Source organism: Perca flavescens, chromosome 19 (genome assembly GCF_004354835.1).
Source record: "Perca flavescens isolate YP-PL-M2 chromosome 19, PFLA_1.0, whole genome shotgun sequence".
In the NCBI taxonomy this organism is placed as follows: Eukaryota; Metazoa; Chordata; class Actinopteri; order Perciformes; family Percidae; genus Perca; species Perca flavescens.
In genome coordinates, this window is record NC_041349.1 from 11,534,907 (window position 1) to 11,795,212 (window position 260,306).

The 260,306-nt window shown below is 40.8% G+C and overlaps 7 protein-coding genes across 12 annotated transcripts in view; 3 read left to right on the top strand and 4 right to left on the bottom strand.

Annotated features, from left to right (window-relative positions):
* Positions 1-1,019: 1,019 nt before the first annotated feature.
* ovol1a (ovo-like zinc finger 1a) lies at positions 1,020-15,588 on the bottom strand. The gene is made up of 5 exons (XM_028606152.1): positions 15,362-15,588; positions 5,729-5,958; positions 4,716-4,958; positions 2,794-2,938; positions 1,020-1,664 (listed from the first exon to the last, which is right to left on the bottom strand). Exons 1-5 carry the CDS (start codon positions 15,459-15,461, stop codon positions 1,351-1,353), a joined length of 1,032 nt encoding a protein of 343 aa, XP_028461953.1. The 5' UTR covers positions 15,462-15,588; the 3' UTR covers positions 1,020-1,350.
* Positions 15,589-28,752: 13,164 nt separating this feature from the next.
* On the top strand, positions 28,753-35,158 carry cmasa (cytidine monophosphate N-acetylneuraminic acid synthetase a). Of its 2 annotated transcripts, XM_028606150.1 has the most exons (9): positions 28,754-28,817; positions 28,970-29,392; positions 30,313-30,455; positions 30,638-30,793; positions 32,402-32,535; positions 32,716-32,810; positions 33,791-33,962; positions 34,042-34,207; positions 34,755-35,158. In XM_028606150.1, the coding sequence occupies exons 2-9, from the start codon at positions 29,169-29,171 to the stop codon at positions 34,988-34,990; spliced, it is 1,326 nt and encodes a 441-aa protein (XP_028461951.1). In that variant the 5' UTR covers positions 28,754-28,817; positions 28,970-29,168; the 3' UTR covers positions 34,991-35,158. The 2 variants fall into 2 exon arrangements, with proteins under 2 accessions (XP_028461950.1, XP_028461951.1); XM_028606149.1 differs by having other exon boundaries at positions 28,753-29,392.
* Positions 35,159-41,468: 6,310 nt separating this feature from the next.
* On the bottom strand, positions 41,469-52,649 carry LOC114545358 (E3 ubiquitin-protein ligase TRIM39). The gene is made up of 14 exons (XM_028563631.1): positions 52,615-52,649; positions 48,893-49,034; positions 48,420-48,595; positions 47,540-47,687; positions 46,523-46,621; positions 46,201-46,434; positions 45,954-46,101; positions 44,509-44,556; positions 44,234-44,260; positions 44,071-44,135; positions 43,403-43,513; positions 43,113-43,231; positions 41,732-41,828; positions 41,469-41,621 (listed from the first exon to the last, which is right to left on the bottom strand). The coding sequence occupies exons 1-14, from the start codon at positions 52,647-52,649 to the stop codon at positions 41,469-41,471; spliced, it is 1,602 nt and encodes a 533-aa protein (XP_028419432.1).
* A 2,289-nt stretch (positions 52,650-54,938) lies between these two features.
* si:dkey-9k7.3 (circularly permutated Ras protein 1) lies at positions 54,939-71,453 on the bottom strand. Of its 2 annotated transcripts, XM_028606143.1 has the most exons (20): positions 71,228-71,453; positions 69,895-69,924; positions 65,932-65,983; positions 65,049-65,102; positions 63,740-63,871; positions 63,570-63,653; positions 63,401-63,486; positions 62,993-63,190; positions 61,903-61,947; positions 61,696-61,785; positions 60,133-60,284; positions 59,952-60,033; positions 59,482-59,609; positions 59,303-59,387; positions 58,271-58,377; positions 57,416-57,528; positions 57,141-57,252; positions 56,671-56,811; positions 56,324-56,417; positions 54,939-55,688 (listed from the first exon to the last, which is right to left on the bottom strand). In XM_028606143.1, the coding sequence occupies exons 3-20, from the start codon at positions 65,981-65,983 to the stop codon at positions 55,524-55,526; spliced, it is 1,920 nt and encodes a 639-aa protein (XP_028461944.1). In that variant the 5' UTR covers positions 69,895-69,924; positions 71,228-71,453; the 3' UTR covers positions 54,939-55,523. The 2 variants fall into 2 exon arrangements, with proteins under 2 accessions (XP_028461944.1, XP_028461943.1); XM_028606142.1 differs by lacking the exon at positions 71,228-71,453 and having other exon boundaries at positions 69,895-70,132.
* A 2,360-nt stretch (positions 71,454-73,813) lies between these two features.
* tkfc (triokinase/FMN cyclase) lies at positions 73,814-88,766 on the bottom strand. The gene is made up of 18 exons (XM_028606146.1): positions 88,226-88,766; positions 87,490-87,608; positions 86,519-86,708; positions 86,313-86,417; positions 86,021-86,208; positions 84,724-84,802; positions 84,460-84,549; positions 81,418-81,452; positions 81,214-81,298; positions 81,036-81,125; positions 79,856-79,972; positions 78,749-78,868; positions 77,517-77,654; positions 76,824-76,930; positions 76,619-76,725; positions 75,592-75,625; positions 75,290-75,382; positions 73,814-74,054 (listed from the first exon to the last, which is right to left on the bottom strand). Exons 1-18 carry the CDS (start codon positions 88,242-88,244, stop codon positions 73,905-73,907), a joined length of 1,866 nt encoding a protein of 621 aa, XP_028461947.1. The 5' UTR covers positions 88,245-88,766; the 3' UTR covers positions 73,814-73,904.
* Positions 88,191-214,012, top strand: exoc6b (exocyst complex component 6B). 4 transcript variants are annotated; one of them, XM_028606137.1, is made up of 24 exons: positions 88,191-88,423; positions 104,889-105,054; positions 106,036-106,083; positions 107,236-107,326; positions 107,538-107,583; positions 112,167-112,371; positions 126,072-126,245; positions 131,874-131,942; positions 141,566-141,649; positions 142,031-142,077; positions 148,015-148,135; positions 148,947-149,018; positions 151,701-151,798; positions 152,663-152,768; positions 153,322-153,431; positions 161,439-161,550; positions 163,741-163,875; positions 164,110-164,298; positions 168,092-168,121; positions 177,806-177,947; positions 182,947-183,020; positions 208,350-208,462; positions 210,028-210,039; positions 211,251-214,012. In XM_028606137.1, exons 1-24 carry the CDS (start codon positions 88,335-88,337, stop codon positions 211,375-211,377), a joined length of 2,460 nt encoding a protein of 819 aa, XP_028461938.1. In that variant the 5' UTR covers positions 88,191-88,334; the 3' UTR covers positions 211,378-214,012. The 4 variants fall into 4 exon arrangements, with proteins under 4 accessions (XP_028461938.1, XP_028461939.1, XP_028461940.1 ...); XM_028606138.1 differs by lacking the exon at positions 210,028-210,039; XM_028606139.1 differs by lacking the exon at positions 168,092-168,121.
* Positions 214,013-257,242: 43,230 nt separating this feature from the next.
* cyp26b1 (cytochrome P450, family 26, subfamily b, polypeptide 1) overlaps positions 257,243-260,306 on the top strand; it is a 32,173-nt gene continuing 29,109 nt past the window's right edge. The window contains exon 1 of the mRNA XM_028606147.1: positions 257,243-257,605. Coding sequence (XP_028461948.1) covers positions 257,402-257,605 — 204 coding nt within the window. The 5' untranslated portion in view covers positions 257,243-257,401. The remainder of the gene's footprint in view (positions 257,606-260,306) is intronic.

The window sequence follows — 260,306 nt, forward strand, 5'->3', positions numbered from 1 at the left end:
GGTGCAAGAAGAAAGGTCAGGGGATCACTAAAGTCAGTATGACTCATCCTCTGGGGGACAATGAATGTCTGTCTCTACAAAATGTTAAGCCCATACATCTGAAAGTTGAGATATTTCACTGTGGACCAACCGAACGCCAAACTCAAATTTCCAGAAAACAATCTCCAGAGCCACAGCACGAGCATGGCTATAAATATAGATTGTGTGTGAACCCCAAAAAACCAAATAGCTTTATAAAAATGTTAAGTCAGCTATAAACCAATAACCAAATGTGGCAAAAACAGTCTTAACTACATGTGCAAATACATTATTTTGCAATGCTTTGAAATAAAAATGATGTACCAGAAGAAGGACGGTGTGAATGACAAAATCACTTCTGGAGCCTCTTTAATACAATCAGTGTCAGTTAAGTTCCAAGACCGTTATCTGGTCTTCACTTGAATCCGCCTCTGTGTTTCCTCAGGCTGAAAGGGCGTTTGCAGGATTCCTCCAACAAGACCCGACAGAGACCAAGAATCCACACCCTCACCTTCACCCAACAACAACCGCTCTCTTTCTCAAACACAGTCAAAAGCTCGAGGGGGAAAAAAAAGTAGCATAATTAACGTAAACAGCCATCTTCCATGCACTCACTCACACATAATGTTTGTAGAGGCAGTGCAAAGCATAATGAACTCACACTTTTGTATTCAAATTCACCGCAACTGAGACATACTGTATAAAATTAGGCTGACTCTTTGGACTAAAAAAAATAACATAAGAGGAAACTTTAATAACAATTTTGCTTACAAATAACTGTAGTATTTTAGAGGAGTGGTACTGTTCGGTATAGAACATGTTCCCTTTTTATGACAACAGTCATGCCAAGAATTCCTTCTGTGCCTGTAGCAACATTTCCTGTCCTCACTTGAATGCCGTAACCTAAATATTTGATCGAAAAAAGAAAACGAATTATCATGTATATATATTACTTCCTTTAATGAACAAAGTACTTTCATAGAAAAAAAACTCATCTTTTTTTGCTGTACAGAGACACACCCATAGGAAATATTCACACGCAATACAGATGAAGAAAAACATGTCGGTATTGTCATGAGCCGTTAATGAGCAAAATATACATGTAAAGAGAGGCTTGGCCTTGCATTATTTAATTTAAGGTTTAAGGTGTGATATCTACAGATACCCAAATCCATACACACATACATTTACACACACATATACAGACATTTACTGTACTTTCCCCACTGATATTTAAATTGGCATCCACCTGTCCTTGCATCACTTCACTTATATGTCCAAATGTACAGAGTTTGTCATTTGATGAGCTTCCGGGTTCCCCTCCCCCCCTCTCTACTGCCCCGCCGATCCAGTGGTATCATCACTGTCAGCTCCGTGGGCGGAGCCTGGGGACGATCCTCCGCCGGCTCTCCTCGCGGCCTTCCCCTTCAGCAGCGCGCTGTCGGGGTGAAGCGAGTGGAGGTGGATCACCAGCTCCTCCTGAGATCCCGACGTGAGGCCGCACTCCTCGCAGACGTACAGCTTGTTGCGCCGCTCCTTGTAGGCGTACTTCTGCGTGACGCTGTGGATCTTCTTCATGTGGGACTCCAGGGAGCAGCGCTGGGTGAAGGCCTTTTCGCAGAGCGTGCACTTGTAGGGACGGACTCCTGTTTTTGGAAAATGTGACAAGCCAGAATCAGAATCAGCAGAAGGTTTTATTGCCACAATAAGTACACTAATGTGGAATTTGCCTTGGTGAAAGGTGCATACATAAACAAACAAACCAACAAACATATTAAACAGTAATATGACATAAACACTAAATACAGAAAAAAACAAATATATACATACAAAATAACTTGAATAATAAAAAAAGAGGCTGAATGGGTTGAGTGGAGAATTTGCTAAGAATATATAGTATGTAGTATATGCAATGGGCAGATGTAAAGTCCAGGATGAAGGTTAGTGCAAAGTGTAGTGACCAGGGATTTGGGGGGGTTAAGAGTCAATGTCAGTGGGGGTCCAGGGCCTTGTTAATAAGACTGACTGCAGAGGGGAAGACAGTGTTTTCATGACAGAAGGCAAATGTCATTCAGTTCACTTTATTTAAGAAGGGGACATTGCTAATTCATAAAACACATGATTTTTGCATGAATTAAAAATGCCAGCATTGGCCAAAAACAATTTTCTTGTGTAGTCCCCTGGCCTTGATGTAAAAAAAAAAAAAAAAAAAAAAAAAAAAAAAGGCTTTTATATCATTTTATAAATCAGTGGTGGAATGTAGCTAAGTAAATTTACTCAAATACTGTACTTAAGTACACATTTGAGGCACTTCTACTTTACTTTTCTTTTCATGCCACTTTCTACTTCTACTCCACTACATTTCCGAGTAAAATATTGTACTTTTTACTCCACTACATTAATCTGACAGCTGTAGTTACTAGTTACTTTTCACGTTAAGATTTTTGCACCCAAACACCAACAATGTAACAGCCAGATGATTAGACCATTAAAACACACAACTGTTTGGATCCTTTCCACTTTCTAAAATGGGAGGATTTTTCTGCATTGAATACTTTTACTTTTAATACTTTAAGTACATTTTCCTGACTCCACTTACATACTTTTAACAGAGTATTTTTTTTACAGTGTAGTATTAGTACTTTCACTTAAGCGAGGATCTAAATACTTCTCCCACCACTGATTTGAATATGTATCATATTCTTGCATCTATTATTGTTATATATACCTTTGTGTTAATGCACGTGTGTGACAAACATGAAAGTGGGAAGCTACCTGTATGTGTGCGTACGTGTCTCTTCAGGTCAAAGGTGTCGTTGAAGCCTTTGCCACAGAAGCTGCACGGGTGCCTCTTGGTGTCGTTGTGACACTTGAGATGTCTGTTTAACATGCGCTGGTACTGGAAGGTCTTCTGGCAAACCTACATGCAGCAACAATACAAACATCATGTCAGCATTCAATGTTCAGGTCAAGTCAAGTGGCTTTTTGTTGTCATTTCAACCACATAGACTGTATATAGTAGGGCTGTGTTCGATTGAAGAAATTCTTAGTCGACTAAACACTCATTCAATTGTATCGAATAATCGATTAGTTGATTTAATCGACAGATCTGTAAATCTGAGTTTCTCCGCAAAGAGTCATGCAAAAGGATGCATATATTGAATAAGATAATGCCTCCTTTGCATATTTAAACACAACATTTCAGAAAACATGTAATACAACAAATAATTGCCTTAATGAAAGTAATCAAAGTAGGTTTCACGGTGATATCTATTATTAGGTAAAATGTCAACACTTAATTCTTGTGTTTACCAGAGATGTGCTCGTACGTTTCTTGGAAATAAGTCATTCAGCGTGAAAAAAACATAAAACATGACTAATCGACTAAAAAAATCTAAGTTGACTAAGACCAAAACGACGGATTAGTCGACTAATCAACTAAGATGGAGCAGCCCTAGTATATAGTGAGACGAAACAACGTGTCACCGTGGATCAAGTGGTGTTACACGCTGAGCACGCTGTTACATTTCAAATATATTAAAACGACATTTGAGACAGGCTACATTTAGTGCACACACATTATAGACTATACATACTGTGCAGTTACTACTTAAAGTAGAGCATTTAAGACAGACCAGGGACAGGACAGACAACAGACAACAAAGGACAAGAGGGCAAGCAGACTTGTAACAGAGCACTGATTGTTATAAGTTAGGTTCACCGTGAGGTGGAGGTGGAATATATAGAATTTAGTGGCAGTGTGAAAAATTAGCATCATGTTTTGTCTACCTGCCTCAATGTTTCCAACCAAAAGGGGAGTGTGTGTGTGTGTGTGTGTGTGTGTGTGTGTGTGTGTGTGTGTGTGTGTGTGTGTGTGTGTGTGTGTGTGTGTGTGTGTGTGTGTGTGTGTGTGTGTGTGTGTGTGTGTTCCTGAAGCCTAACAAACACGATTCATGCATTTTCTTCCTCATAAAACATTTGCAAAGACAATTTTTTTTTGGTTTGTCCATGTTTTGGTACTGTTGAAATGCAACAATGTGGAGCATCTGGCGTCACGGCTGCTATGTCATGTCACCTCGACGTTGTTGTTATGCAGCTATCTAGTACAGCGAATTAATATCATCGTTATGGGTGTAACGGTATGTCTGTAACAATACTCAGCTCACCATTCCATTCGACTCACCATTTTAAGTTCCTGATAACGATTTTCTCAGGCTCTGTTCTGTTTTAACAGAATGAGCTCCAGACAAATTACTGGAAATATTCATGTATTTCTATAAACTGATCAAAAGAACAGATGTGTCCTCTTATTAAAAGTGCAACCGAAATTGCATTTTATCTTAAATAACAGAAATGAAATAAAAATAATAATAATTAGATTTCTCAAATAAATAAACTGAGAAGATGTAGCGACGTCTGAAGTCAAACAAGTGACATCTCTAGAAGATTACGCCCTGGGACATTTTAAAATGGCATCGCAATTCATTTTCTATCTTATCCGGTTGTCAACTTTACACACTCATATTGATTTTTAACTGATTCACGATGCATTGTTACATCCCTAATCATCAACAAAGGTAATTACATACAAATTGTTATATATTTTTGGTTGGCAATGTTTCAATGAACATTTTTTTCGGCACCAGAGAATGTGTTTACGCTGCATTATAAAGTATATTACTTCAACAAAAACGCACCTGGCACACAAACGCCGCCGTTGCCCCCGATTGTGATCTCTGAGTATGACCTGCTGATCTGGTCACCATGGAGACCACTTCCCTGGGGTCGGGGCTTGTCGTCAAGGCAACTGGCATCACAGTGGCGTTCGGAGTTGGAGTTGGAGTTGGAGTTGGAGTCGGAGTTGGAGCTGGTGGGGCGGGAATGGGAGGAAGAGAGAGAGGAAGAAGAGCTGGGTCGGGCGGTAACTCGCCTGTAGTCACCTGCCAGGGAGAGAATGAATGGACACATTAATTATTCACATTCGACTTAATTTATCTGCAATTATAAAGACATTGTTTCATTCATTTCTACCGCTTTAACATGCAACACTGAGCTACAATCCCACTAGTGCTGGGTATCGGCAATGATATCCCAAATCGATTCACAAGGCCCCGATTTGATTATATTTTGATTCAATATCTGTTTGGTTAGGGAGATTTCAGTTACAATACCAGTTTAGCTCGGATATAAAAGCGATTCTCAGAGAACTTGTGCTAACACATCCATGGTGAAAAGGCAGATATTAAAAGACTGATTTAGGGATGTTATTAATTGATATAAAATCACTCAAACAAAGTTTGAAACCCCAAATTTTAACCCCCATATTGTAAATCTAACATGTGAAAAAAGAATATAATACAAAATGAAATCATTATTTGAAAATGATACCTGATCTGGAAATAAAGCGAAGATATAGGTCAAATTAAGACATTCAATAAGAAAAATATACACCAGTTTATGGGGTGTAGTCTTTTGTAATTCAGACATTTTGATGATTTACATATTTCAGTTGGTACCCCAAAACCTTCCCTCCTTATGTAACGCATCAAAGAGAGTGGTCTCCCCTCAACCGCAAGATTGGCGGTTCGATCCCAGGCTCCTCCCGCCACATCTTTACGATTTGGTATTGAATGACGAAGCATTTTTGGATATTCGATAGGCTACTAAGAAGGCCCTATTTGTCAGCCACCGCTTCCCAGGTTTCCCTCACCTTGATTTTGGAGCGGACGTATGTAGAGCTGCCCTGCGAACTCCTCCTGACATCGGACCTCTGCTCCGGCGAAGGCGGCGGGCTCTGCGGTCGGCCCAGCATCGTGCTGGACGGCAGCTCGGCGTGTGTCTGCGCGTCGGAGACGGAGCGCTTGGAGAGGCAGAGCGGCGTCGTCTCGGCAAGGCTGGCTTCGGCCTCCATCATCAGGGCGGTCGGAGGGAAGATGGAGACTGGAAGAAGAGAGAGGAAGAGTCAGTGTCACCTGTTAACCCTTGTGTTGACTTATACCAGCGACAATGCACTTGTTGTTTTGCCCATTTATAGCATAAAGTTTACCACCCAACAGTGTTACATCTTCTTAGCTAACTTCATTCTAACTTACTTTTGCACTTCTTTTTGGAATTCATGGTCAATAAACGTAATTTATATGAAATTATACCTAATTGCGGAGGTAAAAAAGCAGAAATTGTGAATTATTTTGACTAATAGTTTTGACAAATAAGATCAGAGGAACATATATGTTGATGGGTGTTCACGGATATGTCAAAGTTCATTCAGGATACTGTTTTGAAACCATTTCAATAGTTTTTTCAAATGCTATGAATTTTGTTTTGAAGAAAACACCCAAAATTCAATAAAAGTACTGATCCAATCCTTCATTTTACTTGGGAAGAGCGTTAACCATTTGTTATATCTTTGGGCAATTTGGTTGAAAGAAGCCTGATGGGTTTCTTCTTTAACCTGCAATTCACTTTTAGCTCTATTTTTAGGTCTCTACCATCTCCTGAGGGAAATATCTGGTATTTATCTGGTATTTTAGTTGCTGAACAAGGAGCTAGAACTGGTTATAAAGCTCAGTGAAGCTAAAGTGGAAGCTGCAGAATCTGATGATCATTTTCTGGAGGTTTTATCATTACGAGCAACTCCTTTTACATGGTCTCATTGTCGTTTGATAAATTGTAATTCTAAAAAATATTGATTATAGCCACTTTAAATATAAGTCTCTATTGTAAAAAATATATATAAATAAGATCCTGATTCTACTTGATTTGTTGTTTTTTTCTGAATTATTTTAGTCTTTGTAACACCGCTTCAAAAAGGTGCTCTAACAAAGATGATTAGAAAAATGATTATTATCATGATTGTGAGTATGCTTACTATGATAAGTAAAGATTAGAGGAACAATTTAAGGGTTAAGTTTAATGTACTTGTCATGGGGAGTAAAAATGTCTTCTGTGGCTCTGGAGAAGTTTTGGGAAATCTGAGAAAATAAACCCTAATGATGTCAGGGTTTTTTTGTCTTGGAGACTACCAATTTTTAACAAAAAGCCAGAGTTACAAGACGGGGTGTGGAGTTAACAGATGCGGACATTTACAAGGAATCAAGGATCTAACTAAACGCATCATTGAGTTGCCTTATGGGAAATGTAGGACACAGTGTTTGTTGTAGATTGCCCTCAATAAAAGTAACAATATCTCGGCATCTGCAGCTTCAGTTTTAACCATTTTTCTTGTGAGTTATGGAACACTAAATCCTTGCACTGCTCCTTTTAAAAGAGAGTCCTTTGGTTACACAATTATTCGGATCACTAAATGAGCTTCTGTGTCGATGCGCACCGGTTCATACAGCAGCACATCCTACACATCGATAATTCATGAAAATGTATGAAAATCAAGCATGTCCTCACATTAACTTAAGTTATAAATGTAAGTAAGCTAAATAGAAAGGGATCTCTTTAAATCATCTTTAATCTTTAAAAAATACGGGAATAGGAGGCTAAGGGGCGAGAGAGTGTAGGAAATCAAGAGAAAGAGAGAGAGAACAAAGTATAGATATTTCTCGTGCTATAGAATTTCACAATGTGCAGCAACCAGCCTGCACCGGTTCCTATTTGCACAATCGCTCAATTAGCAAACATGCAGAGTTAAGTATGTATTTGTGTGTGTATGCAAGTTTGGCTTTTTGTTTTGTTCTTCTTATTTTGCACACACACACACACACACACACACACACACACACACACACACACACACACACATTACAGTTAGACTTGTCTAACCAGACAGTCTTGCAGCACCAGCTCTGTACCTTTTCCAAATAATCCACCCCCGCAGGGGTGGATGCCTGTCTGTGTGTGTGTGTGTGTGTGTGTGTGTGTGTGTGTGTGTGTGTGTGTGTGTGTGTGTGTGTGTACAATATAACAAAACACCACTCAATGAGGGAGACAGAGCGAGATGTAGAGTCATAGAAACCTTTTGAGACTCCAAAAGCAGGTGTGTGTGCATGTCTTTGTGTGTGTGTGTGTGTGTGTGTGTGTGTGTGTGTGTGTGTGTGTGTGTGTGTGTGTGTGTGTGTGTGTGTGTGTTCAGGTAGCCCGGAGGCAGGTGTGGTTCAGCTCAGTGAAGACAACTAATCAGTTGACACTGCCGGGCCTCAATCAGATAAAACTCAAAAGGCATATGCAAATGGAGCCCCATGCCCAGTAAGCCATGCAGATGAAAAGATGAAAAGACAAAACAACTGAGTTAACGGTACGCTGTGACACACAGCGACAGCTCTGTGTACACTGTGACACATCAACAGCTGGGTCTTTTCAGATTCAGAAAACTACATACATTTCATCGTAATCCTACAACACACACACACACACACACATGCCTTCTGAATGCCAATCAATAACGATTAATAATGAAACATTTAAAGTTACAATCTCCAAGATCCCCGTTTGTGTTATCTTTGGCCTCTGGCTAGCCCAGCTGATGCTACAGCTAAAACAACAAGACAACTGTGTCTGTGAGTGTTGTGTATGTATGTATCAGCATAGGCATAATTTACTAGGGGGATAATAATCAAAACTGGGCTTTTTTTTTTTTTTTTTTTTGTTTCTTGAAAAGTTTTTCTTGTTAGTTTTTTGGAGATTTTGTCGCCTTTTTTGAGGTTTCCTTGGATTATTTTGTTATATTGTTTGAAGTTTAGAAACAATTGCCAACATACATATGGTGACAATTAATTGCAGGTGTGTTTTTGGATCTCATTTTCACTTTGTTTTTTTTCGTTTCATTTTCTGCACTCTTAACTCTTTTCTTTGTTTGTTAGGCCATAGTAACCGTTTACTTGCAACGCTAGCAGAGACCTAGGGGTGCTTGATATATCCACTCAATATCATTATCACGTTGCGCAATATTATACTGAAAGTGTCGCTTTAAGTATGCTATTTTTTTTTATATTTATTTTTATTGTTTCTAATATGTCCTGTTCTGTAGACATGTTCTTTATGTATAGTTTTTTACACTGTACAACCAGTAAAACATGTCCTGTTCTGTAGACATGTTCTTTATTTATTTATTCATGTTTAACCAGTCCAATATGACTGTCAGTTGAAATAACCCTTGTGTTGTAACAAAACTTGTTTTTTATTTGTTATGAATCTATTTTGATGCGTTTTCCCATAAGTTTAGTAATTTTACATAGAAAATATCTAAATTAATATCGATATCGCAATATTCATAATCGATATCGCAATATCACATTTTGTCAATATCGTACAACCCTACAGAGACCGAAAAAAACAAAAAGAACATGATGCCGCTTCACACACAAGTGACTCGAAGAGTGTAGCTTTTATACTAGCTCCGCCTACCTTCTCTGGCTGACCAATCACAGCAGAGTGATGGAAAACGTGTCACTGAGGGCCACTTGGGATTTTTTTCCAGGAATGTTGCCACAGACACCCAGTACGTAATAAATGCAAACTGAGTACCCAGGGCCCTCATGTGAGGAGGGCCCAAAAAGATGCTAGAATGAATAGTTGTGGATGCGGTGAGGGGCCCATAGAAAACGCCTTTCTACAGGGCCAAGAATGTTGTGCTACGCCCCTGTATGTGCGCCTGCTCTACCACTGATCCGACCCGGCCACAAAATCTTCCAGGTTTTTACTTTAATGTACATAATACCTAAATATTGTGAAAAATATCCACAACGACATCTTCAAATACTCTTTTTTTGTCCGGCCAACAGTCCAAAACCCGAAGATTTCCAATGTCCAATTATACAACATTAGTGTTAAATCCTCACGTTCGAGGAAGCCTAAACCATATATAGTTGACATTTAGACCTTTTTGTACCCTTTCATTATAATTCCTAAACTATTTACCGTACCAATGTCTAACTTTGAATGGTTTCTTTACGTCACAAAGTGTTTGAGTGACTCGATTGTTTTAGCTCGGAGAGCAGCGTACAGACCGTGTTTGTAAATCTTTCTTTATTATTCCTGCGTGGTGATAGTTTCTGTGGCGACTGCTGCTGGCCGGACATTTAATCTCATCTTGTATTGTTTGTTCACCCTCCCCCCCCCCCCTCACCGATGAATGAAGTGTGTGTGTGTGCTTGGATACGTGTGTCTGTAGGTAGGTAGGGTGAGGGGTTTGAAATACCCCAATGGTTTCCCTGTGGAGAGAGAGAGAGAGAGAGAGAGAGTTGTGTTGTTCGAAATGAACTTGACGTCTCTCAACTGGGAGCCAACAATCGGTAGATAACTTTAACAAACACAGGGTGTGAGTGTGTGTGTGTGTGTGTGTGTGTGTTTTTGCTGAAGGCGTCCTATCTGCCGCAGTGGACTGTCTTCAGGGCCTGTTACATTTCCTCTTATCCAATAAACATTAACCTTGCAGAAGCCTCGGGATAGACCATGAGTGGAAACCCTCTCTGATACGATGAACGCACATAATTAGAGCCCAACTGATAAATCGTCAGGCTGATGTTGTTTATTGTTTATTATTTAGATCCCCATTAGCTACTCCATTAAGCAGCAGCTATTCTTCCTGGGGTCTTAATTTTTACCAAAATATTAACATCAAAGCTGTACAACAATGAAGACAAATACAGAAGTGCACATAACATCTTCTAAATCATATAACTAAAACACAACATAACACATATACACTAAACATAACAACATAACCATATAACAATATATAAGCTCTAACATGTACAAAATATTACCACTCTCTAGGTATAATATAAAATAAAATTCACATTTCCATTGCCGTTGCTCATTATGAGGTCATTATTAAAACATAATTACAGTTACTCCAAAGTAAATAAATACAGTCTCAGTCTTTTGGAAAAACTGACATTGTGCCTCTCTGAAACCAAAAACAACGGGAGCAAGTTCCATGCCACCATTGCTCTATAACATGATGTTCTTTGAAGTTGATTTGTTCGACAGACGGGTAACAAGAAACGCCCTTCACTTGATTGGCGCGTGGAATGAGTATGAATGTCACTGAAAAAAGTCAATCTTTCATAAATTATTTCTGGTACTTTTGTAATAATTAAATTTTTTAAGAATTTAATAAGAGAATAATTAATTCTGCTTCTTACATGAAGCCATGTTAACTGATTGTGCATGTCCCTACTTGTTCTAAAAGAACAGTTAAGGACAAGCCGAGAAGCTTTATTTTGTGCAATCTGTAATCTGTTTAAATTATTAAATTAAATTATTGTTATCGGCTGACATCCTGTATTACGGTATTACAATATTTTTCACAATATTCAGGTATTATGTACATTAAAGTAAAAACCTGGAAGATTTTGTGGCCGGGTCGGATCAGTGGGAGAGCATGCGCACATACAGGGGCGTAGCACAACATTCTTGGCCCTGTAGAAAGGCGTTTTATATGGTCCCCTCACCGCATCCACAGCTATTCATTCTAGCATCTTCACATGAGGGCCCTGGGTACTCGGTCCCTGGTGGGCCACTTTGGGAAACATGCTTATTGGAAAGTTGAAAAGGAAACGCGTATTCATAAGTTAAAAAAGAAACATGCTAATTCAAAAAGTTAAAAAGGAAACACGCTGGGCGCCCGGATGGCTCAGTTGGTAGAGCGGGCGCCCATGTATGGAGGTTTTCTCCTCAATGCGGAGGGCCCATTTCGACTCCGACCTGCGGCCCTTTGCTCCATGTCATTCCCCCCTCTCTCTCCCCTTTCATGTATTAAGCTGTCCTGTCAAATAAAGGCCTAAAAATGCCCAAAAAATTATCTTAAAAAAGTAAACACACTTATTCAAAAAGTGAAAAAAGAAAACTCGCTAATTCAAAAGTTCTAAAGGAAACAGGGGGCTTATCTAAAAGTGAAATGAGAAGACCGATACCACTCATTTGTGTTCTAAATATGGAGCCGCAGCCAGCAGCTGGTTAGCATAGCCTAGCTTAGCATAACATTTAGAAACAGAGGGAAAAAGCTAGCCTGGCTCTGTCCAAAGGTAAATAACAATACCTACGAAGCTCGTTGTTTCTACACTCCTGTTTTGATTAATCAAACGGGACATAACGTTTTAATTAGTGAGCTTTAGATGTGCGTTCCAAAAAGTGAAGAAACGGGTAGCACATCTCAAGTTCCCAAGTTAGTTTAATTAGGCGTGTTTCGGCACAAAGCCTTCTTCAGAGCTGAAACGCGTCAGCGTTGATGTGTTGGGACGTGAGCCTAATTAAACATGTGAAATTGTATTAGTATTTCGTCGGAAACTTTAGATGTACTACTTTTTGGAACATGCCTATTGGATTTTGGGTTTAGCACTCCACCGAGAATCTGAGCTTTAGAGGTGTTATTGGTAGGCAGATTTATTTACCGTTGGACAGAGCAAGGCTAGCTGCTTTTTGTTGCTTGTTTTTGGTTTGTTTCCAGGCTTTATGCTAAGCTAGGCTAACAGTCTCTGAGCTGCAGCTTGCATGATGAGCAAACATGTGTGAATGGTATGAATCGTCTTATCTCAAACATGTGTCAGTACCAAATTTAAGGTATCCCGATTAAATTGTCTGTTTGTGTTATGCATTCATAGATTAAAATCAGAGAAAATATAATATTTGAATACTATCTATAAAAACCTGTAATAAGAGCTTACCTTTAGCAGCTATTTTGCTATATTAACACAGACAACACTAAGTATTGTAAGTATCATTATCCCAGTATTATTCTGGTGTCCTCTGTTTAAATGTATACCAGACTTGCTGATCTTAATCTTACCGTGTTCCTTGAATTCTTTCTTTTTTTAACTTCCTTATTTATCTGTACTTATTTCTGTCTTTGTGGAGCTGCAACACCTGAATTCCCCCCTCTGGATATCGATAAAGGCTGATCTTTCCCTGTATCTTCTTCCCTATCTTAAAATATCCCGTGTAATCTGGCTCACACCGTCAATATTGAAATGCATTAATGTTTCAGTTTGTAATACTGTAAGATGTTAATGTTTGTACTTATTGCATTTTTCCATACTTTGTATTTTCCTTTGGCAGCGTGGCCTTTTACACATGTTAGAGTTCTACCTTAAACCCTTTTTTGCATTTATAACCAATGTTTTGCCTGATCGCAGATAAACCAGCCAGTGTGAGTGATATACACTTGTTATGTGTCTAAGTTAGAGGCTAATTTGAGACTGCTGATGCATCGGAAACAGGCACTGACACATGTTTGTGGATTGAAGATAAAAATAAACTTCTACACACACCCACACCAAAAAAAAACTGTCCAAACGGATGGCACCTAGCGCCTGATACAAATATTCAACAAGCCTGCAATTATCATACCTGTGTGTGTGTGTGTGTGTGTGTGTGTGTGTGTGTGTGTGTGTGTGTGTGTGTGTGTGTGTGTGTGTGTGTGTCCCCACACGTCAGGCAGGTACGTCAAGTAACGGCACATACCAGAGACTTTGGCTCAGACAGTTGCTGGGTTTGGTAAGGAGTGTTAACTATGCGTATTACGCATCGACGCGCAGTTGTTTTATGACAAATTAAATATTTTGATCTAAATAACTTTTCTACGACGACTTATTCTTATTGACCATGACTAAAAGTCACAGTTAGGCTAATAACACACAGTTTACAGAATCCCCTCGCATTAAATAAGTAAATGTGATTTTCTGTGCGTAAAAATAGCGTCCACAAGCTTCACGTGTGCTGCCGATGGTTCCAGAAAATCCATGCATGCTTCTAAACTGTTATTTGACAGGGTTATTAGTTCTTTCAAACAACCGGAAAGTTAGCCGCAGTTCAGCTCATCCAAGTGTTCCGGTTTCAAACACCAGAGAGGATGTAAAAGTCAATGATTAAAAGTTAACGGTGATGAGATGTGGAGGAAAAAGACAAGAGAGAGAGAAAGAGGGGGAGGGGAGAGAGAGAGAGAGAAGGAGAGCGATAGAGAGAGAGAGAGAGAGAGAGAGAGGTTTTGGGTGTAGTCCCGTTACTTGTTATCTGATACCGACGTGGTCTTACAATAAAAACTCCGCCGATGGCAACAATGGAGATTGTTCTCACGGAGTAGAAGTGGACTCCCTGTTACTTGTCATTTAAATGCAAGGACGAGGGGGCAAACACAACGTAACTGAAAAGCCACAGACGTCAAGCTCAACATTTGACAGTTAACAACATGTCAGCTCTTGTAGGCTACTTTTTCTTTTTTTTTTTTTTTTTTTTTTCCAGTTGAGGCACCCAAGTCAGAAAACGTTATTTCTCGTGGGACGTCCGGACAGCAATGAAAACAATAATGCCATCACCATCACCCATGTCATGTCTGAAGAACGGGTTTTTGGATTGAAAGGATGTGAGGAGAACTTAGGTCTGGAAGAATCATTCCCATCAAGGCTCACAATCCCAACCTTGTAGCTACTAAACTTTTAAACTCAAGCTCTCACCAAAAGGATAGAACTAACTGAGCAGTCAAAAGGCGAAATAATAAGTCTATATTTCTTATTATCTAGGCCTATATCTTTTGTGTGTGTTTCCAAGGCACTTACGTGGACCATATGAATGGTTGATAAATGGATGGCTATTTGTATGTGTGCAGCCTATACATATATGAGAGCTTTTGTGTAATTATGTGTATTTGTTTTATTTGTATAGGGCTAGACTTTCTATTTTTCTAAACTGATGTGAATTCTGCTTTTTATTGATTTATTCATTGTTTAACTGTGAGCATGAATTCAATCAACTCAAACTCATGTGTGGGATTCATAATTCAATGCAGGGCTGTACAAGCTGTACAAGGAGGAAGGGCGCCGCAATCAGGGGTTGAAGGTCGCTATGTGAAAAGCAACGGGCCCTTGATAGCCTGTTAGGCCGCAACACACAGTGCCTTGGTAAATGACGGATATGAAAGTGCAAACATACCGACTTCTGTTATCTACTGACGTAATGTGTTTAATGTGAGCTTCAAATAATAATAATAATTAAAAAAAATGAATAGGCCTATGTTTAATAATTAAATACTTTAACGTGGACAGTCCGATTTAAACGTTTGTTCTGACTCACACAAACATTAATAATAAGGCCAAAAGACAAACATCCGCAACTTCACCCTGCATGCGGGAACTATACACTCTCTTCACGGCCCGCTGTGTTTCCCGTTATTCTCTGGGGCCCCGGATGGGACTGCGAGCCGCCCCGTTACAATCACAACCCGACCCCCCACTCCCTCCCCACCCGCACATTCCTGGTGGATCCAAAACCGCATGGAAATCCACGAAATTCGTGCGTAAACGCACCCAGAGACGCGCCAGGACCCGCTGTGTATATATATATATATTATTATTTTTAAACAACTAATAGGCTGTGGCTCATTACAGCAGCGTGGACTCACCTGGGATGTAGACGTCCCCTCGCTCATGATCAGGCAGCTCGCTCCAGTTCCGCTTTCCCGGCGAAACATTCGACTTTTTTACCAGAAAGGCTCTCGGCATGCTTAATTAACACGCAGGGCTTTTTTTATGTAGGTATTCAGTGAAGTCGATTTTCCACGACGTAAAGTCCACAAAAAAGTTCCAAAGTGGCAGAAAAAAATGGAAGGTGTCGGTCCCCTTCTCCTTGCACCTTTCTTTTCGTTTCGCAAGCGGTGCGCCGCTTTAACCTCCTTCTTTTTTTTGTTGTTGTTGTTGCCTCGCACACCTTTCTCCCAACCTAATTTTTTTTTTCAGCTCTCAATCCAAATAAAAAAAAAAAAAAAAAAAAAAAGGAACGAGAAGTCTTTTCGGTCCGACAGGTGAGTCTGCTCAGGTGTGCAACCCGGACAGGTAGAGACGAGTATCCCCTACAGCGAGCTGGAATAACGGGAGAGTGTGTGATAGTGGGTTGCGAGAGCGGCTTGTATCCTGATCACACACATACACACACACACACACAGACGATAGAGGTGGGTCAAACAGCAGCACAGGTACTCGTTTGAAAAAGCAGGAAACAGGCGCCAGCGCGCATGCGCGTCAGAAATAACGGTGACAACAAGCCGGGGAGAGTCTGGGTTAGGTTAGGCCTCTGTATACCTGCTGAACCGGTTTACCTCTCCCTGCCCTCTCAGTCTTTCCCCTCTCTTTCTCCACCTCTTCTCCATTCCGCTTCAAGGTGTGGGAAACGGTGCAAATGACAAGGAGAAAAAGACAATTTGGGGAAGAGCGAGTGTGTGAGGAGGCGGGGGTGGGGGGGGGGGGGGGTGAAGAGTAGGCTACAACAGAGACATAACTGCACACACATTCCCCCCTGGAACTGCAGTCAAACGGCTAATAAAGGCGTGCAATATGTATCGTTTTAACCCAATCCAGTAAATAAACAGCCTCTGGAACAGCATAGGCTCTTTTAGACACAGGTAATATGTAGCCAAAGTTCATCATCTGTTCTTTTTGTTAAACCATTTTAAACTTTAACTTTATTATCCCAGAGGCAGGGGCGTAGGTCGTTTTAACATTGGGTGGGGACCGGGGACACATGATAAACAGGAGGGGGGGGGTCATCCAACAGAAAATGCTGAGCATCAAACACTTTAATTTCCTGAATTCTGGTGAATTGTTTTTTTGCAACAATTTATGGTGCAAATGTTTTTTTATTTATGTGCAGGAACTTATTATTCGCCTGTATTGTTCAAAACATTTTGCATATTCAAAACATCCCACGTGTTTTCGGGATTTTTATTTTATTTTTTATTATTTACATCTATGTACATCTCAACAAAAAATCAATAAGCCAGAAGCTCCAAAGTTTAAATCTACATACAAGACAATAAAATAACATCTTTATTTTTCACGCTCCCTGTTGTGTTCTTTAACTTAACACACCATTCCATACATGTTATGTTTTTTTTCTCATGGCTCATGGGAACGTATCTTTGAGTCTTCTTTGTTTCGTTTTTAGCTGCTGCACTGAAGCTGGTCTGCTCAGGGGTGTGATCTGCATGTTTAATATGTAAATGTGCATAATAAATGGCTTTCTGTGTAGGCCATTCACATCATGTTATACTGTATTTGCATATGATGCCGTCAGCCTTAACAACAATTACTTTACAGTGACCACAGTACTTTTTCCAGTCATCGTCGACACAGATATACACTATAGGCTATAGCTTGTTCTTCAGGTTAAATCTTTTCAATTATCAAAAAATCTTTACTCTTTATTTGGAGTAGAAACCTTTGACAAAACTCCCCTCGTCTCAATGCTGCCTTTTTATTGTGCCGGAAATATCAGAATGATGAGGGAGGTGTGTGCAAATGAGCCAGCAAGGTGGTAAATCTAAAATATTCATACAGAACGCACCTGATAAGCTTTTATTGTATTTTAAGATATTAGAAGTCTCAAGAATCACATTTATTTGAGGGTGAAACACAGAACTTGTGTATTGAAATAGTGGACCTTCTTTCTTTCTACTTTTCTCGCGAGCGATAACAAGTGAAATTTGGGGGCCATCCACACGGAAACGCTTTTTGGTAGAACAATTCACTATTCAGTCCATACAAAACAATTCTGGTTTCCTTACACTAGCCATTTTCGTCATCGTCTTCGTGTGTCTGGTTTCTTCTTCTACTGCATACTGAGCGCGCAAGCTTTATGGGCATGCTCCGCCTCTTCTTCTCTGTTTTTGGTGAATTTCTGTAGTGGTTTTTTTTCAAGCAAAAATGCCTAGAACCAACTGGTTGCACCTCCTCTCATGTGATGACATTCGCTGCTTTTCTCTCCCTTTGTATGATGTTGAACTTAACATTTTGGGGTTTTTTTGGACTGTTGCTCGGACAAAATAAGCAATTTGAATATGCAACCTTGGCTCGGGGAAATTGCAATGTGCATTTTCTGGCATTTTATACACAAGGCAAATGCAAGGCAAATTTAGCACTTATACACAAGGCAACTAAATGTCCTTCACAGAGGAATAGAAACACATTGTAAACCTAAACAAGAAGACATTCAAGAGACAAAGGGCATGTGCAACAAGAGAAGAGTTCAAATTCGGAAACATAATAAAATAGACATTAAAATCAATAAATGAAGCCAGTAAGAGGACATTTAAGGACAAGAATAGAATGTGTCAGATTCATGAGAAAGCTGCAGTCAGCCCTGATGCAAATGAGCTCACAGTTTGTTCCACAGCTGAGGAGCATAATAACTAAATGCCTCTTCGCTTTGTTTGGTCCTAAAGTTCCTGGAACACGCGACAAACCTGTCCTACAAAATTGATCCACAGGGACAACAGTCAGCAGATGACTCAACAATGGATGTAATTCTTTATTTGGATCCCCGATAGCTTCCACAAAGTGGTCGCTAGTCTTCGTATATATACGGTCCACACAGAAGTTTGTAAGAATGTGATTTACCTTCTTCCTCTAGTTATCCGCCGGTTACTGTGGCTTTGCATTCCCTAGTAGTGCCACAGTGTATAAGTACTGTATGTGTCAGGGATGTTGCCGTTTAACAGCAGTATCATAGTACTTCATTAAGTATAATATTACCTTAAAACGACAAATAAAGGCCCTTTGTGTATGTATGTAAACGAGTCATTCAGAGATCAGTGTTTGCCCCACCTTCCCCTCCCTGCTGTGTGTGTTTACAACCCCCTCCTGCTTCTCCACTGTTCTCTTGTCTTTGTAATTAACACACACACACACACACACACACACTGGTATCTCGAACACCTGGAATCTAAACATTACAACACACAGGAAGAAGACAGAATTACAAATGTAATAAATATAACTGCACTTTCTTAAACTCTCTCTCTCTCTCTCTGTCCCTCTCTGTCTCTCTGACACACACATACGCACGCACACACACACGCACACACACACGCACACGCACACACACACGCACATACACTGGCCTCTCGAAACACCTGGAATCTAAACATTACAACACACAGGAAAAAGACAGAAGTACTCTCTCTGTCCCTCTCTGTCCCTCAGACAGACAGACACACACACACACACACACACACACACACACACACACACACACACACACACACACACACACACACACACACACACACACACAGGAACAGTATGCTACCGGACCAGTGCTCCCACAGTGTGTTTATTTTGTGTAATCTCGGCTATATGATGTTCCTCTCCATCTTGTCTTGGCTCGAACAAGGGCTTTAACTCCGATATCTTTCTTCTTCATCAAAACCCTCCATCCACCTAACATTTAACAACACAACAGTCTGTCCCTAGTTTCGGTTTTCACTGCTAAGAAGAGAAACAAAAAGCAATTTCCCCACTCTGGCTTTGTGCAGGCAAATTGTTTCCTGTCACTACAAATACCCGTTAAGTGAAAACCAAACATAAGGCCTTCTCAATGAGGATGGGTGTAATAATTAGTTGTGTGTTCTTATCCACAGTGCCGTAACATATTTGGCAGGCCTTCTGTGCTCAGTTTGCAACTCATTTAGGGGGAAATTGCAGTAAGGGAGCAGGTTGGTAAGTAATTCAGAGCTGTGGCCAAGATATCAGAAAGAAATGAGGTCAGGTGTAGGGCTGGGTACTGAACTTTGATACTTTTTAGGCACCGACCGAATTGCCTTCTTAGTATCAAGTTTCGAAAAATGTTTCGTCATTCAATACCAAATTTCAATACCTAAAGGAGTAAATCTTATCAGCGCCCGTGAGCCAATAAGCATGCAGCATGCTCCTACCAAGATCTAATAATCACGTGAGTGTGTGTGTGTGTGTGTGCGTGCATGTGTTGTATTTTGAGAGGCTTGACCAGTGTGCGTCACAAAGATGTAAAAGTGCATAAAAAATTGTACAAAATAGATTTGTACCGTAATGTGTATTGTTACCCATTGGCAGCACCTGTGAGTTTATCATGTTAACCGAAAACGCAAAAAGCAGAGGAGTATATTGTGTATGTCTCTTACCGGCTAACGTATTTCAAGATGGCGCATGAATATGGAGAGTCTACCCCAGTTCATGCGAATGCAAATGTGAAATTTCAAGCCAAAAGGAATACTTGGAATTGATGGTGGTGGTAAATATTCATGAAAAAGGACAAGTTTGTGAACGGGCAACACAGATTTTGATAATGAACAACTAAACACGTTACACACTGGACGTTTAAGGCAAATATCGTGGGTGGGCTTATAAAAGATACGTTTTCCGTAACACGCGGGACAAGAACAGGACAGTTTGGTTTAGGAAAAGAAGAACGGGACAAGAATTTGACCATGTTTTACAAAGCGACTTACAATTGCTATATACGTCAGAGGTCACACGCCTTCTGGAGCAACTAGGGGTCAAGTGTCTAGCTCAGGGACACATTGGTTGATGTATCACAGTGGGAATCAAACACAGGTCTCCCACACCAAAGGTATGTGTTATATCCACTGTGCCATCACCACCACACTGGAGGAGGACTGTTCAGGAGGACCAAAAACAGAACATGAGGGTTGAATTAATTCAGAGTTTTTCTTGGCTCCAAAATTACATTTTTATTTTATAAATGAACATTTCATTTTTTTTAACATGTACATGTGCCATTTAGTTGGCAGCATACAGAAGTACAATATGTTGAAGCTTTGTTTTTAATTACTATAGTTGCAAAGGCCTGGGCCTTCTAACCCTGGGCGGAGATGCTCGTTTTTGCGGATTTAAAATTCAAGTCATTCACTTTCTGCTCTACTTGACTCTTTAGATTTCGTGTCCCCTCGGCGCGTTCCCGTGTGCCTTCACCTGCAAAGTTTTTCATTTGCATATGTGCAGATTAACAAAATGTAAAATACACACACTTGGAATAGGAAGCACGATTGGCTGCCGTCTGCTCCTCTGGTTGAACACATGTCAGAGCAGCGGTGAAGGAGAGGTTTTCTGATAAAAGGGAGTGGTGCAGGACGATTGAATGAACGGCATGCCGCTAGGCCTGTCGGAGTAGTTGGGGCAGATGAGCTACCCTCCTCCATTCTTTCTTGTCTTTCTATTACAGCCCCTTCCTAACTTTCACTGACACTATTACCCTTTTTGTATCACATCAAATCTAACCCTCTTTCACGCGTCTAAACAGTCTATACAGAACAGTCTTCTGTATATATATATCAGTGTTACCTTTGCTTTTTTCTTGAATCAGAAAGAGAGAGAGAGAGAGAGAGAGAGAGAGAGAGAGAGAGAGAGAGAGAGAGAGAGAGATGAGAGACGACAGGATCACCGGTTCAACCAGATTGGCGACTTCATCTCTTCTCTGGTGTCTTCCACATTACTGTTATTTATTTCTCTTTCATCCTCTCTCTCCATGTTTGCCCTATTTAAGGAACATACAGGCACAGAAACAACGGAACACAGTTCAGCATCCAACCAACAGTGTGAAGTGCAAAGTGATACACGGAGTAGGCTAGTACACAGAAAAACAGATCTATACAGATACAGTAAACGTGGGTATGTGAGTACATCTACATGTATTGTATGGTAGTAAGATTTGCCAAAGAATGTCCCAACAATGTGAAGCATGGTGGTGTTTCTACGGTGTTTTTCAGTTTCTATATCAGAGCACCTGAGTGGATTCATCATCATCAACAACCTTTATTTAGTTCTCGGAGGAACAATTAGGGCACACCCTCATTTTCAATGTAGCCGAGATTACACAAAATAAACACAATGTGGGAGCACTGGTCCAGTAGCATACTGTTCCCGTGTGTGTGTGTGTGTGTTTTTGCATGTGTAGCTGTTGACACAGAAAGAAGAAATGCTTATGTGATAATACCAGGGCCGGCCCATGGTATAGGCAGTAATGGCAATTGATAGAGCGTCCAACAGTTTTAATGATTAAAGAGAAGTTAAAGATAATAAGAACAAAGTGCCAAAAACATTGAAAAAAAACTCGTCAGGAAAATGCCAAAAACGTCAAAGAAGTGATAAAAACATTGTATAAAGTAAAAAAAAAATCGAGGCTAAAAAAAAAATTGAAAAAAGAGCCAAAATGTTAATAGAAACAAGCAACAAAAAAGTAGGAAAAAATGTTGAAAAAGTGGTAAGAACCACCAAAAACTGTGACAAAAACGTCAAAAAAACCCACTAAAATGTAAAAAAAAGTCACAAAAGTGACAAAACAAATAAAAAATTAAAAAACAAAATGGATGATACAGTATGTCTCCATAATTACTCACACTGTCTGGCATTTAAGTGAAACGTTTGATTTGATTGATAGATACAAGGTGAAGCAGACAAAGTTAATAAAAGACTCAACGAGCTATAGGTTGAAGAGGAATTGTGAAAACCGAGGAAAACAATCATGAGGCCAACGCAAAGAAACAACAGCGTCAGCTGTGAAAGTGTTTAAAGACTCGAAGAAAAGGAAATGTCAACTCGGCAGAGCGTGTCAGTCAGATACTGCAGTCCAACTCAGTTACTGTATGTAACAATTATAGTATCCATTGTCAGCGTCATTTCCCCGCTTCCTATTCATTTCTATGGGAGCAGCCGTGCAATGCATTCTGGTAGCGTCGTGGGGACTTTGGTGAAGCGGGGCATGGAGTTGAGCCCGCTCTTCATTTGCATGAAATTCAATCCAGCCAACTTCATGCAAATGAGGAGTAAAAGTGTCACAGGGGGACACTTTCCACAAGTCCACGGAAATACATCAACATCAATTTAGAATCTGAATTCTGTCTTTTAAGACACTTCTATTCAATTCACTTTTATTTATAGTATCAAATCATGTATGTACAGTATGCTTTAAATTTCAAGTGTCCCCCCCCCACCAATGTTGAACCCAAAGTTACGTCCTTGTCTAGACCACACTCTACAACTTACAGAGAGACAACAATTCTCCCAAGAGCAAGCAGGCGAGGGAAAAAGTCTTTGACCATGTTTGTACAAAGTCCACGTTTTATGACAAGAGGACGATGAACACACAAAAAAAAACGTAATGTCAAAAGACGGCGCTGTTAATCAAGAAAACACAAGAAGAGCAAAGGACAGCAACCTGCTGCTCCAGTTCTTAATCACAACTGATCATCGCATAGTTTCGATCGGCAGGTTCGGTGGCTTTTTCTAACGCTGACTGAATACTCTTATCTCTGTTTTTCTACCCTGTAATGAGCACACTGCACCAAATTCCAACGACTTGCCAAGTTGCATGGCAATAAAGTTTTGAATGTTAAATCTTGAATTTTATGGAACATCCAAAAGTTTTCAATTAATAGCTCAATAGCTATATGTTATGGTTCCACGGTTGGTTGTGGTTTTTTGTGACTCATTCGCTACACTGGCATTGTAACATTCCTCCGTTGTTACTCTGCACCTTTGTATCAATCAGTGATTCTGAACTTTCAACCTCTTTGTCTTCTTGAGTTTTTTTAATTTTATTATTTTCTCTTTAGATTGGCCTAATGTTGGACAACAATTACAAAAATTTAGTTTAATGCTGCGCTTACACGTGGCCGGCTATTTTCATAAACGGACATTTCAACCTCTCCTTTTTCAAAAATAACATCGTGCACAGCTGTCAGTTTTCAGAAAAGTGTTTGTTGACACGTACCCGTGTATATATGCCATCAATGCCGTCAAGAGCATGCCAGACCTGTAGGTGGCAGTGTAACGAGAAGCTCAAGCCCACGTTAACCAATCAGAATCCTGAAAATAGCTACAACAGCAACGAATCACTTCCTCTTCCTCTCTCTCTCTCGGCTGCCCTAAACCTCTGTTTGTCTCAGTTTACATGCAAACGTGCAAACGAAGATTTCAAAAATCTCCACTCTGGCCGGAGTTTTTAGAAAGACTCGGTTTCAGAGGCGAATTGTCCGTTTGCGTGTAAACGAAGGGTACAAACGAAGGGAAATGTTTCCGTTTGTAAAAATAACCATGTACGTGTAAACAGGGTCTGAAATGGTTTTAATTTGGTTTCATTTTCAAATACAATGAATAACGGTTTAGAATGGCTAAAATTGGATTTATGAATATGCTACTTTGCCAAAATAATCATCAAATTGATTACACATGATTCTGTGAAGTGCTCACATTAATACTGTCAACCCATTTGGGACTGTACTTCTGTTATTCAAAATAAAACATTTGCTGGATCCGGATCCCTTGGCGTCATGCCGTAAACCGTTTAAATCTGAGCATACGCAACTCACATCTACACTCGCCTCACATCGGGTAGTGACCTTTTATATATGTCAATGGTAGTGACCGTAGTGACCACTGACACCATCTCTGGTTAGGTTTAGACCAAGTCACTGGATTAGACGTGGAAAAAATAAAATAAAAAAAAAGGTTAGGCATGGGGAGTGGGGATTGGTTAGGGTAAAAATACCAGGTTAAGCCAATCAGAGGCAGATTAATGGTGCGTTCTTACTGTCTTGTAATCGCGACTAGTAGCTCGAGTGTGACGTCACATCCATGTCGGAAAACGAGTAACCGTGGGTTGTTGCGTTCTTTTTGTCACACAATACTACGAGTCGGAGAAAAGATGGATTTTTAGTAACATTTAGGATTCTATTCACCCAGTTATTGACATATTACACAAATATATTTCACAGTTTGATACATGAAAATTACGTTTTGATTAACGTTAGGCTACTGCTCTGCTTTCTGCTCAAGGCTCGGCTTAAAGCCATTGTTGTGATATAGCAGCCGAGCGTCTCTAGCCAATTTCAGCTGCAAGCTACAAAGTAATTAGTCGGTATTTAACTCATAATAAGACTGTACCGACATGCCTATAGGTAGCAGTATACAGTGCTATGTGTACGACTTCTTCATTTGGTTACAACAACGACAAAAGTGCTTAAAATTGTAGAAAACCACAATGTTTACTACGTGTGATGCACGACGTAGCCATCTTTGAAAGTGAGCTCGGGGTCCTCTGAGTTCAGACGACTTGACGAGTCGTATATACGACCTCAGTGGCGTTCTTTTTGCAACTTCCCGATTCGTAACTCCGTTAAATGACTCGTAGATCGACTTCGGTGGACAAAAAGAACGCACCAAAAGGTGGGCCACGAGGCACGTCTTTCGGTCGACATGTCTAGGGTCATGTTTTTTATATATATATATTTTTTGCGTAAAGTTGTATTTTTCATTGGATGAAAATTAATATTTTTTTTTTTTTTTATATATTTTCTAAGTACGATAGCGAATTGTTCAAACACTGTATGACATTTTGTTAAAAGTTAAGAAAATGTCTTTAAAAAAAAGAAGAAAAAAAAAAAGACTGATTTACAAAAATAAATAAATAAAGCATCTACTTGATCGGTTGTTCTCTTCTTTCTTTCAAATAAATCACTTCGGTAAAGTTAGACAGAAATTGGCAGATTCGCGGGTTTGCGGTTCAATAAATCATAAGCGAAACGTGTTACTTACGCAATAGGCAGCTCTATCTAACCGTAGGAAGGTAGACAACAAGCTACAACCCGGTTTTTATCCGAAAGTACCGTCTACATATGTGGATAAATCCAATGCATCCCTGTGAGCGTTCAGCTTTCAGCCGAGCGTCTAGGGACCGTCTACAAAGTGCAAAACCGAAAGTGGATACAAAGAGAAAAATTCAACAGCTTCACTGTCATTGAGCCTAGCTCTTCCAAAATCACTCCACACATCTATTGCCTCCCTCTGAACACACTACACCCACTAAGTATTGAAAATCTGACTCAGCCTATTTATAATGAATTTTTATTGTGAAATATGTCAATACCGTCAATGCTATTGAGTCTAGCTCTTGCAATATCACTCCACACATCTATGGCCTCTCTCTGAACATACTACACCCTCTAAGTTTTGAAAATCTGACTCAGTCTATTTTTAATATATTTTTATTAGGGAAAAATTCAATACCGTCAATGTTATTGAGTCTAGCTCTTCCAAAATCACTCCACACATCTATGGCCTCCCTCGGAACATACTACACCTGCCACCTTTTGAGAATCTGGCTCAGCCTATTTTTTATGAATCTTTATATGGGATAACATCCAATAGCGTCACCGTTAGTGAGCCTAGTGCTTCCAAATTTACTCCACACATCTGGGGGCTCCCTACCAACGTACTACACCTTCTTATGTCGGTATAGCAGGCTCTGTCTATTTTTAAAGAATTTCTATTGGGGATAACATCCAATAGCTTCACTGTTATTCAGCCTAGTGCTTCCACATTCACTCCACACATCTGGGAGCTCCCTACCAACATACTACACCTTCTTATGTTGGTATAGCTGGCTCTGTCTATTTTTAAATAATTTTTATTGTAGAAAAATGCAATAGCTTTACTGTTATTGCGCCTAGTGCTTCCAAATTTACTTCACACATCTGGGGACTCCTTACCAACATACTACACCTTCTTATGTTGGGAAAGCTGGCTCACTTTTTTTTTGATTTCTTTTTGTGGAGAAAAATGCAATAGCTTCGCTGTTATTGAGGCTAGTGCTTCCAAATTTAGTCCACACATCTAGGGTCTCAACATCAACATATTACACCTGCTAATTTTTTGAACAACTGGCCCAGGCTATTTTTTATGAATTTGTATTGTGAAAAAATGCAATACCATCAATGTTATTGAGTCTAGTGCTTCCAGATTTACTCCACACATCTAGGGCCTCCCTCTGAACATACTACACCCGCTATTTTTGGAAAATCTGGCTCAGCCTATTTATAATATATTGTATTTTAATTGGGGAAAAATGTAATGGCTTCACTGTTATTGATCCTAGTGCTTCCAAATTTACTCCACACATCTAGGGTCTCCCTATCAACATACTACACCTGCTGTGCCTATTTTTTAAAAGTAAGTGCTGTAGTACAACCAGCAGGGGGCTTTGTATGTGTGGAGTGATTTGGGAAGCACTAGAATCAAAAAGAGTGAAGCTATTGAATTTTTTATCACAATAAAAATACATAAAAAATAGGCTGAGCCAGCTTCTCAAAAAGCGGCGGGTGTAGTATGTTCAGAGGGGGGCCCTAGATGTGTGGAGTAGATCTGGAAGCACTAGACTCAATAACATTGATGGTATTGATTTCTTTCACAATAGAAATTCATAACAAATAGGCTGAGCCTGATTCTCAAAAAGTGGCAGGTGTAGTATGTTCAGAGGGAGACACTACATGGTTGGAGTGATTTTGGAAGAGCTAGACTCAATAACATTGATGGTATTGAATTTTTTCACAATACAAATAAATAAAAAATAGCCTGGGCCAGCTATTCAAAAATTAGCAGGTGTAGTATGTTAATAGGGAGACCCTAGATGTGTGGACTAAATTTGGAAGCACTAGGCTCAAGAGCTAGACTCAATAACATTGACGGTATTGAATTTTCCCCCAATAAAAAATATATTATAAATAGGCTGAGTCAGATTTTCAAAAATTAGCAGATGTAGTATGTTCAGAGGGAGGCCCTATATGTGTGGAGCGATTTTGGAAGAGCTAGACTCAATAACATTGATGGTATTGAATTTGTTCACAATAGAAATTCATAAAAAATAGGCTGAGCCAGATTCTCAAACTGGCAGGTGTAGTATGTTCAGAGGGAGACACTACATGGGTGGATTGATTTTGGAAGAGCTAGACTCAATAACATTGACGGTATTGAATTTTTCCCCAATAAAAATATATTATAAATAGGCTGATCCAAATTTTCCAAAATTAGCAGATGTAGTATGTGCAGAGGGAGGCCATAGATGTGTGGAGTGATTTTGGAACAGCTAGGCTCAATAACATTGACGGTACTGAATTAAGGCAGAGCCTGCTTTCCCAACATAAGAAGGTGTATTATGTTGTTTGGGAGGCCCCAGATGTGTGGAGTAAATTTGGAAGCACTAGGCTCAGTAACAGTGAAGCTATTGGATGTTATCCCCAATAAAAAGTCTTTAAAAATATCCAGAGCCAGCTTTCCCAACATAAGAAGGTGTAGTATGTTGGTAAGAAGCCCCCAGATGTGTGGAGTAAATTTGGAAGCACTAGGCTCAGTAACAGTGAAGCTATTGGATGTTATCCCCAAAAAGAATTATTTAAAAATAGACAGAGCCAGCTATACCAACATAAGATGGTGTAGTATGTTGGTAAGGACCCCCCAGATGTGTGGAGTAAATTTGGAAGCACTAGGCTCAGTAACAGTAAAGCTATTGGATGTTATCCCCAATAAAAAAATATTTAAAAATAGACTGAGCCTGCTTTCCCAACATAAGAAGGTGTAGTATGTTGGTAAGGAGGCCCCAGATGTGTGTAGTACATTTGGAAGTAGTAGGCACACTAACAGTTAAGCTATTGCATTTTTCTACAATAAAAAATATAAAAAAATAGACTGAGCCTGCTTTACCAACATAAGAAGGTGTAGTATTTTGTTTGGGGGCCCCCAGATGTGTGGAGTAAATTTGGAAGCACTAGGCTCAGTAACAGTGAAGCTATTGGATGTTCTCCCCAATAAAAATTATTTAAAAATAGACTGAGCCTGATTACCCAACGTAAGAAGGTGTAGTATGTTGGTAGGGAGGCCCTAGATATGTGGAGTGATTTTGGAAGAGCTAGACTCAATAACATTGACGGTATTGAATTTTTGGCAATAAAAATTCATAAAAAATAGGCTGAGGCATATTGTAAAAAATTAGTCGGTGTAGTATGTTCAGAGGGAGGCCATAGATGTGTGGAGTGATTTCGGAAGAGCTAGGCTCAATAACAGTGAAGCTGTTGAATTTTATCTTTGTATCCACTTTCGGTTTTGCACTTTGCAGACGGTCCCTAGACGCTCGGCTGAAAGCATAACGCTCACAGGGATGCATTGTATTCATCCACATAAGTAGACGGTTCATTCGGATGAATACCGGGTTGTAGCTTGTTGTCTTCCTTCCTACGGTTAGATAGAGCTGCCTATTGTGTAAGTAACACGTTTCATCTAAAATGTATTGAACCGCAAACCCGCGAATCTTGCGAATCTGCCAATTTCTGTCTAACTTTACCGAAGTAAATAAATCCTCTGTTTGAGTAGTTGTGATTGTAGGCTATATTCTGATCCACACTCCATCTCAGAAGGTGGCGGTAATGCAACCCAAAAAAACGTCACAGGAAGAAGAAGAAGAAGAAGAACAACATCCTGGTGCTGCTGCTTCCATATCATATCCACATAGATATATCTATGCCATATCCAGCGACATTCGGGCGACAGTGTCACCGTGTTTACTGAAGTGTTACCCGGGCGGTTTTAAATCGACCCGCCGCAAGAGTGGCTATGGCTACCAAGAAAAGAAGTCTTTCCTGTGACAACGGGGAGCAGGACGGACGGCTGCTCGCTCACAAGCAGCTCAAGGCGGATGGCAAGCGGCACGTAGCTGCCTTGATTCTGGCGAGGGGAGGAAGCAAAGGAATCCCTCAAAAAAACATCAAAACGTTAGCCGGAATCCCGCTGCTTGGATGGGTGCTGAGGGCTGCTGCGGACTCCGATGTGTTTGACAGGTAGATACTAGACGTTTATCGCGGCAGACATGTTGACATGTCATAGTAGGAAAAGCACACGTGTATTCAAAACCATTAATGATGGTTGCATTCCACTTAGGAGAGGCCCTGGTATTGTGCATGCTGACCCACTGAAATAGTTTACTGGGACACTTGATGGAACTAAGCCATGTTAAGGTTATCAATTTCAGCTGTGCTTTTCCTACTATGATAAGTAAAAAAATGTCTGCTGTGAAAAAAAAAAGTCCATTATTGTAGGATAACGTTGTGATGTTAACTGTTGCTGTGAGAATACACAGTAGCCTGTGGGCCATTTTAGTATTTTGTGAGGGAAAAAGGGGGTGGATCGCACACAAATTGCAAACGAAAATCTGACAAATGTTTATTACTTATGTTACTCATTACTCCGAAAGAAAAGGGAAAAAAAATATTGGACAAAACAAGGTATTTATTTAGTGAGGATTTAAGTTTTTGATGGAGACAAGTTCACTATTTTCGGACATTTTAATAAACTGAGTGATTATTTGACCTCAGACGTCGCTGCGTCTACTTAGTTAATTCATTTGATTTTATATATATATATATATATATATATATATATATATATCTTTTATTGAGTTATTTTGATGTGGGATTTGGGAAGTATTCCGTTTTTTATTTCATTTGTTATAAAAACTAGAATTTCAGTTGCACTTTTGATGGACACATCTGTTGTGTTGCACAGTTTATAGAAATAAAGGAATAACTTTTAGTAATTTGTCTGCAGGTCGTTCTGTAAAAAAAGAAGAAAAAATCGTATGGTGAACATAAAATTGTGAAGGTTGAGTCAGTGTATCGTTACATCCCTAATGAAAATAGATGATTACAAATATGATCAAATCATTATAATATTGACAACAACAACACCTTCTTTTTCCTAGTATTTGGGTATCAACTGACCATGATGAGATCGAGAAGGTGGCAAAATCCTGGGGTGCCAAGGTGCACCGCAGGAGTCCTGAAGTCTCCAAAGACTCTTCCACGTCTCTGGAAACCATCAGGGAGTTTCTCGAACAAAGAAAAGGTATGCAAACCGCACCAGGATGTGTAGTGCAAACAGTAGACTCCCAGCAGGCCTGGCTTTGTATTCATACTGCCACGCTGTGTGTTTGATCAGTGACTAGGCGCAGTATTGCCTCAGAGCAGACACAATAAAGCATCTGTTTGATTTTAAGGCGCATCCTTCTGTTGACTCTGTGTTCACAGAAGTGGAGGTGGTCTGTAACATTCAGGCAACTTCCCCGTGTCTCCATCCGTCCCATCTGAAAGATGCCCTGAAGATGATCACAGAGGAGCGCTTTGATTCGGTCTTCTCGGTGGTCCGGAGACACCATTTCCGCTGGAAGGAGGTCAAAAAAGGATGTAAGTCAACAGATATAGGACTGTTGTTACAGTGCACGCAAAATAGTCCCACCTTTCTTTTAAAGATTGAATCTGCTTTTTTTTTGGTTGCAATGCTATATGATGCCGGACTACATCACACATAGATACATATATAATCAATTTTCTTCAGGTTATTGGGTAATTTAACTCATCGTTCCGGACGGCATTTTAACCATTGGGAAATGAGGGCGTGTGGTCTGTCACAGAAGCAAAGAAGCCAGGCTCAGTCCTTGAAGCAGTGGCCCGCAGGTTCAATTCCAACCTGCATGCCCTTTGCTGCATGTCATTCCCCCTCTCTCTCCCTTTTCACATCTTCAGCTGTCCTGTATAATAAAGGCCTAAAAGGTGTAACTTTTTATTATTTTTTTATTTTATTTGACAGGGACAATGCACAGCTCCTTAGCAGAGGACAGTTCCGGCACAAAACGAACCTAGGGGTTAATATGTGTACCCACTCTGTCGTTCTCTGGGACATGTTTTCATGCTAATCGAATGTGTTTGTAGCTTGGAACGTGCTAGTGCAAACCGCTGATTAGCTTACAACGCCAGTACATGGGGCACAGGGACACTCAAATTAATATTTAATACCACTAAAAAGGCTCAAAATATCACCACACCTTAACGTTAGTATAATGAGGGTCCCTAAATGTTAACCGAAGCAGTGAGAATGTTGTAAGTGTACAGACAGTTTATTTAAAAGATAGATTATTTTTACATGCGGGCGCACAGACACTCCTGTTCGGTGGCCATAGCTTCACAATGTCTGCAGGTACACCACCAGTTTCTCAAAGTACAAGGCTGTGTTGCTGCAGTGACTACCGGTAGCTCTCTCTCTCTTTCACGGAGCTCCCATAGCTCTTCGTCAGTATATTCCAGCTCGAAAAGATAAGGACGTCCATCAAACTGAAAGGGTTCGTTGTCGATGTTTTGAAATTCGGTTGAATAATCCGCCATCTCTTTAGTGTGGAAGCACTAGCTAGTCTGTTGTTGCGTTGACGGCTTCTCTTATGCGCTCAGTGCTTTCTTCCGGCAACATCGACCATTGGGAGATTCCACGTTGCATGGCGTTCGGCTAGTTGTGACGGGTTTCCAAGATGGCGCCCGCATGTAAACATGAACGCAACTGTCTTTATAATCTAGCTTTTCAATAAACTGTCTGTACACTTACAGCATTCTCACTGCTTCGGTTAACATTAAGAGACCCTCATTATGCTAACGTTAATGTGTGGTGATATTTTGAGCCTTTTTAGTGGTATTAAATAGCGATTTAATTTGAGTGTCCCTGTGCCCCATGTACTAGCGTTGTAAGCTAATCATCGGTCCGCGCTAGCATGTTCCAAGCTACAAACGCATTTGATTAGCATGAAAACATGTCCCAGAGAATGACAGAGTGGGTACACATCTGTTATTAACACTGGAGTGTAAACCGCTAACACAGCAGTAAAGGACAATAATCAGATTTTACAGTATTACAACTCGCCAACAACATCAAAAACCACAACACAAAAACACCACTCCGACAACAAGAACCATATTTGTAGTGTTTCGTAGAATAATCCTTTTAACCCTTACCTTGCCTCCTTCTAGCTGGTGAGTCGACCACCCCGTTGAATCTGAACCCGGCCAAGCGTCCGCGGCGTCAGGACTGGGACGGAGAGCTGTGTGAGAACGGCTCCTTTTACTTCACCACTAGAGAGCAAGTGGAGAAAGACCTTTTGCAGGTAAGTGACCAATGGTGACCTTTTTGAATGTGCAGCACTCATCCATGGGATGATTTTCTTGGATTTTGAAAAAAAAAAAAAAAAAAGCTGTAACTCCCCTGCTTCCACAGTTTTCATTCAGTTCGAGTTTGCATGCTTTCACATTTTGATGTGAGACGTTTCTGCCTGCGTCCCCTCCAGGGCGGTAAGCGAGCCTACTACGAGATGAAGCCAGAGTACAGCGTGGACATCGACGTGGACATCGACTGGCCTGTGGCAGAACAGAGGGTTCTCAGGTCAGCTGCTCACAACAGATCAGACAATCTTTCATCCAGCTTGTAATCCACTGAATGCTTTAGGGACTACCGAAATTATTAGAGGTGGAGGAAAGTCAGATTAGGGGGAAGGATATTATAGTTTTTCTGTTGGTTGAGAAAGAAGAAAGTCTTATCTTTCCTTTTTTGTTTTGAGAAATCAGGAGGGACTTTTATTTCATCTTACCTGAAGATATGTTTTTATTTTAGCCATCCAGTGTGAGATTTATAATGTTAAAGGGACAGTTCACCCCCAAATCCAAAAATATATAGTTTTCGTCTTACCTGTGGTGCTATTTGTCTATCTAGATAGTTTTTCTGTGAGTGTTGGACATATGGGCCATAGAGATTAAGGTCTTCTCTTTAATATTATGGAACTAGATGGCACTCGGCTTGTGGTGCTCAAAGTGCCTGAAAAATTCCATTTGGAAAACTCAACAGCAAAGTCTCTTTCCAGACCACAGACCTGGTTGTGAGCAGTTTCAAGTAGGAACTGTTTTCCTTTTTACCGAACTTTGCCCCCCAATTTCGTGACCGCACGAGACGTGAACAATAATGCGGTCCTCCTCGGCTGAGCTGGCTGCATCGATTAGCCACAGTTACAGCTCAGCCGAGGGGAACGCATGAGTACGCTTCATCTGTGCGGTGATACAGTTGGTAGTTGTAGCCAAATAGCTACATTGAAAATAACAATTGAAATGAAAGTGAGGGTAATATTCAGTTTCAAACGCTACAAATATTAAGCGTGTGTTTTTTTTTTTTTTCCCGGTCTTATCAAGGGGAATGTTTAAAAAAAGAAAAAATGAATCGCACCGGGGCGGGCCCTCCTCCACACCCCAATAATTACTTTTTTTTGCTCATCTTTAACGAAAAATTCTAGATTTTTAGTCAGATCTAACTCAATAATTTCATCTTTTGTTTCTTCTCTTCTTTTTTAATCCAATCTGTGCTACTGTCCTCAGGTATGGCTACTTCGGACAGGCCACGCCAGAGGTGGTTCGTCTGATGTTCTGCAATGTTTCCGGGTGTTTAACGGACGGAAGGATCCTTCTGTCTGCGTCCGGAGAGGAGATGGTGTCTATCAATGCAAGAGACACCTCTGGCATCTGCATGCTGCAGAATGAAGGAGTGGAGGTTTGGATTTCTAAAAAGCATCGGTGACTGTGCTCATGTCCTATGGCTGCACGCTACCCCTCTGTCTTGGCTCCACCAGGTGGTGCTGCTGACCTCGGACCTGGACCCCGTGCCCCAGTCGCTGGCTGACAGTCTGGCCAAGAGAACGGGCCGCAAGGTCATGCAGGTGGGCAAGGAGCCCCTGGACGATCTGAAGCCGATTGTGGAGCAGAAGAAGCTGGATTGGAAGGATGTGGCATACATGGGTAAAACCGCTGTTTTTTTATTAATTTATCGTAGGGCTCTGTTGGCGTCCATAATGAACCATGTCGGGGTTAGTCTTTCATTGCCAGACCCCAATAACAAAAACAATTTTTTAAATTAAAATGAAAAATAATTAATAAAAAATAATTAAATGAAGGAAATTAAATAAAAATAACTGCCATTAAATTAGTTTTGTCAATTGAAATGTTCAGGGCACAAGAGAAAAGAATGTAAATGAAAGTAAAGGGGTGAAAGAAAAAGAAATAAGAGACATAGCATTAGTGATTTAAAAAAAAAGAAGTCAAAAACAATAAAAATAACTAAGGCGGTAAAGGAAAATAAAATACTTAATTTAAAAAAAAATGGGTAAATGTAATAAATTTAAATATACAGTAAAAAAAAAATAAGGGTTAGGGTTAGATTAACAATTTGATATATTTTTTCTACGACTCACACAGTCTGGTCACCCATCAGAGAGTATGTATGTATATATGTTATATTTCTATGTGATGCCTTGCCTCCTCTTACCGTGTTTTCTCCCTTTTTTAGGTAACGACAAACGGGATGTCAAGTGTCTGAACCTGGCGGGTATGAGTGCAGTACCTAAAGATGCTCCGGTGGTAGCCATCAATGCTGCAAAGTACACCTGCCAAAACTGTGGGGGAATGGGAGCCATTAGGGAGTTTGCCGAACACATTCTCCTGCAGAAAGAAAAAGCAAAGGCGCAGATGAGCAGCACCGCATCGACCGTCTCAACTTGTAACCCTGAAAAGCTTCAGAATTAGTGCAGACAACAAATCACAGAAAGTAATTAATAAGACACATAAGTGCACATGAGAAAATATTACAATATTACCTGAGATGCAATGTAATTTTAGAGTTAGAGTTTGTAGAATTGAACTAATTAAAGTCATGGTTTGGAGTAATTTCACCCTAGGGTCCTTTGCACCATGACCTCGAGCCAAACACCCCCCCAAAAGCTTTTTTCACCTGGGTTGAACATTGGGAGAGTTAGCGTTATCAGCTGAATAGTTTAGTGCAGGGGCTAATGGATCCACGTTTGTATCTCGTAAGTTACCCCACTAATAATGCCCGAAATGATACCAAACTTCTACCCTAGTACAAATAGGTTATGCACTCGTTAAACGATGGATTGGAAAGTTTGTAAGTACACCAGAAGTTTATGTAAATAATACTTGCCTGCTGGCTTCTGCTCTCTGCTGCTGCTGCTGCTGCTGCTGCTGCTACCGGGTAGTAAGAGTGCTTAGGGACATCTACAAATTACAACACCGAAAAGAGATGCAACAAAAATATTTATTAATTTTACTTTTTTTTTTTTATTTATTTTTTTAAGTAAGTGCTGTAGTATAACTAGCAGGAGACAAGTTAGAATTGAGGTAATTGTGGAGACATTAGCTTATTTAATCATTAAATTAAAATATATTTCTCGGTGTTGTAATCTGTAGACATCCCTAAGCGCTTTTACTGCCCGGTAGAAACAGCAGCAGCAGAGAGCAGAAGCCAACAGGCAAGTGTTATTTACATAAACTTCTGGTGTACTTACAAACTTTCCAATCCATCGTTTTATGAGTGAATAACCTATTTGTACTAGTGTAGAAGTTTTTTCGGGCATTATTAGTGGGGTAACTTACGAGATACAAACGTGGATCCATTAGCCCCTGCACTAAACTATTCAGCTGATAACGCTAACTCTCCCAATGTTTGACCCAGGTGAAAAAAGCTTCTGGGGGGTTGTTTGGCTCGAGGTCATGGTGCAAAGGACCCTAGGGTGAAATTACTCCGAACCATCACTTTAACTTTGTTTACGATTTAAGTGTCACAGAATCAAGTTTTCCTAACTTTTTTGTTTTGGCTCCAAAATGTGGGATTATAATGCATGCTCCTGGGTTCTTCTCAAAAATGAAGGAGGTTTTTACTGTACATATTACAACTGAATCACAAGTTAACCATGTGTGATTTATTGTAGCACTGCGCGCTGGAGGCCGAATTGTTTTGGCGACCGGCACAGACACAAAATTTCAATCCAAATGCACATAACGGGACTATCACTACCAAAACAAAAACCACAAGGACACACCACCAGACTACAACTACATTTAGGTGTGGAATAATGCATTAACATGCTTGTTTTTTGTAAACTAGTGTAAAACTGGATTTTTTTTAAATTTTGTTTTAAGATTTATGTGTAAATTACAGAAGAGTATTGCATTCATCATAGAAAATCTTTTTTAGACATTTTATCTCGTAATTACGAGAAAATATCTCAAAATTACGAGATGAGGATCTCGTAATTATGAGATCCTGATCTCGTAATTACGAGAAAAAATCTCGTAATTATGAGATAATTTTAAACACCTGGAAGGCATCATATCTAGGGAACATTCTAAAATGCTTAACGTGAAAAAGCTTAACGTGGTTTAATGTACCTAAACAACGAACAATTGTCTCCAAAACCCTCTCCTATATTGCTCATCACAACCACTTAAAACTTCTAACTCATCTAACCCAAAGTCCAAATATTATGGCCGTTATCTGACACTAAGCGTTGCTGCTCTATAAAGGGTATTGTAAGGAAAAAACTTAACGTGAAAAAACTTAAAGTGGTTTAATGTACAAACAACAAGCAATCATCATATAGGATAGGATTTTGGTCATTATTGATCGTTGTTTAGGTACATTAAACCACGTTAAGCTTTTTCACATTCATCTTTTTCCTTACAATACCCTTAATGGAGCAGCAATGCTTTAGGGTCAATTAAAGGCCATAATATTTGGACTTTGGGTTAGTTTTTTTTTGACAGTTTTAAGTGGTTATGATGAGCAATGTAGGAGAGGAGTTTGGTGATGATTGACTGTTGTTTAGGTACATTAAACCACGTTAAGCTTTTTCACGGTAGGACTTATAAAGCCAATGAGAACCGTGGAGAGTCAACCCCCAGCCGCTCCGCTGCCCTGCTGTGAAGCAGAAACACTTTATGTCAGATAATGTCCATAATAATTGGATTTTGGGTTTGAGTTTTTGACAGTTTTCAGTGGTTATGAGGAGCAATATGAGAGAGAAATTAGCTGATCATTGTTTAGGTACATTAAACCACGTTAAGCTTTTTCCTCGCCATAGGGCCAATGAAGAAAACCTTAACGTGAGATAACTTCTATAATCGTTGGATTTAGATTTAGTTTTTTTTTGACAGGCTTAAGTGTTCATGACAAGATATGACCATGATAAATCTGGTGATGATTGATCGTTGTTTAGATACATTAAACCACGTTAAGCTTTTTCACGTTATCGTTTTCCTAGATATGACGCCTTCCAGGTGTTTAAAATGATCTCATAATTATGAGATCTTTTCTCAAAATTACGAGATCAGGATCTTGTAATTATGAGATTTTCTTGTAATTATGAGATATTTTCTCATAATTACGAGATAAGGTGTCTACATTTTTTTTTCTATGGTGAATGCAATACGCTTCCTTAGTAAATGGTTTTGTTATATAATATAAATAGTGTATCATGATTATCATTTCAATGAAGTTTGGTTGTTGAAGATCATTGAAAGTCTCACTCGTGTTTTTCATATGCAGAGAAGAAGTGTACCAGCACAACTCGGGACGAAGAGACTTTTGAATCCCTTAAAGGAATAGTTAGATGAAGACACTAGACATTAGTGTCGTCGCTTTCTTGCTGAGAGTTGGACGAGAATATCCACTCTCCACTCCACTCTCATGTCTGTATGGTAAAATGTGAAGCTAGCACCAAGAGACTATTATCTTTGTTTATACCGTGGTCTGCGTTCATACTTGATTCCCATCAGCTGCAGCGGGTGTCCATAAAAAGTGTTCTAAGACACCTTCTAAAGGAGTTCCAGTGAAACGGACTGTTTATTAGGGTTGGGTATCGTTTGGGTTGTTGCCGATACCGGTGCTAAAACGATACTTTTAAAACAGCCTGATCCAGTTCCTGAACCAAAAAAAAAAAAAAAAAAAATATATATATATATATATATATATACACACACTACATCTCGTGCGGCTGTAGTTCCAATGAGACAACCTGTAGGGGGACCGAAGAGGCAAAATTTATATAGTATGCCTTTTTAACATAAACTGTCAACATTTTAACCATTGTGTTTAATCCAGCTACAAGCTAACGGTAACATAGCATCCCGTGCAGCGATGCTTCTGAAAAAAAAAATGAGGCCCCGAAATTTTTATTATTTGGTCTCGTTACTACCGTTTACGTCGGAACCGGTGCCCTATTGGCACCGCGTTTTGGTACCCAACCCTACTGTTTACTGTTCTAAATGAAAAGGCTACATTAAAACAAAAAGGATATCTGAATCATCATTTGCAACACTGTGTGGTGCTAACACACAAGCTGCAAGACGTAAGTTACACTGCCCCTCTGAACTGACTTTGTTTCACAGCGAATAACGTTCTCTCACACCCCGTTCCCTGTTCAGCTCGCTACTTCAGGCTGCATCCGACAGTAATGTTAGCTACACATCGCGGATAAAATTGTTCGTAAAAGTCGTTATATTGTTTCAGGGACAATGACATGTTTGGATTGCTAGCTTGTCTTGCTGTTAAACATACTGTCGTGGCCGGGTTTGCTCAGTTGGTAGAGCAGGTGCCCATATATAGAGGTTTACTCCTCAATGCAGTGGCCGCGGGTTCAACTCTGACCTGCGGCCCTTTGCTGCATGTCATTCCCCCTCTCTCTCCCCTTTCACGTCTTCATCTGTTCTGTGAAAATAAAGGCCTAAAAATGCCCAAAGAAATAATCTTAAAAAATTATTTAAAAAAACTGTCAAATAATTTGTACTGATTGCCAACTGTACACAATGTTATTGACTTTGGATCTTGCTAGCATAGCGTTAGCTCTCTGGCTTGGAGCTGAGCTGAAGGGTTCTACCAGCTGAGTGGACTATATAAATATCTCCGGCAAGTCGTATTTAAGGTCCGTTCTATTCCCTGGAGCAGGGAACAACATTTGCATTGCGTAAGGACCTTATGGGATGAGAATGTTTGTTCCAGGTATTAGTCAAATCCTCAGGCGTAGCCAGGGAAACCGAGTTGTTATTTGTTATTTGCCAATTTACCATGGCATAAGCGGGTTGATGCCCTAGCCATTGTCAGGTATTAATGAATTTCGACGGAGGCTGCGCTTCAGACGGTTCACGCCTCGCCATCGTCCATTAATACCTGACAATGGACACCTCGCTGGTTATTAACCCTTACTTAATCTGTACACAAACAGAAATGTAAAACCACAATGTTCTGTTTGTGTGCAGATTAAACAAATGAGATTTAAAAAAAAAAAGCGTGCCAAATAGTGAGCTACAGAGGTAGCCTACTGGCAGTGGCAGGTGGGTTTTGTTACCTTGGGACAGAACCAGGTTAGCTGTTTCTCTCTGTTTCGTTATTCTAAGCTAAGCTAACCGATTTCTTCTTTACCGCACAGACATGAGAGTGGTGGTATCAACAAGATAGCAAATAGTTTCCCCAAATGTAGAACTAACTATTCCTTTGACAGGGTCTGCAACTAACTATTTATTAAGAGTTTAGTCCATATAATGTCTGTCGTGGTATCTCAGAACCCAAGGTAATGTCTTAACTCTCCTGTTGTCCTCGGGGTCAAATTGGACCCGTTATTAAAATGTCTACATGTATATTTAAAAAAATATATATATATATGGTTTTCTTTTCCAACCAAATTACCGAGAAAATAACATGGATGGTTCCAGGTTTGCAAGTACAGTTAATGATCACTACTTTCATTGGATTTTGAGTTTTATTCAATTTTATAGCATTTGAAAAATAAGGAAACGGTTTCTAAACAGTATTCTGACTAAACTTTGACATACACAAGTCTTTGATTATTTATCAACATACATTCCTCTAATAGAAGTCAAAATAATTCATTTCAGCTTTTTTGACTAAAAAATTAGGTATAATTTAAAAATCCAACAAGGTTTATTGACAGTGAATTCCCAAAAATAAATGTAACACTAGTGGTAATAAGACGATGTCCGTGGCATGTATACAGTACTGGTGGTAGTGGAAAAAAGCGTCAACAGTAATAAAAAAAAAAAAGTAAATTAAAAAAAATGGGACAAAAACATCAGAAAAAGGGTTTAAAAGAAAAAGGGACAAAAACGTAAGACAAACTGTCAAAAACAAAAGTGTTAATTTTCTTTTTTTTTCGAGCGGTCTCCGAAATGAGACTGTCTGGTCTGCAGAGCATTTCTTGCAGCTCCTGTCGACTAGCAACCTTGTGATCAACAACATTATCTACGACACCGTAATGGAGCCAAAAGTTGTTTAATTATATTTTACCATTTGGTCAAGTGTCTCAAAGAGAGAGGAACAAAAATAATAAACCCTCATGTAGCCTACATGTGAACATCTCTCGTCTCCGAGACCCAGAGCTCCAGTCAGCTCACAGCGGGGTCTTTGAGTATGACTTGCCGGCCAGATATCTAGCTACTCCCACAGAGCTAGCTGGCGTCAGGCGGTTTATGGAGCTTCTACACTCCGAAAGCAAATTTGGAGCAACTTTTTAACCACGGTCAGAAATCTGGAGCAGGAAAAGTTAACCCTCTCCTTGATTTCATGTTGTGAATGGAGAAGGAGAACCAGGACACGAGTAGGGGGAAATGCAAGACTACACGTCAGGCTACGGCGTAGGCTACAGCGTAGGTTCGGTCTCTCCAGGTACCTACACTTTTTTTTATGTCTATTTGAAAAGTGCAAATAAAAAAGCCAAAAAACTACAAAATACAACACTTCTCAAATACACAAACAAACCCACATCAATCACCTTTCCAATGATATCAGGCACACCCCTGAGTGTCAAAGTATATGGGAGCTGTACCACTTTTAATTTGGGTATGACGTTTAGACCAAAAAGCATGAATTTCAAGTGTTTCTTCAGCCACTTCTTTCTACAACAGTCGAGAACCCTTTTGCAATTATGTAAGCAAATAATGTAATCTGAAAACTGCTGCCCTGATTAAAAAAAACAATACAACTGATCTCAGCAGGTATTGTGTCTGGAATGGAGTGGAATGGAAATTTCTAAGTGACCCCAAACTTTTGACCGGTAGTGTACGTACGTTGCCACGGTGTCGATTTAATGCAGCATAAATAAGCCATAATTCTAGTTTTTTTTTCTTCACAGGGCAACAAAGTATTTAAAGACAAGAAAAAGAAAAGAACAAATAACTTCCAGTTGCCGTCCTGTCACTCCTTCATGATGACTGGCTTGATAATAAGTGGCCCGTCGTTCTTCCCAGATTTATTAGTGCAGGGGCTGAAGAACGGGTAGATGCACTCGCTGAAAGTGTCATTGAAAGTGTAGATGTGGATTTTTGCATCAACGTTGTAGAAAGACACCTGTAGAACCAAGAAGACACCCGGGATTATTTGGAAAAAAAAACTTCACTTGGTTGAAGACAAAAGAAGCAAATAAATTGGATGTGTAAAATGTGTTTCCCTTGCTGTACCTGTCCTTTCTCATAGTCCACAAATATCCCAATCGTGTTTGGACGGAGGTTCAGATGGACGTCTGTGGAGGGTTCAGTGCGAAAAGCGTACTTTTTTCTGAGGAGAGGGATGAAGTGGAGGATAAGAGAAAGGAGAGGATAGTTAATTACTACAAAGGAAAAGGAAAGACAATAAATGAAAAGAAAAGCAAAAGAAATTTGAGTATATTCAATCACCGTCTGCTATATTTTATGTTATCTATTATATTTTATTATTACATTATACACCATACTTAATTTCAGAATTGTGCAAAAAGCAACACTTTTTAAACAATTTCATGGCAAGATTTATTTTGGAAAAACATAAATAATTTGAGAAAAGCTGGCACCAAAAAATGTTAGGATGCTGAAAGAGATTAAAGCCGCGTTGGCTGAGACGTGTCGATCAAACTGCATATGCTTTATTCTTTAAAAATTCAAAAAACGCAAACTCATTAACGGCAAACACATGCAAAAGCCATACAATAACAACAGAAGCGGCATCAGCGGATGTTGACAATGAAACGTGCCGATTATTATTGCCGGCGGACTATTATTTCCTACACATATGGAGGAGGAAAGTTTTTACCTTTGTTTGAGAAGTAGCCTATTGCAAGTGAAACGTTGTTTGCTAGCTAACTATGACTACTATTGCTATGTGATGTCACAAATAAGCAATGCTGTCCAATGTCTGCCATCTAATGATAGAAGCTAGCTATGCAGTAGTCTCGCTTTGCCAGACCTTCCTCCACAGCGCTGCGGAGGAGGGTCTGGCTAGTCTACACAGCATTCCGGGGTGGGAGAAGAAAAACATGCTCTGGTTTATTGGCATTTCTTTAAACCAATCACAATCGTCAGTTCAAAAGTTGTTTTAGTCGTGCCACGGATAACTCAGATTGGACAGATAGTCTAGCTAGCTGTCTGGATTTACCCTGCAAAGATCTGAAGAGAAGTTAACCATAGTCCTCAGAAATCCACCAGAGTTTTAACACAACATAACATAACACAAAGGTAGCGCTAGGTAACGGAAATCCGTCCGAAAAGAGGGAAGTGGTAGTTCGTGGATATAGACTAGCTACGCAGTAACATAAGCATTGCGTTATTTAGCTCGGCCAGTTTCATTGTCAACTTCCGTTGATGCTCACTTCCATTATGCTGTAGCTTTGGTGCTGAGCAGGTGACATACGTTAGGCTTTTGGAGCTTTTATTGGCTGAAAACCACCACTTGCTGCTTCTGCTTCTGCTGGTGCTGCTGGTGCTGCTGGAGACAAGGTTAATGACAGCAGAGGTCCAGGTCAGAAAAGATAAAAAGAAGCAACTAATTAACATCTCATTTGGGTAACTACCTGATGGCAAAACTCACTTGTCTCTCAGGCTGAGGAACCAGTATCCATTGCTTGGGGTAACTTCAACCTTCCCCTTCCTGTTGATTAATTGTCTGGCCACGCCCAGATCCCAGTCAGTCTTCCCGCCCACCTCCACCTGACCAAAGGAAGTAGGACATTTACGTACATACAATCAAACACTGAAGCATAGAAAAGGCTGGGAGGACATGCATGTAAATATTTGCTCATGTTCTGTTGATTTTAGATTTTATTATTTTACATTATTATTTTGTGATCAAAGGAGAGAGAGAGAGAGAGTGCCTCTTACCTCCCAGTAGTGTCTCCCAGACGAGATCGCCTCCCTCCCTATGACACAGACGACTCTGTTAAACCGCTCCGGATTGTCTGCAAGCATCTGGTGTTTATCTCCACACCTCACCTGCAGAAACACAGACAGTTATTGTAATAGCAAACTTCATAGGCACGACACATTTTCTTTATAATTTACAGTAAATGTATGTGTGTAATATACGTCTCCAATGCAAACATGGAAAGAAAAGGCAACGGTATGGAGAATTTTTCAAAACCAAAAATGGATAACATACCGAGATTTTAGTCCCAATTTATGGGCAATTTCAAGATTTTATAGAAATTTCTCGTGGGTTTGGCATTGCATTAAAAACGGAATGATTGCCCTTACTGGTGTGTGTTTGTCAGTGTGCATGGGTCCGTGTTGTGTGTCCCCCGTCTGTTTTGGACCTGAACTGGGTTGGTTTGTGGGTGGGTAGGGGACTTGTAGGGAAATGACATACTGTTTTCACTATACCTTGTTCACCACGACTTGGGCTGTGTCACCGGTTGTAAAAATTTAAACTTAAATTAAAAAAAGTTTATTTAAAATTTACAGTCTTTGTTCCTTCGAAAAAGCGAGCTCGCAAATGTAATGAACTGAATGAGTGATTATTTTTTGATATAATAATCTAACAGGTGTCTCACACTCTTCAGGTCCTCTGACAAAATCAGTCTGGGATGAGCGGTGTTGCTGTCCAGAGTCACATCCACTGTGTTGAAGAAAGAATTAAAAATGTATATCATTTTAGATTATTCTATATTTAATCATGTCTGCAAGTTGACTTTATGTGTCATTATTGTTCCATACCTGCATACTCCTGTATCTTCCTTATCCCTGCAGATAAACAGGACAAAATTATGTTATAGCTCCTGTATAATGCACTGTATAGCGTTATAACATTACTCGTTGAAGGTGGAATGCTCACTATACTATACTCACTTTATACTCATGTATAATTCTTTAAAGTAGGATGGATAGAGTCACTCACTGGTTTGTATTTGCAAGGTGGATGGCAAATATCATTCACTGGTTTACGTACTGTATGTTTAGCTTATTTAGGTGGAGTGGGAGTGGACACTTACTGGGCTGTGTTCGGACCGGGATGAGTTCCATTACTGAGTCAGGAAAACCTGGAGAGGAAAAGACACCAGTCTACTGTAAAACTCATACTAAGATCACCAGGGCAGTGTTTCAGTGCTTTATTATAATAGATCTATTGTGTCTGGCTCAGAGACTGTAAAAATAATCGACAAAGCTTCCGGGCATGAAAAGTGAAGCCAATGTTGAAGTGTCTTAAACCTGCATTTCATCTAATTTCCATCAGGGGGAGACTCCACTGACTCCCAAAACAAGTCTGTTTCTATAGAAGTCTATGAGAAAATGACTATATTTCTCATTTAATTTATTACCTCAGTAAACATTCTCGTAACGCGTCAATGGCCTCAATTGCTAGTTTCAAGTCTTTATCAATACAGCATGACGTTCATGTTTTAAATTATTGTCTCATTTATTTTAAAATAGACGATAAGCGGGGGATGCTTCAGGGGCTGTCAATCAGGACAGAGGCTTAGCAATGCTAACCATGGCACTGTGGACATTAAAATAGAACTTAGAACCTTTTTTGGGTGTTGTCCATGTTTTCATCTTAAACTTTGACCCTCTCACTGCGTGTTTTCACTTCTTCAAAGTTAATTGGAACATTTTGGTCTCCTAAAAATGTGATGTGAGTGATTTCTCAGTGTTCTGCCAACCAAGCTAGCTAGCTAGCACTAGCATTAGCTGGTAACTTAAGGGGAAGTTCGCAGATTGTCTGTACTGCTGTACATGCAGATGAACGGTGCCAGAGCCCGGAGGTCCGTGTTTAACCGCCGATAAATCTCCACTGGATGACTCGTGCCAAAAAGAGTTGAATTGGCAACTTCCCCCCTTTAGCGTTTAGCTTAGCCTGGCGCCATTGCAACCAACCATACATTTGGCCATGTCATCCTTTCCAGCTCCACCCTCTTGTCACAAAATTGTCACGTCCGGTTGCAAAAAGATAAGATGGTGAAGCCTGAATCGACAAACTCAAGGCTTCAAATCGGTCGTCCATAAACCCGTGGTGACATCACATATGCTACGTCTATTAATTTATTTACAGTCAATGCTGGCTCAAGGACTTAAAGAAGAAGGGTGTTTTTTCATAGAGTATAGACCATTCGTTGTAAAATTAATCTTTTGACTCTACTCTGGACAGCCATAAACAATACATTTTGGCCTCATCATCCTCCCCAGCTTCACCCTCTTGTCACGTTCGGCTGCAATAAAGATTCGCCAAACTCGAGGCTTCAAACCACTGGGTGACATCACGGATGCTACGTCCATTATCTTTACAGTCAATGGTCTAACACAAGGACTTGATTGGTGTGAATGGTGTTTTTTCATAAAGCATGGATCTTTAGCTCTTTTGACTCTACTCTGGACTGTGTTCATGTCTTTGTTGTTTTTCATCTTTGCTAAGAAGCCTTGTGTTTTGCATTTCACTGACCTGTTTCTGCAATCGTCTCCAGCTCTTCCTGAAAACTCTCCACCAGAGCTGCCAGCGACCTGTAGATGGTCCCTGTTCCCAGGTCAGAGTTCACCGACACATCAGACCAGTCTTTGGTCGGTGGAGGACTGGAGAGGTTGGGGAACGTCTGGAAAGTAGGTGGAAATAAATAAATTAAAAAGGATGTCAAATAACCCCCTCAGGGTTCCCACAATGTTTATGTCAGTTTCTCATCACATCAACCAACCTTGACACAGTGCATATAGTCATCTGATTGGGCGAGCTGGGCGAGAGCGCTTTCTCTCCGCCGTAGTTCTTCAACCTCCAGCTCCAGCTCTCGTATCATGGAGTCGGCCTGGTGCTCGGCCGCCCTCCGGCTCATTTCCATCACCTCCATCAGCTCTGCCTGGGAGTGCTGGATGGCAGACATAAGCTCTGACAACATGCAAACGCTGCCCACAGTCTCTTGCTCCACCGCCAACTGAGGAAAATAATGATACTGTAATGTAAAACTTGCAAGACACCTTTGTGTCACCATTTTTTTTTATATATATAATTAGCTACAATACCTCCAGTTCAGTCACTGACAGTCTGATCTCCTCGATCTTCCTGATTCTCTCTCCGATCATCTCCTGGATCTCCTGCTCCGACACACTCAGCTGGTCCTTCTGGGGAAATTACATAGACTTACAGTCATTTCTACAAGTACTATAGCTGTGAATGTGTCCGTGCCCGTCGTAACGCCCATCATGGACACTTTAACCCAAACCTAACCTTAACCACTGACCCAAAAAAAATCTGCTTTTTTTTTCCAATTGGGCAGACGGCTTTGGTCCCCAAATGGACAAGCTGTCCCCAATTAACTGGTCTTTAGAAGGAAATGTGTCCCCGAAGGTAGTCAGAAACACACACACACACACAATGGGACATTTTGAACACAGTTTAGCTTTGAGCAGTATACGTTCCGTGATTGAGGCTAAAAACCACTTTGCATCGGGTGGTTCTTTGCATCCACGTCATCCTTTCCTATCACAGTGTCCTCACCAAAAAAACAGCCGTATAGTTTGTCCGTGAAAGAAGCATATTATGGTATATATATATATATATAGGTGGTGAACCCTAGTGGCCGTAGTAATCTGCTAATCTGCTACAAAGTCTGCTAAGGGAGGAGGGCCGGGTGGTGGATGTGTCATACAGACACATGACTTTCACCGAAACATAACCAAGTAGTTTCGCTTGTTTGTGCTTCACTTCAAACATCATTCTGTTTTTCCCACCTTGGTTTCCATCCACTCGGTTTCAAGAGTCACTGTGTCATGATCCTGATGGTCCAAGGTCTCACATTCAGGACAGATACATTCTCGATCAGTTCTACAGTAAATCTGAAACCAGTGAGAGAGTGTTGCAGTGTTAAACCTTGAAACATGAAATATAATTTAATACAAAAAAAAAAACTGCACAGTTAGAGGACCCCTAAATCATAGACTATTCTTCTTGTTCCTCAGTAAGCACAAAGCACTATAGGAATCGGAAAGGCTGAAAATCAATGAGAGATATTGATTTTATAATTTAATAAAGTATTGTACCAATATTCCTCTGTGGTGGATCTCACAGATAGGGAGGCTCCGGCTGCTTGCAGCCCCAGTCACGGTGAACCTTCTCCGGCCGCTGGAGTGGGGGAACGTGGGAGGTGGCTCAGGAGATCCGGAGCAGTTTGTCAGGGCAGCAATTGGACTGGAGTTTGGCAACGAAGAAGCAAGTGAGGTTGTAACTGTTGATGCTGACGTCGGGATGAGCTTACCTTCCAAGGTAGAAGATACATGAATTTAATGAAAATTCAAGGAATTTAAAGCTGTAACCTTCTTATGTTATGGAGCTTCTTAAATACTCAGTCGGTCATTCAGTTCTTTCAATATCTCAACAAGTATTAAATGGATTGCCATTAAATTTTCCATAGAAATTCATAGTCCCCAGATAATCTATCATTATGACTTCAGGGCTCTTCTGACATTGCATCTAATGTTAAGCAACCACCATCTAAATTCATTGTGTCCAATACTTTGGTTTGTGATCAAACATTTGCAGAACTGGACAGTCATGTATCGTCTGCATAATGTGCAACTAATCCAAGACAATTTGACAAAAGACATTTGTCCACAGTTTTGGGAGAAAGATGCCTGAATTTTTATCATCTATTTGGATATATCATAGCTGTTTATTCAACATGGTTGTATAAATCTAAACAGATATTTTGACTTGGAATTATATATTTTGTAATAAAACTCAAATTCCAGTCTGTTTTCATGCAGCCAGCAGTGCAACACGACATGACTGATTGATATCTAAAATTTCTCTAAAAAACCCTAGGCTAGGCGAAACTCTTATTCACCTGTCTTATTTTGAGCGTCAGGTAGCATCAATGCTGTTTTTAGCTGATGTTGAGGCAGCTTCTTCTTTAATTCATACATGAAATTGACTGGCATGTCTCCGTTTCTTCCTCCTCTTCCTCCTCTCTTCTCAATCCGCACTCCTTCCCCTCCTGTCATGGGTCTGAACTGATTGGTGATCTCTCGCAGTGTCCTGTTGATCTGAAGCTCTGGTCGCTTCTGGAAGGTCTTCTTACACAGAGGACACAGGAAAACCTGGGAGAGGAAGGAGGGATGGGTGGGGAGGGGGGTGGGGGAGGGGACCAAATAAGATAATGAAATGGAAGTAAAACATGGAAGCCTTGGCAGATGAAAAGTGTAGAAAGTAAGTAAAAATGAATGGATCAATTGTTGAATTTTTAAACAACGTAGACAATATACTACCCCCGAGTTTGTCCTGCTCATGTATTAGTGTATTACTGAGGTAACCATCAGTTTTCTATAAAAGATAATTAACCGGCGGAAACAAACTTCATACATCGAGGATGACATCTATACGACATACTCACACACCTTACATCCGTCCCAGTATTTGCTGATGCAGGCCATGCAGAAGCTGTGGCCACACGGTGTGGAGGAAGGGTTGTTGAACACATCGAGGCAGATCGAGCACAGGAACTGCTCGTCTGACAGAAAGCTTCCATATAAGGACATCCTATGGTCAGCAAGAGAAAGTAATATAGAGTTAAATCAACACAAATCAGTCAGACAGAAGACAAAACAAAAGTAAGTTTGGGGGAGGGGTTTAATTAAAAAGGCTCTTCAAAGAAATTTGTAATTATTACTCTGATATTGCTTTCCCATCCCTTGCTTAAAGTGTCTGAAGATTAACAAGTGCCTCTTCCTTTGCTCCTTCACATCTGTTGGAAAGTTTCACCAGCAGTATGTGTGTTCGTTGTTTTTGGACAAGAGGAATCTTTTCAGCTCTAAGAACGTAATGTAGTTCCAAGAACCCCCCTTCTTATTGTGTCTGCACCACAAGAACTAGTAACGATCTGCTGTCACTTCAGTGTTTCTATTGGCAGTGGGAATGAAAACGTAAATAATACATTGAACGCATGGAGTTCTCGGGGGAGCTTGTAGCCAAGACATCACAAAGCAAAAACAAGCAAGCTTTGCTCATAACAATGCATCATCATCATCATTAATATGAATAATGTTAATAATAGCTGAATGAGACACTCCTGACTAAAAGCGTAACTCTCGCCAAAATGCAACCTTGTCTTTTTGTGAATATACCCGAGTCAAACTTTCGTTTAAAAGCATATTTAGGACGGAAGTGCCACTTTTAAGATTTACTGTATTCTCGTTTTTTGGTCAAATGGCCTTTTAAATGGGAGTGGTAGGGGCACTTTTATGCTAGCCTCAAAATATCTTTTTTTAAACACTAAGAAGGCTCGAAACAACATGAAACTTTGCTTGAAGTATCACCAGGAGCTCTACACCTTACCTACACCAGTCCACAAGGGATATACGAAATCTGTAGCTACTTGTTTTGATATCGACTCGTTTTGATTGCCGAGGTGGTAGCGACCGGAAACAACAAGAGCTACGGTGAGTTGTTCAAAACCTTTCTTTTTAGTAAACTCTGGGTACACAAACAACGTTGTCAATGCTTTCGTTAAGGTGTAGAGCCCCTGGTGATACTTCGAGCAAAGTTTCATGTTGTGTTGAGCCTTCTTAGTGCCCCTACCACTCCCATTCAAAAGGCCATTTGACCAAAAAACAAGAATATGGTAAATCTTAAAAGTGACGCTTCCGTCCTTAATATGCTTTTAAACAAAAGTTTGACTCGGGTACATTCACAAAAAGATCCCAGGTTGCCTTTTGGCCAGAGTTATGCTTTAATAAAGGAGAGGATGGTAACCAAAACATGAACTGTGATCTTCCAGGACAAATTTCTTGACTTAAGTATACATTCAAATATGCAAAACGACCATTACAAACTCTTACTTTTAATAATGCTCTCAAAAAAGTACTTTTTCAAAAAAGAATATACTTTCTTACTGATGGTTCCATGGGATAATGGAGATATAGGAATTCATTTTAATGAGGAACTTGATTTAGAGCTACAAAGGTCAGTCAATATTTTATTAATAATAATATAATAATAATATTTTTCAAGTACAAACTGCTTTTCCCTGTTAATTTAAATGTAAACTGAATATAGACTGTTGGACAAAACAAGACGTTAAAATAATTGTTGGTTGCAGCCCTACTTCACATATTCTCATTGAGAGACGCATGGCACAAGAGATCAGACTGGTTTCTGCACTGAAATCATCGCTTGTTTTTAAACATTTTCTAGATAAGCATTAAACATGACCTAATTAAGTAAAAGTTGATACCTTTCCGTGTTGGTAGGCCTGATTTTAAAATGGACCCCAAAAGCTCCAGATCCGATCTGTTGTTTCTTGATCTTACAGGTCGTACTGTATTTTGATCGCTCACAACCTGACTTATGAAGTTTTTGCTCCACAGGCTGTGACATGTGAAAGGCGTGCATGTGTTGTGAATTTACTCTTTCATGGAAGAAAAGTCCACGCCCACTCATTTGTCTCTCTGTGTGGCAGGTAAATGTGGCAGGACTGGTTAAGGTGGGCGAATGACACACAAACACAGAGTAGGCCAATGGTCACAACCTTTTACCTAGATGTAGATTTCTCTCTTACCTCAGGCAGGTTCAAATAGCTACGTGGGAGCGAGGTAACTAACTTTCTTTAGCAAAGAAAAGAATTTCACCGACCTGTGAGAATGTATCTGAGATTGTATCTGATGCGATAAACATGATTTCCCTGCAAGACATTGTGATTAGAATTAGCACAAAAGTAGTATTCAGGCTTAAACAAGCTGTCCCAGTGAGTCCCAGTGAGATTAAGAATCTCTTTTTCAAGGCAGCAACATAACTATAAAAAAAACACAAAGTTAAAGACAGAAAATACAAAGGGAGACACATTTAAAAGAAACAAACATTTCAAAAGAGAAATTTACAAGTTAGTTTCATCGTCAGGTCAATGAAAAACATTGACTTTTAGGGAATCCGCCTCTAATTCTTTCAATTTGGATTTAAAAGCATCTAACGTGATTAACTCATTGAGTTTACAGATGCAGAGAATATAAATATCGCAGCATTTGGAGTGACGAAAAAGCTTTCATTTGAATTTCACATTGATAATCTTGTGTGCCGACTCAGGCAAAAAGTTGGCTATATTCACAGAAATAAAAGCTTCTTTCCCATGTTTTGTAGGAAAAGGGTTATTGAGGCAGTTTTCATGTCGGTCCTGGATTATGGTGTTTTGACTTATAGACGTGCATCCTCTTCAACTCTTAGATCGTTGGACTCAGTCTATCACTCCGCCTTAAGATTTATAACCAATAATGTTGGTACACATTGTATTTTATATGACAGGTTTGGATGGTCTTCTCTCCAAGAAAAACATAATACTCACTGGTATCTCTTTATTTATAAGGCCTTTGTTAGAAAAATGGCGTCTTACCTTACAGAAGTACTTTGTCATTCAGAGGAACATCAGATTCGCTCTGCTGACTGGCTTTTACTTCATGTTCCAAGAGCTTGAACAAAATAAAAAATTTTCTTAAAAATCAACGCACTTGTGTTGGGCCTTTTGGACATTTTAGATATCTGGTTTTGGACTTCCAAACTTCTACTTGTAGTTGCTTTACATAGTTGAATTTCTTTTACATCCTGGTTGTCTTGATCTGGTAAGACAAGATGAACCCATTGACCTTAATCCCTGCATGTTCCTTTTTATAGAGACATAGACATTAATAATAATTGTTTCAATTTGCCTGAGAGAAAGAACTGGTCTTGTTTCTCTGCTCCACCCTGTTAATTATGTATTTTTAATTCTTGTGGTACCACAATGGGAAATTTATGACAATAATTCACATTCGGGTCTGTGTACAGTTTAGCAGTCTACGTGACTGAGGCTTGGTGATGGCATGAAGGATAAAATCAGTTCCTCTTATCACCGCAATCACGCCAGCTATGGGAACTTCTACCACCTGCATGTGCCTTTGTGTGATTTGTACTCATTGGCTTGTGTTTGTGTGTGTGTGTCTGTGTGTGTGTGTGTATGTTTGTTCTTTCTCCACGTGTGCACCTGTTTGAACCAGTGGCATGTACAGTAATTAATCACTTTTGTGTCATTCCTTTTCGACAAGTGCTGTGCGATTTCCAAGGAGAGATAAGCTGACTCTCAGACAGCATGTACCGAGACAGGATGCCAGAAACATCTTCATCAATCATTCCGATGATTAATCTGTAATGAAGTAATTACAACCTGTGGAACTTGCAACAAGATTTTCTGGGTAATGTTGACAAAATTGACCCTGCAAAGCAGTGTTGTAGTACTCGAGATCGGTCTTACTCGAGACCACTTTTTGAAGGTCTCATCTCGGAAACAACCGCATTTTTACTCTGCTTTGTCTAGGTCTCAGATAAAGAAGACTGGATTTTATTTAACAGCCTTTAGATTATTTTATCAAGGCATTTCACAACATACACTTATTGCAATAAAAGAGGTGAATGAAGAATTGTAATTAGTTTTCTGTGGATCTTTGAGGTCAATTTGAGGAGTGCCTATGGTTAGCATTATCCACATTTGATCGCGTTATGCAGTGTGGGACTCACACTAGTCGGGTCTTGACCTTGTCTCGGTCTCAATATGCTCTGGTCTTGGTCTCGGATCAGGTAGTTTTAACTGCAACACTGCTGTACGGAATGTAGCTGGTTGGTAGTGGGCGTTGACACGTCGGTGTTGTCACAGTCCTTTTTAGATCATTTAAATGCAGTATATGAACTAGCATAATTTCCTTCAGATTGTAAAGATTCAGATTATATGATAAATTCTAAATCGCTGAATAACTCAAGAAATTGGTGCGTTTTTCATACGCCATTGCAGATGGAGCTTCAGGTAAATTTACTTTACTATCTACTGATCAGCAGTACCATCAGCGCTCTCATCAATGTTCATCCATCACTGTCGCTTCCATTGTTTCACAAAAGGAGCTATTGCATCACAGCAGCCGACTGATGACTTTACCTGCAATTATTTGACGTTTGACCTACACACAATGGCTGATTCCTGAACTGAAGCGGTTTTTTCCAGTCTCTGTAATGACATTATGATGTTAATGAATGGCCCAAGGGAAGGCACATGGCGTTCTGTGAATAAGTAAATGGAGGATGTACAGTTTTACAGAAGATTTCACTATTCACTCTCTTTAAGCTCATTTTTTGGTCTCCACCAACTACTGAGGGAAATGTCTATCTCTTCAGCTGCTACATGTACCGTAAATACTCCACTATGTTCACCAGCTAGTTGCTAAATTTGTCTGTCATCTGTTTGGTGCTGAGCAGGTAGTGTAAAGTGGGTTTTTACAGCTTTTCCTCTGAAATCAGCTGCGTGCTTCCGGCAAAAATGACCCCAATGAACCATGAGCTAAACTGCACCTTCAAGCATGTAGAACAGTACAACCTGTTCTCTGCAAAGCCCAAATTATTTTTTAATAAACTATCATAGTACCCATTGACTATGGAAATGCAGCTTTACGTACAGATCCTGTTTTACACTTTTTGGCTACAGGTGACGTGTAATTTTGCAATCGCGAGGCTTACAGGATAATTGAAAGAGATGAAACTATGGAAATAAAACACCATCGAAACAATTTCTGATATTCTTCCTCTGATAGATCTGATTGCTTTACAATACCAGCAAGCTTTTTCAAATCATTCAGATATTTTTCAACCTGGCATATTTCACATGAACAGGGGCAATTTTACCCTTTTTTTAACGTTTAAAAAAATTACGTTAAATGGGTACTAGGCACCCCTAAAGCTCTGGTCTCTGCCCATGAATGTGGCCAGACTCTAACACAACACACACACACCTTTCATGTCATGCTAACTATGCACTCTCCATTTCTGTTGAAAAAGAAAAAAAATCTTGTGCAAAATGACACATATCTGAGCAAGCATGCTACTGGTTAAATATTCTATGGATTAGTTTACTAGGACCGCCTAAACACACCATTAGTATTTGCGTCTATGTACTGTATGTAGGCCTATGTATGTATGTATGTATGTATGAGAGTCTGGGGACATCCTTTGCATCCTTCAAAATACGACAAGACAAATAACTTAATGCCATTAACTACTAACAGCCTTCAACCACAGTCTGTGTTCATGCACAACCTAAAAATAAATCTTTCTCGGTCACTCTGCCAGGTCAGACTCCACCAACGTTCCCAAATAAAGACACAGGATGAAAACAAAACATGACATGAATGCTGGTAAATGCAATTAATCATCCTATGCAAGGGTGTCAACACGCACGGCAGTAAAAACATTCCACAAAACCGTAGATAAGGATGCATTCAGAGAAACACCAACACGACCTCTAGCTCTAAAAATGTGAGTGTTTGTCTGTCTCTGTGTGTGTGTGTGTGTGTCTAAAAAATAAATATACGGAAGGCTTATTTTTTTCAGGCCTTTATTATATAGGACAGCTAAAGATGTGAAAGGAGAGAGAGAGAGAGAGAGAAAGAGAGAGAGAGAGGGGGGGCAAAGGGCATGCAGCAAAAGGGCCGCAAGTCGGATTCTAACCTGCGGCCGCTGTGACACGGACTGAACCTTTGTACATGGGGTGCATGCTCTACCAGTCCACTAACAGTCCTGATGTATTATTTGTTGATTGATTATGAAGTTTTATCGCTGTCCTGATCTTGCTTCCTTCATTCCTGAGTTGACTCACAAGGTGACAAACAGTTTTCTGCACCCTTGCATTAAATAGTCTTGAGAAGGCTTTCATCATTCATCGCCATTTCGCCACATTTATCTTTTTAGTTTGAGTGCTAGGAAGACACGCAGGAAGTTGCCTCAGGTCGGATTTGAACCCTGGGCCTCTGTGTTGAGGAATAAACCTCTTTATATGGGCACGTGCTGTACCAACTGAACTACCTGGGCGCCCGAGTGCTCTGTCGTTTTCAGTTCAGGTGTTTATTTTCAATATTAGTCCTACACAGACAGTGTGCAATGAACCTCCTTCTAGTCCCACACCTGCTTAAAAAAAGTTGCGAGCCAACATGGCTTAATATCAATATTTGTGGATGGCTGATTTCGTTACATTCCTTCCACAAGAGCCTTTTTCTTCCCTCTTCTCTTCTTTTGGATCTCATTTGTGTTGTTGCTGCTGCTGCTGCTGCTGCTGCTGCTGCTGTTGTTGTTGTTGGTACTGCTGGCTCTCTTCATTTGGTACATTACCTTAGCTGCTTGATCAGAGAGAGTCTGGAGGGGGAAAGAGATGAGAAATCAGTAAGTGAGAGTTTGTCAGCGTGTAAGGGATCCTGGCTCTCTTCATTGTTTTCACTTGGTTTTTTTCTTCAAAATAGGATGTGTTAATTAGTGAGCTGCTGCAGTCTATGTTAGGCTAAGCTAACCAGCTGCTCACTGTATCTTCGACTATCCCTTTAACCACTTTTTGGTGGTGAATCCAAATAAATTGTGTGCCACAGTTGGTAAAAATCGAATGGCATGTTAAGAGTACTTGTGAATGAGATGGCACAATCCTGAATCATGAGGCAAAACAGAAACTGCCTAATACATAGCCACAGGGTTGTGCTATTGTATTCAAGGCTGCACCAAAAATGAATCACTTTTTCCATGACCCATTGCCTAAATGTTCCCCAACTTTAATTGACAGCCATTTTTTTTAGATATCCTGCTCAACAACAGACAAACAGGACTGCAAGCACAACGGTAATAATAAAGTGAGAGAAATCTGACCCACAATTAATCTTTAGTTTCTTTTACTGATGAAATAATTTCACTGGAACCTCTTTAGTTTAAGGAATGAAGAACCTAACATGATTGATTAATTGGCCTCAATAACATAAGATTAGATCTATTAAGTGGTTGATTACCTGGGATTCCGTGGTGATGTCGTCACAGATTGTTGTCATGGTGTCTATCCAGTTGCCATAGATACTCTCTTCCTTTTGGATTGGCCTCTGCTTACTATGAGGCAGAAACACGCACACACCCCATGCGCGCACACGCACACACACACACACACACACACACACACACACAACACACACACACACACACACACACACACACACACACACACGCACAAAATCAGCGGACCTGCATGCCTATCCTATACCCTTACACTAACTTTGACATAAACATCCCTAGCCATGACATCCTTGTTTTTTATTATATTGCCATCCGTCCTCTACCTGGATCAGGGGCCAGAGAGTCATACCTGATTTGATTGTGCAGGTCTTGCTGTGCTTTTAGTTGCCTCTGTGCTTCCTGCACTCGACCCTCCATGGTTAAACTGGCACAGAGTTGAGCACAGTGAACGCCAAGCACCGCCATGTTTAGGTTACCAGCCCAAATCCGACTTCAGACCAAACAAAACAAACAAACCGAAAACTTTATTGTCTGTCATGACAGAAAATTGTCTTAGAAGTGGCCTCAAGAGGAGATGACAAAGACATAACAAACACAGCAGATCACCTTCTTGACACTCGAGTTTAAACAGGGATATCAAAATTATACTTTTTCAATACTTTGAGTATAAACATTTTCAAACTTCAATATCTGATCGGGAATATGTAAACACAACTTTGGTGTCAACTGTGACAGTTTTTGATACTCTTTACTATGGATACAATCAAATCAATACCGCAAAAAGTATTGAAAGGTCAGTATTCAACCTATAGTGTTCACCTGCAAGTAGTTACTGGTCGTTGTTCTGTTATAACACGGGTGACTTTTTCATGGTCTCTGGTCTTGAAGCTCAGCTGGAGTTGAAATGGAAGTTTGTCCTTCTGGAGGAAAACTGTCACACACATTGACATTACTGGGTGTGAGTCCTGACAACATCAGTCATGCTGCCAGGACATGGTCCCCACAACGTCAGTCAGGCTGGCAGGACACGGTCCCCACCATGTCCTGTAAACCAACTAATAAAATATGTCAATGTTGATTTTGTTTTGTCTTACCTTCTGTAAATTCTGGTTTTATAGCAAACTGGATAGTGATCTCCAGCCCCTTGGTCACATTCCCTATTTCTCTCACCAGTTTGTGATTGTTTCCATCCTCAAAAGGAAAATAACTACAGAGAAAGAGAGAGGAAAATAATTAAAAATCACCATAAAAGAGCTACATTTCCTAGGTACATAGGCTGGCAATCTGGCAAATGCCAGAAGGACCAATGCACTCTTGGGCCAATTTGGGCCACTGGAAAAAAGAAAAAAAATGCAGCAACACTGTCGTTTTACACTGGTTTGACAAAATTATGCAAGACTGTACGGCTGCAGCCTGAAGCCTCCTTTCTGGTGCCGTCGGGCTTCTACTTTTCAAAATAAAATCTCACATCTGGTCCGCTATGTCTTCATACTTTGGTGTTTTGGGTGTTTAAGTATGTAATAATATCTTTTAGCATTTCCATTCTATTCTAAGATGGTGCCATGGTAGTTTATTTGAAGATTTTATGAATCATGTGTATTATTTAATTATGAAAGCCTGTAAGTGTGCCTCATGCTGCTGGTGCCATAATCTAACATGAGCCTGTTTTTTTGCAATTATAAAGCAAATAACGTCCCCGTCTGAAATTGGGCCGTAAAGGATGAAATTGCCAGGGCCAAATTTTTGTCCCAGTCCGCCCCTGCCCAGGTACACTTGTAAATTAATAGGACAGAGATCAATGTATATTTATATTGAATATACACAATATTATAAACATTATAGACCTGAAGTGACTCCTAAAGTGTTAGCATTTTGGTGTCCATGTTCTCATCATTGTTAGGTTTACAAAAGTTTCAGTCATTGTATTTTTGGTGCCAGTCACCACTCACACTCCATCAGGAGCAAGCAGGGTTGCAGTGACTCCAGTTGCAAGTATGTTGTCCATGGAGGCTGACTGGATCTCTGTTGCAACGGTACCAATGCTCACGATGTTTATCTGTGAAGGAAGCTGAGTTTTACAAGTGAAGGTATAACATTTACATACTTAAGCTTTGGCTACACTACGTGCGGACCATTCAAGGAGCGGATGTGTTGCAGAATGTATCTTTCAACTGGCAACACCCGCAGCGCACACACAGCATAGGATTCTGTGTCACAGGCCAGATGGTGAGCTTTTGCTTTGAAAGTCGAGTGACTCAAGCTTTTCCCCTTTCCCCATCAAGTTGTGTTAATGTTTTGTCCCCGTCAACAATCAACGGAGTGTCGATGCTGTTTGACGCTGCAACGAAGACCGGGCTGGCCCAGGAAGGACGGAGTAAAGTGGCGCCCGGAGTTGAGGACAAAGGTAGGCCATTATATCCTTCCTTTCAGCCTGGCGAACCAAGTATTTGGTTCTATAGATTAAAATGCACAGCTAACCAAGCTTTGGAGTTCCTCGAAACGTAATAATAATATCAAGTTTTCCCAGAGTTGTGATTATGCCATGACAATAGACTAAGAATTAATTTTTTTATTTACTATGCTGCTCAAAGGCCAGCAACTTTAAAGGTGGAATATTTTCTTGCATTTCACTCAATGCATGAGTTGACATCGTAAATCAACCAACACACCTTCAATGTCAGTATGACAACTTTGACTTTTCCATTTGTTTTTATTTTGTCCCTCTTGCATTATTGGATCTTCAAGCGCTAAGCGAAATATTGATTGATATAATTGATATTAATTTCAACTAAATGATGTGAACTGTGAATGTTCTATTTATATTTTATTCTAAGAAATGGCAGAGCGTCGTTTCGGTGTGCTTGGGCAGCTTTCACTTTCATGTCAAGAATGTTTCAGTACTCTCTCCACCCTCAGGACATTAATTAACGTTAAATATATGTTCCACAGTGCTAGACGTTGTACTCATGAATTTGTCTCACCCTTCCTCCAGTAGTGTCTGCGAGTCTCCCAATGTCTGCCAAGCGACAATCTGTCCCTTCAAAAGTCATTACTGATATTATGATTCTGGGAGAAGAAAATAAAGTATATTTTATTCTATTTCAACATTTGATTTAATGAGATTAAGTTGCACATGCATCACAAGCAGGGCTATCCTCACCCACTCTCCACAGCCTGTAGAGCCAGTTGTCTGTAGAAATATGGAGTAAGGGGAGAGGGGGACAGAGAGGGAATTTGCGCCATCTCACCCAGTCCGATGTTGGCTCTGCCATCAGTGCACAAAATCACCTGCAGAACACAGAAGATAAGGAACTCCATTACCCACAAGTCTCCTTGTCATATCAGTCCATTGCCAGTCCACATTGTTGGGTTTCAGCTAATTTCAAAGATGGGATTCAACATTTCGGTAGCCTCGGTTTGATAAAGTGACGCCACTGAAAGCGAAATACAATACAATATAAATCAATCAATCGAATCTCCACGTTACATCATTGGAGCAAACAATTAAAAGTGTTTTTATCTATATTGGTGATTGTTTGCTTGTTGCTCCGTTTCATTGTTGCCCCTTTATCAAACTTTTACAAGCCCACATGCAGGACTATTCCTGTAGAGTCCTTTAGACTCACTCACCTTTGACCCGGGGTACCTGGACGCCATTGCAACCGAGGCTAATGCTGCAGGACCAAGACACGTAGACCCGTGTTCCCTCAGGCTGGATGTGCAGAAATATAAAAAAAACAAAGATTCAAGTTCTGTACCATACAGATTTTAAAGTATAAAAAGCATTTTACATGCCGCCATTGTCACTTACTCTTTGACCCTTTGTACTAATTGGTCGTACGTCTCGGCAATACAGTGTGGGATGCTATAAGCCACACTTTGTTGCCATATATGGTCGTAGTCAACCAACGCCCAGTCCCGGAGAGTGAGAGGAGTACTAGTACCATCACCATATATTACAACCTGTAAAAAAAACAAAACAATATATGATGGGTTATTATATTAGACTTTAAAAAGCATGGTTGCACCAAAAACAAAAGAAGAAAAAATTACTTCCACAGAGCACGATAATCCAGTGAGGTAAATGTCTTATAAAAATCGTCATTTTGCATCATCGGAGGCTTTTTTGGCCAGAGGCTAGAGACTACAGCACCCCCCCACACAAAAAAAAGATCCTCCAATGACACAAAATGACGATTTTTGCATCATCAGAGGGTTTTTTCCAGACACACAATACAGCTATCTCTCGACTCAGGGGGACATGAGGGAGGGAAGCACGGCCATTCGAAAATACTACCAGGTTTCTACTGATACAAAGCTTAAAGGTCCTCTAAGTGATGTGACATGTTTTTTAGGCTACAACATTTTTCGTCACATACAGCAAACATCTCCTCACTATCCGCTAGCTGACTGTCCCCTGAACACACTGTAAAAAAACGCAATTTCTGAAGACAGCTCAGGCTCCACAAACGGCAACAAAAACAAACTGCGCCAACCTACCCCACGAACCATAACAAACAGTGTTCCAGCCAATAACCAACAAGAAGGAGCCTGAGTTGTTTTCAGAGACCGCGTTTTTTTACAGTGTGTTCAGGGGACAGGCAGCTAGCTGATAGTGAGGAGATGTTTGCTGTATGTGACAAAAAATGTTGTAGCCTAAAAAACGCGTCACATCACTTAGAGCACCTTTAGCTAATTGGTGAAGTATCCCTTTAATTGAATTGACCGAATTAACTGAAAACAAATGTATTTCTACTTGACTGACCTGGACATGACCCATTCAGACTGCTTCATTTAAAGGATTTTCAGTGGCCTGACAAAGTAAAAAGGATCCAGTATTTCACAAGGAAAGTGCAAAAAATTTGAAAAAAGTAAATTAAATTATAGTTTGAAAAGAAGGATGTTTGTTTTTCTCGTGCATCCCTTAAATCATCCTCTGACCCCTCACTTGATTGGGAACCACTGCTCTATGGAGTCTGGCCTGAGCCAGTGGAATAACTATACTCAGCATTTAGTCATGAGTGTGTTACGATCTGAGCTTCTCTGGTCTTTGTTTTGAGAGCCGGTCCAGCCGCGCGTGCATGTTAGTGTATGTTGCCGTGAAAACACAACGTAGGTATTTCATGTATTGGTGAACTTTCTGTGAGAGCCGTGTGCATTTTTGGGGCATTTTGTTCTCATATCACTAGAAAAATAGTGCGAATAGCTGCTGTAAATGAAGCATTCCCCCAGACCCCCCCCTTGATTAAAGATGAGCCCCAACGTCTGGCTCCGCCCCTGGAGTACAGCCCATTTACATGACGCATTAAAACAACAAATTACAATTTTCTTCCCTTGTTCTTAATTTTTAAAAGCAGAAAATGATTTTTCCTACCTCCTCGTTGAATGTGACCAATGCCACTCTCCTGCGGGGCGACTGCTGCAGCAGGGACGACAGCGCTCTCTGCAGGGCATCCTGGATACCCTGAGAGAAGACCGAAACAGCAACAGACTTTTAACAAAACAAGTTTAACACCATCACATGCATAATACAATAGTTAAAGAGTGTATTCAGCCCCTTAGTGATGTAGTAACATCTCACCTGCAGTCTGGATATGTATGTAGGAGATCCACTGCTTGATGTAACCTAAAGTGGAGCAAACATGTTAGGAAGATGATATGACTGATATATCTCTTCACCAGTGGTGGAATGTAACTAAGTACATTTAAAGTACTGTACTTAGGTAAAAAATTTTTTGCTACTTGTACTTTACTTAAGTCTTTTCTTTTCATGCCACTTTCTACTTCTACCCCGCTACATTTTATAAAGTCTCACTTTGCCAGACCTTCCTCCACAGCGCTGCGGAGGAGGGTCTGGCTAGTCCACACAGCATTCCCAGGATGGGAGAAAAACGTGCTGTGGTTTATTGGCATTTCTTTAACTTTGTAAGTGTTCAGACAGTTTATTAAAAAGATAGTTTAGAAAGACAGTATCGTTCACGTATACAGTCCAACCAGTCGAGTGACGAACGAACGCTGTGCCATATTTTAATAAACCGATATCATTCATGCATTTCCATGTAATTACATTTCACAAATGTAATTCCTATTGACCCATTGGGAAACCACGGAACATGGGGGATTTCAAGTGACAGTTCAGCTCACGTTGCACAGCGTTCGTCATTCGACTGGTCGTGACTGTTTTCCCAAGATGGCGCCCGCCTGTATACCTAACGGTAACTGTCTTTCTAATCTATCTTTTTAATAAACTGTCTGTATACTTACAAAGTTCTCAATGCTTCGGTTTACATGTAGGGACCCTCATTATGCTACCGTGGAAGTGTGGTGCTATTTTGAGCCTTGGTAGTGGTATAGAAATAGCGATTTATTTTTATTTAGCCTTACCCCGAAGACTATCATTATAAGGTAATTAGTGGTTTGCGATTCATTCACATTCGATTAGCATGTTTTATTAACCCCTAGGTTCATTTTGCGGCGGATTTGTCCTTCAATAAATCGTGGAATCATCCCTGATAGTTCAGAGTTTTTGAAGGGGTTGGGTTGTACAGTATGAGGTAATTATCCATAGTCTTTGGCATTTTAAAGTATTAGTTGTGATTCACCAAAGTTTCACACACACACACACACACACACACACACACACACACACACACACACACACACACACACACCTCTGTTGTAACAATCATGCTGCCAGAAATGTCCACACAGAAAACCACCAATGTGTCTTCCAAGTTCTGGTAGTCATCGTCGCTCTGATTCGGCAGGTAGATCTCGTCGCTGTGTACACCTGCGCCCTGACCAACACACACTCTCTTCACACTGTCGTTTACACCGTTCTCACGTCCACAGAACTCGCACACCCACACCTCAACAAGAGAAAAAAGAACGGGGGGGGATTTCATTTTTCATTTCATTTTCACTGCTCGTTTGTTTTAATCGCCCTTATTGCACATTGAAATGAGGAATCCTATCTCAAGAGAAAGAAACTGCATAGAATAAGAAAAATAAATGCATAACACTGAAGTTAGAAACTATGTGACTGCAGAAAAGAATAAGTCAAATAACTTTTCACTCACGTTCCTCTGTAAAGTACTCAGAGATGACAGGGCAGCACTACATTTCCCACAAATCAGTGGGCTCTGAAAACTCTCCAGGCCTGAGGCTGGTAAGAAAAGGAGAAAAATGAAAGTTTAAAAACTAATAACAAAATGGGACAGGTGCGTTTGTGCGTGCGTGTCCTCTGACCTTGGCAGATGTCGACCAGTTTTCCAACGCTGATCGAGACGACGTTGACGTTGGCTTCCAGCCTGCTTCCTCCTTCCTTATCAACTGATGAAACAGGACAAATGAATGACTAAGGCAAACAGTAAATATATAACTTTGGGACACTCAACAGTTCAGCAAACAGAACTCACGTCTGGGTGGGACAGGAGGAGGGAGGGAGAGAGGAGCAGGGGGGGGCCGAATGGAGGAAAGGGGGGGCAGGGGCAGCGAAGTGGGCCGAGGTTTTCGGAGACGTCGAGGAGGCAGCGGTGGAGGAACTGGACCTGAGAGAAAGAAAAGACAGATTGTGCTTTGTGGCATGTTTTAAAATGAGACATTTTAATGAAACCAATCTGTCAGAACAAGTCCGGTCTTGGAAAGAAATTCAGTGTTGATATTTTACATGATTTTAACTAGAGATGGTCCGATACCATTTTTTGCTTCCCGATACCAATTCCAATACCTGAACTTGCGTATCAGCCGATAGCGAATACCGATCTGATACCAGTGTGTCATATATTTGACTATGTTTTAACAGCTGTATGCTACTATCCCTGTATGGATGGTATGTGCTTTCTATCTTTGTTGTTCGGTCTGGCCCAGGTTCAACTTTTTGTGAAACATGAACAAACCAAACAATGAACGCCATAGAACTTTCGGTAACACTTTACTTGAAGGTCTCTACGTAAGAGTGACATGACGCTGTCATGAACATATGACCCTGTCATGACAGTCATGACACACGAACCCTAACTCTAACGCTAAACGTAACCGAACTTTCTTTTATTATCCAGTTTGACAGTCAGTCATTGTCCAATTTGACAGTCAGTCATAATGGAAAAGAGTAAATAAACTACATTAAAGTAGATTTTTAAACTCCGGTACTTTCCAATACCAGCATTTTAGGCAGTATTGGAGGCTTTTCCGATACTGGTATCGGTACATCTCAAATTTTTACCTAAGTATAGTGGTTAAAGTACTTCTTCCACAACTGTATTTAATCACTTTCATCACCTACACTACAGGGTGAAAGTGTTTTTTTATCCACTTGGACCATGTTTTTAGTTGGTGAGAAACCCTGGCTTATTGCGAATGGACGTACCAAATAAACAGGAAATGATGGGGGGTGGTTTTTGCCGACCTACCGAGAATTTTGTTGACCCAAATCAATTACGACTTTGTTCTTGTGTAATTAAATCTATCTGATAACCTGACAACCTTTCTGCGTGCGGACTTCCCCTCGTTGAACTGGTATCTGTTCATCTCCTACACTGCTTCGCTCATAGTCACACTCACACACAGACGCAGACACACAGACACACACACACGCTTTCCTGTTATTTCCCTGCAATACTCTTGAGAATGTGCTGAACAGAAAAAAAAACCCAACAGTTTAGATACATTGACCTTTATGAATGCTGTTTTTGTGCAAATGTGCGTGAAATAGAGAGAGAGAGTTACCTTCTTGCTGTTTAACCGCCACTGTGTTGTCATACAGAGAAACACCTGTGGATGCTGGGAAAATGAGTACATTAAAAGGCGTTAAAACACTAAAATAAGCTGAAATAAATTATCTAATCAAATGCACAATATTTTAGTTTTTGCCAAACAATCAATACAGAGGAGGGACGTCCATCAATAATCCAGGCTAAATTGATCCTTCTAATTCTCATCCATCTAACTCAGGAAACCCTTCTTATTTTGAAATTAAGGCAACATAATCAGTGGAATGCACAATCAGCCAACCCATTATTTTTTCCTTATAGAAGTCTGAGTTTTATATTTGAATATTAACTCTGGAGTGTTTTCATGCAAGAAAGAATGAAAAATAAAACTGAAATTTAAAAATGTTGAGTTGGAAGTTGTAACCGTTAAAGGGAAACTATTCCAAACTCTATTTATCACCTTTCATACAAGAAATGCAGAACAAAGTGCTTTACAATGAGGAAAAATAGACACAGAATGAACATAAAACGGGATAGAATACAACGCTAAATGTAAAAAATAAGACTAAAATATAAAAACACACTTATAGTAGTAGAAAATAAGATACAAACAAGATAAAATAAGATGAAATAGAATACATACAGTAGAATGCATACCATTTGATGGATAATAAAAACCCACTGACTGATACAAAATAATGATAAAGAAAAATACTACCCATATTTGCAGCATGCACACATCAAAAAAACTCTGCAGCAGCGTCAAAAGCTCTCCATTTCTCTCTTCTACTCTGTTCTTTCCTTATCTACATCAGTGGTGGAGGCTTTTTTTAATTTATTTTTAAGATGAAAAATAAAGTTTTAACGTTATAAAAAAAGATGCAAATCGCTGCACTCACCTGCTCCGTCAGGCCTCCAATTACACACAACATGACTGCAGGCAAACTCCATCTGAGACGCGCAAAGACACAACGTTGTTATTGCAAGGACATTTAAAAGACTTTTTTTTTATATAACTTTCCTATGAACTCGACATGCAGTCGTAGCAGTATGGGCTTCAGAAACGAGAGAAAACGACGGATGCAGAAATGAGACAGATCAGCAATAAGGCAACAAGAGATCAGCTTCCTGCCATCGTGGTTAATATTGTCACCGTGGCAATTGGCGCCTTGATTTGGTTATTTTTCTAGTTAACAGGTGGCTAAGTAAAACCATGAAAGCAAACATTTCCTGTTTGAATAATGGAGAGGGAAAAGAGAAGAACATGGTAAATGATGGCCTGGTAAGGATTAAGCATAAGCAAAAAGGGTATGTGTGCTGTATATTATGTAGTGTAACAGTATGATATAGTGGTTTAAATGGATATTCATAACTACCATGAACACAAACAAGTTCAAGTTCACAATGACGAAAGTAGCAGGATTTACTGCAAGAGAATCGGACAGTGAAATATTTAGCACTGTGATACTCAAATTATAATAATGATAATAATAATAATAATAATGAGGGTTAAAAATCTACCTCTTCCAACTGGCATACACAGTGTAATTTAATAGCATTTGTCATTGTGGTTTGTCACAGAATTGCTTAGCAGTTCTGTGTCGTGCATCTGTTTTCATCTCTTTAACATTTGCTCATGTAAGGTGTCTGTGAATGTCAAGAAAGACGCCCATAAATAAAATGTATTGTTCTTATTATTCAAATTAGGGTTGCTGTGTGGCACTGGCAAACATTTTCTAATTCATAATGAAAATTAATAGGTTCACGTTGGGATTTTTATTTTATTTTTTGTACTTTTGAATGTAAATAAGGTGCCAGAGTGCATAAAAAAAAAAAGCATCAACAAAGAATGAAATCCCATAGACAATTAAGTAGAGCAAAGGTTGCGCAGAAATGAGAATATTTCTGAAAATGTCCCCTCTTTTAAGACCTGGCTAGCAGAGATATCCAACTTGCTACATATGGAGAAAGTATGATACAAAGTATGATACAAAGTCTCTCTCAACTCTGTAACCTTTAACCTTTTTGTCTTTCCTATCACAAAAGTCTTAAAATGCTTAATTTCCTTGGTCTTTGATACATTGTCGATATTCACTTGGTGACTGGTGTGTGTGGGTGCGTCTGTGCGTGTTGTCTGTGTGCGCGTGTGGTCTATGTGTGTGTGTTTATCCAAATTATAGCAATCCCGTTTAGCATCATCTTAAAAAATAAACTACAAATATTATAGATAGATACTTTATTCATCCTGAGGGGAATTTTAGGCATCCAGTGGCTTAGACAACCATAACACAACAAACATAAGAATCACTCACAGAAATTTAAAGAGCTATATTCCACATCTTTTAAACATTCTTGGCGTTGTTCAACTTTTCAATGACATTCATACTAATTACTTCATACTAATAATACTGTGTTTGTACATGTACTAATATATATATATATATATATATATATATATATATATATATATATATATATATATATATATATATATAAAAATGCATGCATACTCGATACAATATTTTTCTTTTCATTTGGCTTCTTATTTGTTAGTATATTGTTTTTTGCTTGTCTAAAAACAAGTGGGTGGGTTACTTTGCTGTGTTCTGTGGTGCTTTTTTCTTGTTTGTTAAACAGAAAAGCTATGAATAAAATATATTTAAAAAATATATTAAGAAAAGGAATGAGAATACTTCTGATCCCATAAATGTGTATTTCACACTAAAAGTAAATAAAAATGTTATTCATTCTGTCCCTGGTGATCAGTTCATGTTTAGGTTTCTGAATCATTCAACATTCGAGTGATGAATGATGGAAGAGCTTAACGCTGTACAGACTAATGCATTAATATTTCTGATTTATCCCTCATATAGGCTGAGTGTCAATCCTTGTGTCAAGTTAATTAGAAGTCCGCTAATTTGAAAATAAAGAACTTCAAAGAAAGATGGGTTATGGGTATTTAATGTTCATCTTGTTTATTAAACTGGCCCCTGGCCTCCTGTCATTTTGCAAGAGTGAAGTAAGCAAGTTGAGGTCCTTCATTCCAGCAGCAGTCCGACTCTTTATTACAGCATCATAATGTAGCACTGTTAGCTGTTTCTGCAATATGAGCAATCACTAGACAATATTCTGTATTATGCATATTTATTAATTTATCACTCTTTGTTACCTCCAACTGTGCAATATGTCATATCTATTCATCTGCACTTTACTCATCTGTATATCTGTGTTTATATACTGTCTGTTTATATAAGGGTGTTTATTGTGTAAATATGTCTGTTTTTATTACTATTATTATTATTATTATTATTATTATAACTGGTTATATTTTCTTTTTTTCTCCTATGTCTACTTAATGTGTATTTGGGCTATTCTGATGAGTGTACATTGTTTTTATTTTGAGCTGCTGTAGCACAGGAATTTCCTCAGTGTGGGATAAATATAGTCTATCTCATCTTATCATTTTCACATCATATTCACATGATTTGTTTTAAAGTGAGTGAAGTCACACAGAGGTCAAATCTCTCTCTGACTTTTGCACTGTTGAACACCGTGCTAAAGTTGAGTCGTGATTCATTAACATGGAGGAATTTTCTCCTTTTATATTTAACTTTAACGTTCACGATCTACACCAATCTACACCACCGAAACACAACTAAGGTTAACCCAAAAGGTCTTAGGATAAATGTTGAAGGAGAAGCTGGCTTCCTTGTTAAGTTAGATGAGAAAATCAATACCACTTCCATGTCTGCACATACTGTAGAGGTATGATCAGCACAATATTGGGTTGAGAAAAAAAAACAATGTGCTGATCATAGCTCCCCCACACCCCCACGCCATAAAACAGCGATTTGTCGTTTTAACTGTAGTTTTCGTATGGAGCTTTTTAAAGTGCTGGCAGACCTTTGGTAAATCTACAAATCTAATGTGCACTTTCCAAAAAGCATTTTCTCACACACTTCATAGATAAACGTCCCCTCTATACAACATTTTATTCCTAAAAACATAGGAGAAAATGATTTTTTTTTTTAAATGGCTGTTGACAATATTTTCTACTTTATGGAGTGATAAAAAGAGATATCCAAAAACGTTTTTTACTGGTTTTTTTTTTTTCTGTCATCCCTATCCTTTGTGTAAAGGCAGAGCAGGGCTAGCTGTCCCCCCCCCCCAACCTTTTCCAGTCTTTGTGCTAAGCTAAGCTAAGCTAAGCATGTCTTGGGGGGTCTTGAAAGAGAAAGCGAATAAGCACATTTCCCAAAAATGTCCAACTTTTCCTTTTAGAACATTTAATCAAAGTTGCACAAAAGAGCATATCTTCATACACTGTACACCTTAAACAAGTTCATACATCCTCTACACTCACCACTTTATCTATTCGCATTACCAATAATCTTATGGCATCCATTTTGTGTGCTATGAGTCATTTTATAACAGCAGGGAGCACTAACTTTAAGTCAAAGGGGGAATGACACGCTCTTCTATATACATTTAATCGTCTTGGTAAATATCCTGTCTGTTGTGAAGATTTTTCAATTCTAAAGAGAACAGGAGTGATTTTCTATTCCATTTTAAAACTGTGTGTGTGTTAATTTGTGAAATAGGAAAAAAAACAAATGAATGGTATGTTGAAAAATTGGTAGTTTTGGATTCTGTGGGTCAAATCAGGTTTCACAGAAACACTGTGTCTCTAATAGGACAGTTTCACTGAAGTGAAAGCACAAATGACTTTCCTCACACCCAGTATGGCAGTTGGGATCCCTGACTTTCATCACATTATTACTGGAAACACAAAACACACACAGACACAGACACAGACACAGACACACACACACACACAGACGTTACAACAAGAACATAATTACCTTTGCTGGTGTCAGTGTTCAGCCGTGTCGCTGAAATGCAAAAGCATGGGTTTGTAGAGCAGCAGGTTTAGAATGTGTGTAAAGTGTGGGTGTGTTCAAAGTCTAAACAGCAACGCTGTGCATGTGCGACTTGTGTTTCAGGAAGTTGGCGCAGGGTTTGTGGTTGAGAGAAAGAGAGATAAAAGTTTAAAAGGAAGAAAAGAATAGTTGAAAGAAAGAAGAAAAATATTTGAGTCTACAGATTCTCAATGATTGTTATTATGTAAAAACCACACACGTCAGTACATTGTATACAGTAGAAGAGTTATTTCATTAGTTCAAGAACATTTGCTACATGAAAGATAAAGAAAAAATATGAATTTAAAAAAAATGATTGATTAGTCTTAAAGAAGCACTCTGGCTATTTTACACACACAGGCTAAGTGTTCACACTTGGGAATCTTTTTTTTGAAGCTGCCAGCGTCTGTTTTAAGTTGTAATCCTATGGAGTAAACCGTGTTCTTAAACGCCACCGCTGACTTCTTTTTTGCAGCTCGGAGTGTCTTTTTGAAGTTGAAAAAAAGCCCTACGTCCAGCGCTTTTTTGACAGCCGACCAATGACAAGCGGAGTAGCCAGACCTGTCGTTTCCATAACAAGAAGAAGAAGAAAAAAAAAAAATGGAACTTTATTTTGTAAAAACTTTGTATCTTATACAAAGGTTCTTGCTACAAATTTTGACTGTTCAATTGTTCATGAGATTGCGTTCGGCATTATCCTTCGACCAGGAGAGAAAGGGCTTTACAAGAGGGGAATGAAAATGTGGACTGAAGTGAAAAATGTACTCATTTCGAGTTTACTCAGTTTTGTGTTTTAACTGTGAATTTTTGTCTATTTGTGGGTTTGATCCCTGCTATGAAATATTTGTATGTTTTGTATACATGGAAAATATATATGTGAGATGTTAAATGCTAATGGGACAATGCTGAATGGAATCAATAAAGAAAATAAAAAATGGAGTCTGAGCACAGCAAGTTATAAGCTTGATACAGTATGACCCGGTGCTCCCTGTACAGGGAACTTGCTTTGTTTAATGTAACTTTAGCAGTACCGCTCTCTCTCTGTTCTTTCTCTAGCTCGCTCCACTGCTTTGTTTTATCTAACGTTAGCACCGCGCCGCGCCACGTAGCGCTCTAGCTAGGAAACTGTAGCAGTAGCGGTTGTTACAGCAACAAAAGACACTCTCGGCTGCTTTTTGGAATAAAAATGCTGCCAGCTGTTTTTTTCACTATAAAAAGCACCCTAGTCAACTTTTTTCTTGACAAAAAAACACTCCAAGTGTGAGCCATACTGTACCCTTTTTCCACCACAATTGGCACGCATATGCAGGTAAACCCGCTAACCCATGACTCTCCGTTTTGTTTCCTGGCGTGTCTCGTTCAATGTCACGAACACGGCGGAAATCAGGGTTAGTAAACATTAGAAAGCTGCATGGAGGATAGGGGAAATATTCAGGGTTTCTGCAGGTTTCAACAAGTCAAATTTAAGACTTTTTAAAGACCTTCACAAATGAAATTTAAGACCTATATCACAACATCAAAGTACAACTAAATGCAGATTCACAAAAGTTCTTGCATAGATTTCCAGAACAGAAATCTGAACACAACTCTTGTTTTATTTAAAAGCAACACGGAGTAATAATAATCTGTACATATACAGCAAATTGTATTTGGACTACTGAAAGGAAGAATTACAAAACCACGGAATAATAAAAATGATTTCAATGAGCATTAGCGGTAGCGCTACATGGACATAGGAAAATGAAGATCTGTTTAAAATTATTAAAGACCTAGAACACAATACTTCAGCGGATTTAAGACTTTTTAAGGCCTAACATTTAAATTAAAAAATTCTAGAGTTGTTTTTGACTTTTAAGACCCCGCAGAAACCCTGATATTGCCTTTACTTTTTTAGTCCCTTTCAAACTCGGCGCTGACAAACTTAAAGCGATATTGGAGCGCTGCTTGGAAGGAAGCGGACAAAATTTGTAGCCGATTAGCATGGCATGGTGCCGAGAAAAAAAAACAACACCGGAACCATGAACACTGGTTGTAACCTTTCCCGCTAAAGACAAAAGCCAGATGTTGGTAGGTGCGTTGTGCAGTGACAGCGTCTATAGAGACTAGTTGGATCATCATCATCATCAGGAGGAGACAAGAAACTTGTAAAGACGCTCATATGAAACATGCTATCAAGTTTTATCATGGGAAAGGATATATTTGGCTCGGCGGCTTCAGTTTTGACCCTTATTTTTCTAATTTCTTTCTCGCAAGTTTCACAATCGCTGGAGTACTTCTTTAAGGCCAAACACTACAGGGAAAACATTGGGTTTTCACTGGTTCATTTTGAAATCTTTTGGGCTATTTTGCATCTATAACATGTCTTCTTTCAGACTGGTGGATAGAAAACAACAACAATACACATTTAGGTGTTTATTAAACCACACCTTGTCCACAGTTTTTACAGGTTTTCTTCATACTTCATTCATAGCCTGATTTATGCAACATTTTATTCCTAAAAACATGGAGAAAATGAATTTGTTTAAATGGCTAATGACTATTTTCTGATTTATGGAGTGATGAAAACAGGTATCCCAAATTTCCTCTGTAAAATCATTTGACTCTAATATGTCAACAAAATAAAACAAGAGTTGCATTCAGATTTCTGCTCTGGAAATGTATGCAAATTAGCACATATTTAATTTGGTAATGCCTCATTTGCATATTTAAACTTAACATTTCAGAACACTTCTTCTGTCTAATATACAGTATATCCTGTATACACTATGTGATTTCTAGTTCAAGTTATATTTGTTGTCCCTATGCAGCTTCAAATCTAATTAGTACAATTACAAATGTCCACAAAAAAAAACCACGACTAACATACATGTGCATTTTCTTTTTCATTAGTAGTAACAAGGAATGTTAAATTCATGATTTACACAAATCTCTCCTGCTACAAGCGTTATTTTCTTGTTTTTGACAATTTACTAAACCGTGTTCTTACCTTACATCACTGCTGACAATTTTCCAAAGCATACTGTCAAGTTTTAGAGAGACTTTCTGTCTTTCAGGCACCCAATTGCCCAATTTGCTTCAAAAAGGTTTAAAATCACAGATCTTTCATTGTTATGGAGGCATTATAGTGTTGTTCTGGTAGTTATTAGTGTGGTGATAGTACCAGGGCTAGGGCTGGGTACCGAATGTTGATACTTTTATGGTATCGAAAAATTCTTTATCTTTCGGTGCCAAATTTCGGTTCCAAAAGCATCTGAGCGCGTAAGCGCAAGCTTATCTGTCCTCTCTGCATATTGACACAGACGGGAGCTCCGACCGACACACACGCACACACGGAGAGGTGCGGACGGAGTAAACTGTCTGCAGTTTTGTTGAAGTCTCAGAGAGTCACGGTTGGTTTCAAGTGTGGTTACAGTTTTTTAAAACTTCACACAGACAGCGTTTGCTGCGATATGATATTAATGGTGAGCCAAAAGCGGTCGCGGTGCTGTTGCCGTTACACTTCCTCTTAGACAAGCAGGCACAACGGTGGTTTCTCTGCCCTGATGACTGACTGACAGGCTGAGCTTACAAGGCAAGGCACTTTTATTAATGTTACTCTGAGTGAGCAGTTTTAATTCAATTCAATTCAATTTTATTTCTAGTATCAAATCATAACAAGAGTTATCTCGAGACACTTTACAGATAGAGTAGGTCCAGACCACACTCTATAAGTATATTTTACCAGATTTTTTTAACAATGATAACTGTTTTGATTCACAATTAAGGTGGAAAATAAAAAGCTTTGTGTTTAATGCATTTTTGTTGATGTTGAAATTAATTTTAAAACATATGGTATCAAAAAAAAGTATCGTTAGGAATCGGTATCGAAACTGAGGTATCGGAATTGGCACCGGATCGAAAAATTCTGAACGATACCCAGCCCTAACCAGGGCCTATTATTCCTATCTGCTGGATTACTTCAGCCCTTCCAGCACGGCTCTCAGGATGGCGGCTACAGCCACGGCGCCGGGGTCGGGCAGGGTGACCCGCTCGGCCGCGATGTAGCTGGCTCGCCCCGCCATCGCTGTGAGGTTACGGGTCGACTCTGCCCCCGAGGACGCTTTCTAGGAAGACAGAGGGAAGGACGGGGACATTTAAGGCATGTAATTTATGAACTGACACAAAATGGACAATGACTTTAATATAGCCACAGTAATACTATTCTATATTGACGAAGTTTCATTTAAGGGATTGTTCAGGTTCCTCTGGAAGCTCGGCCGGATGTCCCTCATTGTCGGCCGGATGTCCGCCACCTTCACATTTCTTTGCGTTGGGATTCTAAACTCACGAGGACTATGGTTACCTGCTCCTCAGAAATCTGCAGGGTAAATCCAGACGGCTAGCTAGACTATCTGTCCAATCTGAGTTTTCTGTTGCACAACTAAAACAACTTTCGAACACGTTCCACCAAAACCAGTTCCTTCCCGAGGCTATTTTGCAGCTGCACCGTTGCTCCGTTCGCCCGCCCTGGACGATTGCGAAAGGCTTAAAGGTCCCATGACATGGTGCTCTTTGGATGCTTTTATATAGGCCTTAGTGGTCCCCTAATACTGTATCTGAAGTCTCTTTTATATAGACCTTAGTGGTCCCCTAATACTGTATCTGAAGTCTCTTTTATATAGGCCTTAGTGGTCCGCTAATACTGTATCTGAAGTCTCTTTTATATAGGCCTTAGTGGTCCCCTAATACTGTATCTGAAGTCTCTTTTATTTAGGCCTTAGTGGTCCCCTAATACTGTATCTGAAGTCTCTTTCCCATAATTCAGCCTTGGTCCAGAATTACAACCACTAGAGCCAGTCCCACAATGATCTTTCCTTAGTATATGCCATTTCTGTGTCTGTAGCTATTGAGGAGGAGAGAGGGAGGGGCAAGGTGGAGGGTGGGGGTGTGGCCTTGACCAACTGCCACTTTGCCTCGTTTGAAAGCCATGATGTCTCTCTCTCATGGGTGGGCCAAATTCTCTGGGCGGGCAAATCAGAGAAAGGGGAGGTAACCTTGCTCCTTATGACCTCATAAGGAGCAGATTCCAGATCGGCCCATCTGAGCTTTAATTTTCTCAAAGGCAGAGCAGGATACCCAGGGCTCGGTTTACACCTATCACCATTTCTAGCCACTGGGGGACCAGAGGCAGGCTGGGGGAACACATATTAATGTTAAAAAAAACTCATAAAGTGAAATTTTCATGCCATGGGACCTTTAAAGAAATGCCAATAAACCACAGCTCTGCCGCGCTGTGGAGGAATGTCTGGCTATGCGAGACTACATCAATACCTACTAACATAAAATTCAGTTACTACACCTGTACAGCAGTCTGAAGTACAGCCATCTGTTCACCAGGCGGCGCTGTTGTGAGCTTCATCAGCTCGTCCACAGCAGGACACAATGCATCCAACTAGACAGAGATATAAAGACAAATTTATTGAAAATTTCTGGTACAGGATATAAACTCTATTCCAGACTCAAACACTGTGTACAAAAAATATTATTGTAATAAACAAAAGATAGATAGATATAGCTGCTGAGGACCAAGAGAACAATGTATTAATTGGGAAATAACTCTGATGCATGAAAAAGAAGCAGAGAAAGGAGAGAATAACTCACCATCGTTCTGTCTCCAGGGTCAGCACCACCATACCTGTGGACATAACAGATTGTTTCTCAACTTTATAAAAAAAAAAAAAAAAACAATAATTTTTTCATTATTGTTTAATCTACCAATTAGCTTTTTGAGTAATTGTTTATCAATCAATTAATTGTTGTCTGTAAAAGCTCCTGGAGGCGAGGTGAGTTTGGGCCCCAATTTCAAAAAGCAACAAAACTAGAAAAAAAAAAAAAATCTAAATTCCCGCACGCACTTTTCACCTCTGCATTTGGTTTTATTTTTTGATTATCCTGGCTGCATCTAAAATCCCATACTATGCACTACATTGCACTATATCTGTACTATTTGGTCATACTTTACAACGTACTTTTGTGTGAATAAACAGTAGTATGTACTGCATCTTTTCCAGGCGCACTGAGCTGTAAATACCACCAAATACTTCTCTAATTCTGAGACGAGTTGTAAAGGAAATCTTTGTCCACATCTGTCTTGTCTAAAAAGATACATTTCTCTGTTTGTTAATGTCACTTTAATTTTATTATTATAGTACCAAAAAGATAAAAATTCTAATAACAAAATTCAAGTGACATTAACAAACAGAGAAACGTATCTTATATGAAAGATCGTTACTTGGTGTCTGTTAATCGATACAATATTGCAACGGAATATATTGCAATATTATGCTGTATCAATTTTTTTTCCGCCCCATCCCTACTAAATAGCATGTTAGCATAACATTTGGGATACAGCCACTGTTTTAGCTCTTCTGGCACTTTTCAGTACCTCAAAAAGGATTATATAGACAGCAAGTGGTGGAAGAAACCTTCTCAAACATGTGTCTTCCTGTGGCTTTTCATTTTTTCCCCCCCTTCTCTTTCAATTATTATTTCCCAAATTTGTTCTTCTACTTCTCAATTAGCCATCTTTATTTTCTAGGAAACCTTAAATCACTCCAATGCACGTAGACATGGAGGTATATATCAAAAATACCGACACACACACACACACACACACAAAGCCCCTCACCTCCTCATCGCCTGTGTCCCAGCATGCATTGCGCTCGCCCAGGCCACAGCGTTGTTCTGCCCCTCAGTCACGCGAGCAGCGGCTGCAGTCAGGAACAGACTGTACAGCTGACAGACACAGAAGAGGAGCGTTTGTGTGCGTAAAGATGGCGCAAGGTGTCGATTACAACTTGGTGTCAAAATGTGTAGAACAGTTCCGGATCTACCGCTCCTGAAGACCCGCCCATCTTCTCTTGCACCAATCCAGCGAGGACTGATAACAGTTGGCCGGGGCAACCGGGGACCACATGGTCCTGGAGCCACTCCCGAATGGCTGAAAGAACATTTTCACAATAAAAAAAAAATAAAAATACTTCATCACACCGATTTTGTACATTCACTTGCATGTTATTGTGCAGCCGACACCGCACACTGGAGGTGTAACGATACACTCAACTCACAAATTGATACGATTCACGATTTTACGTTCACAATAGGGTTTTCTCAGGATTTGTTTTTTAACAGAATGAGCTGCAGACAAATGACTGAATATATTCCTTTATTTATACCATATGCCATAGACTGTGCAAAACAACCGATCTGTCCTCTCATCAGAAGTGCAACTGAAATAGTATTTTATCTTAAATAACATAAAGTAAATATTAAAAGTAATAATTTCTAAAACAAATCCCACATCAAAATAACTAAATGAAAAAAGGAAAAAAATCTCTTATATAAATAAATCAAATAAATATCAAATAAATAAACTAAGACGTAGTGACGTCTAAAGTCAAACAAGTGAAATCAAAAGTAGACTACACTCTAGGCTGTTAAAAAATTGCATTGTCTTTTTTTTTTTTTTTTTTTTATCTTTACACATTTATATAGATTTTTAGCAAATCACGATAAATGCTTCCTACCTTTAGCAGCCTGTGCATGAGTGTTCCCACAGTCTCCGTCCCCTGCAGCACGGTCCAGGGAGTTGAGTTCTTCCTGCTTTTCCAACAGCGTGGAACAAACCCTCTCCAACGCTTTACGCATCACAGGACTCAGCGGCCCTAACAGGAAAAAATAAATAAATAGAGGATTCATTCACAACGAGGGAAAAGATGAACGACCAAGATAAACAACTTGAATGGCTGTATGTAAAGGCTGACAGGGAACTTAGTTAAGCTGCAGTTCCTCTAATGGCCACAAACTGGCTGTATTAAAGCAACACCAAAGCACTTTTCCTCTTCTGTCCACCTATAGGTTGGAAGCAGAATTGTGTCCATTAGGTCTCATTCGAACTACAGAACCGCTACCCGATCTGGCAAACTTGCATAGCGCGGTTATAGCCGATAGAGGGCCGCAAAGCGAATGCAGAAGTGCCGTTCACCCTGTTACAAGTTGATGAACCACTGAAACGATTTTGGAAACATTATTTTAAAAAAGGTCCCATGGCATGAAAGTTTCACTCACATCATGGCTTTCAAACGAGCAAAGTGGCAGTTGGTCAAGGCCACACCCCCACCCTCTACCTTGCCCCCCCTCTCTCCTCCTCAATAGCTACAGACACAGAAATGGCACATACTAAGGAAAGCTCATTGTGGGACTGGCTCTAGTGGCTGTAATTCTGCACCAAGGCTGAATTTCAGGAAAGAGACTTCAGATACAGTATTAGGGGACCACTAAGGTCTATATAAAAGAGACTTCAGATACAGTATTAGGGGACCACTAAGGTTTATATAAAAGAGACTTCAGATACAGTATTAGGGGACCACTAAGGTTTATATAAAAGAGACTTCAGATACAGTATTAGGGGACCACTAAGGTCTATATAAAAGAGACTTCAGATACAGTATTAGGGGACCACTAAGGTTTATATAAAAGAGACTTCAGATACAGTATTAGAGGACCACTAAGGTCTATATAAAAGCATCCAAAGAGCACCATGTCATGGGACCTTTAAAAAGGTACAAAATAATATTTGGTGTTGCTTTAAACAATAAAACAAAATAGGAGTCATGGCTGACGACAAGCAATAAACCAATATTCTGAAAAAAGTTTCAGAGGTGCAATCTTTCTGCTGTCTTTACCAGTAGTATCACACAAATTCACGGCAGAATACACAGAAACATACGTACTGCAAGTACACACTGTAGAAACTAACCTTCAGAGTGTGTGTCTGCTTGTGGTCCTGGGCTCACGGCTTGAGGCTCTATGATGCAGCTGCGTCCGCTTACACATACACTGCTGAGGTTTGGCCAGGCGGGGGCGCTGGTCTTAGCATCTGTATCGGATAGAGGATGTTTGATATGTGTGTGTGTCTTTCTGTTTTCGTGAGGACCATCTGAAGTTTAGACATTGTGAGGACATTTTGTTCGGTCACTTCTTCAAAGGGCTGTTTGAGGGTAAAGACTTGGTTTTAAGGTTCATGTTAATATTAGGTAAAGGAATAGTTTAAAGGTGCCCTGACACACATATTTCATTACTTTGTGGTAATGTCTGAAGTTCTACCATGGACTCTAACATTTTTTTGTGGAAAAAATGCCTTGGTTACCTTGTTTCAAGCCATTCTAGCATGGTATAGAATGCCTACAGGAAGACTTAGCTCGATTTCTGCCAGTTCTCATTAATATTCAACGAGCTAAGCTGTTTGAATCTGATTGGCTAACAGCTAGCCAATGAGAGCCTGGCTGTCAGAATCCTTTACCCAGCCCAACTGGGCGAGCTCATGAATAGTAATGAGCTCAGGCAACATGACGTCAGACTGACCAGCTTTTGTAATTGGCCTGATTTCTCCGCTTATTTCTTTTCGGTGGCTAGAGCTGACAGAGGAGGTAGCAGTTCATTTTCACATTCACAATACAACACAAACACATATGGACCTAACAGATTTCAAAAAATGCAAGTAAAAACGTTTTTTTATGGCAGGGCACCTTTAACATTTTGCAAAATTTGTTCCACAGCACGTAGCTTAATTTAAATCCGCCAATTGTCATTTTTTCACATTGTGGTTATGTGCAGATTAAACAAGCAAAGATATAGTGCTTTAATAAGTGAGCTGTATAGGTGTTGGTAGGCCGGTTTTATTACCTTTGGACAGAGCCAGGCTGCCTGTGCCAAAGACATCCTCACTTAAGCTCCTTACTTAACACAGATGTAATACTGGTATTGATCTTGTCGCATTACTTTTGGAAAGACAGACAATTTTCCAAAAATGTTGAACTATACTTGAAAGAATTGGGTTCGAGGTTGGGAATTGTATTATGCTCACCAAACAGTCTCAGTGTTTCCTGGTCGGCCCTCATCAGGGTCAACGACACTCCCGCCATCTCCAGCGATGTCATGAACGTCCCCGACATCACCCTGGCAACCACCACGCCCCGATTCTCTGCAAGTAGAAACCGCCACCGTCACATTCTGTAACATCCTCAATAGATGTTAAACCGTTAAAGAGAGGTCGAAAGAAGGCTTGGGGGAATAGAGCCCTTTACTGCTGGTGGCGCTAATGCACTACTGCATCAACGATGTTTCATTTATGGGATAGTTCTGGTGCCGATGTCCGGGGCCGATTTGTGAGGACTACAGTTAACTGCTCCTCAGATCTCTGCAGGGTAAATACAGACAGCTAGCTAAACTATCAGTCCAATCTGAGTTTTCTGTTGCATGACTAAAACAACTTTTGAACGTACACGTTCCACGAACACAAATTTCTTCCTGAGGCTATTTTGCAGAGGCACCGCGGCTCCGTCCGGTGCTTGGCGCCACCGGAGACGATTGTGATTGGTTTAAAGAAATGCCAATAAACCAGAGCACGTTTTCCTCCCATCCCTAATGCTGTGAAGACTAGCCAGACCCTCCTCCGCAGCGCTGTGCAGGAAGGTCTGGCAATGTGAGACTAATGGCTTTACAGCAGAGATCTTCAACAGGGATCTGTCCACATAGTCACTGCAGGGGGGCCGCAAAATTATTGTTTGATATTTATTTGGAAGTTTGTTTAAAAAAAATAAAAAATGTCTTCAAATATACATTAACATGAATCCAACATATTATTAGAAAAGATAAATTGGCCTATTTGTACAAAAAAAACATTTAATTTACACAACATTGATAATACACTTACGAAGTAAGGCAGCCATTATGGTAGCTATCCACTGATACAGTTAAGCTTAATGATTTACTTTGCCTTCCACATGAATGTTTCACATTAAAATATGATGTAAAAATAATATATGAATACCAGTATCCATACATCCATTTTTATCCATCTGGCCATTTTAATATGTAATTAAATTGTTATACTATAGTATGTTCAGTGGCTGTACATCACTATTTGTACTATTGATTTGTCTCTTTTTTCAGCTAAGGGGTCCTTGGCCTAAAAGACATTGAAGACCCCTGCTCTACAGGTTCCTGTAGGTTCTTTTAATGCGTGCAATTTGAACCATAATTACCCAGACAGATGATGGCCGCTCCAGTAACCACAGCCATCTCCAGACAAGACAGAGCTCCGAGGTTGTTCACACACACAACCACGCTGTCTCCTGTACAAAAGAGGAAGGACTCACACACTGCACAGTGGCTGCATACATTAAAAGTGAATATGAAGAGAGACATTATACTTCAGAGGACCTGATTTCAGAGGCAGATGCGATTGGCTGTCAGGGTTGGTTATGTGATCTATCATGGTCTTCACCAACTCATCTGCAGATGCCACCTGATTAGCAGGATCAATAAATAAAACTTAAAGACACATAAGTGGTAATATAAACAGCCAAAAAGGGTCATAGACGGAGATGACTGAGTCATACAAATAGTTGATTTAGGTATAATCACCTTTAACCTTTTGATTCCAGGCTCACCGTGGATCCCTGAAGAAGATGAAAAGCACCAGTCAACACTTTAAATAGCAGAGTTGACGTATATCAACTCTCTCTGTTTTGCTCCCTACTTCCTCTTTAGATATGCTTTGATGTGGGAACATTAGCAGATATTTGGGTTCTCATATATATATATATATATATATATATATATATTTTTTTTTTTTTTTTTTTTTTTTTTTTGGTGGGAATCACCAAAGGCCTCATGATACGATATCATCACAATAGGATATTATCGTGATTTTAAAACCTACTGCAATATTCTGCAATACATTGCAATTTATTACCTTTTTCACAACTTCAAATTTTTCCCCAAACAGAAAGTTTGTCAACATGAGTTTTTCTTTTTTTTTTTTTTTTTTATCTAAAAAAGGATAAATGTCTCCGTTTGTTCATCTCACTTCGAGGTTATTGCTGCAAAATGGGATTGTCAAGCAGAAAAACGGACCAAACACATTTATAATAATAGATTGATATAGGGCTGTGCAATTAATCGAAATTTAATCGCGATTATGGATTATTTGGTCTCCCAGTGATCACAAAAACAGAATAATCGAGAACAGAATACATTTTTTTTTTTAGCTCATTACGTTTTGCAAGTAAACTCTTATTTTCTCTTGTGTTCTGAATGAAAAAATAAGTTTAAAACAGGAAAAGTATTAAGGCAAATTTCACAGCTGTATGTGTTTTTTTACTCTTGATTTAACTTTTTTCACGGTTTTTAAGTTCAATAATTGCAACATCTTTCCAGAAGTCAACGAGCAATCGTTTAAAATTATCGTGATTTCAATATTGACCAAAATAATCGTGATTATATTTTTTTCCATAATCGAGCAGCCCTAGATTGATACTTGGTGCGGTGTATCGATACAGTACTACCACGGAAAATACCGCGGCCACAACAGTTTGATTTGGCTAACATAAAATAAATACGGAGGAAACCATCAGTCCTCGTCCTACTTTGTAAAGACCAACTTCCAGGTTGTATTTATAAAGCTATACATCTGCTTCCAAAAACATGTGACATCTTAAATCTCTGCCTCATTACATATATTACAATGCAGATAAACAGATCATTTTTTTTAATTGGGTTTAAAGCTTTAGTACATAACTTTTTGATATTAATGAACATAATGGTTGGCTGTGCGTAGGGCTGGGCGATATGGACCAAAAGTCATATCCCGATATATTTTGACTGAATATCGATATACAATATATATCCCGATATTTTTTCCGCAAAGTGAGAGCAAATGTTCAGTCAAAGTCAAAGCCAAATATGACATGTCACATGTAGTTTCATAGAAACCGGCTATTTCAGTGAACAGTTGCAAAATCAAATGAATAAATAATAAACAGGTTTCTTCACCTGGTTCAATGCTCAGCTGTTCAAATAACAATAAAATGTAAACATAAATACAGTATAACAACAGGAGTACCTTTTTTGAAATCAAAGCTCCATAAGGTTTGTTTTAGTTTTTTAATTGTTAAATTTTTCTTCTACACATTTTCAGCGCTTATTTCTACGTCCCATATTTTCTGATATAGGGCTGGGCGATATAGAGAAAATCAGATATCACGATATTCTTGACCAAATACCTCGATATCGATATTGCGGCGATATATTCTAGAGTTGACAGTTGGTGCTCTCGCAAAATATCTTCACACTTAGATTTTAGATAAATAATCATTAATAATAGGACAGCTACAACTGTGTGGTAAGTTCAGAAAAGGACATCACTTCACTGTAATGCAGCCTTTAAAACCAGGAAAAGACACTTATGGTCATATCACGATATTACGATATCCAAAATCTAAGACGATATCTAGTCTCGTATCACGATATCGATATAATATCGATATATCGCCCAGCCCTAGCTGTGCGCCATCACGGAAGGCTTGTATCATGTGGACGCGCCGACAGTGTTGTTGTCAATACATAGAACTCCTCATGGGGGAGACAGAAACTACGCACTATAGCTTTAATATCAATCCTGGATATTGTTTCAGGAAAGACGGGCTGCAGTTGAGTTTTTCAGCTGTCATTTTTAAATGCTTTAAAACACCACAAATTAAATGAATCCTTTTTTTTTTTTATTCATTATTCATTTTATTTCGGAGGAGAAAAACATCAAAAACTTGGCACATAAAAAAACTATACTATGCTAGATACACTTGAGTAGAAGTTTAAAATGTATTTTTGTCTTTTGAGATAACTGACCCTTTAAACTTGCTTTTCATTCACATTTTGACACTTCATTTCCAATTTGGAGCATGGGTATATTTTTCTTTTTAAGGCCATACTGTGTGAACTGCCTCCTTATTCATGTTCTCTCCTGACTCCTTAAGTCACCACCAGGAAATGTAATCTTTGATCATACGGGCAAATCATGACATTCCCTGAACGTGATCTGACTTTGGTGAAAGTGCCTTTAAAGTTTTTGCACCCTCATCCTGGTATAAATTGCAGAATCAGCTTAAATTAGACTACCTACCAACAATGACACAGTTTAAAATTAGGATAAAGGACTATTTGAGTACTAAATGCACATGTGTTGTTACTGAGCGCTGCTGGTGATTATGTTGACATTATGTTAAATTGCCAACTGTCTTTGTCTGTTTTATGTTATTTGTTTTTCACTGTATATTTTAATATGGAACTATTATACTGCTGTAACTTCTGAATCTCAATGGGATTATTTCCTGGTAAAATAAAGGTTAATAAAACATAAAAAATTAAATTCCAATGTTTGATTCGTCCATTTACCAGCAAAGCAAAAGGCCACTAGAGGGTACTATTCAGTTATTGTCCCAAAAACTGAAATGTATTTATCTTCAGCGCCCCTAAATTTGAAAACATAAATTTCCAAAATGAATAATTCTGCAAGTCTGGGAAATTTAAAGTCTAAACAACTGGTATCAGAAACTAAAACCCTCGATCAGTCTCTACTCTCTTTGCACATTTCCACCTTTTCTCCTCCATCTTTCCATCCTCCCTCACCCAGTCCCAGCTCCATGTCTCCTGGCGGCAGGTCGAAAGAAGGCAGGCAGCCCGGAACGCTGCACGGGGACAGACTCACCCCCAGCGTACCTAGAACACGCACACGCACACGCACACGCACACACACACACACACACACACACACACACACACACACACACACACACACACACACACACACACACACACACACACACACACACACACAGTGAAAAGTATCCCAGTATTTCTAGCAGGCTTTAAGTTAGTGAAAAAGAGACTCACCGATTCCCTTTAAAACCTCCGTCACCTTGGAAACAATCTGGTCCAATGGGCAGCCTTCTTCTGCTAAGGCACCTGCCAGCTGACAGAAAATGCAACCACATTTAGAATAAAAAAAAATAAGAAATAAAAGCAGGTATCATGAGGTGCCAATTTTTTAAGAAAAAAATACTGGGAAATTAAAACCATATATCTTCAATAATAACAACCTTTTTAAGCTTTATGGAATTACAATTCTATGATTGCAGAAGTACTTCTTTAAAATGAATCCTGGACCAAAACCAAGGTCATTAAAAAAACATCCTTTACATACAATATATTTTTAATTAGATGCCATTTATTATACAAATGGAACCGCAACGCTTAGTTATAGAACTCTAAGTAATGGAAATGTGAGCCCTTGATATCTTGAGATATCAGTTTTAATTCCCATGTATTATCTATCTATATCTCATTTATTAATCTGAAATGTTTCTCTTGATTTATATAAAATTATCCATAGTCTATGATCAGGCTTTATTATAGAAACTGGCTCTATGAGGGGACAAATCTGGACCCCCACAAGAAGAAAGAGGTTTGGTTGAGTCAACACCTTTAAATGATTAGAATTGTAGTATACTGGTGACTGGTCGTCAGTCCATCAATTTAAAAGGCCCATTACATAATTGTCTTGCTGCAACTCTACATACAAAGATGCATCTTTTGTGCCGTTTTGTGCCACCTTACGGGGCAGTGGTGGCCTAAAGGTTAGAGATCCCAGCTTGTGACCGGGAGGTCATCGGTTCAATCCCCAGACCGACAGGATAAAAATCTGGGTGGGTAAAGTGAAAGAGCAAGCGCTTGTCATTGTCATTACCACCACTGAGGTGCCCTTGAGCAAGGCCCTTAACCTCCAACCGCTTCAGTGGCCAGCAGATCAGACTGTGGTATACTGGACAGCTTCCAGGTATGAATGTGGAACTGTGTGTTAATGTGATCAGGGTGTTCCTGCAAAAGACAGGCTGCCTCTCACTTTACTTTTTTAGACTTTGCATAGGAAGTTGTTGTTTGACAAAATAATCTTTATTCAAGGTTGACCTACTAGTTTTTAGTGGAGGTTTTAACCACATCTCGTGGTCTTACTCTGCGTTTGCTCAACTGTCATGGAAATAGCTGCGCAAACTGATAACTGATCAACCTGGATTTGCAGAGAAAGGCTGTGACATGAGGTTGAAATCTCTGGAAAAAAGCAGGTAGAGTAAATGGCCCTTGAGTCAAGACTTTGTGTGTCAAGGTAAAGAACGTTGTTGTTGTTGTTCACCTTGTGAATGAAGATGGTGCCACACAAGCCTCTCCTGCCGGCCTTACTGGGTTGGTCAAAGGCGCAGTCCTCGGCAACTATCACCATGTCAACAGCGACGCCGTGGTTACGGGCCTGTTCTGCAGCCAATCCAAAGTTGAGGCGGTCGCCGGTGTAGTTCTTCACAATGAGAAGGACTCCGGAGACTCCTGAGGAGGGACGACTGTTGTTATGCTTCAATTATGGTCATTTTATTTAATTAAATTGGCCAAACAATTAGCCAAATAATGCACTAAATCCTAGTGTACATGACCTGCATGATGCAAGCAGAGAATGGCAGCCAGGATGCTGGCAGGAGGTGGAGAAGCAAACACTCCTCCAGCTACAGCAGCTGACAGCATACCTGCACCGAGATAACCTGGGGACGGACAGAGACAGGAGGGACGAGAGAGAGAGAGAAAGTCAAATGTGAAAAAAATAAAAGCTGCTGTGTCCCATTAAAAAATATAAAAGTCCTACCCCCGTGTGCCGGCTCGTGTCCCGACCCCCCTCCGGACAGCAGGGCCACTTTGCCCGTCAGGTTGTCCAGGTCGGACCGAAGCACAACTCTGTGGCCCTTCAGCAGAGACAGGCCCCCACTGGCCCTCACCAGGCCACAGAGAGCCTCGTCCACACAGCTGTCCACTGAGTTTATCAACTTCTTTTTAGGCTGAGAGAGAATACAAAATAAAATAAAAAAAACATACAGAATGTATAATAAGCTCACAAAATATGATCTGTTGTGATGATGAAGTAAGCCTATGGCCTGTACCAACATGCAAATGCTGCTTATTAATCCACCAACGGTAATAATAAAACAGACTCTGCAAAATAGGTACCTTTCCTTTCTATGCATACACACACACACACACACACACACACACACACACACACACACACACACACACACAAGTGTGAATAATTTTGTCTGATGTAGGCTAATGCATAACACAAGAACAGGGTCACTGCATTAATCACCAATTTAAGCCTTTTTACGTGTGTATATTTTATGTGATTGTGATACATTTGCAAATTGCAATAAATGAAGACATTTTAATAGCATTATGATTGTGATGTCACACACACACACACACACACACACACACACACACAGTAAATATTAATATGAAAGTCTATGCTCACACTACACACACACACTGTAAAGTCCAAGTTTACATAAGCTGCACAATAAACGTTTAACTGCAACAACAACAGAGTGTAACATGTAGTATTTACAGCTTTTCCTTCACTTCCGATGATATATCCATGCATGGACTCTGATCCTTTTGAGTAACAAGTGTGCAAAGCAATGCTAACTCAACCAGGCTGAAAAATAGTCAGACTGTGTTGTCATCCCTCGTGTCGGCCCAAATTCACAATCAGAAAGAGTCACTACTCGGTGCATCTTTCCACTGATGTTCCATAATATCTTTCAAATTAATTTGTTATACCTCCATTTGGACTTCTCTTGCTTCTTTGCCTTTCCGACAGCAGCAGGCTCCACCAGAATTAAATCCGGTTAAATCAGCCAGAATTTGCAAGAATGACACCGGATGTAACGCGAATGTTCCTACAAAATAAAGTCGTATGATTTAGCTAATTATATAAAAAAGAATAATAATATTTAAAAAATAACTTTACAGTACAGTATGTAGGAAAAGACTGAACGCACTGTGTGGAACTTAATAATCTGTATGAAATTTCCTTTTAAAATACTTCATCAAGAAATTAAATAAAACTAAACTAACGAGTATTTTAATTTGCTGAACCCTCGATCTGTTCCTCTAAAAACTAAAATCAAAATGCAAATTTCCCGTTCAATCCATTTTAATATGCTGCATTTTGAGAAGCTGAGGAAATATTCGGAGGGAAAGTGAAACTGTGTGAGGAAGATGTAAGATAGGAACATTTAAAAGTGATGGGTTAAATAACATATCATATAGTATATAAAACGTTGTTTATCAGCTGAATATATATAAGGACCTTATTAATTCAACTGATCAAAATCACTGTATTTATTAATTCACTACGGGCATTTAACATTGTACAGGTCAGGTGTTCATAATCGTGCCCTCCTGATAGCTGTAGCTGTATTCCTTATTAGAAATGCTTTGATAAAGCCCTCTTCCTCTTCAAACGAATGGAACTCCGCTCACACGGGCTGCCCTGCGAAAACATTGAACGAACCCTCCGGTTCCTCCTGCATGACGCACGGAGCCCGGCCAGCCAGCCAGTCCGCTCAGTTCAGTTCAGTTCAGTTCAGCTCAGCTCGGCACAGTCCAGAGCAACATGCAGGATGGCGAGTGTGGAGACAGCCGCCGAACACGAACGGATCCTGCGGGAGATTGAAAGCACAGACACCAACTGTATCGGGCCGACCCTCCGGTGAGTAACTCCCCGGCTGTTTGTCCCGGGTTTGCCCCAACAAAAGCAGCTGAACCCACGGCGTCACCCAGCTGAGTGAGAGCGGCTAGCTGTGATTAGCACCAAGTTAGCAACTCCGGGCAGCTTGCTCAAAACTTTAACCCACTTGTGTCCATTATCGGACAGCTAGCCGGCTAACTTTAGCAAAACACAAAGGCAAGCTTACCTAAATTGTGGACTGTTGTGTTTCAACCTGCAACAGTGAGCCGCGTCTGTCTTAGCGTTTCTGTCCTTTTTAGCGTGGTCGCCAAAGTTGATCAACATAGTCATTTGAGCAACTTAGGCTGAGCTAACTTAGCTAGCTAACTAATTGACATTCTGCTCACTGGTGTCAGAGCTTACAATGGGAGACGAGGCTGTTTCTGGTAGCTAATAATATTGCTCTGTTTTTATTTATTTATTTATTTTTAACGTGTCTTGTGTTCATCACCCAAGTCGGTCAACTTATCCTCGTGGAGTTTTGGTGGCTAGTTATTGCCAGTTAGCCTGCTAGGTGGTTAGCAACAGCCAAGATATATATCAAGGAGTGTCAAGTGCAGCAGCTCTGACCAGCTCAGCCTCTGTATGTGTACACAATGAATGAGACTACAGCTGCTGGAGCTAATTAGGGGTGATAATATACACCACACATAAAGCCCCTTGCTTGGTATTTGTCATGTGTTTTGAATGCTTATGAGTGTTTAGACTGTTGCTCAATAATTTAGTGCAAACTGCACTTTAGAGGCTGAATGACTTTTCTGTTCATTTTGGGGCTCGTGCCAGGCTACATGGTTTCACATCCCATTAGTGGGGGAGGATGCAGCATCACTTCAGCTGTGTTTGGACCTGAAATGGGTCCCAGCCCTGTTTTCTGCTCAGCTTTCACGGGAAGAGCAATTTCGTATGTAGGCAATAAAATGCTTACAGTAATCGCCACCTTGTGCCATCATGAGTTGGCTAAAAATAAAAGCATACTATTGCCATTATCAGTGCACGCATATGTAACGGCGCTGTTTGTGTGAGTGTGACAGAAATGAATATAAAACGAATTGATTATTGTTAAAATCTAGGGCTCTTCGTCGACTAATCGGCCATAGTTGACTAAAATTTGTTCAGTCATTCACACGTTTTTCATGCTAAATGACTTATTTACAAGAAACATATGAGCACATCTCAGGTAAACGCAAGATTTAAAGTGGCGCTTTGCACGATTCTTTGTGGAGAAACTCAGTTTAACAGATCTGTCGATCAAATCAACTAATCGATTAGTCCACAAAATCGTATGAGTGTTAGTCGGCTAAGAATTTCTTGAATCGTGTACAGCCTTAAAGGAACACGCTGACTTATTGGGACTTAAGCTTATTCACAGTAACGCCCAGAGTTAGATAAGTTCATACATACCCTTCTCATCTCCGTGCGTGTCGTAACTCTGTCTGACGCACACCCACCGCTAGCCTAGCTTAGCACAGATCCTGGAGGTAACCGGCTCCATCTAGCCTACTGCTCCTGATAAGTGACAAAATAACGGCAACATTTTCCTATTTACACGTTGTGATTTGTATAGTCACAGCGTGTACAAATAACAGGGTCACATGAGACACAGCCTTTTTCTAACCGTATACATACTGGGAACTATATTCCCACAAAGGCGAAGCGCTTCTACTATCTGCTCCTCACCACGGGGCTTCTAGGGTGCTGCAAGCAAATCACTCCGCCCAAGTACCAGTTATTTTGTCACTTATTGGGAGCAGTAGGCTAGTTGTTTACCTCCAGGACCTGTGCTAAGCTAGGCTCGAGGCTAGTTATGACACGCAGGGAGATGAGAAGGGTATGTATGGACTTATCTAACTCTGGGGGGATGCGGTGAATAAGCTAAAGTCCCACTATGTCGGCATGTTTCTTTTTAATAAAATTATGGCTTAAAGGTGCAATATGTAATACTGACAGCTAGTGTTTAAAATAGTTACTGCAGTACAAATAAAAAATACTGGAGAGAGTCCTTTCCCCCGCCCCCTCTTCCCCAGACATGAAGTTCACGGAGGTTGCCAGTCTGAGACCGCAGCATCCGTTGCTAGACGCTAGTCTCACATAGTCAGACATTACTTAACAGCACAGCGAAGTAGCTAACGTTAGATGCTGGCGTAAAAAAGCCCGTGCTCAAGCGGAGCCCTTTACCCAACTGTCAGACACACTTTATTAGCTTAGAATTACGGCAACAATCGCTAAACACACTGCCATCTCAAGGTCCTCTCTTTCCGATTTAAAGCCCCCCTCTCTTGGCTTAAAATAACTCACCGTTGTCGGCTACAGCCGCTGAACAGGCTACACGTTGTTAACAGCCGTGGCCCGCTTGCCTGGTCCTCCGGTAACGTTAGCAGGGTTAGCATGGATCAGTCGGGATCGCTTTTCTGGCTGTCTCTCAATTGTTTTTGCCAGTACACAACTCTGGTACTCTAATTCAGTGTGAGTACACGAATGGTGAAATTATATAAAATGCCTGTCCCTTGCAGCTGTGATAAATTAGCCTGAAGCTAATGCTTAGCTACCTGTTCAGGAGGAAATTAGCCAACTCTGCGTCCTTTTGGGCTCTATAAGCTGTCTCCATCTTTCAAATAGCCTGCATCTCCAATATTTACCTGGTGTTTGTTACTCTGGTCACGCAACTGGTAGAAACATGCAGTTTTATTTTTAGGTTGGGTAGAATTTATCTCCATTGAACCCGTTCGTTTGTCTGCTGCTTTCATGGCTGTACTAACGTTATTATCTGACATTAGCATAGGCCTAGTTGTCAGAAAAGATAGTATTTCAACTTGGCATGTTTCCTTAATATCTGATGACGCATTGGGGTCATTTTTGGATTTATTACAGTAAATACATTACATATTGGACCTTTTAATGTAGGATCAGGATATTGGCCCAGAATGGTAAATATATAGGCCGATATATTTGTTTTGAAATCTTGGAAGCAATTTTTGCTTCTCAATGGATCTTTTTAGGGGCATTCTGAGATTTTTTTTTGGGGCATTTTTGGTCTTTGGTCTTTGCCCCCCTTAATTTCTGACCCTGTGCCAAAGACTCCCAAAATATAGAGAGGACTTCTATAAATGGTGTTTTCGTACCCTTTCAGAATAAACCGTGAGCTTTGCCAGCAGTCTTTGAAGTGATTGTCCAGAGCGGAAATAGGTACTGAATGACCGGGAAATGAAACAGAGGAACTGGGCTATTGAGGTCTTGTTAAAGGTGTGTAGGTTTGTGTGTGTGTGGGGAGGGGTGGGTGGGTGTGTGTGGGGGTGGGTGTTGTGTGTCCCTAAGTTAATCATACTCCAGTAAAACATTGTATCGCTTGTTATTTAGGCACCGTGTGTGTTGGCCCGCTCAAGATCCATTTGGTATGACTTGACAACTTTGTGCGACACCTCTGGGTGCCACATTCTCCTCTGAGTGTGTTTTTAGTGCTGCTCGGTGCCTCGAGCAGGCAGCAAGAATATCATTCTTCTGCCTACACACACACACACACACACACACACACACACACACACACACACACACACACACACACACGCTGCTCTGTGTGTGATGTTTCACCTCTTCCAGTTTCCTGTTTCTGTCAGACTGAGGCTCAGTATTTCCAGTACACAGTCACACACTTTAAATGTAATAGCACAATGTTTTGTAAACGGTCTGCTACATCATCAGCTATATTTAGCTGATGAGTGATGTTCCAATGAGAGATTTGTAATAGGCAAACGAATAGGATGACGAAGGATGCAACTGTTAGCTTCAAAACAAATGTTTGGATAAGAGACGGTGCCTTTAACGGTTTCCTTTCTGGTGCGTTGTGGGACTGTCCAATTTTTTTTTTTTTTCACTGTGTGAAGCCAACGGTAGGAATCCACCAAACAATAAAAAAACTTTTCTTGACTCAAACAGTAGTTGGGAAATATGAATGTGCAGGTGGTAACGTCATCTCCATCAATCAGTTTTTCCTGTTCCACGAATCGTTTTTGTTGGACTGCAACAGATTTTACCCCCGCTGATTGTAATACTGTTTTTGTCTTCTCATTAAATAAATGATCATCAAAATAAAAACATCACTTCATCGCTGTACAATGAAGGAACACATCATTTTCTGAGCATTAATGTTGCTGTAATCAGCTCAATTAATGACATTTTTTACTCATTGTTTCAGCAGTATATGCGTAGCCTATGTGGCAGTTGACTGAGATGTGTGGGATGTTTTACTGCTAAAATGATTAGTCAATTAATGGATCGACCGAACATTTATATTCAATAATCCAATTCAAATAATCTAATTCCCTGGTTCTCGCTCCCCAAAGGTGAGTATTTGCTGGCTTTTTTTGGTCTTCTTTGATGGTAAATGTAATCTTTGGTAATATTGTGATGGGCATTTTCTTACATTTGATAAACTGCAATTTTCTAATAATTAAATAATAATAATCTTTTTATCATCTGAGCAACAATGTTTTTTGTTGTTGAGGAAATGCTTTCTGATACGAGAGTACATTTATTATTTTAACTGCAAGTAGTTTGACGTATTATTTTCGAGCATCTGGAATAGGATTGGGCACTGAAAACCGGTTCCAACTACCACAAATTACCATTCCAATGGAATCGTTTTTTTCATTGGAATCGTTTGGAAAATTTGTTTTCGAATCCGATCATCCGTTCCAAATTAAACCTGCGCGAGTTTTTGTTTCCGTAGCGGCCACTGTACTTCCAGGCGCTTGTTGTGTTAATAAGTAAGCAGCGCTCTAAAGTGTGGCTTTATTTCACGTTGAAAAAGCTCACCATCGCAACGAAATAGAATTTCCTCTTATCTGTGAAATCAGTCTGACGTGTTTCAATTCCACCACCTCAAAGAATCGAGAAGCGATGAGAACCAGAATCCAAAGGAAGAATCGGACTTCAAAACGATGCCCAACCTCAATCAGGAACCTAACATTCAGCCTCCTGCAAGTTGTTCAAACAGAGGGAGCGTGCCTATGCCACAGTCCCATGTTCCCACATTTCTAAGATTTTTTTCAAAATTAGGCCCTATGTTTGCCCAACCCTAACCCTTGAATGGAAATGTAGGAACACAAGACCTAATTTTGAAAATGTCCTAGAAATGTGGGAACATAGGGCCTAATTTTCAGTGGAAAAAAAATATCTTAGAAATGTGGGAACATGGGGCCTAATTTTGGAGAAAAAAAAAAAATCATAGGGCTGGGACACATTGGGGCAGCACGGTGGCCCAGTGGTTAGTGCTGTGGCCTCACAGCAAGAAGGTTCTGGGTTCAAATCCAGGCCTTTCTGTGTGGAGTTTGCATGTTCTCCCCGTGTCTGCGTGGGTTTTCTCCGGTTTCCCCCACCACTAAAAATATGTTCCCCTAACTAGCTGATGTGTGGTGAGCGTTCTGGCGTCGTAAGGCGTTGTATGGCTGCCGTGCATCACCCAGGTGGGTGCTACACATTAGTGGTGTTAGAGAGCAGTCCCCACCCCCCCATAAAAATAGGGCTGTGGGACCATAGGGCTGTGGGAACATAGGGCTGACCCCCAAACAGAAAAGCAGGTTGGCAGTGATAGTTGAGGAGTGTTCGTTCTCCTGCAGTGTGCAGGTCGAGGCTGGCTGCAGCATTCCTCCCTGACAGCAGAGTAACTCGGAGGAGCAGTCAGCCAACTCCCTCAGGCTACAAACCAAAGACGACAAGCACTGGGTCTGTCTACGTGTTCCTCTATATGGAATTGTTCAATATTGTCATATTGTATTTAGAGCGGCAAAGGTTATTTGAGCGCTTAATCACTTTGAGTCATTTCAGCTAATTGAATGTGATTATAGAGTATTCTAGTTTTCTACACTACTACGTGACACTAAACGGAAGATCTTTGAGTTGTGGACAAAACAACTGACGGATGAATCGACAATGAAAATAATCATTAGTTGCAGCCCTAACTATTTGTCTACCACCACGCACAGCAAGGAAAATGATATCAGTCGGTAAAGTCATGTTTAGCATAGTAATCAGCACGGACGACAAAGCCCTGAAATTATCTGACTGTCAGATTTACTGTACATGTACAAGAGACACACACACAAATCTCTCTTACTTACTGTGTGCATGCTTGGAGTTTCTGCTTCTCTGTCAGGTCATATCAGTATTAAATATAAGTTACATCCTCACCAGAACAGTCACCAAACAAATAAGCAGTTTGGAGATGAGTTTAGATGCCTGTATCAACATTTACTTAAACGTTTCTTTTAAAACAGCAAGCATTTTTTTTTTATAGAGGATTGGTGTTATCCAAAATGCACTGTCACATAAGACAAAAAAACTAAAACAATCAGCAGCTAATCAATTCATTTCTAAAATTATTTATGAAATATTGGACTCAAGTTTGCCATACTTCCATTTCTACGGGTGCTTAGAGGCTACCTTGCAAGGCAGCTGGATTCCCGCGATAACACAAGATGAGGCGCGAATCGCCGCGTCACATTTTACACGAAAATCCATCCTGTCAGACTTCAAGTAGTATATCCACGACGTTCCACTTCCGGGATTGGTCCGGTGCCGCCCGGATGTCCGTTACCTTCCTCTTTCTTTGCGTTCTAAACTCCGGTGGATTTGTGAGGACTTTGATTAACTGCTCCTCAGATCTCTGCAGGTTAAATCCATACAGCTAGCTAGACTATCTGTCCAATCTGAATTTTCTGTTGCACGACTAAAACAACTTTTGAACGTACACACGTTCCACCAATATCGTGGCTCATGTTGCAATCGCAATATCAGTCAAAAATAATTGCAATAAGATATTTTCCTCATATTGTGAAGCCCTAGTGTGGAACCATTAAAGTTTCAGTATACAAGAAACATGACAATAGGAAGTATATTTGAAGCATCTGTGCTTCCTATTCACACAACTACATCTTTAGGACTTTTTGCATTCTTTTAACAGTGAGCTATGCCCACACACTTTCTTTATGTGTCGATTACTACATTTTCGTGTACTTTACAGGTTGCAATTTTGTAGATGAGCCTGTCTGCTGTTCTAGACACAGACCGACTGTTGCTTCTTGTGGGGCCACTGCTGAGAACTGCTCTTTGATGTGTCTCTCTCTCTGTCTGTCTTTCCAATCGCTCACAGATTTCACTATTTCGTAACTCTTGTTTTGATCTCTGCCCTGAAACGGCTCCTCTGTGTTCACGTGAACCGTAATGTGAGTTTTTACAGGATAATTACTGCGGATTGGAACAAGAACAAAGAAGCAGGGAGAAACCCAAAGAGGAAGAAACTTAATTCACAGCAAGACACAAAGTCCTCTTTGACTCATTGACTACCTTTTTTTAAATGCACAAATCCAAGTCTTTGATAATGTTTAAAAGTAGATGTAGTGTTTCTCCTTCTTATCAGGTCTGCAGCCTTGCAAACTGTTGGCTGGTTGGTTTGTGTACAGCAACCATAGCAACCGTAAGACGTAAACAGGCAAGAGGCCGTAAACTGCGATTAAACCCCCCCCCGATTGAGAAGCATATTCCAAATGCTCTGTATATGTCCAAAGGATGCCTCTAAAACCTGAATAATACCAGAATATCCCAGATGTCTTAATCAGAAAAGCCTATATTTGGAAAAAGGCCTTATTCGGAATATCTAACCGGAATATGCTGTTTCCATGACCTGTATCAAATTGGGAATATTGTCTTATTCAGAATAATAGTGGAATATTGGTGTGCATGTAAACGTACTCCGTGTTGTTGGTCCTGATTGAATATCTCTGGGGTTTTGGCCTGTCGCTTGGACAAATCCACCAACCTCGAAAGCATCACCTTGAACTCTTAGTAACACTGATAGGCAGTCGCCCCTTGTATTGACCTATATTTGGACAGAGTATTTTTTTATATTCTGCATATTGATATTTGTTTTTAATATGTCAAAAAATAAAGATGAATGCCCATCAACAGAACCCAGAATGTAAAGTTTTTACAAAAGGGGTTACATTTAGGAAAAGTTTTCAGATTTTCTGTTCTGCCGTACCGGCAGATGAATGTCTCCAGTGCCTCTGCGTTTATCCGCCGGTTAACTCCCCGTGGATGAAACGCTTTAGAAGGGTTGAAAATCGATACCAATATTTGGTGATTTTAAAATCTTATGTATAGTTAAAAAAATAATAATCCTTTAGCTTTATAAGCTAATTAGGGGTTTGGGCTAAAACTGGTCACATTTAATTAGCATAAAAACATATCTCAGAGAACGGTCGACTCGGTACCCATGTGTTCGTAACCCCTAAGTTCATTTTGCGCCGGATTTTTCCTTTTAATGCTATGCCACGTCACGGGCTGGGGCTGACTTTTAAGTGGACTTGTAACGTGAGGATATGTTCGTAACTTTTTTTCATTTACAGTTCCATCCGAATTTTTGATTTTTTTTTTTCCAAGTGTGATGTCTTGCCAAGTCTGATGTAGGCTAATGCATAACACAAGAGCAAAGGTCCTTGCATTAAACACCAATTTAAGCCTTTTTATGTGTGTATATTTTACATGTGATTGTGCATACATTAGCAAATTGCAATAAATGAAGAAATTGGAATAGCATTATGATTTTGATTTCAGCCACGTTGCAGAGTTCTGGGTGGAATATCTCACATTTCAGACATTTAGCTTGTGTGTGTGTCCAGGGAGTAACTTGCCACAAGCTTGTTGGAACACACACACACACACCCTGCTGAGTCACCAGTCTGTACTGGGAAGACACAGTACACACACACACATTCATGCACACTTAGGGGTTGGTGTGCTCGTCTTAAGTGGGTTAAGATCCTATTTAGCCAGCTGTCAAACACACACACACACACACACACACACACACACACACACACACACACACACACACACACACACACACACACACACACACAGCTGGTTACAGTGAGGTCATAACTCAGAACAGCCTTCTTAAACTTCCTCTTGTCCAACCAGCCATCATCTGGCTCCTTTTTCTTCTCTCCTATCCACTCCTTAAAAATCTGCATCCCGCCTCCCCTTAAGGTGAAATTACGGTTACATCACATGCATTTCATCATTAATTGTTATTTAATAGGGCATTATGTTTCCTGTTTTATAATATCTGACAGTGCACAAGAATTGAATCCTCCCCCAGCTCCAATCTCTCGTCCAAATATGGTCCCTTCCGACTCCAAAGAAACTAAGACGGCGACGGCCAAAATGACAAACTCGTGGCTTCAAAACAGAAGTCCCCAAACCAGTGAGTGACATCACGGAGGCTACATCCATTTATTTAATACAGGCTATGGTTGGGCCTCTTGTGTAATTCCTATTAGCCCATATGCTGTACGCAATTCGTTTTGCGGCATTTTCATTCATGTATCCACACAGTTGGCATGAATGAATGACCATTGGCCGTGCATGAAGAGACCGTAGGTCACGTTATTGTAGCGAAAATGTTTTTAACCTATTTTCCATCCTCTTTTTGAGGTGAACGTGGAAGGTATTTCACTAGAGAACATTTTTATAATTGTAACGAGTAACGATGCAGCACGTAAAAGTATTAAACTCATCGAAAATATGAACTGAAGTAAAAGTGGAAGTAGGAGAATAAAATAATACTCCAGGAGAGTACAGATCCAGCCTTTTAGCACTTCAGTACAGTAGGGAAGTAGTTCTACTTTGTCACGATACATCACTGCTGCCAACACACCAGACTGTTCTCATAAAGTGGCGTATGTATGACACGCCAATTCGTATGCCGTTTTCGCATGTTCTAAAGACGCATAATCGCTTTTTAGCATGTTCATCAATGCCGTTCGGCCGACATTGACATACATTACGTGTAAATTCTCGCCGTAGCGTGTAGTATGAAAGGAGGGAGGTTGGTTGGTTGGTTAGGGTGGCGGCTGGGTAAAACACAGGACTCTCACCCAGGAGAGCCGGGATCGCTTCCCGCGTGTGGCGTTTGTCAACGTTTTATTTTTATTTTATTATTTTTTTAAGCCTTCCCCAATGTTCTTTTCCTAAACCCAACTGTTTATTGCTTTCCTAAGCGTGTGATGTTGGTCACCGTCGTGTTTTTGTAGTTTTTTTTTTGTCGTTTTCTTTGTGTTAATAAAGCCTTTCCCAATGTTATTTTCCATAATATTTTTTATGAAGTATTTCCAGCGTGTGACGTTCTCGCGATAGTACGGTGCGTTCTCGCGATAAGAAGTGTTTATGTTTACATCCGCTGTATACAGCGTAGACATACACGTGGAAAGCTCAAAATGATAACACGCCTTTTGGCTTTAGGAAAGTGGCGTGTATGTTTACGCAAAGTCATGATGCCACGTTGAACACACGCTAAACTCAACTCGTACACACAGTTGTCCCAACTGTCAGGAAATCGCCTACTGTTTGGACACTTCACAGGAGAATGAAGTGATAATCATTTTTTTTTAATGTTAACCCTTAGAGAACAGACCTGCCAGCTTCGCTGGGGAGACTGTTTACATGATCATATTTAAATCGATCTAAAATGAAAACCATAACAGCATGCATTCCTTTTTTTGCCGCAGAAAGCTAAGGCTTTCACATCATTACGTTGTATATTCGTGATGATGTCATCACGCTACGTGACGGTCCGGCGCAAAACCGCATGGTACAGTTCTATTGCAGATGAAACGCCTTTACACTCTGCTCGTAAAAATTAGCATATCGAAAAACTAAAAAAAATGTACATAGTTCAAATAACTTAAGCAATATTTTGTACATGTTTCTACATTTCGAAATCTTTTGAATCAATTGTGTTTTTATCTCGAAAAATTTAATGAAGAGACATGTCCGATTTTTGTGACACAATTTTAATACTTGGAATAATGATTGAGGTTTATTAACCAACATAAGCTTTTACATAGGTTGTACAGATTTTAGGGATGTGAAGCATTTGAAGACACTCCAAGAAATGACATCACAAGAACCAAGACCGTAATAATGAGCCTGAGAGTTATTGAGAAACAGCTGACACACACTCCCCTCTTTTGTCATTTGTTTACCCCCGTTCATTCACTTATTCATGACCTCATTTCTATGTATGTTTTATCTGCCAGTGACTTAACTGTAACTTGTTCAGGGCTTTGGTCATACAGCCGATGCACCTTGGTAAAAAACACACTGTGTGTGTGTGTGTGTGTGTGTGTGTGTGTGTGTGTGTGTGTGTGTGTGTGTGTGTGTGTGTGTGTGTGTGTGTGTGTGTGTGTGTGTGTGTGTGTGTGTGTGTGTGTGTGTGTGTGTGTGTGTGTGTGTGTGTGTGTGTGTGTGTGTGTGTGTGTGTGTGTTATGACAACTTTGTGCGACACCTCTGGGTGCCACATTCTCCTCTGAGTGTGTTTTAGTGCTGCTCGGTGCCTCGAGCAGGCAGCAAGAATATCGTTCTTCTGCCTACACACACACACACACACACACACACACACACGCTGCTCTGTGTGTGATGTTTCGCCTCTTCCAGCTTCCTGTTTCTGTCAGACTGAGGCTCAGTATTTCCAGTACACAGTCACACACTTTAAATGTAATAGCACAATGTTTTGTAAACGGTCTGCTACATCATCAGCTATATTTAGCCCAGAGTGATGTTCCAAAGAGAGATTTGTAATAGGCAAACGAATAGGATGACAAAGGATGCAACTGTTAGCTTCAAAACAAATGTTTGGATGAGAGACGGTGCCTTTAACGGTTTCCTTTCTGGTGCTGTTTTGACTCCTTATCTCTAGATTATTTGTCATTCCTGTTATGTTAAGATAATAAATGTTTGTGGGAATATAAATTGCTCTTCCTGGGTTCCTTTTTGTTTGTCACTGTGTGAAGCCAACGGTAGGAATCCACCAAACAATAAAAACCGTTTCTTGACTCAAACAGTAGTTGGGGAAAATATGAATGCGCTGTTGATTGATTGGAATACTTTTTTTTTTTTTGGTCCTGTAATCGGCTCATATTATGGATTTTTTACTCCTATTATTTCGTCAGTCTGTTTGTGTCTCGCTCTCTTTCTCTGTCTCTCTGTGTGTCTGTGTCTCTCTCTCTCTCTCTGTGTCCTGTGCGTGTGTTTGTGTGTGTGTGTGTGTGTGTCTCTCTCTCGGTGTGTCTGTGTCTCTCTCTGTGTGTCTTGTGTGTCTCTCTCTCTCTCGGTGTGTCTGTGTTTCTCTCTGTGTGTCCTGTGTGTGTCTCTCTCTCGGTGTGTCTGTGTCTCTCTCTCTGTGTGTCTTGTGTGTCTCTCTCTCGGTGTGTCTGTCTCTCTCTCTCTGTGTGTCCTGTGTGTCTCTCTCTCTCTCTCTCTGTGTCCTGTGTGTGTGTGTGTGTGTGTGTCTCTCTCTGTGTGTCTGTGTCTCTCTCTCTCTCTGTGTCTGTGTCTCTCTCTCTCTCTCTGTGTGTCCTGTGTGTCTCTCTCTCTCTGTGTGTGTCTCTCTCTCTCTGTGTCCTGTGTGTGTCTCTCTCTCTGTGTCCTGTGTGTCTCTCTCTCTGTGTCTCTCTCTCTCTGTGTGTGTGTCCTGTGTCTCTCTGTGTTTCTGTGTCTCTCTCTCTCTCTCTCTGTGTCCTGTGTCTCTCTCTCTGTGTGTCTGTGTCTCCCTCTCTCTGTGTGTCTGTGTCTCTCTCTCTCTGTGTCCTGTGTCTCTCTCTCTCTGTGTGTCTCTCTCTCTGTGTGTCTGTGTCTCTCTCTCTGTGTCCTGTGTCTCTCTCTCTCTCTCTCTCTGTGTCCTGCGTCTCTCTCTCTCTCTCTCTGTGTGTGTGTCTCTCTCTCTCTGTGTCCCGTGTGTGTCTCTCTCTCTGTGTGTGTCCTGTGTGTGTCTCTCTCTGTGTCTCTCTCTGTGTGTGTGTGTGTGTGTCTCTCTCTCTGTGTCCGTGTCTCTCTCTCTCTCTCTGTGTCCTGTGTGTCTCTCTCTCTCTCTCTGTGTCGTGTGTCTCTCTCTCTCTCTGTGTGTCTGTGTCTCTCTCTCTGTGTGTGTCCTGTGTGTGTGTGTGTGTGTGTCTCTCTCTCTCTCTCTGTGTCTGTGTCTCTCTCTCTCTGTGTGTCCTGTGTGTGTCCTGTGTCTCTCTCTAAAGAAAGCACTCTGTGGCGTCAGACCTGCTCTCCATTGTAAAAGTCGCCGGGCATTTCCTGGTCAACAGGAGGAAGGGTGGGGGATTCAATTCATACACAGGTGTGTGTGTGTGTGTGTGTGTGTGTGTGTGTTGGTGTGTGTGTTGGTGTGTGTGTTGGTGTGTGTGTTGGTGTGTTAGTGTTGTTTTTAGAAGGAAAAGAACTGTCAGAACTGTGATTGCTATTACTATTTAAAAAAATAAATGTGGTTTGTTTCTCAGCATCATTTTCCTCTGGTGTTTCAAAAACACAGCCCCATCCTTTTTTATTAATATTCTAAAGGCCAAGAAAGCAATTCAAAATGTTCAACTTTAGTTTTGTTGTTGTGATTTAACAATTTGAAAACATTTTTTTTTTTTTTATGACATTCAAAACATACAATTCGAAACATGAACATATCCCCCCTCCTTCGTCATCATCACACACCCAGACAAAAATCAAGAAAAGATGACCCAGCAACTACAATATTCAAGACCATTCAACAAACTAACTATACAGACAATAAACCAAGTAAACATATGTATAGATGACATCACCATAAGCCCATCACACACGTCTCTCCCCCTCCAGAAAGCTCAGGTACTTTCCCCATTTTCTAATGCAGACATCCAATCTTTCAAACTGTTCATATGACTTATTTTATTTTTTTCAAAAGCCGCCCAACTTTAGTTTTAAACCAATTTATAATTTGAGTTCAAACCTATTGAAGCTAGTTTACTCCCACAATCACTCACGACTAGGGCTGGATGATGACCCAAATGTATCTTCATTCTGTATCTTTTAGCAATCTAAATGACCCTATTCTAAGTTTTCAATAATTAAGAAATCTGAATGCCTTGTCATTTTAAAAAAAACGGATTGACATGGTTACTCAAGGGCGTAACTTTGTGGTTCAACATTGGGCGGGGGGGTGGGGGGGGAGGTTGAGATCTCCACTTTTGACTTTTGATTAAAATTTTGAACGTCAAACACTTTATTTCTGTAAAGGAAATAATAATAGGTTTTTGGGGTGGGTTGCACTGGCCAGTTTAGATTGAGGGGGGGTGTTGTAACCCCATCCCCCCTGTAAATTACGCTTATGTGGTTACAACAACTGATAACTTCCATCTAATCCAACTAAAGCTGTTAAACACGCTGTACTGTATACTAGGGCTGTGCAATTAATTGAAATTTAATCGTGATTATGATTTTGGCTCCCAACGATCACAAAAACGGAATAATCGAGAAAAACAATTATTTAGCTCATTACGTTTTGCAAGTAAACTCTTATTTTCTCTTGTGTTCGGAATGAAAAAATAAAGTTTAAATAGGAAAAGTATTAAGGCAAATTTCACAGTTGTGACCAAATATTGACCAAAATAATCGTGATTATATTTTTTTCCATAATCGAGCAGCCCTACTGTATACTGATGTAGTACTCGTTGGTACATTTAGGCTTATTGTCGGACCCGAGCGGTTTGAGCCCCCCTCCCATCAGGACCATTTCTTATTCAACAAACAGCATAAACACTGGCTGGTTTCCTGACAGTGAAATCAGTTTTTTGAGTATTTCTTTATAACTAAACAAGACCTTTTTGAAGAGTTCATCCTTTTGCTTGGGGGAAATTGTTTTTCACTATTTTCCAAATGTTTATAGACCAGTTGATTTAATTGATTGAGAAAATCCCAACTCGATATGTCTTGTGACCACTTGACAACACAGCAGCCTCTCCCAGGAGGGAGTGAATGGAAATGTGGAGCAGCGGGTTTCTGAAGAGCTTTGTGACAACGCCCCCCGATGGCCGGTTGTTGTACATGCACCCACCCATTCCACAGCTGGACGCCCCACCACATTGTCTCCCTCTCTTCCTTCTTCTTCCTTTTCTCTTTCACTTGCAGAGCTGTTTGATTTGTTTTTAATTGGCAGCTTATTTTTTTTTTTTTTTTTCTTCAGTAATTGCAATTTTTGAGACGTCTTAACTATCCAACTGCTGTTGCTTGGAACGCATAGAAAAAGGTGGATAAAAGTGAATATTAATGTTTCACTTGATGCCACAGGGAAGCCTGTAGGCCATGTAGGAGTGGAGTAATTATTTCTCGAAATTCATTCAAGCATTTTGGTTGTTATGCACAGAAAAGCAAACTTATTACGTTAAGCTGTATTGCTTGAGCTCAAAAGATTCAAAGGAAAAAAAAACTGCTAGCTGCAAGTTGTCAATAGGTGTACAAGAAGTGTAAGTGTCTGTAAAATGTATCAATAAAAGCAAAGATTCCAGATTTAAAGGGTAATTATTGTTGTTTTTTTAAATTGATCTTAGGCTCGACGCACTGTTGAAGCCAGGTAGCCTTCCGGTAATAGTTTTTCTTTCTTTTTTTCAGGCTTCTGATTGGCCGACATGGCTTTAGGACAGCGGTGTCAAACTGATTTTAGTTCACGGGCCACATACCAGTAATTTGATCTCATGTGGGTCAGACCGTTCCAGAAAGATCAGAAACTGTATCTGTCACGGAGTTTCTTGTCAGCTTGATGTTGGCAAACGCAAGTTGTTTAATAATGTTACGGAGCCGGGAGAGAAGGATAACATTCCGGAAAAAAACATAGAATTTCTAAGATTAAACTTGTAAATTTACGGAAAAAGAACTCTGAGATTAAAGTGGTAAATTTGGAATTGGAATTAATTATTTAATTACTTACCTTTGGCGGTGCCCGTTCTGGCCCACAGGCCGTATGTTTTACACCACTACTTTAGGGTTAGGGTTATGTTGCCGCCTGGTGGTTTGGTTTGCTTTTGACGGCGCCATTTTCGTGTTTTCATTTGGAAGGAGATTTTCTTTAACCCTTGTGTTGTCCTCCCGTGGACGATGCAACTTTTTGTTTTTCCGTCTTAAAGGTTTTTGTCAGTTTTTTCCCATTTCTTTTTTTTTTATTTTTTGTTCACTTTTTCCGCCGTTTTTTTTCCCGCACCTTTTCCAACGTTTTTTTTTAAGCTTTTTCTGTAATTTTTGTCACTTTTTTCATGTTCTTTTATCATTTTTTTTTTTCTCCCCAAATGTCAACACCCAAATGTAATATAAGTAGCGGACTGATCATTTATTTAACTTGTGAAGGAACCATCCATCTCGTTTCTGTTTTGACATTTTGGTTGAAATTTCTACTATAGAAACGTTTTGAAAGTGGGTCAAATTTGACCCTGAGGACAAGCAGAGGGTTAAACGGTGCTTGTGTGGACGGGATTTTTTACATTTTTATTGAGAAACCCGTTTGGACGTGTGGGCTCGGCCTTTGTTGTCCGAGGATTTAACAAGAACGTAAATATCTTACCCGTCGACCTCCCCCCTCTTTTTGTCCAGGTCGGTGTACGATGGTCGGGAACATGGCCTCTTCATGGAGAAGCTGGACGTGCGGATCAGGAACCACGACCGCGAGATCGAGAAGATGTGTAACCACCACTTCCAGGGCTTCGTCGACTCCATCACAGAGCTGCTCAAAGTACGAGGGGAGGCGCAGAAACTGAAGGTAAGGAGGGTCAGGGAGGGTGGAGGGAGTAGTGAGCAGTAGGGCTGGGACAATATGCTTTTGTCCCGTTCGACAGTATTGTAGTGTTGACTATTAGGGCTGGGCGATATGGAGAAAATCAAATATCACGATATTTTGGACCGAATACCTCTATCGATACCGCAACGATATTGTAGTGTTGACTATTGGTGCTTTCAGAAAATATTGACACAATGAGATTTTGGATGAATAATCATCAGTAATGTGAATATAATGACTAAGTGGGTAAAGGCAAATAATAGAACAGTTACAACAGTCTGGTAAGTTCAGAAGATCACATCACTTTACTGTAATGCAGCCTTTAAAACCAGGAAAAGACAACACTTATACCATATTACAATATTACGATATCCAAAATCTAAGACGATATCTAGTCTCATATCACGATATCGATATAATATCGATATATTGCCCAGCTCTACAATGATCTTTGCAAGTTAAAATCAGTGATTACTGTCATTCAATTTTGAAGTTTGGGTGTTTTATTCAATTTTATAGCATTTTAAAAAAAAAAAAAAAAAAAAAAAAGAAAAATCCCCTCAATATTTGAACTATTAGTCAAAATAATTCATACTATCTGCTTCTTTTTTTTTTTTATTAAAAAATGAGGTATAATTTCATTAAGTTTATTGACCATGAATAAAATAAAAAAGCTGTGACTTTTTTTTTTTTTGTGTGTGTGTGTGTGTGTGTATATATATATATATATATATATATATATATATAGTAGCGATAAGAATCCATTTTAAAAGTTCACAAATCACAAAAAAATATCATTTTATTTTTGTTCCCCCAACCCCTACTGAGCAGAGATGGGATACACAGATGGACGAATGTCCCAAGATTAAGAGATCTGTGGCGGTTTTGAACTCCATGTTTAAAGGTAAAAATGGACTTTAATTTATACAACTTTTCTCAGATTTTTTTTTTTTTCTCTCTCAGAGTCAAGTGACTGAGACCAACAGGCGTCTTCAGGATGATGGCAAAGAGGTGAGTTGACAAGTTTCGCAAATACAAATAAGGGTTGTCCCAATTAAGACAATTACAAATCCCACTATGGCCACGCCAAGACCCGCCCTTCAACAGCAGTTATTGGCCAGGCGTCCATGCTTACGCAAGGTAACATAGCCTGATTTGATCAGGTCCTATCCCAATCGGCTATCCTAACCTTAACCACTCAAGGTCAAATGCCTAACCCCTACCAATCAAGCTGCTTCGTAGGGTGGGTCTTGGCGTGGCCATAGTGGGATTCGTAATTTTGCGTCCCGATCAGCTTTTTTGGCCTCCTAAAATCAACTTCTACTTAGAACGGTGTAATTTACTGACGTTTGTGATTGGTGTAAGGCCTCCTGCACACTGCCTGTGTGAGCGTGTCAGCTGCGTGGCGTGTCCGTTTTATATTTCGGCTCCCATGTTAACAGGTCAGAGCTTACACACTGCTTGCATGACACGCACGTCTCATGCGTGGCTTGAGCGCGTGCATGCTAGAACACGCGACACGCAAGCGTGTTGGAAGCATTTCCAGGCAAAATAGAATAGGAAAAGATGTTTGTCATTTTGACACAAATACATATTAATAAATGACATGTTGATGTTTGAAAGTCTCTAGGTTTAGACATAATTGCAGATATAAATGTAATTTTAAAATAAAAGTGATCGTTTTTCTAATATTGCACCTGTCAATACAGAACAAAATATTCTGTAGCCTATTTTGCAATGCCTATTTGTCAATACTGCCAACGTTGTCTTTGCTGTAATCAAATCAGTATATATTTATGTTTTAACATGAAGTATCCTGCTGCTTGAACACGCTATTGTTTCATTTTATCAATGGAAAACATAAGTGTGTACAGACAAGGCTAGCAGCAGCAGCACCGCCGCGTCAGACACGTTTCTGGTGTGCAAAGACACAGAAAACGCCATGTAGCCGCCGCGCTCACGCCACGCAACCAGTATGCAGGAGGCCTAAGGTGATTGGGGTGACTGCCGATTCCCAGTCAGTTAAAAAAAAATTGCTATATGCTTTTAAATATAAATCCGGTCGGGACATCCCAAATATCAACATTGTTCAATCAGGATGCGTTTGTTTCCGAAGACTTCCCGACTAATGCTGCTTTCTCCTCCTCTTTCTCCTCCCTTCAGCTCATGGGCTCCATGGAGGAGCTGCAGCTGTGTCGAGTGCAGCAGAGAAACATCGCTACCACCATAGACAAACTCACACACTGCTTACCAGGTAACTCTAACTAGACATAGGAACACCTTTTGGGCGTGTATGTGTATTCGAGTCCTCAAATTGTGTTTTTCAGGTAGATCGGTTTCCACAGCAGCAATCTGCTAACACAGACACCAAAATTTCCCAAAAGCTTTACTAGGACTTGTTTTTACCCCGAGTAGTCCTACAAAATCATCCTATTAACCTTCTTTTTCTTCATCCTCCAATCCAGTCCTGGAGATGTACAGCAGACTTCAGGAGCAGATGAGGGCCAAAAGGTACGTTGCTGATACTTTCTTCGGGAGAATTACATCTCTTTTTTTTTTTTTTTTTTTTTTTTTTTTGCACTCAATCATGTTTTAGTTTGAGTATCAGAACCTTGTGTATGTACAGTGCTAAGCATAAGTGAATACACCCATGTTAAAGTCGACTAAGAAGAGGAATAAAAAAAACATCTTTTGGAAAAAATGAGGAAAGATCCAACCTTTTTAAGAACACCTATATATATATATATATATATATATATATATATATATATATATATATATATATATATATATATATATATATATATATATATATATATATATATTGTAAATAAATGCACTTCCTTAAATTACAGGGGGCATAAGTCAGTACACCCCTATGTTAAATTCCCATAGAGGCAGGCAGATTTTTTATTTTTAAAGGCCAGTTATTTCATGGATCCAGGATATTATGCATCCTGATAAAGTTCCCTTGGCCTTTGGAATTAAAATAGCCCCACATCATCACATACCCTTCACCATACCTAGAGATTGGCATGGGATAGTTTCCATAAGATCATCTCTCAATGCAAATCAAACCAGCTATTAGGCTAACTGAAATAAAACCATGCCAATATCTCGATCGATCAATTTGCATCGATCGTATATACTAGACTAGTAGTATCTGTATCTCCTTTAATATGCTTTTTAAATATAAATCACATTAGTAAATGGTGCACTTTGACCATTTTGACTGTTGTTTCTCAAGGCGAGACAGGACAGGCAACAACATTGTTGTTTGACGCACTGGCCAATTTTGAAATTTTGGGCTATTTCGCGTCTTCCTTAAGACTAGTGGAAAGAACACATTCAAAATATGCACGTGCGTGTTTCATATTACTGCACTTTTTCCATTTGGTTCTGTAGGTTTCCCCTAAATTCACCAAAAGTTAGCATTAGACCATACCTCATATGCATATTGAAACAAAACATGGCTGAATACTTCTAATATGAAAAGGAATTGTCCTAATGTAAGTAATCTATCGGTTAAAATGATTACCCTGGGGCACATGGTTCACCTGGTCGAGCGGGTGCCCACATATAGAGGTTTACTCATCGACGCAGCGGCCGTGGGTTCGACTCCGACCTGCAGCCCTTTGCTGCATGTCATTCCCCCCCCCCTCTCTCTCTCTCTCTCTCTCCTTTCAAGTCTAATCTGTCCTGTAGAAATAAAGGCATAAAATGCCCAAAAGATAATCTGACAAATATTTAAAAATAAAGTTTACCCTGTTCACCTAGTAGTGTCTCCTCCCAACTGCCAGCCACTAGGTGGAGCCAGAGGGTTTTGGAATGGGGACCCAAATCGCTCCACTCTTCTCTTTTTACCTCTCCCTGCCCTGGGCCTGACCTTTTTAGACAGGAGTGGGGTTGGTCATAAATTTGTCGTTTTGTTTGTGTGTTTTTCTACTTCTCTCTGTCCTGCGGCTGCTGGGCCAAGCAGAGAGCAGGGAGAGGTCAGCCAACACAGCTGCTAGATTGTGTGTGTGTGTGTGTGTGTGTTTGGGAGATATTGTATTGCCAAAGATCCCTGAGGTGTATCAGAGTGTATTGACGTTGGGATGTTGCGTGGGATTATGGGAGTTTTTAGTGTTAAACACCTTTGCTGCCAAAATATCGCTTTGTTTCATAAATCCAAGGAACTTGTTATTGTAGCTGTTTGAGAGCCTCGAGATCACGTTTCCAGCGCAGGGTAACCAGTTGTTTTGGACCCATTGTTTCAGAATCTGTGTGCTGCCTGCTATAATTTGACGAATCCTTGTACACGGATAGCTCAGAGGTGTAGCAGAAGGTTGGAGTGCATGATATAGTTATGTTTTTAAGCCTAAATCAAGGTAACCTGTTGTTTCGGAGTACTCGGATAAACAGTGATTCATGGCCTACTGACGAAAAAAAAAAAAAAAAGTCATGTCCTGGTAGCTGGTGTGATAAACGTAATCGTGTAGTGGATGGTGAAGTGGACTCATATGTTTTTATTTTTGCTGAGGGGGGTTCGAATCCAGCGCCACAAGGATCATCCTAATTACTTTTCAGACACATTTTTCCCGCTGTAGGCTACAATGTTATAGTAATGTAGGGCTCAGAATATGTAGCGAATCTGTTGACGTGGGTAGGTTGATAGGTTTACACGGCATCTGGACAAGCTCGGAAACCAGTAGGTGGAAAAACCAGAAGGCACAATAACACCGGGGCTGTTGTCAGCTGTCATACCGATTGAGTCTCTCTGCGCCGTTAGGCAGACAGACCGGGGTGTGCTAGCTGGCTAAATTAGCATTATATTAATCTTCTATCTATACAGCTAACGTTAACGTTACTAGTGAAGTCATTCGTGGGTTAGCTCAGTCCTGTTAGCTGTGGTCGAAACACTCGTACTAAAAATAACTATTGGCGTGTTGAACAATGTTGTAACCTCATAATGATACCCACAAACATTAGCATCAACGTTAGCACATTGTAGTAAGGTTAAGCTGGTATCGATATTGAACTTACAAAATAGAAAAGGTCTCTGTTGTATTACTGTGATAAAAAGTGGGATGTAATTAATCACAAAATGATGCTGTATGGCAAAAAAAGCAGTATTACGGTTACAAGTATTTTTTTTTCTGTGACATAGTACGATTTACAATTACTCCTGAACGGATCATCTTGGTGCCAGCAAAGCCGGTCTACGGAAAGCCGTTGCACTCCCTATCCAGCCCCATTGTACAGGATTTTGGTTGCAGTTCCACCGGAGTTCCACTGGGGGTGATCGCGGTCCAGTGCAAAATGAATGGGACCCTATGGAGCTAGACGGCTAAATGTGTCTCTTTCGTCTGAGTGTCGTTGAGAAACCTCAGATTTGATTGTAGATTTTGCAAGTTCAACATGGGTTATAGGTCGAAAGTTGAATGAACGAGTACTTATGTCCTTTTGATTTCTTACAGGTTGAGTCGTTGTTGCCCATAACACGCTAGCATTCTGCTAATGAATGCTGATTGGTCAGTGAAGGACTGATTACGATCGGAGATCCCGCTTGACGGCATCCAAAGCAGAGCCAGAATGTCAGAGTGAATATTTCGGCGTGGTCTTTAAAACATTAGCAAACCTCTTTCTAGCATCTGTATTGACAGGGAGAGCCTTACCTGTCAGCTGTGTTGTCGATGCCTCGAGAGAACGAAGGAAGGGACTCCGAGCTTGCCGTAAAGCAGTATCTCCGGCTGTATATGTGTATGACGTCATTGACATTTTAAAAGGCTTTTTAGAACAGAAAAGCGACTTTAAAAAAATCTAACACACAGCAGTGTGTATTTTCTTTGCCTCCCCTTTCGAATGCAACATTCAAATTACTAGACTAAAAAATTATATCATGAGAAAAGTGGGTTTTGAGGGGTATAGCTCCCTAGAGTCCCATTCATTCTGCACTGGCCTGTGAGCGCCCCCTATATGGATTTCTGGTGGAACTGCAACCAGTTCAGAAGCCGGAAGTAACGAGGTAGTGGAACTTCTTCCTATATTAGAAATTCTTTGGTGCCAGTGTTCTGACGGAAGTTAGGGGGAAAGGTTATATGACGCCACTGACGGGCGACTAAAGGAAATGTGCCGTGTCTGAAAATAAAATAACAGATTTCTCTGGGTTTGACATTTGGTGGAAACATTTGGGATAGTGTAAGAACACAATTCATAAAAATATATAACATAGGAATGGTCGTTTTTAGACATTTTAAAGCAGAAATGTTACATATTGTACCTTTTTAAAATAGAGCTGGGTTACAACCCATGCGTAGCGGCACAAACAGCCTTATTCAGGGGGAATCTGAAGTTTAAGTTAATAAGAAAGCAAAGCCTGTATGATTGAATGAAATAAATCAAGGGTTCCTTTTTAATTTATTTTTTCATTCTTTTGTGTGTTAAGAAAATATAAAAGACGCGTTTGTTCGATTTCTGAGGAGGAAGGAGAGGCTTGGGTCGAATTGAAAGATTAAGCAAAAGGTTTAATGAACATCATGATGAAAACGCCAGTCAAAACACAATCAAACATAAAACATGAAACACTGCCAGCAGTGGGCTAAAATGACATGCCTCCTCTCCAGGAATTACGTCAATCAGTCCTGAGACATTCTCAGGTTCGGAATTATATTCCTTTGGAATTGTGGGTGTTTCCCTGAATGGAAACTGTCCCAGGTTAAAGACAAACCTCTGATTTCAGGTTTACTCCAGTTCACAGACAAAGGTCGTTTAACATGGTAGTGCCGATTCTGTTCAAGTTTACAGAGTTTGCATTTCCTTTGTTCTAATCAAGTCTGGCCCCACAGGGAGTGGCTCCCCAAAAGTTGTTTAAACAATAAGTCTTCTAGTGCATCCACCATCATGCTAAATAACAGACATGACCTAATCAATTCTTTAGAAGCTTGAGAAGGTGTGAGCCAGACAAATGCTGATTAGGCTTAATCCGTATTGAAACATTCCTTGACTCAGTGCTCAGTTTACATTTTTAAGTTACATTTTTTTTTTACCTAAAAGTATATTGTACTAAAACATAAGCATGGTTTTAACTTTTTTATCTTCAACATGTGCGATAGGTACTACCCCGCGCTGCGGACGTTGGAGCAGCTGGAGCACACGTGTCTTCCCAGGGCGGGTCAGTACCGCTTCTGCTCCATCATGGCGGAGAACATCCCCAAACTGAGGACGCAGATCCGGGACACGGCGATGACGCAGCTGAGAGACTTCCTGGAGAGCATCCGGAAACACTCCGACAAGATAGGAGAGACCGCCATCAAGCAGGTACAAACGCAACATATATATATATATATATATATGCATTGCGTCGGGTAACATTTTCAGACTTGCATTGGACAGAAAGAGAGCGAGAAAAGGATCCAAATCCAAACCAGAGATAATGTTTTTTTTTTTTTTTTTATATTTTTTATTCCACACATAAATTTTTCTTGTCAAACCTGGCGCCTACCCACAATGCCGAACACAAAACTGTTAAAAGGTGATCAGTACAAACTACTTGTGGTCTGAGTTCAGACAATCACAAAGTCTGTCATCTCGTTTTTCACTTGTTTTCAGTGTTCATAGTTAATCTTTCAAATAAGTGTGTGTGTGTGTGTGTGCGCGCGCGCGCTAACGTGCTAACATCAGTGCACTTATGTGTGTGTGAATTTGTTGATAAGGACTGTTACTGGCTTGTCTATCTTCCCTCCTACCACAACTGTTTTTTGTTTTCCATCATGTCTCTCTCTCTGTCAGTTAATCAGAAGCAGCCTGTGTGTGTGTGTGTGTGTGTGTGTGTGTGTGTGTGTCTCTCTCTCTCTCTCTCTCTCTCTCTCTCTCTCTCTCTCTCTCTCTCTCTCTCTCTCTCTCTCTCTCTCTCTCTCTGTGGTTGCAATGCCAGTAAACAAGCACGTAGGCGCTGCAAGAGATGCCGTGGCTTGTCAATGAACATGCACACCCACTCGCACACAGAGGACCCCGCTTTTCAGCACTTACCTAATTGTTTTTCTGTTTTCCAAGGCCAAGGAAGTTATATACGAGCGTGTCGGTTTGTGTGCTCTATGTTCTCTTGTGGTATCCATAGCTCAAAGTGAGGCCTCCCTGTTTATTTGTGTGCCTCCATCATTTAGACGGGAATGTTGTGCCGTGGGAATTACAGGATGAAGGGGTGGGAAGGGAATGAGGAAGGAGCGCTCGACGACAGACCGATGAGCGGATGGCGACTCGGGGAAAAGTGGCTGAACAGCCTGTTATGTCGTGTATATTCCAATCACGACTTCCTCTGTTAAAAATTGTGGATTTGTCACAATTAGTAATACACTGAACGGGGGACATTAGATGGATGATCTAAGACGCTGGTGTGCCCCGGGACCTTTTGTTCCATTTGGTTCCACTCTTTCTGCACACGTTTCTTTTCCCCCGCCTCCTTTCCTGCAGTATCAAATTTGGGGAGGTTGTGCCTCTGGAGATCTAGAGGGGGGGGCCGTCCACTGATCACAGGGTTTGATCCTCTGCTCATCTTGGCCACGTGTCCTCGGGCAAGACGCCAAAACCCCCCGGATGGTGAGACCAGCCCTTTGCATGGTAGATTCATCTGTGTGTGAATGGGCTCACAAGAGCCATATTATAAAGCGCTGTAGATACAAATCTTGGTGAATATTAGTATATATTATATTTTGATAAAAATGCTGTTTTCAGCCTCTCAAATATGGAGATTTCCTGCTTTTTTTTTCTGTTTTCATATCCCATTAAACTGAATATCTGTGGGGTTTTGGAGAAAACAAGACCTTTTTAAAGGCATCACCTTGGACTTTGAAAAACTGGGATGGACATATTTAACTATTTTATACAGGAGTTTTCCTGGCTCAGAATGGGCCTTTGGGTGGGGGGCGACTATGCACAACCGTAAGCATGATCGGTCCGCGTACAGTAAAGGCAAGGAGCCTGTGTTACCTTATTTGACAGAAATCTGTATGCATTTGCCTGTTATTTCTGATGAATTTGATAAACAAAAATGTTGATAACACTTAAATGAAACCCAAATCAACAGAACTGCTTAAAAATAAGTAATATTAGTATTCAAATACCACCGTTAGGTTAACCAGGAGGGTCCGGCATGGCCGGTCAGAGAGGATTTGAATTGCTATTTTTGATCGCAATTCTTATCATTTTGGTGCTGGTGATTTTTCCTTTGGGGGGCTGGCTAAAACCTCTTTGGTGGGGGTGCCAAAAATTCCTCTATGCAGGGAAAAACCCTGCTATAGACCAAACGGTCAGGTTCATCTAGAAAATAATTGGCAGATTAAGCGATTAATGCAAATACTCCTTAGTTAGAGGGCTAATTTACAGACCAAACAATGAATCCATAGCAAATGGATCCACTAGAGACTGTTCTGGCGCTAGAGATGCAGGATTGAAATCCTCATAATGGCAAACGTCCTACTGGTTCTGCACTGTATTTCTCTCTTAAGAATGTCATTTTGAGAATTGGTTAATTGCCACATTATTTAAGGCTGCCAGCATCAACAATATCTACACATTGCTGACAGGAAATTTCAGGGCTGTAAAGCACGGAACTTATATATCGATGGGAGTTTTGCAATGATCTGTTGGCATTAGATTTTGTGCTTTACAGTCCAAACGGTTGACCCTTTTTAAAAAAAAAAAACAATAATAGACCAACAGCTGTAACTCAGGCCAGTCTGAACTGAACCTTGTGAACTGAGAGAAGACCATTGGGTCCAATGACTTACTGCAGATTTAGGTATTTACTTTGTCCTCCAGGTGTCACTAGAGGATCATTTCTCACTCTTGATCCAAAACATTGCAGCTTGTGGTTGACCAGTGACTAAACTTCCTCTTGCCGCTCACCCATTCATTTCAGTTAGAGAAATATACAGTATATTAGATCTGTAACATATATATATATATAAATAATATCTGGCTCAGTGTCTCTGTCCCGACCGGCAGCGGCAGACGGCCGCCCACCAAGAGTCAGGTTCTGTCCGAGGTTTATATCTGTAAAGAGTCCTGAGATAACTCCTGTTGTGATTTGACACCATAAATAAAATGGAGTTGAAATGAAATTGAATAGAAACATAACCTAATGCAGATAATGCATCCCTACAGGGCACAGGGGTCACTGGGTGGTTTTGATGATATGAAGGTGATGTGAATCACAGTCAACGGATATCAAACCAATTGAACCCCTGGGCTCTCCCCCCCCCCCCCCCCCACCCGAAAACTACACTGTAATAAATTTCATGTTAGTTTAACTTGGAAATGCAAGTTCCCCTGCTGCCTTGAAAATCGAAGTTCACTCAACTTGAAGACTGCCTTTGTTCAACTTAGAAATTAAAGTTAATGAGGTTGATGTAACTACAGTGTTCTAGTTTTGTTAAAGTTGTTCTTTTAGTTGATTTAACTTTGTATTACTTGCTTTAACTTCATACTTTAAGTTAAAACAAATCATTTATTTTCTTTAATAATGCAAGAAACCTTCCTTGCCTAGTATAACAGACATACTGTACCTTCCTGCTTTATTTCAACTCACACTTTCAAGTTAAAACAACATAACCACATTTATAGCGGAGATACCGTGGGTGCTTGGTGGGGCCACCCCAGGGCCCCGTGCAAAATAGCGGCGTCTCTGCTGATCTTGTGTCACTTGACATAAAATGGCCGCTAGTGAAGTGACACACCGCAGATTAATGGCTGAAGGAAGCCTATTACTGCTCAACGTCTAACACTGTAATACTCCAGCTCTTATCAAAAGTCACTTAACTCATGGTTACAAATGTAAACCAGCACAACAATGAAAATTACCAGGCAACAAAACACTACATTCTAAACACACGTTTAATAAACAGAATTCATAAAGTTACATTTGTATTTCGAACAAACGGCAAACTTTTCAGCAAATTTGAACAAAACTCTATTTACCGCGTTGCATCATGGGAATTGGCCAGCCAATGAACCAGTTGCAGTCCTGACTGCAATTGGTTGATAACTTAACTTACATACCTTAGTTCAATCAACACATACATTTTTTTAAATAGTCAACCCAACGAATAAATGCAAGTTTAACTTTCAAAAACTCATAAAGTTGAGTTCAAAATCGACAACTTGTATAAACTCGTTCAGTTAAAAATAAGAAAATAAGTGGACATAACTAAATGGGTCTGTAATATTTTACAGTGTACTGTATGATGAGAACATAAACCGAGTCATAAACACTGAAAAAGTACAGTAAACGCAGAGGAGTTTGTCTTCAGATGAGCCTCACGCGGTCCCCCACGTATCACTCCACGCCCACACACTCTGAACCCTTCCGTGGGGGTGGGGGTGGGGGGGGGGCAGGGACCACAGTTTGAGAATCACAGGCGTAGAAAATCCACTTGCAGTCAGTGAGGAAGCCCACCGCTAACTCCTCTAACCACTAATTACGAGGGAGATTATGGAAACCCCAGTGGTCCGGCAGTCCTGATACTGATACTGGGATTATGTTGTGGTATCGAATGTTAGCCTCCGAGCGCTCGCTGTGTGTGTGTGTGTGTGTGTGTGTGTGTGTGTGTGTGTGTGTGTGTGTGTGTGTGTGTGTGTGTGTGTGTGTGTGTGTGTGTGTGTGTGTGTGTGTGTGTGTGTGTGTGTGTGTGTGTGTGTGTGTGTGTGTGTGTGTGTGTGTGTGTGTGTGTGTGTGTGTGTGTGTGTGTGTGTGTGTGTGTGCGTGTGTGCGTGCGTGCGTGCGTGCGTGCGTGCGTGCGTTGTGGACCCGCACACTACAACTTCTGATTTCCTTTCCTTTTGTCCCTCTTCACCCTTTTTTCTTAGTCTTTTTTTTTTTTTTTCTTCATGTCCCTCCATCTCTTTCTCTCTCAGACAGCGTGTCTCTCTGGTGTGCTCTGTTCCAAATTAGCTCTAACTCTCTGTACCCGGCCGTCGTTACAGCTCACTCGACCAAGGATGTGAAAATAAATAGATCTTGGGAAAGAGGAGGAGGAGGGGATGGAGGGAGGAGACGGAGGAGAGCACAGGGCTCACAATGGAGCTATTGTCTGCTGCCACATGCCCAGAGAAGAGTAGGAGGAAGAGGAGACAGGGAGGAAGATGTGTGGAAAGGAGGGTTGAGAGTGGGAAGAGAAGGAGAGAGAAAACAGGGAAGAGAGAGATGGGGGGGAGAGAAATTGTTCGAGCCAGAGAGGAAGAGAAAGGGGCATGCAAAGGGATGATATAGAAGATAGCGGATGTAAGGAGGAGAGAGGAGGACAAGATGAGGAGAAAGATAGTGGAGGAAGATACTGGAGGTAAAGGGAAAGAGGGAAGACGGACGTGAGGACATCATGGTAAAGAAGTGGTCTAGGAGAATGAAAAGAGGAGAGGAAGGGTAAAGGAGGAGGATCAGGGCGAGGCGGGTGAATGAAGGATGAGGAGGAAAGGCAAAAAGCCAGAGGCGAGGAAGAAAAGAAGATAAGATGGAGGAGCGAGTAGAAAAAGGTCCCCCTGCTTCTCAAACATGAGAATTTGCTGCATTTCTCGTCCGTTGCATCGCAGTAACCAGAATTTATTTGGGTTTTTGAGACCTTTTAATGACGTAACCTCGTCCCCCCTGCTCTGGGCTGTTGTAGAGCCGGTATACCAACAGCATAAAGAGCCCAGAACTGAAGTTTTTAAAGGCTGGAAAACCGGAAAAACTCAGCTTTTATGAAGACAAAAGAGGATACGGATGTGAGGAATCAGCAGGAAGAATGGGAAGACTGTGGGATCCTGACATACAGCCACGCCCAGCGTTACGTTTCCAGCAAGCATTTTGTCACCAAGTCAAATATCCGAATGTCAGTTTTAGGCTAGTCTATATCCACGACGTTCCACTTCCGGGATTGCTCCAGTGCCTCCGGGAATGCCGCTGGATGTCCCGTTACCTTCCTCTTCCTTTGTGTTGGCGTTTTAAACTCCGGTGGATTTCTGTGGACTATGGTTAACTGCTCCTCAGATCTCTGCAGGGTAAATCCAGACAGCTAGCTAGACTATCTGTCCAATCTGAGTTTTCTCTCGCACGACTAAAACCAACTTTTGAACGTGCACACGTTCCACCAACACAAGTTCCTTCCCGAGGCTACTTTGCAGCGACACCGCAGCTCGAGACAATTGTGATTTGGTTTAAAGATATGCCAATAAACCAGAGCACGTTTTTTCTCCCATCCCGGAATGCTGTGTGGACTAGCAACGCAAGATTAGTTTTAGGTTAACTACATTTCTGTAAGCAGTGATGGAGTACTCAAGTCCTGGACTCTGACTCAAACTCGAGTCCCACTCGAGTATTTATTCTCAGGACTCATGACAAGTTCAAGTTACTTTATTTATACCCGAAGGTAGATTTTGTTTGCAATAGAGTCACACATCATCACATTATCACACATCATCAAAAAAGTTCTTATCAGTCCAGAATCAGATAATACATAGGCCTACATGAAGATCGTATATAAGATACGAGTAAAAAGATTTAATACCAGGTGTAAAAAAAAAATTAAAATAAAAAAAATAACTTGACTTGGACTCACGGACTGATGACTTGTACTTGGACTTGAGTAAATGGCAAATAAAGTTGGACTCGAGCATTCATGAAAGAGGAATCAGACGTCTGATGAAGTTTCTGACTAAATAGGTTATACAAATTTGATGGAAGATGTTAAACTTTTCCTGTTTCGGGCTCCAAGACCGGCTGGGAAGCAGCTGGGGAGACGTTCCATCCAGGGCTCGTGTTCTGTTGGGGGTGACACCATTTTACTTCACCGACCGTATTAACAAAAGATGAAGCCACCATGTCTTGAGAAGCTTCTTGTTTATTGTTAACTGTTAACTCACTTTACATCGTCTTTGGGATCTCGTTTTTTTTTTTTTTTTTATATCGCCACACAACAGCGTTTAGGCATTTTTCTGTTTGCTAGCAGACCGAATTGACGAGGAGGCGCCGTCACGCGTTACAAGTCGATGGAGAGTGGCGCGCTGTTTTCACCTCCGGTGGGGGTCTCTATGATGGACATTTTACAATGGTTCAGACTAAACAAGGGGTCGTCAACGTTTTTTTAGGCCAAGGACCCCTAACCTGAAAGAGAGACGGATCAGGGACCACGGACTACATATATTGTGTTAAATTGAGTTGCATAATAAATTGGGCCTACAATAACATATCGGATGGCCTAAAGCCTACACATAAGGTTCCCTACAATACTATGCTATTAAAATAATACAGTTATTTACATATTCATATATCATTATGTTTTAATGTGAAACACACCCGTGGAAGGCACAGTGAATCCTTAGGCTTAACTGTATCTGTGGATGGCTACCTTACAGGCCACTATGCCTAGCATCAGTGTTGCTGAGGTGGTTGTTGTTTTTTTACGAATATGCCGATTTAGCTTTGCTAATAATATGTTGGATTCATTTAGTTATTTTCAGACAAATTTTATCTTTGGGGGGGGAAAAAAAAAGGTTCAACAAAAGTATTAAACAATAGCGGGTCCCCTGCAATGACTCTAAGGACCCCCTGTTGAAGATCCCTGGACTAAACGATTAATTGAATAATGAAAATAATAATTTGTAGTCCCAGTGCTGTTGCGGTGTCCAATCAAATACGTGCAGGGGCCCACTGACCCCAGCATGAAGGGGCTAACTGTATTTTTTTACTTAACAAAAGGATGAAATGGTTTGGAGATGAGTAATGTGTGCAGTGTTTTGGTGTCTACTAAAGCCTTCAAACGTATCACAAGCTTTCTGAAGAGAAGGCAGAAAGGCAAAAGGAGAAGGAGGGATGAAAACTCTGAGGAGAGGCGGAGAAGAAGAGGGCAAGAGATACAGAAGAAGGATTCAAGGAAAGAGGCGATGACTCTTGAAGCCTCTCCAAATGTATTTGCCTTTCCTTTTATAACCCTCCTGTCATTTGTCATTCCCCTCTTTCTCTCTGTACTCTGTCACGTCACATTTCCGCCTCCCTGTCAAAACGTCCGTCGCCGTCTTTCTCTCTTTTTGCAGTCTTTCCATCTCCTCATCTTTCCATTTACTTTTCTCCCTCCTTCCTTCTGTTTTTTTTCTTTTATTCACTCTGAACAACGGACAAGCGCTTCAGAGCTTCTGCTGTGCATTCGGTAGACACACACACACACACACACACACACACACACACACACACACACACACACACTAATAGAAAACAGATTGTTGGGCCTGTGAAGTGGAAGAAGATTGATTACCTGTATCTAGTTACTGAACACACACATGCGTGTGCGTGCAGCGGGGGTGGCGGAGGGCACGCGCTGGGCCGGTGTATTGAACCATCACAGGGAAAACCGAAAATAGACTTGTGTGTGTGTGTGTGTGTGTGTGTGTGTGTGTGTGTGTGTGTGTGTGTGTGTGTGTGTGTGTGTGTGTGTGTGTGTGTGTGTGTGTGTGTGTGTGTGTGTGTGTGTGTGTGTGTGTGTGTGTGTGTGTGTGTGTGTGTGTGTGTGTGTGTGTGTGTGTGTGTGTGTGTGTGTGCCGAATAATGCTCCACAGTTTACTGCCATTGGACACCATTATTTCTGGTTTGCCGTCTGCCTGCCAAAAAGTGATCCATAGGTTTTTGCCTGATCAGTCATTAAATACGGAGTATTTTTCAATATGTTACTACATAACACAGCTGTACAGTGTGCAGAACTTTTGAGGACACCTCGGATTGCTTTTCGATATATAAGTACACTGCTGTGCAAGACAACAGCCCAACGGAATATACGATGGCACTCCCTGATATGAAAAACAAAAGAGTCAAAATAAGAGCAATTATCAATGTGCAAATATATGATGGCAGCATGAAAGTGTAAGAAAGTATCAACCTAATATGGCAAATGTGGTTGTCACAAGGGGTGAGGTTGTCAAACCATGTTTAGCAATTTGTCAGCTTTGGTCAGTGTTGCGTATATTGTCCTCTTATCGCCTTCCAGGGGGGAGTCCTTTGATTCAATAACGGTGCAAAAAAACCATGCGTGTGCTTTGGTACTAATACCAAAACAATACTTATTTTCCCACAAACTTTTTTGTTTAATTGACCAAAATTAACCAAGCCTCTCAAACGTATCCGAGTTTGATATTGACACAAAGAGTCCGCAAAAGGCCAAAGAATCTTTTGTTCAGTCAGTGTGCGTTTTTTGTGCGTGTATTGCTGCTGTGACATGGGAATTTTCCTCCAGGGATACATAAAGTATCCATCCATTCGTCTGTCACCCATATGTCTGTCCTTCCTTCCTTCCTTCCTTCCTTCCTTCCTTCCTTCCATGGCAAGTTTGCCAAATATCTGAGTGAGATCAGGAAATATCTGCTTAAAGAATAATTGGTTACACTTTACTTGAAGGTATCTACATAAGAGTGACATGACCTGGTCATGAAAGTGTCATAAATATTATAAACAAGTCATAAACGATTAAGACCTAACGCTTCTTTCAGTAAGTGTCATTCAGTTTTTTGTCATGACAAGTTAGAATTAGGGTTAGAGTTAGGGTTCATATGTCATGACAGTGTCATGTCACTCTTATGTCGATACCTTCGAATAAAGTGTTATAATAATAATTGAACTAAGACAAAAAATCTGACCAATCATTCCACATAAACCTGCCATAGTTCAGTTTTAAATACTCCAAAAGGACGGCGGTTCGATACCCAGCCTTACCCTTGAGCAGTACACACTGCGGCATGCGCAGCAGCTGTTGAAAGTACTTCTGTTTGTTCCAATCTTGTCATTCAGTATATTTTTTACTTTTTTTTTTAAACTGGTGGAAAGTCATTTCAGAAAACAACTTTACTGCTGGCAATAATTACTTTTTGTTTTTAATTACATTCATCCGTTTTCCTAAATTAGAGTCCTTCCGACAGTCACTTTATTGTTTTTTTTTCTTCAAAGAATGATGTGGAAATCTTTTTTTTATTTTATTCTTTTTACAAATCGTTGCAACTTTTCCACAACAAATAGCCACTTTAAACCACCTTTCAACAAACGATCACTGCGACTCTGCTCTTTCACTTGCAATTTATGTCAATTTCCAACGCTGAGGCCGCAAATCGCCTTGAAGTTTGTCAGCGAAGCACATATTTAACTCGGGGGGCCGCCTTGTGGTGTTGCCGCAGTGCAATATCAGATTATTTCAGAAATATTTAGAGTCATCTTGCGCTAAATGGATTAAAGTGTGGCTCTGATTCTGGTCCTCCTCCCCAGCTGTTCTCACTTCTTCTCAGGCAATTTTCATCCTCCTATCATCCCCCCCCAGCTGTTTCTTCTCATTTCTCCTCCTGCTCTTCTCTTCCCTACTCCCTTCTCCTCCTTTCTCCTGTACTTCATTCTCTATCCACTTCTTTTTTCCCCAATGTTTTTTCTTCTCTGCTCTCCCTCTTTTTTTTTTTTTTTTTTTTTTTTTTTTTTTATCCTTTTGGGATTGTGCGCAGGAGATGACGCACATTCCCGCACTTGAGTTTCAAGTGCCACACCGAATGCCGCCCCCCTAAAGAGAAACACGACAAAAGACCCCGGTTAATAAGGTTTCTATTTTTTTAAACCGAACTTGGTATTGCCAGTGGATGCCTCAGGACACGCATCCACCTGTCGGGGAATGCTCCAGAAAGCCGAATTCAGCCACTCAAGTGGAATTATCTGACGTAGGCGCTGACGTCCGTGTCTGCGGCGTCGCGTACTGTAGGAAAGTTGCTTTTCTCTGTCATTCACTCCCTCTCTCGTGTCCGTCTTTCATGCGTCTGCTTGTCTTTTGAGGTCTCCTATGTTAATTCCTGTGCGGGAAAAGAAAGAAAACGACCATTTGACGGATTAGAAAGGAACGCCACGCAGAGAAAAAGAAATCGCCGCTGACAAAACAAGACCCTCCACTTTGTGTGTTTTTGAGGTCTGTGCCATTTTCTTTTTTTAATTTAGTATGAAGTTACTCTTTCAACATTTTTGCCTCGCTAGAGTTTTGGTTGATTGAGTCGAAGTGAAAAGACTCATTGCTGTATTTAGAGCTTGTTACCTATTCTTTCCTCAACAGAGCGGGCACATTCCTGTGTGTCGTCCCCCCCCCCCCCGACCTTCTGTACCGAGAAATGAGACTTTCCACTGATTCTGTTTGTGTTTATTGTCTGATATGACTCATTAGTCTTGAATGTGTGGGCATTAGATCAAAGATGGCATTGTGTTCTTCCAGCATCGCCGATATTGTGTTTACCCCGGGGTTTGTGCACATCCACCCTCGTACGAACACCAGTTTTTCTCATTACCATCATTAAAGGCGCCAATCGGGACGCTCAAAGCCTCTGACGTATTTCATTGACGTCTTAATCGACCGATTTAAGTGCACAAGGCAGCCTACGTGCCAGCGCCGGCGAGCAGAGGAAGCCGCAGCATTCACGTAGATTTTCAAAAAGGACCTGAGGCGGATCTGGGTGTGAACGGCAAGATACACTTAGATCTGAGGGGTTCCCCCCCCCCACTCCTCCCTCCGCCCTCCCCACATAACAAGATTTTCCCACAAAAATATTTTTGGTGGCCAAGCTGTGAAGGACCTTCCGGCATAGAAGCCTTCAAAGAACCTTAAAAGTCAGCGGCGTTTAATGATCAAATCCAAGAAACGTCAATATACATGTTCAGATATTGTTTGCAAAACTAAAACATTGGACACCGTTTGGAAACGAGAAACTTCACCTAAATTATCTACATAATGGGCAACAATAGAAAACGACGCAGAATTGGCCATCTCTATAAGGAACACCACTCTGTTTTCATTTTGTGTTGGATACAAGCTCCCATTAATTTCTAACCAAAACTTCCTGTTTGATTATTTTTAGTACTCCTGGTCCGACACTGCCGCAGACGGAGCAGAATGCATCATTTCCCATGATACTCTTGTTTCCCTCCAAAATAGTGACACGGACAGGACACGGTTTGCATCAGATATTGCATTACACATTCGTTGCATTGTTCTCTGCGCAATCTTTCCATTTCCATCTGTCTTTGCCCCACCCTTTTTTTTTTTTTTTTTGTTTGTTTATTTTGGGAAGCCTCGCCATTAGCAACATTGTTACATTATCCTAATGTAAGCTGCATATGAATGCATGTGAACCTGTTGTAACCCCTGTGCATCACATGGGACATGTGTTAATGTGCGATGGCATACATTTTGGCAAGCCCGATCTGCCGGCGATTTGACTTCGCCCCGCAGCTCAGGCTGGAAACCTGTACGTTCATCTATCCTGCTTCAGTTACAATTTTGCGGGGACCAATCACAGTCTGGCTTATCCACCTGGCGGCGCTATTGGCGGCTTTAACACAACGACGATAAAGAAGCGACGAAGCAGCTTCTTGTTTACATTCAACATGGCGGCCACCGAAGCGCAGCAGCCCGTCAATGCCGCTGTCGCCGCTACGTCACCCGGATCGTTGGTCTGATTGGTTGAAGGACCATCCAATTGCGTACCAAGTCATTTAAACTATGCCCGTTGATCACGCCTCTTGTGCAGTAGAAAATACAGAGCAGACTCCCCAGACCAACGTTCAATCTTAAAAGATTGAGCTTGGTCTGGTGATAGCCAGACTATGAGCTCCTAACTGTGTATTCAAAATGCAGACACTCAGACCCTTAAGGACAAAAATGTCTCCATTGAAACCCAATAAAACCACAATGTTTGATGGCCATGGCCATTACAGCGCACAACCATACATTCTTATATCAGGCTTTTAATTCACAGCTTCTAATTTGTAATTTTTACTGTTTTCCACCAGATTGAGCCATTTACCCACATTATTGTACATGCTATTTTCCTGGTTTCCACTTGGGGCATTGCTGCTGTATTATGGAGCACTGCAGTGTTTATTGCATCAAAATGCATGTTGTTGCTCATCATTGAAATATCCCAGAGTGTGAAAAAAATACAAAAATAATCCCTTGAGCATTTAGTATGCAGAAATAAAATGCAGTTGTGGCATTTTGTAAACAAACTAGCATTTTCAGAGTTACAATTCTTGAAATGAATGAATATTGTGATCAGGACAGATGTTGGTTAAAGCAAGTGAAAGTTGAAAATAATATCATTTTATGGCAGTTGTTTTGTGACAAAAACATTTTCTTCCTCTACGGTAACAAGCGGGAGTTTTTCAAAGGGATTAAAGGTATAAAATAGTCAATTTTTGCCTTTTTTTTGTTTGTTTTCTTCGCTCTAATTTTGTGATAAAACGCTTTCAGATACTCAGCTTAAATATACATCAATGTTACGAATGCACCAAGTTTAAATGAGGGTTTTGACATGCAGAAGCATAGATAAAAAAACAAAAACACATGTAAGGTGTCCCTGTCCTCCCTTTTTAAAGTCCTCTGAGCTAATTTTATGTGCTTTGTTTTCTGATTCATTGACTCTTCATCCTTCCTGATCTTCCCTTCCTGGCTTGAGGTTTTCCCTCTGGTGTATTCTTAGGTGCTTTTGTAAATCACTTTTTATAGGTCTTTTCCATTTGATTGTTTTCATGGGACAAGGAGTGGCAGGCTATTCTGAAATGTCTCAACCAGTCGTCTCATCATCTGCAATTTCTAAGCTTTTACCAAAATGGTCTTAGAAATGGGAATCGGGCTAATGTGAGTCATTATTTTATTATTATCTTTCTCTAGCTCCCCATATAAAGTGTAACTGTAGCACATGTAGAGACCGCTACAACGGCGTTTGATTGCAGACAGCGTGTCATTGTTATCATTGAACATCTGGTTTTGGTGTCGAGACCTTCAAAATCAAAAGAGCTTCCACTGCTCTGAAGTTGAGCCAAAAGTTGAATGCAACAAGTTTCCTTTCCTCCTCAGTGTCTTTTTGAAAGGTGTTCTGGGAAATGTAGGAAATAACTAAAGTAGAAGCAAACAACAACGTATCTCCAAGGGTTGAATTTGGCCTGCACGGCTCCTCTGATGTTTACTTTTCGTCTTGTGCTTCAGGCGCAGCTGCAGCGCTCCCTGGACAGCTCAGTCTCAACACAGCCAAGGGCCCTGATTGGCCGACGCAGCCGAAAGGAGGCAGCGACGACAGACGGCGGCGGGCATGGGGGCAGTCCGGTGTCGGAACAGGACTCAGGCATTCTGGATGTGGAGGATGAAGAGGAGGACGATGAAGTGAGAGAACTGCAACCACACATAGAAACGCATGAAAGTATCTCATCCATCCTTCTGTCTTTGTCCTTTTCAAGCTAAATGATAAGGAAGGCCTCTAATCTCCAACATAAATCTAATCCAAATAGGGCTGTAGCGATACATTAATCTCACGATACGATACACGATATTCAGCTCACGATACGATATACTGTATATCACGATATTCAGCCAACGATACAATTCGATATGTTTTGATACACTTGCATCATTTTCTGAAAGATTTAGAGGGGACCGAGTGATTTTGGTGACCTCTTGTGAGTGTTCCATTTACTTGGATTTAATTAATTGCTGTTGTCAGGTAAACATGTCACTGTCAAAGAGGCTGAAGCAAAAAGTTGACGTGGAAAAGCCAAAAGCCCAGCTTTAATGATGAATGGACTGATAAGAAGGCTATGCACTCATGTATGCCTAATTTGCAATGAAACTATGTTGTTGCAAAATAATACAACCATCATCATCATCACTCGAACATAACGATTGCGTCATTCACGTGCATATTAAGTAGCTCCAGATTGTCCGCTCTAGAGGAGAGTTTGGTTTGTTCAGCCAGCAACGAGGTTTACAAGAATTTGTCAAAATTTCCAGAATCCCGGCAAGATAAACAGTTAGACTACAAACTGACAGCTTTTGTTTTAGCTTGTTTGTAAAAATTCGCTATTTGTAGAGTAGAGCTGTGTTTGCGTAAAACAGCGCAGTGGACTGAGCAGATTGAAATATCGCTTTCTACATGTTTATGCCGGTCTACACAGGTGAGTGCATTGATAAGTATTGACTTTCTACTCACGAAGGTTTAATTGTAGCCTATTTACAGAAAAGAGACTAGCGTGAGTTCATCTGCCCCAGCGGCCGTTGGTAACTCTGTATCGTTCCCAGTCAGGTGCTGCGTGTTTTAACCTTTAACACACACACATCTCAGCTCAGCGGTGTGTGTGTTTTAACGCACACACATCTCGGGCATCGCTGTAGGCTACAGAATCCCGGCATGTGAATAGAGATGTAAATACAGGGGGCTGGGTTTTTGCTCTAAATGCTTGAAATGATAAATAACAGAACGCATTTTTTCTTCTTTACATTTTGGGAATTCATGATTACTCTGGGGGCCAGACTAAAAGCTTTGGCAGCGGGCGCCAGTTGACGTTGGCTGCTCTACAGCGACACTAGCGGCTGGCTGACCAAATCGCTCTTCCTGCAACGTAAAAAGTGGGGTAAACACGGGGGATTTGAATGGGACTTATGTATCAATACTCGCGGCATAAAAATCAATACTTTCTTGGGGGAAAAAATATCGATTTATATCGCAGAATCGATAAAATTGCTCAGCCTTAAATCCAAATGGGTCCATCCAGTTCATTCCATTCTTCCCCAGGGTGTTTCCCCCAGTGCATTGCAAGCCTGGTGGCCCACCGGGCCAAAGTTGTCCCTCACTGGGCCTATGCCACAGGGAATTATTGATAAATGTGTTTTTAAGACTTTTTTAAACTACAGTTACAGTGGGGCCTATACCCTTTTTATAGCTTTTTAAAATTCTCAATTTCACAATGTTCTCACAGATCTACATTAATGCTGCCATCAGTCTGTGAATGGCCCCAGCCGGGCCCTCGTCGAAAATAAAGACACATGCCATCGGGGTAAACAACTTGTCTGGGGGAAACTGTCCCCTGATTGGTTGCTGGCAGTATGGTCTCTGATTCTCATACATACATACATAATCACTGCAGCCCTGATAATCCTCTAGTGTGGCCTCAGCTTCACTTGTCTCCCGTTTCCCTCCCTTATTGTTTCTCCCTTTTAAGTTTTAAATTTTCTTTCATATCCTTCCCTCTTCGTTGAATCAATACTTTTTATCAATTATTTTTTTTTAACCAGTGCTTCACCTAAATATTTTCTGTTTATACCGTTCCGCCATTGTTATATCCGTTTCCATCAAAACCGAGTGAAAGCAGAAAATGAAATGAAATAAAATCAATGTCTTACTGACTAACATGTGATTTACGTTCTTTTTATAAAACAATGAGTTTTTAGAAATGTCTCATGATATTGTCTCTAGAAGTGTACTATTCAACTTTTGTTTTTGTTAAAGAATGAAAAGAAAATCACAACACCTGAATACTATCGAATCGCAATAAATTAAAATCGCAATACGAATCGAATCTGCACCCATGTGTCGTGAAAATTGGGAGAGAAGCATATCGTCCCAGCTCTACGGACATGTTTACAGACCGTTCAGACGATGAACTTGTAGAACCTCTGTGGGCAGAAAGCATTTCGGCACTGAACTCTTCACGCCCCCCCTCGCGGGATCAGAAGTCCTTTCTTGTTGTTCAAGGAACTCAAGGAAAGCAAAGTACAATAAAGTTGAAGAGAATAGCGCTGAACTTGTCACACCCGCGCTGCCATTCTGTTTTAAGGTCCCTGTCGTCCTCTTTGCTTATTTACATCCTGTAAACTCAAGTCAACCTTCTTCGTGGGAAGACCTTGGCTCGAACAAAGGCCCGACCCCCGCGGCCGGCAAAAGGTTATGGCCACGTTGGCACCAGCGGCTGCGCTGATGCCAACCGTCGGCATTCCGTCTCCTCACGCCACCCCATGCCCCTGCCATGCCTTTTCCCCTTTCCTTCATTTACAGTCGTCCCCCTCTGTCTCTGAATCCTATTTTTATTTGCTCCCTTTGTTCCCCTTTTTTGGTCCTTTTTTGTCCTCTTCCTGTTTTCTTTTTTCTTTCAGAGGTCTTCACCTTTTCCAAATCTTTTAAGTGCCTCCCAGTGTTGTAGGCAAGACCACCTAAACCAAGACCAAGTCATCACAAAGAATGAGACTTTGAGGGGTAGAGACCGAGACTTTGGGGGGTAATGGCCGAGACAAGACCGAGACTTTGAAGCACATTGCGCATCACCACAAGCCTGGAAACATAGAGGCTTCAATGAATGAAGAAAATAATGTACATATTGGCCATTTAAGTACATTAGGCTACCAAAAATAGTGACTTATAACACACTGAACAAAATATGGCCCTGATACAGGCTCTATCTGAACTCCTTGAACATGTCTTTACAGAATTAAAACATGTCAGTCAACATGCTGCAGCTACAGCTTCAGTCTCTAGAGAAATGGAGTTTGTCAGTTATTGCCAATTTAAGTACAGTATCAAGAACAGAATGATTTCTTAGCACACTCTTTAAAGGTCCCATTACATGGTGCTCTTTGGATGCTTTTATATAGGCCTTAGTGGTCCCCTAATACTGTATCTGAAGTCTCTTTTATATAGGCCTTAGTGGTCCCCTAATACTGTATCTGAAGTCTCTTTTATATAGACCTTAGTGGTCCCCTAATACTGTATCTGAAGTCTCTTTTATATAGACCTTAGTGGTCCCCTAATACTGTATCTGAAGTCTCTTTTATATAGACCTTAGTGGTCCCCTAATACTGTATCTGAAGTCTCTTTTATATAGACCTTAGTGGTCCCCTAATACTGTATCTGAAGTCTCTTTTATATAGACCTTAGTGGTCCTCTAATACTGTATCTGAAGTCTCTTTTATATAGACCTTAGTGGTCCCCTAATACTGTATCTGAAGTCTCTTTCCTGAAATTCAGCCTTGGTGCAGAATTACAGCCACTAGAGCCAGTCCCACAATGAGCTTTCCTTAGGATGTGCCATTTCTGTGTCTGTAGCCCTCTTAAGAGCATGGCTGTCAATAGGCTAATTGAAACGTCTTTCGGACCTCTTGCCTTGTAAGGCTTCATCATGTTGCACTTTGTGGTGACGTTTGATGTGCTGGTAAAGATTTGTGGTGTTATCTTGCGATGCTGAAACGATCCGAAACGCAAAATACTTTCCCCCCCTTTGGTTAGCATTGCGAGCTATCCGCCTGGTAATGACTAGATAAGTTCAGGGTTGCATTGCACGTGTGAAAGGAACTTCTGTTTCTGTCATCAGCCCTTAATCTTCCTCACGTCCCCCTTTTTTCCCACCTCTCTCCCTCCACCTCTGTCTTTAAGTGGTCTTTGTTTGTATGCCTTGTCTCAGGACTTCGAGAGTGTGTCTTTGTGTGTGTTTGTGTGCGGTTACATCAAAGCTGGCATTGTGTGTGATTTTCGCAGAAAGCAAACTTTCCAGAGGGCAAGAGGGCACATGGTTCTTTGCTGTGTGTGTGTGTGTGTGTGTGTGTGTGTGTGTGTGTGTGTGTGTGTGTGTGTGTGTGTGTGTGTGTGTGTGTGTGTGTGTGTGTGTGTGTTAAAATGGGTAAATTGCAGAAGACAGAGTATGTGGGTAGGGAGGAAGAAGTGGGATTGGTTAGACGGAGGGATAGATGGAAAGAAAAAGAGGTATGAGCAGCTGGTGACACTGCCAAAAAAAAAAGTAAGTGCTGCAGAATGCTTTACTCTCCTAAAGGCTGTTTTTATGCTTCTGCGTCAACTCCACGCCGTCGTGACCCTTTCGGAGTTCTGCGCCGGGGGTCGATTTGCATCGAGGTCCATTTCACCGCCGTAACGCTAAGGGGGGTAAGTCTGAGGTTATTTGCGAGGCGTCGGAAACTTTAGCACAACTGCCCACAAAGTGTTGCTTCCTGGCGAAGTGCAAATTTAAAAACGTCACTGACATATAGACACTCGACAAACGGATAACCCCGTCATTTAGGGCTGGATGATTAATCGAAACCCAAATTCAGAGCCTATAACCGACGTAATTTTACCAAGTCGTTTATTTCGTATATTTACCTCGATGCAATCTACAGTTGTAGATTTAAGTTCATTTGTTTGAAATATTTAATAAATAAGCATTAATTGCTATCTGTGTGTTGTTTCCTTATTTTAAAATCACAAAGATAGGATTATGCACTCTTTCATTAGAAAAAATAACCGTGAACATATTTACAGTATAAGAAAATGATTTTTTTTTAATAATTGTAATCAAGGCAAGGCAGCTTTATTTGTATTGCACATTTCAGCAACAAGGCAATTCAAAGTGCTTTACATGAAACATGAAACATTAAAAACAGTTAGAAAACAATTAAAAACAATTTCAAAGCATTAAAACAATTAACAACAATTTAAGATCATTAAAAGACAAGAATAAAATGTACAGTGCAGTATAAGAATTTTAAAGAAAGAGCAGTTAAAAATAGGTTATTTAAAGAAAGGCAACATTAAAAAGATATGTCAATCAAGGTAACTTCTTTGATTATTCGTGATTATGATTTTAGCTAAAATTGTCCAGCCCTACCGTCATTGTAACCAAAATATGTCTGAGTTTATTTGCAAAGTGAACTAGCGTGTTGCTACTCCCCACAGTAGGCCGCTCAAAACAGACTGTCAACACACAGGACCAGTCGACCAATCACAGTCCGTGCGCAATTAAAAAGTATAATGAGCAATTACTATTACCAAAGTCGTAAAATCTACAAATTGAGCACAAGCAAGCACTGAATAAAAAAAAACAAAAAAAAAACAAGCATAAGGTTGGCTACATAAAACAACAAAGGCATTAAATAATTTACAAGAATATGGATAAAATCAATAAAATAAACTATCTTGTGGTGTTTTGTCCATGAGGTGTCCATCCAGTCTGATTTTGTGTTTTCTGTCTGCAGGTCCCAGGAGCTCAGGACTTGGTGGATTTCTCTCCAGTTTACCGCTGTCTGCATATCTACACCGTGCTGGTGAGTTCCTCCTCTTCTTTGTGTTCGTATTCTTTCTTTTATCCATAACTTTCATCTCCATACTATCTATCACACGCTCTCTCTTTTATTTTTATTTTTTTTTAAATCCTCGACTTGATCGCCGAGCACTCCACTTGGTTTCACCCGATTCATTCCTGTTGTAAACTTTCTAAAAAACTTTCTAATATATAATTTAGTTTCCTTTTGTTTTTCTCAGTTTAAATAGAGAACACAAATTGTGGTGGATTTCAATCGAGAGAATGCGCAAGCGCCGATAGAGAGTGGTCTATCATGGAAGATATCGTGTTTATTGTGATTTAAATATATATATTAGAATCAGAATCCGTTTTATTGGCCAAGTATACTTACGTACACAAGGAATTTGACTTTGGTAGGTGTTTAACTCTCTATACATTCAACAAATAGACATGTAGCAGTAAACATTCAGTAGACAAATAGTAATATAGACACATACTGTACAATAGAGACAACAATATACATACAGGCACATATCAACATAATATACAAAAATACAAATATACAAATAAGACATATATGTTGTGATACTGCCTAATTTCTGAATACTGTCGCTAGATAAAGTAACCGGTCTAGTTTTTGGCAAGTGAGTTTTACACCTGACAAACTTATATACTTTATATTCTATATCGTTGTTGTCCGGCAGAACCTTGTATCTCCATATTTGGTCATTTTAATTTTTTTCATAAATCAATGCTTTAGGGCTGCCACCTCTTAGTCGATTAGTCGACTAATCGGTCGTTTTGGTCTTAGTCGACTAAGATTTCTTTAGTCGATTAATCATTTTTTATGCTTATTCATGCTTAATTACTTATTTCAGGAAACTTCTGAGCACATTTATGGTAAACACAAGATTTAAAGGGGTGCTTTTGCAGGATTAATTGTGGAGAAACTCAGTTTTACAGATGGTTAATTAACTACATTTATATTGTGTTTTTCTAGTCTGAACCACCTCTCAAAGTGCACAGCTCTGTCAATTAAATCAACTAATCGATTAGTCGACAAAATCCTATAAGTGTTAGTCGACTAAGAATTTCTTTAGTCGAGGACTGCCCTACAATGCTTATCGGTCACCCTTTATTTCCTCTGTGGTTTTTACGAATCTCGAAACAGTGGCGAGGCAGTTCCAAGGCAAAAAGCTCAATTTAAATGTTTATTTATAAGTTTTTAAGTGAGCCTTTTTCCATTTCCTGAAAAGCAACGGTTGTATAGAGATATCAGAGGGGGGTAACGGCAAAATCAGTGTCGCCAGCTCGTGGTATACAGCGTGTCATCACCCGGCCCAAAAGAGTTGAACGTACAGAGAGGTATACAATGTTGTAAGATGAGGCCTCCGGCTCGGGCCTGGCTTCACTCCAACGTGTGTGTGTGTGTGTGTGTGTGTGTGTGTTTTTTCTCAGTTAGAGCGAAAGCGACATGGGGTGGATGTGTTGACTGGGCCATGACTGGGTTAGTTGCACATTTGGGGGGTGGGGGTGTGTGTACTGTGACCGGGCCAACGTAGCCAGAGGGTCGGCTGTTTGTGTGTGTCTGGGGGGGCTCTCTCTGGCTGGGGGGGGGGGGGACAGGAAGTGCATGAACTTTGACAGGATGGAGAAAATGAACGGGCAAAAAAAAGAGCGATTGAGCGAGGGAGCAAAAAGGGAAAGTGAGGTTAGAGAAAGGGTAAAGGGGCGAGAGAAGACGTATAGAGAGATTGGGGCGAGCGAGGTTTAGTGATAGAGGAGAAGGGAAGGGAGGTCAGAGAAGTTCAAAGGGGGTGAGAACAGGGACAATTTCATGGGAGGGAAGCGGGGTAAAAAAAAAAGAGTAGAAAGGAAAGAAAATGACAACAGTGCATTTCAGGCACTCTTAGTTCAGCAGCTGTTTAGTGTTAGCGTCACGTGAGAGTAGAGTACTAGAACATTTTTAGCTTGTAATGTGAATGTTTATTTTGGATCTGAAAATAGACATGCAAAATAGCCCGAAATCTCCAAATTGACCAGAACGTGACCAAACATTGTTTTTTGCCAGTAACACTTTACTTGAAGGGATCTACATAAGGGTGACATGACACTGTCATGACACACGAACCCTAACCCTAACTCGTCATGACAAAAAGACAAAGCCTTATGTCATGAACGTTCATGACCTGTTTATAATGTTTATGACCCGTTCATGACAGTGTCATGTCGCTCTTATGTAGATACCTTCAAGTAAAGTGTAACCTTTTTTGCCTGTAGTGTCTGGCCTTAAAAAGCTGCCAACTCAGCATTTGTTAATCCGGGTACCCGCGGGGTCTTAAAAGTATTAAAGTCTTAGATGTAATATTCTAAAAAAAAAATAAGGACCTACAGGTGTTGAATTTCATTTACAGAGGTTTTCAATCTTGTTCCTTCGTAGGATTAAAATAAATGCCGTAGCTTCATGAATATTTTGTGTGGGGGTAATGTTTGAATTGACTTTATTTTGTATATTTTGTTTCATAGCATAAGAGCTCTAAATGCGACAAATATTGTATTCATGTTGTGTTATTAGTAGGGCTGCTCCCTCTTAGTCGATTAGTCGACTAATCGGTCGTTTTGGTCTTAGTCAACTTAGATTTCTTTAGTTGATTAGTCATGTTTTATAGTGGTGTCAACAATAATTGATTTGGCAATGCGGGGCATGCACGATTCAGCATCGATGCGGCAAAGTGCCATAATCGATTATGTCACTGTTTATTTTCTGGCATTGAGTGGACAATAAAGTTGTGAAGTTTCTGGCCAGCACGGGCCAGTCACTGTGGCTCTGTCTGCTGCATCAGCACACGTCACACAGAGCGGCACGAAGCGTGTGAATGTTAACATGTCACATTTTCACCTCAGGTAATTTATAACCAATTAATTTGGATACAAGCGTTGCATTTTGGATTCTGAACAGCGATGCTCGCGCTGCGCGCACACACACAGCAGGGCTGATGTGTGTGCGTTTCACGCAGCACATGTAGCTAACTGACTGGAAACGTTACCGGGGATTATTTACCGCCGATGGCGCAGATAAACTAACGCTACACTCGTTATCCTACTGTAAGTAGCCTACAATAAACCCTCAATGATTACAGAGTCAATACTTATCAATACCCACCTACCTGTTGTACAGGCAGAAAGCGATATTTTAGTCTGCGCTGTCCACTCTCGTCCACCGCGCTTTGTTTGTAGCCTAAGTGTTTATCTTAATTCACAACCAATCTTGAACTTTGGACAAACAATTGTAAAGGTAGCTGCTGTCTAAACGAACCATCCTCTCCGCCGGAGTGGTAAACCTATGGATGTATTTTAAGACCAGAGTAGGGATTTTTTTTTTTATGTTGAGACCTGCTCATGACTGATGAAAAATTTGCCTTGTGTGCAGTAGAATGTTGATGCATTGCATCGTAGAATCGAATTGAATGGTGAATCGTAATCGAATCGAATTGTGAGGGCAGTGCCAATGCACACCCCTAATGTTTTATGCTTTTTTTTTCATGCTGAATGACTTATTTCCAAGAAACGTACGAGCTCATCTCTGGTAAACACAAGAATTAAAGTGGTGCTTTTGTGGAGAAACTCTGATTTACAGATCTGTCGATTAAATCAACTAATCGTTAGTCAACTAAGAATTTCTTTAATCGAGCACAGCCCTAGTTATTAGAGTACAAACGCATTGTTGTATACCCAACGATTCAGATATTCAGATAACATTACTTGGTAAATAGTTCTTTTTTCGGGCTCCCATCCATCCATCCATCCATCCTGACCTTCCATTCTGTGACTGTGAAGTTGGCATTACATTTAATACTAGGTGGTAAAAACTGTCTTTATAAGTCTTAAATGTAACTTTTAGAATCCGGGGGGGTACCCTGTTAATGTGCCGTCGAGGCTTTTCTGCATAACTGGAATTTGAACTGATGAGCAAGAAGAGAGGAGGGACGGGGAAAGGTCTGCTGGGGATGTAACGCCGACGTTTACAGGAAGGAGAGAGGGGAGAGTGAATTGGCTACGGAGCGATAAGGAGTAAGGAGAAGGGTGGAGGAAAGGAGGGAGGTCACGGGTCGGTTAAAGGGGCAACAACAGGAAGACAAGGGTGAAAACGCCACACGGAGGGGGAGAGATTAGAGAGAGGGGTGACTTCAGGGGTGAGAGAGAGGCGAGGGAAGAAAACATGGATAAGGAGAGATGGAGGAGAAGGGAAAGGAGTGTGTTCAGTCTCGGGGAAGGTGTTGAAAGGTCTGGCCTCTTCACCTCGGGGGTCAGCCTCTCTCTCTCACACACACACACACACACACACACACACACACACACACACACACACACACACACACACACACACATAGTGTTTGGTGTTTTAAGCCCCCAATGTCGTCTTCCAGGCAGCGCTGCCAGGAAGGCACTAGGATTAGGCAATGGTTAGGGTTAGGTGCCTTGAAGTCGACGGTCGCAGTGCTACCTTGAAGTCGACGTTGGGGGCTTAAAACACCATCGACACACACACACACACACACACACACACACACACACACACACACGTCTGAAACTGTTTTATTCATTAAAGTGGTGTCGCAGCAGTTTGAGTGACAGGCCATTGGGCAGAAACGTGGATTTACCATTAGAAAATAAAACCAGACTGTCCAGCACAGTTTGCTGCACTGGGCTGAGGGATCGACTGGAAAAATCATGAAATGAACACACACACACACACACACACACACACACACACACACACACACACACACACACACACACACACAGTTTGATTGTTAAATGAGAAGGACTTGTACTCACAAAGGCACGTGCATGTACCAGTTTCATTTATTTTTCTAGTAAACCTGGACGTGGAATCCCATTTGCAATCAGGACCACCACTTTCTCCACGTTTTTTTTTTTCTTTTCTTTTTCTTTCCTTCTCCTCCATCCATTCTCCTCTTTCTTCTCTCCCTCTCTGCCTCCGTCTTTCCTTCTCTTTTCCGTGTTTGAAGTCTACGATTTTCCCAGCCGTAGTCGAGCAGCGCCTGGGCCCGAACAATACTCCTTTGTTACGCTCTCTCACACACACACACACACACACACACACGTGCTGCACGTTGAGAAATATGGACAGAGTAGTGGTCATTGTAAACACCAGACTGAGGTCCAACACAAAGAGCAGAAGAGAGGGAAGCAGAGGACTGGTCCAACACCCAAATATTAAAGGGGTAGTTCGGACCGACACGGAAGCCAAGCTAATGCACTGCTGTGGACGGGGGCAGCAGCTAAACGTACATCGGACACCTAAAAACATCTATATCAGTTTAAGTGTACGCTATATTTTTATTTCAGCGCTTTTCCCTTGCTGTCAGACAGCCCTTTACGACGGGGGAACTGAAGCCGTTATCTCTGCTTTTTTCAAAGCCACCAGACTCCTTTTTGACAAAAACAGTAATTTTTTACCTCACAGAACACGGGAGTTGCTGCTCCACCTCTGCCTCCATCGGTAAGTTATGGTTGGTTGGTTAGTTAGTTAGTTAGGTAGTTAGTTTGTGTTATTGTGTGAATCCGAACTCACCCTTTAAAACACCAAAGTCCTAGCCTGACAAGCCAGACCCACATCAAGATGTTGGGTCTGGGAACTCCCCGTTGGCGGGGCTCAATCCGAGGGGCGGGATAAACGCTTGTCTTTCAGATTTTCTCTGCACGCAATAGGATAGCGCTACAACCAGTCAGAGCAACACTGGTTAATAGATTCAACTTTTGCCGTATCCTCTCTTCCAGAGTTGTGGCCAAAGCCAATTTCAAAGACCGCTGTTCGACAGCAGCAGCAGCAGCCATCTTCTTTGTATTCAAGTAGCAGGGAATTCACGCGGAACTGTCGCAACTCTGCCGTCATTATGTTAAGCCCCACCCACCGACTCTATATACGATGTGATTGGCCCGGCTAGAGTTTGGCTTTTCCAGCTCTCAAGCCAACGGAGAGTTGCTAGACTGACCGTGGCTGCAGATTACATTTGCTGCTGCTAAAGGGTGCGTCTAGATTTCTAGGCTACCAAAGTCCCACAATAAGACTCCTTCTTATTATAGTTTTTTCCTTTTTATATCAACTTTTCAATTTGATAAACTCCTTCATAAGTTACTTTGTTTGTTTCTTTATTTCCATCTCTTTCCGCATTTTCCTTTCTTCCGTTGTTTCCATTTTCTTTTTCTTTCTTTTAACTCGTTTCTACCTCCTTTCTGCCCGATCTGTATTTCTCTCGCTTTCTTTGCCTCCAGTGTTTTTGTGGCGCACGCACACACACACACACACACACACACACACGCAAACAGACACACACTCGGGAAGAAGGAGCACTGTGTAATGAAGGGTTCACGGCCACTCGATGCTGCTCGTTATAATAATAATAATAATAATACACATTGTTCAGCTGAGGGTCAATCTGGGAATTAAAGAATGCACTTCTGTCACCTCACAGCATCCAACTAAACGTGGTTCCAAAACACTATCTAGATTAGGACCAGTGAGGTTAATATTTCCAGCATCCACTTTATTGTTATGGTTGTAGCGTCGCGATGTGTTTTCAACGGACATTGTTTAACACACAGGATTAAAGAGCGCAGTCGGGCTTCAATGCAAAACTCCCTCCTGAATCTTTAGTTCTTATTATCCTCGTAAGCTCTGTGAATAGCCATTATTTGAAGTTGAATGTGTCCATGTCAACGGCAGAGCTTACAGACAAAAGCAGTAGCAACAATAAAAAAAAAGAGAGAAGTTGAATTTACCAAGCAGGAAGTGTCGAACCAAATGATGATATTGTGTCCTATCGTTGTGGAGCTTGACCTCTTCTACTAAGGATACAAATCAGGATATCTCGGCCCCTCTGCCATTCTTCTTGAAGTCTTTAGTATCTTGTGAGTCCTTCCACTTTTTTGGAAGTGCAATGCTAGATATAAACACTGAATAGGCAGTTGCACGTTTTAAAGTCCGGCTCGTCGTTCTCTTCCCAATTCCGGCGCAAAACGAACCTAGGGGGGGTTAACCCTTGTGTTGTCTTTCCGTCAACCTTGAAAACAACACGTTTGTTTTTGCTTTTTCCAACGTTTTAAATTGTAACATTTTTCTTCTACACATTACCGCATATTTCTACGTCCCATATTTTCTGATATAAAACAAAAATTGAAAACGGGTCACTGTGACCCAAAGTCAACACGAGGGTTAATAACACGTGTGTACCGAGTCGACCGTTCTCTGGGATCTGTTTTCATGCTAATCGAATGTGACCAGTTTTAGCGCAAAACGGTAATTAGCTTATAACGCTAGTCGTCGGGGCACGGGTAAAGTAGAAAGATATCGCTATTTCTACACCGCTAACGAGGCTCAAAGTAGCACCACACTTCCATGGTAGCATAATGAGGGTCCCTACATGTACACCGAAGCATTGAGAACTTTGAAAGTGTACAGACGGTTCATAAAAACATTGTTTATAAAGACAGTAGCGTTCACATTTACATGCGGGCGCCATCTTGGAAAAACCGTCACAACCAGACGAACGCCGCACTCGAGCTATGTTACTGGTTACACGGCGTTCGTCGTTCGACTGGTCATGTGTTTTCCCAAGATGGCGCCCGCATGTATACGTGAATGGTTATAAGCTAATTAGCAGTTTGCGCTAAAACGGGTCACATTCGATTAGCATGAAATCAGATATCAGAGAACGGTCGACTCGGTACATGGGTCATAAACCCCTAGGTTCATTTTGCGGCAGATTTGTCCTTTAAGATCCAGATAACCGATGATGACTGCAGTCCTTCATCCTGTTAAAATATTTAAAAACAAACAAGATCTAAACAAAAAAAGTGTATTGTAAAAATGTGGATGGAAAAACAGGATAAAAAGTCCATTTCTGGCAGACAACTCACCACACGCACAACGGGGATATGCCGCCATCTACAGGCGACTAATGTAACAGACCGTTACCGTGACTACCGTGAAGGGTTTCTCTAGGTTTGAACATTGTTGGACACATTTGGGATAGTGTAGGTACACAACTCACATATATCTAACATAGGTCTAGTTGTTTTGAGACATTTTAATGTGGAAAAGTTACACATTATATCTTTTTAAAAAGGAGGTCTATTAACCAAAACACTGTAACACAAATACATTGTGAACATGTGTGTTGTGTTGCTGGTTTCTTTTCTCTTTGATTTACCTTGGCTTTATGGCACTAAGGCACAGTCATGTCAAACGTCCAAGTTAGTAAAACACAAAGATGGGTTTGTTGAATTCACTGCATGTATCTGCTTTTGATTCCTGTATCTTAAGAACCTTTAATCCTAGTGATAGCAGGTATTGGTCACCGCACATTGGCATTAAGTGTGTGTGTGTGTGTGTGTGTGTCTCTCTCTCTCTCTCTCTCTCTCTCTCTCTCTCTCTCTCTCTCTCTCTCTCTCTCTCTCTCTGTATGTCTGTGTCTCTGTATGTGTTTCTCTCTCTCTGTATGTGTATGTGTGTCTATCTCTGTCTCTGTATGTGTGTGTCTCTGAATATGTGTTTCTCTATCTGTGTGTGTGTGTGTGTCACTCTGTATGTGTCTGTGTGTGTGTGGTCAGTAGGTAAGGGGGCATGTTATCAGGCCAGACCTGGGCTCTTATCTCTGACCTCACCGAGGACTGTGTGCCCTGGTCTGGGTCCTAGATAGTCCCGAAGTTTCTCACACACGGCAGAGAGGGAGATAAGAGGGAGAGCTTCTGTGTAATGGAAGGAAAAGATACGAGGTGGTCCAGTTTGGAAAGGTGTGTGTGTGTGTGTGTGTGTGTGTGTGTGTGTGTGTGTGTGTGTGTGTGTGTGTTTTGATGTCTGACTAGTGACGCCAACCAAAACGGAACCTAAGTCATCAAAGACTATCTCACTCTTACACACACACACACCAACTTTTCCCTTCATTCTGTGGTTCTAACTTTTGGTTTTTATACCTCATTGAATTTATCCTCTCCTAAAATCAATTACAGCCTCAAACATTAGATTACGTTACATGTCATTTAGCTGACGCTTTTATCCAAAGCGACTTACAATTGCTATATATGTCAGAGGTCGCACGCCTCGAACCCGGATCTCCCGCACCAAAGGCATGTGTCATATCCACTGCGCCATCACCACCCCAAACAACCTTAAACACTTGGCTGCGTACCTTGCTGTTGCTGGCGATAAAGTGCAGCTTCACATGTTAAGTTTACAGTTTAGTTTAAAGAGCATACAGTGGTTATTCTGACATCTCAAAAGCTTTTACAAGGACATATAGGACATAATATTGAACAGCAACAATATTTTAATACACGCATTTAAACCATTTTGGCTTTGACGTGTCCATATTTTCTATTAAAGGGTTTTAGCTGGTCCTTAAAGTCTTTTAAAAATGATTTAATTTACAAATTAATTTACAAATATGGTTTATATTACTCTTGTATTCATTTAGAAACAAGGGGTTTAGGGGTAAGTAAACTTGACTATAAAATATTGTTCAAAAAAATGTAGCTTTTTCAGACACTCCATACCACCTTACCTTTTATCATCATCCATCCATCCATCCATCCCAGTCTTACCTGTAATCTGTGTTTTAGGGTTTGCGTGATGTGTTTGAGAACTACTACAGAAAGCAGAGGAGGAAACAGGCTCGCCTTGTTCTGCAGCCCCACTCTAACATGGTATGACCCTGCACTGTCACTCCTGTGTGTTTTTGTGTATGCATTTACTTTTATGTCCACACACTCCTAACTACACGTACCCTCCCCTGTGCACACACACTCCCACTTCCCAGTCCTACACACTCATTAATCTATAATTTATGTTAACTACTGTTTCTGTAATAAAGAATATTCAACCAACGGAAGATTTTATGCTATAAACACATCAAAAAAATAAAAACATTTAACTTAAAATTATGGGACTATCTGAAAATGATATTTTTTTGTTTTTTTATCATTCTATACTATACCGTTGCCGTTGGACTATTTATCTCTCTTTGTTTCTCTCCATCTCTGTCTTTCTTCCCTCCGTTTGTTATTTTCTTTCTTTTACATTCCTAGCATGAAACTCTGGAGGGATACAGGCAGTACTTCAATCAGATTGTCGGGTAAGTCCCTCTTTCAGTCCATCTTTACTTAACCTCTTCATCAATACCGTCTGACCTATATCAGTGCAGATAGTATTGGGACTTACAATCTTCGTTCCCAGGATCTTGTCCTTCCGTTTGTTCCAAAAGGTTAGAACTGAGCTGGGGAAAAAAATCGTTTAAAGTTTGCTGCTCCCTCTACATTGAATAAGTTACAGAAGTCCATGGAACTTAATGAGCTGGTCTCATTGGTCGCTTTTAAGAGGATGTTGATTGACTTGGAGGCAGCCACATTTTTTGGTTTAAATAAAATAAATAATAGTCTTCAGAGGTTTGAATATTTTCACAAAATAAAAATATAAAACAAATGAATAAAAAAAAACTAAATATATGTCAATTCATGACAAAATCTATCAACATGTCAAAATCGAAAAAAGAAACGTGTAAATATCTTCAAAATGGATTACTAATATGTATCGACAAATTTTCCATTTTAGTCTATACATTAGGGGTGTAATGTATCGGTTTATTTCCCATCACTTCAAGCGAATGACTATATATACCTATTAGAGTGAGGATCGGGGCGCATTTTTCTGTCCGACCCCGGTCCGCGTCCGACAGGCATTCAAATATTTGTCCGAGCCCGACATGTGCCCAACAGTTAAAATCTCCTTTTTTTCCTCATGCTAATGACACGTGTGCGTTTATTTGTGTGGAAAGCTTGTATTAAGCAACTGTGGGAAGGCATTCGGAAATGTCAACAGATGAGCGCATCAGCGGTTGTCACAGCTACATTAACAAATTTCCGCACGCAGGAAGATGGATGTTAGGGTAATATTTTAAATTCATTATAATCACAAAAAAACTAAATGTTGCATCAAGTGAAACAGGCCCATTGGCTACCTCCATAATAAGCTGTTTTAAATTTAAAATGTTCAATGCCTTATCGCGCTGATGTGACCGAGCCCGACCCAAACATCATTTCTAAATATCTGTCCGAACCCGGCCCGGCCTGTCGTGTCCCGTCGGGTATCCATCCTCTAATACCTATATACGTAAGAGTATGTTTTAGACCTTTTAAACTCTGAGGTGCTCCTCCCCGGGGGGGCGGCACAGGAAATTTAAAGGGGGCACATGGAGAGAGAGCCGTCAGCTGCAATCGTCAGCAATGATCGTACTCCGTTTGGGAGTCCTAAACCAGTCACGTCTGAGCACACAGACACGATACTCATATTTTAGGATTCAGCGTGACTTACACATCCCGATGTCATCATCTCCAATGTCCATTGCGAATAACTTTCCATAAATCCGCTTAGAAATCTAAGAGAAAAAAACCCACTCCATATAAATCCAGAACTTGAGCCTGAGAATCATCGTGTTTTCACGTTTTCTGCAGTATGAAAGAAACCCAGTGAAATTTTTTTTGTAGACTCCAGGATTCACAGCACCTGACCAAGAAGTAATGCAGCACGTAATCAACCGGTTAAAAAATGTGACTTAAGATAAAATAGATTAGATTCTCCCGAAGTAAATTTGTCTTGGACAAACAAACGATATCTGCAGTTTTTTGGGGCATTTTTAGGACTTTATTTGACAGGACAGCTGAAGACCAACTGAGCTACCTAATATCTGCAGTTTTAAAAGAATTCAACACAACATAGCGCATACATACTGTACATAAAGCACACAGATTGTTGCATCGCTGGCAGCTGCTTGTACACCCATGGGTACACTGCGAATAGGAACTGCTAATAGCTCTTTCGGCATACTTTAAATGCTGCCACTTTCAAAAATGTAAATAAGCAGGTCTCAAGTTTTAGCCCATAGCTAACTTACTCTAGCCTCGTGAGACCGTCCTGATCTCGCGAGCTCCAGTTTTCCACTCGCAGATCAGTCTGGCATCTTGAGGCAGAGAAAATTTGGAGCCGTTAGCCAAACGACCGGGCCAATCAGCGTTGGTTTTGAGGTGGGTAAGGTGGTGATAGACAGATGGTTTATCCAATCAGCTAAACAGTATTTTCAGACAGCGGTAGCCGCTCGCTAATGCTTTTTTTCTCTTGGATCCTTCTTTTGGAATATGGTCCGTGAACCTGAAATGGTGCCTTTTTATTCCTAAATTCTCGTTACACAAACGGCAAATATCCTTTACCGACATGTTTGCATGCTGAGCGAACGAGCTATGCTTTGCCTGCAGCAGCAGGGGCGGGCTTGTGGTTGTATTTTCATACGCTTCGTGGATCTGATTGGTTGATTTGGCCCGTCTATCACCAACATAGGTGATGGACAGATGGTTCATCCAATCAGCTAACCAGTATTTCTGCCCCTTCCCAAAAGTTCTCCAACGGAAAGTTCCCAGATGGATATGCCGAGCAAATGCGAAGCAATCCATCTGGCGGAGTCGGGTTAAACTTACTCCGCAACATTATGCTTCCTGCTTACATCGCGTAAAGCCCACGAAATATGGAAAATGTAGTTCCAAAAGATTTATGGATATTTATGGATGGGTGTTCGTCTTACTTTTGCCCTGTCTGGCCATCCATTATCTTCTATCCTTCCCTCCCTCCCTTCATCCACCAGTCACCCTTTCCCTGACTTCTTTACTCCAGACATTCATCCGCCCAATCCACACGATCACTCCATGCTTACATCCACGTGTCATCCACTTTACCCACCTTTCCATCTATCCATCCACCTCTCCATCTATACATCCACCCATTGTAAACCTCAATCTGTGTAACTTGGCAGAAGACGGAGTGAGAGACGGTGAGAAAGAGGAACGTTGAGTGAGAGCAAACAGTCTACGTTTAGCGACGCCTCGTTTCATTTCATTTGAGTTGACTTCTGACCGTTTGACATCTCCGTCTCTCCTTCCCTCTGGCCGTTTGTTTTCCATCCTTTTTCATCCCTCTCTGGTCACACTTGCCCTCCCTTTCTTATACTTTTCCTCTCATCCATCACTCCATCCAACTCTCTCCGTTGCATTCACGCACACACCCACGTCGGTGACGATTGATAGTGTGTGTGATGGTGGTTGGCTCATTGCTGTTATTCCTTCTGTCTGTCTGACTGCAGCAGACACTTCTATAAACACACACACACACACACACACACACACACACAAAAAGGCGCACACACTCTCAGGCCTGTTATTAACATTTCAAGTCTTGGAAAGTACCATCCCATGGTTCTCTATCACTTAGCCATCCCTTCAGCCATTCTTCCACTCATTTCCCATCCGTCCGCCCTTCCAATCATCATCCTTTTTATTCTCAGTAACAACTGAGCCGCCTGTTGTTAAAGTTGCCTCATCATTCACTTATTCAGTCAACCTTTATTTACACTCCGTGTGATATACAGAACAGGAACACCAAATATATTACATCTCGCAAGTACAAAGAAAATGGGAAAACTAGCATTAAAACATACAACGTTGTCATTAAAAGATTAGATAAAGAGGATAAGAAGCATAGATTTTTTTATTTAAATCAAACAATTAAGGGAAGTTAGGATTTCGTGCAACCTGGACCTTATTTTAAAATTTCATTTTAACCTTCATTCGTATCAGTATTAACAACATAGTTATTACATTGAAGGGGGTACTGTTCTCGCAGAGGAAATGGGAATAATGGAAAAGGTGGAAAAGGTCAAAGATCAATACTAAAAATCCCCTCTACCCATAATCCTTTTATTCTCAGTAACAACTGGACAGCCTGTTGTTAAAGTTGCATCATTCATTCACTTATTCATTCAACCTTCGGTCACATTCTGTGCACACAGAACAGGAACACCACATACAGTATATTACATGTTGCAAAGAAAATAAGAAAACCAGCATTAAAACATACAAAGTTGCCTTTAATAGAAAAGATAGAGGATAAAAAGCAAACGGAAATCAAAATTATGGGAAGTTGGGGTTTCTGGGGTTTTCAAGTCCCCACATGGACCAAAAGTATGGCAGTGGACTGGTAGCTGGAGAGATGCCAGTTTACCTCCTGGGCACTGCCAAGGTGCTCTTGAGCAAGGCACCGAACCCCCCCCCCCCGCCCTCCCTCCTTGCCTTGGTTACCTTGTTTCAAGCCATTCTAGCGTGGTATAGAAAACCTACAGGAAGACTCGATTTGTGCCAGTTCTCATTAATATTCAACAAGCTAAGCTGTTTGAATCTGATTGGCTAACAGCTAGCCAATGAGAGCCTGGCTGTCAGAATCCTTTACCCAGCCCAACTGGGCAAGCTCATGAATAGTAATGAGCTCAGGCAATATGATGTCAGACTGACCAGCTTTTGTAATTGGCCTGATTTCTCCACTTATTTCTTTATTTTCAGTGTCTAGAGCTGACAGAGGAGGTAGCAGTTCATTTTCACATTCACAACATAACACAAACACATATGGACCTAACAGATTTCAAAATAATGCGAGTAAAAACGGTTTTGTATGGCAGGGCGCCTTTAATGATGGCTGCATTCCACTTAGGAGAGGCCCTGGTATTGTGCATGCTGACTCACTGAAATATCTTACTGGGACACTTGATGGTACTGAGCCATCGTTAAGGTTATCAGTTTCAGCTGTGCTTTTCCTACTATGACACGACAAAATGTCTGCTGTGAAAAAGGTCCATCAGTGCATGTATATGTACTGAGCATGTGTGTGTATTTCAGGCCTGTGTGTAATGTGTATTCCAACAACAGAGTGAAAACATTGTAATTTCCCTTGCAGGACTAATAAAGTATAAATTATGAATATTATAATTATTATTATTATTATTTCTGTTCTGACAGGGAAAGTGGAAATAAAGTGAAAGGTGGAAAATGTCAAATAGAAAATGTTACATATTTCAACCCTTCCGTAATGACAGAGACAAGACTACCCATGCACAGTCGGGCCACAGAGTCGACCACATTGTGACTCAAAGTGTTCTGGCGAGGCTCAGTTTGGGTGAGACATGTTGTCAGTGGACATGAACCAAAGTCACGGTGTGGGCGATTTGATTCCGTTTTCAGGCAGAAAGCAGTGCATATTTATGATTGACGAGCGCGGTCCATTGCTGGGACATCGACAGCTTTTTACGCTTGATTGGATGAATGCGCCACTCGCTCGCCTCTCATTAGTACTTGTCATGATTTTTAAACATCATGGTGGCTTTTCTGGAAAGAATAGGCCACACAGTTGCAGATTTATACTTTTTATATTGCTGATGTCTAGTTTAAATCATTACAGTCTACACTCTACAGATCTGATGCTTTTGCTAAAACTTTTTTTTTTTTTTTAAATCTCTTCAGTTGAAGCTTGAGTGACACATATGTGACATGATTCTTGTATGCCATGATTTATTAACTAAGTGTTATTCCATTGCACTTTGTTGAATTTATTTGTTTTCGTCATTGCATCAACTTTTCCCCTCCAGCCGAACAAACACTTTTTTGCGATAGTTGGACATTTTTCCCCCCAGAATATCTGCCGTTTCTATTATTTTTCATGTGCAACTTGAAAATGTGCATAAAACAGACGGGTGGGGAAAAACACATGCACATTATCTCCTAGGCGGTGACAACAAGACTCCAGGATTCAATGCACCTGGCCAAGAAATAAAGCAACACCTAATCCCCCATTAAAACTGACTTAAGATAAAATGGATTGCATTCTCCCGAAGGAAATTTGCAAAAAATATTTTGGGGGCATTTTTAGGCCTTTATTTGACAGGACAGCTGAAGACCAACTGAGCTACCTGGACGCCCCAATATCTGCAGTTTTAAAAGAATTTGAACACACAACATAGTGCATATATACGTACAGACATACAAGGGTAAGCTGCCTTATCAACATAAAATAATGGTGACATTTATTTAGTTTATTTTATTTATTAAAAAAGAGCTAACTATTTTGGTATATCATGAATTGTGCTCTGTCTTTGTTGTCTTTCTCCTCACCCTCTTGTCATTCCCTCCTTTCCTCCGTCCAGCTTCTTTGTCGTGGAGGATCACGTCCTTCACACCACACAGGGTTTGGTCAACAGAGCGTACGTGGAGGAGCTTTGGGAGTTGGCGCTGTCCAAACTCATCGCCGCCCTGAGGACGCACTCCGTAAGGACGCGCAGCCCAAAATACAAATACACGCTCGAAAGCACAAACTCAGTGTTCTCCCTAGCTTTTTGAAAGACTTTGAAAGGGTTTAGGCGTCCTTCCTCAAGAAAATGTGATGTTTTTCAAAGCAAACGTTTCTCCGCACATTTTGTGTGTCTTTTGTGTGATTTTTGTATATCTTTCTGGGGTTTTGCGTCTCTCTGTAGTTGTCTCTTTTTGGCCATTTTAGTTTTCTTTGGAATAGTTTTGGGTCTCTTTTTCACCTCATTTTGGACCATAATTATTACAATATCTGTGTCTAAAGCTAGAGCACATAATAAATAACACTCAAAAGCTTTAGGACAAAATTTGCGAAAGAAGTCCAACTAAAATCATTAGATCTGAAAAAGTCTTTTAGTTGAATTCATTCAGCTAAGGTGCTGCCCAAAAGGGCTCAAGTGCTGCACCCAAGAGTGTAATTTTTGGGTCCAACATTGGGGGGTGTGGGGGGGTTAAGATCTCCCATTTTGAGCAAAATTGAAATTTGGAACATCAAACACTGCATTCTGGGGAGTTTTCTGCATCCAGTTATGGTGCAAATGTCTTTATTTATGTAAAGGAAATTATAATTGTTTTTTGGGGTGGGTTGCACTGGCCAGGTTTGGTCATTGGGGGTGTTGTAAATTACTCCTACATGGCTGCATCTGAACTTTATAATGGCGGGGGAAAAACCCTGAAAATGTGCAATTTATTGTCAGCATTGATAAGACTTTATTACAATAAATACCGTAGCAGCTGCAGTGCGCTCTGACCTACTCCTCTGACTCCGCAGTCGTACTGTGACAACCCTGACCTGGTGCTGGATCTGAAGAACCTCATTGTCCTGTTTGCTGATACACTGCAGGTATGTATGTATGTGTGTATGTGTGTGTGTGTGATTAATTATACACTGTGACAAAGGGAAAGGATTGTCATCCCAGCAGCCCATGTTAACATCACGCTGTATGAAATTCATGGTTTTTTTTTTCTTCCAATTTTGGTTTTTCTTTAACATTTTGTTCTTATGTCCAGTCGTCTCGGCGTAAGCTATTTGACTCCAGGGACCCATGAAACTGGTTTTAAAGCATGTTTTGTAGTTTATAAAGGGACGGCTGCCAATCTCTAAAGAAAGACTTTTTATTCTTAATTCGACCTTTTCAGAAGTATAAGTCAGTCGTCTGATGTCAGTTTGCTCTCCGTGCATTTATTCTCCACAGTGTATGTATGAACTGACCTGGATGGATTGAGTGTGATGGATGGATGGATGGATGGGGGGGGATGGCGGGATGAAGGGGAGATGGAGAGGATGTGGGTAAAAACATTCAGAGAGGAGTGCGAGAGAACGAAGGGAGGGGGAAGTGATGAGTGGATGGTTACGATGCTCCAAGGTCCTTAGCGTGAAGTGATGAGGTGCCACTGAATGGCTGACTTCACCCAGTCTAAAGAACATCACTAAATGTGTATTTACTATTTTATTTTAAGACGTTTTTGTGATTTTGTCCACTTCCTTAATAGTAGCTTCCTTCAGAGACAAACAATAATAATCTCTTCTCAAAGAAAATAACTTTCCCACCAACGTATTTTGCGGACTTAGGAAGAAATATTTATATATATATATATATATATATATTTTATAAATTCAAACATTTATCTGCCAGGGTTTTTCTTGACTCTGAATGGGCCTTTTTTTTGGGAGGGGGGGACTATGCACGACAGTAAACATGATCGGTCCGCGTACAGTAAGGGCAATGAGTCTGTGTTACCTTATTTGACAGAAATCTGTATGCATTTGCCTGTTATTTCTGATGAATTTGAAAAACAAAAATGTTGATTACACTTGAGTAAATTAAACCCCAATCAACAGAACTGCTTAAAAAGTAATATTTAAATACTACCTTAAAGTGCTCATCTTATGCTCATTTTCAAGTTCATAATTGTATGTAGAGGTTGTAACAGAACAGGTTTACATGGTTTAATTTTTGTTGTACTGCACATTGCTGCAGCTCCTCTTTTCACCCTGTGTGGTGAGCTCTCTGTTTTAGCTACAGAGTGAGACATCTCACTTCTGTTCCATCTTTGTTGGGAGTTGCACATGCTCAGTACCTAGGTAAGGACTACTAGCCAGTCAGAAGCAGAGCATGAGGGTGTGCCACGCTAGCAGCTAGGCGAGCAAACGTGTGTTACAAAGTGACCACGTTTGTCTCTGAACTAAAGGCTGGACTACAATAGAGCTGTTTGGAGCGGTTTGTGAACTGTGTTTTCTGTTGGAGATAATAAGTCCCTTTGGGGTGGACTTTGGGCTTTTTCACTTTGTAAACCTGTAACGTGCACAAAAAGATATATAACACAATAAAGGAAAGAGGAAAAGCCAAAAAGCATAATATGAGCACTTTAAAAGTCCGACACAGCCCGACTCTAGATGGTAAAACAGAGATTGGCGCGCCTATTCAACTTTATGTTCTGCTTTTCAACTGTTGTTGTGGTAAAATGCTGTTAAACACAGTCGGAGAGGATTTGAATTGCTATCATTTTGGTGCTGGTGATTTTCCTTTGGGGCTAGCTAAAACCTCTTTTTTTTTTTTTTGGGGGGGTGAGTGCCAAATATTCCTCTATGCAGGAAAAAACCCTGTCTGCTCCTTTTACCATAAGTCAGCCTGTTGTCCTTCGAGGCAGTATGATTAAATCATGAGCAAATGCAACTTAAGCTAACTAAAAATTGACTTTCAGGTTGCAGAAGAGATAGATTAAGTAGCACATAAGTAATACAAAATATATATATATATATATATATATATATATATATATATATATATATTTGTTGCTCTGAAAGATTGCAGGTATTGTCACAACACAAACCAGAGTGTATAAAGAGTAGTTTCCCACTTGGAGGTGTGAAAGGTTTAGCCTTCATCATGTCCTCCTTGCTCATCTATGGCCGCTCTCTCTCATACGAACTCCAGACATTATGCGGAGTTTCCCTTTCACAGTTCACATCAGACGTTTTCTCATCTACTGGAAATGCTCTGTTTTGGTTTAGGCGGGGGGTGGCGCCTGGGCAGGAGGCAGGACATGGCGCGGATTACACCGCGGTTATGTAATGGAGCCGGCGTCTCTTTCCGTTCCTTGACTTCGTCTGTCGATTTCGGCTTTGGCCTTTACCGACATTAGTTACCGAATGTCACCGTCTCTTCAGTCAGATATTTTTGTTGTCCTCTTCGTGTGAATGACCTTTCTTCTTCGTCACCCTCAGATGTTTGTTTTCTTCCGGTTTCGCGCCAGAAAACGTCATCGGCACGCCCACCCGCTCGCTGTGAATTCTCCGGACAATGACCTGCTCCTTTCACACGTGGGCTCAATCGGACATTGGGCAACAGGCTTTGTAATCGCGCGCTGGCAGGGTGAAGTTGCGTTGTCACTTACAGCTCCGCCGGGTCACGTTTAGGGAAGTTCAAGGGCTGCGGCGCGTGCGAGGAAAGTGCTCGCGTTTGCACGTTGAGGTGCATCTGGACACTTGACCGGTTGCGTTTTGGTTCTCCTTCTCCCGCAGGGTTACGGTTTCCCAGTGTCGCAGCTGTTTGACATGCTGCTGGAGATGAGGGAGCAGTACGGAGAAATCCTGCTCAAGAAATGGAACGTCACCTTCAGGTACTTTTTTTTTTTTTTTTTCCACTTTCAGGATTACTGAGACAGTGAGCAGTGTGTGCTGCACTGACCTGCCCCTTTCTAGTCATAAGGTCATGTAGTTTGTGGGACTACTACTACTACTACTACCCCACACACACACACACACACACACACCCCCCAGCGTTGGTTTGTGAGAAACGTCCTGGTTTTTGAAGTTTTACGACCAGCTGGAGAGAGGAAGTGTTTTAAAGCAAACGTCCGGAACATTCTCTACCCTTCAGAATGGGTAATACCCTCACAAGAGTGTGTGTGTGTGTGTGTGTGTGTGTGTGTGTGTGGGCTTACATGCCATTGTTTCACCATCGCTTTAGTCCAATGACACCAGTGGGACTTGCAGCGAGAACGGACAAACAAACACATATCCCTCTCTCTCTTTCACACACACACACACACACACACACACACACACACACACACACACACACTGGGGAAGCCACAGGAATGTTGTGTTGTATTGTTGGAGAGGGAGCGCTCTCCGGTTCACGGCCTCTCCATGGAACGTTGGAACGTCCGAACTCTGGAGCGCCAACAAGAAGTGGGGGGTGGTGAAAGAGGGGAGGGTGGTTTAAAAAAAAAAAAAAAAAAAAAAAAAAACTCAAGCATTAGAATGACCCCCAATGGGATGATTGTGTATTTGTGTATATATATATATATGTGTGTGTGTGTGTGTGTGTGTGTGTGTGTGTGAGAGAGAAGCTGATGGCATCTATCTCATTCCTTTTGATCTCTTTTGAATGGTCTTAAAATAGAAGATAGGAAATGATTTACCTGTGATTTGTATGTTTTTTTTTTAATTTTTTTTCTCGTCCCCCCTCTCATATCCAGGCAGGTGTTGGACCAGGACAACTTCAGCCCAATCCCAGTCTCAAACGAGCAGGAGTACAAACACTACACTTCGCAGTTTCCCCTGCAAGACCCCGAACTGGACAAGGTAAAGAAGGGAAAGAGAGATGGAATGAAAGTGGGAGGGCGAGAGCAGATGAATGGCGGGATCAGGACACTTCAAAATGGAACAAACGAGCAAATAAAGACAAAGGAAAAGCTCTCCAGAGGAGTGCGAGAGAACGAAGGGAGGGGGAAGTGATGAGTGGATGGTTACGATGCTCCAAAAGTCCTTCGCGTGAAGTGATGAGGTGCCACTGAATGGCTGACTTCACGCAGTCTAAAGAACATCACTAAATGTGTATTTACTATTTTATTTTAAGACGTTTTTGTGATTTTGTCCACTTCCTTAATAGTAGCTTCAGAAACAAACAATAATAATCTCTTCTCAAAGAAAATAGGGCAAGAGCAGATGAATGGCAGGATCAGGACACTTCAAATTGGAACAAACGAGCAAATAAAGACAAAGGAAACCTCTTCAGAGTAGTTTCAGTTGAGTCTTTAATTTGGAAGATCCCCTAGAAATAAACTCTGAAATATGAAAATTTGAAAAAAAAAAAAAAAAAAAAAAACTTATCCTTGTTTGTTTTTTTTCGCTGCAGATTCCCTTCCCCAAGAAGCTTCCCTTCTCCGAGTTTGTGCCAAAAGTCTACTGCCAGCTCAAAGAGTTCATCTACGCGTGTCTGAAATACTCGGAAGACCTGCATCTCAGGTACACTAGCACACAAAATGATTGCGTTTCATTCGTCCACCATAATAAACCCAAAAATTATTTTCTCCATCATTTTCTGCCACACACACACACGCACTCAGATACGGCAGACTTTCCTCTGTCGATTCTTTCCATTCTGACCCAGGGATCTCTGTCTCGTTAGAGTTGGCTTCTGTTCCATGTTCTGTCGAGGTTAAATGGTGACCGTGTGTGTGTGTGTGTGTGTGTGTGTGTGTGTGTGTGTGTGTGTGTGTGTGTGTGTGTGTGTGTGTGTGTGTGTGTGTGTGTGTGTGTGTGTGTGTGTGTGTGTGTGTGTGTGTGTGTGTGTGTGTGTGTGTGTGTGTGTGTGTTGTTTACCGTTGATGGAGGAAATAACCAAAACAATGCAGCCACTTTTCTACGGAGGAGACAAGCAATCAGGAAACAACTTCCGCTGTCCAGGAGGATCCCACAGAGCTGGGATTTATACACACGCACACACACACACAGAGGTACACATACATGAACACACAGGCTCATATAGGTGTACATGAACTCACACAGGTTTCAAACTAAATAGCACTTCCCTTTATCCATGCTCATATCCTTGGGGGGGTGTGGCTTTTTAAAAAAGAAATGTTTGTGTTTGAATTTGGTTTTCAGTGTCCCCATGCTCAATAGTATCCCTCCATTGCCATCTGGACATATGCTTATGTGTTGTGAGTTTGGTTTAAGTGTGTGTGTGTGTGTGGATTCTCCGTGGGGGCTGGGAACCAGGGAGGTACCATTGATCCGTGACCGGCGGAAGAAAGAGACTGAGGCAAGAGGAGGAGTGATTTTGGGGGGGGGAAGTTGTTTAATTAAAGGGAAGAATTTGGAAAATAGAAAAAAGAGAAGGGATGAAAAGAAAGACATTAAGTGTGTATGTGGTTGTGTGTGTTCAGACACCTACTTTTTTTTTCCTCACGGCACAAATCAGTGAAGCCATTCAAACCGTCGCCTTAACCGCCATAATAAGTCATTTAAATCCTATATTATGAAATAGTTCCTAAATAAACTCCTTAAATCCATTCACGATACAACTTTATTGTCACCCAGGGCTGAAATTCTTTTTGCATCCATGGGTAGCTCATATTAAAAAAAAAAAAAGGAAAAAAAAAAAAAAAAGAGAGGACATAGACACACATACAGACATACATAAGATGAATAACAGCAAAGGACATACATGGAACATTACCACAAGTGACATGAACACCCAAGTAAGGAAACGAAGCATACATGTATAACAACAGAAAATGACATGGACCTGACACAGGGTGAAAAGAGGAGCTGCAGCAATGTGCAGTAAAGCAACAATATGGTGTTTTTTTTTTTTTTTTTATTTAAACCATGTAAACCTATTCTGGTACAATCTCAAATGACAATTATGAACCTGAAAATGAGCATAATAAGGCCACTTTAATGTCTACCTTTGTTCCAGAATTGCCATTTAGAGGCCGACTTTGCTGCCGGCCATTACACATTTTTTAAGTCTTTGCACTGCAAATAAAAACGGCGGTAATAAGCTGGACTTTGTGGCGGGCGGGACGGGCTCAACGCGAAGCCCACGAAGCAAGTTTTACACTCGTCGTTCTTTCTTTATCCTGCGAGTTGTCTCTCTGACAGATTCTGTATTGATAAAGAAGACCCTAAAATAAAAAAACATACACAAACAATTAAAGGCATAACCGGAAACCCAGTAGGAAACGCCCACAGCTCATAAAAGATATGAATAAGGTCATTAGTAATTGCGTAAAACAAATCCCAAAGTTAGTTTAAAGTGTTTTCCTTGCACTGAAATACATTTACAAAACAAGCCGCTAAGACACGTGCGCGCTACCTGTCGTGGTAATAAACATGACAAAATAATTATTTTAGCAACCGTCCATCTGAACGATCACAAATGTCCAAGCAGAACGGGTTTCTCTCCGCTCTCTTGCTGACCAGACAGCACTAATCGCTCTCCTCAATCAGAGTAATGACTCCACTATTTGACCCGGCTTGATTTCTCACGGTGCTGCACACCCTCGCTATCTGGTTACCGCGGCGGCACGCCTTCCTGCGCCCGCTTCAAAGAGGCGCGCACAGATGCACGGGTCCGGAAGCAGACAGGATGATGGAGCAGGATTGTGGCCATTGATCCCTCGGAACTCTGACCTTAACCTCTGCTCCCACTTCTGATTTAGCGGAAGGGGAGTGTGTGTTTGTGTGCGTGTGTGTGCGTGTGCATGTTTAGCTACCTTTGTACTTCAAGTGTGTACCTTGTGCATTACTTTTCTACCTCCACGTGTGCATTTTCGTTTTGCTGTGCAATTGTTTGAGTGGGTCGTAGGTGTTTTAGAGCCATGCCCGCTAGGAATAGCAATGTTTCTCTACAAAAATTACCTTCTTTTTTTGGGGGGGGGCAATATTTCTGAGTGTTTTCAACTCATTGCATACTTTTTGTAGAACAAGATGGGCTCCTTATTTAGCCTACTCTCTTCCTGTGCGAATCCATGCCAGTCTTTGGTAGAATTATATAGTATGGAAGCGCTCAAAATGAAGAAACCCACTTCCCTTTTATGGAGGGATACAAAGTATTTTGACAGCGTTTGCTTCTACCTTCGAGGCCGCACACACACACACACACACACACACACACACACACACACACACACACACACACACACACACACAAAGTAGTAATTTACATCCAGAAGCAGACATAAACCATATCATTTGAGTTGCCTATATGTTGCTGATGATCTTGTTTGTTTTTCTTTGTTTATTTTGTATTTGTATCTTTTTATTTGTATATTCTTTTTTTTCATTATATATTTGTCTTTTTATTTTTAACATATTAAAAAACAAAAAATGGACTTAACTAAACTAAACCTCACTTTAGAGCTGACAGAGAATTGGGCGCCTGGTTGGCTCACCTGGTGGAGCGGGGCGCCCACGTATAGCGGTTTGCTCCTCGACGCAGCGGGCCGGGGGTTCGACTCCGACCCGCGGCTGCGTGTCATTCCCCTTCTCTCTCCCCTGTCAAGTCTAAACTGTCCTGTACAAATAAAGGCCTGGAAAAAGTGCCCCGAAAAATAATCTTTAAATGAAAAAAAACAAACAAGATCTGACAGAGAATGAGTGTAGGTTTGGCAGAGGCTCCGGTGATGAATGCTGCTCAGCTCTGTAATGTTTCAGGAGAAACGGGACATGAGGTGATGCTGGCATAGAACCATTTTTTTTGGGATAGACATCAACAACCTGGAGCCTCGAGGTAGAACAACCGGCCTGGTAGACGGCACGTTTGCCGGTTTACCTCCTGGACCAGCCGTCTGCCGCAGACATGGCCCGTAGGCCGCACACTCGACCCCGAACTTCTGTCCATCCCGCGCTAGAAGACCGTGGGTGTGAACGTGTCGAGCTGTGAAAATGAAAGCAGGGTGTTGCTGAGAGAGAGCAGGCACGCACGCGCGCTCAGCCAGCAGTGTTTCGAGGCAAAGAAAAGAAAACAGAGGGGAACCGCGGATGGAAGTGAAAACACTCCTTGGCTACGTTTCCCACACAAGCAAAGACAATCCGGCAATTCAAAAATCCAAATAGCATATGTCGAGCTCGATCGTGGCCGTTTGATCACAAACACCAGTGGAGATCCAGCGTGCCAAAGTGCTGCCGAAGCCGGTTTGTTGTAGCCCGGCTCCCTGTTCCCATTAATCACAGGCGTCCCATTTAGTTTTGCAGTTGGCTCGGTGTTAAAATCAATCGCAGAAATCAAAACGCACGAGCCCATCCTTGTGTCTGACGCAGGCTTTTAGATCAGGCTGTGGCCTCATCCTGTGATTTAGCGATGCTGTCACCTTTTCATATTCATGATCAAAACGTAATCAAGAAAGTAAAGTCCAAATGTCTTGGCCCTTCCAGCTTGTCGGGTGGTGTGATGTCATCGGTAGTTTGTCAGTCGAGGTGTTTTGCACCAAAAGTTAATTTGAATGGAATTATTGTCGGAGGATTCTCAGCAATAAAGTAAATCTTCTCTTAGCTTTTATGTTGAGTTGAACTTTTATGACCAAGTTGACACTTCACAATCCAATATCCCATTTTTTTTTCTAGAGTACTGGGTTTTCCCTAGGTATTTTAGAGGCGCATTGCTTCGTCTTCAACATGTAAATCCTATGCTGCGTCACAGCCTCACTAGTCTATGTTCACAACGTTCCACTTCTGGGATCGCTACGGTGCCGGCGGAAATTCCGCCGGATGTCCATTACCTTCCATGTCCAATCTGAGGTTTCTGTTACACGACTAAAACAACTTTTGAACGTACACGTTCCACCAAAACAATTTCCTTCCCGAGGCTATTTTGCAGAGGCACCGAGGCTCCATGCTGAGCGCCGCCTATGACGATTGTGATTGTTTTAAAGAAATTCCAATATGGGTGCCCGGATAGCTCAGTTGGTAGAGCTGGCACCCCTATACTCTCTCTCCCCTTTCATGTCTTCAGCTGTCCTGTCAAATAAAGGCCTAAAAATGCCTAATAGTCTAAAAGAATAAGAAATGCCAATAAACCAGAACACGTTTTTCTCCTATCCTGGAAAGTTGTGTGGACTAGCCAGACCCTCCTCCGCAGCGCTGTGGAGGAAGGTCTGGCAATGCTGTGACCAAGTTAACAACTTAAAATGGAGGAATCCAATATATTAGTTGTATAATACCCATTTTTTGTTTTTGTTTTTGGAGGAGCATTGCTTCATCTTCAGCATTGAAAAACCTGTGCCGCGTCAGTGTTACAAAGGTCGCATGGCCAAACCCCCCCCCCCCCAAAAAAAATACTAAAAAACAACAACACAGAAACCAGTGCCGCCCTGACACATACAATGGCAGCTATCAATGTTTAAAAAATAAAAAGGCTAACCTCGACCGATAACGTTACGATTGCCGATAAATTTTGTGTATCCCTACGCTGCAATAATCAACTGCTGCTGTGGCTCCGATGCGTCCGATTGGTCCGTTTTCTGATAACATTTGTCAGCGAATCGGTTTAAAATGGTTAATTTTAGTGTAATTTCTGTCATTCTGTAACACTGGTCCCCCGTGTTGGAAACATTATACACTTATTCACCCTCTCCTCTCTTTCATAAGGTTTCAGTCCCTTTATTTCAATTAGCGAGCAGTTGCAGAGCCGAACCGCAGCGACATTTAGCGTGTCGCCGTTTCAGTGACAAATGAATGTCGAAAGTCGTGCTAAGGAGCTATTTGAGGGCGAGAGAAAAGTATGAGTGGAACTTTTATTTGCCTGCCATTATATACATACTTAGACCCACGCGCTTGCAGCAACTGCACACACAGAAACGGCAAGTATGCTCGCTCCATCTTCCAAAAACCAACACACACACACACACACACACAGAGAGCAGAGTGTACATGGCTGCCAACTCAATGACCACAGTTGATTTCGATTGTATGTGGGGACAGCGCTACGTAGCACAGTCGCTGCGCCACACTCCAATGAGAACACTGTGTGTGTGTGTGTGTGTGTGTGTGTGTGTGTGGGTTTGCTCTTAAACACTGTCCAGAGTTTGTTTCGTGGTTAACAGTACGTGCATACCTGTGGCTTCCTGGCTCGGTGCGCTCTAACCTCTCACTATTTTCACCGATGACTGATTTTCTTTTTTCTTTTTCTTTTTTTATCATTGTTGTTGCCCTGTGTATTTTTAGGAAATACCTCTGCATGTCTCCATCCATTCCTCACTGTGCTGTAAACATGCCTGCACTGAAGGCACTCGGCTTTCTTTTGACAGCATCAACCACTGCGTAATTATTGTGACTGATGGCGGCATAAATACAAGGAAATTCAATCCAAAGTGTGTGTGTGCGTGTGTGTGTGCGCGCTTGCAGAGTTCACTAGCATACAATGACTTTTTGCCACTCTCCACACACACACACACATTTTTGCCCACTCTGCACTTCTGCCGCTCCAGGAATTTTTTCCCCCCCTGCTCCAAATTGTTGGAACGTTTTTAGGGTTCCTCTGCTTTTTTGGAAACAACGTGAGTTTGGAATTCCAGCTCTCGCTCTCCCTCAGGCGACACTGTGTGTGTGTGTGTGTGTGTGTGTGTGTGTGTGTGTGTGTGTGTGTGTGTGTGTGTGTGTGTGTGTGTGTGTGTGTGTGTGTGTGTGTGTGTGTGTGTGTGTGTTTAGGTTGAATTCCAGCCACAGATAATTTACTGATTTGGTTGGAATGTGTTTGTTACCCACAGGGCTCTGGACTCGAACACACACACACATGCAAAACACAGATTCTTCTTCATCATCCCGCAGCGGGAGAAAGTGGTCGCTTTTGTTTCCGCTGACTTTCTCTGCCTGTGTGATGTGTGTTTGACCTCTTCTGACCTTTTCTGTGTGTGTGTGTGCGTTTGCTATCAAACTAAAATGGAAGGAGTCTCTGTGTGTCGATTTTCGCAACAACCGTTCATCCGATCGGCTTCACACTCGGTGGGTGTGTTGCTTAGCACCCGACGGAGTGCGGTGTTGAGTGCGAGCTCTTAAGATCTACGGGACATGTACCCTATTAACCGTTAGACCGCCAAACGGCAGGCTGGGCTCACGTCGCTCGCTACAATACAGAACCAAGCCAAGAACAGATGCAGAGAAGAGAGACGGGTCGGTTACATTCTGTCTAGTCTCGCTTTGCCAGATCTTCCTCCACAGAGCTGCGGAGGAAGGTCTGGCTAGTCCACACCGCATTCCCGGGACGGGAGAAAAACGTGCTCTGGTTTATTGGCATTTCTTTAAACCAATCACAATCTTTTTGGGTGGTGCTAAGCTCCGCACGGAGCCCCGGTGCCTCTGCAAAATAGCCTCTGGAAGGAACTTGTTTTGGTGGAACGTGTTTACGTTCAAAAGTTGTTTTAGTTGTGCGACAGAAAACTCAGATTGGACAGATAGTCTAGCTAGCTGTCTGGATTTACCCTGCAGAAATCTGAGGAGCAGTTAACCGGCGGAATTTTCGGCAGCACCTGAACCATCCCCGGAAGTGGAACGTCGTGGACTTGGACTACATTCTAGGAAACTCGGAAACATTTCAAGCATCAACGATGTAGCTTTCGATGGGGTTTTGTGTATTTGTCCACTTCGGACTTCATTTGTTCCTTCTTACCTTCTCCATTGAGCGTGTCCAACCTCGTGTTGGAGTCAAACGGCGTGCGGACTCACGCAGGCCTCAGTCTCGACGCTTCCAGGAAACCAGTTATTTAAACAGGAGACGGAGCTCAGCCAGAGAGACGCACACTGCCATGAAAAACCTCCCTGGACTCCCAGAATCTTGCAGAAATTTGTCTGGGTTTCTTCACCAAAACATCATTCACATTTCAAACATAACAAAAAAAAAAAACAGAAGTATGTCAGGGATTTTGTAAGTGGGTCTGATTAGCGCCATCAAACACGTTTTAACAGGAAATCTTAGCCCGTTTCAGGTTGAACAGCCTGCTGGCTTTCTTTATGCCTCGTTGGCTGTGCAGAGGTGGTCATTTTCTGACTATTTAAAGTCTGTCGAGGACTGGGGTGGATAAAAATTAAATAAAAATAATGAATGGCTAATATCAGGACAGGAGGAAAAGTTTTGGATCAGTTTAACAGTTATTAACAGTCTGTGGATATTTTGATTTTTGAATCTGTTGAGTCTCAAATTAACTTTTCTTTAATTTTTTTTCAATGGTCAAGGTTAATTATTTCCATCAGGAGATTTAAGACAATGTTGGACTTCTAATGAGCCTGACAGCTAATAACACGGTACTCATTTGAATTGGCTGACATTTAGACTTTTTCCAAACGGAGAGTTTCGCAGACTGAGAAATTCACTTAAAATGTTTGTACTGGCTTCCAGACGCTGCCGCTCTCTGCAAGAAATCACTTCTGCACAGTCACTGATCCTCTGCCCTCCTCTGTGTCTGTGTGTGTCTGTGTGTGTCTGTGTGTGTCTGTGTGTGTCTGTGTGTGTGTGTGTGTGTGTGTCCTCAGTTCCACGGAGGTAGACGATATGATCCGCAAGTCGACAAATGTGTTGTTGACCAGAACCCTCAGCCACTGTCTGCACTATGCCATTAAGAAGAAGAATGTCGGGCTGGCAGAGGTACGTGTGTGTGTGTGTGTGAGAGACCAATGTGTAAAAAAATAATAATAACTCAGCTTGACGCTTGTTATTATCTCTCTCAGATGGAAAGAGCTAATGTTGTTGCACAACTTCAGTGTAACTTGATTTCACAGAAGGGTCATTCTCAACCTTTCCTGTTCATTTACTCTCACGAAAACAGACATTTCCTCTTTTCAACATGTTGCTGTCGTTGTTGTCGTTGTAGTAACCATGCAGAACGGCGATCCCAAATGGTGATTTTTATTTTCCACTCGTCGTGCTCAAACGGCCCTAGAGACCAGACTTATCAGTTCACGAGAACGGGATGTAACGCCAAAGAGAGCGCGTCATGTCTGCACCCTTTATCAAACGGGTTCAGTTCGTTGTCAAACTCTGCTGAATTTCAAAATAATGTGCAGAATACCAAGACAAATGTCCAAACCAATAACACAAATGTGTATGAAATAGTAGAAATTAAACCTGCTTTGATTTTATGTTATGCTACCCTTTTCCCACACAAACACAAATGAATGAATAAATGAAGGCATAGAGAAAAAAAACGCTTAATATAATTGCATGTTTTAAGCCATAATATCGTTCAGTTCAAAAATAGATTAAAGAAATCAATACTTGACTAATACAATACAAAAGAATAGACTGAAACATAGGAATGGAATTGTAATATAAAGGTATTGTTGTAAGTTATTGTAAGACCTGAAAGATTGTATGCTGTATTTGCATACCTATTTTTTTTGTAATAATATGATATTGTGAATTAGGGGCAGGACCTAATTAGCTGTTTGCTTCCGCCTGCTCCTTCTCGAAGTTATTATTTTTTATTATTATTTTTTGGTCTTTGGTAAATACAGATTGTTTGTTTTATTTTTGTGGTTTTAATTTTTCTTTTTTTTCTTTTGCAAAATTGTTGATTGTTTGAGATAAATAATAAAATGAAGAAGAAAAAAAAATGAAAAAAACATAATGCACGGTTACACATGTACAGGTATGTATAGGAGATATTATTCTTTCATATTTAATGGTGCATTTGATTCAGTCTTTTTGGTGAGCTCATCATGAAGCTAGGTTTATTGTAGCCGCGACGTTCCCGGTACGAGGTTCAGGAGCCATAAAAATGACGTCGTAACAGCTGTTGTTTCCAGCAGGAAGGCTCGGCGAGTTGCCGCAAGCGCGTCGGTCGTGCGCCTGAGAACGTTTGTAACTACGCACCCGCTGCACACGCCGCGTTCAACATGGTCGGCTGGGAAGCCGAGCACGTCCACCTCTACAAACCGTCTGTATGATTCTTCACGTACGGTCAGATGTCAAACAGCGTTATCGATGTGTTCAGAGACCCACCACAATGGGAAAATAAGAAACATTTTGCTGGAGAGTAGAGCTGGGGCAATATATATCGACATAATAGTTGATATCGTGGTATGACATTAGATATCGTCTTAGATTTTTGGATATCGTCGCATCTTAAGTGTTGTCTTTGCCTGCTTTTACAGGCTGCGTTACAGTAAAGGGATGCAATTTTTTGTTTTTTTTAACTTACCAGAATGTTCTAGCTGTTCTATTATTTGCCTTTACCCACTTACTCATTATATAGACATTATCGATGATTATCAAAAATCCCGTTGGTACTTCGGTGTTTATCATGGATGTGTTTACTACTGTTGCCCGGCGGCGATATTACAAATCCCACTATGGCCACGCCAAGACCCTTCCTTCAATAGGTCCTATCCCTGACCAATCGGGTATCCTAACCTTAACCACCCGAGGTGAAATGCCTAACCCCAACCGATTAGGCTGCTTCGTAGGGCGGGTCTTGGCGTGCGGCCATAGTGGGATTCGTAATTTCGCTGCCAGGCAGCCTGCTTTCCTTTTACTTCCGCTCTCCTCTACTACTTCTTGCTTATTCACAGATTATTTTGTAAGTACCCCACCCCCCACCGGTGGTTCGGAGAATACTGCAACGAACTGCGCGCTGAGTGTAAACGTCTTTGTCCACACTCGTAGCGCGCACGCCATCTACGGAAGGCGACGCGCAGTGTCTCGCTCCAGTAGAACCAAGCATTGAGCCAGCCTGCTGAATCTCTGTCTCCCCGCAGAAACATGTTTGGAAAGAAAAAAAAAAAACGTGCCTTAAAGATGCCTAGCGTCACTGTCGTGTCCTGTGTTTGTATCCAGTTGGTGCAGGTGATCATAAACACCACCCACCTGGAGCAGTGCTGCCACTTCCTGGAGGAGTTCATATCAAACATCACAAATGTTCCGCCTGACACGGCAAATGCTACCAAGCTGTACGGGACCTCCACCTTTAAGGTACACCCAAGGAACTTTCTTTTCTTCAGTATCTTTTCTCATAATTTCCGTTTTTGTCCTGGAATGCTACAAAAATGCACATACATCTTTCTTTTTTTTCTCTATTTGTTTTGTTCTATGCGCCTGCCTTCTTTTATTTCTTCTTTCATTTGTCACCTTCTCATTATAATAACAGTAGTTATGTCAACGTAAGTCAATGAATATGACAGACGCGCATTCTCTGTGTTCTCGCAGGACGCTCGCCACGCGGCGGAGGAGGAGATCTACACCAACCTGAATGCCAAGATCGACCAGTTCCTGCAGCTGGCTGATTACGATTGGATGGCCGCGGGGCAAGGAGGCGGGACCCTGGAAGCCAGCGACTACCTGGTGGACCTGATCGCATTCCTGAAGAGCACCTTCAGTGTCTTCACCAACCTGCCGGTGAGTACACACACGCGGCGCACACACGCGCTCACACACACACACACACGCACACACACACGTACACGCGTACACACACTAAAGCAAACTCAGAAGCATCTAACTGTGTGAGTGTTTGAGCATGTCTGGCTTTATTTTTATTCAAATATCTTGAAAATTGTAAACTATACACTTGGCGATAGGGCTGAAAGACTTGGTGGGGGGAAGTCTACTGAAATGTTCAATATAATGATACAATGATATAGATGGATAGATAAGATAGATAAAATAGTATATGTCTTGTATTTTCTCTATGTGTGCTCTGTCCTTTCTGCAATGGTAATGTCCCAGTTTGGGATGAATAAAGTCCATCCATCTATCTATGATTTAAGGGCCCAGACAAACAGCATGCTTGCTTTACTTTTCACCCTTTCTCTAAATAGAAATGTACAGTCCTGCCTTCAAATGTTTACTTCAAGTGAAAAGAGAGCACAATGTACTTAAATGCGTTTCATGTCTGTCCAAGGCGGAGCTGTCAACTCTACAATTTAATGCTGGATAGTTTAATGAATAAATATTAACGCATCATATTCTAATTGTGATATTTTGTGAGTAAAATCTGAATCTGCATTTCTTTGTCAGGAAAATGTAATGGTGCAGTGTTTTCAACAAAGTAAGTCAGTGGTATACGGTTTAGTGGCATATTAAGTCCTTCTGTAGGTCATTTCGGGGATACAGTGGCTCTGGAGAAAGCCGCAAGCAGCAACACCGGGTCGGTCACTAGTACCGTGAAATGGAGCACATAATAATGGCAATAAAAAACTTTTCATTACAGTTTTACTGGCCAAAATTAAGATAAAACTATTCAGCACAACGGGTAGCTCACTTGGTATAGCGTGCGCCTTTCCTGTCTACAGTAGTCCTGTCATTTAAAGGCCAAAATGTCCCAAAAAATGATCTTAAACAAAAACTATTCAGCACAAAATGGTGTGTGTGTGTGTGTGTGTGTGTGTGTGTGTGTGTGTGTGTGTGTGTGTGTGTGTGTGTGTGTGTGTGTGTTATATAAGCTTACTCACCAGTCTGCCTGCATGTGAGCGTGAGACATCACAGGGCAGAACAATCTGCTTTAGTTCGTTAGAGTATCAGCTTGTAACGGGTTAGATCGTTAACATGGGGCCCGTTAAGCTCATTTAAGGGCGAGCTGGCCGGGTCAGCAGCACCAGATTATACACCGCCTTAGACTATTGACACTACAGCCCGACTGTAATGACATTATACACTCTTGTCAGGATCAGGATAGAGTGTATTGCAACATGTAGACAATTCATCAGTCTATTATTACATATAGTGTATTAAAGGAATAGATCAGATCTTTTGAAGTGTGGTTTGCATGAGCTACTTCTCCATAGTCAGCAGGCAGGAGTACCGACACGGAAGCTAAGCTAATGTACTGCTGTGGACCGGGGCAGCTGCTAAACGTATTTTAGATATCTAAAAAAGTCTATATCAGTTTAAGTGTACGCTATATTTAGGATATTTTCACCTCTTTACCTTGCTGTCAGACCTTTTATGAAGGGGAACTAAACTTCATATTCGTTTTTAGGTATATAAAACGTGCTTAGCTGCTGCCCCCGTCCACAGCAGGACATTAGCTTAGCTTCTGTGTCGGTACTCCTGCCTGCTTCTCCAAACCGGGGAGCGCGCGCCGACCGCCATCTACTGTAGCCGACGCACTGAACTCCTCTCAACTCTCTCTACTGACTCCCTACTCTTAACCTTTAACCTCGGTCCCAATTTTAAAGACTATATTTCAGCAATCAGCTATGGAGCATTTCTTTCCTTTTTGTACACTGTCCAAAGCACACATGATCCATGTTCCCACTGCCCGGTTTAAAGCACACGGACAGTTCTAGGAAAACTTACAATACACGCAAACATGCACGCATGCACCTCACCACACACACACACACACACAAACACACTCACACACACACACGCGCAGGTTTTTGGCACTATCTTTGCGGGGACCCGTCATTGACATAATGCATTCCCTAGCCCCTTGCCCTAACCTTAACCATCACAACTAAATGGCTAACCTTAACCCTTACCCTAACCTTAACCATCACTACTAAATGCCTAACCTTAACCCTTACCCTAACCTTAACCATCACTACTAAATGCCTAACCTAAACCCTTATCCTCACCCTAACCAAAACCTAATTCTATCCCTAATCCTAAAACCAAGTCTTAACCCTCAAACGGCCCTTTAAACTTGTGGGGTCCAGCATTTTGGCCCCACAAAGCTGTTGGGACCCCACAAGTATACTGGACTCCCGGTTTTTGGACCCCACAAATAAAGTTAAATAAGCACATACACACACACAAACACACACACACTCTCACTCACACTCACACAGAGTCTTAAAATGATTGCATGCACAGATTTGGTCAAAGTGGGTCACAAGGCCATAAGGCCACACACACAAGGTGGTCGAGCTAAGTGTTTTCCAGCACTCCTAAGAAGCTTTTTCTACACCCCCACGAGCCCCGGACATGACCCCGTCACACACACTTTAACACACACACAAACACACACAGCAGGGCCTCCTAAGTAGATCAGATGCTATGGATCTAAAAAGCTGGGTGGCATGACCTTCTGAAACAAGAGGTGATCATATAAAAGAGTAAAGTTACACAGAAATGAATCGGATACTATTGAAAGGAGTAGACTAGACAGGACAAGCAAGAATAGAAATGTACTTTAGCTACTGCTACTATTAGCGCCGCTGCTGCTACGACTGCCTCCGCTAGTACTACAACTACTACTGCTGCTGCTAGTATTAGTACTATGCACTAAAACTCTGCAGTGCAGTCACGACCGTGAGGAGCAGCAAGAGGAGATTTGAAGTGGAAGACAGATATTGGAGGGAGAATAAGGGATTGTTTTACATTTGTGTGACCTGTAAAAAGTATAATCCAAAGTTATGCAACTAACAGTCAGCACACTGAAACTCAATACACACACACACACACACACACACACACACACACACACAAATCGTTGATTTGTCAAAATGAAGGCTCACCGTGACACAGCAACATTCTTGCAGTCTGGCGCTCTCTGCGTGTGTGCGTGCGTGTGTGTGTGTGTGCGCTTATGCGGTCGTTTTTTAACAGCTCTAAATGTAACTAGTTGGAAGCAGGCGTGTGTGTGTGTGTGTGTGTGTGTGTGTGTGTGTGTGTGAGAGCTCAGCGGGCTCACATTTCTTCAACAACTTTAGAGAGGGGTATATGGTTCCAGTTCTCACCGGAGAGGGAAATGTTGCCCTGTCCAAGAGCTAATAATACCATTAAGAGTTTATTGCTAGCCTAGGAAGGCATGAAAAGGCCCCAGGGGTGAAAATGATCATGTGAAAATTAGAAAGGAAATTCTGGATTCTCCTCTGACCATAGAGCTCTCAACTTTTTTTTTTTTTTTATGGCTTATAAGCTCCTTGATCAGTTTTCTGCTGTGCGGCGAAAAGGTTTTGGCGGCCCGCTCCCTCCTCTGTGCGTCTAGGACTTAACTGCGTCGTCCATTCTGCTTTCAGCATGTCTGCAACAAAAGCGGACGAAGCCAGATTAGCATCATCTCAAGGGTCCATGTGCAATAAATACTTGTGGTGGAAAAATAGTTTTTTCTTTTTCCCAAGCAGTCGTCTCACTGCTTCAGAGTTCCCTCCACTTTTCATGTCTCCCATTAATAACACACAAGATTTTTATTTTTTTATTTTTGCCATCTGCTAAATTTCCTGGTTTATGTTTCTTACCATAGGGAACGCCCGTAGAACACGCTACCTTACCGGTGAGTATCTGGGTTGTTACGGTAACGGAGTGATGTTTACCAATCCCCGACTGACCTAGTTAACCCTTCAATTTTGACCCCAAATCCCCCACTTCTAGAGTTTACCCAACCAGCATGTGAGATGACCGGGGAAGTGAGTGCTGCACGTTTTGCCTGAATCTGTGTTCATGTGCCCAAATATTTCTCCCAACCAGGGAGGGAAATCCTAACCAGCCACCTGCCCAGTGCTAAACAAAATTGTCTGCGTTGAGGATAATGCACCAGAAACTTTTGGCAGGTTGCAACATCAATGCAAATCATTTTGGCTGTCTGCTCTACTCTCAAACTTAAAAATAGTTAAAGGTCCAGTGTGTAACGTGTTTAGTTGTTCATTGTCAAAATCTCTGTTGCCCGTTCACAAACTTGTCTTTTTTCATGAATATTTACCACCACCATTACTTTTGGCTTGAAATTTTCCATTTGCATTCGCACGAACTGAGGTAGACGCTCCATATTCGTAGCCTCGTGAGACCGTCCTGATCTCGCGAGCTCCAGTTTTCCACTCGCAGATCAGTCTGGCATCTTGAGCAACGAGAAGCGACTGTTCACACTGTTCAACAACTTGGCAGCTTCCACGGATGAAATGTGCGTAGCTATCGCAGCAAGTTTTATCCAAATTATTAAAAAATGGCACTGAAGGCTTTTCTCGGAGGAAAAGATGTTTTTGCTCTTCCTCCGACTGGTTTCGACAAGAGGTTGATGTGATTGGTTGATTTGGCCCGTCTATCGCCAACGTAGGTGGCGATAGACGGATGGTTTATCCAATCAGCTAACCAGTATTTTCGCCCCTTCCCAAAAGTTCTCAAACGGAAAGTTCCCAGATGGATATGCCGAGCAAATGCGAAGCAATCCATCTGGTGGAGTCAGGTTACCGTATTCACGCTCCATCTTGAAATACGTTAGCCAGTAAGGGACATACAGAACATACTGCTCCGCCTTTCGCGTTTTTACTGTCACATGATAAACTCCCAAGTGCTGCTAATGCTGCTAATGGGTATCGTAGCTTCGCGGCCCCGGCAAGTTTGAAGAAGGAAACATGGAGGACCACACGTATTCAAAACCCAAACTTCTTCTTCTTTGCCCAGAAAAAGAAAAATGATATTGAAAACCACAAGAGACCGGCTTTTTGAAGAAGTCTACCGTAGCTGTAATACGTACTTTGAACTGCGTGGCGCGAGAGAGTTGATTGCGATATATGATCTCAACACTAGATGGGAGAAATTTCTACACACTGGACCTTTAACATTCAAAGGGATACTCAAGATCTTTTGTGTGGGGTTGTTTTAGGTACTTATCCCTAGTCTGTGTATTTCAAACTAACCAATCGATGCAGAGAGAAAGCCGAGACGAGGTAAAAGAAAATAGAATCAGACATGGAAATAAAGAAAACAAAAAAACAAAGTAGCTTACAAATGAGTTTATCAAAGTGAAAAGTGGATTTAAAGGGAAAAAATTGCATAAAGACAGAAAGAGAAGAGAAAAAATTAGAAATTAAAAAAATTTGTCTTATTGTGTGACTTTGGTGTTTTAAAGGGTTATTTCGGATTCACCAAAGTCACACAATAAAAAAAAAAAAAAAAAAAAAAAATTGCTGTTTTTATCGAAGGAGTCCGGTGGCTTTGAAGATAGCAGAGATAACGGCTTCAGTTCCCCGTCCTAAAGGGCTTTCTGACAGCAAGGGAAAGCTGTGAAAATGTTCAAAATATAGTGTACACTTAAGCTGATATCGATTTTATTTTTTTAGGTGTCTAAAATGCGTTTAGCTGCTGCCCCCGTCCCCTAGGGGTGTAACGATACCTCGATCTGGATCGATACATCGATTCAATCATCAACGATCGAAAAACCATCGATGCCAAGTGAAAATATCGATACATATCATAAACTTTAAGTTGCGCCTCTATTTTGAAATCCCCACTTTTATATCTATTCTTTTTTTATTAAATATAGTATAGTTTTTTTTCTTCATTTAAATGTCTGGAAGAGCTCAGTAATAACATTTTAAAATCCTATTTCAGTTGCTTTTTATAAGTTGATTTAAATGTAACTGATTGTGTTAAATGGGCTTATGATATCGTTCGCAGGCCCCTGAAATGAATCAAATCAAAATCGCTTGGCGGCAGACTTGGTGATATCAGAAAATATCGCATCGTTGTCGAAAAAATCAATATAATATCGTATCGCGATATAAAACCTGTGATTTACACCACTGTTGTCCATGGCGGTACGTTGCATTACGACCGCCATCTACTGTAGCTAACACACTTGACTAAAGATAGATCGATGGATCTTTTATTGTCGTTGTGCTCGGAGTACAATACAAATGTGTTCAGCAGCACTTTCAGTAGTGGGCATGAAAAAAATAAAACAATGGAGAAATGGCTCATACTGTACAACCCCACTTCAAAAGATCTGAACTATCCCTTTAAGACGAAGACGAGAGCATGTCTGGTGCCTGTATTTATAGTCGCTAATGGAAAAAAAATGTATTTACCACTCGTTACGCTAGACAAAAAAAATGAATTTCCAACCCTGGTATTTGTTAGATCACATGTGGTTTTAAGTCTGTGGAGTGAAGTTGCTTGCACTGGCCTTTTGTGTGTGTGTGTGTGTGTGTGTGTGTGTGTGTGTGTGTGTGTGTGTGTGTGTGTGTGTGTGTGTGTGTGTGTGTGTGTGTGTGTGTGTGTGTGTGTGTGTGTGTGTGTGTGTGTGTGTGTGTGTGTGTGAGACTTCATTTTTGTGGCATTTCTTGAGTGACACTAACAAATACCTGCTATAAACGCAGTAATCTGGGATTGTTCCACAAGACTGAACCTGGATTTTCTCCCTTTTTACGGTGATTTGGAGGGTCGACTATGTGAATTTAAGTCTCAAACACATAAGTAGATTGCCATTTCATTTGTTTTGTCGTTTTTCCGAGTCATAAATCCGAATACAGACCTGTGTTGTCATAGCAGCATTGAACCCCGGGTGTCGCACGTCAGTATCATATTTTTTTTTTTTTGCTGCGATCCCACCTCTTGACTTTTGGCTGCCCTAACTTGCTGTTCCTTTGACTGACAGGTTTCTGGATGGACAGCGAGCATATTATACACCGTGTCGAATCCCTTCCAGGAGTCGTGAATCAGTGCGTTATGGCGTTGCGGAGCAGTGACTTTTACCGTGCTGTCGGGTTTCTAACTCGACCTGCTTCCAGCATTATGAGGCCGAAGCTGTATTCAGCTGGGAGTGCTTCAAAAACAAACTGTGTCCAAAAGTGGGAGGTGCATAGTTTTGGTGGGGGGAATGCAAATCAATCTTGTTTTTACTCTGATCGATTTCACATATGAAGGTGCTGGTTGCTCTAGCAAATTTTGTCTTTTGAGTCTTTTCATTCGAAGTTCTTGATTCAATTTAGTGCAAACAAGATCTTAATAAAGCCTCGCGTGTGGAATTATGCCCCGTGACGTATCTTAAGACTGAAGACCCATTGTGTTTATTCAGTGTGTAGTCAGGTACCTGGAGAGCGCTGCCTCGGTAAGATCACCACAGCATTCGGAAATAACTTGTCATTATCAATGCCGATCGATGGTACAGCTAACTGAACAGGACCGCTGGTGTAGTGTGTTTAACCACACACAGACGGATGAATTTACCCTGAAATTACAATGTGTTTAAATATGAGACCACATCCCTTTTTTCTTTTTTTCTTTTTTTTTTTTTTTTTTTTTTTTTTTTTTTGACAACATACACATTTCTCTCTTGTTGTATTAAGTTAAACAGGATTGGAACAAGATTGTTAGGATCAGTTCAAAGTTCCATTCAACTTGTTTAGAGACCCTGAAAACTTGGTTTCAAATGTTAAACCTGCGCTAATCAATGCGTTTCAGGGTTCGACATTCTTTTTTTTTTTTACTTGTCCGGTGGGGCGAGTGAAAAAGAAAAAGTATACTTGCCCAAAGTCAATTTTAAAGGTCCTCTAAGCGATGTCACGCCTTTTTTAGGCTACAACATTTTTTTGTCACATACAGCAAACATCTGTATCACTAATCGCTAGCTGCCTGTCCCCTGAACACACTGTAACCGACAAGAAGGAGCTGGTTGAGCCATCACCGCAGCAGCGTTAGCACGTAGGCTACGTCCACAATGCGCGTTCATGACCCTTTCAGGAAGGAGGGGACGGGATGAGGAGGAGGGAGGGGCGAGCTAGCCTCCAAGAGTTGAAGCTTATTTCACAAATAAGAGGAAAGTTTTTATTTTTGATTCAATGGTGGTTTTTTATGTAAAATAAAGCCACACCAGAGCGCTGCTTACTACGCTCCAAGGATGCAACCCAACGAGCGCCTGACCCACTTCGGAAAACCAAAACTTGCGCATTTGGGAAGCGATGATCGGAATCGAAACCGAAATCCTCCAAACAATTCCAATAAAGAAAAAGCAATTCTACTGGAATCGTAATTTTTGAACCGATTCCAATTAGGAATCGGTTCTCGATGGCCAACCCTACTATGACAAACTAAAAGAGAGGGAATTTTGGACTCCAAGTGAAAGTTAATGTGGCTCTGTATCTGCTGTATGTGTAAATACGCAACTGTTTAATAACGGTTACACTTTGATATTAAATATTCACTCTTTATTCAACTCTGGTTTGGTCTCTAACAACACCTTTAGTTGAAAGATGTTCCGCGTATTCATCAGTCGGTTGCTAACTTTCCCTGGAATATAAAATTAAATGTGGGGAAAAAATAAATCGATCAGATAAAAAAAGGTTTTGCCGAGATTTTGCAGGCCGCTTTCACATTGCATGTAGTCATTTGTTTCAATAAATGTAACCTTAAATAAAACCTTTTCAGCCCCTAACCATTGAGGCAGACAGAGCAAGATGTGTGCGTCTATTAGCATAATTCACTGTCATTCTCATCTGTCTGCATTCCTTTCATTACTCCTCCTTTTCCTTCCTCTTCCCTTGTTCATTCCTACTTCTTGATTATTTACCCCCCCACCATCCTCTCTGCCTGAGCCGTCCCCATCCTTTCCCCTCACCTCTTTCCCTCCACCTCGCCTGCTTTCTTTCTCTCTCTTTCTGTCTATTTGTTCAGCCGTTAGCAGCTGAGTAGCTTTTAATGAGCTCTTTGATGAACGTCTCTCGTTAGCTGGGAGGAGGAAGGGGGGGAAGGAGGGAGGGAGAGGAGGATTTAGGAATAGAGGGAGGGAGAATGGAGACGAAGCATCCTTCCTGTCTTTCTCGACTTCACTCCCTCTTTAATGTTCACCTTTTTAGCCTCATCTTGTTTCCCTCCGTTCCTTCCTTCTCTACGCCTTCCGTCCTCCACTCATCTCCACTTTCTTTCCTTCCATCAGTCTGCGCTGCTGTCCACCCTCGTGTTTTATCCCTTTCCTTGCCTTTGATTTCCTTTCCTTTGATTTCCTTTCCTCAACTCTCTTTTTCTTTGCTTTCCTTCCCTTTTCCTTTCTTCAACTCTCCTCACTTTTCCTACCCTTTACTTTGCTTTCCTCTCTCTCCTGCCTTCTCTTTTTGCTCACGTTTTCTTCTCCTTTCCTCGCCTTTCTGTTCTGTTCCGTTGCTTTCCTTGCCTGCCCTTTTCTCACCTTTCCTTTCACTTCATTTCAGTCACCTTTTATCTTCCTTTTGCTTCCCTCGCCCCTCCTTTCATTTCTTTTTGTTCACCTTTCCTCAACATTTTCCCTTCCTTTTCCTCTCCTTTACTTTCTTTTTCTCACCTTTTCTCAATCCTTTTCTTTCTTTCTCTTCCCTCCCTCCCTCACTCCCTTCCTCCAGTTTGCCCCCAGGCTAATGGTTCCCAGTTGTCTGTATTGAACTCTGAGACAACACCATCTCTGTCAGACAAACCTACCTGTGTGTGTGTGTGTGTGTGTGTGTGTGTGTGTGTGTGTGTGTGTGTGTGTGTGTGTGTGTGTGTGTGTGTGTGTGTGTGTGTGTGTGTGTGTGTGTCAGCTAGCTAGCTTAGGTTCAGGATATGTAAATAGAATTAGCCAATTTCACGCTCAATCTCACCCTATGATAGTTAACCCCTGGGGGTTGTGTGTGTGTGTTCAGAGGCCAGTGTCGTATTGGAGGATATCCGGCCAGTCGTAGGTGTGTGTCCCGCAAACATATGTGCTCGCACGTGTGCGCCGTGTGTGTAATTTGATTTCCCTTTGAGGTGAGGGCTGCCTCTTGAATGAACTGCGCTCCAGACTCTCTTTCCTGAGGCTGACCTCAGTTCACTCGCAGCTACAATGGGATCTTTCTGCCGCTGTCGGCTTTCTTATATAAGATGAGATTAATTGTATGGATCTCCGAGGGGAAACCACTTTATTACAGCGGCAGCCGAGTTGAGCCGCTGGCTGGAACAAAAAAACGGAGGAAATTATATTAAAGTATGTCACCAAAATAAAAAATAAATAAAAAAATACTTAATCGAATTGTACTTCTTTATTGTTTAATTTCCTAGATATGGTATTCCGGTAAACAGTGTGACCATTTGTTACAAATGGATCACTTCACAGTCTTGTTCCATTCATTTGTTTGCATTAGATGGTGGTTTTCATCTCCACTGTACTGGGAACCCGACTGTTGACCTATGTAGAAAAACATTAGCAAACCAGGACGGGCTTATATATATATATATATATATATATATATATATATATATATATATATATATATATATATATATACGCTAGTCAGTCACATTACCTCTCAAACTTCTTTCTCTTTTGACTTTACTGTAATGTACATTTCACACTGGGATTTTGTGTTCTCACAATTCCATTCGGATGGATGGATGCTTTATTGATCCCCCAAGGGGAAATTCAAGGTCCCAGTAGCTTGAAGACATCACACACAACATACACATACATCATAAACAGGATGATAAAATAACAAATCCAAATGAATAATATGAACAACAAAAGAAAAGCTACTAAATAAAAAAAAATCCACATGAATGCGCTAAGGGATGTATAAGCATGAGACGCTTGCAGTGACAGGGCAGGGACTGACCCTGTGATTCAGTGTGTATGGTAAGGTGCTCTGAGAGAGCGTGTCATGGTGGTAGTGCAAATACGTCCAATAGTGCAAGGATAGTCTAGAGACCAGCATTAAATATTGACAATATAAGAGAATGTAGACAACAAAAACTATAGCAGTGCAAGGATAAAGTTTAAAAAAAAAGGCCGTATATTACATATGGGCATTATAAGGGAATAGAGTAGACCGTAGGATAGACGCAAATCAACAGTCAATATTAGAAGTTTGAAGTAATAGGGTTACAGCCATTATTGCAACCCGTTGTGAGTGGCTCTCAGTGTCAGATACCGACGCAAAAATTACCCTTTAGCATCTGTATAGAACGCACCGGGCAGAGCAGCGGCCCCGTAAGATGGCGTAGTATTAGGAGCGACAACGATAGCGGGTAGTTTTGAAAGACCAATATCCGGGAAGGAGACAGGTTGGGCTGGTGGATGGGTCAAACAGCACGTACATTTTGTAATCCCCACCCACGATCTTTTCCTGAACCTAACGGTCCCGTTCTTGTGCGCGCATGTCAGTTAAACGTACTACGTACCGACCCAGAGCGTCAAAAAGCGAAGCCCAGAGTCCCGACCAACAAAAAAACGCCAAAGAGGCTAAATGCTAAAGGAGATTATTTGCGTCAGTAACAGAGGACAAACGCACCTGACCAAGCGTTGCTTTTTGTCAGCTTGGAGTGAGAATGTGTTGTTTATTGATGAGGGAGGGGGAAAAAGCTGTCGAAGCTAGCTAGCTTCCTTTCTGTTAGTTATCAGGCTTGTTAGCTTAGTCGCTAACAGGACAGTATAGGTTTATACATGAATGTATTTGTACCATTGACTTCTGTCTCATTTCTGTCTGCAAACCATTCCTCCCCCGACAGTCTGTTAAATATAGTTGGATGGTGCAGCCCAGCTACAGTAATAAGCTAATACGATAGCTGTTAGCGCTGTTAACAGCTTGCTATTGGTCAACGACGCAAATTCTCACGTCAACGTTAACCAAAAGTTGATGTGTTCAACTTTATGCAGGTTTGCTTTGGGCTCCTGAGCGAATCCACACATTTACACACTTCTATTTGAAGGAATTGATTTCCCCCCTGAATTTTGCTTCTCATATTAATGCAGGAGGCATAATCCATTAACAAGGATTGGGTTAATGGGTTAAAGAAATGAACTTGAGAGTACAAATGGTCACATCATGTTTTCCCTCTTCTGTAAAAGCAAATTTAGAAGTTTGAACACACAATGGACTGTTTTTAAATCTGAGTGCAAAGAACACAATTCAAGTCGAAGCACGCAGTGCACAGACTTTGTGGGCAAGTCACGTTAATAAGGTATTCACTGTGACCAAATGACACACAGGAACATAGTCACATATGTGCGATTAGAGCTGCATAAACACGCAGTGCAATGAAATGATTATAACCGATTCTCACCAACACGTAAAGCTAAACATGGTGTGCACAATGACACAATTATGTATATGTGTGTCTGATTGTGTGTTTATTTGCACATGGTGGGTTTGTGTGATTAATGAAGGTACTTAAATATGCAGGGCTGGATCGAAAAGGTCTGGCGTTTGTTAATCACCTTGGAGGTGTGTTTGTGTCCCACATCAAAGTCACGTCGGGATTCATTTGGGTAGTCGGGCCCTGCCGGAGAACATGAACTTCCTGTCCTTCTTTTGCTCCTTATTTCATACAGAAGTTCCAGAGGTTATAGGTTAGAGATGATTTTAGTTTCATTGTAAATGTGAGAAAACTGTGATGCCAACAAAACTGCGTGAATTAAATTCGGGAAAAGCAAATGGAACAAGAACGGAGATGAAGTTGTGTTATTTTCCGATCATGAGAAAGATGTTTTCTTTCCTTGCTTTGGAGTTCTTCAATGTCCCCCTGTGCCCTCCCTCCTTCCCTCCCTCCCTCCCTCCCTTCAGTACTTTTACAAGCTTTACCTAATTTCTTTTAGTTTTTCAGTCTCCGTTTCATCTCTTTCCATTCTGTTGGAATGCAGACGCAGAGGTCAAGACCAGGACCACGGCTGGTCACTGAAATTGCATACATGTCCACACACACACACACTCTTTGTTTTGGTTTCTGTATTAATGCGTTGTCATGTTCTTCCTCATCCGCTGCTTTTATTCTTAATATGCTACTTTATCATTCTGACTGCACCTGAATGCAGCACACTTTATTAGCTGTGTGTGTGTGTGTGTGTGTGTGTGTGTGTGTGTGTGTGTGTGTGTGTGTGTGTGTGTGTGTGTGTGTGTGTGTGTGTGTAAAACACAAACATGATAAAGTGCACCTTAACTTCTGATTACCTCTGTGTCTATGAATGTTATTTTTTTGTTTTTTTTGGGTAGTCTGTTGTGCTATTTTCTCTCAGCGTTTATGTAGTTCATGACAGTTTTTGTTGTTTCAAACCCGTAAACTGGAAAATAACGGCGAATAGCGCTCAGGTTCACAGGAAGAAATGTTAATGTTTCTGGTTTGCGTTAAACAAAAAGAGGAGAAGAAAAACACCAGATGAAACGTTGTCACAGTTCCATGGAGACTTCACTCTCTCTCTCTCTCTCTCTCTCTCTCTCTCTCTCTCTCTCTCTCTCTCTCTCTCTCTCTCTCTCCCTCTCAGGGTAAAGTGGCCCAGACAGCCTGCATGTCAGCCTGTAAACACATCTCCACCTCCCTGATGCAGCTCCTGCTCGACCCGGAGGTCAGGCAGATCTCCGTAGGAGCGCTGCACCAGCTCAACACCGACGTAAAGGAGTGCGAGGGTGAGTGTTCACGTTTAGCGTACACACCCCCACCCTCCACATTCTGACCCCCCCTCCCCCTCCCACCTTGCCATTCATGTCGGGACCCATCAGTACTTCATTTACTGCACATTCAATTTGTTTTCGCCTTTTCCATGTTGTCCTCCTCCGCTCTTTTAATCTCTCCTTCTTTAATTTGTCTACTTCTGTCATCTTTCCTCACATATTTTGATCTGTCTAATCTCCTATCCCTTCATTCATCCCAGCGCACACACACACACACACACACACACACACACACACACACACACACACACACACACACGTACAAACATGTTTGCGCGCTTCAAAGCCAACTTGAGTGCAGTTTGCGTGTGAAAGCACAGGGGGCGCTATGGATCAGCTGGTTCCAGTTAGGGGAGAGCATCTTTGATACCCTCGGTTCTCTGAAAGTCTTTACATTTCACGTTTGCTCCTCTCATCTCTCTTTTTTTTCCATTATTTCTTCTTCTCTTTTCCCCTTTTTCGTGCTTTCTTCCCCCACTTCTCCCACCCTTTCCCCACTCTCGCCTCCCATCTCTTATCCTCCCTCCTTCTCCTCCCTTCTCTCCATCCTGTCCTCGCTGCTCTTTCTTCTCCCTCCCTCCCCCCCCCCTCCCTCCCTTCCCCTTTTCGCCTCGTTTTCGGAGAGAGAGAGAGTTAAAGATGCAGGGCACTTGCAGATAAAAGAGAGTGGGGAGGAATGAAAGAATGCGAGGCGTCATTGGCCCATTTTTATTTATTTTTTACATGATCAAGGTTCTTAGAGTCACGGGGCGGGTCGCACGGTGCGTGTGATGTGATGCGCGGTGACATGCGTGCGGCGCCGTCGAGGGGGTTAGGAGGTTACCGAGTTACTTATTCAGGACAGGCGGAGGGAAGACGATCGGGGAGGACGGAGGGAGGTGGAAGGAAAAGGGCGTTGAGGATACAGTAGAGGGACGGATGGAATAGAAAAGAATCCAAAGAGGCGAAGAATTTGACAGATGTGAATAATTCCGAAGGGTGCAGAGAGAGACTGAGAAGGGGAACCACGACATGGTGGGGGAAGAGGGATTACATTTAAAAGGGAAAAGGGTGCATGAAATGTGGGAGAAAGGAACAGGGGATTGATGAAAAGAGGTGAATTGGAAAGTGCAAAGAGGATGGGAGGAGATATTAAAATGAGCATAAAATGGGGTGGAATAAGGGACTGTTATACTGTTACACCACGTTTATAAAGAAGAAATAAAAAATGTCAGAAGGGGACAAAAAAACAATGTATATTCAAGGGGGTGAATTGAAAAAAGTTGAAGATGGGAGGAATGGCCAGAAAGTGGAGCGAAGTGGGACTATTTGACAGAAGAAGAGGATAAATAGCCACAGAGCAATGGAAGAAAGAATGAAAAATGGATGGACAGAGCAAAGTATGAAAGAAGGAATGAACAAAAGAACGGGGGACATGGAAAATGAATGAATGAATGAAGTTATGAAAAGCACACAATTGGAGAGTGTTGAAGAAAGAGGAGTGAACTGAGAAGGGATTAAATGGGGGGGGGGAAGAGGATAATGTAGAAGGTGAGAGCAGAATGGGATGAAAGAGGTCGAGGGACAAGAGGGCAGAGAAAATGGGATTAAATGAAAGAGGTGTGAAATAAAAAAAATAATTGAAAAGCACAGGATGAGTACAGAGGAAAGAGAGGGAAGAGAAGAGGGGGAAACACATGGATGAGAAGAGGGATTAAAGAGAAATTATTGGTTGGAGTTTGAAAGGAGCAGGAAGTGTGGGGGGTGGCGCGCACAAGAAAGAGGAATTAGAGATTGAATAAAAGGAGGAATTTCAGGATTGTGACAGATGAAAAGGAAAGGGAGGCACAGATGAAATGAATCCAATGGCTGGGGGAATAAGTGGAAAAAGATGGCGAGGAAGAGGGTGGACGAGGAAAGGAGGAGAAACGTATACATACATACAAAGTGAGCGTGAGGAAGAAGGAGGTAATGTGATGAGTGTAGATGTATAGAGAAGAAAGAGAAGATGATGGGGGGGGATGACAAGACAAGAGAAGAGGTAACCAGGAAGAAGATCGTGAAAATGTCACCTGCGTGAAATGTTCTCACCAGTAGCAAGTGTGGGCAGGGTAGTAAGGAAAACCATAAATTATAAAAAAAAAATTCGATGATGTTCACGTTGCGTAATTACATCATTTCATAACGTTCCCATGGCAACGGGAAAATGGCTGCTCTTGTGTGAATTCAGTAAGAGCAACATTTTTCAACTCTCTGCTAAGATATGACTTTTTTGCACCGAAAATGTGGGGATTATGAAATTGTGCAAACCCTGCGTATTTTGCGCGGAAATCTGTAATTTACGCGGCAAAAGTGCGGCGTATTTGAAAAAATGCGGCCCCCGCATAGATATGCAGACTTTGGCCGATTATGCATTGAATTATGCGATCGCATAATCGTTTTTTTCTGGAGGGACTGGATAAACACAAAAACATGCCGATTGAAACGTGTGCAAATACTGTGTGATTAAAACCGAGCAATCAGATGAATAACAAACAAAAGAGGCGTCAGATAGCGAGAACAGGTATGCTAAGAACTAAAGAACATATGAAAGAGAGAAATAAAACATAGGAAGGCATTATAACAATAATATAAAGAAAAATAAAGCAAAGGAAGGGTGACGGAATGGCGGAACGGCTCCGCTAGGTATCGGAATCGTTTTAAAAGTACCGTTTTGGCATCAGAATCGTAAAAAACGGTACCCAACCCCTACCGCAGACGTTTCGCAACCGGTGGAAATTGGGGGTTAGGGGTGGACGGTTGGGACTTTTGAGATGTAACCATTACCGGTGTAACGGTAATCCACGATTAAATCTGAAGTCTCTTTTATATAGACCTTAGTGGTCCCCTAATTGTATCTGAAGTCTCTTTTATATAGGCCTTAGTGGTCCCCTAATACTGTATCTGAAGTCTCTTTTATATAGACCTTAGTGGTCCTCTAATACTGTATCTGAAGTCTCTTTTATATAGACCTTAGTGGTCCCCTAATACTGTATCTGAAGTCTCTTTTATATAGACCTTAGTGGTCCCCTAATACTGTATCTGAAGTCTCTTTTATATAGACCTTAGTGGTCCCCTAATACTGTATCTGAAATCTCTTTTATATAGACCTTAGTGGTCCCCTATTATTATGACCTCATATGACATATGACCTCATAAGGAGAAGATTCCAGATCGGCCCATCTGAGCTTTCATTTTCTCAAAGAAAAGATATCTCAAAGATAGGTTTACACCTATCACCATTTCTAGCCACTGGGGGACCAGAGGCAGGCTGGGGGAACTCATATTAATGTTAATAAACCTCATAAAGTGAAATTTTCATGCCATGGGACCTTTAAAATATCATTATTATCACGGTGGATTACCACGGCGTGGAAACAGTGCGCTTAATCCTTCCCAGCTTCATCCGAGTCTCCTGAAGTCGCACCGCGTGGCCTACAATGTGCATTTCTTGAAGTTGGAATCGTGGCGGAAGGAGGAGACGACAGCGCTCAGGACATTTATCAGCCCTTTTAAGAGGATGAAGTCTGAAACATGGGCATATTTGGGTTATTATAAGAATGCCGAAGGACAGTTTATTGAAGATAGTTATCCTGTTATCCCGCTAAAGGCGGCGATACGTCAAATCTCCTGATTCATGTTGTGTAGGCATGTCAGGGCTTTCTGAACACACTTCTTTTTTTTTTTTTTTAAATGTCTCGATTATACCGATAACCATGATCAGTTTTGGTCACTATAACCGTGAGGTTACATTTTCATACCATTCCGTCCGTGGACTGTAGGCCGCTGTCAGCGTCCCCTTTCCCACCTACAGTCGGCTTTGGTTTCTTCTTCACCATCAACCGCAGTCTTCCTCCGACATTCTCCAGGTCGTCGTTTGTTTTAGCCGGAACTTTAGCCCACCTATGACGGACCAGAAATGGTAATATGGGTCATTTTTGTAAAGGTAGAGGGGAAAAGAGTGAAGTAGAAAGGTAAAAGTCAGCAGGTAATATATGGAGGCTTGGTTGGAGAATGAGAGGAAAGGTTAGTTTAGCCGATTGCTTCACAGTCCATGAGCACGACGTGTGTGTGTGTGTGTGTGTGTGTGTGTGTGTGTGTGTGTGTGTGTGTGTGTGTGTGTGTGTGTGTGTGTGTGTGTGTGTGTGTGTGTGTGTGTGTGTGTGTGTGTGTGTGTGTGTGTGTGTGTGTGTGTGTGTGTGTCTCTCATTGGGGTCACTGAAGATGGCAGGCGTGTAATCACTGCTGTGGTGTGTATGGCCTTGTGTTTCTGTGTGTGTGTGTATATATTTCCCGAGGTGAAAGAGATTAGCTACAGGCTTGCTCTCTCTCTCTTTGCGGCACTCCTCTTTTCTCTCGTTCCCTCGCTCGGAATACCAGTCGGCTTGTTTACGGGGGCCAACTGACGCCAAGACCCCAGCTCACACTCCGTACGACCCCGACACACACACACACACACACACACACACACACACACACACACACACAGGGTTCAAAATCCAACAGTCCTCAACTGTTCTCAAACGTGCAGGCGAAGCCCTGTACAAACAACAAATAAGCACACACACACACACACCAGTCTCACACCATCACTCACACATTCAGCAAGACAAATGCTCGAAAATCTCCATCGTCCACACAACCTGCATTAAAACGCTCTACAAAACCTTTCACACCCGCGAGCACGCACACACTCTTTCTCTTTTTCAACAAGACCCAGCGACATGACTCTAACACCCTCCCCTCCTCTTCCCTTCCCTTCCCTTCCTCCCCCCTCCCCCCGGCTGTCATTTGTCTGCCAATCTATCCCGATGCATAGCGAATCCGACCAGGTCTTTTATTATTCCGTTTTTCACCCTTTTTTTTTTTTTTCCTCCTCCTCCTCTCTTCCCTCTCTCCGGGGGTGGACTGGGGGCGGGTTTGTATTTTCCCACAGGTTTTGCCAGAGCCGGCCCGGTCGCAGGCTTCCAGGGTGACACGTTGCTTCTGGCCTTCAGTGACTTGAGACAAGTAGGTCTTTGTCTCCCCCGTGGTCCTCTCTCCTTCGTTTTCTCTTTCTCTGTGTGTTTTTTTTTTTTTTTTTTTTCTCTCCACTATCTTTTTTTTCTACCCCCCCTGTCCTTTTCATCCTTCCTCCCATCCTCCCTCACACCTCCCTCCCCCCTGTCCTCCTCCTCCAACACTTTGTCCTCGTCGTCTTCCTCCTTCATTTGGTTTTCTGATTTTTCTTTTGTTTTTGTCGTTTGCCCTCTACTTTTTTTACACAACATTTATGATAGATGTCCTGGCCTACAGCTAAGGTGGCCATTAGGTAGCCATCCACAGATACAGTTAAGCTTAAGGATTCACTGTGCCAAATTTCAACATTAAAACATGACTTATAAATATATGAATATGCCACCCTTCATGTTATTGTAAGTCCAGTTTAACCCTTGTGTTGTCCTTAGGTCAAATTGTGTTTTATAAAAATAATTTTTTATAACAAATGAAAAACATGTTTAAACTGTTTTAAAGCGGTATTGTGACTAAACTTTGACATAAACCAGTCTGTGATCCACTCAACATCCTTTTGATCTTCAATATTAGTCAAAATGATTCATAATTTCTGCCTTTTTAACTCAAAAATTAGGTATAACAGGGTTCATACATTTTGAAAAAACCTGGAAAAGTTATGGAATTTGAAAAATGCATATTCCAGGCCTGGAAAGGTTTTGGAAACCTAAAAAGACCCAGAAAGTTTTGGAAGTCATGGAATTTTTTTTGAACACAGTATAATAATATGTGATTAATAAATGTATTTCACGTTGTCCTAACCTCAACGTTCTATTCGGGGCGTGATATTACAAATCCCACTACCACATACATTGTCATTCATTTTATTGTTAAACCTCGGAGGGTAAACTTTAACACAGATTTTTATTCTTATTGTATAATGTCGACTGACCTTTTCAGCAATACATAGTCATGGAAATTTGCCAAAAAGTCATGTAAAAGTATTGGTTAAAATGCGTATGAACCCTGTATAATGTCATATAAATTAGGTTTATTGACCATTAATTCAAAACAAAATGTTGAAAAAAAAGTGACAAAAACTTTAAAAAACAACAAGTTCATGGTCAAAGGGAAGACAACACAAGGGTTAGCCTATTATACAACTTAAACTTATCCAGTAAGGGGTCCCTGCTCCGTCTCTCTTTCAGCAAAGGGGTGCTTGGCCCAAAAAAAAAACATTGAAGACCCCTGCTCTAGAGACATTTATTTTCCTCTAGTCCAACATTGTCACCGTCACAAGCATTCCTTCTTTTTTTTGATCTATGGTGACTCGTGATTATTTCAAAAATAATTTGACTTAAGCATGACCCTTTTTATATTGGGTGTCTTGTGAAACTAGGGCTGCGCCCCTCATAGTCGACTAGTCAACTAATCGGTCATTGCTTAGGCGACAAATACTAAAAAAAAAAAACCTTCAATTTGTCTTTTTTTTTTTTTTTTAGCTGAATGACCTATATCCAAGAAACTCATGAGCACATCTCTTGCGAAGTTTTGCTTTGGCACGATTCTCTGTGGAGAAACTCAGTTTTACAGATCTGTCGATTCAATCAAGCGATTGATTAAAAAGGACAAAAATCACGATTGTTACGTGACTAAGACTGTCCTGAGTCGAAACATACCCCCAACGCGAGACGCTCGTCAGATTGTCAAGTGAAAATGTGCTGTAAATCTCGACACCGGCAGACGAACACTTTACCGGTTTCCCCAGTGGCCGACCCCGGGTCCTCAGACCTGATATTGAGAAACCGCTTAGTGCAGGAAGTGGCCCGGCTGTGTGCTGGAGCGTCTTGTTTCGGGGGATCCTGGGAAAAAAAAAAACAGACCAGAACCAGTCAGAGGAGGGACAGAACTGGACGTCTCCGCTGTGTTCTGGAGAATACAGGATGTTGGTGTGTGTGTGTGTGTGTGTGTGTGTGTGTGTGTGTTGGGGTGTGTGTGTGTGTGCGCGCGCGCTTTTAGTGTGCCGTATTTTGACTTTACGGGAAAAAAGTGTTTGGCAGGGAAGTGCGTACGTGCATGAAAGCGCGTGTGAGCGAACTTGTTTGCTGTCGCAGAATGTTTTCTGTGTGTGTGTGTTTGTGTGTGTATGTGTGTGTGTCCGTCCGTCGGTCGGTCCGTCCGTCCGTCTGTCATCGTTGTTGAATGTGTGAAGCAGGGCGGAGAGCCCGAGCGAAAGTTTGTGTGTGTGTGTTTCATCGTTACTGTGAAAGTCTGTGTTTGAGTGTGTGAAACTGAGCGTAGAGTGTGTGTCCGTTTGTGTGTCATCGCAGTGAATGTGTGAAACAGGGCGGAGAGTGAGTCAAAGTTTGTGTGTCTGCCTGCCCGTCTTTGATGCGTGTGTGTGTGTGTGTTTGTCGTAGTTGTTGTCGAGTGTGTGAAAGTGGGTGGAAAGTGTGTATTTTTCGGTGTGTGTGTGTGTGTGTGACAGCGGATGACTGATGGGCCGGCAGGACGGAGCAGGGGACGATGAATGAGGTGACAGACAGAGACGGATAGCCCTTTATCCCTCCGTCACAATCCCTCTTTCTCTCTCCCTCTCTTCTCTTTCTCCGCCTGTCGGGATGATGTAGTGCCTCTTGTTCTCTTGCTCGGAGGAGGAGAAGGAAGGGGGGAAAGATGGGGAGAAGGAGAAAAGAAAAAAATTGCATTCATCCAGCATCGATGTTTACTTCAAACCCCCCCTCCACTTTCCCTCCTTTGCTCCCACTGCCCGCTCCATCCTCCTCTTCCTCGTCTCCATCCTCTCCTTCTCTTCCCCTTCCCTTTTCCCCTCCCCTTTCGTCTTTTCTTTTGCTGATCAGAATCGGTCGACTCCTCATCGCGCCTTTCGGAGTTATTCAGCTCCTCCGCTCTTTTATTTCTTTCTCTTTCGGGCCATTGTTTTTTGGTAACCATTCTTATAATATCAAAAGAAGCACATTCCTCCCACCTCCATACGCGCTTTCATGCGTCATTTCTGCGCGCACATCTGCCTAAGCGCATCTTTTTGTGTCCACATTCTTTCAGGTAACTTTTTCATGTGTGTCTTTGTTTATCTTGTGTGTGTGTGTGTGTGTGTGTGTGTGTGTGTGTGTGTGTGTGTGTGTGTTTCTCTGTTTTCGACCTGATGGTGAATGGCCGATAAATCACGCTGACGGGGCCGTTTGTTCTGTGGTCGGGTCCCGGTGTTCTGGAAGGTTCCGGGGTCCTGGGACTGAGCCGAGACAGGAGTTCCCCCAGGCCCCCAGGACACACACAGAGACACACACAGAGACACACACACACACACACACACACACACAAACACACACACACACACACACACACACACACACAGAGCACACTGAGCGACATGATCACATAGTTTTGTCTCTGAGCAGTTGGAAAAAAACGCAGCATGTACAAAATATGCAATTGAGAATTATGGTTTTTCATTTAAATGTTTTTCAGGCTCATTTTTACATACTGTAATACCGTTAAGTAGTACCGTATCAAAAATTCTGAAATTACCTGAGTTTTGATACAGATGCCAAAATCGATACTTTTATCGAGCGATTTGAGCAATACAAACATGTTTTCGGACAAACAAATCATGGCAAACATCTCTGATACATTGCAACACTAAGCAGCCATACAAATGAGCAAAATTCATATTTTTAAACCAGAAATATCTTATGAAAGAATCAGGTGACGAGATTAAGAATCTGTGTCAATTGTTTTCAACATTCGGTGCTGCAGACACATTGGAAATATGACCGAAGTAGGAGTCCAAGTAATAACTTTTTTTCAGTATCAGTTAAACTATCAAATATTCATTAACGACCCATCAAAGTTTAGTCTATGAAATGTCCATCACAATTTCTCAGAGCTCAGAATGACATCTTTAAATTACTTGGGTTGTCTAAACCAATGGTTCCAATAAGCCAAAGATATGACATTTATAATATATTCATTTATACTGGATTGAGAGAGTGTGTGGCATTTTTTTCTTCGTCAAAGACTTAAACAATCAATCGATTATCCAAAGCTCATTTTGTCCCAGACGTGTTGCTGCACCAGTCACATTCCCTTACACTACTAAAATATAGTTTTACATGACGTGTTATCAGGGTTGATGCTGATCACTAACTCTTATAACCTATCTATGTCACTCTACGTGGACAGCGACTGACGGTTGCAACCTGATACCGTATTACAAATGACATGTGAGCAAACCATTCATATGCAGTACGTGACGTCATCTTGGCAAGTCAGGTGCCAGTAGTTTTGCCTATTTTCTGAATTTTTGCACGCAAACTCTTCCAGTTGGGTCGATTATTCCAACGCCACACGAATGCAGCATTATCTACATGGACTCTCTAGATTTAACTGAATGGAGGTATCCAGTATAACACACATGACCCAGGATGGATTGAACCTTCCTCCCGCATCAGACTAAAAAGCAGCAACACACACACACACACACACACAGAGGAACCAGATCTTTCACTTTTAGGTCAAAGTATTTCAAACTGTCTAGAAAAAGGCTGATGCACTGTAACAAGCTTATCTGAGCTGTCAGCAGCTTTCTCCCATTCTCCACAATTGCTAAATAATTTGGTGAGCGTAGGAGGCTGATTGCGTGTGTGTGTGTGTGTGTGTGTGTGTGTGTGTGTGTGTGTGTGTGTGTGTGTGTGTGTGTGTGTGTGTGTGTGTGTGTGTGTGTGTGTGTGTGTGTGTGCGCACTCCCCAGGCTGCCCTTTTCCACAGATCCTATCAATCCTCCTATATTTAGAACATTCAGAAGTTTGTGGTTACTTCAAACCTTTGGCTGGCCCTCGTCTGTCTCTGTAAGTGTGTGTGTGTGTGTGTGTGTCTGTCTGTCTGTCTGTACGTGTGTGTGTGTGTTGCGGTGTGGCGTTCCCCCAGAAAAACGCTTGCAACAGTAGAGTTCCACTCATCCCCTTCTCTACTCGTTCATACGCCAGGCATGCATTCTTCCACCTTCAGCCCAGTCGTGTGTGTGTGTGTGTGTGTGTGTGTGTGTGTGTGTGCGTGTGCGTGCGTGCGTGTGCGTGTGCGCGTGCGCGTGCATCTTTTGTCATTGATTGGTGCCGGGTTCATTCCTTTGGTTGACCACAGACAGTCAAATTCCATCCATTCATCATGCCATCTCTTCTCCCCTCCACCCGCCTTTTGTCTTTCTTACGTCTTTTTATTTTCTCAAAGTCTCAGGTTTATTGAACTTTAACTCTTTTGGTTCTTCTGTTTCTGTCGCCATCCTCTTCTCCCCATTTCATTTCCATTATTTATATTTCTTCCCTCTCCACACTTTTCCTCCTCTTCTCAATTTCTTCCTCTCCTTTCCACAATTTTCTCTCCTCTCCCCAGTTTCTTCTCCTCTCAACTGTTTCAGATTCCTACTTTCTTCTCAGTTTCTTGTTTCTCTCTCTGCTTTGCATTTCTTTGACTTTTTTTCTACTTCATCCTCTTTTGTAAATCCTTGATTTTCTCCATTTTGTCATTTTTTTTTTTTTTGTCTAATCTTCCCATTCTCTCACCTGTCCTACACTAACTGGATTTCATTGGTCGAAACACACACACACACACACACACACACACACACACACACACACACACACACACACACACACACTCACTCACTCAGAGACACTCGCTTTAGCTTTCAGAGCTTTCTGCCCTCTGTCTGACGTCTGTGTGTGTCCCAACTATTACCTCATAAGGCTTCCCTCTCCAAAAGCAACATGTCACAGCATGACAACTGCTCCCCTTATCCTGACTCCTGTGTGTGTGTGTGTGTGTGTGTGTGTGTGTGTGTGCGCTCCCTCCCCTTATCGTGACTCGTGTGTGTGTGGATTGACCGGCGTAGCCAGTAACGATTATCCAGTGACAGGATAGCAGATTCTCTGTGTGTGTGTGTGTGTGTGTGTGTGTGTGTGTGTGTGTGTGTGTGTGTTGACCCGGCGTAGCCAATAGCGATTATCCAGTGACAGGATAGCAGATTCTCCCCGTGTGTGTGGAGGAAATAGACAGGGCTAAGGGATGAGATGAGGCCCAGTGGGAGAGCAAACCTCCATCTCACCTCCTAGTAACCCAGACTAACGAGCAGCAGCGAGAGGGAAGGGACAGAGGAAATATGGTGGGGGGGGGTGGTGAGAGAGAGAGAGAGAAGGAAGATGAGGACGGTATGGAGTCATATTTTAGGGAAAGCATAAAGGAAGTTTATCCAAATGTATGAAATGTCAATTTTTCCATACATAATAGGATTTAACTTTCTTTAAACTTTTCGCACTAGCATGTTTGTGTATCAGTGGAAGAAGGAGCGAGCCATAGTCATAAGTCCATATATACTATAATAATTAACGAGGTCAGTGAGTGCGCAAAGAGGTCATTTGCAGTCATGAATTATAAAACCCTCTACTTACATTTAAATTGTGCAACAAGTGCATAACTCATAACTTTTTTTCTTCTATGTCTTTGTTTCTGTATTTATTGTTTATTTCATATTAATGTTTATATGTTTATGTATGCACCAACAACCAAGGCAAATTCCTCTTAATATGCATTTGAGTTAGTTAGTTTGAGAAAAAATAAGCCCTCGGTAGGGCTGGGCAATATAGAGAAAATCAAATATCCCAATATTTTTGACCAAATACATCGATATCGATACCGCAACTACATTGTAGTGTTGACTATTGGTGCTTTCACAAAATATTTACACAATGAGATTTTTGATAAATAATCATCAGTAATGTGGATATAATGACTAAGTGGGTAAAGGCAATAGAACAGTTACAACAGTCTGGTAAGTTCAGAAAATGACATCACTTTACTGTAATGCAGCCTTTAAAACCAGGAAAAGACAACACTTATGCCATATTACAATATCCAAAATCTAAGACGATATCTAGTCTCATATCACGTTATCGATATAATATAGATATACTGCCCAGCTCTATTCCTCGGTAATGTGACCGTTTTTTCAGTATAAATTGTGATGTTTTACAATATGTTATCAAATTGGGCACAGGATGATATGCGCAACGATGATTACAACCAAAGCCGCAATTGTCCGTAACGTTCTTTTCACTCGGCTGGAAAAGGCTCACGGATAAGTTTCGGTAATGTGAAAAACTGCAGCATTTTACAAAACGAGCCAACCAAAGATGCAGACATGAGGCCACGTTTCCTCATTCAGAACAAGCTTTCTCATTCTTGTACAGTAGGAAAAACAACTTGTACAGAGCAAACGGTCATCCATCACCGTAACAGGAAGCCCTCACTTGATTCTGTCCCAGTTTATTTGTTGCTTCATTGTTCCTGACTCAAGTGCACATGCTACTTAATGCGCCTCGCTTCCTTTCAGTTGACTCCCACGGAAAGAAATGACACGCTTTTTGTTTAACGCGCACATTCTTCATTAAGCGGTTGCCTTAAAGTCGACGATATCAAGTTTGCAGTATATTGCTGTAATTCTCTTTCCGTCTACCTGCCAAAAGTTTGTTTCTGTCTTGAAATTAGGATGAATGGGAGTTTAATTTCAGCTCCTGCTAAGCTCGTCGTCTGTCAGCGTTGATTTATTTCCCCCGAGGTTCGATCCAGAGTTTGTCTTCAGCCAAGTTGACCTGAAACGTTCACCCACTCCTTTTGTGGCTATACATAAATCAGTGGAATACTCTTCCTACAGAGCTAATTTCATGCACTAACTTGCACTCATTCTCACGCTTAGCAAAGCATTGGTTGTTAACAAAGCAGACTTGCTCCCACCAGTGAATTGATGTGCTATATTACTGTGTGTTTATGGGGTGGGATAGGGAGGACAATAATGTCTGTAGATTTTTATGACTTCATGTATCTGTATTGTACACTGTAAATACTTTGTATTTTATTGCGCCATCTACTTGCCCCAGGGACTGCGAGCGGAAACTAGCAATTTGCTACAACCTGGCACAAGACATCTATTAATGTTTTTTTGTGCACTGTCCCTGTGCAAATAAATAAATTTACAAATGACAAATTACATGCGGAGGGATGTGGAGATGTAAAGGGAGGGGATAGGGGAGTTAGAAAGCGTGGGGGAAAAGTTTTGAGTCTTTTTCGAGGGGGGAGGAAAAAATTTGTGAAATAGGGACAGTACACCGCACAGCAAGAGATAGGACGAGGTTAGAGAGATGGAGGGAGAAGAGAAAAATCTGCTACCGTCGCATTCCTGAGGACTGTGGTCACTGTGTTTGTGACCACAGGTCATGTTCAGGAAAAGGGACTGCTGACAAGACGGGGATGAACTTGTACGTACGTGTCGGGGGTTGATCGGAGGCCAGCGCGTACGCTAGACCACGTCAGCAGTAGGATTGGCCATCGACAACCGGTTCCAATGTGGAACCGTTTCAGAAATGTACGATTCCAATGGAATCTTTTTTTATTTTTTATTTTTTCTTCCATTGGAATCATTTGGATAGTTTGGTTTTGAATCCGATCCATCTGTTCCAAATTTAACGCGCGCAAAGTTTTGGGTTTTTGGAGTGTACACCGTACTTCGCGGAGCATAGTACGCGGCGCTCTAAAGTCCGGCTTTATTTTACGCTGAAAAAGCCCGATAAAACTTTAAATCACCACTGGACAGGGCAACACGTTACTCTTATCTGTGAAATAAGCACGTGACCCATTTACACTCCACCCCTCAAAGAATCGGAATCGATAAGAAAACGGCAGCGAAAGGAATGATCGGAATTTGGAATCAGGATTGTTAAAATCAAAACGATGCCCCAACCCTAGTCAGCAGCCAGACTCGGACAGATGGGAAAGAGGCGAGAGAGACGAGTGCAGAGGTGTACGGAAAGCAGATAAATGTCGGGGAGGGAAGACGGAGATGGCCCGAAGTGCGAAATCTGAACAGAACGGCGCAAAACGAGGGAGGAAAGTTAACAGGAAACACCAGGGTGCAATCGAAAGGAAGATGACAGGAGGAGATGGAAACCAAAAAAGAGAAAGCGTTCTGGCCAGGGAGCGAGGAAAAACAAGACATGAATGTGTGAAAATGTTGACGGAGCGGAGCAAAGAAAAAAAGCGAGGGATAGCGAGTGAAAGAGTGCAGTCAGGTGAAAGTGATACGGCGGGTGAAATGGACGTACAGGGTGGTCTCTCTCTCTCCCTCCCTCCCTCTCTCTCTCTCTCTCTCTCCTCGGGAGGCTGACACTTCCCTTCATCCATTTGACCGGTCACAGAAGGGGGGATGAATAGAGAAGTAGAGCGGGGTGAAAGAGCGGGATGAGCGGAGAAGAAAGAAGGGCGAAGGGAGGATGAGCAGCAGACAGACATCTAAATGCTCGCCCGCCGATCTATTGGAAGAGCGAGAGAGAGAGAGAGAGAGACACACACACACACACACACACACACACACACACACACACACACACACACACACACACACAAACAACGGTTGGACACAACAGTTCGCAGAAACGCCTTTTTGGTTTGCTTTTCGTGGACACTCGTGCGCACAAACTTTTGGGGCGTAGAAACCCAAAACTGCTGTAAAAAAAAACGTTGCTTTTGTCCGCCCTGGCGGCCGAGCAGTCTGAGAGACGCACCGTGTAACTATGCAACCGCGGCGACGTCCCGCATTCAAGCCTGGCCGAGGATTGGTGCTGGGTCCCCCCCGCCCCGGCCTGTTTCTCTCCTCCCGTTTCCTGTGTGACCTGATAGAGTTCAAACTCTACTTGGCCACTTTTTTTTTTTTTATTGTAAAATAGGAACTTGAAACTGTCTGTGTTGTAGTTAACTTCTTCGTGATGAAACAAGTCATGGAATGCTCTGATTAGTGTTGCACTGGATAATACCGTTTTGTGTGCACAAGGTGATCCTTTTTTTTTTTTTTTTTTTTTTTTTTTTTCGTGAACAAAAACGGTAGAAAACGGCCTTTCAGTGGTTTCGTATACTTCATAATAGCACAGTATGTGCACACAAATGCATATCCAGCAAGAGTGAAGATAGAAAGGAGAGAAAAAAAAGCAAATATATAACCATATTTGTGTACCCACAAAAGCAAAAATAAAATGTGGAGAAAATGCAAATGAGCTGTTGATTCCCTTCATTTAAAGTGGCTATAATAATAATAATAATAATAAGTGTTACATGTTGCCCCCCCAACCCCCTTCCGCCTCTCCGATATTCTCATTTAACTCTCCTCTTCCTCTAATTTCTACTTCTTCCTCTTCCCCTTAAAGTGTGATTACTAGGCGTCACGGAGGCTGATGTCTCCGTCAAACACACGGAGCAGAAAACGAGGGTTTACACACACACACACACACACACACACACACACACACACACACACACACACACACACACACACACACAACTTAAAATGGGTGCAGTGTAAGGTCAGTGGGATAAGTATTGGTGCCAGGGAGGGGTGAGAACTCACCGTCCGACCCCAAAACATCTTATCTGATCACACATGCACATTCTTCCACAAATACTGTTTGTCGGCTACCTACACACACACCTACACACACACACACACACACACACACACACACACACACCTGTCTGCTTCACATACACACACACACACACTCAGCAGGGTGTGTGTGTGTGGTGTAATAAAGCGGTCGGTGATCCTGCTGTGCTCAAGATAACAGAGCAACAACAAAAAGTCGCTGCAAAAAATGCTTGTGTCCATATCTGTGGATTTGATCAGTTCAAACTATTACTTGTGTGGGAGAGGTGTGTGTGTGCGTGTGCGTGCGTGCGTGCGTGTGTGTGCGCCTCGGCCCCTGTCTCAACTTCCTGTCCTGTCTGTGGCCGGCCTTATCAGCGTGACAGCAGGTCAGGCAGTGGTCACGGCAACACGGCCATTCAGCGACCTGATTGGACGGGATAGGGAGCGGTGGTTCGCTATTTCCGACCAATGGTCAAGTAGTGGTCAGGAGTTGGAGTTGGGGGGGGGTCAAGGTAGTTCAAAGTCACTCTCGCGCAGTCATCGATCTCTCACACACATTCATAAATATCTTTGGCTCATGTAATCAAACAGCCAGAAAGACTCTTCCTCTCTCAGACATGCATCACGTCTTCTGTCACACAAAATAATGGCCGTCAGTCATACATACTTTTACACAACACACACATACATATACACATATACAGTGACCGTGCAGTGACCGGGGTCAGGTCATTGTTCTGTTATCAGTCTTGACCTCTCAGTCAGTCTCCCCGATACGACCTGCATCTACACCCCTTCCTGTGTGTGTGTGTGTGTGTGTGTGTGTGTGTGTGTGTGTGTGTGTGTGTGTGTGTGTGTGTGTGTGTGTGTGTGACTTTGCGGTCATTCCATGATCAAACCAAAAAAAGTTGCGACTCTTAAACAGCTCTCACCTTTCAACTGTTTCCTGTTTTGGGGTTGTGGAGGACACGGAGAGAGAGAGTGAGAGATGTGTTTCATTTCAAGCTGAAGTGAAAATGTTGTGAAAAACTTGAGTGTCTCATTTTTCCGTGGCTGCAAATTAGATTTTTAGCCTGCAGTGGATAAATAATTGTTTGAAGAGCAGTTCGGGACCACAGATGTTATTTGGAATTTCTACTTAAAGGAGCAGTAGCGGCGTTGGGTATTTAGGGGGATCTATTGGCAGAAATGAAATATAAAATTCATAACAAAAAAAAATGTTATTCCTGTATAATTACTTAAAACTATGAATTGCCGTGTTTTAGTAAAAATTAGCCGTTCATGTCTGCATCTACGTGTTGCAGCACCATGTTTTTACAGTAGCCCAGAACGCACAAACCAAACACTGACTGTAGAGAGGGCCTTTTTCGTTTTTACGTTACCCCAAGGCCACTGTAGGTTCTCCTACACGCTTGGAAAGGAAGGGGTATTCAGTCGGTTACCATCTGCGACCTCACTGCTAGTTGCCACTAAATCCTACACGCTGGTTCTTTAATGTGTGCGTATCTGAGATTCAACCAACCTTTTTTTTTTGGCTTGTGGCCCTTTTAAAGCTAAGCAACTGTAAAAACTAGAAGGGCACTCGCATAGCGCACATAGACACTAAAAGAAATGGACACAGCGACGCCATAGACTTCGACGGAGACCAGTGAAGTCAGTTAGAAGCACTTTTCCGGTGATGGCTGAGCGTTACTGCGCAGCCTCAAACTGAGCTTGATGACGTAGATGTGACGTGAGCAACCTGTCTGAAAGTTGGAAGTCTTCCGGTAGCTGTGCCAAGAGAAATCTCAATCATTCCCAATCTTGCACAGACAAAGAGCGTGAGTAGGAGCTGTCCATGAGCATAGGAGCAGGAGCAAAACGTTGCTGGAATATTTTGTTCCGATGCTTTCATGGACACTCTATGGCACAAGGGGTGTCAAACTCGAGGCCCGCGGGCGAAATCCAGCCCCTCACAGATTATGATCCGGCCCGCATATCAATTTAGGTTCACAATACATGTTGGCCCACCTAGTTTTTGTCACTTTTGCAGACATTTTTTTATTTATTTTTTCTGACGTTTTTGCCACTTTTTCCAACATTTTTGTCACTTTTTCTGACGTTTTTGGGCGCTTCTTTTCTATGATGGCTGAGGAACTTTTTCCTGACTTCTTTAGGACTTTATGTTGACCAAACTGTAAGTGAGAAGACTATATGACACATGCAATAATACAGTCAAATATATTTTTTAGATTAAATAAAAGCCTATCAATAAACTAAACATGTCTGGCCCTTGATGTGATTCTTATTTTCCAGTGTGGCCCTTAGTGAAGTTGAGTTTGACACCCCTGCTCTATGGGCTTCTCCCTTGACTGTATGCCTACACGGCCCCACCGATTGCCTGCGAGCTTCTCCTGTACTATACGGTAATTCCTCTACTGTGCGACAGAAAGTCACGTGGTGATGACACAATCGTTAGCCTATTTTCACAAAAACGGCTGCTACGGAGCCATAACGTGAGGTACAAGGTAATGGAGCCTTTTATACATTGTTGTGTTCCTTTAGAAATAAACAATGGACAAACGGAGTCTTTAAATGCTTCAGATGTAAAGTTATTTGCCGTCAAAGTGACGACGCCAAAATGAATGGGAGTCAATGGAATGCTAACGGGAGGTGATGGCTTGTTAGCCTCAGAATCTCCCCCATAGGAAGTACGCTTTTCCGGATGCTCGCTTACCCCCTTGATAGCACAGATCTTTGCCAAGGGCGCGCCCTCTATCGCGGTGTTACCGAAAGTGAAAACTGATTTGTGTATCTGCCCTGTGATTCGGATCCACTCCAAAATTGTATGGGTTCTTCCTTGGCCCATGCTACACCCTTCCACCAAGTTTCATGACATTCTGGCCCATAATCCTGCTGATAAGACAGAACAGAAAACATGAGCTTCCTTGTCGGACGTAAAAACAGTCCTTGATGGATTGTTCATTTCTAGTCTTTTTCAGCAAATGTTGAAAGGGTAGATTTGAGTTCCTAAATCAGTGGTTTATCAGTCTTTATTGACATTTAAAAAGTGCCCAGAAAACGTTGAACTAAATTAAGTTACAAAGTAATTGAATGCACATAAAAAATGTTGTTTGATCCAAAAATAATGACACAAAAAAAAAGATTTAATCTAATTTGCCTTTTTTGCAAGGGAATGTAATCAAAATCAGACCATAGCGGTTAAAGCTTTTACCAAAGTGAAGTCTGAAAAGTGGATGAACCCAAAATGAACTCCCGGCCCAGAATTAACCTCTAAAAAGTGTCTGGGCCCAAATTGACTTAAAAAAAAGTGGCCGAAGCCAAATTGACCTTTTTAAAAAGTGCTTGGATTTAAATTGAGCTCCGAGCGGAGCTGTTTTTCTTTCCCTGTTTGTTTTGGAGTATTCTGTCTTTATTTGCTTTATCAGCGCACAGAGCAGCTCCCAGCAGGCCCCTCTGACTTCAGCCTGCACTCGTTTATCGTCTCCCCGTTCCTGACTCGCTCGTTCTTCCTCCTCCGTAACGTCTAGTTACCCTCAGCCTGACCTCCTTCACTCCCTCCTTTCCCTTTTTTCTCTCCTGCGGTCCTGTAATATTTCCCTCTCATTTACCTCTCATTCTCTCGGTCTCTCTGTCTCTCTCTCCCAATCCGTCTCTGTCCGTCTATGTCTCTCACTCGCCCGCTCTCCATCTGTGTAGTGTCTAATTGACAGCACAGACCCCTGGTTGAACCACCGGCACTCTATTCCCAATTTTGTTTTGTTTTTCTCCATTCCATATCAGCCCTGTCACTTTTTTTTTTTTTTTTTTTTAAGGGGACGCAAAACTTTTCTGTCACTGCTGAGGAAGAGAGAGAGAGAGAGAGAGAGAGGGGGAGGACGGGGAAGGGAAGGAGGTGAGAGACAAAAGAGCATGTGTGACAAAGATGGGGGGGGAAGAGAGGGAAAGGAAGAGGCAAAGCAGAAGAAAGAGAACAAGTTAGTTATGCAAGTAAGGTAGCTTAGAGTTCAGAGAGGAATGTAACTACGTAGTTTTAGAGCCATGTTCTCATTCACTCTTTCCAAATAGGGTTTGGTGACTTTTTTTATACAGTGCACAGAGACTTTATGGTGTCGGTGAAAAGTAACTAGGGATGCACCAATCTCACTTTAACCCAGCTACAGATACTGTGTGCCCCATACCCAAATATATTGTCTGATGGCCAGGACCATGTACAGCGCTGTGTTATTGTGTGACTTCGGTGAATCCAAACTCACCCTTTAAAACGCCAAAGTCACCACAATAACACAAACTAACCAATCAAGACAGCAGTAGAGCAGCAACTCCCGTGTTCTGATGTAAAATCGCTGTTTTTGTCAAAGGAGTCTGGTGGCTTTGAAGAGAGTAGAGATAACGGCTCCAGTTCCCTGAGCATCAAGAAAGAAATTGAAGGAACTCGTCATTAGGGGCGACCTCTAGCTCACCCAGTAGAGTGTGCGCCCCGTGTAGGATGAGTCCTTTGCAGCGGCCCGGGTTCGAATCCGACCTGCGGCCCTTGCTGCATGCCATCCCCCATCTACCTACCCAAAAAATGCCTTTTACATCTGGCACATTCTAACTAGAATAAGATTAAAAAACATCACTTAAATGTGTTCCGGCGTCCAGCCTTCTTTAGGAAGTTACAGGAAAGGTATGAGGTGAAAGTTCCCCGCCGGAAAGGGCTGTCTGACAGCAAGGTAACGCGGTGAAAATATTCTAAATGTAGCTTACACTTAAAGTGATAATCGGTATATTTTTTTTTTTTAGGGTCCAAAATACGTTTAGCTGCTTCCCCCGTCCACAGCAGTACATCGTTTAACTTCTCTGTCTGTACTCCTGCCCGCTTCAGAGATCCGAACGATCCCTTTAACCAATCTATGTCTAAATAACCGATCCAGAACGCTCCTGTATGACATCTAGCCTGCTGAAGTGCCGTTGAGCAGGCACAGGCTGCGCTGTTCTGTAGCCAACCTTTGACCTCTCTGTGTGGGGGAGCGACACAAACGATGACTTCCCTACAGGGAGCAATAAAGTCTCATGATTGTAACTTTTCTTCGCTGTATTTTATTACCCTGCATGTGACGCGCGGTGGACCCACTGTGGATTAATAAAGTACAGTATGCACATTGAAGGGGGGGATAACAGTGGAGCTCGCGCTGTATTGTGGTTACTGGCAGCAGCGCGCTGCGGTTGTCTGAAACGAGGCTGCAGGCAGATGTACAAAGATACAAGCTTTTTGGTTTTCATTTCATGTTTTGGCCCTCCGGTGAGAAAGAAAAGGGAATTCCCTGTTGCGGAGCGATAACATCCAAGCCTACTTCATTCCATTCATAGTTCAAGATGGAGTGATACTGTTCAAGCTGCAGGGTACAAGTTTGTGGGTGGTAGCTATGAGAACTAATGGAGGGCCTCGTACAGTGTTGTTAGAATACAGTTAAGAAACTGAAGATGGAGCAGAAAGTGTGAGAAAGTTTGTTTGTTGGAGCTGAAGCAAAACTTGAGGCAGGTATTGGGAGCACCATAGCCGGTCCGTGTCACCTGATAGCCTCTGAATTTCACCTTTGACCTCTTGCTTTCAGGGGTTAAGGGCTGACTTTGGGGTTAAGTGTGAAATCGCACGTGAGACGGACCACGCTTGTTTCTAACGTGGGATCGGTTGTTTGTGATGAGTATTTTTATATGAAAATATTAGTGCTGAAATGTATGTTTATTGACGTAAATTCTCAATTAGTCGGAATTTATCAAGAAGAAGTATCACTGGTTCCAGCTTCTCAAATGCGAGGATTTTCTTTCATCTTTGGGTCGGTGGTTGGACAAGAGAAGCAATTGGACAACGTCACAAAAAAAACCTTCCTTTTGTTCTCCTCTCTGAGACCTTTGTTTTAGAAAACCACTGACATTAATAGGCAGGTGTCAAAATCATGTTTCCAGACCTTCCTCCACAGCGCTGCGGAGGTGGGTCTGGCTAGTTCACACAGCATTCCGGGATGGGAGAAAAACGTGCTCTGGTTCATTGGCATTTCTTTAAACAAATGTGAGTGTTGCCTTTTTCTTTCTTTTCTTACATTTTGAAAGCCGCTGTCTCTGCTTTTAGTGAAATCTTAACTAGGAAGGACAGAGGTGGCCACTGTGATGGACAGGTGTCACCGCGCTCCATCTTATGTTCCTCCTCTGAACATTTTTTTTCTCTCTCTGACCTTAAACATAGTGCAGATTGAAAGCAAGAAAGTGATGTGATTGGCGGGTGTCACTGTGGTCTTTGTGCGCCGGTGGTGACCTTTTGAACTCTGATTGGAGAGATGACTGATGGTGGACAGGTGTCAAAGCAAACCTTCTCGTCAGTGGCGGTGGTCGGAAGCACTTTCTCCGTTTTTCCAGTGACCTCTTGAAGGTGGCATGTCTGCTCTGGAAGCAATAGGCGCTGATTAACTTCTTCCACTGAGTCCACTCCTCCCCTCGCTGCCGTAAGCCCATTTTTGTCTTTATTCAGTGGTGGAATGTAACATTGCAAAAGTACATTTACTCAAGTACTGTACTTAAGTACAAATGTTGAGGTACTTGTACTTTACTTGAGTCTTTTCTTTTCATGCCACTTTCTACTTCTACTCTGCTTAGGGCTGGGTATCGTTCAGAATTTTTCGATCCGGTGCCAATTTCGATACCTCAGTTTCGATACCGATTCCTAACGATACTTTTTTCGATACCATATGTTTTAAAATTCATTTCAACATCAACAAAAATACATTAAACAAAAACGTATTACAGACGCAGAACATGCGCTCCAGTGGGCGTCGCTTCGGTGCCTTCCGAGGCACTTTTTGGACCAACTCAGGGAGGCAGTCAGTCCGAGTGCCTTTTCTGCCGACGGTCGGCCGTCAGCTTGGTGTGTCAGAGCCTTTAATTGTACTTTTCACTTTACTTTAGTTACTAGTTACTTTACAAATAAGGATTTTTGCACACAAAACACATGTAGTTTATTAAAGCTGATGTTTTATTAAAATTAAACTACCCAACAATATAACGGCCTACAAATCCAGCTGAAATGATTAGACCATTAAACACACAACGGTTTGGATCGTTTCCGGTTTCTAAAATGGGAGGATTTTTACTTTTATTACTTTAAGTACAGCTTCGTGATGATTCTTACATACTTTTACTTAAGTAACATTTTCAGTGCAGGACTTTTACTTGTAGCAGAGTAATTTTACAGAATGGTGTTGGTACTTTTACTTAAGGAAAGGATCGGAGTACTTCTTCCAACACTGGTCTACATTAAAAAGGATGGGGGATCTTTAGGGTTAGAAAACAGGTCAACTGTACATGCCACATAAAAGTGGTGAGCCTCATCTCGACGCTGGGAACCTGAAGAATAATTTGAGTTGCAGCTAAGCACTGTCAAGTTTTTCTAGTCATAAATCTGTAATAAACATTTTGTTTCGGTTATGCTGTTGTTCCATTTTTTTTTTAAGTTTAGAGTGTAGAAAAATATGATGGTCATTCTCATGCTCTTTTATCTCAGTTGTTGCAGCAGTTTTGGGATTTGATACCATTTGTTACAAAGATTTGGTGCAAAATATAACCATTTTTGACCACTTGAGAATTGATAGAAATGGTCCAAAATCCCTCCAAAATACCACATTAAGACACCAAGACCTTAAGGAACACCATCGAAAAAACAATGTGATTCGTTATCAAAAACTTGACATTTGGAGATTTCTGCAAGAATTGCATTTTTCAGCGATTGGATGTCAAGAACTTTCTGTTCTGGAAACTGCTCAGAAACCCCTTTATCATCAATATATCAAGGAAAGCCTCGGTCTTTAGTTTGTGGTTTTAAAGTTTCATGAGGTTGTGATTATCCTAGTTCCTAGGGTTATTTAGCGATATTTAGCCTTTAGCCCTTCCCGACAAGCGATGATGACATGGTTGGTACCAATGGATTCCCTAGGTTATCCAGTTTCATACGATACCAGTATCCTAGGTTGAGGTCAAGACTTTAACTGCATGGCTTGCCAATTTTGAAACGTAATTTGCCCACTTTCAAAGAGAAAGCTTTATATTTTCGGTCAGCTCCGTCATTGGATTTGGCTGTTCTGTGTTTCAACAGCTTTGTTTGGAATAAAGCAATGTTCTGATTTTCATGAGCAGTAGTGCCACCATGCCTGGACAAAGTAAGGAGTGATCTCTGGAAAGTGCAGTAGATAAATAGATGGATGATTGATGGATGAATGGAGGAAGGTAGATTTTGGAAAGCACGGACTTCAGAGGTGCACGTATGCCTAAATGGCTGCTTTTCTTGATAAAAATCAAACCCCCTTTCCCTGCTTTTACTGACCTTTGACCCCCGAGCCTGTCAAATTCAGGAGGAGATGGACAGCTCAGACAGCTGTGAGAAGAGTGGGTGTATGGAGGGAGGGAGACATGATGATGGAGCGTAAAAAGAAGGGTTACACTTTACTTGAAGGTACCTACATAAGGGTAACATGACACTGTCATGAACGTTTATGACACAACGCTTCTGTCATTAAGTGGCATTCGGTTTTTGTCATGAAAAGTTATGGTTAGGGTTCATGTGTTCATGACCGTGTCATGTCACTCTTATGTAGATACCTTCAAAAGTGTTACCAAAAGAAGTTTGAAAGTATGCACAGAGTTTGAAATTGTTGCTTAATCTAAATTATGAAACAACATTTTCCACCGTTTTCCTGCAAAGATAAATGGTCTGGTTTTTACAGTGTTGGGTAACAAATGTCTTTGCTTCGTAGCAGAAACATTACATAATCACTGTGTGTGTGTGTGTGTGTGTGTGTGTGTGTGTGTGTGTGTGTGTGTGTGTGTGTGTGTGTGTGTGTGTGTGTGTGTGTGTGTGTGTGTGTATGCGTGCGTTCATGTCTGCTGTCTACACGCCGTCATCAGACTGCTTTCAGTGTCAGATCAGTGTCTCATCTGCCAAGGCAAATTACAGAAAGTGTGTGTGTGTGTGTTTTCTGCCGGTCGGCATATCATTCCATCTTTTATATGCAGAAACAGGCTGTTCCCTGCAAACTCACTCACTGACACACTGTGTGTGTGAACATGATGAATTCTGGGTGACCCTGACATTTGGCCATTAGGAATGGGAACACGGCAATTCCCCGACGGTCCCAAACAAATAAATCCTGCCCACAGCCGGAATAACCATTAACAAGTCTAAGTACTAAACACTGAGAGGGAGGAGGACAGGAGAGCAAGATGCTGAGGGAAAGAAAGAAGGGATGGAAAGATGCGGGAGTAAAGTTGACTTGAAAAGGAGAAAGAAAGGAAAAGGAAGAGTAGGGGAGTTCAGATAGAGATAGAATGGAGGGATGAAAGCCATGACATTAGAGGGGGGGGGGAAGGATGATGGAGGGATGGAAACTGGAGTAAAGTTGGACAGAATGAGGAGAGCAACATTTAAAGGGGTGAGGAGAGAGCAGGGGGGGAGAAGACAAGGAGAGCAAGAGTCAACGGAGGGGGAAAAGGGAAAAGTTGAAAGAAAGAAGTAGAGGAGGTAAAATGAGAGGAAAAGATGTAGGGAGAAGAGGGATAAATGGAGTATGAAAGAGGAAAGGTGTAGGGATGAAAAAGGAGTAAAGTTGATGCAAAGAGGAAATTTGAAGAAGAAAAAAGGAGGGCGATATAGAGGAGGAGGAGAAGAAGAAGAGAGCAAGAGTTATGGGGAGTGCAGCGAGGGGAAGAAAGGAAGGATTGAGAAATGAAAAGGTGTGATGTTGACATGGAGAAGATGAGAAAATGAACAAATAAAATTAGGGTAAAATAAAGAGGGATGAAAACACTGATGGAGGACGGAAGATAGGAAGGAATGAAAGGAGGGGTTGGCTGAACGATAAGGGAGAGAGAGAAAAGGGAGGGAAGAAGAGACTGATGGACAGAGGGAGGGAGAAAGAGAGAACGCCATTCGCTGAGGAGAAAACCAACAAGAAATGTGAGGGTAACATCACTTTGTTTTTCTGCTTGTCCCCCCCTCCCCCCCCCCAGAAGAATAAGAGGAAGCTGTGTGTGTGTGTGTGTGTGTGTGAGAGTGTGTGACAGAAGCGATAGTGCGGGGGAGGTCATGGCGAGGTGAGAGAAGGGGAGCGAGACGGAGGGAGAAGTTCAGCGAGAGGTGAAGAGAGAGACCTGCCGTTTTCTCTCCGTGTGTGTGTGTGTGTGTGTGTGTGTGTGTTTTTAGGGTGAATCGGGGGTCAGGTGTGTGTGTCTGTGTCTGTGTGTGTATGCGTGCGCCAGGAGGATCTGCTGGCTCGTGTGTGGCTCGTTTTTTGGAAGGCCCTTGCTCTCCCTTTTCTGTTTTTCTTTCACTTCTCTTTTCCATTTTCATCAGTCTTATCTGCCTCTCCTCCTCCCCTTGTCCTCCCTTCTTGTTGCACTTCTTGTCCTACTGCTTTTACCCTCCCTCCCTCCCTCGCTCCTCCAACCAAACTTACCTACTGACCTCAAGTTCACCCAAATCTCCCTGTGCTCTCTCCTCTACTTGTTCTTATCTAGTCTCTTCTCCTCTTTCTTGTTCTCTCAACTCCTCACCACTCTTGCATTCTCTTCATCTTTCACCTCTCATCGTCACCTGTCCTCTTCCTATGTCCTTCTCTCTTCTTCCTTTTCTTCCCTTCTTCTTCCCTTATGTCTTCTTTTCTCTTATCTCCTTTATCTTTTCTGTCTATTCCTTCTCCTTGTTTCCTCTCACCTTCTCTTGCTCTTCTCTGGTTGCTCCTCATCTCGCCTCTTCCTAATTTCCTCTTCTTTCTCCTTCTGCCTTCTCTTTTCTCTCCTCTCCTTTCTCTCCTCTCATCTCCTTTCATTTCACTTTTCCCCCCTCTCCTCTTCTACGTTACTTCTACTCTCGTCCTGAACTTTTCTTCTCCTTTCTTCCTTGTCTTTAATCTCCTCTTCCCCTTTATCTATCATCACCTCTCGTCTCCTCCTCCACTCACTTACCTTTCTTTCTTTTCCAACTTTCTTCTTCTCCTCCTTCACTATTAAACCTTGATTCCTCTCGTTCCTTTTTTGCTGTCCTCTTTTCCATCTCTCCTTCACTTCCTCCGTCTTTTCTCCTCTACTCTTTTTGTGGAGCATTTGTTTCTGTTGCCTCCTGTGTGTGTGTGTGTGTGTGTGTGTGTGTGTGTGTGTGTGTGTGTGTGTGTGTGTGTGTGTGTGTGTGTGTGTGTGTGTGTGTGTGTGTGTGATAACACGCCTTTTCAGAGTTACTTCCTCTAAAACAGACAGCTCCAGTATCTATCTTTATCTGGCATGCACCTTGTATTTACCTTCCTCTCTCTCTCACACGCACACACACAGACACTCATATATCTGAACCTAATTAACTGACAGATTAGTTCCCGTAACCTTGCAGCCGGATGATATCTGTGGGTTATGTAACTGCCTTTATTTGTGTGTGTGTGTGTGTACCTGTTTATGTGTGAGCCTGTTTCCATGCAGCCTGTGCGAGTGTGCTTGTACTTGTTGATGCGGGCAGATTAGCGGGTCAAACCTCGGCCGAGCAAAGGGTGAAGACGGGGACAAAGGAGAGAGAGAGAGAGAGAGAGAGGTGTATACAGAAGGGAAGGGCCAGAGGGAGGGAAGTGTGGGAAGAAGGAGGGAGGGATGGAGGAAAAGATCAGGAAGTCCAAATTAGACATTTGTCTTTCGTTCTCACTCCAAAGCCAGATTTGCTGGAACCATCCGTTTTAATAGTGCTACAGTGAACGTACAAAACATTAAGGATACTTTGAGGTGACTTGAGGCAAAAAGCTCTTTAAATTGGTGCAAATCTACATCATCCATTTAAGTCATTTACTCCCTCGGCTTTGAACACAACTTCGGTAGTTTCGGTACTCCTTCCTGCTTTTCCAAACTGAGGGCAGCAGGCGATCTAGTATAGGTAACAGGATAAGTACCACATACAACCACACTTCAAAAAAAGTCTGAACAATCCCTTTAAGTAAAATGCACATGTTCTGTAAGTGTGGAGTCATTATTCAACTCTTGTTCACAAAATCCTGCAAATACAAATACTTTAATATGTATAAAAAAAAGATTTTAGATTTTGGTGAGGATCCAGATCTTTGAGTTCAGCCATTCTATAGTGTGGTATCTCATAACAACAGAAGCAAACGCCTAAATCTAAAGTGTGTGTGTGCTGATTTAAGAAACATTCATTCAACCTTTATTTATACTTGGGGCGGCCCTCATTTACAATGACATTGAGTCCATTGCAAAGACAAAGAAAGAAAAAAACAAGAATAGCAACTACAAGTAGAAGTTTGGAGGTCCAAAATCAGAGTTTTTAAAATGTCCAAAAGGCTCAAGTGAGTTGATTTTTAAGGAAGTGTTGTATTCTGTTCCACAAACCAAGTGAAATGACTTGGTAAATTCTTCAGTTTTGGTGAAAATGTTCAGCTGACGTTCTTATCTAGATCAATTAAATGTACATAACAGCATTATGCTATGTCATTATGTGTATTTGCCCAGAATGGGATCTAATGTGTCGATACTCAAAGCAAGACTCAGTATCAATACTCTCGATGAACCACCGTAACTCTTATTGGACCCTATTTTAACGAGCTAAGCGCACGGCGTGAAGCGGTTACAGGTTTAAAAGGGTTGTACTTGGTGTCTTAATTAAATCATAGGTGTGTTTTGGGCGTAACATGCAATAGACCAATCAGAGTGTCAGCTCCCATTCAATTTAAAAACCAGGCACGCTTGGACCTTGGCGCATTGCTGTTATGATGGCGGATTCGCACAGTCATATTTTTATTTGTGATCTTCTGCATGTTTGTGTGCTGCTGCGCTTCCGTGTGTGTGTGTGTGTGTGTGTGTGTGTGTGTGTGTGTGTGTGTGTGTGTGTGTGTGTGTGTGTGTGTGTGCGCGCGCTGTGCATAAACCTAGGCGCATTTTACTAATTCCCTGTTAAAGTAACAATGAAATGCTGCGTTTGACTGACTTTAGACCAGGTTTTTGTTGGTCAATGGGCGCGATCACTTCCCGCTGCCTCAAGATAGCAACACGCCCAGAATGCACCTGAACGCACCTCCCTGGAAGACCAAGCACGCCCATGGGCGCACAGATGGCCGCAGGTGCATTTGCTATTTAAACGACGCGGGCGCTGGACGGGGAAACTGACAACCGAGTCGGTCTTAAACTAGCAAAGATGATCTTCGTGCGAGATAGGGCCCTTTAGTATCAATACTCTCCATGAAAAGATTTGAACGACTGTAACTCTTATTGAGCGTTTCTGTGCAACAGGGACTGCAATACAGATTTCACCAACACAACAATAAAGATCTGAATAAAATGGTTTGTCGGCCGTCTATAAAAAGCTGACACAAAAGATTTGTGAGGCTCTTTTTCAAGTTCAGGTCACTCCTAACGGGCCACAAAATCCAATGCGTCCCAAACGGTGGCGTAAAATAGACCCTCATTCTGTTTCCTGTTCAACAACCAAATGCGCTGCAGGTCAGCCAGCTGAGTCAGTAGGACAACCCAGCAATTTTCTAACGCTAAGAAAAGAATGAAATGACACGACAAAATTTGCAGCTTTTTTTTTTTCTCTTCCAACTTCCTGAATCTTATCATTCCTCTCCAACGTTTAAAAGCGCGTCAGCCATGGCTTCTGTCCTCCCTTTGCTCCTTCCTGTTTGCCCGCCGCCGCACCGCCGTCGCCCAACACTCGTCCATCCCCTTCTCTCGCTCTTATCCATCTTCATCTGCCCTTCCTTTGCCCCGTCTCTCTCTCTCTCTCTGCGCTGTTATCCATTTCTCTCCATCTGTGTCTCTTTCCATCTTTACTCTCTCTCTCTCTCTCTCTCTCTCTCTCTCTCTCTCTCTCTCTCTCTCTCTCTCTCTCATTTTCTCCCCCACATGTGGGTTTGTTCTCTCTCCCTCCCTCTCCTCCTCTTCTCTCATCCCTCGCTCACATATGGTTTCTCTCTCTGGATCTCTATGTGTTTGGTGTTACCCAGAGTTCACTGGGGCTCCCTGCTCTCGTGTATGTGTGTGCTTTACGGACAGAGAGGGAGATACAGTGTGCGAATGTCTGAAGGCTTACAGGTTTGCCTGTCTGTCTGCGTGCGTGTGGGTGTGTGTAGGGCGCACACACACACACGTGCGCACAACAGTTCCAAATGTGGGACATAAGAGGAAGACTACACGCCCCCCCCCCATCTTCTTCAGTCTCAATCACTTTTTCTCCTTCTCTCCTCTGTTCCATTTTTGTGTGCGTTTGTTTACCTGAATATGTCCAGGTTAAAAATGCCCGAAATGGAGTAATACAGTAGATTTTTGGGACATCTGTTAGGCGTAAATATCAGGATCGCTATTTGTAAATCTGTGTGTGTCTGTGTGTACAGTTTTCCCAGAGTTCTTAGTAACTCTTAGCTTGTTTTTAAACTAGTGGCCTTTGGGTTTCATCATTAAAACGTAGCTGGTAAAGACTTAACATCTGTTTGTTTATAGCAAGTGTTATCGTTATCGCGATAATCAAGAGCGTCATTGCATATTTTCCACATATCGTGCGGCCTAATCACGTCATGGTTTCGTGTCCTTCGCACAACTGCCAGATTCTGTCCCAGCATTTCACATCCCCTACCGTTGCTCATGAGCTTTGAAGCTGCTACAAATTGTAAACTGGTTACCAAATCTTACTCAACATGCGTTAGCGTGGGCCGTCGGAGCCAACGGTATGCCGGATGATGTTGGTGTTTATGTTCTTGCGGCTTAACGGATCATTGAATCTCCACAAAAATGGGGGTGTTTCTATGAGTCAACAACCTTAAATCTCTCTCTCTCTCTACTTGTTTTCCTTTATCTAGTTACTGGAACTGTTCACCCAGTGGGATTGGACGACCTACCTGGCTGACTACGGAAAACCAACCTGCAAATACCTGAGAGTCAGCCCGCACACGGCACTGGCCCTGCTGGAGAAGTGAGAAGCCCTTCATTCATCCACACGTCTGCTGTTTTTCCACGCTTTTCCTCATACTGGTCTATCTGTCCATCCCTTCCCTTTGCTCCTTTTTAATCCATTAAAACAGAGCTGGGGCAGTAAATCGGCTATTTGACCAACAGAACGTTCTTCTTCAACGGTTTCGATAACCGGTTATTCACAAAACTGCAAAACGTCCTGTGGTTCCATTTTTCTGTTTTATAGAACTGAAAAAGTGAATATCTTTAGGTTTTGGACAAAAAACACAATGTAAAGGCAAGGCAGGTCAATTTTATTTGTATAGCACATTTCATTACAGATAAACTCAATATGATTTATATTAAAGGAATAGTTCAACCTTTTTTTTTTTTTCTCAAAATATGCTAATTGGCTTTCTTTTAGAGAGTTAGATGAGGAAATTAATATTACTCTCATGTCTGTGCTTTAAGTACGGAGCTAAAGCCAGGATGTGGTTAGCTTAAAGGGTAACTAGCATTTTTTTCAACCTGGAACAACAATCTTTGACATTGGTCCAGTATTAAGCGTGAACACTGTAACCGGCAGCCACTGTAATGTAATGTAACCCTATGGGACAAATGTGCGTTGTCAATTTTGTCCACTAAAAGGGCTGTTTTTGCCACTGACAGGCTCGCATTAATATTCTAAGTGTCTGACAACATGATGGAAATGATCCCTTCAGAGGTAGAACTTTAAAACCTCTTTAAGTCCTTTCTGTTTAACCAGAAACAGCTCTGAAGTCGCTAGCGCTCTGAACCCACCAGACTTCATTTAAAAAAGCAATACTTTTAGCATGTATAGAGCCAACATATTTTCACATGTAAATTGGTAAACTATGTGTTTATTTCAACCAAAGCTACAGTCGTGATGGTTGGAAAATGGATAGACGATGCTAAAATTACTGTTTATGTCCATGGCTTTTAGCGAACACAATTTTGCAGATGTTTTTATGTTTAAAGAAAGGATCTTACTTTTTAACCGGAAGGTCGACCTCCTTAAGCCATGAAAAGCTCAAAAAATAATCTTAAAAAAAGAACATTAATCTGAGCCTGTTGGTAACAAAACGAGCACTTTTGTAAAGGTAAACACAAGCTGCACAATCGCCCTGCTAATTTACATTGTAGCTTCTGTCGCTGCTGCCGACTGCGGTGATCTCGATTAACACTGGACCAATGTCAAAGATTGTTGTTCCCATTAGTCACTTAGACACAAAGACATAGGACAATAGGGTCCAGGTTGGGGAAAAAAAAAAACAGTAGTTACCCTTTAAAGACTAAGAAATAGGAGGAAACTTCTAGATGGCTCCATCCAAATGTCAAAAATAGTCAGACTTCTCTAAACCTCACTAATTAAAGGTAGAGTCAAAAATTCTGGAGAAAGATTGATTGGGTAGAAATTAAACAAACAAGAAATGGCATGCTTATTGGTCAGCTTTAGAGGAATATACAAATTTTTATTTTTTATCTTTGAAAAGCGAGCTGCCCTCTCTACCTCCATCTCAACTGCTTCTTCTGTCTCTGTCTGTCCTCTCCGTCATGTTTTGACAGGTTATTTAAGCCGTGAGTATCGTGTGTGTGTGTGCGTGTGTGTGCGTGCGTGGGTGGGTGGGTGATTCTGGCATGTATACAGACTTCTAGAAAAATAATAAAGCGTGTACAAACAAGAACAAGAAATAATCTTGGGTGTGTAATAATACTTCAGGGTGGTTAAAAGCGCCCACATCCTCACCACAAATAACAAAAATCAACTGGTGTTGTGATGAAACGGATTCCTATCATCATTAACGATAATGTTATCGCCACAACAACGCTGGAGATAGCGTGACGGAAAAAAAACACACGCACATACACACAAACCAAAAGTGTTAATCTGACTTTTGTGGATTACGTCCTGTGAAAGTTCTCACACAGATACCGTACGTGCTCTTACACGACTTTCAAGACTTCAGGCAGGACGCACACCAAAAGTGGTACGATCCAGTCCATTGTTCAGTTCAGTACAGTCCGGTCAGCGTTTCCTCTCCAGTGCACCAGAGGGCCCAGGCCCGGTGGTCCGTCTGTGCCCAGGAGGAAGCACCCTGCTGGGGCTTGTCTGGTCTGCTGGCTCCCTGAACTTCCTGGAGGTCCATAACAGTGCAGCGTTCTGCATCAAAACGCACACACTGTCTCATGTGACACTGAGCACACTTTAAAACGTTGTTCTTTTCTTATTTTTTTGTCCATTTTAAAGTCAAACTTATAAGAAATAAAAGAAAAAGAAAAACGAACAAGATCATAAGCAACAAATAAGTAACCCGAATAATATTGTTCAAGTTCAAAAGGGGTAGGAAGAAGTTAGGAACTTTTTTGTTTTTGTTTTTGTCATACCCCATCTTAATTGTTATTATTCATAGATAATATAAATCCAATTCTCAACCATCAGTGTCCAACTAATCTGATCAGATGAACCAAAAACCATTAAACAGGTGACTGTAGCTAGATGTGTGTGTCTCTACTGAGCATGCTCGTACAATTATGCACTTGTGTGTTTTCTGGAATGCATTAAATGACCTACTCAGTGCTTATTGTTGTACTTACAGCATTTTAAATGTAGAGAATGTGAAATGAAATACTAAAACAGACCACTTTTTTCTCTTTATCCTCTTTAATTTCTTCTTTTTCTTTATTTTTCATAATCCCATTTTCTCCCTCCTCCTTTCTGCTGCTTTGTTACATCCCTTTACATCCCCTGTTTCGTCGCCTGTCCTTTCTTTTTGTCTCTTCATCTCCAGGATGAGGGAGACGAGCAGAAAAAACAACGTCTTTGCCCAGTTCAGGAAGACGGACCGAGACAGGCAGAAACTCATCGACACCATCATCAAACAGCTACGCAACCTCATCGCACAGCACCACGCCTAGAGCGCGCCGCCTGATTGCATCTTCAATCGGCTGAATTCAACCATCCGCGGCCCCGATTAAAAAGCAGACTCCCATCGATCGGTTTTCAACCCTGCAACCGTTGGCGGATCCATGCACCTTAACTTCGCTGGACGCCACTGAACGTCCCACAACCGCAGCCGGTTCCTATTGGTCATCTTCAACGCCCAACAACAACAACCAGTGTAAACCTGCAACAAGCTCATTGGATAACAAGGCCATTGGTTAATCTAAGCCACTGTTTTCCGGACTACCAAGCAGACAAGAAGAGAAAGAAGCTCTCCGTTATCTTATCGGTCTATTTGTGAGATTTGTGACCTGTGGAGATCAAGAAAAGTAGAGCAAATAATAGTAGAACAACAATGAATTACGTAGTACCAGCCAAGAAAAAAGCCAAAAAAATGACAACAGTGAGGAAGACCCATTTGTAGGTGTACAGGGTGGGAACATGTTAATTTTGGCTGTGAGGAACACTAGATTCCTAGAATCTATGATGTTTCTTTTTTTTTTTTTTTTTTTTTTTTTTTGTAGGACCTCCGTTTTGATAGATTTTATTCTTTGTACCACAATCTTCCCATTTCCCTTTCCTAAAATCTAAGTGGCTGGTTAGGCAGTCTGCTCTCAACCTCCTTTTTATTTAGTTTCTCCTGGCCCCCAGACGACTTTTAATGTCTTCCACATTGCTCTCCTCCACTGTGGCACAATGACAGAATGTATTTGAATGTACATCAGAGAGGATGATTTTCATATTACAGCTAGAAAAGCACTGAAATCAACATTAGGTCTGGTGGGGGGTGGGGGGATAGATATTAGTGACAAATGAACAATGTTCTTCCAGTATTGTCTAATAAAGGTGGATATGCACGCAACATGGCAACCTTTTCCCCTCTTAATACACAACCTGTGAACACTTGAATGCTCAGATCCGATAACCGTATCCCCTATTCTTAGCGCCTGAAAGCACAGCGAGTGGGGGGGATGTTGTCTAAACATGGCAACCCATTTCTCCACTTTCATTACCCTGTTGCCCAAGCTTTTTCTACTCTTCATGTATAAATAACTGGGTCTTAAGGAAGGGGCATAATGCCTCAATCTGGCAACTGCCATAAAGTATATAGTTTTGTCTGCCTAGTTGCCTAGAAAGAGACTAATTTGTATAGAAAGCATTGTACTAATGCCAAGCACACACACTTTTATGTCTTCCATAAAACATATGCCAAGCTGTGTGTGTGTGTGTGTGTGTGTGTGTGTGTGTGTGTGTGTTCTTTGGCGACTTGTACACACAAAGGTTTGTTTAGAAGCACAGCACATAATGACATTCACACTAGATCATTTTTCGAAGCTAATATGGGTCTCTCTTTTTGCTCTTTGTGTTTCTTTTTGAACTCGGGTGCAATAACAGCATTGGAAACTACAGCATTTTGGGTGTTTGTGTGTGTGTTAATCGTGGCGCTTTATAAAGGGACACAAACCCACAGGCCCCGTCAGAAGGGAATATTTTAAGTCTTCCGCTTCCTTTTCGATCATTTGCCATGTTTGATTTACTGAGCGACATCACGTGTGTTTGTGTTCACTCGTGCATGCCGGGCACTGTGAAATTGTGCGCATTTATGTATTTGTGTGTGTTATTCATCCATCCTTAGCTGTGTATCATTTGTAAGTGTTAGTAAAGGGAATGGGGCCGTCGTTACTGAATGTGCCTTTGCTGTATTTGGTGTTTATTTTCCTGCCAATAAAGCAGCAACACCGGTGTTTGGAGGCTGGACGCTGACCGTTAATGAACTGTCGCGAGGTCTGAAAATTTAAAGTCTTAACTCAAACTCTATTTACTAGCTTCATCCAGAGTTTTCAACCTCATCTCACACGTTGCTGGAGGTCTATTTGTTACTTTACCTTTTCTGTGACATAAATGAAAATGCTACGCGCTGTTATTAGCTTTTTTTTTCAAGTAGTAGTCTGTAGTAACGCACATTTTTAGACTGGAAATAATGACTGATCAACGGCTCGTCATAATTTACGACCTGAAATGTCTATTTTTTTTTTTTTTTTAGACATGTTTTCTTGTAAAAGTAAGCTCTGTATCTCGTAATTTACAAGGAACCAGTCCCATAATTTAGTTTCTTTTTTTTCTCGGAACTAATAAATCTCAATCTTGAGGGAAAAAGCTCACGCAAATGCACTGCACATTTGTTAAGAAAGATTGAGACACATTTAAACATAGTCACATCTGGGTTATTTGATCTGTTTCAGTTTGTAGAAATAACAAGTAGTTTTGTAAATAGTCTCATTCAGATATTTTAGTTTTAGTTGTGTAGTTGTCCAAGATCCTGCCGTCTGAATTGCCCATTGCCTTATTTTTGAACACAGTGGCAGTAATGAGCAAAGTAACAGAACTTTTCGATGCACCACGCTAACATTGCTAGTCCTGCGTGTTCGTCCGTGTCCAGAGTCCTCACGCTGCACGTGTTGCTGCTACTTGTTTTGTATTTTGAAAGCAGAAATCTTTACTGAGACAGAAGCACTGTACACACTATTGTATTCAACCACTAACGAATGAAAATAAAGTCCAATACTAATAGTTGCGACAAATATTAAATAAATGTAAAACTGTTGAGAATCTTTTGTCCTGACTTTTATTTCTTGAACTTTCCTCTTGTCACTTCAGTGTACCTAATCGAATTGTTGATGGCTATATTATATGTTCTATATTATACGTTTCCTGTTTCCGGTCTTTTTTTTATGCTAAGCTAGCCATCTCATTAAAAGGTGTAGTTGAGTAAATGTACTTACCTTCAACCGCTGGAAACAAATGGAGCATCACCGACTTTACAGCCACAACCTGCAGAGGAATGACGCAGTAACATTGTCATGACATCAAATAAGACGTACTAATTAAACACTTGTCACCGGCTATCTCTCAGCCACTACACTCATCTTGGTGACCTTTGGCCTTTCAGACAGCAGGGGCGTCTGCCGTCAAAGATGTGATTAACAAGGATTGTGATTGTGTGTGTGTGTGTGTGTGTGTGTGTGTGTGTGTGTGTGTGTGTGTGTGTGTGTGTGTGCGCTTGTTCACTGGAGGGTAGCGGCTCGAGTCCAAAGCAACACAAACTCTGCATGCTCCAGGTTTCCTCCGCTGACTGTGTGCATGTGTGTGTTCCCAGCGCTCTATAGAGGAGCAGTGGAGCGCTCAAAGATTTGGGGTGCCTGACAAAAACCTTGCTCTCTTTCCGTTTTCTCTTTTTTTTCTTTTCTGAACTTTTTGAACTCGCTCTTCTGTGTATTTCAAGTTTCAGTTCTGAAAGTATCATGCACTGCTTAATCAACATTTCTAAAAAGGGTTGAAAAGTCATAACATTTATAATATAGTATATCACAAAAGTCATAGTATAGTATGTCAAAAAGACACCTAGCTCACCCAGTAAGAGTGTTCGCCCCATCTAGGCTGAGTCCTGCAGTGGCCTGGGTTAGAATCTGACCTGCTGCCCTTTGCTACGTGTCATCCCCCATCTCTCTTCCTCTTTCATTCCTATCCACTGTCTCAATGTTATAAAGGGAAAAGCCCCAAAAAATTAACTTGGAAAAATAAATAAAAAAGTCATAGTATAGTATGTGAAAAAAAGAGGGAAAAAAGTCATGGTATATTATGTGAAAAAAGAGGAAACAAAGTCACAGTATAGTATGTTGAAAAAGTTATAGTATAGTATGTCAAAAAAAAGTTATAGTATAGTATGTCGAAAAAAAAAGAAAAAAGTCATAGTATAGCATGTCAAAAAAAGACATAGTATAGTGTGTGGAAAAAGGTTATAGTATACTATGTCGACAAAAGAGGGAAAAAAGTCATGGTATATTATGTGAAAAAAAGAGGAAAAAAGTTATAGTATAGTATGTTGAAAAAAAGTCATAGTATAGTCCTGGGTCCTCTAGCTCACCCAGTAAGAGTGTTCGCCCCATCTAGGCTGAGTCCTGCAGTGGCCTGGGTTAGAATCTGATCTGCTGCCCTTTGCTGCGTGTCATCCCCCATCTCTCTCCCTCTTTCATTCCTATCCACTGTCTCTATGTTATAAAGGGAAAAGCCCCAAAAAATTAACTTGGAAAAATAAATAAAAAAGTCATAGTATAGTATGTCGAAAAAAGTGGAAAAAAAGTCATAGTATAGTATGTGAAAAAAAGAGGGAAAAAAGTCACAGTATAGTATGTCAAAAAAAGTCATAATGAAGTATGTCGAAAAAAGAGGACAAAAGTCATAGTATACTATGTTGAAAAAAAGTCATAGTATAGTCCTGGGTCCTCTAGCTCACCCAGTAAGAGTGTTCGCCCCATCTAGGCTGAGTCCTGCAGTGGCCTGGATTAGAATCTGACCTGCTGCCCTTTGCTACGTGTCATCCCCCATCTCTCTCCCTCTTTCATTCCTATCCACTGTCTCTATGTTATAAAGGGAAAAGCCCCAAAAAATTATCTTGGAAAAATAAATAAAAAAAGTCAGTCATATATCGAAAAAAGTTATAGTATAGTATGTCGAAAAAAGAGGAAAAAAAGTCATAGTATAGTATGTCAAAAAAAGAGGAAAAAAAGTCATAGTATAGTATGTCAAAAAAAGAGGAAAAAAAGTCATAGTATAGTATGTCAAAAAAAGAGGAAAAAAAGTCATAGTATAGTATGTCGAAAAAAGTATAGTGTCAAAAAAAGAGGAAAAAAAGACATAGTATGTTGAAAAGAAGAGGAAAAAAAATCATAGTATAGTATGTTGAAAAAAGAGGAAAAAAATCATAGTATAGTATGTCAAAAAAAGAAGAAAAAAAGACATAGTATAGTATGTTGAAAAAAAGTCATAGTATAGTCCTGGGTCCTCTAGCTCACCCAGTAAGAGTGTTCGCCCCATCTAGGCTGAGTCCTGCAGTGGCCTGGGTTAGAATCTGATCTGCTGCCCTTTGCTGCGTGTCATCCCCCATCTCTCTCCCTCTTTCATTCCTATCCACTGTCTCTATGTTATAAAGGGAAAAGCACCCAAAAATTATCTTGGAAAAATGAATAAAAAAGTCATAGTATAATATGTCGAAAAAAGTTACAGTATAGTATGTCGAAAAAAGAGGAAAAAAAGACATAGTATAGTATGTTGAAAAAAAGAGGAAAAAAAAGACATAGTATAGTATCTGGAAAAAGATCATAGTATAGTATAGTATGTTGAAAAAAAGTCATAGTATAGTCCTGGGTCCTCTAGCTCACCCAGTAAGAGTGTTCGCCCCATCTAGGCTGAGTCCTGCAGTGGCCTGGGTTAGAATCTGACCTGCTGCCCTTTGCTGCGTGTCATCCCCCATCTCTCTCCCTCTTTCATTCCTATCCACTGTCTCTATGTTATAAAGGGAAAAGCCCCAAAAAATTATCTTGGAAAAATAAATGAAAAAGTCAAAAAAAAAAGTCATAGTATAGTATGTGAAAAAAAGAGGGAAAAAAGTCATAGTATAGTATGTCTAAAAAAGTTATAGCATAGTATGTCGAAAAAGGAGGAAAAAAAGACATAGTATGGTGTGTCAAAAAAAGAGGAAAAAAAGTCATAGTATAGTATGTCGAAAAAAGTATAGTGTCAAAAAAGAGGAAAAAAAAAAGACTTAGTATGTTGAAAAGAAGAGGAAAAAAAATCATAGTATAGTATGTTGAAAAAGAGGAAAAAAAATCATAGTATAGTATGTCAAAAAAAGAAGAAAAAAAGACATAGTATAGTATGTTGAAAAAAAAAGTCATAGTATAGTCCTGGGTCCTCTAGCTCACCCAGTAAGAGTGTTCGCCCATCTAGGCTGAGTCCTGCATTATGTGGAAAAAGGTCATAGTATAGTATTTCCAAAAAGGAGGAAAAAAAGTCATAGTATAGTATGTCAAAAAAAGAGGACAAAAAGTCATAGTATAGTATGTCAAAAAAAAGTCATAGTATAGTATGTCGAAAAAAGTATAGTGTCGAAAAAAAGACATAGTATGTTGAAAAGAAGAGGAAAAAAATCATAGTATAGTATGTTGAAAAAAAGAGGAAACAAATCATAAGAGGAAAAAAAAATAGTATAAAAAAAAAAAAATAGTATAGTATGTTGAAAAAAAGTCATAGTATAGTCCTGGGTCCTCTAGCTCACCCAGTAAGAGTGTTCGCCCCATCTAGGCTGAGTCCTGCAGTGGCCTGGGTTAGAATCTGACCTGCTGCCCTTTGCTGCGTGTCATCCCCAATCTCTCTCCCTCTTTCATTCCTATCCACTGTCTCTATGTTATAAAGGGAAAAGACCCCAAAAATTATCTTGGAAAAATAAATAAAAAAAGTCATATAGTACTATATAGTCATAGTATAGTATGTTAAAAAGAGGAAAAAAAAGTCATAGTATAGTATGTCTAAAAAAGTTATAGCATTGCTTGTCGAAAAAAGAGGAAAAAAAGACATAGTATAGTATGTTGAAAAAAAGAGGAAAAAATCATAGTATAGTATGTCGAAAAAAGAGGAAAAAAAGTCATAGTATAGTATGTCAAAAAAAGGAAAAAAGTCATAGTATAGTATGTCAAAAAAAGAGGATAAAAAGACATAGTACAGTATGTTGAAAAGAAAAGGAAAAAAAATCATAAGAGGAAAAAAATCATAGTATAGTATGTCAAAAAAAGAAGAAAAAAAGACATAGTATAGTATGTTGAAAAAAAGTCATAGTATAGTCCTGGGTCCTCTAGCTCACCCAGTAAGAGTGTTCGCCCCATCTAGGCTGAGTCCTGCAGTGGCCTGGGTTAGAATCTGACCTGCTGCCCTTTGCTGCGTGTCATCCCCCATCTCTCTCCCTCTTTCATTCCTATCCACTGTCTCTATGTTATAAAGGGAAAAGACCCCAAAAATTATCTTGGAAAAATAAATAAAAAAGTCATATAGTACTATATAGTCATAGTATAGTATGTTAAAAAAGAGGAAAAAAAGTCATAGTATAGTATGTCTAAAAAAGTTATAGCATTGCTTGTCGAAAAAAGAGGAAAAAAAGACATAGTATAGTATGTTGAAAAAAAAAGAAAAAAATCATAGTATAGTATGTCGAAAAAGAGGAAAAAAAAGTCATAGTATAGTATGTCAAAAAAAGAGGAAAAAAAGTCATAGTATAGTATGTCAAAAAAAGAGGATAAAAAGACATAGTACAGTATGTTGAAAAGAAAAGGAAAAAAAATCATAAGAGGAAAAAAATCATAGTATAGTATGTCAAAAAAAGAAGAAAAAAAGACATAGTATAGTATGTTGAAAAAAAGTCATAGTATAGTCCTGGGTCCTCTAGCTCACCCAGTAAGAGTGTTCGCCCCATCTAGGCTGAGTCCTGCAGTGGCCTGGGTTAGAATCTGACCTGCTGCCCTTTGCTACGTGTCATCCCCCATCTCTCTCCCTCTTTCATTCCTATCCACTGTCTCTATGTTATAAAGGGAAAAGCCCCCAAAAATTATCTTGGAAAAATAAATGAAAAAGTCATAGTATAGTATGTGAAAAAAAGAGGGAAAAAAGTCATGGTATATTATGTGAAAAAATAGGAAAAAAAGTCACAGTATAGTATGTCGAAAAAAAGAGGAAAAAAAGACATAGTATAGTATGTGGAAAAAGGTCATAGCATAGTATGTTGAAAAAGTTATAGAATAGTATGTTGAAAAAAAGAGTAAAAAACGTCATAGTATAGTATGTGAAAAAAAGAGGGAAAAAAGTCACAGTATAGTATGTCAAAAAAAGTCAAAATGAAGTATGTCGAAAAAAGAGGACAAAAGTCATAGTATAGTATGTTGAAAAAAAGTCATAGTATAGTCCTGGGTCCTCTAGCTCACCCAGTAAGAGTGTTCGCCCCATCTAGGCTGAGTCCTGCAGTGGCCTGGGTTAGAATCTGATCTGCTAACCTTTGCTGCGTGTCATCCCCCATCTCTCTCCCTCTTTCATTCCTATCCACTGTCTCTATGTTATAAAGGGAAAAGCACCCAAAAATTATCTTGGAAAAATGAATAAAAAAGTCATAGTATTATATGTCGAAAAAAGTTACAGTATAGTATGTCGAAAAAAGAGGAAAAAAAGACATAGTATAGTATGTTGAAAAAAAGAGGAAAAAAAAGACATAGTATAGTATCTGAAAAAAGATCATAGTATAGTATAGTATGTTGAAAAAAAGTCATAGTATAGTCCTGGGTCCTCTAGCTCACCCAGTAAGAGTGTTCGCCCCATCTAGGCTGAGTCCTGCAGTGGCCTGGGTTAGAATCTGACCTGCTGCCCTTTGCTGCGTGTCATCCCCCATCTCTCTCCCTCTTTCATTCCTATCCACTGTCTCTATGTTATAAAGGGAAAAGCCCCAAAAAATTATCTTGGAAAAATAAATGAAAAAGTCAAAAAAAAAAAAAAAAATAGTATAGTATGTGAAAAAAAGAGGGAAAAAAGTCATAGTATAGTATGTCTAAAAAAGTTATAGCATAGTATGTCGAAAAAGGAGGAAAAAAAGACATAGTATGGTGTGTCAAAAAAAGAGGAAAAAAAGTCATAGTATAGTATGTCGAAAAAAGTATAGTGTCAAAAAAAGAGGAAAAAAAGACTTAGTATGTTGAAAAGAAGAGGAAAAAAAATCATAGTATAGTATGTTGAAAAAAGAGGAAAAAAATCATAGTATAGTATGTCAAAAAAAGAAGAAAAAAAGACATAGTATAGTATGTTGAAAAAAAGTCATAGTATAGTCCTGGGTCCTCTAGCTCACCCAGTAAGAGTGTTCGCCCCATCTAGGCTGAGTCCTGCATTATGTGGAAAAAGGTCATAGTATAGTATTTCCAAAAAGGAGGAAAAAAAGTCATAGTATAGTATGTCAAAAAAAGAGGACAAAAAGTCATAGTATAGTATGTCAAAAAAAGTCATAGTATAGTATGTCGAAAAAAGTATAGTGTCGAAAAAAAGACATAGTATGTTGAAAAGAAGAGGAAAAAAATCATAGTATAGTATGTTGAAAAAAGAGGAAACAAATCATAAGAGGAAAAAAATCATAGTATAGTATGTCAAAAAAAGAAGAAAAAAAGACATAGTATAGTATGTTGAAAAAAAGTCATAGTATAGTCCTGGGTCCTCTAGCTCACCCAGTAAGAGTGTTCGCCCCATCTAGGCTGAGTCCTGCAGTGGCCTGGGTTAGAATCTGACCTGCTGCCCTTTGCTGCGTGTCATCCCCCATCTCTCTCCCTCTTTCATTCCTATCCACTGTCTCTATGTTATAAAGGGAAAAGACCCCAAAAATTATCTTGGAAAAATAAATAAAAAAAGTCATATAGTACTATATAGTCATAGTATAGTATGTTAAAAAAGAGGAAAAAAAGTCATAGTATAGTATGTCTAAAAAAGTTATAGCATTGCTTGTCGAAAAAAGAGGAAAAAAAGACATAGTATAGTATGTTGAAAAAAAGAGGAAAAAATCATAGTATAGTATGTCGAAAAAAGAGGAAAAAAAGTCATAGTATAGTATGTCAAAAAAAGAGGAAAAAAAGTCATAGTATAGTATGTCAAAAAAAGAGGATAAAAAGACATAGTACAGTATGTTGAAAAGAAAAGGAAAAAAAATCATAAGAGGAAAAAAATCATAGTATAGTATGTCAAAAAAAGAAGAAAAAAAGACATAGTATAGTATGTTGAAAAAAAGTCATAGTATAGTCCTGGGTCCTCTAGCTCACCCAGTAAGAGTGTTCGCCCCATCTAGGCTGAGTCCTGCAGTGGCCTGGGTTAGAATCTGACCTGCTGCCCTTTGCTGCGTGTCATCCCCCATCTCTCTCCCTCTTTCATTCCTATCCACTGTCTCTATGTTATAAAGGGAAAAGCCCCAAAAAATTATCTTGGAAAAATAAATAAAAAAGTCATAGTATAGTATGTGAAAAAAAGAGGGAAAAAAGTCATGGTATATTATGTGAAAAAAGAGGAAAAAAAGTCACAGTATAGTATGTCGAAAAAAAGACATAGTATAGTATGTGGAAAAAGGTCATAGTATAGTATGTTGAAAAAGTTATAGAATAGTATGTTGAAAAAAAAGAGTAAAAAAAGTCATAGTATAGTATGTGAAAAAAAGAGGGAAAAAAGTCACAGTATAGTATGTCAAAAAAAGTCAAAATGAAGTATGTCGAAAAAAGAGGACAAAAGTCATAGTATACTATGTTGAAAAAAAGTCATAGTATAGTCCTGGGTCCTCTAGCTCACCCAGTAAGAGTGTTCGCCCCATCTAGGCTGAGTTCTGCAGTGGCCTGGGTTAGAATCTGACCTGCTGCCCTTTGCTACGTGTCATCCCCCATCTCTCTCCCTCTTTCATTCCTATCCACTGTCTCTATGTTATAAAGGGAAAAGCCCCAAAAAATTATCTTGGAAAAATAAATAAAAAAAGTCATAGTCATATATCGAAAAAAGTTATAGTATAGTATGTCGAAAAAAGAGGAAAAAAAGTCATAGTATAGTATGTCAAAAAAAGAGGAAAAAAGTCATAGTATAGTATGTCAAAAAAAGAGGATAAAAAGACATCGTATAGTATGTTGAAAAGAAGAGGAAAAAAAATCATAAGAGGAAAAAAATCATAGTATAGTATGTCAAAAAAAGAAGAAAAAAAGACATAGTATAGTATGTTGAAAAAAAGTCATAGTATAGTCCTGGGTCCTCTAGCTCACCCAGTAAGAGTGCTCGCCCCATCTAGGCTGAGTCCTGCAGTGGCCTGGGTTAGAATCTGACCTGCTGCCCTTTGCTGCGTGTCATCCCCCATCTCTCTCCCTCTTTCATTCCTATCCACTGTCTCTATGTTATAAAGGGAAAAGACCCCAAAAATTATCTTGGAAAAATAAATAAAAAAGTCATATAGTACTATATAGTCATAGTATAGTATGTTAAAAAAAGAGGAAAAAAAGTCATAGTATAGTATGTCTAAAAAAGTTATAGCATTGCTTGTCGAAAAAAGAGGAAAAAAAGACATAGTATAGTATGTTGAAAAAAAGAGGAAAAAATCATAGTATAGTATGTCGAAAAAAGAGGAAAAAAAGTCATAGTATAGTATGTCAAAAAAAGAGGAAAAAAAGTCATAGTATAGTATGTCAAAAGAAGAGGATAAAAAGACATAGTACAGTATGTTGAAAAGAAAAGGAAAAAAAATCATAAGAGGAAAAAAATCATAGTATAGTATGTCAAAAAAAGAAGAAAAAAAGACATAGTATAGTATGTTGAAAAAAAGTCATAGTATAGTCCTGGGTCCTCTAGCTCACCCAGTAAGAGTGTTCGCCCCATCTAGGCTGAGTCCTGCAGTGGCCTGGGTTAGAATCTGACCTGCTGCCCTTTGCTGCGTGTCATCCCCCATCTCTCTCCCTCTTTCATTCCTATCCACTGTCTCTATGTTATAAAGGGAAAAGCCCCAAAAAATTATCTTGGAAAAATAAATGAAAAAGTCAAAAAAAAAAGTCATAGTATAGTATGTGAAAAAAAGAGGGAAAAAAGTCATAGTATAGTATGTCTAAAAAAGTTATAGCATAGTATGTCGAAAAAGGAGGAAAAAAAGACATAGTATGGTGTGTCAAAAAAAGAGGAAAAAAAGTCATAGTATAGTATGTCGAAAAAAGTATAGTGTCAAAAAAAGAGGAAAAAAAGACTTAGTATGTTGAAAAGAAGAGGAAAAAAAATCATAGTATAGTATGTTGAAAAAAGAGGAAAAAAATCATAGTATAGTATGTCAAAAAAAGAAGAAAAAAAGACATAGTATAGTATGTTGAAAAAAAGTCATAGTATAGTCCTGGGTCCTCTAGCTCACCCAGTAAGAGTGTTCGCCCCATCTAGGCTGAGTCCTGCATTATGTGGAAAAAGGTCATAGTATAGTATTTCCAAAAAGGAGGAAAAAAAGTCATAGTATAGTATGTCAAAAAAAGAGGACAAAAAAGTCATAGTATAGTATGTCAAAAAGTCATAGTATAGTATGTCGAAAAAAGTATAGTGTCGAAAAAAAGACATAGTATGTTGAAAAGAAGAGGAAAAAAATCATAGTATAGTATGTTGAAAAAAGAGGAAACAAATCATAAGAGGAAAAAAATCATAGTATAGTATGTCAAAAAAAGAAGAAAAAAAGACATAGTATAGTATGTTGAAAAAAAGTCATAGTATAGTCCTGGGTCCTCTAGCTCACCCAGTAAGAGTGTTCGCCCCATCTAGGCTGAGTCCTGCAGTGGCCTGGGTTAGAATCTGATCTGCTAACCTTTGCTGCGTGTCATCCCCCATCTCTCTCCCTCTTTCATTCCTATCCACTGTCTCTATGTTATAAAGGGAAAAGCACCCAAAAATTATCTTGGAAAAATAAATAAAAAAGTCAAAAAAAAAAGTCATAGTATAGTATGTGAAAAAAAGAGGGAAAAAAGTCATAGTATAGTATGTCTAAAAAAGTTATAGCATAGTATGTCGAAAAAGGAGGAAAAAAAGACATAGTATGGTGTGTCGAAAAAAAGTCATAGTATAGTATGTCAACAAAAGACGAAAAAAAGTCATAGTATAGTATGTCAAAAAAAGAGGAAAAAAAGACAGTATAGTATGTCGAAAAAGGTTATAGTATAGTATGTCGAAAAAAGAAGAAAAAAGTTATAGTATGTCAAAAAAAAGGAAAAAAAGTCATAGTATAGTATGTCGAAAAAAGTATAGTGTCAAAAAAAGTGTCAAAAAAAGACATAGAATAGTATGTTGAAAAAAGAGGAAAAAAAGACATAGTATAGTATGTTGAAAAAAAGTCATAGTATAGTCCTGGGTCCTCTAGCTCACCCAGTAAGAGTGTTCGCCCCATCTAGGCTGAGTCCTGCAGTGGCCTGGGTTAGAATCTGACCTGCTGCCCTTTGCTGCGTGTCATCCCCCATCTCTCTCCCTCTTTCATTCCTATCCACTGTCTCTATGTCATAAAGGGAAAAGCCCCAAAAAATTATCTTGGAAAAATAAATAAAAAAGTCATACTATAGTATATCGAAAAAAGTTATAGTATAGTATGTCAAAAAAAAGAGGAAAAAAAGTCATAGTATAGTATGTCGAAAAAGGTTATAGTATAGCGTGTCGAAAAAAGAGGAAAAAAAGACATAGTATAGTATGTCAAAAAAAGAGGAAAAAAAGTCATAGTATAGTATGTCAAAAAAAGAGGAAAAAAAGACAGTATAGTATGTCAAATAAAGAGGAAAAAAGTCATAGTAGAGTATATCGAAAAAAGAGCAAAAAAAGTCATAGTATAGTATGTCAAAAAAAGACGAAAAAAGACATAGTATAGTATGTCGAAAAAAGTATAGTGTCAATAAAAGAGGAAAAAAAGACATAGTATAGTAAGTTTAAAAGAAGAGGAAAAAAAATCATAGTATAGTATGTTGAAAAAAGAGGAAAAAAATCATAGTATAGTATGTCGAAAAAAGAAGAAAAAAAGACATAGTATAGTATGTTGAAAAAAAGTCATAGTATAGTCCTGGGTCCTCTAGCTCACCCAGTAAGAGTGTTCGCCCCATCTAGGCTGAGTCCTGCAGTGGCCTGGGTTAGAATCTGATCTGCTGCCCTTTGCTGCGTGTCATCCCCCATCTCTCTCCCTCTTTCATTCCTATCCACTGTCTCTATGTTATAAAGGGAAAAGCACCCAAAAATTATCTTGGAAAAATAAATAAAAAAGTCAAAAAAAAAAGTCATAGTATAGTATGTGAAAAAAAGAGGGAAAAAAGTCATAGTATAGTATGTCTAAAAAAGTTACAGCATAGTATGTCGAAAAAGGAGGAAAAAAAGACATAGTATGGTGTGTCGAAAAAAGAGGAAAAAAAGGCATAGTATAGTATGTTGAAAAGAAGAGGAAAAAAAGTCATAGTATAGTATGTCAACAAAAGACGAAAAAAAGTCATAGTATAGTATGTCAAAAAAAGAGGAAAAAAAGACAGTATAGTATGTCGAAAAAGGTTATAGTATAGTATGTCGAAAAAAGAAGAAAAAAGTTATAGTATGTCAAAAAAAAGAGGAAAAAAAGTCATAGTATAGTATGTCGAAAAAAGTATAGTGTCAAAAAAAGTGTCAAAAAAAGACATAGAATAGTATGTTGAAAAAAGAGGAAAAAAAGACATAGTATAGTATGTTGAAAAAAAGTCATAGTATAGTCCTGGGTCCTCTAGCTCACCCAGTAAGAGTGTTCGCCCCATCTAGGCTGAGTCCTGCAGTGGCCTGGGTTAGAATCTGACCTGCTGCCCTTTGCTGCGTGTCATCCCCCATCTCTCTCCCTCTTTCATTCCTATCCACTGTCTCTATGTCATAAAGGGAAAAGCCCCAAAAAATTATCTTGGAAAAATAAATAAAAAAGTCATACTATAGTATATCGAAAAAAGTTATAGTATAGTATGTCAAAAAAAAGAGGAAAAAAAGTCATAGTATAGTATGTCGAAAAAGGTTATAGTATAGCGTGTCGAAAAAAGAGGAAAAAACACATAGTATAGTATGTCAAAAAAGAGGAAAAAAAAAGTCATAGTATAGTATGTCAAAAAAAAAAGAGGAAAAAAAGACAGTATAGTATGTCAAATAAAGAGGAAAAAAGTCATAGTAGAGTATATCGAAAAAAGAGCAAAAAAAGTCATAGTATAGTATGTCAAAAAAAGACGAAAAAAGACATAGTATAGTATGTCGAAAAAGGTTATAGTATAGCGTGTCGAAAAAAAGAGGAAAAAAAGACATAGTATAGTATGTCAAAAAAAGAGGAAAAAAAGTCATAGTATAGTATGTCGAAAAAAGTATAGTGTCAAAAAAAGAGGAAAAAAAGACATAGTATAGTAAGTTTAAAAGAAGAGGAAAAAAAATCATAGTATAGTATGTTGAAAAAAGAGGAAAAAAATCATAGTATAGTATGTCGAAAAAAGAAGAAAAAAAGACATAGTATAGTATGTTGAAAAAAAGTCATAGTATAGTCCTGGGTCCTCTAGCTCACCCAGTAAGAGTGTTCGCCCCATCTAGGCTGAGTCCTGCAGTGGCCTGGGTTAGAATCTGATCTGCTGCCCTTTGCTGCGTGTCATCCCCCATCTCTCTCCCTCTTTCATTCCTATCCACTGTCTCTATGTTATAAAGGGAAAAGCACCCAAAAATTATCTTGGAAAAATGAATAAAAAAGTCATAGTATAATATGTCGAAAAAAGTTACAGTATAGTATGTCGAAAAAAGAGGAAAAAAAGACATAGTATAGTATGTTGAAAAAAAGAGGAAAAAAAAGACATAGTATAGTATGTGGAAAAAGATCATAGTATAGTATAGTATGTTGAAAAAAAGTCATAGTATAGTCCTGGGTCCTCTAGCTCACCCAGTAAGAGTGTTCGCCCCATCTAGGCTGAGTCCTGCAGTGGCCCGGGTTAGAATCTGACCTGCTGCCCTTTGCTACGTGTCGTCCCCCATCTCTCTCCCTCTTTCATTCCTATCCACTGTCTCTATGTTATAAAGGGAAAAGCCCCAAAAAATTATCTTGGAAAAATAAATGAAAAAGTCAAAAAAAAAAAGTCATAGTATAGTATGTGAAAAAAGGAGGAAAAAAAGACATAGTATGGTGTGTCGAAAAAAGAGGAAAAAAAGGCATAGTATAGTATGTTGAAAAGAAGAGGAAAAAAAATCATAGTATAGTATGTCGAAAAAAGAGGAAAAAAAGTCATAGTATAGTATGTTGAAAAAAAGTCATAGTATAGTCCTGGGTCCTCTAGCTCACCCAGTAAGAGTGTTCGCCCCATCTAGGCTGAGTCCTGCAGTGGCCTGGGTTAGAATCTGATCTGCTGCCCTTTGCTGCGTGTCATCCCCCATCTCTCTCCCTCTTTCATTCCTATCCACTGTCTCTATGTTATAAAGGGAAAAGCCCCAAAAAATTATCTTGGAAAAATAAATAAAAAAGTCATAGTATAGTATATCGAAAAAAGTTATAGTATAGTATGTCGAAAAAAGAGGAAAAAAAGTCATAGAATAGTATGTCAAAAAAAGAGGAAAAAAAGTCATAGTATAGTATGTCAAAAAAAGAGGATAAAAAGACATAGTATAGTATGTCGAAAAAAGAGGAAAAAAAGTCATAGTATAGTATGTCAAAAAAAGAGGAAAAAAAGACATAGTATAGTATGTTGAAAAGAAGAGGAAAAAAAATCATAAGAGGAAAAAAATCATAGTATAGTATGTCAAAAAAAGAAGAAAAAAAGACATTGTATAGTATGTTGAAAAAAAGTCATAGTATAGTCCTGGGTCCTCTAGCTCAGTGGTTCCCAACCTGGGGTCCGGGCACCCCCAGGGGGGGCGGCAAAGATCACAGGGGGGGCGCGAGTCTTTATCTGGTTTGAGGTTGAGGTAAAAAAAAATGTTTTGCACATTATTATAATACAAATTATAATACACTAGAATATCTAATGTATACAAAAGTCTGTATGAAAACTATATATTTTGTTGTATCCTCAATTTTCCTGCCCCACGGCATCACTATTTTATGAATGAAACATGCCGGAGAAACAGTGCTGATAACTCCTCTGTATCAAAAAAGAAAGAGAGGCTCTATCTCGAGAGTTACCTCAACTTCGGTTTTGGGTGGGGGGGGGCTCAGCTTTTCTTAGACATGAGTAGGGGGGGCGCCAAGGAAAAAAGGTTGGGAACCACTGCTCTAGCTCACCCAGTAAGAGTGTTCGCCCCATCTAGGCTGAGTCCTGCAGTGGCCTGGGTTAGAATCTGACCTGCTGCCCTTTGCTGCGTGTCATCCCCCATCTCTCTCCCTCTTTCATTCCTATCCACTGTCTCTATGTTATAAAGGGAAAAGCCCCCAAAAATTATCTTGGAAAAATAAATAAAAAAGTCATAGTATAGTATGTCGAAAAAAGTCATAGTATAGCATGTCAAAAAAAGAGGAAAAAAAGACATAATATAGTATGTCAAAAAAGAGTAAAAAAAATCATAGTATAGCATGTCGAAAAAAGTGGAAAAAAAGACATAGTATAGTATGTTGAAAAAAGTTATAGTATAGCATGTTGAAAAAAGAGGAAAAATAGTCATAGTATAGTATGTCTAAAAAAGTTATAGCATTGCGTGTCGAAAAAAGAGGAAAAAAAGACATTATAGTATGTTGAAAAAAAGAGGAAAAAAAATCATAGTATAGTATGTCGAAAAAAAGTTATAGTATAGCAGTGGGGAACCTTCAGGGCCTTCAACGCCTTCAGAGAAGGCCTAAACATAATAATAAATAATAATTAATTTAATTTCATAATAATAATAATAATTAAGTATTAATATTTTTTATTTTTTTATTTCTATCTCATTTAATTTAATACAATACATTTAATACATTTTCTCTCATCTATGTTCTAAAGTTAAGCTTACTGTCAAGGTCATGTCCTGAAAACATGTTATCCAATCAGAATCGTCTGTCTCTATTAAGGCCCGGTTAGCTGGCTCATTCATTGGTTAGGACTTCACGAATCCCGGGGAAGGCCAAGCTATGTGTTTAGATGGGGAGAGTGACGGGCAAATCGACCAATCACGCTTTGATTTGAAGTGGGCGGGAAAAAAACAAAAGATTGTAGGCCTTCATGAAGTCCGAATCTCTGCAGAGTGGTGACAGCAAGGGGGTAAGCTTCGCTTCAGAACGCAAACTGCCGATGGCGCCATTTTGTTGCTACGAAGCGATCACCTCTTGTTAGCATTACACTGACCGCCATTTTTGTTTTACGTCACTTGACTGCGAATAACTTTACATCTGAAGCGTTTAAAGACTCTATTTGTCCGTTGTTTATTTCTAAAGAAACACGACAATGTATAAAAGGCTCCATTACCTTGTACCTCACGTTATAGCTCCGTAGCAGAAGTTTTTGTAAAAATAAGCTAACGATTGTGTCATAACCAAGTGACTTACTGTCGCATAGTAGAGGAATTACCGTACAGTACAGGAGAAGCTTGCAGGCAGTTTTGACTTACATTAGCTGTTTAGGTTTAATAACTAGCATGTTAGTTAGCAATAATTAGCCTGTGCTTATGTTATCTCCTTACATACACCTACACTCTCCGTCACTGTAAGATTGGAAATGATTGAGATTTCTCTTGTCACAGCTTCCAGAAGACTTACAACTTTCAGACACGTTGCTCACGTCACATTTACATTGTCTCTGTCAGTTGGAGGCTGCGCAGTAAAGCAAGTGATCACCGGAAAAGTGCTTCTAATATCCTTCACTGGTCTCCATCCAGAGCAACGCGGTCTATTGGTCCATTGTATATATGTCAATGGGTGAGAGCGGTTGAGAGACAGAGTTAAATGGCGGAAGACGAGAGTGACGTTGTGGCTAGCTTGATAGCATCGCCTTTTTCAAGGCGGCCTTTCACAGAAAAACTTGAAATAATAAAAAAAGGAAGACCAACTCCAGAACTGGAATTAAAAGAAAAGGTTAAGAAAGTGGAAAGGCATTTCAAGACCGAAAATGATCAGCGATATCCATGGATGGTTTACTTTTTAAACTGACAAGTCATCCACCTGGTTCAGCGGCGGATTTGTCAGCTTTACAAATCTGACAAAGTCAGCCCACCGACATCAAGATTCTGTGGCACGCCTGCAAGCGACTTTTGGGGACACAAGAGTTGATCTTCAGCTAGATGAGCAGCGCCCACCTCCTCCGTGGAGCGGTCTTTCTCGGCTCTGAAGCACATCAAGACGCACGCCAGGAACAGTACTGGACAGGATCGCCTGGGAGCATTGGCACTGATGTCCATAGAGAAATCACTTCTTTTGGAGGTCAAATCAAAGGACAAACTTTATGACGCCGCCCCAGCTTTGTGTAACTTTTGGCGTATTGTTATTTTGAAGTTGTATTGTAGATTGATGATGCTCATGGATTTATTTGTCAATGTCTGAATGATTTGTAATGCGCCGTGATTTCTTAGCGCTGTCCATGGTGACGCGGTGACATTCTGGGTGACCTAATTTTATATTTCCAGATTTTGGCTTTAGAGTATGTTTATTTAATTTCAACTATGTAGCCTAAATGGTCTTCAGTTTTCTGAAGTTAATGTTGAGAATGTTTCTTGTTGCGGAGAATGTTATTAACGTTATGGTCTATTTGTTTACATCTTTGTCATCGTTAATTAAAGGATTGCACTTGTTAAACCCTTTCAATTCATCGTACTGTTGCTTTTTTCCGCGATGATTTCTTTTCTCGGCGGTGATGGCCGAGGTGAAGGCCCAGCTGTAGTACTCACGGTTCGCCACTGTAGTATAACATGTTGAAAAAAGAGGAAAAAAAGACATAGTATAGTATGTGGAAAAAGGTCATAGTATAGTATGTGGAAAAAAGTTATAGTATAGTATGTTGAAAAAAAGAGGAAAAAAATCATAGTATAGTATGTCGAAAAAAGAAGAAAAAAAGTTATAGTATAGTATGTCAAAAAAAGAGGAAAAAAAGTCATAGTATAGTATGTCAACAAAAGACGAAAAAAAGTCATAGTATAGTATGTCAAAAAAAGAGGAAAAAAAGACAGTATAGTATGTCGAAAAAGGTTATAGTATAGTATGTCGAAAAAAGAAGAAAAAAAAAATAGTATGTCAAAAAGAGGAAAAAAAAAGTCATAGTATAGTATGTCAACAAAAAGACGAAAAAAGTCATAGTATAGTATGTCAAAAAAAGAGGAAAAAAAGACAGTATAGTATGTCGAAAAAGGTTATAGTATAGTATGTCGAAAAAAGAAGAAAAAAAGTTATAGTATGTCAAAAAAAAGAGGAAAAAAAGTCATAGTATAGTATGTTGAAAAAAAGTCATAGTATAGTCCTGGGTCCTCTAGCTCACCCAGTAAGAGTGTTCGCCCCATCTAGGCTGAGTCCTGCAGTGGCCTGGGTTAGAATCTGACCTGCTGCCCTTTGCTGCGTGTCATCCCCCATCTCTCTCCCTCTTTCATTCCTATCCACTGTCTCTATGTCATAAAGGGAAAAGCCCCAAAAAATTATCTTGGAAAAATAAATAAAAAAGTCATACTATAGTATATCGAAAAAAGTTATAGTATAGTATGTCAAAAAAAAGAGGAAAAAAAGTCATAGTATAGTATGTCGAAAAAGGTTATAGTATAGCGTGTCGAAAAAAGAGGAAAAAAAGACATAGTATAGTATGTCAAAAAAAGAGGAAAAAAAGTCATAGTATAGTATGTCAAAAAAAGAGGAAAAAAAGACATAGTATAGTATGTCAAATAAAGAGGAAAAAAAGTCATAGTATAGTATATCGAAAAAAGAGCAAAAAAAGTCATAGTATAGTATGTCAAAAAGATTTAAAAAAAGACATAGTATAGTATGTCGAAAAAGGTTATAGTATAGCGTGTCGAAAAAAGAGGAAAAAAAGACATAGTATAGTATGTCAAAAAAAGAGGAAAAAAAGTCATAGTATAGTATGTCGAAAAAAGTATAGTGTCAAAAAAAGAGGAAAAAAAGACATAGTATAGTAAGTTTAAAAGAAGAGGAAAAAAAATCATAGTATAGTATGTCAAAAAAAGAGGAAAAAAAGACATAGTATAGTATGTCAAATAAAGAGGAAAAAAAGTCATAGTATAGTATATCGAAAAAAGAGCAAAAAAAGTCATAGTATAGTATGTCAAAAAAAGACGAAAAAAAGACATAGTATAGTATGTCGAAAAAGGTTATAGTATAGCGTGTCGAAAAAAGAGGAAAAAAAGACATAGTATAGTATGTCAAAAAAAGAGGAAAAAAAGTCATAGTATAGTATGTCGAAAAAAGTATAGTGTCAAAAAAAAAGAGGAAAAAAACATACATAGTATAGTAAGTTTAAAAAGAAGAGGAAAAAAAATCATAGTATAGTATGTTGAAAAAAGAGGAAAAAAATCATAGTATAGTATGTCGAAAAAAGAAGAAAAAAAGACATAGTATAGTATGTTGAAAAAAAGTCATAGTATAGTCCTGGGTCCTCTAGCTCACCCAGTAAGAGTGTTCGCCCCATCTAGGCTGAGTCCTGCAGTGGCCTGGGTTAGAATCTGACCTGCTGCCCTTTGCTGCGTGTCATCCCCCATCTCTCTCCCTCTTTCATTCCTATCCACTGTCTCTATGTCATAAAGGGAAAAGCCCCAAAAAATTATCTTGGAAAAATAAATAAAAAAGTCATACTATAGTATATCGAAAAAAGTTATAGTATAGTATGTCAAAAAAAAGAGGAAAAAAAGTCATAGTATAGTATGTCGAAAAAGGTTATAGTATAGCGTGTCGAAAAAAGGGAAAAAAAAAGACATAGTATAGTATGTCAAAAAAAAAGAGGAAAAAAAGTCATAGTATAGTATGTCAAAAAAAGAGGAAAAAAAGACATAGTATAGTATGTCAAATAAAGAGGAAAAAAAGTCATAGTATAGTATATCGAAAAAAGAGCAAAAAAAGTCATAGTATAGTATGTCAAAAAAAGACGAAAAAAAGACATAGTATAGTATGTCGAAAAAGGTTATAGTATAGCGTGTCGAAAAAAGAGGAAAAAAAGACATAGTATAGTATGTCAAAAAAAGAGGAAAAAAAGTCATAGTATAGTATGTCGAAAAAAGTATAGTGTCAAAAAAAGAGGAAAAAAAGACATAGTATAGTAAGTTTAAAAGAAGAGGAAAAAAAATCATAGTATAGTATGTCAAAAAAAGAGGAAAAAAAGACATAGTATAGTATGTCAAATAAAGAGGAAAAAAAGTCATAGTATAGTATATCGAAAAAAGAGCAAAAAAAGTCATAGTATAGTATGTCAAAAAAAGACGAAAAAAAGACATAGTATAGTATGTCGAAAAAGGTTATAGTATAGCGTGTCGAAAAAAGAGGAAAAAAAGACATAGTATAGTATGTCAAAAAAAGAGGAAAAAAAGTCATAGTATAGTATGTCGAAAAAAGTATAGTGTCAAAAAAAGAGGAAAAAAAGACATAGTATAGTAAGTTTAAAAGAAGAGGAAAAAAAATCATAGTATAGTATGTCGAAAAAAGAAGAAAAAAAGACATAGTATAGTATGTTGAAAAAAAGTCATAGTATAGTCCTGGGTCCTCTAGCTCACCCAGTAAGAGTGTTCGCCCCATCTAGGCTGAGTCCTGCAGTGGCCTGGGTTAGAATCTGACCTGCTGCCCTTTGCTGCGTGTCATCCCCCATCTCTCTCCCTCTTTCATTCCTATCCACTGTCTCTATGTTATAAAGGGAAAAGCCCCAAAAAATTATCTTGGAAAAATGAATAAAAAAGTCATAGTATAGTATGTCGAAAAAAGTTATAATATAGCATGTCAAAAAAAGAGGAAAAAAAGACATAGTATAGTATGGAAAAAAAGTTACAGTATAGTATGTCGAAAAAAGAGGAAAAAAAGTTATAGTATAGCATGTTGAAAAAAAGAGGAAAAAAAGACAGTATATTATGTTGAAAAAGATCATAGTATAGTATGTTGAAAAAAAGTCATAGTATAGTATGTCAAAAAAAGAGGAAAAAAAGCCATAGTATAGTATGTCGAGAAAGAGGAAAAAAAAGACATAGTATAGTATGTCAAAAAAAGTTATAGTATAGTATGTTGAAAAAAGTCATAGTATGTTGAAAAAAGAGGAAAAAAGTCATAGTATAGTCCTGGGTCCTCTAGCTCACCCAGTAAGAGTGTTCACCCCATCTAGGCTGAGTCCTGCAGTGGCCTGGGTTAGAATCTGACCTGCTGCCCTTTGCTGCGTGTCATCCCCCATCTCTCTCCCTCTTTCATTCCTATCCACTTTCTCTATTTTATAAAGAGAAAAGCCCCAAAAAATTATCTTGGAAAAATAAATAAAAAAGTCATAGTATAGTATGTCGAAAAAAGTGGAAAAAAAGTCATAATATAGTAGGTGAAAAAAAGAGGGAAAAAAGTCATGGTACATTATGTGAAAAAAGAGGAAAGAAAGTCACATTATAGTATGTCGAAAAAAGTTATAGTATAGCATGTTGAAAAAAAGAGGAAAAAAAGACATAGTATAGTATGTGGTAAAAGGTCATAGTATAGTATGTTGAAAAAGTTATAGTATAGCATGTTGGAAAAAAAGAGGAAAAAAAGACATAGTATAGTATGTCGAAAAAGGTTATAGTATAGCGTGTCGAAAAAAGAGGAAAAGAAGACATAGTATGGTATGTCAAAAAAGAGGAAAAAAAGTCATAGTATAGTATGTTGAAAAGAAGAGGAAAAAAGTCATAATAAAGTATATTGAAAAAAGAGGAAAAAAGTCATAGTATAGTATGTCGAAAAAAGACGAAAAAAAGACATAGTATAGTATGTTGAAAAAAAGTCCTTTGCTACGTGTCATCCCCCATCTCTCTCCCTTTTTCATTCCTATCCACTTTCTCTATTTTATAAAGGGAAAAGCCCCAAAAAATGATCTTGGAAAAATGTCGAAAAAAGAGCAAAAAAAGTTATAGTATAGCATGTTGAAAAAAGAAGATAAAAAAGACATAGTATATTATGTGGAAAAAGATCATAGTATAGTATGTCGAAAAAAGTCAAAGTATAGTATGTCGAAAAAAGTGGAAAAAAAGACAGTATAGGATGTCAAAAAAAGTCATAGCATAGCGTGTCGAAAAAAGAGGAAAAAAAGACATAATATAGTATGTCGAAAAAAAGTCATAGTATAGTATGTGGAAAAAGGTCATAGTATAGTATGTTGAAAAAAAGTCATAGTATAGTATGTCTAAAAAAGTTATAGTATAGTATGTCAAAAAAAGAGGAAAAAAGTCAAAAGTGGAAAAAAGTCATAGTATAGTATGTCGAAAAAAAGTCACAATAAAGTACGTCTAAAAAAGTTATAGTATAGTATGTCAAAAAAAGAGGAAAAAAGTCAAAAGTGGAAAAAAGTCATAGTATAGTATGTCGAAAAAAAGTCACAATAAAGTACGTCTAAAAAAGTTATAGTATAGTATGTCGAAAAAAAAGAGGATAAAAGTCATAGTATAGCATGTCGAAAAAAGTGTGTCCTGGTTGGCTCAGCGGGTAGAGCAGGCGCACATGTACTGAGAGGTTTATGCCTCGACGCAGAGGTGTGACGATTTCCTGCATGTCTTCCCCTCTCTCTCTCTCTCTCTCTCTCTCTCTCTCTCCCTTTCTCACCTAGCTGTCCTGTCAATTAAAGGCGGAAAAGCCCGAAAAAAACAGTGGCAACACTAGAATAGACAACATTTTCTAAACATCCAAAGCCACTTTTCAAACACTGAAGACTATCACTATTGTCTAAAAACTTAAGTTATTTTGGTAACTACATAAGAGTGACATGACACTGTCATGAACACATGAACCCTAACCATAACCATAACTTGTCATGACAAAAACCAAATGACACTTACTAAAGGAAGCGTTATGTCATAAACGTTTATGACTTGTTTATAATTTATGACACGTTCATGACAGTGTCATGTCACTCTTATGTAGATACCTTCAAGTAAAGTGTTTTTTTTTGCACTCAACTTTTTTTTAGGTGTTCCATCTGATAAATTGAGCGAAACAAGAGCATTGGAAAAAATAAAAAGTAAGTGAAGGAAACCGAGAACTTGAGAGGACTAAGAGCCGGTTTTGGCAGCAAAATCCAGAGGAAGGTTCAAGGCGTTGCTCTCCACTTTCATGCTAAAAGTGTGTGAATGAGCATATTTGTTGGATCACTTAAAAGTCTCCCTTTTCTGCTGCACAACACACGCTTTGGCTATTACAAGATGTCTTATAGTACGTGTGATATCTCATTATTATTACTCGTCTGACAGCGTTGTATCTCAGATTTCTGTGGTCTGGCAAGTGTGAGAAAAAGCAGATCTCTGTTTTAAACACCCAAACACACACACACACACACACACACACACACACACACACACACACACACACACACACACACACACACACGAGCATCCAGACTTCAATAAAACAATCTTCATGTTTCCTCTGCTGTCTTTTGTCTTTTCAAGAAAAGCCAAACACATTAAGAGCCTGGATAAAGCAGCCATATATATATGTATATATAAAACAGATGTATGGGTCTGTGTAAAGACCCTTTTAAAACTGCTACTAGGACAGAAATGTGTCCAAAATATACAATAAATTTAAATTAATGGGGATCAGTATATTAATAATAATAAAAAAAGAGTAAATGATTTTGGTGTCAATATCAGATTTTTGAACATTCTCATGAATAACTACTAAATAATTAATCATAAATAATAAAATTACTTATTTATCTGTTATTTTACCATTGCTGAAGTCTTAGATTTTAACATCTCTTAAAAATATCAATATCAAAATATTATGCCTCTAGATTTATTCTCACAAAGATATTTAAGTGTTACATATAACTATAATACATTAAACTGATGAATTGTTTTCAAGCAAACATTTGGACACTTTCTGCACGCACACACGCACACACGCACGCACGCACGCACACACGCACGCACACACACACAAGCAGAGTATATCATCTCATCAGTGCTTTTTCTCGCACACTCACCGCTTCACAAACTATCTGCTCATCTTTATGTCTTTTTTTTTAAATCAAATTTGTGTGTGTGTGTTTGCATGTGTGTGTGATGCTGAGGTTTGATACTGTGTTCCAGCAGACAAGGAAGAGATGAAACCTGAATATAGAAACATGAAGAATAACTTCCTCCAAGCACACAATAACCATACAAGCAGGCAAAGGAGAGAGGAAGAAGTCATACATCCTTCCTTGTTTCCTTTCCTCCTTTATGCCCTTGTCAAGATTAGTAGCAATAACAAACCGCAGTAACTTTCTTAATAAGTCTAACTGAGTAATTACTAATGTGTTAATGTGCGTCTTCTAAAGCCCATAGTATAATTTACAGACTAGGGAATCTGTGAGATTGTAACGGTTTAACTAAATGATGTTAATTTCAAAGGGCTAACTGTAGCGGTTTAACAATTATACATATAACCACCCATAATGATGATTTATTTATATATATATATATATATATATATATATATATATATATATATATATATATATATATATATATATAGTATATATAGTATACAGTATATAGTATATAGTATATAGTATAGTGTGGCGTATTTTTCAAATACGCCACACTTTCGCCGGATAAATTGTCGATTTTGGCACAAAATATGCGGGGCTCGCATGATTTTATAATCCCCGCACTTTTGTTGCAAAAAAGTCACATATATCTTAGCAGAAAGTTGAAAAATGTTGCGTTTACGTCACACAAGAGCAGCCATTTTCCCCTGTTGCCATGGGAACATTATGAAGTGACGTAATTACGCGACGTGAACATCATCGAAAAGCAGGGTGTTGGGGGGAATCACTTTTTTTTTCTCTTTTTCATCAAACCGCAATTTTTGCAAGTACCCGCAATTTCATCGCATAAAATTGCATAAATATCCCACATATTCCATTGCATTTTTTAAGAAAACTTGCCGCATAATCAAGGATTTTTGCCCGCAACAATCACAAAAAAACTCCGCATTTTTCTGGAAGGACTGGTAATATACTTAATTTGCATACATATGTATGCGCGATGTATGGGCCAGTGTTTAGTACCAGTATATATGTATGGGCCAGTGTATGGGCCAGTGTTTAGTACCAGTATATATGTATGGGCCAGTGTTTAGTACCAGTATATATGTATGGGCCAGTGTTTAGTACCAATATATATGCATGGGCCAGTGTTTAGTACCAGTATATATGTATGGGCCAGTGTTTAGTACCAGTATATATGTATGGGCCAGTGTTTAGTACCAGTATATATGTATGGGCCAGTGTTTAGTACCAATATATATGCATGGGCCAGTGTTTAGTACCAGTATATATGTATGGGCCAGTGTTTAGTACCAGTATATATGTATGGGCCAGTGTTTAGTACCAGTATATATGTATGGGCCAGTGTTTAGTACCAGTATATATGTATGGGCCAGTGTTTAGTACCAGTATATATGTATGGGCCAGTGTTTAGTACCAATATATATGTATGGGCTATATATGCATGGGCCAGTGTTTAGTACCAGTATATATGTATGGGCCAGTGTTTAGTACCAGTATATATGTATGGGCCAGTGTTTAGTACCAGTATATATGTATGGGCCAGTGTTTAGTACCAATATATATGGGCCAGTGTTTAGGCCATGTGTGTTTAGTACCAATATATATGTATGGGCCAGTGTTTAGTACCAGTATATATGTATGGGCCAGTGTTTAGTACCAGTATATATGTATGGGCCAGTGTTTAGTACCAGTATATATGTATGGGCCAGCGAAGTATTACATTTTGTCCTAGGCGGCCAGTGTTGGGGAGTAACGGAATACATGTAACGGCGTTACGTATTCAGAATACAAATGATGGTATTACAGATTTTTGTAGTATGCAGTTCGGGACTACCAATACAATAATCTATCTGCTTGTTCAGGTACACATTCAGCTAGTTGGAATAAAAAGAACACACCATTATAGGCCTGTTTAGTAAGCTGGATGTGATAGCCGCATTCCTACACTCCTACACGCAATTCAATGTGGAAGTAATCCTGAAGTAATCCAAGTATTCAGAATACGTTACTCAGATTGAGTAACGTAACGGAATACGTTACAAATTACATTTGTGGGCATGTATTCTGTATTCTGTAACAAAATACGAATTGAAAGTATCCTTCCCAACACTGTAGGCAGCTTCTCATTCTTCCAGCTTTCAAGGTTTCTGGTCAAAGAGGATGTTGAATTGAAAAAACTAAATTTGCAAATCAAGGTGAGGAAAAACGTGTGAGGTAAAAAAAAATGAGGGGAGAAAGAGGGAGATCAAGTTTCGGTTATCTGTACCAGTGTTTCTGTCCACAAAAACAGCTGTACATGGCGGCGAGGCTTTCAACACCGCCACCACTTCCCGGTTTTGGGTCTGGTTTGCATATGGTCTGGCTGCTCCTGTGTGCGAGATAGAGAGTTAAAAACATTCAGTCCATCAGATAAAAGTGTGTTAAACCTTTCTTCCTCCTCGAACAGATAGCGAGATGGAGAGGAGATAAAAAGATAGAGAGAGTAAAATAAAACTGGCACCATATGTGATTGGATCTTTGTGTGTGTGTGTGTGTGTTTTGAAAATGAAAAGCTGGTTAAACTTTGACCTCGAGTGGGCTTTTTCAAAAGACTTGAAACCCACCAAGCTAACAGAAAACCTTTTCAAAATAAAAGCTTAGATTGTTTTTTTCACTTCTTAACCAACGGTTTCCATACATGAATGAATCCTACATGTGAGTATCTGCTTAAATTGTGTGTGTGCACACCCACCCACCCACCCACCCACCCACCCACACACACACACACACACACACACACACACACACACACACACACACACACACACACACACACACACACACACACACACAGCGGTCTAATGAAGACGGATGAGACGGCACACACACTTCTCCTCGCCTCCCGGTTATTGATGAGCCTCAGGGGTCAAAGGTTATAGAAACACCAGCTGTGAGTAACTTTCACTTTCTCTCTTTCCTCATCATTGTTTTAGGCTAAGATCAAACATGTATTTCAATTTTCGTCTTTTTTTATTTGATTTTTATACATTCTCTTCCCTTCTTTTTTTTTATATTTTGATCCCTTGACTTTGTCTCTGGTGGCCATTAAACAGCATTTTAATTTATGTCTGAACATGATTAGCTAACATTTGACATTTTGTTTGAACCTTTATTCATTCAGAGGAGTTTCAGCGAGAGGACACCTCTCTTTTGCGCTGCTCTTTCACTTTTCCCACCCAGATAATAGAGTTTCTCTCCCCCCCACCACTCCCACCCCACCCCCACCCCCCCCCCCCCCCCCAACAGCAGCATGACACACCAGAAAATAAATTTCTGTTAAAGTAACTCGATTTAACAACTGGAAATGTCCTCTGAGCAGGACGACCACATTCTTCTTCTCTCTCTGGAGGCCTGTGGTCCGGTCCTCTGAAACTAGAGATGGCCCGATACCACTTTTTTGATTCCCGATACCGATTCCGATACCTGAACTTGCGTATCGGCCGATACCGAGTACCGATCCGATACCAGAGTGTCATATATTTCATTATGTTTTAACAGCTGTATACTACTATCCCTGTATGGATGTGATATGATTTCTATCTTTGTTGTCGGTCTGGCTCAGGTTAAACTCTTTGTGAAACATGAACAAACAAACAATGAATGCCCCAGAACTTTCTTTTATTCTCCAGTTTGACAGTCAGTTATAACGGAAAAAGAACATAAAAAAACGAATTTAACGTAGATGTTCTGCAGGGCTTTATTACGTGGTATCGGATCGGTGCATAAACTCCAGTACTTCCCGATACCAGCGTTTTAGGCAGTATCGGAGCCGATACCGATATCGGTATCGGAAAACATCTCTATCTGAAACTCTCTATACCTTCTTTTCCTCCTCACTCTGCTCTCCTATCTCTTCATCTCTTTCAGTCAGTTTTACTAATATTCCCCCAAAAATAGCTGCGGCCTGACCAGCACGTACTAGTGTGTGTGTGTGTGTGTGTGTGTGTGTGTGTGTGTGTGTGTGTGTGTGTGTGTGTGTGTGTGTGTGTATGAAGCCCTGCCAGTTTTTCATTCCTTTTTTATTCCTGGCCACATATGAAGAAAGTTAAATTATAATGGAGTCCATTATTAATGCTTAGCAGAGTGGAGTGTGTGTGAGTGTGTGTGTGTGTGTGTGTGTGTGTGTGTGTGTGTGTGTGTGTGTGTCTGTGTCTTGATTTTTTTCCCCCTGGTATTCCCGGTGAATACAAAAACATTAAAGTGTCGGGCGGCATTACTGTAATTGCCGTTGTAGATCTGATTCGATACAGACCTCTCAGGGGAATTTTATCCGAAATGTGTGTGTGTGTGTGTGTGTGTGTGTGTGTGTGTGTGTGTGTGTGTGTGTGTGCATGTGTGAGTAAGTGAGCAAGGGAGAGCTAGAGAAAAGAGTGTTAGCTGGAAATCTGACTAACGATTATTATCGGGAACTTAACGACGTTAGTGAACACAGATTACCTGGGTTTATTGCTTATTTGTTCATTTTTATGATTATAGTTTCACCGGGGTAACTGAAATAAATTGTGCTAATCTTAAATTTGTTTTGTCCAATAACTCTTTTTGTGCTTTTTTTCAAAGTAACTGAGTAACTAACGAGTTTTAACTGTTCCCATTACTGACGATGAGACACAACAAGAGTTCGAGACATGACCATTGAAATACGAGATTGGGTGAAACAAAGTGCACATGCACGCATGCACGCACGCACGCACGCACACACACGCAGCTGAGTCATCGAGCCCAGATGTCTTGATTTGGGTCTTCACCTAAGTTCAACTGAAAAACGCTCATAAACCATGATTCAACACACACTCATACAAGGCACTTATACACTCATACACACACAGTCATGAACTTCCTTGAAAGTACACACATCACTTTGACCTAATGAACTGTGTTTTCTAGCTGATGGCGGTGTGTCATCATGGGAAACTGATGCTGCATATGTTATCTATAAACCTCTGATTAACAACGTGTGTGTGTGTGTGTGTGTGTGTGTGTGTGTCACACAGAGCAAATGAATGTGTAGTTCGTGATATTTATGGGAACTAGGTTGTTTTACACACACACACACACACACACACACACACACACACACACACACACACACACACACGTGCCCCCTGTGCAGAGGAGGCTAATAGTTTTGGGATGTGTGTGCCGCCTTGTTGGCAGCGAGCGGTGAGGCTGTCAGCAGGAGATTTGACACCCCGAGGACACACAGACGTTTTACAGACGAGTCGGTGTGGAGCAGCGGGGTTACGAGCTGCTTGGTGCTGCCCTATAAAACGCCAGTCTGCGGTCAGACGTTCTGTCGTAATCCACGTAATGCCCCACCATCCCATTAGCGAAAAAAACGAGAACTGGTTTTATGGCAAATTCATACTTATTGCAAGAAAACAAGTGTTGGTTGTTTTGCACGATGTGGTCATGTTGGCCATTTTCTTTTTTTTTTGCGTGACCAAAACTTTCCACTGATCTTTACCAAAATAATGTAGTCAAGCCAAGGCTGAAATGAACAGTAGATACAGTGTACAGTTACATCTGGAGTTATAATATCAGGTCATAATTTCCAATCACTTACACACCAGGCAATTGGATTGAACACGCCACAACACAACCAACGAAAGTACAACTTTTTGACAACTTGTTTTAAAAAAAGTTTTAGAATCTGAAGAGGCTCCACCAATGACGTGATGGTATTTGGTCATAAACCAAAGTATTGGACAAAAACATATTTTTTACAGAATGATTCATGCTCCGTTAAAAGTTAAAGGATCACCAAAGTTATTACAGTTTATCCCGAGGGCGAATAGAAATGTCCGCAGCACACCTCATGGTGGGAAACGCAAGAGAGAAACAGAAAGAATCGGACGAGAACATTTGGGGGAAGGGATCAAGAGAGATTTGAGGGAAAAGACAATGTTTCTAAACATGTGTCTGTCATGTCTTTTTCTGTCCCTTTAGAGAAACCTTCAGAACATGTTCGGTTTTTAACCTCCTCCCTATTATGGCGTCAATGACGCCACATTTTCCTCTCCATGCCTCATTTGTTATTGTCATTTATCACCTTATTTTGTCATTAAAAAGCACAGTCGCTCCCTCTGTGTCCTCCCAGCGTAATTTTTCTTCTCTTTTTTCTTTTTGCCCAGCCTCTTCATCAGAGGTTTTTATTTGTCACATCGAAACTACTTTCATCCCGTCTTTTTGTCACGTCATCGCATGTGGCTGCGACAGTTGACGAGGGTGGATTAAGGTCCGTCTGTGTCTCTCTCTCTCGCGCTCCAACACAAAGAGATACAGTACTTCTCTTAATTTAAACCATTCTCCACCCCCACCAGTAGCGCAACGCTTCCCTGTGGAACGTTTGATGGCCAGAGAGTCAAAGACTCGTCTGAAAAGAAGGAACAACATGTAAGCTAAATGACTCAGAAATCACAACAAATGGAGCCAGTGGCTCCTCGTGAATTATAACGACTCAATTACCTCGCCAAGGAGGTCATGTTTTCGGTTTGTCTGTCTGTTTGTCGGTGTTAGTGGTGTTTTAAGCCAACGTCGTCTTCCAGGCAGCGCTCCCTGGAAGGCACTAGGATTAGGCGATGGTGATGGTTAGGGTTAGGGTTAGGGTTAAGGTTAGGGTTAGGTGCCTTGAAGTCGACGCTGGGGGATTAAAACACCATCGAGCCTGTTGGTCATCAGGATTACAGAATAACTACTGGTCAGATTTCCATGAAACTTGGTGGAAGGGTGTAGCCTACGCCAAGGAAAGACCCTGACCCTAACCCATTACATTTTGGCAGCGGATCTGAATCATGGGGCGGATCCAAGAATTATTTGTCAATTTCGTTAACATGGCGAGGCAGGGCACGGCACGGCCTTGGTGGAGGTCTATGCCCTCCGATTGCCCTTCTAGTTTCATGTCCGTTTTATTTTTTGCAAGTAAGAGTTCTCAGAGTTAAAGGTTTAGTCAAAACATCCTCTTCTCATCATCTTAAATTACAAAGTGTGTCACCAAAAGATTCTGACGAGCTGAGATGCTTCATAACATCTTGAACTTCTAACACTCTTGCTCATCTATGCTGCGCAAAGGATCGTGGGTCAGAATAGCCAGAAAAGCATGCTGCCTTGCATACGGCATAATTTGGACATCTTGTCATTTTTTTGGCATACTGCATTTGACCAACATTGTATTATGACATACTCAATCTTTTTATGCCGGCATATTAAATAGTATGGGTATTGGAATGCAGGGAGCGTACTTCTACACTGTGGTATTACTACTTTTAATTAAAGATCTGAGTCTTCCACCACGGCTTGTTGATTACAAAATCAGCTAGGAAAGACGATAATAGTAAAACCGTTTTGAGACTGTGATCAGACTGTACTACAGGCCTGCTCAAGGGCTCATTAGCAGTGATGTTTGAGAGAATGCGACGTTACCAACTCACTTCCCTCAGGCGAGACACAACCCCACAATCTCACAGCCCACAAGTAAAAAAAAAACAAAAACAAGAAACTGAACTGAACCATCTTCTCATTCTTCTCCCTGCAGACATGGAAACACGCAGTCCTGATCAAATGAAGCCCTAATTAAGTTGTCGCACACCAACCTTGTGGAGCTGCATAAAAGAAAAAAAAAAACAAACCCACATCCTAGTTTTACTCAGAAGTCTTCCCACAAGCCCCGATCCAGAAAATTTGGTGAGGACGGAAGGGGGACGGCCACTTTGTACTTAATTAGTTCAAGGAATCGGCATGAAATCCCGTACTGTTCAACCACACTTAGTCACTGACCCTGTGTACCCTGTGGGCATCAAACGCAGCACAGATAGTTCCCTTCTTCCTACTAAATTTATCCCCAAAAATGTCTTCTTTCTCGGTTTCAGTATTTGTTTTGATTTTTAAAAGGCACAGGAGATTGACTGCACAGTGCAAAGAAACATTTTCCAAATTTAGTATGTTGTTTTCGGAAAATGCTATGCATAAATGTTATTTCTCTTTTAGGTCTGGATCCACCGCAGTCACAAAAACAGCGTGATTAATCCGACATTCACCGAGTGTTTATTAACGCTGAGAGGAACGCATGAGGATCAAGTTCATTAGCAGCAAAACGAAGAGCGCCACGTGGCAAAACCTCCCCACTAAAATGAACCATTTGCCACATCTGTAACTACTGAGCGACTTTAAAGTCCCAGTTCTTTTGGTTCGTGTTTTCTCTCCACGGTGGCTTCTCTGTTCTGTTCTGTTGTTGTTGTCTGCTTCAGCTCTGCCAGGTCCATTTTTTTTTATTGTGCATTCATATCCCCATGGGTCTGCAGCTGCCCAGCTGTTCATATGGAGGTTACCTCAAACGATGATAAAATGTGCAAAGCTAATTGGTGCAGCCTGTGATTACATAGCAAAAGGTTCACAAACCCATTTCAAATTCGTTTAATAAAAGCCTTTCAGATGATCATCTTTTTCCCCAGTCAGAACGTCATCCTGTGAAGCGAGTCCAAACTCGTTTAAATATTATTTATCTGCCTATTTAACCTCTTAGAACCTTACGTTACTGTAGTATGTGGCTTCAAATTAGAAAAAAAAACACCAAACTATCTGCTTGTTTCACACTTCATTGAAACTGTGTGATGCCATGATTGAGTGAAAAGTTAAAACACCACACCCAAAAGTGGTAATTTTGTGCTAAAAAGGTTAATGTTTCACGAATGTACCATGACAGGAAAATAATGGGCCTTCCTGAGAGGAGATTTGTACTTTTTGAAGCATCGCGAAGGCAGAAAAATGTGAATAATACTGATTATCTTAGTCTTATGTGACACTCAGAAGTAGCTGGTACTGTATTGTAATGGCAACACTGTGCTTTGACAAGAATATCATAAAGGTCCCATGGCATGAAAATTTGACTTTATGAGGTTTTTTTTTAATTATTATGCGTTCCCCCAGCCTGCATATGGTCCTCCAATGGCTAGAAATTGCTATAGGTGTAAACCGAGCCCTGGGTATCCTGCTCTGCCTTTGAAAAAAATGAAAGCTCAGATGGGCCGATCTGGAATCTTCTCCTTATGAGGTCATAAGGGGCAAGGTTACCTTCCCTTTCTCTGGTTTGCCCGCCCAGAGAATTTGGTACAACCCATGAGAGAGAGATACATCATGGCTTTCAAACAAGCAAAGTGACAGTTGGTCAAGGCCACACCCCCACACATTTAAAGCTAAAGACACAGGAATGGCACATCCTAAGGAAAGCTCATTGTGGGACTGGCTCTAGTGGCTGTAATTCTGCACCAAGGCTGAATTTCGGTAAAGAGACTTCAGATACAGTATTAGGGGACCACTAAGGTCTATATAAAAGAGACTTCAGATACAGTATTAGGGGACCACCAAGGTCTATATAAAAGAGACTTCAGATACATTATTAGGAGACCACTAAGCATCCAAAAAGCAGTTAAAGGTCATAGGACCTTTAACTCAAGGTCTTTACTCTTCCTCTGCGAAGCGCGGCTGCTCACTCTTAAGAAGAAGAACATGAGATACAGATGCCGGGTCTGGAAAATATCTAAGTAGACATAGTTGTACTTTACTCGAGTATTTCCTCCACTTTATGCAACGTTATACTTATACTCCACAGGATTTACTTTATTTTACAGCTGTAGTTGCTTGTGACTTTGCAAATTAAGACTGACTTTGGTGACATTGATATAATTTGGTGTTTAAAGGGTGAGTTCGGATTCAGCATCCCTGTGGCGTTGACCGATCGCACCGGCTGCGACTTCCCATAATTCCCTACTCGCCCTCTGTTTTCGCTTTGCAACACCCGCAAGCAAAGCAAAAAAAAAAAAAAAAAAAAGGCTGTTGATGCAAATGCCTTTGTGTTCAGTCTAAATGAGTTTCCGGCTGTTATTTGACTTGTTGTAAGCTCTCAGCAGTCTGACTGTGCTGCCTGTAAATCAGTGCGGATCTTACTGTAAGTCTGTGAGTCCTGTGAGTCAGTAAGCATTAAGTGGTGATGTCATAGCTCGTTGTTGACCTCACAGGACAGTGAGCACTTTAATATAACCCAGGCTGTGGGGTCACCAGGGTGCCACTGACGTGTGCGCACGTGTGTGTGCGTGTGTGGTAATGAGATCATTATTGACTGTAAAACCTCTGTCTTGTTCTTGACTCTTTCGCTTTCCCCTTACCCTTTTCATATTGAGTCAAGTTGAAATTTTATGCATCACATCTTGTTTCATTCTATTTATTGTTTTATGAATTTTGTCTTCAGGTACATTGTGTTTGTTTGTACCGTGGTTTAAATGAAGACCTGGTTGAATTCCATGTTGCGCTAATGGATGTGTTGTGCAAAGTTCTTGGGTGGCTCACTGACTCACCTCGACCCTGTGTCAGTACTGGGATCCTGCCTCACAATCTAGGTGTCTCATAATCATGAGCATCAACAAGAAAGAACTTGTTTAGGATTGGGAAAAAATATATAGTATATATATTTATACCCCTTATATATTTCCACTCTTTCCTACTTTGTGCTGCACAACAATTTCCCTCAGGATAAATAAAGTTCTGTCTTATCTTATCTAGAAATGTTGTACAGTTGTGAATATACAGTGTAATAGGGCCATTGTAGATTTCTTTTTAAATCACCTACCCAGCAGAGGGGGGTAATATTTTGAGAAAAAACTTCTGCAAGATCATAAAGTCATACATTTGCGAGAGAAACATGTCTTTACTTGGCAATGTCTGATCAACCTCATCACACCACAGACACTGCTGCTTGCTGTGGATTTCACCTGCAGTGACTCAGACAAATTAGACTTTGCAGTTGGATGTTTAGCAATAAAGACATTTACCACCCGAAAGCGCCCGGACTTGGGCCTATTCAGTCAACACACTGATTTGGATGAGGAGATTTTGTGCACCAGGAACTATATGTATGACTTTATAGAGTTAGAGTATATCCTAGTGGTGTTCTCTACAACTTTAATCTTGGTAAAAGTTTTCTCTCGGAATATAACCTCCCTCCCCGAGGCTCCATAAAGTCTTTATTTTTGACCTACAACAGCCCTAATATACACCCTTGTATAACTACCTCAATTCATGCATTTCATTGAAATTGACCATAAATGACAATGTTCGTCTGACTTTTGTTTGCCTTTAGTCTCCTACGCGCCTGTCTGTCATGTTTGCTGATGTCAAAATCACTTTTTCGTGTTTGAATATGTAAAAATATAAAAATTGTTGATTTGGTTTGTGTACAGTTTTGCAACCATGTCATGCGTAAATCATTTTATGACAGAATAAAACCAAACTCCTCACTCTCTTTCTCTTCCTTCTCTCCTGTCGTGTGTGTGTGTGTGTGTGTGTGTGTGTGTGTGTGTGTGTGTTTGCGTTTGCTTCCTGTGTCCCACTAAGCCCTCTAAAGCCTAAGCTAAACACCTTGGCTGTAAAAGGTGGTTCCAGGGTCAGAGGAAATTGAAAATGCATCCGCTAGCAAAACTCACAACCATCACACACACTGACACACTCTTTTCTCTTTTCGGGCTAACTGAGGTAAGCAAGTGTGTGTGTGCTTGTGTGTGTGTGTGTGTTTAGGTAAAGTGTTAGAAGCTCAAACGGACATCCCTGTGGAATGTAAATATAAGTGCGTCTTTGCTTATACAAAGAAACGTACACACGCACGCACGCACACACACACACACTCTATCCACATCCACACGAAAGCAACCAATTATCTAACTTACACACATAATGGCATTAATGGGCTAAGCACCGCCAAATATTCCCGCCCCTGACCTGGAATGAGAACACTGGTAGTCTCACATTATACAAGACGTCGTGGCCTTGCAATATAATGGATGAGATCACCTAAAGCTCCAGTGGAGGATTTTTTAGGAGGGCCTGGTTTGGTTTGGTTTGGTTGTGTGTTTATGAACACGCAGGAGATTTGAACCTCTACTGTGCTCTGAAAAAACAGTCACTGCCTCGCCACGATCTGTTCAATCAGAGGAACCAGAGCTGCGTTCATCTACAGCATCAACCCTCCTACTTGAGTTTTTTCTTCCTCTGTAAACTCTATGATTCATTTCTGGACACGTGACTCGATCAAACCAGAGCTCTTTGGATTTCAACCGACTTTTAAATGACCATAATTGGACATTATTTACAGACCCAAAGACCTAACTGACCCGATTATGTACACAGCAGGTTGATAGAGGGTTGTAGAGAGTGTTGATTTTATTACAGACCTTTTTAGTCAGCCTATTAATAAACAACTTATTTATTATTTTCTTTATCTATCTACTTATGGCCTATTTATTTATTTACATGCAGTTTGTTGTAGTCAGTTTTATAATTTTTTATTAGTTGTTTTAATTCTACTCATTTATTAATCTGTAGATTGTTTAAAACAATCCATAAAATACAGTGTACAGTGTATCTACATGTACTTAATAGCCACTGTTTAGAGCTTTTATTTATTTTTATATTTAAGTATCTTTTGGTTTTTAAGAGTCTTGCCTCCGGTGTTTCCTCACTTATGGCGTTTCCACAGCTTGGTTCCTGTTTTTATTGAATTCATTTTTGTCGATTTAGGGGTAGGTCGGTAGGTGGGTGAATGGGATTGTGGGGGAGGGATATTGTATCAAGTACTTTGTGCTACATTGACATGTATGAAAAGTGCGATATAAATTAAGTCTGACTGATTGATAGAGCTTCAACTGACTATATATTTTCATGTAAGGATATGTTAAGCCACTTTTCGACCGCAGAGACTTTCCTCCTGAATACAAACTTGTGTAGCAGCACTTTGGCTTTTCTTGTTTCCTGATCCATTAATCATTTCACGCCCCCCCTCAGAGTTATCTGTGGTCCGACCTCAAAGTTGCAAACCGCTGGACTAAACTTCTCAAGTTTCATTGGTTCTTTCCAAGTGGGCAGGGGGGCACTGATTGGTGTGCGTTTTTACAGAATTACAGCAGAGCCGGAGCTTTTTTGCTCCTTTGTTAGAGCCCAAATATTTATATAATAATAGTTATTTATTGCTGTCGGGGTGTAAAGACCATTTCAAACAATATGTAAAAAAGTGTATATTGGAAAAAGTTACCACCCCTCATTTATTCACTTCAACGTTGCAGCTGGTAAAGGTGTGGCTTATTTTAATGTATTTAAACTACTTGATGGAATAATCTTTAATAATAGGCTATATTATATTTTGTATATAGTTATATTTTGTATTATGAATCTGAATCTGAAAAGTAACCAAAGATTATATCTTAAAATAAAAATAGCGCATTACACGCTGCACCAACGGGGTGAAACCAAGGGGGTAAGTCTCTCTCCACAACCCGTAGCTCCTATGGCGCCATTTTGATACTAACAAGCACTCACCCGCCGATAGCATTCCATTGACTCCCATTCATTTTGACGTCACTTTGACAGCAAATAACTTTACATCTGAAGCGTTTAAAGACTCTATTTGTCCATTGTTTATTTCTAAACAAACACAACAATGTATAAAAGGCTCCATTACCTTGTACCTCACGTTATGGCTCCGTAGCAGACGTTTTTGTAAAAAATAAGCTAACAATTGTGTCATAACCACGCGACTTACTGTCACATAGTAGAGGAATTACCGTATAGTACAGGAGAAGCTCGCAGGCAGTTCCGACTCACATTATCTGTTTACGTTTATACTAATGTTAACTAGCATTTTAGTTAGCAATAATTAGCCTGTGCCCATGTTATCTCCTTACATTTACCTACACTCTCCGTTTCTGCAAGATTGGGAATGATTGAGATTTCTCTCGGCACAGCTACCAGAAGACTTACAACTTTCAGACACGTTGCTCACGTCACAAATTTACGTCTTCAAGCTGAGTTGGAGGCTGCTCAGTAACGCTCAGCCATCACTGGAAAAGTGCTTCTAATATCCTTCACTGGTCTCCGTCCAGAGACACGGGATCTGTTGGTCCATTTATATAATGTCTATGGGTGAAACGGTTCACACTTCCTGTCACCTAAATGGGCGTGGCCTCGTTTGGAAGTGTAGTGAAGGTCGTGTGGATAGATGAAAAGGTATGTTTGTATTATTTTCTTCTGCTAACATTAGATATTTACACAGCTAAAAGACATATTAAGCATCACAAAAAATGTGTTGTTTTTACCACAGTGGCAAACGTTAGTTGACGTTAGCTTCTCGTCTTGCCAGATGTCACAAGAGTTTATTCCCGAGACAGAAGACAGGTCTCAAACAATCTGAAAAATGCCATTTTAGTGTCAGAATGTTCTGGAGATGTGTGGCTTTTGAAAAATTGGTCCAATAGTTACTTTGGTGACTATGGGGAGAAAGAATCGCTCATAATCTGCGTTCATAAACTGCATTCCCATTGGAATCAATACACTCAGGACCTGCTGCTGGTCTCCTAAAGAGGCATTTACAGTAATATACCAGCAGGAGCTTTGCCAGTAAACCACTGTTTATTTACAGTAAGCATACTGCTTTTAAAGTTTAAGGTATTTTACTGTAAATAGACCTTACCGATCTTACCCTTATTATATGAATTTACAGTAATATACTGGCTGCAGTGTAATGCCCGCCTTTTCCTTTATTTTCCCAAGATTCATTGGTATTAACAATTCAATATCAATTACATTTTATTAATAGTATCAAATCATAACAAGAGTTATCTCAAGACACTTTACAGATAGAGTAGGTCTAGATCACACTATATAATTTACAAAGATCCAACAATTCCAGCAATTCCCCCAAGAGCAAGCATTCAGTGCGACAGTGGCGAGGAAAAACTCCCTTTTAGGCAGAAACCTCGGACAGACCCAGGCTCTTGGTGGGCAGTTGTCTGATGGTGCCGGTTGGGGTTGTGATGAACAGTGGGAATTATAGTCACAATAAAGATAATGGAACTATGACTAGAAATATTAGTTATTGTAGTTCATGGCGTAGCAGGGCACTGTAGGGCGTAGCAGGGCACCGAGTAGGACCACGTCGGCAGCTGCAACCAGGATTTAGGTGCCACCCTGATCCAAGGAAAACTGGGAGGCGAAAAAACATAAGGACTCCGGGGAATACGCTAACCAGAGCTAAGTTAGTAACAAGCCTTTCTGGGGCATGAGTGCACACAGATGGAAACAGTAATTACCTGTAATCTGTAACATTGTAAGAATATTATTTTCTCCCAGAACGCATTGCCATTTACAGTATGTTCCTGTACAACATCAAAAGAGTAAGAGACTGTGAGATTTTAGCTGTAAATTGACATCAAAGGTTTACAGTGTAGTTCCTCTCCACCGCTGAGAGGAGATACTGTATAAACAGCTTTTATTCTGTCTCTCTGCAGTGCTGTGACGCTCTCCATGGTGCTGACACTCCCACCAACTCACCCACAGCCAGTTGTCATGTGGCTGTGATTCAGCAGCTGAACTGCTGATCAAAAGGTGAAATGCGAGGGCCCGTATTTCAGGCCTTTTTTTTTTTTTCTTTGTGAAACCCGAAAGAAACCCATGGGATGGTGGGCGGCAAACGACTGCATACGAACACAGCACGACGACAAACTTGAGCTCCTCATACTAACTACAACAAATGACCTTTTGCACTTTGGGTTGAAATGCAGAGTTAATCGTTTCCCACGCTGAACAGTTCCCTTACCTTTTATTTTTCAGCGTGTAAGTAACCTTTTGCATAATCTCTTGTTTTGAAAAACCGGCTCATCTGTGTATGAATGTGGAGGATTGTACCTTGAGGCTGTTTTGCTGGAGGATTTACATACATTACATACAGTCTTTTCTTCACGGTAATCCACGGGGCACTGGCATTGTTGCTGAGGTTAAACACACTTTATTTATTTATATATATATATATATATATATATATATATATATATATATATATATATATATATATCTATCTTATTATTATTCTTTTACTTTTTGTTATTGTTAATGTTTTGGAGTTTTTTAGTTCTTGAGTTTTACCTTTTTTTGTTTTTGTCTGCTTGTTACAAATGTGAGTTTTTTAATTTTCCGAATTTCTCTGTGTGGTTTTAGTTTAATCTTTTTTTTTTTTTTTTTTTTTTTTGAATATTTAGAAATGCTGTGTTTTGTTCATTTGTTTTTCTTTGCGCATTTGAGCATTAAGAGTTTTTATTGCTTTTTTTAAGTCTGGAAATTGTGGTTTTGTCTCCCCTTAATTAATAAATATGCGTAAACTTCACGTGCAGCTTCTTACTGACTAGAACTAGACATTGACGTCGTACATGAACTGGGTTAACAAAAAGTACCAAAATAAAACACTAGTACTGTACTCTCTGATATACCTTGTACTGAAATATATTTTCAGCATGGATAAGTACATAGATTTGTCACTATGGAATAACTTCAATATGCTGGTGAGGGATTGGTGCATATTGGATTTTCTGTGTCAAACGCTGCACGTACAGAGTGAACAAAACTGTGGGAAAAAAACATTTACTTACTTACACTACCAGTCCCAGTATCAACTTTATACAAAAGTTGGTCATACTTCAATTATTACAATTAAGATGTCACAAATGTACTTTCAATCTCATCTTTTCCTTAAAGTGCTCAGAGGAATGGATATCTGAACATCTACAATTCCAGCAACTCCATCAGCAAAAATTATGATGATTGTGTGACACACATCAAAAGCTCCGCAAAAAGCTATTAAATGGATCTAATGTCGAGACTGTTTTGCCAGTAGTATGGTATTGTGGCCAAAGCATTTTAAACCCAAATTTGAACTCTCTGAACTGTACACTGATGCCACATAACCCCGTCACAATAAAAGACGAGAACTGGTGCTGCTTCTCGCCTGTTAAACCTGCTGCTAGTGACGCATTCTTGTTCATTTTCTAAAAATGAGATCAAGAATATTTTTATCATAGACAAAGTACTAAGTCACCTTTAAATATTGAAGCAAAATATGCTTGAAGATGATAAATGATATAAACCTGCACACAAAAGTTCTGACTACTAGTACCAAAGTCACAAATTCTTAAGAATCTAAAGACATGTCAGCAGAGCATTGATAGATATCAGTCTGTGTGTGTGCGTGTGTGTGTCCGTGTGTGTGTGTGTGTGTGTGTGTGTGTCCGTGTGTTTAAGCTGTAAGTCTCTGATAGCAATGCATGCCCAAATCTAAACTTCCAATACTTTGACAAAGGAGAGACAACAAGTGCACACCATTAACTCGGACAAAGGAGAAATTCCAAACAATGCTGTCTTTTCTTTCCTCCTCTCCTCTGTTTCTGGCCGGCTGCCATGTGTTTCTACTCCGCTAGGCGGCAGCATTGAGCCGCTGTCAGAGAATGAGTGCGAGACGCTGAAAAGAAGAGAAGGGAAAAGAAAGAGAGACGGAGAGAGAAAGACTTGATGTTCTTCAGGGAAATGTCCCAAAGGGGAAGAAACCCCTCGGAGACTTGTTCCTTATTCTGTGTTGAATTAAGGATAAGGGAAGAAAAAGACAGAGAGAAAGGAGGAAAGGTGTGAAGAAGGATGACGAGGAAGGAAAAAAAGGATACGAGGGGGCTGAGGTGATGTGAAAAGTGACAAAAAGAGGCACAAAAGTGCAGATTAAAACAAAGAAGAGGGAAAACAGCAGACTGAATAATGAATGAAAGAGCAAGAAGAAGGAGAGTAAACTAAGAATGAAATGGACTTAATAATGACACAATGACCTTTTGCAGGTGTGTGTGGGTGCTGCAGCTGTGGCCAGGGTCCTCCACTCTGCCTCTCTGTTATGTAACATCCCCTATCACAGTCAGAGGACCTAATTGAAGCCAGTCATTTTCTTTGGAACGGAGGTGGCGCAGCAGAGATCAGCCCTGACTTTCCCAAGCGGCTGCGTCTGATTGATCTGACTGTTTTCTAAAGAATTAGGAAGGAAAAGCCGAGGCGAGGACATGTAGGGACTTGTAGCCCGGGGAGGGCAGCTGGAGTCGAACCCGTGACCTTTCAGTTACCTGCTACTGGAGTCAGTCGGTTCAGCTTGCAGGTCAACAGAGTTTCATTTTTGATTCAGGGGTAGACAAGAGGAGTGAGGCGTGATGAACGCATTGATGAGGGAGCATCAACAGGGGATTTCTACTTGTGAAGAGAAAGAATAGCTCAGATATATAAAAAAAAAAAGCTGTTATATGGTAAAACATAAAAATATATAGAGGCTGCAATGTAAAGATGAGCAGAGAAGGAGAGGTGGGCAGAAAGAAAGAAAAAGAAAGAAAGAGAGTATCTCTGCTGACAGGTGAGGTGTCAGAAAAAGAATAAAAACTGATCAAAACTTAGAAAGAAAGACAGAATGAAAGAAAGAATATCTTCTGACAGCTGAGGAGTCACAAAAATAATCTAATGTAATCAAAACTAAGAAAGGAAAGAAAGAAAGAAAGCATTTTCACTCCTACAAGCTGATTTTAGCCATTTGGCACAGAACCATTTTGCAACCAAATTATGCCATTTCCGGTGCGAGGTTCGCGGTTCGTTTCCCACGATGCACCGGGAACCAGCGAGGTGGAAAACACGAAGATATACAACTGGAAACGCAGTGTATGGTCTACAAATACGCGCGGACGTCCGTGCGTAAAGGCACGTCTTGGATCCTTGGCAAGTTTGGAACGATCATTTTAGAGCGGCAGCTAAATTCTTTCTCTAAACCAACTATAATGGGATTTGTTATTGATTTGAATTGTGTCTAATGCCTTTTACTATGCCTTTACATCAGTCCTGATGTGTGCGCAGCGCTGTGTCAGCCTGCAGGTGATTATTTCAAGAGAGCGCACGTCCTGCACGGAGACAGAAGTCATAAAAGTAACTGCAAGCCCGGTTTCTTTCTCTCTCTCTCTCTCTCTCTCTCTCTCTCTCTCTCCCCTGTCTCTATTTTTCTCGCATTGGCGCTCTGCCAGCTCCAGCACGCTCCAAGCCTCCTCTCCTCTTGCGCCGCTTGCCGCTCACTTTACACCACCCCTCCTTCTGAGAGGAGAGAGAGGAGGAAGAGGAGGGAGGGAGGGAGGGGAGGGTAAAAGGGAGGAGGAGAAGGAGGAGGAGGAGAGAGGGGGGTCCTCCAGGAGCTAAAAGAGGTGGAGCAGAGGGGAGGGATGGAGGGAGGAAGGGGAGAGGAGGAGGGGAAAGGGAGGGGAGTCTCTCTCTCCCTCTCTAGCCGACTCTGGAGTGAGGTGGGGTGGGGTCGGAGGGGGGCGACGGGAGCCCTTGGCCGCCTATTCGCCTTCCAGTTGCCTCCGCACTATATAAACACTCATTGGTGCCTCTGGCTTGACGCACACACACTCTTTTACGCACGCACGCACGCACGCACGCATGCATCTCAGCCCCCCCCCACACACACACACACACACACACTGAGGGTGACTTGTATAGGCAGCCAGCAGAGAGAGAGAGAGAGAGAGAGAGAGAGAGAGAGAGAGAGAGAGAGAGAGAGAGGAGCGCTCTTAGAAACAGAAAGGTACACAGAGAAGAGAGTGGACGACAGAAGCTAAGAGAAGCAGAAAGAGGACGGTGGCTCCTAAGCATCTCCTGCGCACCTTTTCATTGCTGCACGCTCACGGATCATAAAAGTCTCCACTTTATCTTCCTCGAGTTTGCTCCAGAGAGAGATTACAACTTTTATAAAAGAGGCTTTTTGTTCTATTTTTTTTTTTTTTTTTGAGAGAGACGCGATTCCTGGAAGACTTTTCGTTCATTTCCCCCCACCCCCCAACCCCAAAACCAAGTCTTTCCATCCCTTTGAGAAGTTTTAAAAAGTAAAGCCCTTGTTAGTTCATGGGCTCGGCTTCACTTTCTTTTTTTTCCACGTGTCCCACGGTGTCACAGCTTCTGACATAAACGTGTCACCTTGAGGGATATATATATATTTTTTTGCCTGCCTTCAAATTTCAGACTTTAAAAACTTCAGTTTAAGTCACTGACCCACAAAAGAGACCAAAGATGAGATTTCAAACATCAGGACAGTCCCCGTTCTTGAGTGATTGTTGTTCTAAATGCTTAAATCACTAAAACAAAGTGAGTTTTAATGGTTTTATTTTTTTTTCCCTTGACAAGCTGATACTGAAGATACGGGGGGAGCCTGGCAGCTCCGCTCACCTGTAGCATCTCCTCCGCTCCGCAGAAACTTTGACTTGCACTTTTTTTACGCACAGAGACGCCACTTGTGACTATTTCAAGATTGCGATCCACACTATCTAAAAGAAAGTGTCGCACTCCACACAGTTCATTCATTCTGACAACACAACCGCCTCGGCTTTGGAGTGCGTAAAGGAGCATTGCGCTTTTTTTTTTTTTTTTTTTTTTTACGCAGAACGAACTTGAAAAATCTAACTTTTGAAATTACCCGGGGGATCCAGATTGACACTTTTTTTTTTTTGTCACGAATACAACTTTTAAAGACACTACCGCTGTCCAGAGCCCCAAGAGTGAGACCGCCGGGCTCTCCATCACCATGCTGTTCGACACTTTCGACCTCATCTCGGCTCTGGCCACTCTGGCCGCCTGCCTGGTGTCCATGGTCCTGCTCCTCGCCGTCTCCCAGCAGCTGTGGCAGCTCAGATGGACGGCCACGCGGGATAAAAACTGCAAGCTGCCCATGCCCAAAGGATCCATGGGCTTCCCCTTCATCGGCGAGACCTGCCACTGGCTCCTGCAGGTAAGCGCGCCATCGGGGCGAGGAGGGGGGGCTTGGCGGAGCGGTGTCTGGGGTCAGCGCTGGCCCCCGGTGTCTGCGTGTGGGACTTTATCCGTGTATAATGAAATCAGTCTAACCCATTTGCTTTTTCGATACTTTTAAGACTTTCCAGACTTTGATTTTGCACTCTTGAGTTCATCCATCACACTTTTACTCGTTTTCACTGGTGCGCTGCTTTAACGTATCTCTCAACTTACTGACGAGTTCATCCGCGACGGGACAGTGAACAGATCGAGATGTCCCCGGGACATATGCGTAAATTGTGCTCCAGTTGCTGATGCTCACAAAACAAGCAGCAGTACAAGCAAATAGGTAAACGCGGACGTGTGCATTTCTCCCATCAGATTACAACTTACATCAATTCGGCTCAACATCCCATGAAACATACTGTTATATCGTAACGTCTCATCTCAGCCCGGGTAATCTTCATCATGCTGTGAAATATGAGTATCTATGTACATTTCAGCTGGTTCATCCTTCCTCATCCTGCGCGCCTGTGATGGACACAGAGCGACTCTAGTCCGCACACACACACACGACCATCAAAGACTTCCACTTCACTTCTGATTAGTTTATAGCCCTTTAATTGCTCTCCCACTCTACTGTGGCTCAGTCAGGCTATCAGATCAGTTTTATTATCTCAGACGGGACACGTTGGGTCAGCCAACCGCGGCGCGACTTCCCCTGCGCGGAGAGGTCGAGCTGCAGTCAGGCTGATAGACTATCGATCATATCTGATATGCTGGCAATAAGTGGCGGCGGGTGTGTCTGCACAGGAGTCAACTATAGAGTACAATATAACGTCTGGCTAATTTACTTGAGACTTCAAAATAAAGTTGAATGTTTGCCAAAAATGACAGGAACGTGATTATTCAGGGACTTTTGTGCAGAGAGAGAGAGAGAGAGAGAGAGAGAGAGAAAAGACACAGAGAGAGAGAGAGAGAGAGAGAGAGAGAGAGAGAGCAGTCCTGTGGGTTAAAGCGTTAAGGCGAGGGTAAAGTGCAAACATCGCACCGACTCTTCTCTTTTTCCTCCTCCTTCTCCTCCTCCTCTCTCTCCTCCCCGCTGGTGAATCCAGACGCGGAGCGGATCCCCTGCATCCCCCCAAAAAAAAAAAAAAAAGTTCCCAGCACGCTGCGTGTTTCAGAAATCACTCAGTAACCGAGATTCCCCCTCTTACAAGTTGACTGACAGACGGCGTGTGGTTGCAGAGAAAGGAAAATCCCGTACCGTGTAGCCTATGTGTGTGTCGCTGTGAGTTTTTTTAAGCTCTCAGTGAGAGATATGGATTATTTGTTGGTGAGATGCTTCGCTTTTTTACGCTTCCAGACTTTGAGGGATTGTGATCTTCTGCAGAGCACAGACAACATAGTCGCTCCTAATCAATCAGGGGAAACACCCACAATCCTTCGAGTGCTGGAATGCGTCTGAATCTGTGTTTAACGTTTATGTTTTAGAGTGGAGAGAAAGACACACGTACGGGGACAAAAAAAAAGGTGAGTTTATCATCAGCTGAGAGAAGAAAGCTCAGGCTTGTAGTTTGACTCCCCCAACCCACCTCCCTCACCGGGCAGGGCGTGAGTCCTGCCGCTAAGCAGCCCCGTTGTCAGCGCGAACTGATGGCTCCCAGGAGCACGCCGACAGAAAGGGTTGGGCGGGGGGGGGAGACGAACAAATAAAAAAGGGAGAGAGAGTGCGGGGGTGGAAAGCAAAACTGAAAAAAGAAAAGCAAAGGGGGGAAGTGGGGGCTCGGCGAGCGGAGGCACGTTGGCCGTGTGCGGGGCTTGAACTCGCGGTGCTCCTCTCCGTTACATCTGACACCGAGCGAGACGCGTTCCCGGAATGCAACCGAGGACCACGGCCAACTTTAGGGGGGGGGATTGGGGGTTAGGCATGTCAGTCAGAGAGAGGAATGAAAAGGCTGAGTGTGTCTATACTTATGAGGACCAAATGTCTCTCTACAAGCAGAGCAAAAATCTGGAAGAATCTACAAAGTGAGGCGAGCTTTGCTCGTCCTTTGACCTAATCTTAAAGTGAAGGTTAAGAAGTCAATGTAGTCAATGAAATGCCTCATAAATACTGTTATACTGTATGTCTGAGAGAGACCGAGGTGCTGGGCTGCAGCCTTATCCTCCTCCTCCTCCTCCTCCTCCTCCTCTGCGCTGGGGGAAAGTGAGACAGACGGAGATGAAGATCTGACGGGACCCTCTGGCCCAGATGCTGTTTTATGTCTGAGCTACCAGTCTGCTGCTTGATTGCTCGCGGAGACGACATGTCAAACGTGTCCAGAATTTGCCAAGAACTGAACGGCATTTGATGAAAAATGATTAAGATTGTCAGAAGAAAAGAACAGAGCTGCATAACGGTGCATTTCATTTGAGGCTATGTACATTGCAACTGCGAATCCTGCAAAACATAGTTTCTGAGACAGGATCGCCTTAATGAAGGTTAAAGGGCCGTACTATGTTGAACTTGTTAGCAAACAGTTGCTCATTTACACATCCAGCAGTGAAAGAACAACATTTGGAGTCATGTCGTCCCAACATGTGCTCTCTTTTAGCTCTGTTTGGGTCTCCACCAACTCATGAGGGAAATAGCTGTCTCTTTTGCTGCTAAACGTTCCACTGCTGTGTCTGTCTAATGTTTGTTGCTGAGCAGGTGG

Bases quoted from the DNA above. Each gene is read 5' to 3' on its own strand.
- ovol1a (XM_028606152.1), bottom strand. From the start codon at position 15,461: ATGCCGAGAGCCTTTCTGGTAAAAAAGTCGAATGTTTCGCCGGGAAAG. The intron at 5,959-15,361 runs GTGAGTCCACGC...CTCTTCTTCCAG, and splicing joins AGGGGACGTCTACATCCCAG to TCTCCATCTTCCCTCCGACC. The intron at 4,959-5,728 runs GTGAGGGAAACC...TCTCCCTGGCAG, and splicing joins ACGTCCGCTCCAAAATCAAG to GTGACTACAGGCGAGTTACC.
- cmasa (XM_028606149.1), top strand. From the start codon at position 29,169: ATGGCTACCAAGAAAAGAAGTCTTTCCTGTGACAACGGGGAGCAGGAC. The intron at 32,811-33,790 runs GTCAGCTGCTCA...TACTGTCCTCAG, and splicing joins GCAGAACAGAGGGTTCTCAG to GTATGGCTACTTCGGACAGG. The intron at 33,963-34,041 runs GTTTGGATTTCT...TGGCTCCACCAG, and splicing joins TGCAGAATGAAGGAGTGGAG to GTGGTGCTGCTGACCTCGGA.
- LOC114545358 (XM_028563631.1), bottom strand. From the start codon at position 52,649: ATGATTGATGAAGATGTTTCTGGCATCCTGTCTCG. The intron at 46,102-46,200 runs GTTGGTTGATGT...CCTACTTTCCAG, and splicing joins ACTATATGCACTGTGTCAAG to ACGTTCCCCAACCTCTCCAG. The intron at 44,261-44,508 runs GTAAGTGTCCAC...GTTTATCTGCAG, and splicing joins CCCGGTCCGAACACAGCCCA to GGATAAGGAAGATACAGGAG.
- si:dkey-9k7.3 (XM_028606143.1), bottom strand. From the start codon at position 65,983: ATGGAGTTTGCCTGCAGTCATGTTGTGTGTAATTGGAGGCCTGACGGA. The intron at 63,487-63,569 runs GTCAGAGGACAC...TTTTCTTACCAG, and splicing joins ACTGGTCGACATCTGCCAAG to CCTCAGGCCTGGAGAGTTTT. The intron at 60,034-60,132 runs GTAAGTGACAAT...CTGCACATCCAG, and splicing joins TTAGTACAAAGGGTCAAAGA to CCTGAGGGAACACGGGTCTA.
- tkfc (XM_028606146.1), bottom strand. The intron at 84,803-86,020 runs GTGAACAACAAC...ATTTTCTGTCAG, and splicing joins GCACCATCTTCATTCACAAG to CTGGCAGGTGCCTTAGCAGA. The intron at 81,126-81,213 runs GTCCTCTGAAGT...TCTTTTGTACAG, and splicing joins GCATCTGCCTCTGAAATCAG to GAGACAGCGTGGTTGTGTGT.
- exoc6b (XM_028606137.1), top strand. From the start codon at position 88,335: ATGGCGAGTGTGGAGACAGCCGCCGAACACGAACGGATCCTGCGGGAG. The intron at 106,084-107,235 runs GTGAGTTGACAA...TCCTCCCTTCAG, and splicing joins TTCAGGATGATGGCAAAGAG to CTCATGGGCTCCATGGAGGA. The intron at 151,799-152,662 runs GTACTTTTTTTT...TCTCATATCCAG, and splicing joins AAATGGAACGTCACCTTCAG to GCAGGTGTTGGACCAGGACA.